We start from the raw sequence: 277,423 nt of genomic DNA on the forward strand, positions 1-277,423 counted from the left end.
CCCCAAGTTTCAAGTGCCACTGGAAACTTGCCACGCCTACCTGAATACGACAGTCATTTTCAGTACCTGGGTTTAAAAATATCCCAATATACGGGCTACCTCCCCCCCTTTCCATTTTAAAAAAAAATCACACCAACGTCTCCTCTTCAAATCAGAATTTTGACCAGCTGAAAGCTGAATCATGGTTCCAAACCGTATCAAATGGCACCGTTCGCCCTTTAAAATACCAAAAACTTCCGGGGCCTTTCAGCCGGCACCAAACCCCACGCCAAGGGGGGGGGGGGGGGGGGCTGCCACTCCTAAAAACCGAATCCCCTTAAAATAATCCTGGATCCGTCCCTGCTACTGGAAAGGGCAGAAGGATGCTGATTTTAGGGGAGTTTTCAGACCATCCAGAGAGCTCTAAAGCTGGTGAAAACCCCATTTGTTTACTTCAAATCTTCCAGGATATACTGACGGCTAGCGACAATCTCCCGCCATGCCTTCACAGATCAGCTAGGTAGGCATTGGAGGGGGGTAAAAAATAGGGATAGTATATATGGGGGGGGGGGGGGAGGGAGGGGGGATTCATTCTCCAACTAGCCTGAACATTTCCTGAATATTACATATGGTGGAAAAATCCATTTTTGGACAGGTAAGGTGGCGCATTCAAATTTTATTTGCCGAAATTGTAGCTTTTTCGTTTCGAAAAGGGTGGTATTTTAGTCTTTTTACTCACAATGGACAAGAAGTGCTAGCATAATGTTGTTTGAGACTATCCAGTTACTGTTGTGAATGTCGGATGGCAATATAACCTGAGCTTACACATCAAGAGCACGGTGAAAACATATATCTAGGCCTTTCAACAGAACTGATGCTGGGTATCGTCTATAGAGTTGATAAAACAGTTAAGACAATAGAATCGAAAGCCAAAAGCACCCACCCATAACAATGATGAGCAGGATCAAAACAAAGATTCGTCTTTGGAAACTTTGATGCGCAACATTTGAATCGAAATAAAATTCGAGCCATATAGCTTATACTGTAGATATTGCCCCCCCCCCCCCCCTTTTACGACGATGCCACGAATTTTGTATTTATAATTTTTTTTCTTTTTTTTTTATACTCCCTCTCTTAGGCAATTTAATTCAACAACCCATTAATGTATCACTTATCAGACCTCAAGCAGAGAGGCGCGCGAAGCAGTCTATTCTTCTTCTTTAGAGGTTGCGCCCATGGGCCGTCTCAGAAAATAACTCAATACGAAAATTCGTCTAAACTTAAGACGTCTAACTTAAGTCTACTTTGACCCCGGATAAATCAGTAGTACATTTATTAAACTAATATTGAGAATTTGCACGGTTTTAATCAGAAGAGCATGGTTAATATCGGTGTAATTTTATTTTATTCAGGTGGACTACATGTACTGTGGATTTATCTTGACCCAAAGTAGACCACTATCAAAGTTTGGGCTAATATTTTTGCCTAAAAGTTAAGGCCGGTTTTCAAGCTAAAAATGTAATCACCGCCTGATCTACCAAAGACCGTTCTCCTTAATTATCGCGGGGAGAACGATCTAATATGGCATCACCTATGGAGACCGCCGAGTATCACTACGTTTCAAAATGCATTCATAAGGAGGATGATTGCTACATCTTATAAAGAAAATTATGTATAATTATTACAAGGCAAAAGTTTTATTTTCTAAGTTTCAAGAACTTTTATTGATCACAGCAAGAGAAAAACAGTTCATGACTGATTGAAAATCAAATCAGATGACTTTCAGTTTTCGTTCAATCTTGCTGAGGGACAGGGGGTTGACCTTGGGCGTGGCTTGGACGTCCGGCGTGGTCTGGCTTGCCTTGTGCTTTATCTGCTTGGTCCTGCTTATTTACTTGACCTACAGCTTGAGCGTGGTCTGGGCGTCCGGCGTGGTCTGGCTTGCCTTGTGCTTTATCTGCTTGGTCCTGCTTATCTACTTGACCTACAGCTTGAGCGTGGTCTGGGCGTCCGGCGTGGTCTGGCTTGCCTTGTGCTTTATCTGCTTGGTCCTGCTTATCTACTTGGCCTACAGCTTGAGCGTGGTCTGGGCGTCCGGCGTGGTCTGGCTTGCCTTGTGCTTTATCTGCTTGGTCCTGCTTATCTACTTGGCCTACAGCTTGAGCGTGGTCTGGGCGTCCGGCGTGGTCTGGCTTGCCTTGTGCTTTATCTGCTTGGTCCTGCTTATCTACTTGACCTACAGCTTGAGCGTGGTCTGGGCGTCCGGCGTGGTCTGGCTTGCCTTGTGCTTTATCTGCTTGGTCCTGCTTATCTACTTGACCTACAGCTTGAGCGTGGTCTGGGCGTCCGGCGTGGTCTGGCTTGCCTTGTGCTTTATCTGCTTGGTCCTGCTTATCTACTTGACCTACAGCTTGAGCGTGGTCTGGGCGTCCGGCGTGGTCTGGCTTGCCTTGTGCTTTATCTGCTTGGTCCTGCTTATCTACTTGACCTACAGCTTGAGCGTGGTCTGGGCGTCCGGCGTGGTCTGGCTTGCCTTGTGCTTTATCTGCTTGGTCCTGCTTATCTACTTGACCTACAGCTTGAGCGTGGTCTGGGCGTCCGGCGTGGTCTGGCTTGCCTTGTGCTTTATCTGCTTGGTCCTGCTTATCTACTTGACCTACAGCTTGAGCGTGGTCTGGGCGTCCGGCGTGGTCTGGCTTGCCTTGTGCTTTATCTGCTTGGTCCTGCTTATCTACTTGACCAACAGCTTGAGCGTGGTCTGGGCGTCCGGCGTGGTCTGGCTTGCCTTGTGCTTTATCTGCTTTGTCCTGCTTATCTACTTGACCTACAGCTTGAGCGTGGTCTGGGCGTCCGGCGTGGTCTGGCTTGCCTTGTGCTTTCTCTGGTTTTCCTCCAAACTGGTCACCAGAGCCGGGCTCGTCAGTTGGGAGTGGACAATGTGCCCTTTGCAAGGTGCGGTCCTTGCAGTACGCTTGGAACAGGTAGCATCTGGAAGAAAAAGATATAGTGAGTGCACTGTTATCATGCCTTGTCCAGCTACTAATCTATTATAGTTGAAGCCAATAAGGACACACACGAAAACATTGCAGTTGATATAGCTCTCCATCTTCTTAATTAATCAAGATGGCTAAGGGGGAGGTGTTGGGTTGGGGAAGGGGTAACAATTATGGAACAACATCTCTGATGAACAGGTTTCGTGCCTTTTTACTGTCTCAGAAAAACTGACTGTTCCATAAACATCTTACTAAAACTAGAACCACGACATCATTTTATCCAAAAACTTCTGATTTGACTTGCATTTGGATTCGGAAAGTTGTCGAAAAAAAAAGCTTCTTTTACAGAGACAAAGAAATGCAAATTAAAATAAGTGTATGGTGTGCATGATATTATGTCTCACCTGTTGGGGTACTCATTGCCCTTGTCGTCACAGACAACGTGCTCCTTCAAGAGAGAGCAGTCAACTGTTTCCGCCTGCTTGCACTCCTCGTCCACGCGGCTGCTAGGGCGGTCACGGGTGACCATACGGCACTTCTTGGGGGTCAGCTCAGGGTCGGCGCAGCGGGCTTTTTCGAACTCGCATCTGTAAAGGGATGGTGGTTGCTGTTTTCATTCGTTATATGGATCATTTCAGATCAATTTCTCTTACGTCTTATGTCCATCCATAAAGAAAGTTAGTCAAGCAAGGAATTAAGGTCAATGGTGATAGAAGGTGAGCTACATTTTTGCCATGGAAAAAATTAATGGATTTCAGACGTGTAATTTACAAGAAAACATACAGTATATTGGATAACTGAAATGAATTTAATAACTAGATAGATAATTGACAGAGAAAAAAATTGAAAAATAAACAGCGGATTGATAGACAGATATATCACTTGATGGATTAATAAATTTAATAAAAGTGATGGCCATCTCACGCACCTGTTGGAGTACTTGTTACCCTTGCTGTCACAGTAGGTTCCCTTGTGGTTCCAGCGTGCGATGACAGAGCAGTCCATGTCCTTCACCTCCTCGCACTTGTCTTCTGGTTTTTCTGGTTCACCAGAACCTGCCAAGGTCTCGACATCGGGCTTCAGTTTGTCAGGGCGGTCGCAACGCGTCAGCTTCAGGTCTGGGTTGTCGCATTGCGCCTTGAAGAACTCGCACCTGAAAAAAAATAAGAAAATAATCTGCCCAGCTTTAAACACCAAGCTCAGCTCACACTAGTGAAGTTCCAGCCTCGAGAGAGCGTTGGCTTGTGCATCTAATGGGTGTTACATCTATCTGTGAGGCCAATGGCTGAATTATTTTTGGTAACGGGCCAATTAACATTTGTGAACTTTGGGGTTAAGTAAATGGCCAAAAAAGAGTACGTTATTTTTAATGAATCATACTAGGCTGAATAAAAAACAAAATAATTACCAGACTTATATTTCTGATAAATTTAACCCTGGCAAGGACGTACATGATTCTTTGCCCAAGGGGAGTAACGTGCAGTCCCCTGGAGAGGATGTTTGATGACCACAAACGGTAAAAAAAGACTTACCTGTTGGCGTAGGTGTTCCCTTGGACGTCACACAACTTCCTGACGTGGTTCCATGGCGCCATGACTTGGGCGCAGTCCAGGGCCTTCAGTTGCTTGCATTTGTCATCGTCCTTATCATCCCCCGAACCCTGAGGCTTGATGTGCCAACTGGGTCTGGCAGCGACAGCTAAAAGAAGAGAAAAATTGACCAAACTTAATTGAAAATGGCAAAAAAGAAAATGAACAAGTTAGATATTATATTGGATAAAGAAAACTGCCCTTTTTTCATTACAAGGCGACTTTTTGCATGGCAGCCCTTGTAACTTACCAACAGCAAAAAGGCAGACGATCAAGATCTTCATAGTTGTTGCTTGTATCCCACTGGAGTCAACGACTGAAGAAGCCTGTATTCTGGAGCAGTATTTATACACAGAGCGATGGAGACCTGAACAGGTGCTCTGCCAAATCAACAGGATATCGATGTTATGGGGAGTGGGTGCAGGTCTCGGGGTCTGTGATTAAACGCTGAAGCGTTTGGCGATATTCTCATGGTCTGGTGTACGTGTGTAAGTTGTGCAATGCTGTGCTCGTGGTTATAATATGTGTGCTTTAAAAATATCAACTTTTTGTATAAGAAACCAACCCAACATCCTATCATATTGAAAGGTTTATAGGAAATAGCATATTTATGACATTTCTTTTTCTTTTTTACAAATTCCTTCATTGCAATTGAAAGCGCATGCCTTAGAATTATTCTATATTTTCGCTTTTTTTTTCAGTCGAATGGATGTTTGAAATTCGAAAAATCCAAACGAGACATCACTTAAAAGACATTATCATTTTCAAAAACCAAACAAGTAGAAAAATTGCGACTTTGTGCGAATATGAATTCTGAAATTTGCTTATGGGACGATAATACCAAAAATTAATCAAGAAGAAAAACTTGTTATTAGAGAGAATGTTTCAATTTAATCTTTGTCCTTATATGAAAAATATCGTAAACATTGTTAAAATCCAGTTTATTAGTTTAATTGAAATAGGCATGCCACCTGTTGTTTATCTTCATCAAAATGGAACAAACTAAGACCATAGCAAAATAGGCCTACACATAGATAAAATCATAAGAATCGTCATCTGGGATGAACATGTAGGCGTCCGTCAATGTAAAGCACCAGACGGTACCGAGTTAACTAAAAGTTTTGTAAGTAGAAGCTATAAAGGTCATTACTTATTAATTATAAAATAGGTCCCTTTGAAGAACAGAAAAGTGAAAAAATGAAGTGAAAGAATTATCCAATTCTACCTTATTTAAAGCTCTGGTGACAGAAAGTGATAAATCTAGCTTTTTGTGTAAATCGTGGAAAATTTAAAAATCCATACCTTGCTAGTAAGGGGCAGTTTTCATATTTCATAACGAAGGATTCAGCTGTTTTAGTAAAGAAGGTTTTAAAAATAAAAACCCTTTTGGGTAAAATCTGCACGTTATTAATACTAACAAAAATTACACTGTGCTAAAGGGGTATTACGAGAGGCACGTTTATTTTAATGACACATTTTTCCTCAACCTCAAGTTTATTTTTTACAATGCCTGGTAACGAAGGTTTTGAAAACTACTCTGGAAGAGAAAACAGTTTTGCCGCGTTATGTGTAAAACTTTTAAACTGTGCCCTGTCACCATATCGTCTAACTAATCATGGATGTAAATGAATTGAAAATTTTACGAATGGCTTAAATATTACAAAAACATCAAACAACTAAAAATGATGACCTGCGCCAAAAGACAGAACGAATTTTTTTTCATTTTGTAAAAACCCGGTATAAACCGCCAAAGTAGACGTTAACTATTTATTGAGTTATTTAAAATAAACATTCTAGATATTTTCTGAGATTTTACTCGCTTCCTTGCAATGTTCAAACAGTATAAAAACTTTGCTGCTTTTTGCTGCTTTTTGCTGTTAATACCTGAAAATACTCTTTGTTCGAAAATTAAATGCATTATATCCATTCCGTCATTTTATTATAACTAGATGGGATAACCACGTGCACTTTACCTTGTATGTATCGAAGAATAAGAAAAGAAAAAATGATTGTTATTAAAAACATTTCTTTCCAAAAAAATGCATTATAAATAACCTTGTCTTTTACAAAATCTACCAACTGCACATGTAGATTAAAATTACGTAGAATATAACGGGCAGTTTATGAACAGTTTATTTTTTGTATTAAAAAACACACGTAGAATTTACACGAGTTAATTTAGCTGAGGTGATTGCTCACTCACTAGTGGTGGTGGAAAGAGGGGGGGGAGCTGTTGGTCACTGTCGGCTGATTGATATTATAGAGATTGACACCTCACTCAATTACAAATGTAAAAAACGCATCTACTGTTATCATCAAAAGAGTACGTTATAGAAAAGAAAATCAGTAAATGAGTATGATATCCATTTTACCATGCGCACCCTGAATTTCAAAGACTATTTGAGCCTAACCTCTATGGGTCTATTCCCACAACTTTAGATCGATCTATCACCGCGGGGAGTCTCACTAGATTACTGTCAGATAATCCCCCTTAAGTGTCCGTCCCCGCCTACTACAAGCTGTAAGAGGTAATTAACTTTCGTGTCCGCCCGGCTGACAGCTATTTAGCGTGAACCCCCAGGGAGTTAGGTCGATCTAAAGTAGGTCGATCTAATCTATGGAAATGGGGTGTAACACTTTAATAGGGGTGATCCCAGCACTCTGAGCTCTCTCTCAAACTCAGGATGACCAAGTGCGGACGAGCAAGGACAATGTCCTCCAGTGGTGTATATCATAATACGGTCGGTTGGCGTGGGCAATTTAAGGTGGGCATTAAAGTTCGTTTCTATGTACAAGGAAGATTAAGATTCTGGAGGTCAGGGTTCTTTTCTAATCCTTATGTAGGTGGACACTGCCTCACTTTCTCATTAGGCGTTAGCGGGTTTGAGAGAGGTAAAGCACCTGGGACCTAGAAGGAGGAAGGGGGCGGGTCGTGAAAAAAATTGTTTTCAAGTGCCCGACAGAACGGTGTGCAGTGCCAACTTCAGTGCGGTGAGGGGGGGGGGGGGGGGGTTACCAGTTTTACCATGCCTTGGCACTTTCACTGACATGTGGTCTTTTGCAAAAAAAAAAGGTTTCGCTCATCAAGTGAACTTAGTGTTTGATATTTCTCAACAAACGTGCATATCCTATTTTATATGCTTAACTGTTTACATTTTGAAACAACCGAAGCTGAGTGAACCATCTAGCGTACATTTTTGTCTCAATATATATATATATGTACTATCTTAGCCAAAATGTTAGCCCTAAAAGATCGTTTTTGTTCATAAATCATCACATGACAACTTTAAACCGTGAAACTGTGCTTTTTTATTCCAGCACGTCTTACAGGGTACAGAAAAGCCAAAATACCGGCAAATGTATCCATTTTATACCATTTATTCGGAACATGCAACCCTAAATACGACGTTCCGCATTGATTTCCAAAGAAGTAGAAAATGGCTATAAAATTGAAAAGACAACGCCAATGTCACCAAATCCATACAGTTGTATGTAGCACCAGAATTCACTTTTCGAACTAACGTGTCTATTAGTGCGTGTATCTATTGCGTTCTGCAATTTTCTCATGTAGACGGGGCGACATGCCTCCTACAAGGTGTCTGGGTTCGTTATTAGAGCTATCATAATTTTTATCTAATGTCGTAAATGAATTTTCAGTTTTCCAGTTTTCATTGGATTGGGAACTGATGAATTCTATTCCATTCAATTTAATTTCCTGAAGTTTATTAGAAAGATGCTCTACAATATTATGTGCCATGAATGCATTTTTTTTTTGTTGAGTAAGTCAAATGTGTCACCAGGATTTATACATATGTTATCAGTCTACAGGCCCAGTATAAGTTGCATCGAATCAAACAAGGTTATTCAATTCAATAAGAAGCCATGGAATTAATTAAGGAGACCATCCACCTCAAACTTATTTGGCAATGGTTCTCTACCCTGAAACTATACGATTCACCTGGTTTAATCAATATAGGTATCAGTATCAACCTGTATCTGGAAGCCATTTAGCATCTAATTCTTCTGTATCAATAAGCATAATTTGACTTGAGTGACTCATCTGGCTGTGAAGGCAATACTATGTGACTGCATGTATAAGTAAAGGTACATAAAGATAGAGGCTGGAGAAAAAGTGACATGAGACAGGCGAATAAAAGTCTGAGAAGATTCCACCCCTGGTTGTTATATACCCTGCCCCATGCCTCGGTGTCAAGCGGTATTTCAGATAGAACCTGTGCAGGGCATAACACGGTCCCCTACAAAGGGTTACAAGTCTGTTTTCTGGGACATTGTTCTAGGTTAGGGAATTAATTCTTCTCTCCTTTGCGCACTCCCGATCATCCCTCAGGTGCAGACATCATATTAATTTTAAAGGGAACACAAATTATGGAATTGAAATGTCTAAATATAGATCTGTATATGGAGTGTGTGAAAAGACACACAAACCAAAAACATGCAAAGCCTACACATTCTTGTAAACTAAAATGTGGAGTTGGTAATTGTTGAGTATTAGGGCTCAAAAGCCCTTTCTCGTTTGATAGTCAATCCTTATACTAAGAAAAGAATAAAAAGACAGAAGACTGATAAATTCATTAAATTTACTATTTAGGCAAGGGAATATATTTTCATTACATTTCACCTTAAAATAGGCACATATTTCAAGTTTCTTAATAACTTCATGAAAATATTGACCAACTGATAACTGAATGTCTACTTTTTAATGCATGTTGGCCAAGAACAAAATAACCATGTAAAATATATTTGACATGGTCTACTTTTTAATGCATGTTGGCCAAGAACAAAATAACCATGTAAAATATGTTTGACATGGCAGAATACCTCATCTCTGACTCTTAACATGGGATTAAATATGTGTTCTTAGAATTCCATTTCTTTTTTTTTTTTTTTTTGCATTGAGAGTACGTTTTAAATGAGCTAGAGCCAGGCAGTTTCTATTCACTTTCTGTTCCATGTGACATTATGATTATCTGAGGCATCATAGTTAACATAGCTCAGGTGAGCCTGAACAACACGTCACATATATGTAGTTCAATGGTAAAAAAAAAAAGATTTCTTATGCTTCCAAAATTTGATACTTTGTCTTCTAATAAAGTGTTCAAAAGGCAACAACACTGACCATGAAACTGTGGTCCTCAACTTAAGCACACTCATAAACTCAATACCCTCTACCAGGGCTGCAGTTATTATTTGCTATATATTTGCTGAGGCGACCCTGTTACGTTAGGCCAGGAGGAAACAATTAACTCTGTCCGTGTGCAAAAGGCTTTGTACTCGCTCTGCGCCAATGTAATTAACGCTTGTTACTCAACCTGACCTGTCTTGTCTGTCTGCTAAAGGGCTGTTTTATTGTCACAGATGAGCAATTAACTATCTTATTACTGTCAAGGGGACTTGGCAGGGACTTGCTAAGTGACCGTGCCTGAGTAGTTATGCAAACGATTACAAGCCATGTAATCATCCTTGAGATTTCAGAACAGGGTCACAGTGCAGAGATTAGCCATCTATTTAACCAGAGACATATCCATTAAGAGCGCGTCCATGAGAAAGCCAGACAGATCAGTCAGGAGGTGGCAAGGTGGGGGTCAGCAGATTTTAATAATTTTTGGTGTGGTAAACCATCAACATAAAAGATATTGTGAGCCACTGGCTTTCTTATTTTGGATCATTAGTTTTAGAGATATGGGGGCAGATCTTTTATTGGCAATTTTGCCAAAATATAGCACTTTTTAGCTCTTGAAAAGTTATAATTTTAAATATTCTTTTAAAAAATCATGTACAGCATAAGGAATTATTAAGGTAAGCCACATGATAGGTTAAGGAAAGACCTTTAATACCCAGTACAGATTTTTTGAAAAGGCACTGTCATGACCACACAAGGTTGATTCTAATAAGGCATGTTTTCCGTATGCTTGACCCCCTCCCCTTCTTTAAATGCACACAACTTCTTTTTTGCAGGTTTTATCCATATAATTTTGGTATGTGCTGATAGAAAAGGGTTGAAAAATAAATTTTGTAAAATAAAATCTGTGTTAAACCTTGTAAAATAAGAACTACAACAATTTTAAAAAGGGCCTAAAAACGAATATTTTTATACTACTTAAATGCTAAACTGTTTCTTCAACTAAATAAATAAGTCAAAACCATGTATAGGTTTGTGAAAAGCCCTTAAAATAATTATGTTTGCCCTGCAGACGAACTTATGAAGCGAAAATGCATTTTTTAAATTTGTTTATGTTGTAGAAACTAAATGTAAAATAACGATGCTAACTCTGTGACCTATTTTCAACATGGCGGGTACTAGGATTATCACCGGAGCAGCTGTGGAGCAAAGCACATCGTCTTCACAGTGTTAAAACATAATACTTTCTTAAATTTATGAAGAACACGCACTAGAGATGCTTAAGTACATCTCAGAAGGATTGGTGTGCACCAGAATATAACAAGAAATGACCATAGCAGCTGGTCGTCCTTAGAATGTGCATTTTTTGGTTGAACCACTTCAGACTGTTGTCAGGCTTGGGTTCCTCAATATATCCATCTCATCGATTTAGCTCTGGATGTTTGTTGTAAGGTAAGTGATCAGTGGTGGCATACATATACTAGAATCAGATACACTAAAAACTCAAACCAGTTTAAATAATACGTTTGAATATTATTCAGTAATATAAAGAATATAAGCAAATTTTAAAGACATACTGGTATATTTCAATTCACAGAGTTTTACTTGATTTGTGTTTCATGGTAAACATGTATGCTGAAAAGAATTAACTGTGTATCTAACTTATGAAGTATATTTTTGCATTAAATTTTAGGGCTTTGTTACATGTGTTATCATAACACAAACAGTTAAGGACTATGCTGAGCTTGAAGACAGCTTCATAAGAAATTTCTTACCCAGAATCAAAGGTATGTAACACACATTCAGTTTCAAGTTTTGGCATTTTAGGGGATGTTACTTGTGCCAGTTTTTTACATTTTAGTTTTATATTCACTTTGCAGATTTGTGTGTTTACAATGAAGTTGAAGTTAACCGCCTGTGCTTCAATTTTCAAGACTTACATATATTACACAGGACACTTGTAACTAAAGGTACTTATGTAAAATCAGGAAAACTTTGCGGTCCATTATGTTGTTCATGTTGCTTTGCAAGGGGGCGTGCCAGACAATTAAGCTGATTACAACGACTGAGCCCGAGTGTGATACTCCGCTGAGATAGATTGATCCTGCTACGATAGTTTCTATTCTGAACACAGTAAGCCTCTGTTGTTGTAAAGCATTTATTGATGTTATGTTTATTTTTCAGAATTTACATCCTAGGCCTGTATGTGAACCTTGACCTGGACAATCTTACAGACAATAATAGAAAAGTCACCTGAAATTGCACAGGCAAATTCATCAGATTCAGATGTGAGCACCAACTTTGTAATGCCTGGAACACTTCCACGGAGAAGAAAAAAGGTTTACCTTTTTTTCATTTGTTTCTTTTTATATCATGAAATTCTGGTAGCTACAGTCATGCATATTTGATTTTTTTTTTTACATTTATGCAATATGTTTGATCAGAATATTATTTAGTAATTGTTCTTATACAGCAATTAACATGAGTTTAAAATATGTTTAATACATTTTCTTTTGACAGCCTGTCCTGCCATCTTCAGGTAGACACAGTAGTGGATATCCTGGCAAACCTCTATTGGACTTGGAGGAGCCACCTTGGGACAATCCCCCATGACAAATGTGCATCTTTGTCTTGGCAATCTCATTCAGTTTTGTAGGAAAGGAGGATTGGCGCCATTGAATTTACAAATATTGACAATTGACAGTTCAGTCACACTAAACTATAGTGGCATGTTGCTTCAAGTTACCACACTTATTCTAAGATTACTGAATTATCATTACTGTAGGAGACCCTGGATCTCTCAACCAGAAGAAGAAACTTGGGGATCAATCAGTTATAAGATTAAAATCTGTGGAACACTACCCATCACTGTTGTGTTCAGTATATGGAAAAGATGGCCGTGATATAGGAACCTTGGAGATTCATAACTTGATTTCACTCCTGTAAAAAGTAACTGCTTTGTTCTTTTACTGTCCAATTGATAATATGAAAATAAAGTACTCCTCCTGTCATTGTATGTTGCTGACTCTGTTTTAATTTTCTTTATAGATAAAGAATATAGATATCAAGATATCACATGTATTTACAAAGCCTATGAATCATTAGAAAGGAAAAAGAATGGTTGAAAAATGCAATATAAATCATTTCAAGTGGATTAATTAGTGTTGCACTTGAGAAAACTGATAAAATGAGACAGTCATTCCCTTTTACCTTTAGAAAAATCATTTGTAATTTTTTTTTTCTCTATTGCTCCCTGAAAATAAGGTATATACACAATGCTGATGACACTGGATATGCACAGTAATAACTTATTAAATGGAGGGGGGGGGATAACTTGTAATTTAAATTTATTCAGAAGTTGTATGGCTCTGTTTGAAAAGAATATTATTTGAGCAATCCTGTATTACAGATCTCAAAATAAAAAACCTGCAAAAATGGGCCTCTTGATTATTTTGAGGAATTAGGGTAACTGTATTTTTGGGACAGATTTGATGGCAGCCATTTTGTATTTATAAAAATTGGATAGATTTGCCCTTATCAAAGCATAGTTTGAATTCCTGGCTGTGGGTCTTTGATTAAATTTGATTATTGGAAGGAATTTTATCTCAAAATGTACTGATATCTTGATTTCGGCCGTTTGGTTTTCTGCTAAAATTGCTTAAGTTTGAGGCACTTTTTCAATATCTTCTGTTGTGTTTAACACACTTTTTGAATTTTGTATGATTAGACCAATATATGCTTAGGATCCCTATAAAATTTTATGGCTGTCAAGCCTGCAAAAAGAGAGATATGAATGCTTGAACATTGCTTGGTAGAAAAGTGAGTTTGGGGGGTGGGGTCATAAAAATGGGCGTGGCTCGTTAGTTTGTGGGTTAAACTGAAATTTAGTAACATATTCTCAATGGCAAATGGCTGGTTTAAATAGGTAAATTTTCAATTAATTTTAAAAAGTCGTCAGTTTTGACATATTTGCTTATGAAGTGGCTTTATTGACCGAAGCTGAAAATTAAGCCAAAAATGGCCAAAACATATAATATCATATTATAATTATATCCAATGATTTCTTTTGGGATTGTTGCCTTCAATCTTAATATCTCCTATATATGCAACAATAATATGAATTTGGTTGAAATCTGTTGACCCCCACCTTGCCACCCTCTGACTGGTCTTATCATGGACACACACTTAATACCTAGTGAAAAATCAATCTGTGGCCCTGGTAGAGGGTATAAACTCAAGGGGAAATATGAAGAGATGGCATTCTAGGTTCAGCATGTTTTGATCACTTCCACTCATACTGAGTTTTGAAGAGGGTTGTGCATTCGGAGTCCCTTCAAAAGTTAAGTGGAAATAACATTGGATTAAAAGGTCTTTCCCATTTCATCATCCTTTTCTTATATTACACAAATATTTTGTGACTATCTGGACAAATTTACATATTTTGAACATGATATGCAGTATCATTCAATTCACATTGTTTCAAAGCTTCCACCAATGCTCTCTTTGTTGCTTCTTCTCTATATTCCTTTTTCCACTGTATGAGAGATTTTCTACTCTGTTCCTTCAAATTTCTTGAATTCTCCTCTATGATACAGTCAATGTCAGTTTCTGTGAGTTGCAGTTTTCTCGCCAGGGTGCGCCAGTGACGGCCAATATGATCCACAACATAATCAAACTCCTTGGATAAATCTGAAATAACAATTACTAAACAGATTACTAAAGGCAATTTTTCATTGACTATATAATGCAAATTTTTCTTAAATGAATATAATAATTAAGTTTTCACTTGACTTGGGTGTTCACAAGAGCTCTACAAAACCTTACAATGCTACTACAAATTTCCGAAACTATGATATTTAAGAGAAATATGAATAACTGTGAAACTAACATTTAGCAACTGACTGTCCCTGCAGTCTCAACCTGAGACCTTATATATAGTTATATATCAGAGGCATAGTAGGGTTAAATGAGGTGTACGGTCACTGTCTATTCTTTGTATCAAGTCATTTTCATGTGGGCATATGATTTACTGGATTGGGAAGGGTCAGGGATGGGGATCTTTTTCTACAATATTTTACCTTCTCCAACAAATTCCTCTTCTTTTTGAACTCTTCCTGATTCTGAGAATTGAAATGATTAAATATAGTTCTGTATATATCAAGTTTTTAAAAGAACAGACAAACCAAAAGCATATCAAACCTAAACATTCTTGTGAACTTAAATAAACATAATAAAAGTAGTCTGACAGGCAATCAAACAAGCATGATATACAGCTACTGAAATCTATGAATGCTATTCATCACTTCACATGTACATACTAGCAAGCCAAATTAAATTAGATCTATAATTGCTTTTAATTAAAGTAATACCCCCTATGTTGGCTGACATATTTGCCCAAATATTAAGGTTCATTTTAACAAATAATTTCTGTTATTTTTTCTTTTATTCTAGAATCAAGACCCACTAATAAAAGTGCTTTAAAAATTGAATTTTTAAACCTTGGAAGAACAGATCACCAATTTACCTGAATGGGACCCAATTCCATTTTGACCAAACTGTCTTTCATATTTTTCTAGTATTTTGGCTAAGTCTGTTCTATTTTCTGTTGCCGAACTTAGCAGGGTGTTCAGAAATGCTGTATCGTCTGCAGCCAACACCCCTCGTTCCTCCAAAGCTTCCCAAAGATCTGTTCCACTTTCAATATCTTCCAATCTCCTACGCGGAATTAAGTCTTTACACATATATTTCATAGCTTCTAGATCATCTCCTCTCATTCCCTTGGCTATGTCTACCAAGCATTTCCTAAAGTTAATGTTTTTAGCATCCATTTCCAGGTCTCCGACTTAATAGCACACTGGACACGCACAATACATAACTACGGAAGGAACGAAAAAATGGCGACAAGATGGGGGAAAGGGGATTCCCTACATGTGACGTCACGGTCCAGGAAAACCCAAATTTATCAAACCAACCTAGACAGATATACTCTATGGTAAAAAAACCCCTCACTTTTAAAGCAGAACGTATTTTTAAAAAGCAAAACTGAACTTAAAAAGTTCGGACATCTCCGCAGCATGAAACTAGGTTAAAGGTCAAGTTAAAATGGAGGTCGTGGGGGTGTTTCTACGATTATGTTTGCTTTTAGCAGTTTTTTCCAAATTTGTGAACTCAAATAAATACACAAAGGATAAGAACATGGCGAAGGATGAAATTATCAAAATGGAGCGACCATTCCGCATGGCAAAAGTTAACCTTCTGTGGGAAAAAGCGAGAAAGGTTAGTTGGCATCAGCGAGCGTGGTCGATGTAACGCCAAACACATGTTGCATATGAACACATCTTCTCTGTTATAGCCGTTTTAATGCGTTATGACTTAGATCTATATTTGTATAAATGAGTGGTCATTATATGAACTTAATTGTCCATCCTTTTTACCGTTTAATGACACGTTATTACAAAACTTTAGAACTAATTAAGTAATGCTGGAAGGGGCATATGCTATGAGAGGATTTGGCTTTCGAAAATAAGAAAGCACCTTGAAATGTCTTTAGAAATATCATATATGTATACTCTGTTTTGATCTACCTTTAAATTCAGGTTGCCTGTGGCAGTGTGCTTTTAAATTTATATAAGGCATTGTTGGTTTCAGAGACTTTCCAAAAATCAACTAGCTGAGCTTTATGCTGAACTCAAACTTCATGACAAAAAAGAACTTCAGTTAAAACAGATCATAGCAGATGATTTGGATAAGGATGGAGAAAAGGCTGCACGCATCAGAAAAGAATTCAGAGGCATGTCAAGCTATTCTTAAAACAATACTAGTAGAATTTTTGCCTAGTAGTTTTTGAAAGACAGATAAAATTCACAAATTTTAGCAACTATAGTCTGAGTAATTGACTTTAAAAAGTAAGATTATCATGTTGTTTATTGTTTTAAAAAGATAAGCCATATTCATGCTTTTCTTGTATATCACAATATGAGATGCCTTTCATTTTTTTATTGATTAGGTATAATGATAAAGTATGATTTAGATGACCATTTTGAACATGAAGAAGATAACGAGGTGGAGAAAACTTTCAATTCAAAACCCCGCAAAGAGGCACAGTTAATCAATAAAAAACTAAAGAAGTTGTGGAAAAAAGCAGAATATGCTGGATTCTCAGGTGAGAGTCATGTTTTAAAGGGTTGTTGTTGAGGCTTAGTGCTAAATTAACTTTTAAGGAATGTCTAGCATGAAAGGTGGCAGTTTATAACGATGTCTCATTAGTGTTTTATGAAGAGGAATGTTATGGTGGAATCATGCATTTGTGCACAAGTGTTACTCTGAAATATTTCATATTGATTTTGAGAAAAAAAAAGATAGCAAAAATGATAGTATCAAAAAAGCTGACTCTGGTTTCACAAAGTTTCCCCCCTCATTTTTCAGCTCAAGAACTTGAAGATTTAAAGCAGGAGTTTTCACATTACCAGACAAGACTTGATGAGTATCACCAGTTGTTAAATGAAGCAGATGAGTGGCAAGGTTGGTATAGGAGATTAAGAACTGGAATAAGGCTTGCACATTTTGTTTTAGTCAATTGAATGGTATTTATTCAAAACAGTGTAAAACAAGAAAAATGCACCTTTCATTTTATCTCAGAGTAAATTAATTTTAATATTTATTTTTATGTACAGACACAGATGTGTCTGTACATATTGCCATCACCTGCGTCTGTCGTCGCCGATCATGTCGCCGTCGCCGTCGCCGTGCACTTTCAGCGTTAACACCATAAGTGGAAGACAGTTTTACTTTTTGGTTTTATATTTACAGAGCTGACTAATATTCATAAAACGCATGTCAAGTTCGAAAATCAGCATGATCGGCCCATTATTGTAGAATTTATGCTGTTTTTTCACTTTTTAGCATATATGCAACACTGTTAACACATTTCAAGGAAAACCGATAGGCCTGTTGTCATGAAACTCACAGGAGTATTCAGTCTTACTAAAATGCAGATCAAGTTCGAAAATCGGCATGATCGGGCCACTATTTTAGTAGTTATGCTGTTTTTTCACTTTTCAGCATATATGCAACACTGTTAACACATTTCAAGGAAAACCGATAGACCTGTTGTCATGAAACTCACAGGAGTAATCCATCTTACTAAAACGCAGGTCAAGTTCGAAAATGGGCATGATCGGGCCACCATTTTACTAGTTATGCTGTTTTTTACACTTTTCAGCATATATGCAACACTGTAAACACAATATAAGAAAAACAGATGGGCCAATTGTCATGAAAGTCACAGGAGTGGTCAATTTTACTAAAATGCAGGTTGAGTTCGTAAATCAGCATAATCGTGCCATTATTTTAGAAGGTATGCTGTTTTTTCACATTTCCTCAGATTCAATTTTTAGGCATGTTAACAGTCTCATTATTAAACTAATAAGATACGTGAAAGTGTTTGTTTGACATTTCCTGCATCTTTACAACATTGTTAGTTGATTTTGTAAAAATGATGGTAAACATGTTATCGTGTATTGTGTTATAAAGTGTCAAAAATGGAAATAAACTCATATCATTGCAGTTTGTCAGATTGAATCATTCACTATGTTCAGAATCTCAGAATGGAAGAAATTGGACATTTAACACTGCTTTATTGATATTTTTCCCATCTCATCAATTTTCTTAGTTGATCATATAAAAATGGCAGTAAACTGTTAATTTTGTTTTATGTTTAAAATTGTTAAAAATGGAAAAAAAAAAATTTCAGAACAGTGCTGTCTTGTTTACATTTTGGCATTTTCAAGTTGTGACTTTGAAGTTCCATGGGCCTGAAGACCTTTGCTAGTCACATTTTCTGAATATCCATGATACTAATATTTTATTATTAAAAATTGATGGTCATTATGCTGTTAAAAATTATGTAATATTGCATCAAAATTTGAAAAAAACCTAATTTGGGCACTGCTCCCATGATGACCATTTAAGAAAAACCATGTCAATTACTGTTCTCAAACAGTACAGTAAATATATATAAATGTGTCTGTACATATTGCCATCACCTGCATCTGTCGTCGCAGTCATCGCCGGCGCCGGCGCCTTGTTTTAATAGAAATTTAAGTATAATGACAGATAATGATCTAGTTGTAGAATGATGTGCATTTAAGTACTTTGACATGTTTCTATTACATGCAAGAGTGTTAAATATTTTAATGCAAAGCAAACTAAATACAGATTATTTTAAATACTCTAATGTTTGACTCTATTTCAGATGTTTCAGATAATTCAATCAAAAATTTTGAAGACAATACAATAGATGGACATAAAAAGAGATCTATCAACTCCGACTTGAAGAAAAGGCATAAAGATCTTAAGATGGATTATGAAAGGCTAGAATTTTTGGCTAAAAAAGTACCTGATGGTGAAACGAAATTCACTGAACCAAAAGTCCACGAATTGTGGATGCAGGCTAAACAGGTTGACTTTAGTCCAGAAGAATTAGTAGCATTTGAGGTAATTGGAACTTAAGAAAATCACTGAGAAGTTCCAGGGGCCGATCCAGAGATATTTTCTGACAGTCTTCCCAATTATCTTTGTCGATCTATTCTCTATTTTAGACCATCTTAAGACTGAAAAAATTAGATTCCCGTCAATGTAAACTTTAAAATTTGACCGTCTTACGGAAGACCCAGAAGACATGGTTACCAGGCAAATTATTGTTTATGAGTTATAAAAAAAAGACTATCAAAGGTTCATGAAAACTGTCCTTTCTTTACTTTTTATAAGTTTAAAATAAAATATGTTTTTTTTCCTATACAGGAAGAACTCAGGCATTTTGAGCATAAACTGAAGAAACATGCTGATATGACAAAGGAATTTGAAGAAACCGTCAAGGATTATAAAAAGAGTGGCAAAGACATCCCTTTGAAAGTTGAAAAAATGGATGAGAAAAATAGGGACTATGCCAAAAAGGTAAATGTATATAAATAAATGCAAGTATGGTTTGTCTGCTTCAACTTTAGAGTTTTTTTAATTGTATGAAAAATTTTACAACTGTAAATGATGTAAGTACTAGGGAATTCATAATGTTAAAAGTGGTTGGCATCTTTATGTAGTATAAATAAGTAGTACATTGTAAAATCACTGTTTAGTCCATTCTTGGTAAATAGCATAACAATATATGTTCATATTTCTTATAGATAAAGAAGCATCACACAGAGCTGCAAAGGAAAATAGACAAGAGACACATAGAGTTATAGCCTTAATACATACCAGCTGCCAATGATTTGATCTTTTTCTTATTTTAGATATATTAATACATCAAGTTAGAACCAAATATTTGTATTATGGTAATAATTAATCAAGGAAGTGAATTCAATCGAGAAAAAACACAAACATTAAAAAGATATATTAGAATATTTGACACCATTTCTGATTTTTTTACACTTTTCTATTTACATTATGTGACAAAAATATTTGACATACAGCTGATTTCCCAAATAGATCTGACAAAAGGAATGCTGCTTCATTGTTAAAGAAGTTAACTTCTGCAATTCCAAGGTGCTTTCTTAGTTTGTTAATGAGGTCTTTTTGTAGTTTTTCTACAGTACAATATTTACTGGACCCATTTTTTGCATTATTGTTTGAAAGCACACATTTTAAAAATGTGCATTTCTTCCAAGTACAATTTTATTCTTGTTACTCACATCTTTTAGAATAAAGAAAGTTATCCTTGGACTTGTTTGCTCAATAAAACATTTAATCTGGTCTCCATTAAAGGGATAACAACTGTTCGTAAGATATCCATATTTCACTATAAATAAATTGCAAACAACTCATAGAAATATAATAAATTCAACTTTACCACCCAAATGGCGGTTGACATATTTATTCCAGAGTTAGTGCTTGTAATCACATGACCTCACATGACAGATGGCTACACACTAATCTCTAAAGAGAATGTAACAAAAAACCAAACTTTTTAGAAAAAAAACAGGGACTAACTTCGAATGTGGGAACGGATTCATTGGGAAGTATGGGAAAAGTGTCCTTTACCCCAGGAAAATTCATTTTTTGGCCAAAATTAACAGTTGTTATCCCTTTGAAAAGCAAACAATGGCTCTTAGCCAACTAATTTAAATTTCACAATCTTAAGGGCTTCTTAAGATGCTTTTTTCCCATTCACTATGCCCTTGGAGCAGAATATATTTCTCTTGATGATGATTGTTATTAAAGGATTATAAGAAGTGTATATGACTGACTCAAATCATTTTCAAATTAAGCTGAAGTGGATGATAACAGGGATGAGAAGAGTTTAGGCATCAGTCACAAGTGGCTTTTACAGTATACGGAATATCTTTCAGAGTGTACTATGAATCTCTGTGAAGAGAAATTGTGATCACACACGTACCTATCTAGCACAATGCAAACAAGTACAAACAACTCTTCTGTCCTTTCTTTTTTATTGTTTCTTTAAATGCTAGGCATAAAACCACAAAATGCAGTCATGTAACCTTCAACAAAAACTGGCCAAAACTGATTCTGATTTTCTTGATTTGCCACAAGCACAATGCTTTAAAACTGTTCATACAGTTAAGCATAGCCTATTCAGATCAGGCATACTAATCTAAATTTTCATCTGACCTCAATGTGTTTTTAAACTGGCAATTTATGTAAGAAAACATTATGGCCAAATCTGAAATAATGAAATCTGTGACAGAACATGTTTCATCATGAAGAGTTCATTAAGTTAATGCATTTTAACAGCATCAAGACTCCTCATTCCATCACTCAAAAAGTCTGTGTGTTGTTACAATTGTATATTGCCACAATTTTGTGTAACTATATTTGATTCTTCATCCTTGACATGGACTGAATAAAATAAAAAACCCACCAAAGGCAGTGTCAGCTAAAGAGTAATGGTAAGCATGAATTATTTAAAATACTGTCTTGGGGGCATATGACTTAACATGTTAGTAAAGTGCAATATTAAAACTGACAGGCAATCACTGTCATCCACTATCACTACAGTTTATGAACTGGTCCAATTTTCATGACAAGAAAATACTTTTGTAATGTTGTGAGCATGGTTTTGACAGATAAACCTTTGCCACTTTTCAACAAAAAGACTGGTTTAGTAATTTTTATGTTGCCAAATATATGATGTCAATCATCAAGAACTATAAGTATTGATTTTCATTAAACACCGTTGTAATTGAACAAAATTAACATCAAGCATTATAATAGTGCTACAGAAGGGCACACAAAATTTGACCAAACGATTATAGGGCGTTTCATAATTTGATCTCAAAAAAGAAGAAAAATAATAGTGCCATTTTAATTGTGCAGAGAGAATCCTCCCGTGCACAGCAATGCCTACAGTGGCCATGTCATCCAACTCCCTTGCAATGCTTGGCCATTATGAATGCACTGCACTGTTTAGCACCCTTATTTAATCCCTCCAGTTCATGTTGTTCCTTTCAAACTCATCAAATTCTTTTTGTGAAATTTCATCTACCTCATCCTCCACCTGCAACAATTAAAATAAAATAATGATAAATTCATTGACATCCATAAACCCTTTTCAACAAATTACAAGCACTGGGCTCCCTTCATTAACAATTTCTGAAGACTCTTCACTCTCCGACTATAAATGAATGCTCTTTTTGAATGTTTCTTACAAGCATGACTAAACAAAAATAGTTAAATTTACTCTATGTGCAAATTTATCCCTTTTTTTCATAAATACCTGAACAACTTCTTTAACTTCAGGAACATAAAACTGCAGCATATTCTGTACTCCATGTTTCAGAGTGACTACAGAGCTAGGGCAGCTTGTGCAGGAGCCTTGCATTTTGAGCTTCACAACCCCACTTTTTTCATCAAATTCCTGGAAGCAATTCAAAAAGCCCTATTTTAAGTTTTTTGAAAAAATTAAGAGCCCTTTTACCAGAAAAATCTCTTTAAAACATCACCATCTTGCACAGTCAAAATTAACAACAGTCCATTATCATGAATTACAATCAATAGTTAAAATTTGTTAAGAGTGAATGTTATATCATGTTTGAAACTGCATTTTTTCCATAAATGGCCTCTTAAAAAGAAGCACTTGTAGATGGGAACTTGTATCTTTAAAGAGGTAAAGACGCTACACACAAAACCTCCCCTATATGGTAATTCATTGAACTATTCAAACGGGATTGAATAATTAATTATATTAATTGAAACAACAATCTCTTGGAACTTCGCTGCAATCATCATTGTACCTATGGCAGATCTTTTATAGTAATCTTTCTTGTAGAGATTCAAACTAAATAATTTCAGGTTGGGGTTCCAAATGGAACTCTTTGCTGTGCAACAAAATTCAATCCAGGGCTTTGCCATCAAGTCCAAATGTGAGACTGGGAAAAAATGGTTGAAATGATCCAGTTTTTTTAACAGTTCAATTAGTTACTATTCTGACTGAAAACAAAAGAAATCTTTAGTCAAAAACAAATGGAATCCATGCAAATGCAAAGAGCTGACAAATCTTCCATACCACAAAAACAATGTCCCCTCCATCTTCTTGTACTGTGGGCCTGATTCTGGTATCCAGGAGTTCCTTGATCATGGCAACCGTTTCACTGTCTTCAGAATCCACAGCTAGAAAACATAAATGAATTTGTTATTTAATATTTTGCTATCAAACAGTTGTGGCGCATTAATAACATGTGTAGCACTTACAGCTATACAAAACAATTTCACATTTCACAATCAAGAACTATAATTGTCGTTTTAAGAAAAATTTCATATTTTCATACCATTTCCATAACTGATTTTTTCTTGTTAAAAGGCACTCAAGTTTTTATTCATATTATATTCAAACTGAACTATTTTTTTTGTTGTGGACCTAAACCTATGATTTATCTGAAGTCAAAGCAGTCTAAAATTTAAAAACTATTTTATTTTCAAAGGAATTCCATTCATATTACAATCATATCATCTTTTGTTTTATTTCCTTTTGGCTTTATTAAGTGTCTACTCTCATATTACTCATATGATACAGTCACATACAAGCATCAAGGTACTATTTTACTATAGCTTGGGAAATATAACAGTCTATATTGAGGCAAGCACAGGGTGTCAGAAAATGAGAACCATGTAAGCGAGGTGAGGTGAAACATGGATTCACAACCCTTGATTGAGCCTGTGTGCAAGTTTTACAGTGTTAATTAAGTGTTGTCTTAAGTTTAGGTATTAGTGCACAGCCTGTAAAACTACAAATGGTGCCCTATCTCCTGCTTAGGAGTATACTGAGAATATTTAATCTCTTTCCATAATAATTATTCATCCAATGGTTAGTTTATTTTGTATTATGATTTTCAAAAATGAGCATATAATGCTAGAATACTGAATTTCCACCTTTATATGTATGTATAAATAAATATGTCTCTGGAATAAATATGATTAAAATATAATTACTGTCATATCTTACCTTAACATATTTCTTTCTAACTTACAGTAGTGCTCAAGCTCTGATAGAAACAGCTTGAAATTAAGCATACTATTAATTAGTTTTCTACATTATGTCTTTTTGCTATATTTGGATGCAGAATTTTACTGTAACACTTCCCATATGAGATAAAAAATTATACAACTTCAACCCAGCTTTTCATCCATCCATTCTTCAGTCTATCCAAAACTGATCAACTACTATACAACTGAAAAAAGGGATTCCATTAACTATCTTCTTCAACTAGAGGATCAGAGAGGCGATGCCGCCTCCGAATATTGTACCACCAGCTGGAGCAAGCGCATTTGTATAGACCCCCACATACACAAAATAAGGGACACAGCCACCAGTCTTTTGCTTGACAAGCTGTAAAAATGCAATCAACAAGAATTTTCAAAATATGCAAAAAAAAAATATATAACTTAAAATGGTACAATCAAAGTTAAGTTCATCAAAAGGTAGGTCAAAGGTCAATTTCACAGTAAGATTGCCAGTATATGACTTCCTATTCAAGTTCAATAGTAACAATGGACCTATCTCTGCCAGGTTAGGAGTTAAAAGAGAAAGAAATTAGCAGAGTTCAGTTCATGGTGAAAAGTAGGTCAAAGGTCAATTTTAAGCTCACATTTAGATTGCTAGTATATGACTTCCTATTCAACTTCAATAGTAACTTTGGACCTATCTCTGCCAGTTTGGGAGATAAAAGGGAAGCAAAATTTGCAAAGTTCAGTTCATGGTGAAAAGTAGGTCAAAGGACAATTTCAAGGTCACGTTAAGATTGCCAGTATATGACTTCCTATTAAAGTTCAATAGTACCTATGGACCTATCTCTGCCAGTTTTGGAGATAAAAGGGAAGCAAAATTTGCAAAGATCAGTTCATGGTGAAAAGTAGGTCAAAGGTCAATTTCAAGGTCACATTTAGATTGCCAGTGTATGACTTCCTATCAACGTTCAATAGTAACTATGGACCTATCTCTGCCAGATTTGGAGATAAAAGGGCAGCAAAATTTGCAAAGTTCAGTTCATGGTGAAAAGTAGGTCAAAGGTCAATTTCAAGGTCACATTTGGATTGCCAGTATATGACTTCCTATTCAAGTTCAATAGTAACTATGGACCTATCTCTGCCAGTTTTGGAGATAAAAGGGCAGCAAAATTTGCAAAGATTAGTTCATGGTGAAAAGTAGGTCAAAGGTCAATTTCAAGGTCACATTTAGATTGCCAGTATATGACTTCCTATTCAAGTTCAATAGTAACTATGGACCTATCTCTGCCAGTTTTGGAGATAAAAGGGAAACAAAATTTGCAAAGTTCAGTTCATGGTGAAAAGTAGGTCAAAGGTCAATTTCAAGGTCACATTCGGATTGCCAGTATATGACTTCCTATTCAACTTCAATAGTAACTATGGACCTATCTCTGCCAGTTTTGGAGATAAAAGGGACGCAAAATTTACAAAGTTCAGTTCATGGTGAAAAGTAGGCCAAAGGTCAATTTTAAGGTCACATTTAGATTGCCAGTATATGACTTCCTTTTCAACTTCAATAGTAACTATGGACCTATCTCTGCCAGTTTTGGAGATATAAGGGACTAAATGGTATAATTTTGGAGTTACCATAGTGTGCCATAAATTTCCTACAGAAAAAAATTAATTAAGATAAAGAAAAGGTCATTTTGGTCAAAATTCTTGAAATGGGAGGTGCTTTGAAGTTCCAGATGTTCAAATTTGATGAAATAATGTCATTTTTGACCACAAGTTGTCTGCTTTGCCAAGCCCGCACATTTTGCTTTCACCACCAGTATATGACTTTTTGATAAAGCGTAACTCGAAAACCGTATGGAATACAAAAAAACGGAGACCACCTCCAGTGTTGGGCTTTACATGCTCTACAAAATGCAAAAAAGAATGGGTGTCTAGCATTAACGGTTCCCGAATTAGAGACAATTTTCAGTTTTGATATCTTATGGCCGCTACTCCCGTGAAAATGCACCGATTGACCCCAAATTCACGGAGATGAAAGATGACCCAAAGGGTAACACTTTCCATTAATATTATTAGTTAAGTCTGTGTGGTGTCTGAATAAGAGCGCAAAAAAATTTTTTTTCGGCAAAAATTTTGTTTTTTTGAAAATTTTGGCCCGTTTGACCTTGAAATAAAGGTCAAAGGTCAAATCCAAGGGCATATTTGAAATCTACACATATGACTTTTGGAAAGCTGTCTGTAGAAATTTTTCCCATAATTCCTTCCGTAGGGGAGATAATTAGCATTTAATTTTGCCATTTTTGGACAAGGGTGCATTGCAATGAGTGCCACACCTAGACCCCAATACCGACAAAGCCCAAATTTTACGTGGAACGAGTTGAGATTATAGGTGACCTAAATCCAAGAGATGGGTATGGAGGCCCTTACCGTCTAGGAGGAGAAGCGGTAACGGTGACTTGGCGGCGGAGCCGCAGGAGCCGGCGGAGCTGCAGGAGCCGGCGGAGCCGCAGGAGCCGGCGGAGCCGGCGGAACATACGGGTCGGGACTAAAACCATGAGTACCGCCAGCGCCTACGCTGGTGGTACAATAATAAAAGGAACACAACTGGATTGTTTTATACTGATTTTATGGGAACAAGTACCTAAGGCTATAATTTTGTATCCATAGCAATTTAGTATAAACAGTGATCTTAAATGACAAGTTAAAAATCTAATCTATCTTATCAACTGACATCCATGCACCATTTTTCTTAAAATACATTCATTCAATTCATCATATTATGCCATTATTTTCTTTTAAACAATGTTATGTTATGTTATGTTATGTTATGTTATGTTATAACTCTCAAGTCATCATTTTATACATTTATCTGCTTTGGTTATTATGTGGTAGACTAAAATTTTGGTCTAAAATCACAGCTCTGTTTTGAAGCCTACCTCTGGGGAAAATGATTCAAATACAACTATACTTGAGATGAATACAACAGTATTACCTGTGTCCTCGGCAGGTGGTTCTCCTGTTATGACTGGGGTCCCAGAGGCAAAGAAATCCATGATGGTGGCAAAAATATCTGGTTTCAAAATACTCCATGGTACCTCAGCGTTGATCTGGAGAGAAAAATGCATAATTTATAATCTACAGATGTGATATTTTTCATTCATCTCAGCATAAGCTGGTGGCAGCACTCCACCATCTTTCTGTATGGGGAAGTCTAGACAGAATCTACCAGCTGCAGCTTTTACCCTGCTTACAATATTAAAAGAACACTATGTGCCCTTGAAAAATTTCCAAAATTTTTATTTTCACATCAAAACAATCCACAACCCCACTTATTTTTCTCTATTCAGATATCAAAAATGATAAAACCCCTAAAATAAAAGTACCTGATGACCATGTTTTCTTCTGAAATGTCAGAAAGACCAGTAGTCCAAATGAATCATGATTAATTTAGAACTAAGTGATTTAATTAGAACCATGTTAGATCTTAGTGCAGAGACAAAGAAATCCATGATGGTGGCAAAATCCCATTTTATCTTGGTCTTATACAACATCTGACATCTATTATTTTAAACCTTTGTATGGAGATTTCCTTTCAATGAATTAGTATTTGGTTTTAAAGGTTACAGCTCACCTTGGTAATGCTTATGAAATCTGTGCCAAGCATTACAGACCTCACCCCATCTATACGGAACAGCTGTCTGCAAAATAAAAAATCTCCTAGACAGCAAAGCTTGAAAATATACAGACATTTAACAGCCAAGAAGCGTTTCCCATTGCTCCATTTCAACAGTAACAGGCACATTCCTCTAAACACTGAAAAAAATTAATCAACTTCATACTGTGTGCAGTGACCAACTTTATGAAAAGTGTGCATCTACATTCCAAAACAGATTTGCATTGGACTTGCATGTGTGTGTGTGTGGAGAGAAAGAGAGAAAGAGAGAAAGAGAGATGGGTGAAAGGGAAGAAGAAAGAAAGAGACTCCTGCCACATTAAAATGAGATCTTTTCATGCCACAGTTTAAAAGGCAAATTTCTGTTATAAGTTGGACCCTGTCTGAATAGCCCTTTTTTAATGTGGCAGAGGTCAGTATTGATATCTTACTTGACCAAGGGAGAGGAATGTGCTGTCCTGGCATTGGGGAAGTCCAGTGTTCCAGACTCTAACACCTGGACTCCTGGTAAGAATTTCAGGCTGTTGGGATTGGGGGTGACCTGGGTCTGGATAAAAATAGCCCTGGCTGGAATAAGGGAGGTACAATATCTGTTAGATAAAATTTGTTTTCAAATTATCAGCTCTACAGACTTTACTCTAATGCATACACAGAGATAAAACTTAAATCTGTTAAAAACATTATTAGTTACATAATTATGTGTAATTGCATTGAAAAATTAAATGAAAATTTTCTAGCAAAAAAGTGTAAATTAAATGCAATTAAACAATATTACACCTTGTGTCAGTTGAGATGTTTCACTTGGAACAGCAAGGAATTTTGGCGTGTTTATTAATTTATTGAGCACACTGTACTTTCTGTGGACTGCCCATAACTGGCCCTGGCGCAAAGATCTAAAATAAACAATAAGACATATTAGAAAATATATATATGTCAGGGGTTTTCTACATTTAAGATTGGAGCTCATTTAACAAAAGCACTTTTGATACTCCCAAGACCAAAGCTTTACTTCACTTCAATTCAGGACATAAATGTGAAGAACTAGCAGTACGGTTAACTAATTGGCATAAAACAGTTTATTTCTCTCTTATCAGTATTTCATCTAATTTTACCGTTTTTGATTTCCCTACGGTCAAAGTAGACTAAATTTTGCTCTGGAAGTTAAGAACATCTTTGCTCCTTGCCAGTGCATACAACCCTCAATAGTTATAATTAAATTGTCCACAACAGTAAATGTAAACATTACACTGAGCGGGGGGGAGGGGGGGGGGCTAGGGACGTAAGACATTCGCTTAAAATGCAGGACTGTCAAGTAAAATCTAAGACAACTGGTAATCACATGTCCCTAGAATGTATCAATTGTTGATACATGTATTATATAGTGGTCAGTGTCAAAACATGCTATGGTATAAGCAGAAAAAACGTGTCAATTCATCATTGTCTCTTTCACCTTGTTCACCTTGCTGCAACGTGCTTTACAGATAATTTTCTGTTGATCACGTTTTTGGAGTGCAATAATTAGTCAGATGTCAAACACAAGTCCAATTGTGAAAAATACACATTACATGATGTACATCGATCACTATATTAATTATTATACCTGAAGATAATTCTGCTCATTTTATACTTTTCGTAAAAAAAAAAAATTATATATATATTTAAATAAATTGAAGAAAATTAAAGGTACCGAGAACGTGCCAATGCTTAATGGTCCTTTTCACCTTACAGCATCTTGTTTCACCTGGCTGGATATTTTGATTTACAGACTCTATAATTAGAACATGTGAGCCTTCAGTGATTCAATGACCCAAATTAATGAATTATCGCGAACTGCTAAAATGCAGCTATTTCGGGTTTGGGAAAGGCACACAAGAATTTGCAACCCTTTTCTTGGTAAACAATCTAACCATCGATCGACTAAAATATACCTTGCACTTGATGAAAATCCAAAGTTTTGGCTTAAACGACTAAGGCATCGCACACGGTTAGCCATCTCATCAGCGCCTAACTGCACGTCTCCCAAACTGCGAAGGTCGGCTTTGTTTTTATCGCAAGGGTTCGTAAATGGCTTTGATTTATGTACTTAATAGCTGCAGTATCGAAGTACTGTGAATGTCAATCATACGAAGCAATTTTAATCTTTACCATCTATGCTATTATAATTTCATCATCAGCGTGATTATTAATTTTGATTTCATAATTTACCATTTGGTGCGGATCTACATTTGACCTATTTTCGATAGTTTACTCCTGGAAACCGTACACAAAATGCAGGTATACGGAATTCTTTAGTGCTCTTCTTCTCCCTATTGTTTGCATAGACTTAATCTGATGGTAGAATGGTATTCAGTGGAATTATCAGTTATCCAGTAGATACAGAAACCTACTAAAGCATGATTTTATTGTGTAGATATATTTACTACAATTTAAGAAATTGTGTTGAATTTTTTTCAGCTTGTCTCAGTTTCTACGGCCTGTCAGTGCCACGGCAGTGCTTGACTTTATAGAACTTTAATCTTCTACGGCTGCAACTATGCGGTTATTTGTCTTCAGCTGACAGAAAATTTCCTTTGTTATTTGGCATCAAAATTTAAAGTTGAGTTTTTGCTTTATTATTTATTTATTTTTTTATTAAGGAGGGTTAACAGACCAGCTATCCAAAATGCCAGAAAACGCCCGTGTAGTCGTGTGCTACGGACCATATGAATCGTGTGGAGTTGTGGATCATAGAGAGGAGAGGTTACAAGGACTGCAGAGTAAGTGACATTGTGTGCCCATGTTATGTGTTTTTTTTTTCTTGTTTAACCTTTATTTTGATGAAAAGTAATTAGGATGTTTTTTACCGTTCCGATTGATGTGCATGCTCGCTTGATTAGTTTTTAATAATTTAACTCATTTCAGCTGTTCTAACTAGAGATGGCCATCAGGTAGACCTACAAAAGATGGCCGATCATAATACAGTACAACTCTATGTGAATGGGGAACTAATATTCACATGCAACATCAAAGATCTGGAATTTGGTAAACTACATTAAAAAATAATCTGGTGATGAAATTTTCATAAGATGAAAAATGATATTAATTCAAGTGAAAAAATAGATACCAAGTATCATGATTACTATTTCAACAGTAAAAATAGGAATGAAAGATTCATGTAAAACCCAGTGCTACAAATACAAATTTAATTCTTATTGCTTGCCATCACTGCACTGTATGCTGGTAAAGTAAATGCAACTGATGAATACTGCAGTTTGATCTTACATATTTTACAAAGATACCATATTTTTTCTCATTCAGGTGGAGATGGGCAGCTGGACAGTCTGTGTGCTCAGGCACTAGATGCAGTGAAGAAGGCATTTTAAATAGATCTGATGAGATCAAATATAATCACTCAAATAGTCTATTAATCAAACAATTAAGCTCAATCTTGATTGGACTAATAAAACGACGGTTAATGAGAAGCATGGACAAGTTCACAGTTATAGAAGTTATTAGTTTTCTTTGTCAAACTGATGATATTTTGGATAATACTTTTTTGAGGTGACAGGTTCGTCACATTCTTTTTTTTTTCACACAAATTGATAAACGTTTTAAGCAGTACGATTCCAGCTGTAGAAAACACTTAAAAGAATACATTGATGTTACAGAGATATATAGATTTACAACATAAATTTCATCTGAATAAACTTACAAAATATTAACACAGGTATAACTTTGTTTTATTCACTTTAATCTGTTGACTTGCAATACAGACAATGGTTTCTTAAACAACCCAGAAATACATCTTCCTTTAATGGTGCTTATTAAAATTGAAGACACGCCATTTCAGTCAAAATCACTACAGTGATCACTTCAATAATTTACCACAAATAAAATTAACACAAACTGACACAAACTTTAAACCTCATTTGATCATCATTCAATCATTTCTCCAGTTGGTGGTTTAATGACAATTACTAAATGCCAAGTCTTATAGAATTCAAGTCCATTTCAATGAGCGTATAACACACCTAGATCACATCTGTTCATAAGTGGCAGCCAGTGCCTCAGGCTTTGAAGTTTTAAAATCTATGATTGTTATACAATAACAAGTAATGGCATAGCAAATAGGCATTACCCTGAGGGGGCCAGCTATACAACATGCTCTCTGAAACAATAATCTGACCCTGTGCAACCACACTAATATATATTACTCTTCTACATGATATAAGTTATCTCTTTGGACTAACAGTATTTACCTGTTATTTAATTTAAGGAATAATTTAAAAACAGTTTTCTAACCAAGGAAAACTTGAGATTTGTTCAACATTCCTCTCCATCTAAATGGGCAAATCTTCTTACACAATGTATACTATAAATAGCTATAAATATGTTTAATAAATAAAGTCGAGATGCAAGTTGTTGTTTTTTCTCTTAAAATTGTGCGATTTGCAGGCTACACTTTGGAGATTACCATTTTTACTGGAATCTTAATTGTATGCAGTCTTTATGTATAAATAAAAAGATTCTGACGCTAAAAGTTTATCACCACTAAATAGCACTTTTGAGTGTTTAATGTCAGCCCTCGTAATTAATCGTTCAGCTCGAAAGCAGTTCTGAGGAAAACATTTCGCTCATCTTCATGCATTCTCTTGTTCCCACAAGCAGGTGAGGCAGCTGAAGGTCGCCCAATGTATCTGCAAAATAAAATTTAATAAACAAATAAATTTATAAAGTTTTTAATTAATCATCAAAGCTTTATCATACTGACCTATTATCTCTCTCATTGGGGATTTTCAAGTATGTGCATACATAAACTTTAGAAAAATGTGACATAATGCTTTTCAAAATACATATAACTTATACCATTAAGAACACATCGATTTTCTCTATCTGGGTGTTACTGAGAATTACAAATATCATATAATACATAAGCAACAGTGATAGAAGATAATGAAAGTTTGTATGAAGAAGAGTTTAAGCATATGTATGTATACTTTCTATATCTATTTCTGGTCTTACAATATCTGTAAATAGCTGATAACTATGACAGACAGTCCTGTGTCCTCATTTTAAAAGGTTGTCCACACTGTAAAAGTCATATTTATCATCTTCCCATACAGACCATCAAGTCTATCAATAAGAATAAAAACGTGTTATACTTTCTCCACTGTATGTCTTATAATCTTCATCAACTAGTCAGCGACTGTGGGAAGTAATCTAATAAACTGATTGCCCACCTGACTGCTCCTTTGTCCCTGCGTGTGGTCTTCCTCAGGACAGTGTCCAGACGGGGCTGGATGTAGGACCATGCCCCCTGGTTCTTGTGTTCTTCCTGCACCCAGCAAATCTTGGCACTGGAGTATTTATTACATTCTTCTTGGACCAGGTCAAATGGGAACGGGGAAATCTGGATGGAAAATGTGATGAAAATTAATGACATATAACAAAACTATTCCCAAAATATGAATATACTTTAATAGATACAGACCCAACTTGTGACTTTTATATAGAAATTTGAAAACAAGAAAATAAATAAATAAATAAATAAATAAATAAATAAATAAATAAATAAAATTTCAGTGTCTTTTATTTTCCAAAACTGGCAACAATTGTAATGAATCGAATGTAACTGTGAGGACAAGTCTGCCAACCTGTTCAATTCTGGCAATAGCAACTTTCTCATCAAGGTTATTGGCCTGTCTCTCCTTCACCAACTCATAGTACACTTTGCCAGTGCAGAACAGTAACTTCTCTACAGAAGTTGGGTCTTCCTGGGCGCCACCCTCTTCTGGGATCAGGCGCCTAAACTTGGTGCCCTCTATCATCTCATCGAATTTCGATCGGGCCATGGGATGACGCAAAAGGCTCTTAGGTGACATCATGATTAACTGCAAGCAGGAGGAAAACCACTAAGAAAAACTCGACAAACATGACTGTCAGTAATTGCTGATTATATATATTAATGAAATTATAAATTATTAATAACTGAACGAGAACATAGCATACCAAATAAGTGGAATTCAAAGGGCGATAACATTAGAAATTATTCAATCAACCCTTCCATCCATCAAATTGCTCTCTAATTCTAAATACCCCGATCAATTTTGATCCTTTTAAAAATCAAATAATTCTTTTTTTTTCACTTCCTTCCAATATGTAAACATACCGGCTTTCTGAAGGGCAAGTAGATCTGCCTCCTGATCACATGGAAGAGGTTGGCTGGAGTGGTGCAGTTCACCACTATCATGTTGATCTCGTGTAACTGCTGCATCACAAAGTCTGCATCTATTTTCTGAAATACAGAATATTGACATTTTGCTTTGTGAATAATTACAAATCCTAAACATAAGAATGCCATGTTCATGCTTGAGCACGATTAATCAAAGACAGATACAAAAAAGGTTTCTTTTTTGCAAATTGAACATCTAAATAAGTTCTTACAGTTTCAACACACGCAAATGTTCATAGTGTAAAATCAAAAGAACTTCGCACAATCACAATCAAGTGGCAGTTATAGCTGTTAAAGTAGACAGCAATAGTTGCAAATATACAGACAAGTAACATTAAAATAAAGCCATTCTCATTGCTCCATTTTAACACATACAGACACAAACAGTATCTGTATTCAAAATGTACTTACGGGAAACAAGTCTGAATCATCGTTGCACATCTGCAGGAATCTTTCCAAGCGAGCACTGGAGTGTTCAGGACCCTACAAGAGAATAAGTACATGAAAAATATGTGTGTGTGCGCGTGTGCATACATACATACATACATACATAAAACACAACTATCAACAGGAACAAACAAAACTGTACATACAAATATATGTATACATATATGGCTTTAAAAATTTTTTCCAACAAGAAAGACTTAGTTTGAATTCAACTGGAAGAACTGGTTTAAAATAGAAATCCAGAATATGAGAGTTGATGTGGCAAAGAAGTTGTCAAATCTGTTCCCTTGGGTACAGAACTGAAGTTGTACTGAATGTTTACTGATGGTTTTGCTCATCACAAGAGCATCATCAGGCTGTTGGGTATTGGTAACCTTGTGACAATATGTGTTTCGCTGATATTTGGTTCCAAAGTAAGCAATTACTATCACAAAAACATCAGTAAATACAATTTCTTCGAACCATGAACAATCTCACTGACATATGCTGGATGCTATTTAAGAAAGCGATGTATCCTTTGTATAAAAAAAAAAGTTTGCCTGAGCATAACTCCTCACCATTCCTTCCATGCCATGAGGCAAGAAAAGCACGATTCCCAGCTGTCTCATCCACTTGTCCTGGCCACTGCTGATGAACTGGTCTATGATGCACTGGGCGGTGTTGGCAAAGTCGCCAAATTGGGCCTCCCAAATGACCAGGGAGTTGGGGTTGGTCTGAGCATAACCTACTTCAAAACCTAAACACAGGGAGACCTTGGATGTTAAATGGTTCAAAATAAACAAGTTTGTAATATATTATATATATTTCTTTATTTTCTTTTTCTTTCATTTTCAAAATTCTGGGAGTTTTCATTTAGAACAAAATGCGAATGGAATTATTATAGCTGCTGATAATTGAGGCATTCAAAAACATATAATAATCTGCAATAGAAATAATAAATAAATAAATAAATAAATAAATAAATAAATAAATAAATAAATAAATAAAGCATAAGATATTTCATTTCACATCTAATTTACACAATATGATCTATTTTGTAATACCACTTCTTTAATTTAAACATATATATTTCTCTGAGAACATGGCATTTGAAAAAAAAAAAAAAAAAAAAAAAGACATTTTGACTTAAGAAATTAAAAACTGTGTGAAAAAGATCAAATTGAGTCTAATGGCCGATAACTTAGGTCAATTCAGTTGCAACTTTGACGTAGTGTTTAGTATGAGTTGCACTTACCTAGCACAGCGTATTCAGACAGAGAGCTGTTACAGACTGTGAAGTGGGCCTGGGAGTCATTCAGGTGGTTGAGGGGCACGTAAAATTTCTTATCACGATCCTGATCATGAATAACACTATGACGGTGGCTAGATTAGAAAACAAAATTACGTATTTGTTAGCTTTGGTGTGATAACCAATATCTTTCAATAAATATCTAAGGTTTGTTCTACACAATTAAAAAATCCTTAAACACATGCAGTGACGACAGTGAGAATTTCTCATTGTATAGTGCAAAAACCAAGCTCATGAACATTTTTCATTCTAATTCACATTGCTACAACCTTTTAAAGCAAAAATCTTTCCACAACTGACCATACTAAATGCCCACAATAACATGCTGTCAACAAAATAAGGTTTTTCTATAGAATTGTACCTGAATGTGCCTCTCTCTGAATCCTGGCCACTCAGCCTGACATGGTAGCCCTCCATGAGAAGGGAGCCGAGGGCTAGTTTCTCTCCCAGTGCCCAGTCTGCCATCTTTTCCTTCTCCATGTCACGTCCACTCTTTAGAATACGGAGAATACCTGACAATAAGCCAAAAGAAATGATAATTGTTATTATTTTTATAAATTTTCAATGTAAGCAGTCAGTCTTAAAGGGCATTTCTCCCTAAAATGTTCATACTCTAAACTGAGAAATTATCATACGCATTAATAAAATGCCTAACTTATGAAGAAAAATATTTCTATTAGCATCAATTTATCTGACAATTGAGCATAACACAAAAAGGAAGTGCAGCCTATCACAACCTAAAACGAAAATACACAATTACCTGGATGGACCTTAAACTCTTTATCTGGTGGTGGCGAGTTCACCACCTTTGCAATATGTTGGAGGGTTTTCAAATTAATGCCAGTTTCAGGTCTCTGCATTGGATCCTTATGCTCAAAAAAGTTCTTCCATGGTGAGTCTAGCCAGTCTCTGTTGTGCATGGCAGTTTCTTGCTTGGCCAGAACATTGCCTTCTTCAAGAATCTTCTGATACTTCTGTTCTTCAGCCTGGGGGTGAAATTTTACATGGATGTAGCACTGTTTTTTTTTGTTTTTTTTTTTTTTGTCATATGTCATTAAAAATATATTTATCAATTATAATTTATTTAAAGCAAAATATTTTCTCAGAACATCCTAAAAAGATGCCAGAGTGACCCCAATGAAAAAAAAACAAATAAATATATAGTTCATATAAGGAAAATACTTATAATCTACAAATATGCTCAGCAACTAGGGATGAATTTGTACTAAAGATTAAATACCTTAAGTTCTTCCTCAGTCACAACTCCAGTATTTAACAGATGCTGTGCATATTTCACCTTCACAGTGGTCTGCTGGTTAATCTTTTTGTACATCAAAGGCTGAGTGAACATTGGCTGGTCTATCTCATTGTGACCGTATCTACGATAACCCACCTGTATAGAAACAAATAAACAAACAACCTAGAAAACAGTTACGTGGTTTGATTAATCAGTTAGGAAACAAAGGCAATGACAATGAAACAAAAACATATTTTAATGATATTTACTGAAATAAAACTTGAAAACAAGAAAGAAATATTCACAACGACTTTTTTGAACAAACAATTGTGTTGCTCAGTGAAATTGCAAGAATTTGCAAGTATCAGTATATGCTTTATCCTATTTAAGGCCAAGTGGGCAGAAATTCACCAAGATGCTCTATGTTACTTAATTCTTCAACAATCATTACCTTTTAAATGAAATATCCTGATGTTCATCAAGCATAAGCTGGAAACTGTTATATTGAAGCAATAGGAAAATTTCACAAATACAATAATTTTATATTATATTTCACAAGCAAACTACATCCTTTAAATAATTCCTACCAAATCAATGACTACATCCTTTTGAAAGGTGGCTCTCCATTCAGCTGCGATTTTGCAAGCGTAGTTCACATCTTCTGGGTAGTCTGCATTCACGTGGAAGATAGGAGCATTCACGACCCGCGCTACATCGGTGGAATAGGGCGATGAACGGGACATACGGGGGTCAGTGGTGAAGCCAATCTGAATTTAGAAGTGGATTTGATTGGGTAAACGTATCAGAGATTAAAGTGAAAGTCGGGATGGGAGGGGCTGGGTCTAAATACAACACAAATATCTTTAAGATAAACGTGGAAGACTTTCATCTCTTATGTATTCAAACGGTCAAAATTCTTGGGGTTAATCTTTATCTTGAAAAGAGTAGAAATATTTTAATATCACACACACGTTCTAGGCAACAAGTAAGAAAATGATTACATATTATTACAAGGACCAATTACTCTGATGAGAAAATGAAAAGGATGTATACCTGTATGTAAATATGTTAAGAAAGCATTTCAAAACTAGTAACAGAACACGAGCTACTGTATTCCAGGTTGCAAATGAAGCACTTTCTCACTAGTGCATTTTTGGGGAGTGTGTTGACACTCTTTCAGACATGCTGAAAACTATTCAGAATGGTCAGACATTTGGACCGACAGAAATGAAAAATTTGCCGGACCGAATGGATTTTTGACAGACCAAAAATCACCCTATTTGTTTGAGACCGATACTACCAGTATTATTAGGGTAGCTTACTTTGTTTGTGAATGAGATAGGTTTGAAATGGAAAGCAAAAAACACTTTGGGTCCAATTTAATTTTATTGGTGAAGTATGCCGAATGATGACTGTAAATTCAAAATTGCAGCTCTTAAAACTCTTGTTGGTCCTCTGGACCAACCAAGTCCAATTTTTTACCGGTCCAGACAAATTTTGCCAGTCATGACTGATCGGACTGACAGTTTCAGCATGTCTGCTCTTTTCTTTTTGTCATTAATATGGAAGAAACTTCCCTTTCATGCTCATCTTGCATGAAAAAAGTAATAATAATAATGAAAATAAATAAATAAATAAAGTCTTCCCGCCCCCCTGGTACCTACCTGGTTGTTGACCACCACATGTATGGTGCCATGGGTGGTGTAGGCGGGAAGGTCACTCAAGTGGAACGTCTCATAGACCACCCCCTGGCCAGCAAATGCAGCATCTCCATGCATCAGTATACTCATCACCTAAAAGGGTATCACCAATAGTGCTTTCTCTCAAAATATTTTGTACTGGATATCATATATCTATAGATGGGAACTTTTTTATGTTTTGTTAAAAAAGGCATTGAAGTACATGTTCACTGAGATGAATGTCACACAGTGGCAGGACAACTGCTTCCTATAATTTATGGTCAGTGATTTTTTTCCAACCACCTAACCCTTGTCATGTTTGTGCTATATAATAAAGGCAACAAAATTGGAATCAAAGTCACAGAATAAATTGAGCAAACTCACAAAAGTGGTGGAAGTAAGCAACAATAACTCAGATGATAACCCCTTTTCCTCAGTTCTACATTTTGTGAGGCACTTTACTTGCATTTCCCTCATCCAAACACTGATTTTACCTTCTTCCCTTGCTTGTCTCCCCTGTAATACTGTTCCGCTCTAGTTTTGCCCTGAACAACAGGACCGACAGCCTCCAAATGGGAGGGGTTGGCGCAAACGGCAATCTTGACCTGCTTATTGGTCATCCTGTTCTCCCTCTCTACAAAGGTCCCCAAGTGATACTTCACATCACCGGAACCTTCTTCAGCTGGTTTGATGTTGGAGTGAAACTGGCAGATGATCTTTGCCAGTGGTTTGCGGCACACATTGGCCAGGACATTTAATCGACCCCTGTTGGTTAAAAGATATATTAATGTATAGATTTTGATACTGATATTAAGTCACTATGACAGTTTCTACAGTAAACGGCTTTGTTAGAGTTTGTCTATACATTTCAGGGAACAGGTGATTTTGGCCGTTATCAGTAATGTATTGATTTTAATACAGATATTATAAAAGTCACAAATACAGTTTCCACAGTAAACGCCTTTGTAAGAATTAATGTTTTCCAACATTTTTGTACGTTTCAGTGAACAGGTGATTTTGGCTGGTGATCAGTAAAACCAGCAATGTAACTAAGTGTTTAACACAGCAGATGAAATTCTTCACTAATGATAACATTTGATAATCACATCATCACAATCAGACAATTTCTTCTCATTTTCCCATGACTTCACTTGTAAACACTCACTGTAGTAAACGTCCACTTTACCCATCACACATGTATAAAAACATACCTATGAGGCATTCCTACGATGAAGGTGTCCACCCCTAAATCACTGGACACATCAATAATTGTCTTAAGACCAGGGATCAACACTTCACAGCCTTCCAGTCCAAAACGTTTCTCTGAAGGCCACTTCTTGGCAAAAAATTCCTCTAATCTGAAAATATGCAAATGTAATGTCAGTAAAGAAATATCATTCAAATTATTGAAATATTGTGGTTTGCCTTAAAAACCTACACACCATCAGGTGTAGGGACATTAATTTTTTTTATATGGAAATCCATGTACTGTAGTGAGCAGCTAAATTCTAGTACTCGCAAAATGAATGAATAAAAAAGAAAATCCACACAAAGAAAAAGAAATGAGTTCTGTTTACACACGGCACACTTCTAGAAGTTACATTGAACGAAACACATCATTTATGGTAAGATCTGTATACATTTCTATTGACCTTGCTGAGAAAAACAAAACAGGTATTTATATATATTTGATTTCCAAAATAACACAGTCCTGTGTGTGTGCCTAGGTACATATGAGGAGAAAACATGGTTCATATTACCCTTCAGCACGTATAAGTCTTGCCAGGAGGAGTTTCTTTTCCTCAGTGGTGCTCTCTTTAATGCCTGGGGTTTCAAACTTCTCCCTCAGCCAGTCACATTGTTCCACATTGTTGATGTGCATGTACTCTATGCCTATTGTGCCACAGTAGATACTCTAAAAACATTCAAAACATGAATATTACAAATGAGAGAATGTGAATATATAATTATACATGGCATCAGCATTTGTAATTTCAAAGAATTGCTGTTTGCAATTGTAGAAATTAATTGCACTGAAGGTGACTTCAGAGTAGCACACATAAATAAGATGGCAGCAAACGGTATTAATTCTATTAATAAGTCTGTAATGAAGCTGTCAACTAGATGTAAACACCTTGGCCATCTTTCAAGTTGGTAAAAATTCATGAAAACCAATCAAACAATGAACAAAATCACATGTCAACCAGACTGTAGCAGCAACCATTATGCTCCAGTGTCTGCTTGTACAAATGTTCATAGTAATAACCTTTTAAAAGAAAACATTTACCTTCATTCGATTTAAAATTTCTGCACCTTGAAGCTTTGCCTCTTGGCCACCTACAGCAGTCACTGGTGGCAGAATATATTCTTTATCCAGATCTTTCTCACCTAAGTTCACAGAAATAGTTATTCATCATGTCTATCACAGTAATGACTCAGAAACATATGACTAGCATCTGACATTCTGCATAAAATTGAAAATATCTTATTTAATAAATTAATAATAAATCAATTCACAGTGCTTGTAAATTCTAACTTAAAAGCAAACAAAGGAGTGAGTATTTGTAGCTTACAACAAATAACAAAATTTTCTAAACTTCCCACTTCTATAAATATTTCACCCTGCTATTTAAAACATTAACTGAAAAAGCAAAATTTCCAACCACAAACTGCAAGCATTCTACTTCTTAGAGTCCTGCCATGAACACATTATATAAAATGATTCCACAATAAACGCAAAACAAAGATACTGCTATATCAACTGCATTCAATTCTTAAAAAAAAAAACATTTTACTTAACTCTCTGCAAAAGTGTAATGTTACTGGACTATTTGTAGCACACCAAATGCCATCAACAACTTCTCGAGCAAGTATTAATCCATTCATACTTGACAGCATCAGAGAACCAGTGTATTTTGACAGATTATATGAGTGATGGTACAAAGCTTAATAATGGCAAATTTTCCCTCGAGTTGTGACATCTTTAGACTGGGTTCCCATACCTACATCAATCTAACAGGATTGATCTATCTCCAAGGGGTTTTCTCCCTAAATTGCTTTCAGCTTAAGCAGCTTAGATGTCTGGCACACCTACTGAAGCTGCTAAACGATAATTTATTACCCCCTAGCAGCTTCAGTAGGAGCGTCAGACATCAAAGCTGCTTAAGTTAAAATTTAATGAGAATCCCCTTGGAGATAGATCGATCTACAATTAGTATGATAGGGTCTGGGAATGGCCCCTAAGACTGGACTGGAAATGAGTCCATTAAACATTTGGTGCTGTACACTTATGACATTTACAGCCACTGATACATATTTTAAAAAACTTAATAAGAGAATAGAACCAAAGGGAAAGAAATTTAAGTATGAAAGATAGAGGCAGGAAGTGACAGTAGAGCAAGATTTACATGTAGGATGGCACAAGAGAATTCTTACCAATATCAAACAGTTGAAGAGCCAAACCCAACTGCTCCTCAGATACATGGCCAGAACCTATTTCTAGAGGATCTAACTGGCTGTTTAGGTGACCACGAACCTACAAGGAATGGGTGGAATATTCACAAACAAACAGAAATGCATGCAAGTAAAGCAACTCTGACAGGCAGACTGGCAAAGGGTGACATATATACACATACCACATTTATCACCAATATGAGAATTTCCCTCTCAAGCATATTAGCTGCAAAGCTGTATGCGTAATGCTATCCTGCCTTTCATTGAGTTTGTAGTTTGTCAAAACAAACACAGTTTGTGCTCAGATTCTTTAACTCATTTAGGTCTGTGCCTGGCTTAAAGAGCAAGCTACCATCATAGAAAGTCATGAGTCAAAATGCAGCCAGTTCTGAAAAGAATTTTGCTTTGATCTTGATCTTAACAACCTGCAAACAAATGATGCTGCTGATGCAATAAAATCATATTTATGATTAGCAATGTTAGTATAACTCATTTTCCTTTCAATTTTCCCACACAAAACAAAGAAGAAAGGGTGACAATATTGTTAGAGGTGTGAGATGGGTGCTCAAACAGGTATGCAACACCAAATAGCAATGTCTGGTGGAAAAGTAAATGTTCAATGGTAAATATATTAGTCACAATAACTACATAAGTTATGGATGACATGACAAAATCTATAGAGTTATATCAGTTAGGTCAGGCAAACCTGGTTTGACAAAGAAAACTGGTTTTAAAGTAGGTCAAATTCACTTTTTTTATAATTCAACATTAAGTATTGGGAAAAATATATATAACTTTTAGAAAAAAAAAGAAATCTCCAAGATTTTGATGAAACATTGTAAAATTAAGATGCCAAAATAATAAAGTGGGTTGAGCCTGTTTCAACAGACATTGGAACTTAGGCATGGCTGATTACAAAACAAAATTTACAACAGGCAAAAAGACACTGAAATGAAAATATGAAGTTCTCAATAACACAAAATGGAACACTGATGTCTTTTGCAATATTGTTCCAGATAAATATCCATGAGAGTTCCTTGCCTTTCTAGGCAAATTCTGTACCAAGATCAACAGCAATTTATGTGCAAATGAGACAATTCCATTTTTGCCAAGATGATGCTAAACATGGCTGCATTCACAAATAGCATTGTTTCAGGCTAAATATCAACTATATAATTTGAAGTCACATCAATAAAGATTTTATAGAAATTTCTCTGCGCACTGGCCTGGATTACAGAGAGATAACAATTTTTAAACTCAAAATGTGCGTATGTCTGATGGCATATCAAATGACATATTTCGGTCAGGTCTTAAACAGCCCTATGTGTGAACACAGCTTCACCTATTCCTCTCTTGGAAAATCAATACCTAGAACAAGTTTTCAGAGCAAATATCTCCCTCCCCAAGAACCTACCAAACCCATAATTTTCCAGAATCAAGCCTTCAGGAATACTGAAATCAAGGTCAGCAGCCAGAATTCCCAGAGGATCCAAATCTGCAATGTTATGCCCATGGACCTAGGGATTGGAGATTAGTAGAACATTAGTGGAGATTATTCTCTGTGATGGAAAGGGATAGAGACAAAGCTTGCAATCGTTTTTTGTTACTTCAGAAAATAGTTGCGTTTACATATTGAATGAACAGGCTTTAGAAGAGAGGTGTTGCATGTACAGAAAGAGGAAAAACACCAAGAGAGACAAGACCATATGAAGTTGATTTGAAAATGAAAAACAAATAGTGAAACAACATTCTGATGTTCTACCAGGGTAGAAGTAAAAACATGTAACAAATAAAAATCTTACAATTTTCCTCGTCTCTGTATACAAAAATACAGAAAAAAAAAAGCAAATGCAGATAAAGTTTGTAATAAATCTAAATATCAAAATTACACCCCGATGACTTCACAACTTGTAATTATCTGGAATACTGTGAGGCCCCTACAGGCCAGATGTGTTCTTGTAATTCACTTTATATTTATATTAAGCATAAGACACACAAACACATGATTAAGTTGACAATGCAGACAATATGTCAATTCAGGAAAAGCCATGAAATTGAAAGGGGCATATTACAAAGTAAACAGATGATGTAGACCACTGTGATGTCTATCTAGAAAGGTTTTACTTGAATAATGGTGTAATTAAACCAGGGCCCCGTATCTCGAAAGCATCGTGTATTGCGATAATATATCAAAAAGAGGCTACAGTTTATAATATGGGACAAGTAATGGAATCGAGACGCTTGCGCACGTGCGCAACATAGCGAAGCTTACGAGATACGGGGCCCAGGTCTGCAAGTATCTGCAATAGCATCAGGAACGATAAACAGTTGATTCACATTTTTGTCTGGAAAGAGCTGAAAATTGAACTGCATTAGAGTAATATTACAAAGCGGGAACCACAAAATGACACACACACACACACACACACACACACACACACACACACACACACACACACACACACACAGAGTGAGCACTGTACCTTTTCCCATATTGTATATTTACACAAAAGATAAGTATGCTAAATAAGTATGATCTCCAACGTTGTGGTCATTTCCCGTGGTATGTATGGCAAAAGGTTACGACCACCTGTCCGAGCTGTCTTTTATCTGACCTAGTTTCCATCCAAATGTATGATATGTACATTTATTTAGCTTACACTGAAATAGAGCTTAAAAAAACCAACGCCAGTACTTCATGTTAACTTGGCAGAGAATAGATATGGATAGGAGGACAAATATTGAAAAGAAAAGACATTTCATAGGGCAGATTCAGAACAAGTTGATCCACAACGTTATACAATAAAATGATATAAGAAGACACAATAATTTAAAACTGTGGCCTAGGCCCACAAATATATACATGATTCATTACTTTTAGTTCACAACAGATACCATTTATAATATATACATTGAAAATAACAGCCATTCTTCGCAAACAATAACAATACTAATGACAACAACAATAGTCATTTATTTACCTGGTAGGCTCTGATCAACCTTTGAATATTTTGGTGTTGTATGATATCAAGTTCTGTTTCAGCCCTGGAGGTAGGGGCTGCTGTCGCCGTTGACGTGGGAACACTTAAGGAGCTGCTTATGGACGGGGGTGGCTGGTATATGAAATCATTGGAGAAGTACGCATCCCACGACTGAAATGTCACATGACAATCTTGAATAAGCCAGGAACAACATATCAGCAAGACACTAATGGTACATGGGGAATTGTTGGCAAAGTCTTTGCATCTCAGGACTGCAATATTATTAAATATACAAAATAGATAGCAATCAAGTGGAATTATTAAGCAGTATAAAATAAGAAAATTGTTAGAAAAATGTTAATTATAGGATTTAGTTTGTTTCATACTGCAGTATTTAAATGCTATGTGAAAAAATAAATACTAGTACACATTCCCAATAATGATTTTCTCTTCTTTTTTTAAGACTTTTGAAAATATATTGGTCAAAAGGAGTGAAAAGGTTATCTTAGGTAAGAGTTGATTTCTAAAGTGGCAGATAAGAAAAAAGTTGTTACTATGAACCTCCATATTATTTTTTTCACATGGCATTACAATGCTGCCACAATTTCAAAATTATGCACTGCAAATTTCAATATTTGATGTGTCATAACTGAGGCCATTTTTATCTTGTCAGATCTTTTTGACACTGATATGCCCTGAGGTTTAGTAACATGATAATGTGATTAAGATGATTCTACGACAATTCCCCCCTGGACAATTCCCACTTTTCCTAACAGTGGCCACTGTTTAAATTATAGCTATCTCTAATGTTGACATGCATTTCATGACTGCCTCAGGAAGTAGAATACTTAATCATGACTTAATATTTCCTCCATGTCAAAATATGGCCAACCCATATAAAAGTAATCCTCTAAAGATCTCCCGGCCGTCCACACGTGCCAGGCCTGCGGTTAAATCTGTCAAAATCAGTAAGACTACTTCACTGGTATGGGATATTTATGGTTAAAATGCAAGTCTCGGGTGGTTTAAGCTATTTTATGCATGTTCTGTTATTTATGTCTTAGATAATGATAATTTATCAAAAGAAAAAAAAAAAGACTTTATGATTTAAAAGTGTATAAATATACACCAAGGGTATTGCCAATTAACAGGTAATGGGCATGTTATTAGCTATTCATTTCTTACACACATCACAGTTTCACTGTCAAATAATATCTGTCTAAGTTGTGTAGAACTTTATCATTTCCAATGCTTCTGTTGCATGGCGGCTTAAATCTAAGAATGAGCTGCTGTTGCAATACCTTTTCCATAAATGGCATATTCCATCCACATAAGAGCATTAGTCCCAGAATTTTTTAAAATAACTAAAGCTCTCACGCCATCTATCTGAGATGACCTCAGCAGTAATTTCGACCCCTTTCTTTTTCTTTCTGAAAATGGATAAATGGCAAAGTATCCGGATATCAACTCAACTCTTGCTATGTTAGTTGATGCCAAGAAAAATAACTGGTGTGGTATGATTTAAAATGTGTTTGCATCCATTAACAATACCTTATGGACACTATTTGGGTCTCTCTTCCATGCCTCATACATTTCCTCTTCATAAACTGAGGAGGTTCCATTTAGAAATGAATGTTTCGTTACTGCATTCCTCTTAGATAAAATTACTGCTGTGCATTCTGGAGTGCCTGCACTTGCCAACACTCTGGCTGTCCAAGGTTGGGCACACACGGCTAAAGTCTTTATACGATACATGATGGTAGGATGTTAACTCAACAAATCATATGAGAACGTGAGCTGTGTAGTCTGTAATAAGAGATGGTTTGGGCTTTGGTAAGCCAGCTTGATAGCTTCTCCCACGATTCTCAGTTGTTGCTTAACACTTGTGCCTAAGTAACTTGTTTTTCGCTGTGTGTGTGTCTAACAGCCAACCGGCAGTTTCGTCAGCTTCAGATCCTGGAGAGTGACACAACACTCCACTGTGCAAGAACTCTTCAGCTGCAGAGGTCAAGAAGGTAAGACGACAACAGTGTTTTTTTAGGCTGAAATAATAAATAGAAACACCAAATTAAACAATAGTGGTGTTAAGTACGATTCTTTTTTGCTATGAAATTAAACTTATGAGAGATATTACAACGATTTAAAGACACTCCTGAATAATATTCACCTTGTACGTTAGTCAGTAGGTTGTCTGTCCTGAGCTGAAGTTTCACTTCCGGTGCTATGACGTCATAATCACTAACAGATATTAGCTTTCTATTGGATAATCATTGAACATATAACCAATGCACGTCGGCCTTACAAATGAAGTAGGGTAGAAAAATAAAGTGGGAACTTGGAACAGAGTTTTTCGTGGAATACTGGGGGCTCTTCTGTGAAGGCTGTATTATTTAAGTACAAAGCACATAAATATATTTCAGTACAAATTATTTCTTCTTGTTCGGTTGTTTTTATTTATTTTTAAAATTTACTTAAATGTGAAAAGTAATAGATGAACTGCAGAACAAGAATGAAATGAAATGTGGAAACCGTACAAGTTTTAGTCATGTGACTAGTCACGAGGACTGTAAACAATCGTGCTTGACGTTCTAGACATAAGTAATTATAAAGACACGAATATGCCTCATACAGTCATTTCAGAGGATTGACACTACATATCAGTAAGTCAGTTAATTTGTTTATAGGCTTTTTAATGCGTGAGTGTCGCCGTTAATTTGGGAGAATGGAAAACAAAGTTTGTTTACATTCGGTTTCTGGGTCTACTCGGAGCTGTCGGTCGCTTTGATAAATACCAGTAAAACGCCAATGGTCCACTACTGCCTGTGTCATGTATGCAGGGTCACTAAATATCATTTATCAACAAGGAGCATTTTCAAATATGCAAATCTTGGTGCGTATTTTCCATAGTGGTTTTTTTTCTGATTAAAAGTAAATCTACATAAAAGATGACTGGGCAATTAAAAAAAAAATTTATTTAAACTAAATGAAGCATAGTTTGACACTGCCTGTAACCGGATTTAGATTCGATTTCTGGTCTCCTCCTGAAATTAAAATTTTGACAAGCTGAATCATATGGCACCGTTTGCCCTCTGAAATACCAAAAATACCACGCTAAGTCAGGTGGGGTGGGGTGGAGGATCGGCTTCGTATCTGCAGACCCCCCTTCAAATAATCCTGGGTCCGCCCCTGCATGCTACAGGCTTTCATAGATTAGATGTTCTTGCAATGCCTAAGTTAATACTAAAGCATTTTAAAGAAGTGCATCTAATGAAGATGAGAAAGATTTCTGGTCATAAAAATATAAGGTAAAATATAGGTTTTACCATTTATGTAGAAGGCTATTAAAAACAGTGCTGTGGTTATAATCAAGTGTAAAAGATAATTGCTAGCAATTCAAGCATTTATTTCAGGGGAGATTAATAATTGGCCGTCTGCACATTGGTATAGAAAACAGAAAATTTCTTGAGAAGGTTACTATTTACTGTACTTAAAAAAATCTGTTTATTACTTTTTTTGTTTCTTTAAAGCATTTTTTGTAACTTAATTATCACAGACATGCTGAAACTGTCAGTCCAATCGGTCAGTTTATCTGGACCTGTAAAAAATTGGACTTTTAAGAGATGCAATTTTGAATTTACAGTCATCATCTGACATACTTCACTAATAAAATTATATAATACCCAAAGTGTTTTTTCCCTTCCATTTCGAGCCTATCACATTCACAATCAAAGTAAGCTACTGTAATAATACTGGTTGTATCTGTCTCATATGAATAGGGTGATTTTTGGTTGGCCAAAAATCCATTCGGTCAGGCAAATTTTTCATTATTGCCGGTCCAAAGTTCCGACCATTCTGAATAGTTTTCATCATGTCTGTTATCATTTGAAAGAAAAAAGTGAATAAAGGTCAGTGACAGATGACTTATCGACATGTTTAAACTGAAATAGTAATACTGTTAAAGCATGCTTCTTCATATTAATCAGTCAGAAAAATCTTATCAAATATCTGATAAGATGAGTGAAAAAATACAAAGTACGAAGACCTAGAGTCAATAGTGATTAGAGATACCGGTATAATGCTGTGTAAAATTATTTTTGAACAGTATAATCCTAATCTCTCTTCAATATTATTACTAAGCGTGGCTTGACTTTTGGACTCTCAAAACCATTAACCAGACTAGATAAAACTTTGCTAGTTAGTGGGTTGATTTGCATGACTTACAGGAATTTTGTTTTTTAGTTGGAGACCATGTACAAGGTACAGAAACTTCAAACAAGAAACTGCTCTGTCAAACATTGATTAAGAAAGCTTCCTGATCCAGGACTGATCGAGGCAAGGCTTCAGAGACAGTTGGCCAGTTGGCCCAGTCATCAAACAATATGTCCAGCTCAAACCTTACTGACCACCCAGGGGAAACAACTCCCCTTACTGGGAGTAATGCAGCCAGCAGCGGCAGCAGTTATAAAGTTCATGTCAAACCCGAGTCCAGTCGTCGCCTGGTGACAGTTTGTATTCTGATGACAGAACTGTGTGAGAGGCTGACTTACTATAGCATCAATGCTAACTTGTTGATATTTCTGAAGAATCAGCTGAAGTATGATAATGTTACGGCAACAGTCATCACTTACTTGTTTACAGGTGAGAACAAAGGTATTTGTGACATACTGTACATACAATATATATAAATACTGACTTGAATATTTTCATATATCTGACATGTATATGGTTGGGATACAGGTAAGAATCAATATATTGATTGCATATAGCATATTGGATTACTGATTATACATGTAAATATGCATAAAATTAAAAAAAGATTTACTACTTACTAGTATCATTATTTTTGAAGATTTGTAACAAAAATTTGATTGCCCTGGGCCTATATATTTTTACCTAATTCTGGGGTAGCGCTAGCAATTTTTTTGCGCTTAGCCAAATCACCACTTTTTTTGTCAATTTGTTATCAAAATTATTATAATTCTAAAGCAAGTCAAATCAAGCCCTTTTTCTTTAGCCAGTTTAAGTTAATTTTAGCATTTGGCTAAATTGGCAAGTGTTAGCGCTACCCCAGTAATTGGCTAAGACAAAATCTTTACTTAGATTACCCTTATGCCCAGTAAAGTGGGCCTAGTTTACAGTGGCCTTTTTATTTCAGGCACATGTTACCTTGTTCCGGTAATAGGAGGATGGGTGGCCGACTCTTTATCTGGACGCTTCAATGCAATATTTGGTAGTGGGCTCATTTATACAGTAGGTGAGGATGTCATGTCTTTATTTACTTACTTCAACTGTTTTTTTAAATATTTTTAATTAAAAAAATTTTTTCAAGGCCCTGAGCGCTCATGGCTACAATCGGGTCATCTCCTAAAGTTATACCCATTTTTACTGATCTTCTATCTTGCAGTAAACATGTTATCATTGTAGCCTTGTTAAACCTGTGACATTATCAGTTGAAGATTTATTCAGTTAATAAATATGCCAGGATAGGTTATGTATTTATCTCAAGTGACCTTAGGTGGCAGATTCTGTAAGAATTAGCTGAATATTTCAAAAATATGACAGAAATTGCATCCTTTGCTTACACTAAAATATGCACCAAGCCCATGGTATATTTTTGAAAAAAGCACCATTGAATAGAGAAAATAGTATTTTTTATCTTAGATCCACAATGATAGACTGTATAATTTGTTTTGCATTAGAATGCGTTCATTCTCATGCCTTATGTCACATAACTATAGTGAATTTATTAACATTGTTGTAAAGTTCTGTGTGAAGTACATGTAAGTTTTATGATTTACTTATAGGCTCAATCATTCTACCAGCTGTGGCCTTTGATTACCAAGGAGCTAGTTCTAACAGTCAATTAGGGCTCTCATTGGTAAGACAATTATCTTAACAATGCCCTGTATTGGCTGTCATGATCACCAAGAGATAGTATAGATTGTAAGTGGTGGGGCTTGTGTGTTTATTGTAAAAGGGGGGGGGGGGCATATGGCATTTGGTATATAAACAGTTGAACACACTGAAGGTATATAAAGGCAACATATATGATTATTTGAATTATTTTACTTTCGATTCCTCATTTGATCTGAATAATAATATTAGAAAATGTAAGTGTCTAACTTCATTGTTGTCTTTTTTTTATTTTATTGCTAAAGTAATATTTTTTTCAAAAATAATTACCAGTGATTTTAAGTGGGATGAATCTAATTCTTTATATGTTTTGATGTATTTTAGAATTTTCTTACAGGGAGAGATGCAGGGTTTTTTCCTCACTGGTCTATTTCTGGTTGCCATAGGAACTGGTGGTATAAAGGCAAATGTAGGTCCATTTGGTGCTCAGCAGTTAGAAGACCTGGGATCTGATGCAGTGCAATCATTCTTCAATTGGTATGTTTGAAAAGATACATTGTTATTGACAGTTGCTCTTACAACTTGATAATGAAAGTAGTCTTCAATTAACATCACTCTAACGTTTTTTTAGTTATTTAATCTTTTTTTCTATATTTCATTTAGGTACACCATGGATGTTTTACAATAGTGTGGGTAGAAGAGTAGAAAAAATAATATTTTGGGATGTAAATGAGATAACGAATTGAAACGGAGTTCAATCAGTCAGGGTAAAAGCGGGTTTTTGAATGTGATTTTCCTAATTTATCATCATCTGTTTTCAATCCATATTACTGTAGATATCTGTTTTTTCTATCATTTCTGTCTTTTTTCTTTCTCCTTTCTTTCATTTGATTGTTATACAGAATAGGTCATCTCACGTGAGTATATTTTGATCAGTGGCATGTGGTTATCTTCTTGCCAGGTGTATTATATAATAATTGTGACCCTGTGTATATAGCTTGTATATTCACATCAGTCCGAGAGGGGGTACTACTGCAAGCCATGTATGAATGTCAGCTGTTTATTTGTCCTCGTTTTTCTGGTTTTAACATTTGAAGCATGCTTGAAATGTGTTAGTAACACTTTTGCCCAAAAAAGTTTTTTTTTTCTTGTGCCAATTTCGTGTGCCAATGAGGGGTAAATCTGTTGTGGTGTCAGGTAAATAAAGATTCATACAGTGCTAACAATAACAGCCAGTCTTGCTCAGCATGTATATTTAACATAATGAACAGTTTCCCAGTCAATTATATTTTATGGCAAAGGAAGCTGCCCCAGTATGTAAGCTGTGTTGTAAGATGCACAACATATCTTAGACAAATAACGGCATGTTACCAATATTATGTTTATGGTTTAAAGAATGAACAATTATTTCCTACCCTTAATTTTTTAAATTTCAATATAAAATGTGGCCTCTTAGAATAATAGTATAACCGTAGTTTTAGTACCCCAACGTACCATTCTCCAACATCTTCACATTTTCTTTTATTGTTCTGTTGATTTGAAATGATTATTGATTCAAAGAATTTATGGAAAATGTATGTTAAAAATATTCACATTATGTAGGATGTGCATGCCCTCAGGTTGCTCTCTGTATTTACATGACTATTATAAGGATTACATATTTTCAAGCCATTTTTAATCAAATTGTTTTGGTATATCATCAGGATGCAGACATTTAACTGCAGTCTCTCCTCTTTGCTTTGTAAATCTTGGATTTAGCTGGACCCTGCAAGGACCCATAGGTGGTCTGATAAAAAGGAGGGGGGGGGGGGGGGTATTGTTCCAATCAAGTTTCTAAAACCTGAAAGCAGGCTATAAGACTGTGTTAAAGTTAAAGTTGAAGAAAGAACAGGAGTTTTGTAGTCATTGATGAGTTTTGTTATTTTCCAGGTTTTATTGGTTCATTAACCTGGGCTCAGCAGTATCCTTCTCTATAGTGGCCTACATACAACAGGAGATCAGTTTCTTCTGGGGCTATCTGATCCCAGCAGTATCCTTGATCCTGGCCAATGTCATTTTCTTTGTGGCCAAGAACAAGTATAAAGCTCATGACCCTGGTGGTGAGTGCTTTAATAATAATTCATAGATTGGCAAAATTCATAATTGAGAGTCTTTTGTAGTTTTTTAAATGGGGTTTGTTTTGTTTTGTTTGATTTGGTTGTTTCATTGTCTGCTCAGACAAAAAATACCTTTGACATAAAATTGGACTGACTCATATCATCACATTCGTTTTATAGAGAGTGTTCTAGCCACCACAGTTTCGATCATAAAGGAAGGTGTTCAGAAAAAACGCCACAGTCCTGAAGTTTTAGACTCGTACCTGGATTATGCCAAGTATTCCAATGGTGGGTCCTATACAACAGAGGCTGTGGAGGGAGTGAAGATGCTGGGGAGAGTAATCCCAATCTTCATTGCTATGATTATGTACTGGACTATCTATTCCCAGGTATGGTATTGTGCAAACTATCTCAGCTAAGATGAAAACAGAATACATATTATCTGAGTGTATTCAAGATAAAAAGCCAAAAGTATTCGAGAAAAGAGAAAGGATTCATATACCTCCCAAGAAAGAAACTGGATTGAGAATATAGGAATTAAGAACTTTTTTTACAATATAAATTTACTGTAATTAGAACTGGACTGGCTTTGAATGTATTTCATTTCATTTCCCTTTACAGATGCAAAGTACATACTTACTGCAAGGGACCCATATGAAATTAGGCTTCAGCGATGACGATTTTAAGATCCCTGCTGCATCTCTTAATCTGTTCAATGTCGCCATCATCCTCATTCTTGTTCCTATAATGGACCGTATTGTCTATCCTCTGCTGGCCCGTGTGAAGATTTACCCATCACAGTTGGTTAGAATAGGTACTTAATTAAGAGTGTGCGTGTGTGTGTGTGTGTTGTTAATTGGATGGCAGGTTGGGGTATTGCACTGGAGTCTCCTCTTTATTACGTGTATTACATACATTTCCTAAACTGGTGTTGTCAAAGTAATACACTATTAGTATCGTGATTATTACTCAGGCCCGTAGCCAGGGGGGGTTCGGGGGGTTCGAAAGAACCGCCCTCTTTGCTGGGAAAAGGTCCACTTTGGATAAAATTTGATCTAGGTACATGATGGTTTTATGGTAAAAGGTCCACTTTTTCAAAAAACGAACCCCCCATTTGAAATTGCTGGCTACGGGCCTGTTACTAATATTACTAAATTGTATAATTATTACCAAAAATGATAATTTGAGAGGTGGAAAAGCAATGTGAGGAGATAAATATAACAAAATTTAAATGAAATATTAGAAAAATGAATATCTTAATAATAAAGTTCATATTGCTATACAGGTATAGGCATGGTGCTAGCCACCCTGTCAGTGGTAGTGGCTGGTTTTGTAGAGGTGGCTAGGAGAGATGAATTACAGGTATATGGGGGAATAGTACAGACCATATCAAATGTACAGTACAATGCTTCCAGTATCAGTATCTTCTGGCAAGTTCCACAGTTCACCCTAATTGGTGCTAGTGAGGTGTTTGCTAGTATATCAGGTAAGAATGAGAGAAGTGAAGTTTTTCTTTTAAGTTGAAAGAATGCTAGCATTTTCACATATTTTTCAATTTTATAATTGTTTTTACTTAAAAAGTTAAAAAAAATGGTTTCAGTTTGAGAGAATTAATATTAATATTGATTATTTTTATTATTAATATAACATTAATTTTATTTTCAATTTAAGATGTATCTCTTGTTTATTGCTACTATATTTAAGTTGAAGCTTCTGTAAAATATCAACCTCTCACTTCATTGCATTAGTTGAGCTGTGCAATGTTGGTTGTTATTGTTTTTTTAACATCATTGTGTTTTTCTTTAAAAATAAAAATAACCTGTGAGCTACAACAACACATTAAATGTTGTTTTGTTTCAAAGCTTATAAATTCAGTAAATGGTTTGTACATGAAGCATCATTCTTCCTCTTCTGACTGAATGTTTTAGAATTGTTTGGTCATAAGTCCAAATAACTTCAGCGGACCTCATTTAATTACCAGCAAGTACCAAAAGAAAGTTTATACTTAAAGATCTGTTCTGTGCTTCTCTACTGATTTAATAACATCTGTGATGTGGGTGAAAGTGATGGTCATCACTCTAAGGGGCCATTCAGAATGAGAAGATATGAGTGCTAACTGGTCCACGGCCTAAATATGGCGGACCTACATGAAAGGAAAACCACTTTAAAATCCTGTTATGGTCTCTCTGCTGCTCACACACCTCCCCACGCGTTGTCGCTCAGCCGGTCAAATTGAGCCAAGATTTAATTACTGTGCCCCTGCAGGCACGACGGATGAGGAGGCGCGAAAGAGGCGGAGAGACGATTACAGGATTAAGCTGTCTTCCTTTCATGTAGGTCCGCCATATTTAGGCCGTGGACCAGTTAGCACTCGGATCTTCTGAATATTTTTGATCTTTCTTTAAGTTTTGTTTGCTCATGCTGCTGGTCAATTTTGTTCTTCAGGGCTGGAGTTTGCCTACTCCCAGGCACCTGCTGTCCTGCAAGGTCTTATTATGGGGATGTTCCTACTGACCAATGGTCTGGGGAACTATTTGGGGTCAGCACTGATTGCCATTGTCAATGCAGCTACTGTGGATGGTCAGTTCTCTCTCTCTCTCTCTCTCTCACACACACACACACCCACAAATATAAACACATACAGCATTGTGTTTTTGTAGGTATCACCATAACTTACAAAATACCACAGTGAACAAGTACATGCAATGTTTCTTAAAAATTATCTCATTTCAGATCCCTGGTACCCAAATGACATCAACCAAGGACATCTTGAATATTTTTTCTGGTTGTTGGCCGGCTTGATGGTATTAAATACATTAGTGTTTGTTGTGCTGGCCTGGAGATATAAGCCTGCCGACACAGAGATGCCTACTTTTGGAGATTATCAGAAAAAGTATGACTTGTTACCTGGCGATGATTATGAGCCAGTAAAACACAACTTTCAGGAAGAAGCAGATTTACACCATTCCAAACATGCTACTCATTCCACAGATGTATAGACTCTTCTTAATGATATTGATGCCTTTTTCAATGTTGTCAACTGTCCACAATGTTGTCAACTGTTGTTTATTGCAGCAACTTGCTTAGGGATCCTCCCTTTATTCAGAGGACCCATTAGACTGAGGGTCCTATGTTCTGAAGACACAGCAAAAAGATTCTTGCAGTGTACACCAGCATTATGGAGCAAAATATACATGGAGCACAACAAATGCAATTTGCAACACTCGCATCAAATGCATTTGTAATGCTGTGTCTGTCTGTCCCTTTCTATGTTGTATTATTTTAGGGTCTTACATGAAGAACCATTGAGAATAAAATGAACTGCTCCAAAATATTATAAGCACGCATTGCTTCTGTTGAATACAGCAGCAATTACTTATTAATGTAACCAACTGCATTTGTTGTGCTCTTTATCTGCTCTTTATTTATCCTGTGCCATTTTTCTATCTGTACGCATTCTATCTGTGTCTTTGGAATATTAGCACATCTGAATAATGGGTATTCGGTATAAATTTGGAACAGCAGACATTCAGTATAGCGGTCGATATTTTATGAGGGATTCTTTAATTTTTGGAGTAATGGATCCTCGGAATATAGATACGGCCCTCTCGCTCAGGAGGGTTAATTGAAAACAAGAAAATCCAAATAAACTTGTTGCAAGAAAATACTCACCATAAAAATTGACCAGTGGGTAATGCACTTTTTTGTTTTTCCACTTATAATAATAACTTAAATTAGTTAATTGAAGGGTTTGCGTACCAGCACAATTAATGTCAGAGTTACAAAACTTAAATAATGAGATTGTGCTATGGACTATTCAAACTTTAATGAGTATTAGTCAAAACCATTACTTTTTCCTTTTTGTGATTTAATTTATTTAAAAAGCAAAGGTACCAAGTAGAAGTTACTTTTTATCCTTATTTTAATCAAATGTTTTTAGATTTCCTAATTCTAAACTCATATTTCAACTGCTGATCAGCACATTCCATTCAAATGATATTTTAATGTCTGTGATACCAAAAGTACAGGTATTATGTAATATGTGTTAAATGTTTTGTTGAATGTCAAAAAGAATTTTAACTTAATGTGTTGCGCCATATTATTTTCTTATTTTGTTGTGTACTTAATTCTCTAAAGGACATCAATATTCTCTGAAGCCTTCAAACTGGCTTTATTTCAATCTAGTAAAAATGGAATTCTTACATATTCTACAGTGTATTTATACTTTTATTCTAATTTAAGAAACATTTATATTTTGAGGATTGAATGTTTTTATGGTGTCTTTTTATATAGATTACAGAATGCTCTTTAATGCTCTTTAACTTGTTATCAATCCATTGTTACCAATCCCTTGTTAATGTGTTTGTGTCTACATGATTAACATACATCAATTTTTTTACAATGATTTTAAAATTTCTTCGAAAAATTATTTTTAAATATCAGTTTATTTTAACAGTTCCTTTCTAATTTAATTTTAATGAAATACCTCTTCCACAACATAATGCTTTATTTAATATAAATTTAAAGAGGAATGCAATTATTATACTGTGTACATCAGTGTATCTGTGTTATGATATATGTTATGTTATGCCTTTTTTATTTATTTATTTATATATTTATTTATTTTATTAATTATTTTTTTGCTCGCTCTGAATTTTAGGGCTTATATTTTAGTGCAATGCTTCATAGCTACACCTGCTGTTGTAGGGGTTCAGGGATTGCTAAAATGATCATACACTAGGATCCAAGATCTAATCTTGGACCCTAATCATATAGTATCCACATCCTATCAAAACTGTAGACACATATAAGATGTATAATTTTTGGAATTTGGTTTTTATTAATTGATCAGGTGTAATTAACGTTCTGATATAACAGAGAGACTGGTGCGTGACAATGACTCTGCTTGATCATTTCCATGGGCGCTAACATCCTGAAAACCATATGTATATGTACCTGGTGCATTTAAATAGACAGGCTTTGAGCTTTAATCAAACTCAGTTACACAAGCATAAGGACACTGATATATACATGTAATTCGATGTAATGCTAATTTTGATTAAAGATTCATATATTTCTTTACTGCAGTACTGTTTTTAATCGAAGACTCCTCTCAAAACAAATGTCAGTCATTGTGCTTTCCTGTTATGATCGCCCAACAGGTTTTATGTCAGTAGTAACAAACCAAGACAAAAAGGTTGATTTTGTGTATCAATCTGCAGTTACTTTAACTCGTCCTTAGCACAGTACTTGTCTTTCAACACAGCTGAATCAGATTCTTTTAGCGTTCCATCTGACAGAGAAGTCCTGGACAAACATCCATGTAAAGCAACCGTGACAAGTTCAAAGAAGTCAAGGAGCCCGAGCGTCTGGAACCTGTCACGGGATTTGATACAAATAACACCAGCGTATCTAGATGTACGGCTGTTAATTAATAGCGAGGTTAATTTCGAATTTACCTCCAGAGTCGCAGATTGGGTTTGGGGAATATTTATGGGGCATTGTATACCCTCTACCAGGGCAGCAGATTAATTATGTGCAGTTTTCTCCAACGCGACAGTGGAGAAATGTACCATGAATTAGCCAGAGACATACATAGTGTTTCTCTGAATGTCTAGTGTAAAATCAATCTGTGGCCCTGGTAGAGGGTAAGCACTATACGTAACCGCTGCCACTGGTAATATTGGTAAAATGAGTGAGGGCATGCTCTGCAAAATGATGGAAATTTATATTTAACGACACTTCGAGTACGGGGAGAAAGATTGAAATGATGGGAGAGTAAAGAAAGGACAAAAAAGTTCTTATGATAGCATTATATGAAATCGCGGGTTGAGTCATTTATTCGGTGATCGCAATCACAAATGTACGGCTAGAAATCACAAATAATTACCGACCTGATATATTATGTGTAGCCGACTTTTTTGTCACAATTTCGCCGCAGAAGCCGTAGCACGTCTCTACCTGTGTTTATAGCATTAATCATCTCTCTTGCAAAAACATTTATCTTGTTATTTAAAAATAACAAAGAACACTTAGCATCCTTTACAAGTGTCAAACACTGAGAAAATGTTTATACAAACAACGGAGATCTACTGTGAATCTAGTGTGTTTGTCATTTGGGGTTATCACCGGTTGTCTGATGAATGGTGTCAAAAGTCACACATTTTTCCAAAATCTCAAATGAATCATTCAAGCAACAATTACAACAACTCTGTGTCAAAAACATGCATAAAGCGTACCAGTTTCAATTGTCACTGATTAATGAGAAAAGTCCGCCATTTAGATGTTTAAAACATGTGCGTTGTTTTACACTAATGATACAGAGGATGAAAATGTTGCCCGAAAAGCAATATTTCATCCTTTCGATTACGTTTACACAGGAGAAGAAACAGAAAAAAAGAAAGAAAAGTAAAGAAAAGAAAAAAGAAAGAAAGAAAATGAAGCTGGAAGGAAAGAGAGTAAATTGAAAGTTGTTATCGATTAATATGCTTTTAAGAAATTGTAACTATCATAACGAGTAAAATTATGTCTTATATGTCTGTTGATAAATTCTTGACATTTCTATTTATTCAGACAAAGCACACTGATATGCTTTTTTTTATTTTGGAGAAAGGAGAGGAGCACAAAAGGAATATGGTGACCCCATATCATACGATTCAGATTCAGATTCTTTATTGATAAACACCTTCACATTCGGGTAGAATGAATGACAGCACAACTTACCATAACAGAGCAAAAATAGATAGATAAATATCAGGGGCGGATCCAGGATTATTTGAAGAGGGGAGGGGGGGGGGGGGTCAGCGGATGCAAAGCCGACCCTCTTCCCTCCCCCTTGGCGTGGGGTTCGGGGCTGGTATTTTATTTTTAGAAGGCGAACGGTGCCATTGGGACGGTTTAGAACTATGATTCAGCTAGTGAATATGTCAAAAAGATAGTATTAGTGTAATTTTTTCAGAAATTGAAGGGAGTCAGGACCCCCTTGCCCCCCCCCCCCAAATCCGCTACTGAATAAATAAATGATTACAGTGATTATATGAAATTTATAAATGGATACGAAGGATCAATCAAATGGTGAATGTATCTTGATTTGTAAAAATGTGCTGGACAAAGTTGAAAAACATGGATAAGACCCCGACACACATTTTACTAGTCTTGACTGCACTTTTATCATTGCAAGAGTCGTTATAACCAAGGCAGTTTGCGAATCAAACATGCGATGTCTTTTCGCGAACTTTCACGCTTTGGTTGTTACTAGAAACACACAACGTGTTGATTACCGACGCCTGCTGATTGGTTCAAAGTTTTTCTTACGTCACGGGGGAAGTTTGATTGGCAGCACAGCAGCGGTCCATAAATCCAGAGGCAAGAGTGCACTGCAGGCCAGAGAACAACATGACTTCGCTGATAGACAACGCCAACAATTCTGTTTTCCAAAACCCGCAAACTCAACTATTACAGAACTGGGTGTTCTTAAACCTACCGAACGACAACCAAGTAAATCATCAAGTCAACCAGAACTTTCAGTCTTCCCTATACACGGATCCATGGAGCCCAACGCCGCAAGTGAGTATATAATTTCTATTCTACGGAAATGTCAGATTTCCCAGATAAAGCATAATATCTGCGTTTGACCTTCTGTTCACCGTGGAAAGTATGCTTATGCATGGATTGTCTACGTTTTGCAGTTCCAATATCACTGAACCCGTTTGTTGTGTTTTTAACGCACGTTTGTGTTGAATATGTTGTGTACCAAATAATAAGCATACCTCAACCGGAGTATTTATTTTTAGTGCTTTTATATGTGGCTGCAGTGCTTCCCTCATAGCCACACATGTCAGATGATGTCTGGCTCTGCAGATGCACTTCTTCAGGGCAGCTCAAATTAACATCCTTCATTGCCTATTAAAGTTTAAAATGTTTTGTAAATAAAGAGAGGCCTAGCTAGATTTCTTCCCTTTGACCTCCAGGCAATCGAAGAGACAAGGGAGTTTATCCAAGCAATGGAAAAGGAGTTGAACAACAATGAACCAAACTTCTTGGCCACACTCAGTGAAATGGGTGTTACTACGGTAAATTCACAATGGGCTCATCTTATTTTAATAAGCAGATCCAGTTTTATTATGAAATTATTGGGGTTTGACATGGTCAGGATTGCAATAACTGTGTCCCCTGAAAACAAAACATACCAAACTGCATGTTACCACAATTTATTCACCATTTCTGCACATCATATGAGAAAACAAAGATGCATGTATCGTCAGGATGTTCCTATTTAGTAACAAGTCAATTTTGCATGCATTACAAGTTTTGTGCTTTTACAAAGTGTGCCTTTATCATAAGAAAGCTGGATCCGATTAGTATTTTAAGAAAATTATCTAGAAAAACTAACAGCAGTGTTTTTATTTATTTATTTATTTATATATTATGATTATTTTGAAATTTTGAACTTGTGCAATAAGTAGTAATATTTTCCTTTATCCTAACTGTACTTAAGGCATTGTGTTTTGAGGACATATTTTGTCTACAATGTTTTAAATTTCATTCATAAAATGTCTTATTGTAACATTGTTATAAATCTAGGAGTGTGGGAAAATTTCTAAACCGAATAAAAAAAAACATTGAAATTGGTAACTATAAGGAAGGATTAGAGGGATAAAAGTAAGGCTTGACTAGGCCTTTTTGTGAAGGAGTGAAATGGTTTAATTTCCACAAGTATAAACATGTAACTGTTAGCTAGCAATTTTAGCAATGAATGTTTTGTTTTACTAACTTTTTTATTCCATTTCAGTAAATTTGAATAACATGTAACAGTAAATATAGTGATGTAGTGTACTATATATTTTCTTGACATTTTAGGGTGGGCCAAACATGAATGGGATAGTTTCCAACGATCTGACAGACCAATTCTCTCAACTTACAATATCAGCGTTTGATCGCAAGCCTGGCAAGCGGCCTCCAAGTACTTACCTATGCCACCTGTGTTTCACAAAAGGCCACTATATCAAAGACTGTCCACAGGTAAGACGTTTTGATTAACTTGTGTTTTCTAATGTTTTTTATTGCCATAATCCGTAAGGCATTTCAGTCTTGTACAGACAATAGGGACGTGCACAGTACATTAAAATGTTTTTTTTATTGGCTCCTCATTTAGAATACATCTTTAGACTTTCTTTTGGCAAAAATTGGGGGATATATACTATTCTGTTTTACACCCCCTCCCCCATATGCTTTGGTATCTTATTATTCTTTTGAATTGGTAACTTCATGTGGTATATTTTGTAAGTCAAAGCGAATTCCACTAACATGTTTGAAAATGTGGGTATTGTATCCTTGGATGTCATTTGTCACTTAGACGATATTGGATTTATCTTACTGAAAGAAAATATGTTGTACTTGAGCTAGACTCTAAAACTATAATGATGTTATCTTTATGTAATGATTTGTTGTGATTGCCCCATTGAAGGAAATCCTTGCTTCCTTAAAGCATAAATACCTATTCTTCTAAAAGTTATGTAGCAATCTTTTGAAAACATGTTGAACTGTTTAGGTAAAGTGGATTAGCAGATATTTACCAGTTAAAAAAATAGCATTTAGCATTTAATGACATTTATGGAATACAATCTGAAGGATCTTCCTTTAGGTTTTCCCTGTCTATTCTCTATTGATACATGTATGTACATTAGGTCTACTTCAGATAAGAACTAAACTTTGTAACCAAAATGATAGTCTTCTTTATCCCAAGATACATCAAAAGTCCAATAAAAAGGATATTCTGTATTGGAGGATTGTATTGGTTACCTCTGCCAAGGAGGTTATGTTTTCACCCCTGTTTGTCATCAACATAACTCAAAAATTTATGGATGAATTTCGATGGAATTTTCAGGGTAGGTCAGAAATGGGTTAACTTAGAAGTGATTAGTTTTTGGTGGTGATCTGGATCAATAATCAATCAATAATCAATAATCAAAAATAAAAAGAAATAAGTCATGAACCGATTTTGATGAAATTTTCAGGAACTGTCAGAAGTGGGCCAAGGAACAGATGATTAGTTTTTGGTGGTGATCCGGATCAATAATCAATCAATAATAATAATTTAAAAAAAACTAAATCATAATGAAAATGATAGAAAGAAAATTTAGGGATGAAACTGCATTGGGTGGAGACTTTGCTGCCTTGGCGGAGGTCTGGGCTCTCGGAGTGCTTTTCTAGGTTATCATGAAATAGAGAAGGCACAGTGCTCAAGGGCTTCATCAGCACATAGCGTAGCACTAAGATCACAGTGTTGTGTGTCCCTGTCACAATTATAATTATAATACAATTATAGTACAATTTATATATTTATCTAATATTGTTGTTTGTCATTTAATGAAGTTGAGATGGACTTAACTCCCCCCCCTTCTCTTCTTGAAAATTACGTGTTTTGTAAGTCTACATTCTAGTCATCTAACATATTTTGTTCTTTGTAGGCTTAGCTCTCATTATGTTGTCACTGTAGTTAATATTTGTTGAAAAGATGTCATTTTATACAGATTTATTGCTTAAGCATTCTGGCATAGTTAAATTTGGATTGTATTGGGCTAGACATAGGTATAGGGGCAGCCCCCCCCCCCAAATAAATAAGTAAATAAAATAAAAATCAAAAGTTAAGTATTGCCTCCTATTAATTTTTCAACACTTTAGTACTAGTAGCTGTTCTGTGGAATTACAGTTTCCCTTAATAAGTATAATATTTGAAGTATAAAAAGTGTTAAAGTAAAACATAAGAGTTCACATGTTTGTGTAATGGCTGCAGTTCTTATTTACTGGATACGAGAATAAGTAAGGGCATGCATTTCAGAGAGAGAACGTATAAACATGCATGATAAGAGAAACTGCCAAGAACTTGTCTCTATTTTAAGAACTCAGTCCAATGAATAGTCCACACTGCCCCACACAGAATTCAAAACAAATACAGGATTGTTTGACAGAAATGCTCCAGCATATGCCTCATTTAGTATGTAGATGAATGTCAACAAATTAATCCATAAATCAAGTGAAAGTTGCTGTTTGGCCATACAGTGTACCAGGCTGTTTACCTCCTGTGCAGGTGCTTCCATTCAAACAGAGGCATGCAAAAACCTATCAGTTTTTTTTTTCTGGTAAATAACCTTGTAAGTTACAAAAATAGCAATTCAGTGAGATGTTTCATATATTATTGAATGGATGTTATCAAACTGAGTTGAAAATGTACCTAGTTAAAAGTTTATTTTTAACTCTCATCCTCTAGTTGTGTCAGAAAAGAGGGCAAGCTTTTTCTGTTGGAGCAGATCAGGTTTCCCTCATATGCATTTCTGCAACCAAAGAAGGTATATGACATTAACCTGGATTAGAGAGGGCTTACGGATAGGAAAGCAAGACATTAGTAGAACTTGCTTCATTTAGATATATAGTGGTTGTGAAAAACATTTGTCCACTCCCCACAAACAAGATTAAATTTAATTTAAAGAGTTAAAAAAGAGTTGATCTTGAAGAGTCAAATAAATTCAGATTACAAGACAGCAAACTTGTACCATTCATCTTAAGACCTTGTACAATATCTGGGTCAATGAGGTTGGGGGTGGTAATGAATTATTTGTAGAAATGGACATATCCTGAGGTTACCAGTGGCAACTCTTTTCAGTATCCAGGTAATTACTATACCTTAAATAAACAAAGTAACATTAGATGTACAGCTGTATCAGGTGCAAACAGTTGCTAGGCAACTGGAATTTGTTCCTTAGAAATGATGTACTCTTCTTGAATATGGAGTGGCATTTGTATAGTCCAGAAAAAGCATCAGTGAAAACTTTTTGACTTTTTTTATAACATTGCAGTCAGTGATTGCATAATATTGATATAATTTTTGAATTATAAATAAAGAAAAACTTCACAATCTGATTATTGATGATTATACTGCACATTGGTTTGATTCTCTACTTCTCTTTAATTGAAGATAAAAGGGTCCCATTCAAGACTGCTTTTACAAAAACAGTTTTAGGTTGTTAATTATAGTAAGGAAGTAGATGCTTTCATACCCCTCCCCCAATATTCTGTTATCCCTCAGATCTCTTGTATATCATTCCTTGAAGTTGTGCTGACAGCTCATCTTGGGTATTATATAAGGATGGCATGGTGATTAGAAAAGGGGGGGGTTGATCATCAAACAGCCTGCCTCGAATTTGACATGATTGCAACTTACTACCAGAACTTTTAAAAGATTAAGAATTGATTGCATAACAGTGTCCCTCCCCTTTAGCCTATCTTTACAAAATTGTCTTAGATATATTTAGACTTCGTTCACATGCAATGTCTATTTTCTATTTTCTATTTTCGGTATGTCTTATGATCACGGTCTGTGCACTGAATATCCCGCGGTGTAATTACTGGCAGCGCGAGCCAGTTACTATAAGTTACTATAAGTAACTGTCTCGCGCTGCCAGTAATTACGCGGCGGGATATTCAGTGCACAGACCGTGATCATAAGACATACCGAAAATAGAAAATAGAAAATAGACATTGCATGTGAACGAAGCCTTAATTTAGTGAATTAACAGTCTCCAATAGGTCTGTGAATAATTAGGTATAAAAGTTAGTGGACTAACAGTCTCCAATACATCTATAAATAAATCATATGGAGCTTTGAAGATATGCCACCACATTAAAATTCCCCAAGATTTGGGCAGAAGAGTGTCTGCTGTTGGTAGCATGGGTTGCATCAGAAGGGAAGTAACAGTAGTGAGAAAGGGCTTCTGTGGCACAGAATACCTGCTACCTATCTATCTATCTATCCATCATTCCTATCTGTAAACTTTTACAAATTTTATAATAATATATATTATATATATATAATTTTATTTATTTGTTCGAAATAGCTGCTCAAGATTCCTATTCCTCCCAATAAATTAATTATACAAGCATAATAATATTATGTTGTTAAGTCTACTGAACACTAGGGATTTTAGACTTAAAAAAATGATTCCAATTTCCAAATAGTGTAAGTGTTTGATACCATTATAGCAGTTCCCATCCACGACGCATCCTAGAAGAGGGAAACTTCAGTTTTTCAATGACAAACAAACCCCTGCCCCATAGCTGAAACAACAAAAGGGGAAAAAGATCAGTTTTAAACAACTGAGTTCAACAAAGCTGTTTTTGTTTATATTATTATCTTAATTATAAACAGTATACTGAATGTTTTGAAAAAAGTCTTATTTAAACTAAGGTCTTGCTGAGAGAGTAAAATCAAGATGAATGGAATGATCAGTTGATTGGGTGATAGAATGGCGTGGGAGTGATGTGTGTACAAAGAAAGTGATTGTGGTTTTAGGTGGGATTTGTAAGATCCATTTCACACTTAGTCTGACCAGATTGTTAACATATTAAGGGTTTTGTTAAAGAAGTGATCGGATTTGTGGGAAATGGTCCCAGATGTGAGATTAATGATGACCTTTGGGACATTTTGTAGACCACCCGCTGGAGCATCACAGGCAGGCACAGCATCAAGGAAAGGATGTTACAACATAAGTAAGAGGATTTTCAGGTGGAAAGGAAAAATATGTGCACTGTCTGTAGGACAAGTGTGTTGCGGGGTGGGGGGGGGGGGGGGGGGGAGGTGATAATGGAGATAGTGATATCATCCCTGTTGGTGTGGTATATTGTATTTTAGTTTGGTTTGTTAATTGAAAACGTAGAAATGTGGAATGTTACTTGATTGCGTTGAGGTCTTGCTGCAGGAAGGCATGTTGAAAAGGAAAAAGATGAAATGAGTTACAGTCCCCCTGGAAGTATACCATAGAGGAAATGATAATCACCAATCACATGTTGCATTTAATAAGTACTAAATATCAAATTGAGCAAAAGTAAACAATTTTTCTTCTTTCTATATTGATGGTTTTATCCTTAAATTGAAGCGAAAGAATGGGTTGAGATGGTGATTCATGTCGGTAGCATTTCTGGCATGTCTCAGTTTCAGCATTGGGGATATATCTAAAAGACACTTAGCACTACTGTGGGCGCATTTCTGCTGGTTCGGTGTCAAACAAATACAAGCAGAATGACAGATTGGTTTATGCAATACATTTGTGGTGAAAGATTGCCTAAGTTTTTTTTTTTAAGTAAGACAAATTAATAAAACTGAAAACATTTCTTTTTGATTGCACAGAAGAATAATTGTGTACTTTGATAATTTATAGTTGTTAAATTTGTATGTGTGGCCCCTCTCACATCCAATATTTTTTGTACCACATCAGATTGACTGGTCCTAACACTGGTGGAGGGGGGGGGGGGGAGGTGTGCCATTTTACAGAAGCTCCAAAGTACCTATCAACATAATTCTAGCAGACTGACCATGTTGGGGGAGGGGGTCTGTTTAGGAGAGTGTATTATACAGTGTGTGTTTGTGTGTGTGTAAGCAAAGGGGGGTGGGTTGGCATACAGTCTACTGATAGACAACATTTAAATTATCCCTGTTTCCTTAATTATAGTCATTTCACTTTGCCCTCCACTCTAAACCAAAAGGTGGACCAGGCAGTAAGGTGCATGGCAGTGCAGAGAATAGTTCTCTAGCACTAAAAAAAATAATTGCTAGTATTGCCAAATAACCAGTAAATGCTGCTTAAGAAAGTAAATTGCTTCCAAGTCTATCCTTTTAAAGTGCACTTAATTCAAAGGTTGAACGATAGTTGAATGATATAAGATGTATTATTTAACTGTGTGAAGGGTGCAGAGAAAGTTCATCAAAGAAAGCGGGCATGTCAGTCTCAAGGAATGACGTCAGCTTCCCTTACTTTTGAAGATAAGAAGCTGTAAAAAGAGAGGTCTGCACAATATAAACATAATTGGAAGTTAAAGAATGCTTTGTAAATGCCTGTCACATAAAATGGGGTTTGGTGTTTTCTTCATTTGGATTTATTACCTTATCCCTGGCAGGCTGCAGTTGTGTGCCTTCAAATTTTGATTGTGTTAAGCTTGTTTTATTAAAAGATTGATTTGTGTACAAATATGTCATTTTTTATTTACTTTTTCAAGAAAGGAAAAAATTTAGTCAAGGCAAGGGAACATGCGACAGTTTTGATATACAGTGAAAATATGCAAATTCACAGAATATTTTTAGTGTACTAAATCTCTGTGTACATGCGCACCCAGTTGTAAACTTTGTAGGTCACAGCTGATCCACGTGAGAGGCGGAGCCTAATATACAAATCATACCAAGTTTTACCTGTCAGTCATGCCATGTGGGCGTGGTGAGATAACACACTGGTAGAGGCCTCTTATGATGTTAAATAGAACGTTAGTGCCCAATTTTTTTTAACAAGCAAGATTTTTTTTCAGATTTGGAAAAAAAAAGGAAATGCTTTGTGCATACTTTCACCTTAAAAGGATTTTCCATTTCAAAGTTTGCATATACAGTATATATTTTCAGTATTCAAGATTGTGTTAACTCTTGTTCTTTCAGGCAAGGCCAAAAGGGGAAGGTTTGACCCCATACCAGGGCAAAAAGCGGTGTTTTGGGGAATACAAGTGTCCCAAGTGTAAGAGAAAGTGGATGTCAGGCAATAGCTGGGCCAACATGGGACAGGAATGCATAAAGTGCCACATCAATGTATATCCACATAAGCAGGTAATTTATATCAAAAAGAAGTTTTATGCTAATCATTTTCACTCTCAGTCCACTGATGAAAATATATATTTGTCAAAATCTTATCACTTTTTAGGGAAAATTACCTCCTTTTGAAACAATATCAATAGCTTGTTGTATATAGGTTTATACACTACCCAACACCCTCTAGTGTGGGAACTAAGTGTTGCCTTTGCATGGGAATTGCAATCTTGTAACTACTTTGGAATTTTCTGCCAAGAAGGCTAGTGCATTTTAATGATAAAAAGTGTTCCAGTCCATTGCAAGAGATGCCATTTTGTCAGTCTTTGTTCAAAACATGCTGAGTGGATATTTCAGATGCAGAAACGAAATGTTTAACATTGCACTGAACCATTTATAAGCAGTATTGAGTATCACTACAATATATTATTCTTTCATGCAAGCTATGCAAAATTTGAATGCTTATTTAACTTGGGCAAGATGCTAGGAATATATTTAAAGATGCATATTATTAAGCAAGTAATTATGTCAAATCATTGCCACTGAACCAGACCAAATGCCATCTGTGTTTCAAAAAAGTGTAACATAAAAAATACTAGGCTAGTGATGTTACATTATTTCCGGAAAAATTATATTTTGCCCAGGGCTCTTTACACAGACGTTTTGCTCACTCCTTGTGTCTTACCGATCAGATGGAAAAAGAAAATCAAATTTATGACCTGTGTTTCAAAAAAGAGTAACATAAAAAATACTAGGCTAGTTATGTTACGTTATTTCCTGAAAAATTATATTTTGCCCAGGGCTCTTTACACAGACATTTTTGCTCACTCCTTGTGTCTTACGGATCAGATGGAAAAAGAGAGTCAAATTAATGACCAGAAAACATTTACTTGAGAATTTTTACTAAACATTGGTTATACCATTTAACTTTTTTCTGGGAGTACATTGTCTGTCAGTCTGTCAGACACTTTGTCTTCTTTCTAGGTCACTGCTGGTTCACCTTAGCAATGACTATTTTAAGATTTAACTTCCTGTATATATATTTTTCAGCGGCCTCTTGAAAAGCCAGATGGTCTGGATGTGTCTGACCAAAGTAAAGAGCACCCCCAACACCTGTGTGAGAAATGCAAGATGTTGGGATACTATTGTCGGCGTGTGCAGTGAAGTCTCCACTATCCCCTTCTGTTAGGTATTTTTCAAAGGACACAGAGAGATTTGTGAAAAAACAATACTAAGTGAGGGTAATGAATTAATTTAAATCATTTTTCTGAGGACAGAGATTCTGAAGATTTACAGTACTAAGGGAGGGTAATATATGTTACTAAGTGAGGGTAATGAATTAATTTAAATCATTTTTCTGAGGACAGAGATTCTGAAGATTTACAGTACTAAGGGAGGGTAATATATGTTACTAAGTGAGGTTCATTTTGAGCAAAGATGGAAGTTGAAAACTTATTGACTTGTTTTAGCACAACAGAGAGAGATGTCTTTATAGCAATAAGTGAGGGGCATTTTAATAAAAGGAAACAAAATGAGGTGGGGATAATAGTAGTGACACAATATAATGATTTGCTTGGTGTACATGTATGTGAATGATAAAAAATTATGACAAAGGTAACTTTTCAAACATATTTTTGTGCATGAAATGCCTAATAGAAACATCTCTCTGGGGGGTGGGATGGGGACAACAAATTACTAAGTAAGCTCTTGAAACTAAAAAGTAGTAGTTTAGAATGTTTGAAATTTGAATGTTTCTTTTTTTTTTTTTTTTTTTTTTTTTTTTTTTTTTGTTAACTTGGACAATCATTCTCAAATTTTAATTAAAAAGGATATTGGGTAGGTTGTTTTTAAGTGCCTGGTATTGATGATAATGATATTTGTGAGTTTTTTATGAGATTATTTATTCAGTACACGTTAAAAAAATTTATTTGTACATCTCTGTACTTAAAAGTAGTACTTATGGAATCTCTTTGTCAGTGTTATTATGTTTGTGCCAAATATGTTTAAATTTTTCATTTTCAACAGTATTATGATATAACTAGGGGTGCTTTGATAATCATCTAAGTAAGAAATAACACATTGTTAGGTGTCATTCCACTTGTGCCAAAGATACATTTGTTTGTGTACAGTAATATATTATTACTATATCAATATAAGTACATTTCAGTAACCAGTTGTTGCTGTCAGTAGGAAATAATGTAGGTGATATGAATATTTGTTGTTGCCATGGCAACTTAAGATACTGATATTTTGGTGCTGTACAGTAATATAAAACACTTGTTTTCATTTGAGGAGTATGCTTCCCTAGAATATTATCTAGGTGCTACACAACTTGAAAATGGAGGTGTCAATTATAGTAGTTCATACCTATATCCTTTATCATTTAAAGTTTGTATATATTTATATGGATAACAGTTAAGATTATTGCTGCACTTTGTTTGTATATGTTGGAAATTTCAAGAGTTATGAAAAGACATACATACACTTGTTGATACAGTTTATATCATTATATCCAGGAACTAGAGTGTGTTATGTGTGATTGTGTTTGCACTTGTTCCCTGGAAATCATTGAAGCAGACGACATTTTGGCAAGGTGGCCATTATACAGGATTCCTCAGTGTTGTGTGATCTTTCAGACTTCAAGGAGTTGTGCATTACAGTAGGCATTGGCAGATACACTACCAGCCGTAGGTGTATACATTTGATTTTCTAAGAGTAGTGATTTTGAACTGTAAGTAATTCCTATTACCATTAGGTTGATGTGCCTCATTTAAGATCTTATTGTGTTGTTTAGTGCAGATGAGCCCCGAGTTATGGGCTAGGTTAAAACTGGAGGGTAAAGAACTTTGAATAGTATGTGAATGAAAATACGTGACTATTGGAAATAATTAGATCAAATAGCCCTTTTAAACATTAATTGACACAGGACCTTAAAATTGTACACTATTTGTGTAAAACTTGGGTTTTTTTTTCCTAGGAGGCTTTACCTGCAGTATACAGCAGAGTAGAGTTTAAAATTGAGGCAGTAGATTAGTATATAGCTCAATCAGTCATATCAAATAATCTTGAGTACCAGTTGGAGAATTAAAGATCTCTTAATCTTGTAAATAAACTTTTTTGTACAGACCCCATTTGTCTGAATATTTATTAGTTCTTTTGACAGTTCATCATAATTTATGGTAGGTAGGAATTAGTAATAATGAAAAGAGAGAAATGATTTTACTGTGTAGCAAATTACATCTGTTGCATTTGATTTTCAAGTTACGATGTTAATATTTGAGCTATGGTAATGACTGGATCTTTTCAATGTAAAAGTTTATCGATTTTTAACACAATTTGAAAGTTAAAATATATATTTCTTTGTAGCATATGTGGTGCTTTTATTGTATAGAATGGAACAATAAGGTAGCCTGCTTTTCAGTTTTGTTGTTAACTTTCAATGGGAGTGTTTAACTTCTACATACCTATGTATATTATAAATACATCACCTGTTTTACTCAGAATTTTCCCCATTGAAAAGATTGAGCCATTGCTGTATATGAAATTAAAACATCACTTCTGTTCAGTTTGCCATATATAATCTTCAGTTTTGTACAAATATGTATGTTATTTATTAAAGCAAATCTGCTGAAATTCTGGTTTTGTTTTGCTTACTGTTTCTTGCTGCTCATGGTTATGCACAGTGGATTACATAAATTAAAATTCTATACAAGACTTGAGCTGCAGTTTCTATTGCAAAATGAGTTTTGAAGAATAAATTTTTGACTTGCTATGCATAAAAGAATAAATTTAATGGAGTTTCCAGTATCCGATAAGAACTTGTTTACTTGCAAAGTATACTTTATTTGCAGAAAGAACAAAACTGAAAAACCAGATTTAAGGACCAAAGAAAAAAAAACTATAGGCACTTGTAATATAGTTTAATATTGCATTTGTTCTTTTAAAGTAAAGAAGACATGTTGGACAAAGTACTTTCAGAAAAATTTCATGATAAAACAACTCTAAATAACAGATTTAAACGTGGTAAAATGTCTTTTAAAATGAGAACTAAAGTTGAATCATATAATAAACTATGCTACATAGCTGTAGGGCAATCTTGGACCCACGATTCAGAGATTGGCCTATATATATATATATATATATGCCAAGGACACTTGCATTGTTTATGTGCTTTTTGATATGAAATGTTTTTCCTCTTGCTCCCATGTAAAACACTGCAATGAGCAGAAAAAGTTCCAGCCTACTTTCTAAAACTTACAATCTTCAGCAACATTGCGCTATTATGTCTGTAATCCCTTCATTATTGAATTTCTTGGGAAATGTACTTGCTAACTGTTAAAGGTATGACATCCACTTTTATCATTACTGAGCTAGATTTAAAAAAATTAACTTTTCAAACTAGCTTACATAATTCCACCACTTAACTAGATTTTTAAAAATTTAAGGCTCCCCACCATGTTTACTTCATATTTGACAGATCAGTGAAATCATAACAACACAAAAATCTGCTTATTTTAATCCAGATGATGAGCAATCTAATTAGAATGGGAATTGACATGATTGTCACTTTGGATGAAGACTATCAGTAAAATACAGCATAACATAGAGATCAGTTTAATTACTGAGAGATGCAAGGTTCTCCACATGATAATGAATTTACCCTGATTTATGAAACGCACAAATCTAAAATCTACAATATTAAGCTACTACTTCTTCATAAAACCATGGAACCAGTAAGACGAGCCAGCAAACTTCCACAGAAGTGTCTAGATGAATTGAAATGATCCAAGAAAATTACATCATTTTTGCATACAGAGTTTACAATAAATAGTGATGTTCGTAAGGTAAGTTTTCCAGTTTGGGGTAAAAAAGATTGAACCTTTCACCCTGAGAATGAAGCTCTCAAATGCACTGAAGTACAAGTCATTTGAGTTTCCTAATAAATTCCAATAAATGGGTGCAGTATGTGTGAACACATTATAGCCAAAATGCAGTCTTTTCCTTTTTTTTGCCTTATCTTTGTATGAATTAAGTATGCTACATCTGATACAGTTTCACAAAGCCACTGTCGGCTAAAAGTTTTGATAAATCCTTCGCAAAAACTTTGTTAACTAACCAAGACTTTCTGAAATGGGTTCCAGATACCCCATTCTGGCAGCTTCTATTAATTACTATCACCTGAGGGCGCTACTGTTCTAAATCCATGACAGCACACTGTTTGGAATTCTGAGAGTGAAGGATAAAGGAGCGTCCATCCATTTTACGTAACTTTTTATATATGGATTCATACATTGTTGGAAATATGCTAGCTCCCTCTGTTTTAGTTATCCTTTCACTGAAATAAGATAATACAATTAATAAAAATTTACTCACATCACATCATTTTATCATAAAAATTGGTAATAATAATAACAAAAGATCTTATAAACTTGATCTAAGAAATACTTGTATTAAACAACATAAGTTGACAACAGTAACCAAGTTAAAAGACATCTTCTGAAATATGCATTGTGCATTAAAACATAACAGAAACTTATAAGATGAAAAATAAATCAATTCTTAAATAAGTAACTTACCTGTATGTAAATGGTGGCTGTGCCATTTGTAAACACATTTTGAAAGGCATTTCATAGAAGTTGACATCTGTGGTGAATTCAATGACAGCAGACGCCTCCGTGGTGTACTGCAGGCTGGTCCTCAGGTGAACACTGCTTGTCTGTAGGGAGGTTTTCACAACCATAGCACCACTGAAAAATGTTGATTAATTTCAGTATTTGCTATTAATTTTTTGACTGTTGCTCCAAAATGAAGTATCATGCTTCTTGGACAAATTAATTTACATTTGTCCTTTAACTAATGTCTGTTGTGAAATATGCTTTTTTTTGCATATGAATCCACAATACACTTAAAATGAGGCTGACCTCATAAGACAACCAGATAGGTGACCTCCACAAGGTCGCCTATGTTAAGCGCCCTATAGGATTGTCTGTTGACATAAATATGTCTATTCAAGTCTTAGTCTATTTACATCAAGTCAAAATCTGGTTTTTAAGTGTACAAGTACATCTGCCTTTAAAACCCATCATACCCCTACCTGTTATACACAACAGAATGTGAATTTCTATTCCACAAACTAATACTGATGGATCCTGACAGATCAATGGAGACCGCGCCCAGTACATGCAGTTCCAGAACAACTCCGTTCTGCAGGTGGATTCTCTGCACATGGTCCTGTGCTAAGATGTTACCCTGGAGATAAAAACACAAATTTCATTTTTCCTTTAACATGAGGTTTATTACAATAGAATTAAACCAAATTACATCATTAAACCAAGTCAACTGTTGGACCTTGGGCTCTATAGTACAAGAAGTTGTAGCACCATCCCATGCTTTGGCCGAAATTATCTGGAAATGGGTCGTGTCCCATATAACATCATCATGGACAAGGATATATATATTACTAAACTCAAACTTTATGTGCCAATTTCACATGCATGTTTTAACTAAGGTGTGCCCATAACTGGATTGAAAGTTGATTAAAACCTGGCACTTACTGTAAGTCACACATGATTAATATTGTTAAAAAATTTGAACCAGTCTAAAGAACGGCCAATTTATGTACTTCTGATATAAAAATGTGAAATTAGGTCACCCAGTGCATTCCACCAGTGTATCATGCATTCCTGTTGCTATCAATAAAAATCTATGTACTTGTAGTATAAATAGGTGGGGAGGTCAAATATTGAAACTAGTACACAGATACATAGCTAAGTAATCAATTTTTATCATAAGATCCATTGATATTGGGTCAACTGATGTACCCTTGGTTTAAGTAAGATTAGTGTGTAATACATAATCTTACATCTATCTCTTGTAGTATCTCACATGTAACAGGTGCATAATTTTTACAAGGAACGTAGTGCATATCATACTTGGCCAAAATTTGAGCAAAAATGTTCATTACTTGGTAAGCTTGGTAGATGAAATAATTGAAAAAATAAGAAATAACTGTGCTAAAATAACTACTAATATATGATAGGACATTTTTTCTTTATAACCACTATAATAAAATACAATAAAAATAATAATAAAGTAAAGAAATGAATAATTGAATAAAATGAAGACTTTCCTACCTGTAATGCAGATATAGGTTCGGAAGGAGCATTCCACACAGCCGACATCAGTCCTCCCTGACCACGGAAGAACTCCACTGGCCTCAGTCCCACATCCATCAAGTCTAGGGACATCCCAGCCGTGGGCTCCTTTTCTGCCTCATCTTCTCCTGTGTCTGCAGTGGTTTCTGCTGTCCCATCATCCCCAGCCAGGCTCTCCAGGTGGTTGGTATACAGACCAAACTGGGAGCGAGTAAATACATGGAGTTTTTAATTTCATAATCATATCAGGCCATGAAGAAAGCTGAAGCACAGAAGACCTTATTTGTGGATTATTAACTGTGATTAACTAAGATAATAGACATATTTGTTTTAAGTGAATCCTTATACTCAGATGCAAAATATTTTCATTTTCATAGTTGTATTAATCAGTAGGAATATATGAACATTGTGTTAGCAAAAACTCTGTAAAAAAATCATTTACGTTTTCAATCAATTCACTAAGGATACTCCACTAATAAATTTTCTGCCTATCTTTAGACAGACTCCAAAGATCATTGACATTTGAGATCGTGATCCATCTATCACTTTTCCTTGATAATGTATCTTCAATAAGCATTTTAAGTCTACTCACAGATAAAATGGGCAATATCTGATGTTTGGTAATCAAATCTACATCCATGCTACTGGACTTCATGATACCCGACTTAGAATTCTCCATATACAACCCATAGGTACTGTTGGTGTCCTGGGTCACTGAAAAATATATATGATATGATATGTTACATGATATGATACATCCAAAATAATACACTGTCACCTGAGCCATATATGCCAGAACACCACGAGCATCAGTGATACCTGTTTTCAAGGCAGATATCACAAGAGGGTGGCAGATGTGTATTATTTGATATACATATTGAAAGAAAGTATTCGCACCTCACCATAAAATACCTCTTAATACCTAATAAAGGGTATACTGCCATTGTCACATAACATCTCTAGGTATGTATGATATGATATGATACATCATGGCAGGGCACACATCACAAGACAAAACAACTGTATAAACCAAACTATCACTGTACCTGCAAGGAAGTTACTGAAGGCACTTGACAATCCTTTCTGAGCTACCACTTGGTAGTTGTTGATCCTGACATCCCTCAGTACATCTTGAACTAATGATCTGAAATAAACAAATATACGTATCTATCATCACATTATTCTCAATGCACAATAGTATCCTTTCTTTCAGTTGATTGGATATGTTGCTAAAATAGTGACTATTCAAATTGTTTTGAATTCATTCAGAGCTTTCAAGGTTTGCTGCTGTTCATTGCATTTTAGAGTTGTTACAGGGGGAACAAACTGAAAATTTTAATTTCCAAATTTAAAGGGATAATAACTCTTCGTTTTGGCCAAAAAATGAATTTTCCTGGAGTAAACAACAATTTTTCCATACTTACCAATGGTTAATGAATCCATTTTTACATTTAAAGTTTTTTTCTAAAAAGTTTATTTTTTTTTTTTTTAAATCTCTTAAAAGATTATAACAGAGTATAGCTATCAATGGAGGTCACGTGGTCTGAAGACAAGCTCAGATATCAGAATAATAGCTATAACTGCTGTTTTTGTCATAAAACAGAATATATTATATTTCTATGAGTTATTCACAATGTTTTTATTGTGAAATATAGACCTCATTCGAAGAATTATTATCCCTTTAACAGTAAAGCCTATGTAAAAATACAATTACCATCACAGCTGAGAATATGTAAAGCTGAAAAACCATTAGAATTCCCACCTGAATTCTGGACAGTTCTTCATGAGATCTCTCAGTTTAGCCAGAACATAGGTGGACATCTCATATTGGGACTGGTCAGTCAGGGAGAGCAGAATCACTTTCAGCTGTGCTGGGGACGGATGGCTTTTAAGCAAGATGACCACTGCTGCAGATCTTATGGTGGTGTCATATACGCGATTGTTTTGATGGTAGATACGAGCAAGCACGGCTTGAACCTAGAGAGAAAAATCACAATGATTCTTCTTATTTTGCCATGATTGTTAGGACTTTGTACAAATGGAAGGATGATGTTGAGATGTCATACAATGTAGTGGAGACTTCTTATGAGATTTTGTGATAGTACCTATTGTATTATCTGATATGAAAATAATTTGTCCAACTCTTTTTCATTTGAGTTTCTTTAAATGTCAACAAAAATAGACTGAACTAAGACAATGAGAGATGCATACAGCTAGTTTTTGTAAAAGCTATAAATCAAATACAACAACCACAAGTGTTATCTCAAAAATTTCTTCTATATATAGTTGTACCTCTTTTGTAATATATTGCATATCAATTTTGCCTAATGCTTTCAGAGCTGCCATGGCCACTATGGTCTCCTTGGCTTCCTCAGCGTACTTGGTCAGAATTGGCACTGTGGTTGGAAGACGGGCATTCATCAGTGCTCGAAGCTGTCGTAGCTTGCAAGCCTCATCCTCACAGGCAGCCAGTTTGGTTGTGATGGCTTCCTCTATGGCCTTTGAAATCTGTTTATTGGAATCGCAAAGACAGTTAGTGAAGTAAAAATAAAATTTCATGTTTCTTTCATAAATGTTCATACATGAAATATAACATAAATGTGCAGAGAAACTACAAGAGTTTGACTGAAATTTTTTTAAAAATTTTCAATACAATGAGAAGGGAGTTGAGGACTTTTAACTGTGAATTTTATGTAATAAAGAATATTTTTTTCTACGGTTACTTACATTTTAAAATCAAGACCAAATACTAAGTTTCTACTGAAAGTAGAACTGGACAAACTTATTCTGAAAAGGTGGATATTTTTTTTTTACCCAAAGATCAAACCCCATGAACTACAAACCTGTGAACCCCACTGCCCTGTCTGTCTGCAGTAAGTGTTCAGAACTGCTCCCATGGCAAGGCCTATAGATTCCCGAACTGTTTCACTTGGTACATCTTTTTTGTACAATTCCTGGTAACGAAAATTTAAAACAGTTTATAATATCAAAATAATCCCAGGAAATAGTGTGTCAGCTTAACTATATCTTAACCGCACTTCTCTCCATTATTTTCAATAAAAATAGGACACTGTATTACTTTTCGTCAAACATTTAAATGTTTCAAAAGGAAAACTCAATTTTCACTGGTTTTGGCAAAAGCATAATAAGTAAACATTAACATTGAAAAAAGTCAAACAATACTTGATTTTGAAAAGTGCACTGAATAATACGTCCCAGCTTTGTTTTTCACAAAAAAAATTACTTACTAATAAATCTTTGAGCAGTTGTTCACTAGGGTGGGTAGAGAAGGAAACAGTAAATAAGTATCTCTCAGAATTTTGTGTGTAATAATCATCCTCAAAATTGATCAGCTCCATCAGAGCCTCTTGGCTGGCCGGGGTCTGGGTTGCCACAGCAGCATCAATGAGTTGAGGTCTTGAAATGATGAATATGGTAAATCAGATTAAGAATTGAACTGAAAACTGACATCATAAGTCATTAAGTAAACACCACATTTTGATGGGCAAAAAACAGATGTCAAAGATTGGCTGTGTCTGAGCCTATAACGGATTTTACAGAAACCTTCTGAAACACTTTCTATCAATGCCATTGTTCAACTTCATATGTTTTTAATTCAATAGAAATGTTTTTTATCTTGAAACATATGTATGGATCAAGAAATCGGACTAGTTTTTTTATCATTTTCCTCAAAAAAATTTTTTTAAGTGAAACTTATATTTATTACTCTTTCAGATAAAACATATTTAAGAAAAGCAAACAGACCGGCCTCAGCCCACTTACAGGACATCTGCATTGTCTTCACTCTTGAGGATATCCAGCAGGACATTTTTACCCACATCTCTGAAACTGTCAACCAGGTTCAGAAAGGCTTCTGCAGATGATGTCTTGGCTAGACTTTCACTCTTTAAAGCTTCTTCTCTGTATTTTTCTACCAGTTCTGTGGCCTGAAATTATAATTAAACAATAGCTGTGGGTTAACCATAAATATAAATTTTTTGCTTATAATTTTCTTATGGTACTAGCTCTGTCTCAATGAGAAAATCATCAATAAATATCTTTATCATGAAAAACATTTCCTGACAGGAGAAATATTTACATTATGTGTGGATGAGGTGACAGTGCACACACACGCACGCATGCACACACTCACACACACACACTTCTCTGATCAGTATCACTTACTGAGACACATTCCCCTCCACACTGCTGAGTATCAGGGCTGGTGGCAAGAAGCATGGCATACATTCCATAGTTCCCTTCTAAAACAGAGAAAAAAGTTTAAAAATTTCTCTCCGTCCATTTATTTATAGAGACATTTTATATACCAAAAGTTTTCTTGTTCTAAGTGAACTTTTCTATTAATTCCATCCAGAAATATGAGTTCTCCAATGCTATTGGTTGATAAAATGTACCAACCTTTATTGAGAGCATCAAGAGCGGTTTCCAAAGAGGTGCCTTGGGTGGCCTTTTTAGAGGGATCTGATGAGATGTACTTCAACTCTTGGCTGTTACATACAAAAAAATAGAATTAATAAGTAACTTGAAAATTGATTTTTTTCAAAACTACACTATGTGTGATATATGCAAACTTTTTAAATAACGGTATACACTAAGTACTGCAATATACAGACTCTTCGGGAATAAGAAAATGATTAAACGTATTTCAAAATCAATTCATTTAAATTAATAATAAAGTAAAAAAAAAAATAATAATGCAGATAGCCATAAAGAAACAATGTAAGAACTAACTTGGTCTTGATCTGACCACCAACACTGGAGCGTATATTCAAGGAAGCCACATGGCTCTCTGCAGTCACAACGCTCTGGATTAGATCATCCTTGAAGTCAATGTCTGTCTGGACACTACTGGTGACAGAGGTACTCTGGACCTGGAACATTAGGACACAATATCTCTATAAACTGTTTTTTTTCTATTTTTGAATAGGTAAAGTGAGGCACAGAATTACTTAGTGCAACTGCATAGCTTGTAAAATTATCAGGGGTTAACAGGAGGTTAAGTAGTAGGATTAAATTCTATTGAAAGCTTTTGTGACTATATGTCTCAGACCCTGAATAGATCTTTCTTATGCACTAAAACAGGAGTGTAATATGAAGGTTTCCACAATGTGCCAATTTGTACAAACTGTCTCAATAATCAGTGGCATATATGATATGAAGGATTGTAATTCAAAAGATTGTAACATATTATTTTTAATCTTTAGACAGAGGGGATTTTAAGTTTAATCTCTGGTTAACAACAGTCAGATCTCATCATTTTCCTTAAGGTAGACCACAACTGTAACAGTAACCTGCACCTCCTAGGTCACATATTTCCAGGAAAAATCACATTAAAACCTGAAGGCATGGGTGCATGATTTACAGCAAAAAGCTCAAAAGGCCAGACAAACCACGAAACCTCCACTTTAGAATCTTAAACTCTTTAACAGACCAGCACCAAAGACCTACAGTTGCGTAAATGGTGCGAACTTCCAATTTTACCAACAATGAACCTCTAAAAATGTTCCCATAAATCAGGCCATGTTGCACTGTATTTGACCTCTGTGAAATCGCTGCAGCACAAGTGGCTGCAGTATTGTTGTGAGACTAGTTTTACCACCCTGACTTTCAGAGGTCACTGGTTATCCAGGATACTGGAAACAGCAGACTCTGATAACAGAGATGATTTGACAGTGACCCCAAAAACTCAGGGCAAGCTTTATTTGACCTAAATTTAGATAGAAGTTCAGTCGAGGTGAAAATTTGGCTAAACATCAATAGTGACACCTTGCTGTGGCTGAATGCTCAGCTGTCTTTGTTGGGTAAATCTGGAGTTGGATGACATCTTTTATTTGGCTATGATTCATCATCACATGAAAATCATGTGGCAAAGTTTTCTCCAGGTATAGTTGGGGGGGGGGGGGGGGTAATCTCTAATAGCCAAACCATAACTGCTTGTGTCATAATAAAAATTAAATGCAATTTTGATTTTCTATTATAATGGCCTTATTTGTGCTGTGTATAATGTATGTTACAAGAGAATGTCACTCTGACATTTACTGCCTTATTGAGTAAAAAGATTCAATTTTAAGAGCTTCATTGAAAACAAAGAACTAAACATCTGAATTCCAAATACTAGTATCTTTCCTACTTTTGTTTTCCATTCTTCATTACTAGGCAGTGTATAGATACCTATATAATAAGTCTAGTGAACCCATTAAGTCTTTAATTCAAGATCAGGCAACAAGGGTAACAATGAGATATCAAATGAAACAACTTACACACCTGATTAACATTTCTGTACTCCCCTGCAATTTCCAGAGGTCTGCACTGCTTCGTCTTGGTAATATGGAGTCCTTCTACTTGATATTTTACTTCACAATCCCCAGATGTATCAACCTGTAGAAAAAAAGAAACATTTCATGACAATAATATTTAGAAATAAACATAGACAAACAGTGAGTCCATAGATGCCATCTTTGTATTTAGTGATCTTGATTTGAAATACAGTAGTATGAATGGTATTTTTCTGAGTTCAAATGCACCAGCTGACTGAAAACTTTAAATTTCAGGCTGAATATACCTCAGACACAGACAACTGGACCACATTATAAAACAATTGCTTGCAGGGGCGGATCCAGAGATATTTTCTGACAGTCTTCCAAATTATCTTTGTTGATCCATCTTCCATTTTTGCCCATCTTCCGACCGAAAACATTAGATGGCTGACAATGTTAACTTGAAAATCTGACCGTCTTCCAGAAGACCCAGAAGACGGCCTAAATCCACCCCTGGCTTGGTGTTAGTGTTGACAATGCCAGCGTTCGAAATTAACGGTGGCAAGAGGCAGTTTTGCCTCCTAGTTTAACCAAGTTGCCCCCTGGTCTGAAAGCCGGTGGCAAAAAGTTGCCTCCAAGAAATTTTGGAGACTGAAAATAAAGTTATTAAAAGTTTACTTGCGATCGATGTTTTACTTGCCTCCCACTTGTTTACTCCATGAAATGTTGTTTTTCCGAAGTTCTAAACATAGTTATGTGACCTATATAATCGCAACTGTTTGAGGCGCATGTGCACTACGAATATGCAAATGATCTTACTAATGTTTATGTTACATCCGCGGCAAATTGAACTATTCTAATTGGGCGGCGGCATTTGTCGATTGGTTCCGAAAGTTTGCGCAGTCGCAGTGCACAGCTTCTCATTTCCGCCCAAAGCAAATCATGGACATCCGGAATTTTTTATGTTCGCCGAAGCGTAAAAATCCATCGGCTGCTACCTGTAATCCGAGCGAGAGCACTTCCACTGAGCAAGGTAAAATGTGACATTTGTTTCATACAAATTGCAGCTAAATCTACGTTCCGTACACGCAGAAAACAGTCGAAGTAGATTTATTGAGGGTTTATCCTCGTGCTTCGTTTATTCGGTACTTTTGTAGTATACCCCCCCCCCCCCCCCGTACCTTTCACTTTTCAAACATTTTTTTTTTACATTGCCTTGTTCATCTATGCTAAAGCTGTTGAAATAAAATGCTTTTGTAATTACCTGTGGTCTTTTTATTAGTTTTAATCACGTTTAATCCAGCCCATTGAAATACAGTGTGAAAATCTACAATGCACCCGCAGTCAATAACTTGCCGCGTTTTCGTTGGCTAACTCTAAGGTAATTTCAAGTGAACATAAGATTGCTACATTGTATAATTGGACTTTCTCTGTGAAATTATTTTGAGCTACTTGTTCACATAAAATTACCTTAGAGTTAGCCAACGAAAACCCGGCAAGTTATTGACTGCTAGTGTAAATTGTAGATACTCACATCAACAAATAAAAAGACCACAGGTTATTACAAAAGCATTTTATTTCAACAGCTTTGACATAGATGAACAAGAAAATGTAAAAAACTGTTTGAAAAGTGAAAGTTACAGAAAGTTACAGGGTGGGGGGGGGGGTATACTACAAAAGTACCATTTATTCTGCCTTTCGTGGCGCTCGCAGTGCATGACTAGTGTAAGTGCATAAATATGCAGCAATACAGTATTCCTGCACTGCTTGATCGATTTGTCAATTTACTAAAGTCCATTTTGAAGTTATATTGTATCAGTGCTATAGATCTATGGGTTTTGAAATAGTGACTTTTCATTTCTCAATAAAACCATATGTTGTGGCCACTTTTTGGAATCGTCTAACTGAGACAATTATAAAAGGTGATTCTAAATATATCATTATAATATAGTCTAGATCTGTTCTGAAATAAAAGAGTTATTTTGAAAATATCTTGTATTCTCCTTGAAGGACTGATATAGATCTATAGATCTACCCAAATTCTATCAGATTTTTAAAACTTTCGCTCGGATTACTATTTTTGCAGATGAAAACCAATCGGCAGACAAAGCTGGAGCTGCTGAGCCAAATTCAAAAAAGGCAAAAACACTGAAAACACCTGTCAATATGGCTGTTCGTCCAAGTACAGTTCAGAAATGGAAAACTGAATTCAAAGAAAATGGCAAATATATAGATTTTGAAACTAGGGAGGTGTGTGAAAAAGATTCCAAAGGCCTTATCGTTTCAAAAATCTGGTGCTCTGTATGTAAACAGTTTAGTAAGGATAAGACAGTCCCATTTGCTGTTGGTACAAGTAACATAAAAAAGTGTCCACTCCAAAAACATTTTCAAAGTACATTCCACCAAGATTCTGTTGAAGCAAAGTTGGCAAGACACCGTGTTGAAACAAATCATCCAACTGACATTTTGAAAGGGTTACAGAATATGGAAAAGTCAGTGGAGGAAAAGATGGTGAAACTTTTCAAGACTGCGTTCTATGTTGCATTCTACGAAAAACCTTTTGTTGAATTTCCTAGATGCTTAGACCTCCTCGAGTGGAATGGTGTAAGTGTTGGTGACTCTTACAGAAATGACAAACAGTGTAAGGTATTCATTGATGTTATTGGTAGCATCTATCATGATGAATTAAAACAAATGTTAAAGGATGCAGACTTCTTCTCGGTACTCTGTGACTCTAGTACAGACAGGAGTGAGGTTGAGAAAGAAATAGTGTATGTAAGAATTGTGAAAAATGGTCTGCCAACATTCTTATATATGAAACTAGTAGATGTAAAAAGTGGTAAAGCAGATGGGATTGTTCAAGCTATAGACGAGGCTTTTGCAGACTTTGACATGGATGGTGCTGAGTGGCGAGCTAAAATGATTGGATTCGGCAGTGATGGTGCAAGCGTAATGACGGGAAAGACAAATGGTGTTGCAGCAATTTTACAACGGGATGTCCCATGGCTAGTCCAAATCCATTGTCTTGCACACAGACTAGAGCTTGCAATAAAGGACTGTTTAAAAGACACATACATGGACGAAATTGTCAATATTCTGGTTTCTGTTTATTATTTCTACAAAGGTTCTCCCAAAAGGCTACGAGAATTAGAAAGTATTGCTGACATTATGGATGAGCAGTTCTTAAAGCCTGAACGAGCAAACGGGACAAGGTGGGTTGAGCATAAACAGAAAGCCTTAGCAAAGTTGGAAAAAACCTGGAGATCTATTGTTGTTCACCTAGAAAGCTATGCTTCTGACATGACAAATCGAGCAGAAGACAGGGCAAAAGCCAGAGGAATCAACAACAGATTGCTTCAATACAAAGTGGTCCTCTACATGCATTTTCTCCTCGATGTGTTTGACCAGATGTCCCAGTTGTCCCTTTTATTTCAAAGAGATGACATAACAGTTCCTAGTGTGGTTCTGAAGTGTGAGCATGTTCAGCTTATGTTGACATCCCTCCTGACTGTGAATGGATCCTACCTTGAGTCTTTCTATCAACATGTAAATGGCGCTGTGTTCAAAGGTCAAACTCTTAGAAATGTAATCCAGCCAGAAGTGTTTGAGACAGACAGAGAGATTATCATCAACTCACTACTGCAAATAATGGACAGAAAGTTTGGAAACATTCTTGGTGGGACTGATATTTTTAAGGCAGCTCAGATCTTTGATCCAAGAAACTGGCCAGACAATCGCAATGATCTGACTGCTTTTGGGCGAGAAGATCTCCAGACACTGCTCAGACATTTTGAACAAGTGTTGGCCAATACAAACCCTCCAGTTAATGCAAATGATGTAAACCTCCAGTGGGAAGAACTTAAAACTCTTGTTCAGGGTAATGTGAACTTAAAGAGCCTCCACCCTAATTCCCTATGGGAAAGATTCTATTTAACAGATCAGGAAAGGGACGAGTTTGCTTCAATTTTGAAGGTGATCTTCTTGGTAGAGACTTACCCGCTCTCAACTGCATGCTGTGAGAGGGGGTTTTCTACCATGAAAAGGATTAAGAACGACTGGCGTTGCAATTTGGCAACCCCAACTTTGGACACATTAATGAGAGTGAAAATAGCTGGGCCTCAAGCCCTGAGACAATATGACCCTCTACCTGCAGTTAACAGGTGGTGGTTGACTGGAGAGAGGGCAAGGAGGCCAACTATCTTGCCTCATGGGCCTCACGCAGACCAGTAGTGATCATTCACATGATGCTAGGGCGGGTGGATGGGGCTGAACTATTATCTATAAGAATTTGCCTCTAGGTAAGTCCAAGTTGCCTCCAACTTTCAGACCAGGGAGCAAGTAGTTGCCTCCTAGCAAAAAAGTTAATTTCGAACACTGAATGCCACAACATTTTCAAGGGCAAACAGTGTTTGAAATTATATGCACTTGCCTCATATAAATAAAGCAGCAGATGCAGAAACAGCAAAATAAATATGTCTAGACAAAACATGTGGATTAAACATTGCAAACAATGGGAAATACAAGTGCATTCCAAAGGAAACCATTTTACTAGGTAGATAGATCTTAAGGTACTTTTACTGAATGCAATCAAATTAACTGAATGACACACCTCCACGAGCAGCTAGAGGGTGGTTAACTGTTATGTGCCCTTGACCTCTGGAAGCCTTTTCACTGTTTTGATATGACCAAATGCAATAAAATCACCCTCGAGCTGCTCAAGAATGCATTCATTTAACATGGACTTGATTAACAAAAGAAGCAGATATATTATTTTACTAAATACTTAATCAAGTAAAATTCTAATATATGAAAACTGAAAACTATATTTTTTGTACAATGGAAAAGAGTTACTCAGGCTGTATTCCCAGAGCTTTTAGATCGATCTATCGGAGAGTCTCACTAGATTACTGTCAGATAATCCGGCTTAAATGTCCGTCCCGCCTACTACAAGCTGTAAGGGGGTAATTAACTTTCGTGTCTGCTCGGCTGACAGCTATTTAGCGTGAACCCCCAGGGAGTTAGGTCGATCTAAAGTAGATCGATCTAATCTTTGGAAATTGGGTCTAAAATACATATAGATACTTGCCTCTTTGAATTGACCTGCTTGTCCTTTGACTTGCAGTAAACTTACGATGCCTTTTTTCAAACTGACAACTGTATTTGAATCTTTCTCTGCTGCAAAGAACTGTCCAACCTAGCAATGTAATAGAAAGGGTGTTTAATTTGTGTACCTTCCTTCATGTCCAGCTAATGGATCAATATGTTACCTGCACATATGCATTAATTAACACATACATTAACTTAACTGCTTTAGCCAATTTTAAAAAAACTTGAAAATGATCAATTAAAACAACATGCAAAATTTTAAAAAAATGGTAACAGACATCCCACTGAATATCAGCCATTTCCTTGGTGGTATGTTTGGTGGTCTGAAAACATATTTTAGGCCAAAAACAGAAAGGGAATCAAGAACAGACTGTGGTATCAAGGAAGGAGGTTGGGTTTTCATCAGTGTTGATTTGCCAACTTGGTAGTGACAAAGAAAACTCAAATTATCTTTACTGAGTAGTAGCAGGCATTTGCATGACAGTTTTGGGACAGGCAGTTATAAGGAAGGAAAGAAGCGTTTGCGAAAATATCAATTATCATTATCTTTCAAAAGAATTCTTTATTGCCTTCTTCTTCACATATGTCTATACTACTCTTTTGTTATTGTTCTCAAGATTTTGTATTTGAACTTACTTGTCCATCTGTCCACTGAAAAGCTGCTGGATATCTCGATAACTGCTTGTAATCCACCAGATGTTTGGTCAGCGCCAAACCCTGGAGCTTAACATCTGACAACTGGAAAAGCAAAGGATAATGATAATTTCCTTAAACTAATCTATACACATTGGTTATCATAAGCTTTGCCTTTTTTTATTTTCAAACAATACTGTCTTTTGATTTACTCAAATATTCATAATGTCATATTAGCATAGAACTAACATGCTGTAATACCCATGCACAAGCCCATAGCCAGCTATTTCAAAAAGGGGGGTCTTTTTCTGAAAAAGTGAACTTTGATTTTACCAGGAAACCTTCGTGTACCCAGATCAAATTTTATCCAGAGTGGACTTTTTTCTTGCAAAAGGGACGGTTCTTTAGAACCCCCCAAACCCCCTCCTGGCTATGGGTTTGATCCAACAGCTTTAAACATAACAGTAAATAAAACTTACAGTTAATTGAATGAGCTGCTCACTAGTGCTTGACCACAGGGGAGAGAGATGGACAGTACAGGTAAGGGTCAGTCCCACATCTTTGCTTCTAGCACTTGGTTCATTGACACGGATGACTGTCTTGTAGCTGTATTTGTGGCTCTTCCCTGGCTCATACCTGAATGAATGGCCTAAAGGCATGCGAGGTAATGAAGTAGCTGAACTTGACAATAGGTTTACATGCAAAAGAAAGAAAATACCCGCCTCTGATGAAACAAGGAAAATCAGAGACAAAAAGCACATGCCAGTGTTAGCTGATGGATAAGCAATGTTAGCAAGTTAATTGTTATTACAGATAAAAGAGAGCAGTAAGATGTCTCATATTTGTAGATGAAGGTAACCAAGATAAGTACTAAGGAAAAGTTCATAATTATTAGCAAGTTTTTTAGTTGAATCCATTCAGTTATATTCAATCACTTAATTAAACCCCATTTAGGAGTTTGGAATGCCTCGAACCTCTTTTGGTAGGCCTACATACATTGTGCTAATAAATTTTCTGACTAACTATTCTAGTACAATTAAATATTTAGTATTTCACGGAGCAACTACTGCAGAGAAACATTGGCAGTGTTATTTTTGCACTTTGTGGCTTAAATGTGCCCCAGTTCGTGCAGTTATGCTAAGCATGTAAATTTTCCATGATGTAATTGTGTAGGGAATTTTGTGATTCATTACACCCAGTAAACTCTCAATGAAGCCATAGTAAATCTGTTTGTGATCAAGAAATCTCTTCCTCAGATAGCATTGATTAATCTGGAAAATAACCGGACTTAAAGGTGTGCAGAATGTGATTCATAAAACTCCTGGTGATAAGCATGATGTAAACTGGAAATAATTTGTACTTTATAATCCACTTCTTTGCATATGGGCCCTGGACTAATATGTAATATACATAAACAAAGTTTGTCTCATCCGTATAAAATTATTTAGCTCTTCATCATTCCCCCTAACATATTAGACCAGTGGGTGCATGTGAAATAAGATAAACTATATCAAAAGATTAGGATGATCGAGTTACCAAGTATATAGGTACAAAACCTCACCTTAATGCTTTATGTATGAGCAGGTAAAGTTCTATTTCTTATCAGGGGATAACACAGCATTTCTACTCAAGCTTTAATTCGGCAAATTTCTAATCATTTAATTTATTTAAAAAATCTAGAATTAAGAATTTACTTGTATAATAGTAAGAGTAAATGAATGAAATACCATGACACCTTCAATATGCATATAATCATTATTCTTGAAATTTTGTCTACAATAAAAAAGCAAAAATAACACACAAAGACATATCAAAATAGTTTTATAACACTGTTGTCTTGGGTTCTCAGTTCTCTGAGTTCAGGAAAAAAAACATAATCATCACATTTGTCAAGCAAGTTATACAGGAGGAGTGGCAAAGCAAGTACACGTGTATAAAATGTGTTACTTCACTACAAAGAACCACTGCCTATCTGATACCAGAGCAATCAATCACACAGCAAACATTCCCGTCCAGTGGACAGAACGGTTCCATTTCATACTTAACGCCAAATACCCCAAAAACGCATCAACATTGCTCACCTGTTAAGAAAAGACAAAAAGCTAGAATGAACTTCATAACCACATCCATCTTGGCTTAGAATTTTAGCCGGGTGTTCAATCTGTGCACTGCACTAAATGTGAGAGGACAAAGTCCCCCAAGTTCAGAGTTCAATTCCTGTGGCAGAGCACAAGTAAACATTGGGCTGCAAGGAATTTGATATTGACCTACTTTGGCTTCCGATTTAGGTCTGGATAAAGCCGATTATCGGGTCATATTATCTGCAAAACTGTAACTGGACCCATATGTGTAAATAAGACCGCCCCAGGAGAAAAAGAATCAAAAAGTTTATGAGAGGTAATTGCTCTATTTAAAAGCACCGCCATCACGCAATCAGCTGTTTCGTATTTACTATGCAGTCACGTGGTTTAAAGTACACTAACAAATGCCAGTTTGCTAAATAATCACACACTACGACGTTTTGACATTAAAATGTCTTTCAAACTTGAAATAGATAACCGTCTCTGTTATAAATGTTTGGTCTATTCATATAATTTGCTCGAACTTATATTGATTATCTTGTTTTCTCTAATCTGCCTTGAAGTTTATGCAATCTCGTTGAAACACGCGAGACTAGGAATTAGGACTACGGTAGACTACGGTGACACGCCGGTGACTGCAGCATGGATGGTGATCATAGCGCTAATAATGCTTCAGTTGGGATGGGAAAAGTGATCGAATCGAACCCTGAGTTACAAAGGGAAGTGGCAACACATTTAGATACCAATAGTGACAATGAGAATTCATATCAAACGCTAGAAAATGCCGGTAGCACGGTGAATCCATGCACTTGTGGATCGACTGAAAACACTGTTGACGGTGTTAACAGTAGCATTATTAATGAAACTGCCAACACAAGCAGTGGACCAGACCAACCAGATACATGTACTCAGCCAATGTCAAAGAGAAAACTGAAGAAATTAAAAAAGAAAGAACGATGGGAAGAAAGGAAAGCAGAAAAAAGGTCTCAGAAATAACCATATCTCGTACACACACAAGTTTTTGCAGCACCGGCCAGTAGCTGTACACCGCGACAAAAGTTACATTTATTGTCGTTTTGAGTTATGTGCATTAGACCTTTGAATTCATGCAGGGGTTGGAAAATGCATGTAACTGTAGGCAAGGCCCCATTAAACCGTGTATTAAAAACTCGTGATATTGTCACAAGAATATATACATATGCTGGTATTTCCACATCCTGAGGAAACTGTGTCCTTCATCACACATTGTGGTACATCATTTGCAATTAAAGTCCTTATGTTTTGGTTTATACTCCAGTTTATAATGTTTTTGTCTTAGGCTGTATTCCCAGAGCTTTTAGATCGATCTATCCCCGTGGGGAGTCTCACTAGATTACTGTCAGATAATCCGGTTTAAATGTCCGTCCCGCCTAGCTACTACAAGCTGTAAGGGGTTAATTAACTTTCGTGTCCGCCCAGCTGACAGCTATTTAGCGTGAACCCCCAGGGAGTTAGGTCGATCTAAAGTAGAGCGATCTAATCTCTGGAAATGGGCTCTTATAAATTATTCCAGCTATACTGAGCAGTGCCGACCCCCACTTCTGTATGCCATATATATTTGTAATTGCTATCTCATATATGGCCATTGAGAGTTTCTAACAGTAGTTGAATATACACTGTAGGGCTTACCTGCATAGCATGTAACAGGCTGAAATCTGAGGCAAAATACCCCCAACCCCCTTTTTCAGATTTTCTAGATTTCACCAGCATGTTATTTCGAAAAGTGCCAAACCATGTACGTTATGTGCAAACAATTTTTTCTAACACATTTAATTATTTGCATCAAAAATTAATATAAGTGCTAGAGCAAGATTACTTTTTATTTAATTCAGTGAATTGTGATTTATCTCAAACAATTTTCAAGATGTTTGTTGTATGTCTTGACAGTCTTATCAAAATGTGCTTTTATTTGAAATGGACAATATAGAAACATTAGATATACAAAATATAGATACCACATTTATATTCTCATTTATAAGGCTTGATTGATCTTACTACATGATGGAGATTATAGTGTAAAATCATATGTATTGTATAAATCTGCTGCAGAAGAACATTTTCATACAGTTAATATATATATTTTTTTTTGTCTAGGGCTGTTGAAAGAGAAAGAAAAAGGCAGAGAAGAGCTGAGGCAAGAGAACAGGGAATAGACTTGGGGCCATCCAGAAAGCGCCTGAAGAAAGTGAAAATGAAACAGTCAAAATGTGATATTAAAGTGGTTGTTGATTGCTCCTTTGACCATCTGATGAGTGAAAAGGTACAACATTATGTTTAGTTGTGGCATTTTTAATTTGGAATTGAAAAACAATTTCAAATTAATTGGGAGTTTGAGACAGAGTGGAGTTGAATTTGAATTTTGATTTTACCAGTTTAGTACTGGCAGTTACCAATAGTTCATATTTTATATTTAATAAATTGTTATGAATTTTATTCTTAGCATACAGTAATAAGAAGTTTCTAAATATTGGAATATTGTTTAGTATTATAACAATAGGGAGATACACTATGCAATTCTGATGTCATTTGAATTTTTTCCATGTCCATGTTATTTGAAAAATAATACTCTGTCACATTTTATTTGTAGGATATAACATCATTGGTAAAGCAGCTCAATTTTTGCTATGCAGCTAACAGGAGAGGAAAAGAGCCCCTACAGGTAAAAAGTAGAAACAACTCTATTCTGTAAATAGATCTATAAAGTAAATTGGTAATTATAGGCTTTAAAATCAAATTAGTGAATGGGATTTCAGTCACAATTTTTTTTCATAAAAGTGTGTTGCTAGAAATATAAGAAAATTAAGTCATTTTTTCTGAAACTTGGATAGATAAATTACCCTTCCTCCTTGCTCTCAAAAGTACTAAATATTTCTCACCTCATCCTTATAATAGCACACTTAAACCATTTTATTCTAAAGCGGCTTTTTGACTCCTTTATTTTGATTTTGGATGACCTTCCATCAGATTTTATTTTATTGGAGCATATGAAGCCTAGGCTCAGTAAGAGATTGAATAAGGATCCAATTTTCAAAATCCTGACTTGAGAAATGCTTTGAAAGGGTAAAATATTAAGGTTGTTATTGCAGTTTCTCTTCAGCAGCCTATTTTAATGTTAAATTAATTTTTCATTTTCAGTTTTATATTTGCAATTTTGGAGGGAGAACCAAACAAAGATTTGATGAAATAGGAGACTACAAAAACTGGGATGTGAGTTGCTCAGTTATCTTTATTTATATATAATTGCTCAAATTGTTGATAATTGCTCAAAGTAAAATAAAGTGTTCTGTAAGAATAAATACATCTACAAGGGATGTTCAGTTCTTCATTAAATGCTTCTTTTTTTTATTTGTATTTATTTTTCATATATTATAATGTAGTGTGGTATAACATAATTCAATTTATTTTTATGGATCTTCTTGAAATTGCTGCGTGATGTACACATTGCAAGATTTTTCTGTGGCCATCAATTTTTTATTGTTTGGATAAGAATTAATGAGACAAATAATGTTTTTCATATTTCTCTTTTTTCATAACAGATGTACTTTAAGTCTGAAGACTATTTAGAATTATTTGGAAAAGATGTGGTCTATCTGTCCAGCGAGTCGCCGAATATTCTAACTGACTTGGATCCTTCCAAAGCTTACATTATTGGTGGACTCATTGACCACAATGTACATAAGGTATAGGAATGTCAGGGCAGATTCAAAGATATTTTCTAACAGTCTTCCAAATTATCTTTGTTGATCCATCCTCTATTTTTTACAGACTTCCAACAGAAAAATTAGATACCCGTCAATGTAAACTTGAAAATCTGACCTTCTTCTGGAAGACCCAGAAGACGCCCTCAATCCGTCCCTGGAATGTCTGATTCAAGCTCTGAAATTGGCTTGGTGTGACATCTGATCTTGCCTCCCTCTAAATACTGACTCTTTAATAGTCACTTACTATTTGGGATGGCAGGATCAGATGCCAAACCAGATTGAAATTCAGTGGCATAAATGCAGCACTATGTTTAAAGAGTGAAGATTTTTCATAGGGCTCATTTCTAATTAAACTGTTGTTCTAGATAGATCCAATTCCACTGAGACTCTCAGTAAATGTAATCAGACAAAGTTCTTTTTCTGAAACAATGTGTTTTCTTTGTTTTAGGGGTTGTGCCATAAGTTAGCATGTGAGAAAGGTCTTGAGCATGCCCAACTACCCATCAGTGAGTTCCTGGATATGAAGACAAGGAAAGTGCTTGCCATCAACCACGGTAATAATAAAGTGCAATTCAGAACATGTAGTATCAAGAATGTATTACCATGGTAACAATATGGTGATTTTACCATGGTAACATTATGGTAATACATCCTTAGTAGCATCCTCATGAGTGTTTTTCAGAAAATTTTGATAGCATTTTCACAGATTTGATCGTTTAGTGAATATCTAATATTTGAGCTTTTTTGTGTGAGTGTAATGCCATTTGTGACCAGTGAATTCTTTTTAGTAGATCATTGCCAATTTTGATTTTTCTTGAACAGTATCCTTTTAAAATGGTAATCAGCTGTTGGCTGACACATGCATTAAAAACAACTTAATGCTTGGATTTTTCAGTTCATGAGATTTTATTGAGGTACACAGAAAGCCATGATTGGGAAGATGCTTTCTTCAAGGTGATCCCCAAAAGAAAAGGAGCAGTGGCCAAGTCAGATGGACTTACAGAAGACCCTGAGAGCGTAGACAGTAATGCGTCCTCTCTAGAACTTCAGTCAGATAATAGTCAATTATTGGGTCAAAACGATGCTGTTGAAAATCAAAGTAGTTCGAGTAAAGAAGTTTCCAATGAAGCTGACAGTTGATATACTTGAGAAGTTAGGTGTTTTTAGAAATTGCTATTTCTCACCTAACACAATATAGAAGCTCTTAACATAAACTTGTCCAACTACCTTCAAAGACATTCTATAAATAAAGTTTTTTTGGAAAATGTGATATAGTTGTTATGGATACACATAGTTGGTAATGATACACAAAATGTGTCTTTAATGTGCACTGGTGGTGCTGGTTGTGGGGTTATAAATGCATGGCATTTAGGAATTCAGCAACTCAAAATAAGTAGAAATAATTCAACAAATTCTCTTTTTGTACTGCTCCATGGTATTCCCTCCAGGGCCAGACATCTTAGCTGCTTAAGTTGACTGCAATTTAGCGATAATCCCCTCTGAGATAGATAGATCCACAGTTATTATGATAGAGTTTGGAAGTGGTCCCTTAAACCAGAAAGAAAAAAAAAAAAACAATATTCCGCTCTCATCATGAACTTCCTTGTAATCATTCATTAGACTTGTAGCTCTATAATTTTTGGCTTCAAGCAACCTAACCTGACATACTAGAGGACATTTAATGGTCCTCAATGCAAGCTGCAGTCTCTTGATTCTCTATTGTGCCACAGTGCAATGAATGCTTCTTATAGTTACCAGTGATTCTTACTGTTGACACAGCTTACATTTGGGGACCCAGTCATGCAGCTTTTCATTTCTTCCAGCTTATGGCCATCATAAAGGCCTGTGAGTTAGGGTGTGTTCATATAAAACTTTTGTACTAGTTGTTTTTAGAACTAACTCTGTAGGGACACTTGCTGAGTGCAATCGGCTAAACATTATGACATCTTGTTCCCAACATACTTGTATAATCACCAGCTTTTCAGTATTCAACTTCAGGTGTCATTCAGTTCATCGAGAGTCCCTGCAGAGTTGGGTCAATCCACGTAGACCAGTGGTGTCTATGGGAATTGGGCATAAGTGAAATGGGAAAAGGAATAATAGAGTCATAAATATGTTTTATATATCCCTTTTTTTTGCAAAACAAAATACAAAAAAAAGATACAGTGAGGAAAAGTTTATTCCATATAAAGTCATTTATCATATATCACAATATGGATAGATACACAGTACACTTATATCACACAATCTAATTGAGCAATGAACAGGTACAGGTGTGAAAGAAAATTATGACACTTGGCATATGCAAAGACTGCTAGCATCTTGAAACCCCTGCACCTAGATTGCAGAACTTATGCAGTAAACAAAATAAGGTAAGCATTGCATTCACAGTCTTGTAAAATTCTAAATTAATTTAATGTTTGCTTTGAAATGATTTTCTGAAAGAGAGAGCAAGCATAAATGGATGAATTTTTCTTTAATTTTCTTTTTCCTCCATAAATAAAACATGCATTTTATAATTCACATTAGTAATACAATGTTACTGATTTTCTTATCATTCAACTAAAAAATGATCAATATTAAAATTTTGACATTAAAATGTGAGTTTCTAATTTTGATTTTCAGTTTTTAATGTTTAAATTGTGCAGTGCATTCTTTCTATCTACTTATAAGCATATTTAAGCCAGAAGTAACACACACAGTCACAGAACCAAATAAGCAAGGTTATTTTTTCACATGAAGGTCACCTGAACATTATATTATGCAGACGTAATATACAAAATAAGTTTACAAAATAGAAACCTGGGAACCTCAGCATGACACTTCCAAATACAGAACTGGATATTTCATCCCACACTGTTAGCTTTGCAGGGGTCATTTTCTTGCAAAATGACTAAAGACTGAAAGTCAAGTGTTATCTTTAAGATAAAAATATTTGGCTGTCTTTGACCCTGCTTACCTACAACTGCCTTTTGCAGATTGATAGCAGGAGGTTAGTAGAATGAGGAAGTCCATACGAAGATTGAAATATGTTCACTTGACATCTTAACATATCAAACATAAAATGCGCAGACTTAATTTTTAATAACAATAACAACATCTAAAATTATCGAATCATTTCTATTCAAAATTGTTGTTCAGTTTCTCTTTTTCTGCAAAGTTGTTATTTAATTCCATAGTTCATGTCTGTTCATAAAGACATTTAGGCACATCTGATAATATTTGTCAAAATTTCAGCTACCAAAAATTAGCCTTTATTAAAGAGAAAATTAAAGTTCTGAAGTCCATAGGTGTAAAAGTATTAATACATATTATGCGTTTAGTTAAGGAGCAAATTTGGTATTTTGAAGTTCATTCCTTTTACTATTTGACATCAAAAGAGTCACTACCCTCTGTTTGAGGAGAGTCCCCACCATGGATGCCATAGAAACATGGGTGGAAGAAACGGTATCACATGTTGCTCTTAATCAAGAGATTCTGGGTGGTACTCCCAGTATCTATATAATTAATAATGCCTTCAAACTGCAAAACTGTAGCAAGAGGTCCACTGGACTTGCCTCATTTGTGTACAATTTCTGATGGAAGCATCCAGCCTTCATAAATAAAAAGAAGGTCGAGTGGAAAACTTGTTCAAAACATTCCACGAAAAATGATATTGGTTCAAAAAGATCTATCAATATCACAATTAAGAAATGACGGAAGGTTGAATGGATGACAAACGTGGTGAACCTCCTTTAAGAAGTATTTATAAATTACTATGAATGCTCTTCCCCTTCACTAAAAAAATTATATGTTGGATAGTACACATATTCCTTTTTTTCTCAACCTGTGTTTGCAGTTTGCTTAAATATTTTAATACTCTGAACGGTTTCAAGGTATAGACTTCTCCTGCTGCCATGCTTGTTCCTGCTCTAACAAAATGGACCTAATTTTTGCCGCTTTCTCTGCCGCTGCCTGTGCCTCATCTTTTGTTGGAGTGGTGTAACGGAGCTTAGGACTGTCCTTCCTTGGGCTCCTTGGAGTGGCCACCTTGACAGGTGATTTGGGGATGGGGGGCATCGCTTCACGTGGAGATTCCTTCCTTGGGGATTTTCTTGGAGAATTCTTCACTCGGAAAACAGGGGAAACGACTTCTGTAAATTTAAAAAAGAGATGTAGTTAAGCATAAGGATAACCCAACTCACTCATTAAAAGGTAATATGCACTATTCAAAAAGCAGAGCAACTGCCAATTCAAGATGTTTTCAAGATTTAGAGAGAATTTGTAATGGCAACTGGCCCACTGTTAAACAAACACTGCAGCACATCATTATTTTACTGAATCGATGATTATGTCTGTCTGGGGACTTCTTCAACTAACCCTGAGTGAATGTTGGCTTCTTAAAATGAGTTTTAACAAAGGGGTAACAATACCAGATCCAGTGCATGTTAACTTCTTCATTGTCTAATTTCCACTTGTGCATGAGCTCTTACTAATGACAACTGCCTACAGACATGGAGATTTGAAAATGAAAAAGGCTGGCATGCATCAGATTTGAAGCTCAGGTTAAATGGAAGTAAATCTTTACCTTCGCCTCCTTTCTGGTTGATCTCTGGAAGAAATGCAGGTGCTTTCTTGGCCTCCCTCTCTGGTGTCCATGAATACCGAGCTGTCCAGTTCCTGTCCTGGCTACCTGCAGCATCAATGTCCCCTGCTAGACTATGCTCCTCCACAGGTTTGTCACCTTCTAGATTAAGTCTGGAAGAAAAAGATGCAAACTTGTGAATCTATCTCTTTTTGATGTCAGATACATCTTGAATTCAAATGCATGATTTTATATTCCATAAAGTGTTTGTTCATGTATTATACTGCCAACATCATCTTATAACACACATTTTGATATATCCTGCTTTCTTTGTCCTCCCTCCCTCCTAAGTTCTTTAATATGGGAAAAATGGGAAAAACAACTTTCCACACCCACAAATCTCCATCCAGTTTCTTTAACTCACCTATTAATAATTTGAGCTGATCCTTCTAATGAGGCTCCAGTCTGTGTGGCCTCGGTGATTCCCAACATGGCCGTCTGTACCCTCTCCGCGGAGGCTGTGGCAATTCTGTCCATGGCTGTTCCCACTCTGCTAGGCTCTACGTACTCCTGGGGATTGCCTGCTTTGTTGTAGTACTCTTCCCGCGATGTGATAGCAGCTCTTATCATATCTAACACCAAGGCTTTTTCTGTGGAAGAACAGAGAGTCATAAGATTTAGTGTTAAAAAGAGAAAAGGAGCTATTTTCAAATTCATGTTTTTTAAAAGTTAAAAAATTGTCTAAATAAGGAAATGGATACTTGATTCTGGGAGACCGTAGACTTGAAATGGAATAAAATAGGGCAAATCTTTAACCCTGTGTTACAGCAGCTAAACTACATGCAGTGTGCATCATTGCGTCATTAAGACATTATCCCAACTGACTGGCAAACAGTATGTGCGTGTGCGTGTCTGGAGATACAACATGAGGATTCTACTTAAATAACAACATTGTGATATACTGAATGGTCCATGTATGTCTGTGGGGTTTTGGGAATATAAATCATATATTTCCAATGTTTTTACCTTCAATAAATAATTTTCAATAAATAAGTAAATAGATGTACCTCTTTCTCCTGAAGAAACCAGCCATGCTTGTACAGCATTGGGATCATCAGTCTGCAAAATCTGAGCCAACATTTGGAATACCTGGGAAAGAGAGGAGAAAAAACCTTTAAGTACACTGCAGGATGTTCTTCTCCCTCCTTGATACTCTTCCCATCTGTTCTTACCAATCAGTTATTCTTTAACATGCACAGGCCCATAGCCAGCAATTTCAAATGGGGGGTTCGTTTTCTGAAAAAGTGGACCTTTTACCATAAAACCTTGTGCCTAGATCAAATTTTATCCAAAGTGGACCTTTTCCCAGCAAAAAGGGCGGTTCTTTCAAAGCCCCCCGAACCCCCCCTGGCTACGGGCCTGATGCACCTGCCCTTTATCTTTCACTCACTATATGACAAACCCCAACTTTTAAGATTACTGTTATACACTTTTGGATGTAATGTGGTTTTGAACAGAAGTAGCTTATTATTCGAAGACTCAAGCGCTGAGTATTGACACGTTCTTCAACTATTTCAGGCAATAGGAAGTGACTCCCATTAAACTAATATTTCCACAACCATAAAACAAAGCAATATGCCCTATTAATTAATATCTTTAGCTAATGCTAAAATCTGTCAATAATCAAACCCAAGATTCAGTTAGGAACAGTGTGAATAAAAATAGTTATTTTGGTTGTTTAAGTTTTAAAATTAAATAGAAAAAGTTGGGTCATCACACATTATTCTATAGCATGTAAATTTGAATCACAGATATGATTATGACACAAACAAACCATCAATCATGAATATTTTCACGATTGTCATTTTAATTTTCAAAAAGTTTTTGAAAAGCATTCTAAACTTGTTCAAAGTATTTTTTCCCATTTGGAATCAATAAAAAGCTGCTGCCTTGATACAACCCTAATCCCAAGTTCCCAAGGTATATATGTTCAAATGCTGTAGATGTTATTAAATATTAGTTGTTCAGCTATGCTTCTACGTGTGGTCTTATGTCAATTTATTTTCCATTATAACACTGTTCATCTGTACCGTGAATCAATAAGAGTAAACATGGAGAGTTTGCACACTGTTGCCATTTTGTGCTTGAAATCACTTTGTCATCTATTTGAATGAGTGATTTGACTACTGCTGGCTTAATGTGTTTTATCACAGGCCCAGTTCACAATATTCTTTGGAATTAATTGTGAGCCCGCTAATCAAACATGCCATGTTAACAATAAAAAGTATAATAGAAACCAGAATTTATTTGGCATGATATTGCAGGGGGTATTTTGTTTTATTCTATGTTGATGGATTCTAGGAGAGTTTAACAGGCAATTGAATTTCTTTAAAACTTTAAACTTGAATATCTACACAAAGTGCTTCCAACTCATTTGGCTTATTTTTTTTCTAGAAAATTAGTTTTGAAAATACTTTTGTAAACCAACATAATACCAGTTTTTTTCTCATTTGAATTTTTATTAACTTAACTCAAACCTTATGGACTGTTCACATGAATTTTGTCGATCCAGCTAATGCACACCGACACTCCTCCTGGTGTTGAGTAGAACATAGAAAAGCTGGTGATTATATGACTCCATTGGAAACAAGAGGTGTGTTAGTGGGTTCATCTGATTGCATTCAGCAAGAGTCCCTGTAGAGTGCATATTATCTATATCGACAAAATTAATTGTGAACGGTCCCTTAGACTTTCAACAACAATTCAAGATTTTAAATTAAAACTAGAATTGATATATATATATATATATATATATATATATATATATATATATATATATATATATATATATTAGATTATTCAATTCACTGTGACTTACCATAGTTTCCATGTCTGGTTCAGGTGCAATATGTTCATACTGACTGAAGAATTGCTGCCTCTTGTTCTGTCTTGAGCCTTGTCTTGTCATTGCACGGGATGGGGGAGGGATAAGACGACCGGTTTCACTGGAGTACTGTGTCTTGGGTCGTGTCATCTCTTCCACTTTCTTCTCCTCTGGTTTCAGCCTCCTGTCCTCTGATGGGTTATACTGGGCTAATTCCGTCAGCATCTTAAGCTCGTCCCTCCAAGCTTCCGTCTGGGGTACTAAAACCAAATTTTATGTCGTATCTCTTTAACATGTTTTTACTATTAAGATACATCATTTGATGTGCTATTAATCAAAATTTAAAAAAAGAAAGAAAGAAAGAAAGGATGATTTGTTTAACAATAACAAAATCAAATTTTAAGAATATTTATTGCAGGCAATCAATCAATCAATGAAATAAGTTGAATCAAAAATAATTTTAAAAAAAGCTGTGTACAGGTTAATGAAGAGGAGTGCTCTTCTTCATCCATATTTACATGCCTCTATAAAGATAAAAATCAGACATAAAAAAAGAAATAGCTTTGAAATAATGGTGACATATATCATACCACTACAATCATTATATGAAAAAAAATATGGACTTTGGTTTTAAACAAGCATAAGGACTTCCATTTCAAAGTTTGCATTTATGATTGGATTTCCAACAAACAAAGCAAAAGTGTCAGATTACAAGTATCAAAGTATTCTCAAACAATTATCACACCTGTTCATGGCTCTAATTGAAATAATCAAAACAGTGTTCTCTTTGAAAACAATGTTTATGTAATATTATGTGACTTCACTACATTTGGTATCAAATTTACAATGATTGTTCTCAATGAAAGAATAATCTCTATTCCAAAAATATTATTTCTTTATTTTAGGGTTAGCCAAGTTAAAATTCAGCATTTGATTCAATGAGGCACACACATATGGTTTCATGTTGCTTTTAACCTGCCAACAAACAAATCAGTTTGTTTATTTGATCTCAATTCCTTCAATCAAATAGCCAGTGCCCTTACAATAATTATGCTTCATTTACTCTTATTCATTTCAGGTGGACATCGTATAAGTGCATAGAATATATTTCAAACCTCTTTTGAAGATGAAAAGTTACTATGGCCTCATAATATTTGACAATCATAGCAAGGTTTTGTTGTGTATTCTTCTTAAAGATGTAACAACAATAATTAGTCAGCTTGAGATAACATTTTCTCAAAACTGCTTTCATGGCTGAAATTTATATCTAAAGTTCAGTCATGATTTTTTTTCACTTATTCTAGCTTCAAGCCAAAAGGCCCATCAACTGCCTCTTACCCCCACATACTTTATACAATAACCTTCAAATGGAGTAATAAAAAAAAAAAATTATCAAATAATATAAAACTTACCCATTCCTACTTTTGGGACAGCCTTTTCTCTAAAGGGGTAACTGTTTAGCCCAGTAAAGTGTTGGAGGCCTGTGATGGTGTTGATAGGGTGAAGAGTTGAGTTCACGTTAATTGCATTCACTGGGAGAGTCACCCCTAGGCCTCGCTGCATGCTCTTTGCATCATTGTAAGAGTTGGGTGAATTGTAGAAGAGAGAATATCTGGGGCTGGCAAAGAAACCATCATCATTCACTGAACAGATTGGCATATCTAGTAAACCTGTAAAAAAAATGACATTCATATGTACATTAAAATGAAAGAAAACCTTTGACCACGTGAATTTTATTATGCAATTAACCCCCCACCCCCCTCAAAAAAAAAAAAAAAAAAATTCAAATTACAGATGAAAAAAATGGAAATAACTTGTCATGGACATAGTTACTCTTTGGGAATATAAAAAGAAGCAATTCTCTTTTTGGTGAAGGACTTAGGCTTACTGACAAATTTCCTTTATTATCCCCAATTTGATTCCTTACAATTTTTTTTTTGTCACATACAATAATCAAGTTTAAAAATCAGCTCATTCATTTTTTAAACACAATCAGAGTGTATCACACAAAAGGTCTGAGGTTAGGTGTGGCTTGGGCAGCTCGTTGCTAAGCAGATAGCCTCCATAGAGACCGGATCAAATGACACATTAAGCCTCACGTGTTTTCTAAGAGATTTGCCTTTCTATAACTTATTAAGTTTGTAAGATAAAATGCCTGGGTTTGAATTCTATTCCATTTTCACATTTAAGTTCTTCTCATAAAAAACTGCCCCTCAGCCCTTATTTATGAGAAATCACTTTAGAGTTGCTATTTACTTCTTTTAACATAAGTGTTCTCTGTTGAAGGGCTAATGCTTCCTTTTGTTGGGGAAATATTATTACTGTATTAATAAGGAGAATCTCAAGGGTCTAAAAGCACAGGTGAAACGGTCAGAGGTATTATTTACACTTAAAGCAGGTGCTTATTGTGCAGGTACAAAGGACAACTGCCCATTTAGCCCACTACATATTTTTCTTACATTAATCTAAAGGATAAATAGACTGGCTGCTCCTGTGTACATAGTCTTATATTGAATCAATGAATTATTTACCATACTTTCTTTCTAATGCTCTTCAAGAAGTGTCATAATTAAAAGCCCCTGTTACATCACAAATGTCGGTCCATGTCACAAGGATCAGGAATAGTAAATAGAATGTTGATTTTGCAGAATTCAACCAAATAGAAATTGTTATTTTAGTCAGGACTTAGAAGTTTCTATTTACCCGTTTGTCACCCAAGTTAAAATTACTCAGCTACTTGAGATGTTTGGCGAGGCCTCCGCAAACAGCGTCAAATTTATCTCAAAGTGCAGCGTGTAAAATGCTTGGAGGTAAAGCACATATTTGATTATCTTACATCTTTCAATCGTCAAGGCAACAGTTACTTTTCTCAACAGAAGGCACCTTATAGATTATCATAATAAGGGATATTAAGGCTATAAGGCTAATACTTCATGATTTGGAATAAATCAAATCTGATAAACAAATATATGTCTCCCAATTGAACTTAGAATGGAATTAGGATAAGATTTCTTTGCTAAACAACAGCATGACAACAACAGAATTTGTCTGGCTGACTTTATAAAATCTTAAGTGAAGGAATTGCAAGGTCAATTTGTTTACATTTATAATTTGGCCTATTAGGCTAAACTGAGAAATTGCTTTGAACTGGTTATAACATTTAAATAAGTGTAGTTTTCTGATCATGAATAATTACTCTGCTAAAAACAAGCATTCACGTTTCCATGGTCTACGTCAACTCAAACATTAAGTACTAATTACGCACTAAAATTATGACTCATTGAATATTTAGATGAAAAATAAAACTAAACAACCTACAGAAAAAATTAGTTCTCTTAATAAGTAATTCAGAATATAGTCCCAACAGATAAAGGCAACAGCTAGGCTTAAGTGTCTCACCTTTCAAGTGTCTCACTCGCCGCGGGTGTGGATTATGTCTGGTGAAGAAAGAATTATGGCTGAGCTGGCCAAAGCGATAGCCGCTCTGGGTGGCTGGACGTTTATGCTGCTTGTCTGCATGCTGAAATGCTCCTTCTTGTTGTGTTTTTGGACGCACATGCAATGGCGTATTTGAAGGTCGAAAGACCTCAGTTGTAGCCATGCTGAATAAAATGTAAAAAGAGGTATTCATAAATCAAAACTGACAGTATTAAAAAAATGTATTGACTGTACTGTAAATAGTTTACATTCAAAACATTGATAATAATTTATCTCTAAGGGAGCATTCAGATAAACCCATCATACTAGCTGGATCGATCCAACTGTGCAGGGATTTTCAGCTTAACTGTCTGACTCACCTTCTCAACCAGCAAGGGGCTTATTAACTATCATGTGTGGAAGCTCTCTCACTTGCGGAGACATGTCAGACAATTAAGCTGATTACACTGAGTGTACATGTACATTAGTGAGAATTCCCCCGCAGAGTTGGATCAATACAGCTAGTATGATGGGTTTATCTGAATGTGGTCTAATATTAATACAAATCTGGTATTTGTAACAAACAGCAATCAATTGCTATTTTTTTTCTTTCAGCCAATTGAAATTAAATTTACCTGCTTATATGAACCTAGATATCAAAAATGTCCAAATTGCCAGACATATCAGCATTATTGCACTATTTTATCATTTATAAAAAAGTAAGCGATTGTAAATTTGTTAATTAACACAATACTATGCAGAAAATTTACCCTAAAATGTGTATTTTAATGTGTATTTAGTTCTATTCATGCCTTTTCCTGTTGCTAATTCATATATATCATCATATATATCCAGGGCCATATACAAACACATTTAATTGTTATCTTTGAATTTTCACCAGGGATAACAACCATACAAAATCACTCATTCATAATTCATTGAATCCAGGAAAGTTTCTCTTGTAAGTGTGAATTGACAAATCAGTGTTAAAAGCTTCTATTGTTATGAGCAATGAAAAAAGCTAAGGTCCCATCAATAGAAATTGATTTTTATGGCTTAATTCTCCCATTGGTGTTCATAAGCACGTCTTATAGCTGTGACTAAATAATAAGGCGGCAAACTGAAACAAAACTTGAACGATCAATTTTGGGCACTTGTTTGCTGTGAGCAAACGTATAGGAAAAAATGGTAGCAGATATATTGTGCATCATGCTCTGCTGACAGTATCTATGGAATGTCAACAAGGTAGACAAACAGACGCAATAATATTGATGGTAATTTATTACCTTGTTCCTCTTTTTCATTGATAAGTTTTCTATTTGACTGCTTTCACTAGCAGTTTGTTAATGATTCAATCACATGTTGGTTATGAGTGGAAGACCTTAAGTTTTGGAATACTGACTGAAATTTTCCTCTTAATTGGAAACTACATGAAGAGGCTGGTTAAGAAGATTATTCTTCACTAGGTCTGAATCTCGTGGTGAGCAGGAGAGACATGCAGGCACACATGAACGTATGCACACACTTATCTGTTTAAGTTTACTGTAAAGGTAAAACAAGAGAATTTAAAGCATGAAATTACATTTTTAAAATTTATAAGATAAATATGACAAAAATAGTTTCAAACCTTTGAGCATTTGCAAGACACCACTGATATAGGACATTACGTATCAAACCCTATATGTTCAGAGACGGCAAAGAATTTAGGTAGGATCTTGGGCAAATTTAGACCAATTTGAAAATTTGAAAAAAAACTTCTTTTTTTTGGATGGACAGAAAATGTGAAGTTGACACTACACAAATGTTTTACACACATGATAAAGCACACATCTTTAAGCTTCTGCCTAATAATCTCTGTGCTTCATCATCAACAACTGTTACATAAATGATGTTATTAAGTTGATAAATATGTGATACCATATTCTCAACAAAGATAAAGCACCATATTGCGTGGTAGGGCTAGGATAACTTATCATAAATATATAAAGTAAAGGTAAGGGATATATAGTGACAGCTCCTTGGTGATAAATTATACCCTCTTTGAAAGATCTGTGAGATGTACATATACAAGGAGTTTTTAAAACAGAGAGAAACACTGTGAAAGTATTAAATCAGACGTACACCTATGTTAATTAATGTCAACCCCATTAAATATAAAAATCATTTTTTAATCATTACAATAAACAAATTTGCTTTTGAGCTTTCATTAAGTAAGTTTTAGAGGCAGATGGTTGAAGCAAAAAAAAAAAATTACACAAGTATGTTTTCAATTTAAGATACCAGCTGTGAAAAAATGTGATAGTCATTAAAAGGCATTTGAAACTATTCAAATATATGGACCGTAGTCAAGTAATGAGTCTGAAAAATGATTAAAGGATCTCGACCATTTTAGGGAACAGTATAATATCTGCATTAAAGTATTTTTTAACAAATTTGGGAATCAATTTCAAAGTTATTTTATAGTTTTCTTCTTAGGCCCAAGCTTAACTGTCTTAACAGTTACTAAGATATGAGGATGTAAGCTCAAATAATTGAGAAACTATTAGCTTCTTCATGTACAATCTATATAGAAATTTACAGCAAGCATACCGGTGCTATATACCTCACGGACCATTTTAAAAATCAAATTGCTTTGGTGATATACTCTAAATTAAAATTATACACATTTTATAAACTTTTGATACCTAAAATTGTTTCTAATTTTCATTTTGATTGCGCGGTTTGCTCTCGGTTTATTATCGTGTACTAAGGGCAAACGTACAAATATTGACGCGGGAGACTTTCAATGCTACTGTATTTACTCGATCTCTGTAACACTTTCCGATTTAGCTCTTAATCAAGCCCTTGGTGAATAAGTTATATCTTCATTAAAAAGACTGAAAATGACATACATACCTCTAGGTTGATAACGCCTAGCTATCTGCTGTCCAACTGATTCAATGACTGCCACCACCAAGGCGAAATTCACTGAAACCTCACGTCCCTAATGTAAGGCCCATTAGCAACAGGAACCTACAGTATGTTTGTGTATGGCACTGGGACCTTACAATGAACGGCCTCGCTTCAGAGTCGCTTAGTTACCAGCGACGCAGTGGTAAAGGGGCACCCACTGGATAAAAATAGCATACAAAACTGACAAAAGAAATAAAATCGATGAAAAGAGAACTTTATAATGCCGCCCTGAACTTTGATTCAGGACTGGCCAATCACATGGAGTCAACGAGGACAAGTTTCTCCTGTCTTAATGCTTTTCGTTGAAACAGATTTTTTGACAGACTTAGTGGTGTCATATTACAATATAAAAGATGAAAACAGACGTCAGTTTTTCTACCCAAGGGTGTTCACAAAATATGCTGACCCATTTCTTCAGTGACGCTTAATAATGCGATATTTGTTACTCTGGATAGCACAAATAGCGATACCAAGAGCTACATGCGTCTACAGACGTCCCTTTTTAAGTGTACAACAAATGAAACGAATGAAATACGATGATGAAATAATATATTTTCAAAAATATTTTCTGGCTGTTTTTATCGGGATATTTCCTGCAAAAAGCATATCTACATTATTTTGACGATCATTAATGATGAAGTCATAGTATGCTCACTTGCTCCAGCAGTTGTTTTATGGAATCATCACAGTTTTTCTGTTTTTAGCGTAAAAGTTATGACGCACATGTTGTGAACTTGCAGAGAGCGCGTTCTTTGGTTTTGTGTCTTTTATATGGAAAATGGCTCCTACGGCAAGCTGTGAAAGTTTTATAAACTTTTTACGCCAATTACAAAAATTATTCTTACGTGAAATCTGCTCAAAAATACCCTTTAATTTCGCTGATCTTTAATTAAAAAAAAAAAAAAAAAAAAGTGGCACAACAGCCCTAATGAAAAAGTCCTATGGGATCCTATAGGAAATTGGGCTTAATTCTTATGCGATTCTATAGGATCTTATAGGTTCCTATAAGACTTATTCGTAAGGGAGGAGCTTCAAGATTGTGTCTTTTTTTCCTTCTTGGCGCAAACTTAGTTTAGAACGTTTCTGTGTCGCAAATCTTCAGGCGGTGCCTAGGCCTCCAAACCCAATGCATGACATGCAGTTTTGGCACCATATGTACCTGTGAAATGCCCCCCCCCCCCCACCCCTCTCCGTCATTAAAAACGGGGATGGGGGGTCCAGTTTCATTTCCCTCTATGAACTAAGGGCACTCATAACACTCCTGGGCCTACATGGTAACCCCCCCCCCCCCCCCCAACCCTCAATATATATATATCTTGGACTCGTTCGTGATCAATAAGTTTGGTCTAGACTCATAACGTTTCCGGAAACATGAAAGCCTTTATATCCATATATTGGAAGGCCAGTAGAGAACGTTATTCCAAATAGCCTATAGAAGAGTAATGCCCGAATCCAAGAAATAGACCATATTTTAATTAGGCACGGAGTTGTTTGGAACGGTGTATTTTCGAAGGATTCAGAAGGCTGCCAGGTCCATTTTTCCATAATTATGAACAAGTACAATATCTATGATCCTTTACCTCTGATGAACTCTACCAGAGATTAGTTCATTTTGGCGACGTGGATTCGTTAAAAGGTGGTATGAGGGGGAACAGGTTGATAAATTTAGTGCTTTCAAATTGTTTGTGTTTACAGAAGCAAAGAAACGATACTTAGTTATTTAACATTTGTACAGAGTTTACACACCTTGACCCTATAATCAAAAATTCTACTGGAACAGGTGAGCTTCTGTGAGTCTATATAAGTATAAGTACAAATAAAGTTTTCATATCACTGATCGTGAACAGTCGATATACACATTAGTATGTAATGGATTGCACTAACTGGCAAACCTGGGAGAATACAGGCAAAGACATTGCAGTAGTTGTGCCGACTGTGCTGTGATCACATTCACAATCGATGTTGAGCTTGCTGTTGTGTTACTTTTCGAAGGTTCGTCGATATGTCGACTTCTCATCATGCATTGTTATATGTTTAGATACTATGGTTATGTGTCAAGCTTACGCATGACCAGATGATATTGTTGTTTTCAAATTGCCCTGTAATTACTTTTTTTTTGAAGAGGCGAATTTGTACATTGTTACAAGTAGTCTTGCAAATATATAAATAGCAATGAAGTTATTTCGTGTGGAGCATTAGTCATATCAGTCAATAAGATACAGATGCAACCTTGCTTTCAAGTCTATTTCTGACATCAAATTTTGATTGCTAGCAAGCATAACATCTGATCCCAATTTAAGATAGAAAAATTAATATTATGGCGTGTCATACCATGGACAGTTAAAACTGATTATTAAATGAAAATTTATCAATATACCATTAAATAGCACAGGATTTACAATTACTTCTAATTTGGTTTTACCCCTTTTGTCCATATTTGTGGAGCCTCCAATTCTGTGTTGACCCAGACAATTATGGAAATTGGGAAATATTTTTGTCAGTCAACCTTCCAGTCTCAGTTAGATTGTCTCAAACTTCTTTACAAGTAGATAAAAATCCAAAAGCAATACATTCTAGGTTTATGTTTGATATTATTTATTTAAGTAATTTTTCATCTTAACAAAACTAATGCTATTACCAGTGCAAACATATACAAAGCAGTATAATACAAAATACAGCTGCATAGATAATGGTTCTATTTCCCTAAAACAAATGGGCAGTTCTAGCCAGCTAACTCATAGGAAGCTGTACAGTTCTAGCCAGCTAAGTAGTAAGAAGCTGTACAAGGCTTATATTTAAAGCAAGCAATAAGTCAAAAATCAAAAACAGATTTTGAAAAATGCACCAGAAATATGCTTACATACATTTCTTGATTTACACTCAATATTTACGTGAATAATTAAAAACCTCTCAGAATTTGACCATTGAGTATTTCATAATTATAAGTGTACTAGATAAGTGAATTGTCTTGTCTCATTTTTAATGTCCCAAGGAAATATTCAATATTCACAAAAAAAAAATAAATAAAATAAAAAATAAATAAATAAATTAATTAATTAAAAAAAAAATAAAACAATAAAATACAAATAATAAATAAAAAAATTCAAATATACTTGATTCGATGTATGAAATATTTTTAATTAAAAAAAGGAGAAAAAAGCTGAGGGAATTCAGTTCACTTCACCACATACCACACAGAACCCACCAAATGTACCAGATGCCCTTCACGGTCTGCGAGACGAAGCAAGAAACTCAAGTAGCATAAAACACCAGAACAAACCAATTAGCCAGGCATTACCCTTCAGAAAGCCTTCTCCTGACATGTCTTTATTGATAATTGATTAATTTTTAAAAGTACCAAGAAATGGGTAAAATTAAAAAAATCATTATTTCATTTGATCATTTTGTTAAGGCCATACTTCCTTTTTTTTTTTTGCAGTTTTTACGCTGAAAGGGTGTAAATTTAGAGGTAATCGATGATATTTGTGGTGTAAATAATATGTGGTTTTGAACTCTCAGTCCAGACAGAACTAGCAGTGAAATAAGGCAGGAAATGCACCTAATTTGACCTAACACACTTCATGTATCTTTTCACAATCCTATAAATCCTCAGCAAATTTGAAATTTCAACACGGACGCATAATATCTTTCTGGGTCAATAAATTTAACTGAATTATCACTTATGAAGAACCATCAAACCTAGATACAGGGGAGTAAAGTCCATTTTTTCATTGGTCAATTCTGTTTGTTAATCCCATTATTCCCAATGTGTTCTTTAAAGGCAAATTTTTACCACGCAAGCAAAAAAAAAAAAGCATTACAATTTGTCGCCATCACTGGTTCTCTACCACCGCCACTACACACGCCATTACAAACAGCTCAAAGCTCATATACAATACAAAATCAGCAGTGTTGCAGATGCCACAAATTCTTGTATAAACATAGGCATATATTTATATATAACAGCTTCAGACTTCATACAAAGAGTAATATATCTATTTATATATTATGTACATATTTTCGTTCGTCTTTGCCCATGAAAAAAATTGGTCATGGTCATTTATATTGTGAAGGAGTGTTAATGCAATATACAATGTCATTTTTTTACAAATGTGACAGACTGTTCTGATTTTGCTTAAACTAAGGTGCTCATTAACAAACTAAGATTAAAATGAAAATAATAATAATTTTTTCTATACCACTAAATAAATATCTGTACATAAATTGCACATCTACTTGTCACCAAGCATACCCACCATGCCTGGAAAAGGTGCAGTAAAATTGTGGACATATACTATACATATTTAAGTACTTTAAACCTTTTTCCTTACTTAAAGCAGTGCTGGAAACAAAACTAACAGAAAAGATAAAGTTTAGAAAACAAGGAATTTGTACAGCAGTGAATCAAATGGAAGCCTAATTTGTAAAATCAACAGAAAATAAAATTCAGCTTGTTCCCTTAATATACAGAGAATCAAGCTGAAGTAAAATTCGTAGAGTAAGAAATTTGTAAAATAAGAGTGCCATGAATTTTGCAATTTCAAAGTGGGTGGTTTTGATTTACAAAAGATCTGATACACTTTCCAACCTATAAATCTTTAAATGCTGTTCATTTTTTTCTGATACAATCAGATAGTTTTAGATTAAAATGATTCAGTTAATCTTTTTTTTTTCTTGCTTCATACTTCAATCTACATTCTTCAAAATCACACAGTGTTGAAGTTATTAAAAGCCCGAGTGAAACAAAAAGCCTAAGTACTTAAAATAATAATAATAATAATAAAACAATATACATATGGATTCTATTGAAATACACCACACATTTTACTTTTGTATTCATAAATGCCATAATCCTGAAATTGATCATATCTTAATCTTATGTACATACAAATTAACGGATCCCCTGCATCCATAGTGCTTTGCTTCAAGCCAACCCAGATGCACAGCCTGATTACAGTATCAAGAATACATTCTAATTTCTTTCCCTTCAAATCTAAATTCAAAGTCAACATAACTTAATGCTCCTTCAGAGGCATTCACATTAGCAAATCAAATGTAGTGGGCTCATAACCAAAGAAACAATATCTCTATGTTTCCTGTGAAAATTTATTTACCCTGTTCAAACATAATCTTAAGTAAAATAAACATATTCATAATTATCTCTCATTGATTTTCACCGAGCTGAATTTTTTCCATTTGCACAATGAAAAAAAAAATGAATGTTCATAAAATGAAGCACTTCTAATATATTGATCCAAAGGTGCTTTTAGGAACCATGTTCTCTTCGTTGTCACGTTTTAAGTACAGCCTTGCTAGAACCTGCATGTCTTGTCAAAAAGAATACAGGAACAAAACAACAGATCTAAACACTACAGTCCCACACTTAAAATAGTCTGTAACAAAATTGAATTAAAATCAGCAGCTTTGTAGGAAGATAATGATAAAGGCATCACAATATGGCCATTTGATTTTCAACAAACTCTATAAAAAGTTTGCAGCATTTCTACTGTGCTGTCACCTTGTGGCAGGTTGCCGTTTCCTTTATCCTGGCGCCACCTGGATTCACCCGTTCCTGGGGCCAGCCCTGGCAGTGGTTCTACCATCCTGACTGGTATGATTGTCTTTATATTTAAAAGACATGGTTGCCTAACAAGTCCATATCTTTGTATGTAAGTTAGCGGTCTGCTGTTGTCCTCTCTTGAGGAACAGCACCATCTACACCTACTTGTGCTGGACATCTTTTAATGAGTATACATACTTCAGTGGCAAGTTACAGTTGCACCATAAGTACTAACAGGTGCCCCTTCAGATCAGATCTTTGATGCTCAATTCCATGCTTTCCTCCATTTTGTACAATGTCTTTTTAACTCGTAATGACGTTAATCTGGCTGCAGGATGGTGATTCCAGCACTCTTGCATAATTTTGGCCATAGTCCGCAAATACTGGAAAATACAAATTAATGTACAAAACACATTAAAACTGATTAATGTTCCATTTTTATTAAATTTCATCTCATCTCTTTTTGGAAAGACTTTTTCCATCAACCCCAATATCCTTGAACTATACCCCCCCCCCCCCCCAACCCCAACATACTTCTAACTTGAACCCCCCCCCCTTTCTTTCATCTCTTTTCTCTGTACAGCCTACCTCATCACTGGTCCACCTGTTAGGTATGGCAGGCCTCTGTCTGTCCACACAAACCAGCTTCCTGACGTCCTCAAAACTAGGATCACTGGGAATCAAGTCCTGGTATGGGATCTGGTATTCCTCCACTATACCTAAAATAGAACACAACTGCACAGTTATTCTGTACTTCAGAATGACTTTACATTCAGAGACTAGTTTAGCAAAGGCATATTAAGACTGAATGCCTGTTTTAACAGTGGCATAATAGTGTGATTCAAACTTTGAAGTCCATTGGATGAATGCATGAAAAATGTTTAGTGAAAAAAAGAATAACAAATAAACTTAATCTCATGGTGGATGCCACATATAAATGAGCTATAGCATGTGTCATATCCAAGTTATTACATTTGTCAGCAAGGTGTATTTGACTTCATTTTGTGCTTAGCACTCTTGTATGTCATATACACCTCCCTGAATGGTATTACATACACATTATACACATAACATACAAGTAGGATATCATGAGTCCAATAGCACAGATATGACTGTGACTTTTACGTACCCCCTGAGACACACCGCCTGGCGATTTCCCACAGTACCAAGCCAAATGAATACATATCTGCCTGCTTAAATGCATCAAAGTGGTTCTTCTGTATCGTTTCATCCAGCACCTCAGGCGCCATGTAGCGCTTGGTGCCCTGGCGTGTGTTGGGGGCAATGTCTACCTCATTGGTCTCACTGGTAAAAAAAAAAAGATGTTCAATGTCATATAATTTTCTCAATGTATAAGTAACTAAGAACGTTTAACATCCAAATATTAGCAAGCAAACCATTAGTTAAACATCTGAATCTGATGTTAGGTATTTATTTTTTTTAACAAAACCATTTAGTGAAATTTATAGCTCTCATACCTAGAAGACACTTGCAACTAGTTACATAACTTATAAAAATCATTGAAAGATTCATCCATATTGTGTTGCCGGTTCAAAAAAATATTGATAGCAATTGCGAAAAGCTGCCACCAAGAGGATCAAACAGCCCTCCCCCACGTTATATTGTGATTGCAAAATTTAAATTGTGTTAACATGGTTATGAAATCTCAAATTGTCCCTAGCAAAGCAACATCTTTATCTAATAACAAAAAGCAAGCCACTCAAAATATTTGTATTCCAGCGCATTTCAACCATGTTAGTGATTTACTTTCCAGAACAATTGATCATTCCTTTCATTATCCTGAAATCCCTTAGGAAATTATAATCATATTTCTCTAGTATCAGAAGCCATCAGGAAAAAAATGGTAATTCATAAAAAAAGTGCTTTATTGAAGCGACAAAGTCAAGGCAATCAACGTGGTCACAATGCAATTTCCTCCGCAATCCTCGAGCATATATCCTGTAGTCTGATTGAAGCTGTTATCAACCAGCGAAAGTGGAACTATTTCTTGCTCATTTTATGCTGGATCTTTTATCAACGCCCTAATGACAGGAGATGTGGGCATTGTGTGCATGCTGAATAATCAGGCATGAAAAAATCTTCAATGGGTAAAATAACTTGGATGATTTTTTTTGCCTGTTTCAGAATGGGGCATCCCTCAGCAGACTTAATGGAAAATTAGAAGGCATCAGGAACTTGTGCTTAGAGGTAAAATGTGTGGTGCCAAATAAGTGTGATTTAAATAATAATAATAATAATAATAATGATGATGATGATGACAAAAACTCAAATTATGCAGTTAAAATTTAGACATTGAATTAATATGCATATTTATCCAAAATGCCCTTCTTTTATTTCTATTGCTTTACCTCCCTGAGACTGACTACTATTTTCTTTTTACACTGAGTCTTTCTCAATAACTGTTGATTGAATGAGCCAGCAATGCACTCTGTGGTTTTACTCTGATCAATTACCAGTCAGAAAAAAAATCTGGGTACTGAAATATTTCAATAATCTACCCAGTATATTGGAAAGCCCCTATTTGCCTTCTTTATTTTTAAATCGTCAAAACACTAACCATTACTCAACAATTCCACTTATAGACAACAATTTGCTATTATTTTTCAACAATCATCATAACTAGTTGAAAACAAAAACAAATACTTTTCACTGAAGACCACATTTACCACAAAAAACTTTTCCATGAAGTTCATATTACCTGTCTTGGGCATTAAAAGTATTTGTGGGAAATATAGTTCCTCAATTAGTATAAATAGTAAAGTAATGACTCGATCTTTTCAATTGGGGGAGATTATGAATTTTACAGATACTGTATCTATAAGTCATTTTTTTAAAAATCAGAATGTATCTTTCTAGGCATAGCAACAAAATTGAAAAGTAGGCTGCCTTATAGTTCTATCCTATGACGTAAAAGCACCACAAATGCTACACTGAAATATAATGTTTATGCTTCTAAAATAATGTATCTGAGAGACAATAATTTTTGCCCATTCAAAAGATCAAAGTCGTTACCGTAGTTCCAGTAACCTATGTATTTTACCTGATGGATCTGACGGCTAAGCCCAGATCAGCAATACAGCAAGTTCCATTCTTCTTTACCAAGATATTTTTGCTCTTGATATCTCGGTGGGCAATAGCAGGTTTACCTGAAATCAAGACCAATATAATAAATGCAATTTATTTGAACAAGTTAAATGGACTGTGAAAGTAGGCCTAATGCGTCCTGACTATATCTTGTTTTTAATCACTTTGCCATTGGATCTACTCCTCATTTGTAAATGTTATATCAACAATCTTCTTGGATGACACCTACTCTTTGCATCATAAGGACTGAAATAATTGTGTTACTTCACTTTTGATGGATTTTCAGCAAGCTGAGATTGTAAGCACAATTAATGTAAAAGCTTTCTTTAGTAAATCTGAACAGTTGGGGATTCACATATAATTAATATGTAGCAAAGGGAGGGAAAAACTAAAACCCAACATTCTATTTATATCTATGTCTCCTCACTCCTACTTTCCAATTTCATTTATCTTAGATGAAAGAAAAATATTATATGCAGAGGTTTTTTTTCCTTTTCATCTAATACATCACTATCCCCCCCCCCCCCTTTTCTCTGTAATTTCTGCCTGTCATTCATTCCTGGTGCTCCAAATTCCAATAACTTGTTCTCGAAATCTGCAATATCTATTGATTGATGTTCCCACTGACAGGTCCATGGTTTTCCTCTGCTATCACAGGCTTCTAATGCCAGCAGTCAGCTAAATTTAGTGTACCATTAATAACTGTGTCCATCATCTATGGAAAGGATATGAATTGTTCTACTGAAACAGATCTGATCTACTTCCTTAATAACCAAGCTATCTAATGGGGAAGAAAAAAAAAAATACATTTAATAAAAAGTAAAATGAAAAAAAAAAAAAAGAAAGAAAGAAAAGAGGGGTTGTTGAGTTTGTTAAATTTTCAAATGGTTTCTTGCTTTAAGAATGAACACAAGAAAGTAAAGAATCTTCTCCTTAACTTTTAGATATTAATTTGGAAGCACAATAATAAACAGATATATGTGAAAAATGAGTTAAAATTTTCAACCTGTTTAAGTACATTCAAAGCTAATGTACTAGTAACTGTCAGTACACTTGCAATGAATAAGGATAAATCCCCCCTGCATGCTTAGGTTTTTCAAAACACTTCAGTCTACTAAAAAAATTTCTGATCATGATTTTAAGGATGAATTAATGATTCCAAAGCACTTTTTAATTCAAAAGAAAAAATCCATTCTAATTGGTTTGCTTCAACTTCTGCTTGTAGAGAAAAAAAAACCCTCCAAATTATCTCTTCAGCTTTCTCTCCATTACTTTCAATTCCCAAGGTTTCACCACTAAAACTGAGGAGATGCATCATTATTACCAAGGTACAGACTGTAATTGATGGTCCTGCGGAGTCGATAGCACTTTCATTGCTTAGTTGTTACAAATTGCTCTTGCTTTCGGCTGGCATAGCTCCAGCAATTATCTTACTGCATGGAGAGGCTCCTAAAACCATGTGTATCCAGAACACTTTGCTGATCAATATTTTACAGTTTTTAGTGCACGCAATTAACTTTTTTGTTAATGGTGTTACTGTCTCAGCATTTAATGTTCAGTCTCAAGCATAATTAACAAACACCTCTATGGCAATAGACAGTGCAATATTTATAGGCATGTAGCAGAAAGTATTAATCCCCTTGCATACATGACATATTCTCAGGCATGAGCACATCTGCAATATATTAGGCCAGAAACTCCTCAAAATAGCACCTTCTACACATAATATACAGTCAAACCTTGTTCTTTTGAACCTGATCAACACCCTTTAAGTCGTATGTTTCTACTTTTCGACTGATGTTCCTATATACTGTTTATCTTCAAGTCGAAAAAGGATCCGTTTTTCCATTTGGATAATGTCTTTTTACTTGCAGAGTTACATTTCCTTACACATTTTATAAACATATTATTATTCGCCTCTTCTATCGTCAGGTGCATTTCCAAACCAGTTGTGAAGGTTCAACTTAGTTTCATACTGTCTGACCAACTGAACCTATGACCACAGCATTTAACCAGAGGAGGCCAGTCTTATCCCTGAGCTGTCCCACTACTGCTCAGTTGCCAGTCTTATCCCTGAGCTGTCCCACTACAGCTCAGTTGAATAATAAGACCAGCAATGGAGATGATAAGAAATCATGATTACTCGACAATGACTACAGAGAAAATTGAGCTAAATCTTCACAACTGGACTGTAAATGTGGCTTTTCTTACACCTTATGGTGCATATCTATATGCGTTTTTTTTTTTTTTTTTTTTTTTCAAATTGTATCACGAATGTTGGACAAAAGCTTATGCTGTTTGAATGCTACATATTACATTCACATAGCACAGGTCATGCCAAGAATTTTTATTAAGCAAAATAAAATTTCCAGTTAATAAATGATACACTTTTAAGAGAAACCAAAATATTCCATACCCATACAGTGTTTCCCCTGCACTTAAATGAGCGAGGCGCCCGCCTCGATGATATTTGCAAGCGCCTTATATAGATAAAAAATATATAGATAAAAAAGGAACAAATAAAGTGGACTTCGTTGATTTTATAAACTTGGAGAATATTTTCTATTGATTTACGGGTGAGTTTTGTGAAAGCAGTAGCGTTGTAAAACTGGGTCACGTCAGTATTTTGCGTGGAAACCTATGCATTGAATATGAATTTCCATGACTGAATAGAACCATATTAATGAATAAACGAAGAACTAAAATTGATGATAAGTGTGATTTTCATCTCTTTAATTCCGAAGAATTCAATTAACGGTGTTTGAAGTTGATTATAAATTACATCTCAAACTACGTATAACTAGTAGCGGGAGTCGCTTTGCGCTGAACGACAAGAGAGAGAACTTTTGCGGCAGTTTTATATTAGGATGAAGCGCTCCCACATGCAAAGTCAATTGACCAGTTACTTTCACAAGAATGTGAAAACGGTAAAAACAACATATTTTATCAACTTTTTGGTCAATTTAAAAATAATTCAATGTAGTAAGCCCTTTTTCTCGTTTCTTGTAAGTATTAAAGTAGTTAACTTTTTTTTTTTTTTTTGAAAGAGTATGTTCTATAAACTGAAAAGGACTAAACATAGTGAATGCACAGACTGGAAAATAAATTTTGTCCAAACCTTTGTTATGTCATTACTGAATTTACTCCTCAAAACATCTAAAACAAGACAATTCAGTGCCACATAAAATGTAAAAAAATCAGTTCTAAATACCCTAAAATGCACCAAATTGCACCTCGATTTAAAAAATTTTCCGGGGGGGCATGCCCCCGGACCCCCCTAGTATTGCTGGGATCGCGGACTGTCTACCACCTCGCAGAGCTTGAAAGCCAGGGGAAACACTGCCCATACTCATAAGTTTTGATGAAATATGATGAAAATTTAAAAGGCAAGAGTAAGCGCTGAATGCTGCACCAAATACAAGCCAACATAACTTCCTCTTTACAAGTTCATACATCAAAGCAGGCCTGCTACCTGCATCATCACCCATATCTTGTTTGATGATAAATCTTATGAAATTACAACATATATTTATGTAAAGTCATTGATGTTTGATGATGGCCCATTGCAACTGATTGATAAAAATTATAGCGGTTGTTTTACAATGATTTTCAACTATCTACTGTATAGATTTCATCTCCCGGTTTGTAAATTTTGTTACTGACTAGCCGTTTTCTGGGGTCTACTGGTCCTAGAAGCCACAGGACTGTGCATGTGGTAGACCAGTCAGTGTATCTGTTGTACCTCTTTCTCTGTTTATTTATGTATGCAAATTGTTTGGTAATATAATGTTATTGTGTCATATGTCATATGTGAGCAGACATGACATTTGACTTCTGTCTTACCTCGTGTTCCGTATATTTCTGTATGTAAATGTGCGAGTCCGTTGGCAGCAGAATGCGCCAGGACCAGCATGGAGTGAGCGTTGATTGTGTGCTCCTTCAGGTAGTCGTGCAAGGACCCGTGTTCATGCATGTCCGTAATGAGGAAAAGCTGCGTCCAGGACCCTGTGCCCTTGATGTCAGCAGCAATGAATCCTGGGAAGAAATCAAGCGGGAGATAAAAACTAAGTTGAAAAGTGGTTATTCTGAAAACAAGTAAAATATAGGGTTAATGTTTTACACTGCAGCAGAACCTTGTTTTTCATAGCTTACTCCATTTGAACTAACCCTTACATATTCATTGTTTTTCCTAACCCATATGTCATGCAAAACAGCCATTTATATATATTTACCATAATAATGTATAATTAACTCAGGGGAGATGGACTGGAATACGAACATAAAATGAGAAGATCACATGTCACATAAATAGCGCATACCATTTGGACACTTCACTACTGGATGATACAGGTCTACTGAGGATATTCATATATTCAATACCAAATTAGAAAGTAAATTTCATTTTTCACCCCTTTTTTCTGATGGCCTGTTTTCTGAATGCTTAATTACAGTCAGTTGTGGTAGCGTTAGTGAAGGTAGAGAGGGAGTAGGAGCACCACTAATTTTTCCACCTATCCATCTATTTCTTGTGCATGGAGGGGGGTGGGGGGGGGGGGGTAAAAAAAAGGTAACACGACATCCTCTTCCTTCAACAGTTCAGAGTGCTATATAACAGAGGCAGTTATCCAGCAAATGTGACTCAATGTACAATGTGTCTAGAAAATAAATATGATGAAAGGGCAGATACATATACAATTCTCACCAATCCTTACCCAGAATATTCTCATGTCTCAGAAGTACGGTTTGATATAGCTCTGTCTCTCTGAACCAACTGGCTTCTTCAGTCGTGAAAAAGATTTTTACTGCAACTTTTTCTCCTCGCCATTTTCCCATCCATACCTCACCATATCGCCCCTTGCCTATGCTTTTTACTAGATTAATTTGTTTGGCTATAGTTCTCTGAACCTGAAACAAAAATGAACAAAGCATATAAAATGTCATAGTCCATATAAACAAGTGACCACATTTTCAGGTAGGAACTTTGAACCACTTAAAACATGATCTCGGCACAATTTTTATGGCCAATTTCATTTTGGTTTCCATGGTGCATCATTTAATAGACACTGGATTATACTGTTTCCATGCAAATATTTAAAGAAACACATAGTTAACAAATTCCTTTAGGAATATATAGCTTGGATACATAAATCAGAACTGAGCCATGTAGAAACCGGCTGGTTTCACACAAGAACTTAAGACCATACGTTGGTCTTAAATTAAATAACAAGTTTTTTTTTATTTTACTTTGACCCAGCATAAATCATTAACAGCCCAAAATGAAATGAAATGCTAGACCTGTTTTTAAACAGAAAGAAGCAGCAGATGTAATAGGGTACATGTATTTCATGTATTCACAGGTATGAATATATATATATGTAATAGTATATTGTAGCGTACATTGATATAAGTGCCTTATTATAAATAGCTCTTGTATATAAATATGTGATATGAATATGCATACTGGTGTTAGCGCCCTTTTTATGTCACGTGGGTCATGTGACCCTGGACTATAAAAGCGGTTGGCGCGTAATTCAAAGTGAGATACACCAGTGATCGGCTGTGTAGATAGTACGAATAAAGATTTTTCTAAAAGGACAATATATTTGTTGTCGTGCCTCGGTTACAAAAATGGCGCAGTCGACAGGATTACCAAATGCTCAGCAGTCAAATGTGACTTTCCTGGACTAAAATGTGGATCGTTTTTTCTTTCATTGAGATCGGATACACTTTTCTGATGAAGCTGTGAGCTCCGATCAAGCACAAAGTTGTACAGGTGAGCTCGTGACTTTCTTATGACAAAGTCAGAAATACGATTATATTCTGAGCATTAAATTAACTATTCGCCGATCTAAGATTATCACATCTTGGTGTATCGGAAATTGAGCTCCATTATATCCACTTTGCGGACTTATAATAGTAAAGGTGGTTCTGAGAGGAGGTTCATCGATATCCTTCTCCGCTTCTCCATAGTGTGGAGCTACAATGAAAACTGACTTACAGACTGATCTCCGACAGATTGGTGATTCAGATACGATTTACCGGTATTACTTCCTGGTGAGGTAATCCATGGTGATTCTGAGGTATAACTTTCCTGAAGTATTCTCTGATGATTCCAAGGTGCAACTTCCCGGGGTTATCCCCTGATGATTCCGAGGTGCGATTCTCCGTTGTGACTCCCTGGTGATTCCAGATGTGATTCTCCGATGCGATCCCCTGGTGATTCCCGATGCGATCCCCTTGTGTTACCGATGCGATCCCCTGGTGTTACTGATGTGCGAGTACATCTTCGTAATTCACCGGTCCATTATTGCGTGTGATGAGATCCACCACAGCGGAGGCCTTGTATTCATTCGGAGACAGTGGTCAATCAGAATTCAAGGACTTTCATGATCTAAACGGACAGTGACAATTGTAACTGTGTTCACTATATTATTTTGAAATCGGACTCTACGCATTTAATTCTTTCATTTCTGGATGTGTACAGGCATTAGTTAATTGCAGTGGACGGCGGAATTAAAGGAGGTCGAGCAGAAAGTGATAAGTATACACATTTTTTATCCCCATGTATTGTGTTGCTTTATATGTTTCGCTCATTGTATTACCTCCTGTCTAGTGATTGTGTTTGTGTGTGCCGTCTCATGTTATATTGACTTGGCCCTTATTTGTGCTTCTGTGTGTAACAGTTGCTCACCCAATAATTGATTGTTTGTGTGTTTAACCACTACCATAATATTGGGTGTAATTTGTGCAAAGCTTCCGCTCTACCTGTATAATTGTGATTGTGCAGTTAGTATTCCTGTGAAGTGGTGTCCATTGTTTGTTGTAGTGTTTCAGTGACACGTCATTGTGATAACAATGCATTAGTGGCCGAATAACACTTGGATATAGTGATTGTAATTATTTGCATTACTAAATCAAGCCTAACAGCAACCATCCTACTTATAATGATGTGAATTATTTTGTGTTTAAACTGCATCTATCATTTAGTACTGGTTCGGTTGCATTTTATTTTCATTTTCATTGATTTCATTTGACATTTTTATTACATTGGTTACATTTTTTTGTTTTGTTATCTTAATAGAGGTAGATTTTTAGTTCTTTTCATTTTGGTTAATCACTCATAGTTTGGATTATTAAGTTAATTTTTGATTTGTTTTAGTTGATACCCGATATTTTGGTTCAATAAGCCACTACCATCATAATATTTTTCTTTCTTCTATTTAATTAATTTGATACTAACTTGATTAGGGTTTGGTTTGAGAAGTAGTCCTTTATTTTTTAATAGAGGTAATACAGCTTTTCACGCTCGTTTGTGCATTCCCTATTTGAGTAGTTTAAGTTTGTTTCCCATTAATTATCTGTTTAATTTGATCATTTGTGCTAATTTCTTATTATTTAAATTTTGATCATTTAATTTTTCATTGACCCCATTTTTGACCCCAGCCTCCTTGTGTTTTACCTAGTGTTACTAAATCATTACCTTTGTGGAACTTCCTTCAAATTGGGTTATCATTATTGATTGATTAAATAGTTTCTTGATAAGCATAATTAATTTTAAATTGAATAAGTTAGATTTTTGTTCATTAATTGAGCTTACTTTAAGGCTATATAAATTGCAGTTCAATCAGTAGTGAATTAGATTTTAGAAGTAATTGATTGATGTAGATTATTAAATTAATCAATCAAGGTCAATTATTCAATTAATTGAGTATTAATTTTTTTAAATTATTTATCAATTATTATTTTATTTTTTTTTTGTGAGCATTTTCCCCATGATTTTTTGGTGAGCACTTGTGAATGCGAGTGGTGTAATTGCATTGACTGTTTTGTTTTATTTTGTGAGCATTTTCCCATGATTTTTGGTGAGCACTTGTGAATGCGAGTGGTGTAATTGCATTGACTGTTTTGTTTTATTTTGTGAGCATTTTCCCATGATTTTTGGTGAGCACTTGTGAATGCGAGTGGTGTGATTGCATTGATTGGTGATATCTCAACATGGATACCCATTTAAGAGAGCAATTACAGGCTCTAAGCCCAGAAGACAAAGCTGCGGTGTTGCAGTTACTCAGTCCCGAGTCCGAAAGCAGTAGATCTAATGCTTCCCATGAGCGCGACAGTGTTTCTCAACCACCTCGCGCTGCTCCACATGTGGGTGAGTATTCGCGTAAATTACGGCTATTTTCGGGAAGAAGTCCAACTCCACATGGAGAAGTTGATTTTGAAACGTGGATAATGCAATTAGAATCTATATTGGACGAAGGGTCAGATACTGAAAATTGTAGAATACTTAAGCAAAGTCTTTTAAGGCCGGCTCTGGACACTGTCAGAGAAGCTACCACTGCAACACAGGTTGTTGATATTTTAAAGAATGTATACGGGATAGTAATCGATGGTAAAGAACTCTTAGTGCAGTTTTTTATTAATTACCAAAAGGAAAAAGAAACACCATCACAATATTTACAGAGGTTGTACTTACAGGTGATGCAGGTTGTAGAAAGGGGTGGAATTGAAGTTAGAGAAGTCCCAGAGCATCTTTTACGACAATTTATTCGTGGGAGTTTTGATGAGGAGTTAATAAATAAACTTGATTTAGAAAAATTAACAGATCCTCCTAGTTTTGCCGAGTTACTTTTATTAGTGAGAAGAGAAGAAGCCAGACGAACGGAGAAGAGGTTACGTTTGGAAAAGAAGAAAGAAGCCAGAGTCCACTCCATGACGGTTTCAAAGGAATCTGAGGCAGCTAATGTCAAGATGATGGAGGAGTTACAAGCCAGAGTGGCCAAGTTAGAGGCTAAAGGTCAAGTGTGTGCACCTTCCACAGCGTCGCGGCCTGAGGTAAAGACTAAGGTAGAGAGAAAGGAGCGGCGTGGTAAAAAGAGTATTTTTTGTTTTAAATGTGGGGAGGATGGCCATGTAGCAAATGGATGTGAGAAGACAGCGAATGCAGAGTTAGTTCAGAAGAAACTCCTTCAGAAGACTTTAAACAGGTAAAGGTGTCCAGGGAGGGATCACTGGAGACCAGTAAGAAAGAGGATCCCAAGAATGCAATTCAAACAGATGATTCATTTCAAAAGTTATTACAAAATTTAGTGGGAAGCTCAAATGAGTCCGTTTCAATTGTAAATAATATTTGTACATATGCTTTGGTTGATTCTGGATCAATGGTTACTTGTGTAAGTGATTCTTTTATTCAGCAGCAGTTTCCTGATTTACCTAGGTATTCTGTTGATCAACTTCTTTTAGTGAAGGGACCCCAAGATGAAAACCTGCCCTACTCGTGTTATGTAGAATTGGAGATAGCTATTCCAGTGGATGGGACAGCACACGTGGTAGGTGTATTCCCTGTGCTGGTGGCCCCTGATACCGAATATAACCAACAAATTCCCATGTTGATAGGAACAAATGTTCTCGATAGGTTGTACAAACAACTGGAAAATAAATATCAGGGTAGAATACCAAATGATAAAATTTGTAAATCAGTCAGTTTAGCGTTACAAACTGTGAAATTGAGAAAAAGACATTTGGAAAAATCCCAAGGGGTGTATGGATTATTGAGAAATAAAGAGAAAATCGAAGTTGGTCCAAACCAATCGAAATTTGTTTGTTGTGTGTCACAGATAGTTATCCCAATTCCACGAACAATTGCAATGGTTCAAGATTGTGGAGTGGCAGAGTGTGGTGTGCATCACGAAGACGGGTTGCGCGTGACTCCAGGGGTGATTGATTTAAGTAATGGGAATTTTGAAATTGAGATTACTAACCATCAGTCAAAATCGGTGGTATTGCAGCCTGGGACCACAGTAGCCCGGATTTCTCAGGTTACCATGATGAATCCGTCAAGTGAACTCGATGATGAAAGTTTTATAAACCAGTTTAATTTACCGGCATCCGGGGAAGGAATTTCCCTGATCAAAGATTTGCTTTTGGAGCAGAAATCGGTGTTTGCTCAACACAAGTTGGATATTGGGAAAACGTCGGTTGTTAAACATGGAATTGAATTAACAGATAGCGTTCCGTTTAAAGACCGGTCGAGACGTATTCCTCCTGCACTATATGAAGAAGTGAGAGAGTACTTGGATGAGATGAAGACTGCTGGTGTGATACGAGAATCTGCTAGTCCATGGGCATCGAACGTAGTTCTGGTCAGGAAGAAAGACGGTTCTTTAAGGTTCTGTATCGATTATAGAAAATTAAACAACCGCACGGTACGAAACGCTCACCCATTACCGCGGATTGAAGAGACGCTAGATGCTCTAAAAGGGGCGGTTTGGTTTTCATCGTTAGATTTGTGTAGTGGCTATTGGCAAGTCGAGTTGAAAGAAGAAGACAAAGCAAAGACGGCATTCACAGTAGGACCGCTTGGATTTTATGAGTGTAACAGGATGGCGATGGGATTGACCAATAGTCCTGCAACGTTTCAGCATTTGATGGAAAGTGTGATTGGTGATTTGAATTTAAAAACCTGTATGATTTATCTTGATGATATTATCATTTTTTCAGGAGAATCCATTAGCGAACACGTTGCTCGAGTCAGAGAAGTATTGTGTCGATTAAAAAAAGCAGGGTTGAAGCTTAAGCCTTCAAAGTGTCAATTTTTACAACAGAGAATAAAGTATTTAGGGCACGTTGTTTCAAGTGCAGGCATTGAATGTGATTCAGAAAACATAAATTGTTTGAGACACTGGAAAACTCCTACTAACATTAAAGAGACACAAAGGTTTTTAGGTTTTGCTGGGTTTTACCGCAGATTTGTGAAAGACTTCGCGAAAATAGCAAAACCTCTCTACGAGCTGACCAAAGAAGAACAACGAAAGAAGGGAGTCACCCATTGGGTATGGAAGGAGGAGCACCAGAAAGCATTCGAAACGCTTGTAGAAAAACTTACTAATCCTCCCATTTTATGCTATCCTGATTATACACTCCCCTTTGAATTGCACATTGATGCGAGTTCTAGTGGGTTAGGGGCAGTGTTATGTCAAAAGCAAGATGGTAACACACGTGTAGTAGCTTACGCTAGTCGGGCATTAAATCGCAATGAGCAAAATTATTGCTCAAACAAATTGGAATTTCTTGCGCTGAAGTGGGCGGTAACTCAAAAATTTCACGATTATTTGTATGGGCACAAATTTGTGGTTATTACAGACAATAATCCACTAACATACATTCTTACTACAGCTAAGTTAGACGCTGCAGGTCATCGGTGGTTGGCAAGTTTAGCCGCGTATGATTTTGAGTTAAGCTATCTGTCAGGTAAGTCCAATATTGACGCGGATGCCCTGTCACGATTACCTACTAGAAAGTGTCATTGTTCTTCACAGATTGTGAAAGACATGTGTAGTAATGATCACAGTGTAGGTTTGGATGTTGGTTATTCTGAAAATCTTCCTTTTCATCCTAAGTGTTTCCCCCAAGTAGCAGAGTGGGAAGATTTGAAAGTTGATTGGCAGGAAGAGCAAAGTCAGGATCCAGTGATTCAAAAGGTGAGAGAAGTTAAATTAAATTCAGACAATTTCAGAAACCTACCACGAACCGACAATATGAAACCGTTTAAGAGATCATGGAAGAAGCTGAAAGTGGTGGATGGTGTATTGTATCATGTCGATCATGCGGACAGAAAGAGGTTAGTGGTGCCTAGTGCATGGAGAGAGAAAGTTTTTACTTTAACTCATGATGAAATGGGACATCAAGGTAGGGATCGTACACTGTCAATTGTAAAACAACGGTTCTTCTGGCCAGGAATGGATCACTTTGTTAGCGAGAAATTAAAAATGTGTAGACCATGTAAATTGGGAAAAAGTCCACACTTACCCGAGAGCGCAACAATGGGGCATTTAGTTGCGTCTCAACCCATGGAAATTGTGTGTATGGATTTCCTTAGTTTGGAAGAGTCCAAAGGTAGGGTAAGTAACATACTTGTGCTCACAGATGTTTTCACAAAATATGCATGGGCTATACCTACAAAAAATCAGTCAGCCTTAACAACTGCTAGAGTCTTATTTGACAATTTCATGATTCCCTATGGATTTCCTTTAAGATTGCACAGCGATCAGGGGCGCAACTTCGAATCAAAGGTAATCAAAGAGTTGTGTAAATTACTGGGAATAGAAAAATCCAGAACGACCCCCTATCACCCCATGGGAAACGGAGTTACGGAACGTTTTAACAGAACTTTAATAGGTATGATGCGTACACTCCATGATGACCAAAAACTTGACTGGAAAAGGTATGTACCTTCATTAGTTCACTCTTACAACTGCACGGTGCACGAGTCCACAGGCTTTAGTCCGTTCTACTTAATGTTCGGGAGGGCCCCCCGGCTTGCAGTAGACGTAATTTTTGGTCTGTACACGAAGGATGAGCACAAGGACTATGAAAGGTATATAAGTATGTTGAAAGAGAGATTGGAAACAGCATACAGCATTGCTAATGAGAGAGCAAAAGGGAAAAGGTCTAAAAACAAGCAAAGGTATGACAATCGGTGTAGAGGGGTAGTACCCGAGGTAGGGGATCGAGTTTTGTTAAAAAATGTAGGATTAAAAGGGAAACACAAATTGGCTAACAAATGGAGAAAAGAGGTATATGTGATTGTTGGTCAGAATGACTCTAATATACCAGTGTATATGATCAGACAAGAAAATGGAAAAGGGGACATAAAAAATGTTCATAGGAATTTGCTTTTACCTTTGATTTTCCCCATGGATTTGCGGGAAGAGAAGATCACTAAGGTAAGTACCTGTAGACCCAAACACGAGAATGAATTTTCAGAGATAACAGAGGACTCTGATGATTCTTCTGGGGTACATTATGTTGTACGATATGGGTCTGAACAAATGATCCCTGATGAAGACGGTAGTAATGAAAGGGTTAGCGTAGAGGAGGAGGATCGAGAGGACGACAGTGAGCAAGAATCGCAAGTGGAAAGCGAAGGTGAAGATGTGCAGGAAAATGATACACCAGTCCAGCCTAGGCGGTCCACACGCACTAGACGACGTCCGCAGTGGATGGAAGAGGGGAATTATGTGTTTTCACAGATTGTACCAGAAAGACGGTCCACATCTGCGTCTAGGTTACTTGACATTTACCGTACATTCATTCAATCTAGTGAAAATATGTTCAAACAGATGGTGGAATTATTGAAGGAAAGTTGAAATTTAAATTATAACTTGTATTTTATGATTTATGTTAATTGATGATAATAAAAATGCTACAGCAATTGCACTGTTTTTAATTATTTTCCTCCCTAAATCCAAGTAATATTATTGCTTTTCCTTGTGAGAAAGGTTGCGTTTACTTGTGTGTTTGTACTGTGTGAACTCGGCGTACTCACATAAGATGGGAGTAATTTTAATCATTTTCCTCCATAAACCCAAGTAATAGGCCTAGTATTGCGTTTCCTTGTGAGAAAGGTTGCGTTTGCTTGTGTGTTTGTACTGTGTGAACTTGGAGTGCTCACATACGATGGGGGTAATGTGTTTTAATTTACTATAATTGTAATATTATTTTTTTTTTGTAATTTTCTCATCCACAGTTATTTTACAGTATAATCAATGGCGGGACGCCATTTAATTTTTGGGGGGCACATGTAATAGGGTACATGTATTTCATGTATTCACAGGTATGAATATATATATATGTAATAGTATATTGTAGCGTACATTGATATAAGTGCCTTATTATAAATAGCTCTTGTATATAAATATGTGATATGAATATGCATACTGGTGTTAGCGCCCTTTTTATGTCACGTGGGTCATGTGACCCTGGACTATAAAAGCGGTTGGCGCGTAATTCAAAGTGAGATACACCAGTGATCGGCTGTGTAGATAGTACGAATAAAGATTTTTCTAAAAGGACAATATATTTGTTGTCGTGCCTCGGTTACACAGATATTTCAGAAGAACAGTTTCATTATATCATATTTTGGCATCTCTTGTCCTCATTCTTGTGCTAATATGGACCTATCCTAAACAGAAGTACACCAAAAACTTTCATTTATTATCAAGACAAACTTTCGGTCTGAATTTCTTTTGTGAATCCTCCCCCCCCCCTCCCGGGACGGGAAAGCTCTGCATACCAGTAAGGGCAGCCCAGACCCACTGCCAGAGGACTGGGACTGTTCTATCAGTTCCTTGAGTGACTCGCCAGCTGGGATGAACTGCTCGCGTTCTGCCTCTTCCAGATGGCGCTTTTGTTGTCTTTTAAACCTGGAATTAAAATGAAACGTTTGTATACATCTGTTGATAATTGAACACTATAACTGAGCAACATGATCCATGATGCTGGGAAAATGCACAAAAGAAAAAATATTCTATGCACTGTTTTGAATTAAGCTTTCAATAATGTACCTGACATGCAATAGGAACTTGCTGAAAAATTTGCTTAAATATCTAAAAACAATTCTTCCAAATACACATCTTCAGATAAAACATTTATTGGTTAATTTTATACCCTTTAAGATATTATAAATTTTGAAGGAAAATATAGTTAAACTAGAGGATCAGAGAGGCGATACCGCCTCCTGATATTGTACCACCAGCTGGGGTAAGCGCATTTGTATGGGAAAGAAAAAGAAAGTGGGGCCCCACCTGTATGGTTGTGGGTGACAAGCTGCAGGAAATGTAGTAAACAAGGTGTTTTTTTTTTTGTTTTTTTTTTCAGTTTTGGCATCTAATGGCTGCTTTTCCCATGAAAATGCACCGATTGACCCCAAACTTCCACACATTAAAGCAGTCTGCAATTGTAACCCCTCAGTATAATATGAGAGCTAAGGTCTGCTTAGTTTCTGAACACTGGCACAAACAAATATCTTTTTGCAGAAATAACCTTTTTTGCGATCTAGGAGGATAATTGGTAATGGTGCCTTTTATCCCACGCCACCCTGCGGAGCCGTACGATATGGGTTGGTACTAAAACCACAAATATTACACACTGGTGGTACTAACTATGGCCATATCTTTGCCAGTTTTGAAAGTATAAGCACTGAAAAAAGTTGCAATGTTCAGTCCATGGTGAAAAGTAGGTCAAAGGTCAATTTCAAGGTCACAGTTAAATTGCCAGTATATGACTTCCTATTCAACTTCAATAGTAACTATTGACCCAACTCTCCTAGTTTTGGGGATATAAGAGACTAAAATTTTTCAAATTTCAGTTAATGGTGAAAAGTAGGAATGTACTTTTTGATACAGCATAACTCGTGAACCGTATGGAAAACAAAAAAACGGAGACCACCTCCAGTGTTGGGCTTGACATGCTCTATCAAATGCAAAAAACAAGAGGTCTCTAGCATTAACGACTCCAGAATTAGAGAGAGTTTTATGTCTCAGCATCTAATGGCCGCTGCTCCCGTGAAAATGCATCGATTGACTCGAAACTCACAGAGATGAAAGATAACCTGAAGGGTAACAACTACCAAAAATATTAGAGGTTAGGTCTGCGTAGTTTCTGAATATCAGCACAAATAATTTTTTTTTCGTAAAAAATTCCCTTTTTTTGAAAATTTTGGCCTGTTTGACCTTGAAATAAAGGTCAAAGGTCAAATCCAAGGGCATATTTGGAATCCTCATATGTGACTTTCGGTCAGACTTCTATATTAATTTTTCCCATAATTCCTTCAGTTTGGGAGATATATAGCATTGAATTTTCAAAAATTTTGACAAGGGTGCATTTCAACGAGCGTCATGCCCAGGCAATTGCACCGATCGAGACAAAAAAACCAGGGGGTTCAAGTTGAGATTATATGTGACCTAAATCCAAGAGATGGGGACACAGGCCCATGCAGTCTAGGAGGAGAAGCGGTAACGGTGACTTGTATCCCACGCCACCCTGCGGAGCCGGCGGAGCTCACGGAGCCGGCGGAGCTTACGGAGCCGGCGGAGCCGTACGATACGGGTCGGGACTAAAACCATGAGTACCGCCAGCGTACATGCTGGTGGTACTAATAAGAGATGAAACATGTTTAACATCATTGTGGTGTGTGTGGGAATCAATGTAATGATATCTGACGTCCCAAAATAACAATGGACATTGGGGTGGAAACCTTTATGGAAAAACCTTTTAACAAAGGCAAGAATTAGATTTCATTTTCCTAAGGGTATGTGCACTTTGTATCTGTACCACTGACTGGGTTCAACTTAAGTGGCATTCTTGCCAGAGAATAACTAGATTGTTTAAAACCATCCTGTTGACATATTAATCTTCATCAGCAAAACAAACAGCTCCTTAAGAAATTGAATGATATTGCTTAAACATCCCACCAGCATTTAATACAGTGCAACCCGTTTCCATTTATTTCAAGCACTTAACAGTAGGATTCTGCAAACTCAATGCAGATGGGATGACTGCATGCTTATGTTATGATGTTCTCCACCCCACCAGTGTCACACCTTGAGATAGTTTGAGAAAATCTGGAGAGAATAACCAACATCTTACACGATTTTAAAATAATAAAATTAAGTTTCCTCTCTGGGAAAATTATCATTTGATAAAAGAAAATATCCTTTACAGAATTCAGCTAGAGTAAATGTTCGCAACTGCAACAGGAACAGTAAGTTCTCTCTCTCTCTCTCTCTCTCTCTCTCTCTCTCTCTCTCTCTCTCTCTGGCAACAACAGTATCTTAAAACCTGTGCCAGTCAGGCAGAACCACCATCTAAAAATAACATCCCTCTACAACCAGCAATAGGCACACTGTCCTGCCAGGTAGCCAGCCTTTAAATTCAACTTGACAGTTTCAAAGAATTGTGGGAGACTCTGACCATGTCTAAGAATAGGAACTGCCTGTAAAGCATCAGTGGACGTGATCAAAATCACTCCCAGACTCCAGTTACTGGCAGTTCCAGGCTGGAAGGAACAGAACAGGGCCATGCTCTCCACAGCAGGGCTCTGACGAGGGGTGTTTCTCCTGGGCTCATATCAAAATGTTAACTTTTACGCTGGATAAAAGAATAAGTTGCCTGAGGTTATTATAATAATTCATCCCTCCCCTTCTTTAGGTATACTTTAAAAAAAAATTGTCACGAGAAGGAAAAAACTGTCCTTTAAAAAATCAATCCAAGATGTTGCTTTCTTGTATCACTATATTACAAACCAGGTAAATGATAATAAAAATAAAACCAGCAAAAAAACCATTTGCTTGGTAAGTCTGTCTTAGAGGCTAGCCAAGCCTTGTTCATGTCATCTGACCTTAACAACTGGTCACAATTTATGGCTTGGCAAAAGCTTACAGCTTATGGAGCAAATTTGATTTTTAACTGCAGGTGAGGCAGACAGAGTCCCTATTACTGAGGCTTAACGCTGCAATTTATTTGGAAATCACCTTCAATTTTGCCACACTCCACCACTGGCAATGGCAAACCAGGAACTGCAGCAATTTACCAGTCTACTGATGTTTTGACCCCGAGTAACATTGAAGAGGAAAACAAAATTATCCTATCATACACTTATGTTATTACAGGGAAAGTCTCACCTTAACTTATGGGTAAAGAAGTCCGTCAACTTTATGTTCTTTATAGCCTGCATCCAAGGGGGTAAATCAAAAAGAAACCTTTTTTTTTATTAATGCACTTTAGTTTCAAATGGATTTACATTTCATGAAACTTGTAATTAAAATAATTTTCTTGGCTCTGAGACAATTTTTCATAATTGAGAACGCTTTTTTTGCTGTTGTTCAAATAATATTCATTGAAATATTGTGTTAGACATGTGTACTTAAAAGGCACTTTGATCAAACTTCAATTGGCTCAACATATTAGTAGTCGGACAGCATATTCTCTCAATTAGGAGATTTCTCTGCTCAGTCAAAGGCAGTCTGTCGCCAGTGTCAAACCACATTTTGTGGCATGTCCCTTTTACCAAGCAATTTATAAGCTTTAATAAGATACACATCTAAATGCTTCATTCTAAATTTATAACAAAGTGACAGACAGATAGCAGTTACAGTGACAAACCTCATTCCAATTATGTTGTTCTATGCAAAACAGTATACCCTGAAGAGGAAAAACAACCATTTATCAAATGGTCTTAACATGGAAATACTACATATTTACTACCATCATAACCAAGCCCCTTCTAACACCACACAATCCTGAGGGGATACTTCACCACTTCCAGATACCAGTACTCTAGAACACACTTGACTGAACACATAAATCTTCCTATAAGGTTACAGACAGGGTTAGACAAAACTCCCTAAATTACTGCCTATATGAGTACATGTTTTAGATAAAAGATAAATCTTCAGTGTTCACTGACTAAATTCCTTTACATTTACACAAATGTCATTTTACTATGACGTCATAATTGCATAAATGGGGTAGAAAATGCAAAATTGATTTTAAAAATCTCTTCTTTACCTGAGCACCCATGAACACCTTTTCAACACCAATTTTATGACACCTATGAGTACTTCAAAGCCCTGCCAGTGACTATTCTTAAAAATCTTTGTTTAGATTTTTTTGTAGTTTTTTTAAACTCTTGTACCTGTATCTGTTGGTGTCCATATATCATGTGACCTCACAGTAGCTCCGCCCATCCTACAGCATCTGGGGCGGAGTCAACTGGCAAGATTGGTTGCATTGAGCAACAGGAAACATAAATGCCAACATTTTAACATTTTCAAAGGATATGATATTGTTTTCTATAAAAAAATCGTAGATATAATGAACAATCATGCACAAAAAAAAAAAAAATATATGTTAGCATCTTGTGAAATAAACCCTGTGTCAGTAACCTGAAACCTTTGAAGGAAAAAAAGTTGAAACACTACAGTGTTCTTAGATGACACAGCTAATTTCTGGTGTAAAAATCTCAGCCTGTAGTTGAGGTCCACGCCAGCCTTAGGTGCCAGCAGTGATGTTGCCCTGCGTGTTCCTGCATACTTGAGGCCAGATAAAACATGGTAATGGCCCATTAGTATGCACTGGTGTACAGACACACAATTAAGGACACATCCACTGGAGACGGTGAGACAATGCAAAACCTGGCTCCAACACCAGCTAATGTGTGACAGGGTGTGTAAACACAACTCTGCAAGGCTGCAAAAATACCTACACTTACAGGTCTATATTTCTCCTTTCTTCTTACAACACCATCCTGTTATCAGTAGTCTCAGATCAGACCAGAAAAACTGCACTGCTATCTTAATATGTTTGATTAGCTATCCAGAAATTAATCACACCGTCTCTCATTTCAAAAGAATAAACTGCATGATACATAAAAAAAAATCTGATTTACTATTACTTTTCTTCTCACTTTACCGAATTTCAGCTCACTTTCACTGCTGAAGTTACCATTACTCACCACGTGTATTTAGCAGGAATGTTATCATGGCATACCTCATCTGGTTGCCTCATGTCTTTTGCTCCTCTCATCACACATCAGTCATCATCATTTTTATTCATTCGTTAATTGTTGATCTACATGATTTACATTGCAGCTTTTTGCTCATGCCTTTCATGCCAAGACACATATCAATAAAACCATTTCAACTGTAATTGCTGACATGAGCCGTCTTCTTACCTGAAGTACAGACATGTCCCTGTGATGATGATACAGATCAGGCAAAATGTCACCGTGACAACAATCACCACCTGCAGCATGTGATCGGAGAAACCGTTGTAGTTCTCTGGTCCAGTAGCTGAAAGAAAATTTATACAAACAATAATAATATATCAACAAAGTATAAGTAAGGTATACAGGACTTTATATGATGTGTGCAATGACATTTCACATTGATTTTTAAAAAATGTAACCTGGATGGCCAGTCAAATTTAATCATGATCCATTTGCAGATATTTTATTTTCAGAAATAGTTTTTAAACATCTGTATACATAGTGCACTTACAAGAAAACATAAGCCCCAAAGCAAAGATAAAAGGGATTGCAGAGTACATATATTTATGAAACAAAATTTTTGTTCTACTTTGTTCTAATTCTGAAAGGACTGACATGCAGAGTAATGGAATAATGATCCAAAACTGATATTTGGTTCGAACAAGACTGAAAACATCACAAAGAATACCAAACACAAAAAACTTGGACAGGGTGCCTGCAATACCTTCACCTTGCAGTTATTCAGGGAAAAAAACATTGTATATTTTCACAGTTATGACTTTGTTAGTGAATATTTAATGTCTCTGAATGTAAAAAATATATGTGCTTATTTAACACATAAATAAAAGCAGTTATAAATTAGTCTGTGAACCAGAGAATGATTCATGTAAAGAACAAGATCCGATGATAAGTTGACAAGAAAAGTGATAACAACAAAACATTCCATGCGCTGTCTCACCGTCAAACTGTGCCAGAAATATTTATATCAGAGGCTAATGTACCTGATGGCATCAGAGGAAAGATCGCATAAAAAGCAAGGCCTTACAGAAGTCATACTGGGGAAGATTGAAAACTACACTAATGGGGAAACATGATATGAATACTAAACTGGTCAATATAATAAAGTGGGAATGCAAAGTAACATAGCTGACTGAAGTACGAATGAGACTGTGAAATATTTTAGGAAAACTGTAAGCTAAGCCATTACATCCATTTTTATTTTTTTTCAAATTAGCAAACAAAAAAAAATCATGACGTTTTTTCAATAGCAAATATCCTACGATGTCACTGCTGTAAATACTCATTCCTCCTAAATTCTAAAAGGGAGTGTACAGAAACTACTTCAGATACAATATGTCTACATCCATCATCTGTGCCTCAATATCAAACACCAACTGAGCCAATGCACATTTTATTTGCTATACCACAAGCTGTATTCTCTCAAACAAATACTACAACCAATTTCGCTTCTGTTTATTCTGAAATTGGCTGCAACTCTTGTATTTGTTGAGCCGTACAGAACAATCTCCACTTGTTTCCCCTTCATTCTTCCCCTGACAAAACCTGATGCTTGCTGTTACAGCAAAGTCAACACTGGAGCCATTGAAAAATAGTTCTGTTTTACACCTAGGGTCAAACAAGAATGCTAAAAGCAATACTAATTCTACCATTCATTCCAACTAGTCCCCTCACCATTTATTGACCAAATCAAAGCCGAATCCATCAATATGGGATTTATCGTACATTTTTTGCTACAGAAACACTAACAATGTCGAGGATTAGACGTTATCACACTGTTTCCACACAGCTCTACTTTACTTTCGAATGCCACATAACTTACAGCCGTGGACAAAAGGGCTTTCAAAGTTACTATTATAGTGCCTGATCTTGATAGATTTTATGGAATTAACTCAAATATTCAATTTAATCTGGAAGGCACCAAGGGCCCTGATATAAACTAGAGTTCTGCCACCAGGGACAGCTGAACTGCCTGTAAGGACAAGTGAAATGTGTGGCACACCATCCTAACACTGATAAAGGAAGAAAAGACTTCAAAAAAACAAACCCCAGGGGACAGGCAAGTTTCAAAGCTAATATCGTGTGACGGGCAGATTTGAAAGTTAAACAGCATGCACACTGGGGAAGTGATTTCATTTACAACTAGAAAGCAATGTTTAAGAAAATCCTAAATGGATTTAGTGCTATGAAATGTATCTAATCACATAAATACTACTACTGTCTGTCAATCAAAACAGAACTATTAAGGAGTCAATCCCAAAACCCATTCTTTTTACTCACCTGGTGTTGTTGTAGCAAAATATTTGTAGATTGGCTTTAAGTCCCGATTACAGTGAGTTCCATTATCACAACAAGCTATGGTTTTGGGGGTTAAGTGGTACACTATGTCTCCCTTACACTGAAAAGAAAGGAGAATGTGATTAAATATCAAAGTTTAATTCTATAATTTGGTTAAGACCAGTCAAACAAATTCTAGTTGTTCTCCATGAATGGGATTTGTTTACATCCACAGAAATCAGAAAAACAGTGGAAACATTGTATAAAGACTAACAAAGGTTACATAATCATTAAAACTGGGCTTTTAAAACTCGTTCTAATTTCATTTTATTCAACATTTTTTCAAGCTGAACAAAATCATAACACAAAATTTCACTCAAAACAATACTACATTCACTGATCTATTCAGGAGTTTGCTTAAGTAAGTGTAATTTAATTCAAACAAAGTTGACATTATCTTATTTGTGTTAAACTATTGATGTGCATGTTTATAAAACAGTAATTCAACCACCGATAATCAATAGTAATTACTGGTTCTGTTTCATTTACCTGGGCAGGGTCACACCATTGCATAATATACCATGAAACAATACAAGTGAATACTGTATCAATAAACTAACCAGGGTTCTACAATTTAACTGTGTAAGTCCATGTGTTGGACAAGAGTCTCCTAACGTAGTACATGCATGAGTGCACTTCAAGAAAAGTGTATGCATCTCTTGTGGTTGTAAAAGTTGGTAAACAAAAGATTAAATAATAATAATAATTATTATTTTTATCATGTATTCTTTGTCATATACTGAAGCTTATATTTGTGTGAGGCTAATACTTATTTTACCTCATACCATAGGTGTGTGTGTGTGTGTGTGTGTGTGTACATGTGCGTGCACACACATTCGTACACACATGTCAGTGCAGAGACACAGGTGACCTTCACAAGAACACACCCTCACCTGCATGGTGGATTGTCCTTCATCCCCACTCAGACATCCGTATGTCATGATATCCTCCCCGTATGACGTCCTCACCATTGCACTGTAGCACTTGGCGTTGGCCTCAGCAATACACGTGTTGTTCACCGCGTGGATGGGGCAGTCTGGCCAGCAGTAGCACCTCAACGTCAAGGCAGCAGACATCACTGGAAGACAAGAAGATAGTAAGAGATTTATAATGGGTATAAAATAACTTTTCGGAAAGTGATAGACCTTTTACAAAGTGGTGAAAAAACATATAAAGAAAATACTTCTTTTGAAATATGAATGGTGGTTTTAGGAAATTCAAATTCATGCTTAGAGCTCTAGGTTTGTAAAGTAGAGTATTTGTAGCTAAAAAGTAATTTCTCCAAAGCACATCATTACACAAGGTTTTTAACTGCTTGTATTTACAGACATAAACCTAGGTTAATAAGAAAAAAAAAACTTTTAACATTTATCATGGAACACACCACTTAATCGACCACGAGTCTTGCAACCACCTAAAGACACATTAGAATTGAATTAAAAATCTCATGATTTCATGATTCCACAAAAAAGCTCACATTTGTATTCATGTCATCAGTATATAACCAATCACTTAATACATCAAATGCACAGTCTTCAAGTCAGATCCCTTTGAGAAACCCCCTTTTTCCATTAAAAAATACAATCCCATTTCTGCACACAGAACAATCGCGCGTCACACACTCTCACTACAACCAAAGCCATTTTCAATGTACTATTTTCACAAATCAATCGATCTGCAGCTGTAAAGGCATCAAATCCCACAGGCCTGTCATTTCAAACTTCATTTTTCTCCTCCTCTTATAGTAAGTGCCATGCTTTAAACTCCAGTATCAGCAGACAAGTCACACCAAATCAATAGTGGAAAATAGGATTTTTCTAGCAATGCAAAATGTTTTGTGGGGTCTCGGGGGAGAAGTGTGATCTAGAAAATCAGAGGCTGTGGACACAGATCACAGCATTCTGGTTGGTAATTATGGAGAGTTAGAGCTGGGAGAGAAATTGAAGTTTCATAAATGGCGGGTTGTCTTACACTTTCATTACTGAACATCTCTTGGAGTTAACTGGTCCAACTTGAATTACTTTCCCCTCAACAGTGATTCAATGTCTATTGTGAAACAGAACATGACTTCAATAAGCTGCAAAGTGTTAGTCAGTACTCTTCTTATCTATTTCTTTTATATAGTGTATATAATGTACATTTATTAATCCACCCTATTTTGATAATTTCTACAATTACTATTATACTGTTAAGTTTTTTTCTTGCAAGCAGGTTGGCTGTTGTATTTTTGAGAGAACTACACAGAAATAAGAGTACTTGTGAGCATTTGGGTAATATAAAGAACAAACAACCAATCAACATGTACTTTGATGAGTCAAAGAAAATAAAAGAAAGGGAAAATCAATTTAGCAACATACACTCTTAGCTTCAAACCCTACAAATGAGCAATGCGCTTTCCATGGGCCATACAATCCCATACAGGATAACTTGTGAGGCAAACTGATACAAACACCCTACAAACACTAAGGAATAAATCCCTTAAAACGTGATAAAGTTCACAGCTTATATTTCTCCCCAGAATTAAATCTCTGAAACTAATGCCATACATATCACAACCCCCAATCAATAAAACAGATTACGTTTCAGCCTCCCTGTGAAAAATACACTTTTTCCTCGCTAAGCTGACTGCAACAGCAATAGAATTGGACTGCCTGAATAATAGACCACTTAAATAATCATTGCTAAATCAGATTTCCACATCTTATATGCTGCCAATCTTATTACAGACATTTCAGAGTAGTTTTCAGGTTTCTTCTGATAAAAATATTCAATCTACGCCAACATGACCTTTTCCTGGGAGCTCAAGTTTGGTAGTGTACTATAATTAACGCCTGTTTGCTTCAACACAGTAATGGGTTCTGACAGCTTCCACCAAATACACACATTCACAACTTGCTGAACTAGGAAACACAGGACACTAGGCTTTTCCAGCCTTTCAAGTCCCCAAAAATTCCTTCAAATTTCATTTATTTCCACTCCTTAGAATAAATTCTCACCATTATCATATAGACTGGTCTTAATCATAACTATATAATTAAGTCAGTGTACTTCATAATTATCATATGACATTTATCTGGAGAGATTGGTCAACATACTAAAATGTATTGAAGAAATGGAGGATACTAAATTTACATCCAACCATGGAAAAGATGAACAACAGTTTAGCTTGACTAGTCTACTTTCATCATTATGAAATCATTGTGTACGCATAAAAATCAGGTTGGTTTACTTCTCCACCACCACCACCCACCAAATTCAGAACCCAGCCTCCCTAATGTTAGCCAAATATTCATTCTTCCTACTGGAAACTATTAACACAGTACAGGCAGGCAGTTCCATACACAGGCAATCCCTCCCTCACCCCTAGCCACTCAACCCGACTAATGAGCTAGACACAAAAGCCTCCCATTCACCAGAGGAGAGTGTGCCCTATCTAAATCCCCTCTCCGTATGTGAACATTGCTAACTCTTGTTTGCCCGCCTATTCAGAATTTTCAGACTCTAACTGAACCACTGCAAACACAACTATGAAGCACAACTCTTTAACCACGCTGAATGGAGGTGACAACGACACATGCAGTACATGACATCACTATGGAGTTGGACTGCAACCAGAGATTTTCCCCCTACTCAACCATCTGGAGATTGAAGAAGGCACAGAATAGCTGCATTATTTATGAAAAAAACTTAATTTAGGACTATAATCTACTCAACACCGAAAGCTTTGTTCCCACCAGATTAATTTAGAACTGGTTTAAAACTGGTTTAATGACAAATCAATATAAATGTTCTAATTAAAGTGGTCACACCAGCCACCAAGAAAAATCGTCTATCTGGTACGATTCCCATTGAACCAGTCGTGCACCAGTTCACAACAAATCTGAGTCTGCCCTTTGAGAATATTGAACGTCATCAGACAGCTAAGTCCACCATCCCAGTGGTGAGCCCCAGACTCCGTCAGAGTAGATATGACATGTTCAGTCAGGACTATCTTTGCCCCCATCTCTGTAGGGGAGGGACGGTCTGGGCCACTGACATGACATCAACAGACAGTGAACAAGATCCAAATCCATGTTAACAATGTCTGCTCCTCATCTTATCTGGGGTAATATATTCCAACACATGAAAAAAAAAAAAACTAAATGACCAGATTTGCATGAATTTTTTTACCCCCTGCCCCGTAATCTATCCACTTAATATATGAGGATTTGTTTTTCAAATGTTACAATGCTTTTATTTCAGAAGAAAAATATTTGTTTTTGTATCTCAAAAGTAAACATGCCAACTCTTCTGAATGACAGTTTTGCTCTTTATGAATGTGTCATATATCCAAAGGAACCTGTTCCACCTAAAATCTAATACTTTAATACTAATTCAATATTATCCCACACTACAGGACTTGGCACAAAAAATGAAAAAAAAATGTACAAGTGTAACGCACATAGCTTCGGCTGTATCAAAAACATTCTAAGATCTCCATCATTTTATCGAACAGTGCTGACTCATTTAATTTGATGTATATGCACCACACAAACACCAAATCCATTGGAAAACATTGCGGCCCGAGTATTACTTCCTGCAAATGAGTAATTAGGGGTAAAGATGACAGTTATTAGGTTGTGAAAATGGGAGACATTAGTATTAGCCTGGGCTGTCACCAGGAAGATCACTGTCCTCCATCTTTGTCAGTTTTGTTCATAAACTGTCCTTTGAAGAACTTGTAATTTCAGCAAACTAAAAAATAGAATTATCTGAAATATATTTTACTTTTTTTCCAAAGATATGTTCATTAAATGTTGTTTTAGTACACATTTACCAAAATATCCACTTTATTATAAATCGAGATTCATCAGCAGGTATTTTCAACCTCATTTATTGTTCAGATTTCAAACATCACCAATATTGAAAATCTTTGAGAGAGAGAGAGAGAGAGAGAGAGAGAGAGAAGACCAATATCATAGTGTACAGCATCTTGTGCTTTGCTAGTTGTCCCCACAATGGAGGTGTTATCTAACTGGAGGTGTGCTGAAGTATGAGTAAGTTGTAAGGGTGCCAAGGTGGCGGGGACAAAATCCATACACTAATAAAGAAAATGCCCCAGGTAATCAGGTGGTTTAGGAAGAAGTGGTTGAGACCAAGGAGGGGACCTGCTGTGTTTTTCCAAATGAGGCTTTTCCTATAGCCTTTCCTCCCCTACCAAAGAGAGATAACACACACTAATGTCTGGCCGACATATTGACATAACACTGTCTTTCTGCAACCCATCAAGGGTAGCTAGGAACCATCAGGGGGAGGGGCAAAAAACAACTGATTACAGGCTCTTCTAAGCCCTGCCGCCCACCTTTTTGTTTTTCAAATTATCTGGCCAAACTATTAAATTAAGACAACAATAATAATAATACTAGTAATATCACATTTGGGAGGGGGTATTAAAAATCTTTTCAATGGCTCAAATATGACTTTTTATCTATCATTATCCACCTTTTATCTGTCTTCTACCTCTTATATCAATGCATCAGTCAAAATATAAGGCTATTACTAGTAGCTATGTAAGGTTCGTGCACAAATGTAGGTAGAATTCCGCGACAAAAAATGTACACACATGAAGAGCATTTCTAGTGGTCAGTCCGCTTGTTCCCATTTTACAGCCAGTGCTTGGGGGCACGCATGCACTTTCCCCCCTTTTGTATTCACAGCCATACAGGTACGCAATAAGAGACAGATGTTTGAATAACAAGGAACAACTTCTCTTGCTGTTTGCACTAAAAAGGGAAGGCCAAATGGAGCCCAAAGAAAGCAGAGATTGTGTTTTGGTTGTAATGTTAGACTGTACTGGGCTAGAAGTCATGTTTATCCCATAAGACCTGTAGAAGGCAGCAGAATGGTGGACTTGTAAAATGACTAGCATAAAGATCTCTCTGCAGGTCAATCTTTCAGTGGTCTTTGATATGAAATTGTCATTAAGTTGCAAAAAATTCAAAATGGCAAAAGATTAAGCTGCACTCTCCATTCCATTAAATAATGTTAGAATGCTATAATCCCTTTCCATTAAACTGAATTTCCTTTCATCAAAACACTAACTAAAATTGATTTTTATAAGCAATATTTACAACATTTGGCGTTCATTTGTATCTAAATTGAATAACATCTATGTCAAGATGTAAAACAAAACTGCAAGCTCTTTGACCTTATCTTTACGAGCTGTAGCAAATGAATAACATGTGTGTTCTACATGAAATAAATAAATAAATAAATAAATAAATAAATAAATAAATAAATACTGCATACATACAAAAACACCACTATTAAATTCATTAATTCCTGGCTAATGCAAAAACATGTTCTCATCAAAAGAGTCCATAAAAAATTCATGGGTCCTAATTGAAAGATGACATAACTGGTGTAAAGTGCTTGTAGTTGTCCCTGAAACCACAATGGTGGCAGTCTAGTCATATCCTATTTCTAACAAGGACAAGATACATCTTTAATTGACTTATGATCACTTGCTATAATACCAACTGGTTTAAATCTCCAGGTTGTCTTCAATCTAATGATGTCTTCTCCTTTATTTAATGTACCACTGGTATATTATAATTATGGCATAGAAAACTGCAGGTAAACTTCATGAGGATCATGTTAAATTTCCATTATGAAAAATTCAGCAGTTTTATACCTGTATCAAAATTATTCATAATCACTGCTTAATTCTTTGTTTGTCCCACATATTAATGGACTTTTTTTACTGAAAAACAATTTGATTTTAATGATATGTATTGCATAGGGGTTGATATTCATTGTTAGCTCTGTGGAAATTCTCTTCTGAGCAGATCACTTTGTATTCTCCCAGGCTTTTTAAATAATAAAATGCTTTGTAGTGGCCAAGACCTAATAACACTGGGACTCTGACAGCAAACTTGCAAGCTTACCAACACAATAAATGGCACATCCATCAATACAATCAACTAGCAAAATGAAATTTACTCAAGAGCACAAACACACTAGGGGGTAGGCGGTCCTTTAGTAGGCAACTTCTCTTGAATTGATGACTGGCATGCACATGGCACTCCATAAATGTTTTTCATCGGATCCTATTCATTAACTTTTTTCTTATTCTTTCAAAATTATCCCTCACTCGAGGACAATTTCTCAAGACATGTTCCAAACTCTGTATCTTCAGCAGTTATAAGACACCAACTTTATATGTTATTTTACAAGTACAAATACGCCGGAGCGCTGAGGAATCACCCATTAACAGAGGTCAACTGCAGAGTCAACCTCCGCACATTCATGTCAGCCCCGGAGTCACAAACAAGCCCATTGGAATATTAGAGTGAACATTTACAACCCAGAGACATAAAGCACATCATTATCCCTCTCCAGTCACACAGCTCTATGGCAGCGTGTTAAACTGCTGAGACAGTTGAGAATTGCGTGGGCTTTCTATCATTGGCGCTGGCACCCCCTGACAGCAGTAACCCTAGAGGGGCTAATTTGCTCCTCAGAGTGGCCCAGTTAAATGGGCCCAGGGAGACAGACAGGCTGGCTACCACAATGCCATCAAATGGGGTCTCAGTTGTGTGTATTATACACACACACATACTAACACACACAAGAGGCTCAATGTGGACCAGGGCCATGCCCTTTGTTGTGCGCCCCCCCTCCTAACCTCTACCACCTGACCTCTCAACAATAGGGGCCAAGAGACAAATACATAATGAATTTATTGAGTAAGTTGATCTCATAACCCCAGAAACATTCTAAGTTTACATGCATGATGACACAATTGAGGAAATATACTGCAGAATGAGAACTCAAGAGCAGATAAACCATCCAATGTTTCAATATCAATTTGGCCATTAAGGCACTTCAAGCAAATTGAAATTCATTCATCAAAGGGAGTAGTGAAATGATCAAGCTACTATTAACTATGTAATGTTACCAAATTTACTATCTTGATGACCACATGCCTATCATTTCGCTGACAATGAAAGCTGCAATTTGCCAGAAATAGAAGAGATTGGCAAGAATAGGAGGTGATATTTAAGTAATGAGATACACATCTTGATTCAGTTGGGAAGCTTAGATAATCAAATTTCCCTTTCTACCCATGAGTATCAAGTATAATTTTGAATGTAAATGAACTCCACATATATCACACCCAATCACCTGACAGCATCCTTTTTCTTAATTAAAGAAACTTACCATCAACAATCAATAAGTTAATCAAGAATAGTTTCCACTTCACTGCAAATGTTCAACCAAATTTGGCAAAGAAAAGTGACCTATTGATCCCATTTCTGTTGTGATGAACTGACAAAGTGATAAAAACATGTAGAAATATCAGATTGAAATATGTACACAGCCTCTGCTACACAAACCAGTATCTAATAGTGTTCAGTCACACCAGGTATGGCAGCAATTCCACATGTCAACAAGCAAAAAAAAAAAAAAAAAAAAAATCACCATGCCTCATAAACTACTATCATATCTTTTCTCACTTGTATTTTCTTCCCACTTCATTCAAGTTCAAAACTTTCGCATAACAGTTTGCTGGTAACTAGGAATTTGGTTATGACTTGAGGAATCTTTTAAAATGGAACTGTCATCAGAAGATTGGTAGATCACATAGGAACCATCACTGCACCATGGAATTTGAAATCTCAATCTAAACCAACAGGTCATCTGTGGATGTATGCTACATTTTTCCAGTCAAAATGCATTTCCAGTCAAGTTGGGCTGGTCTTACTCAGTCCAACCCACCTCTGCAGTCTGCGTGATTATAATGTTTGTCACAGTTAGTCAATCATAGGCATTTCAACAGAAAGTCTGATTTTAATTAGCTTGCCACAGGTTGTCAGTTGTATGTATTTCAGTAGACAGTTTGATTGCACTTTGTTTGCCACAGGTAGTCAATTGTGTGCATTTCAGTAGACAGTTTGATTGCAATTAAATTGCCAGGGTTATCCCTCATATGCCCTACTCATTACTATTGTGATCTAGGTGTAAGTTGTATCAGACTGTGTCTACCAATGTATGGTAAGGTAATTGTAATCAAACTGTCTGCTGCAATAGATCATACTGAGATAGATCAACCCAGCTTGGCTGGAAACATGACATGAGTGAGTCTTTTAATGAACACAGCTGAAGAGGCTTTGCATACACAAATCTCTTACACTTCTGTCTGGCATTTATCACTCGGGTCAGACAACAACACCAGAGCGGGAGTAACTAGGAGTGGGAAGCTTGTCAGCAATTAATTTCCACAGTGTTTTTGTGTTTTAACAGTAACACTTAGGTGTGAGTAAAAGTCACCTTCACAGTGGTATAGTACACAGACGTCTAGACTCCATATATATACTACAAAATACCTGAACTATCACTGCTGGGACACTCTCTTGTTTCACCACAGCCATCTGATGCATAATTGCATTCCTGCCACACTTCACTCAAACTGGCAAATACATTTTTTATCCAACAGCTAAAAATAATTTTCTTGGCTTGAGAAAATGTAAAAAATTGTCTTTTTTTCCCCAATATAAATTTTTATTGATTAGGTGAAAAAAATACTGAGCTATAAAAAATGCCATGGATTACCAAACCAAAAATTGTGCAAACAACAAGAATAAAAACTGTAATCTTGAAATAAACTTATGAAAAGTCTGTCTGGAAGGGAGAACTAAAAGAGAAGAAAATCAAATTTCAGCCACACATTGCATAAATACCCATGTTAGAAAGGGGGGGGGGGGGGAGAATAGAACCACTTTAAGAAAATATCAAACATCTTGTAAAATGAGATGAAAGTCTTCATATTCCACACAAACTTTGATAGGGTTGATGAGAGCCTTTTTACAGAAAGAATTGGAAGAGAGATGAAACCCAAGTTAAGAAACCTCAGTCTTCCTGTAGTATGAGATAATAGCAAAACAGAAGACAGGTGCCTGCACAGCAACACACTGTCTCCTACCTGGCTTCAATTTCAAACATCAAAGGCAACGTGAACACAAAGAAAAATGTGTGCTGTTCTCAGTGAAATATTCTCCAGTGTACAACTCATTCACTTCTTATCAAACATTAATGAGCTAGTATTGACTAGAATGGGGAACATTTTCCTCAATTGAGGGCTGTTTACACTAAGACCAGTGGTGGTGACATTGAATTCCTTGTAAATATTGGTTTTCATCTAGCATGCCTTGTCCTCCGATAGCCTGATGTGCCTGTCGTAATTGTACACATGTACTCAAAGACCCTGTTTTTAAAACTGCTCGTCTATCCCTTTTCAATCAATATAATTATAAATACCGTATGACCGAGTCTTTCCCATCCACGCATCATGTAAATGTAAATGTGATTGAAATGTGCTAAAAGGAATAAAAACATCTGGTGCATTTTAATGTTCAAAGGCAAAGATGTGCCTTGATCCCACAGGACTACAGCTTGCACACAAACCTGGTACCCAATTGTCTTTTCTACGAAACATCCTCAAAGGTAACACTTTCTCCACCAGCACTTATTTCTGGTCTCTTTAATCTATTAAGTCATCATATTTCATCATATAGACTGTCTGGGCCAATTGGACGGATTCTACTGAATTCTCAAGACAAGGGTGTATGGCTTTGCGCCTCTATTCAACCAGCTAACCTCAATGCACATAGAGGTGCGTTTGTGGTGTCGATTTTCGTCTGATAATGCCAGAGCTTTTTGTGCGCAGATCTCTGTGACAGATTATTCATGAAAAAGGGGACAATGATGGTTAAACTACTTCAGTTAAAGCTTAATTCTTTGACATCTTGTTAAAAAACATGCAGATCATGCAATCCACATCTTCAAGTTTTTCTTAATATCCAGCCCTTTACTTTATTGAACAATCCTTTGTGTGTCTCTTCCCCCCCCCCCTCCTGTGCATTTTTTACTTAATCAATATGTCATTTCCTTCACTAAAGAAGATCACTTCTTGCATCAAATGCTACGCAACAAGCAATTCATATGAAACTAATTCAAGCATGGATATCCAAAATGTGAGCCATTTCAAAGAGTTCCAGATTGGAAGTTACCACCACAAAGCTACAGGTTTATAAGGAGCAGATTCTTTTTCCCCATATTTTTTCACGATAACAAGTACCTCTACCCAAGTTGCCACCTGTATCTGATTAAGCTGCTGTTGATAGTAAGTAGATCCATCGGGGCACTTGCTGAATACATTTACAGCTACTTGGAGGACTTGTAGCAGCCAATTTAATCATGAATTTGTGGAGTGCAAGCTATGCAGACCTTATCTCGACTCCAACTCACAAGTGAGATTTACACGAAATCTTAAAAATCTATCTCGATCAACATAAAAAACATTTTCATTCTTTCCTCACGTCTTTTAAATAACTGACAGCAGCATGTGTCTGAAAATGGGGTTAACTTGAATTCATCAACCCCAGCCTTCAAAACTTCCCTCTAACAAGCAAATTATCTCATTACCACCACCAGACTTCTTAAAAGTCTACAAGAGCTGCTGCCGGCAAAAAATTCCCTCTCTCAATTTGAAATCCGACTCCAAAAGGTCAGCTTTACGCCTGCAAGCAGTTTGTTGAGTGTTCATCGAATCCTGCCCCACTCACCCATGTGTGCTTCCGCCTCTTTATTCTTAGGCTTTTTTTAATCAAAAGTGGACATTCTATAATAAACTTGAAGGGATAAGTGATGCTGCTTGGTGTCTAAGTAGCACAGGCATGAAAACATAAAACTGTGCTTGTGGGGATATTCTGGGACACATATTCTTTGACATACATTCTGATCCAAAACGAAAGAATGTTGAATATAGCATTTTCAAATTATGAAAAAAAAAAAACTTCAATCAAACTTGTTAAAAGGGTCTATGAGGAATTCTCTTTTCCCACAGATCACACAAGAGCTCCCTCTTTCCCTACTGAAGTGTTTCCTCTTCAAATGCTCATTACATTTCAATAACAATGACCCCATGGCCTCCGCCTCACTCCACTCTGTGGAGAACACACTGGAGGATACTATTTACTTCCCAATGGAAGCCTTCCACACACCTGAGTCCCAGTGACAATATTAATCTATCATTCATTAACTTTTCATTAAAGAACAAATGTTCAAATAAAACATCCACTATCCTTTGTGCCTGATGGCTTGGTGGAAACATTTTCAACAACTCTTAACAATTATGCAACATACTTTGAGAGAGACGTATTTTTTTGAGAGAGCTTGCAAAAAAATAGTAACATTTTGTCTGCCAGTCAATAGGAGTAGTCTCAATTTTTACTCACTTTTTTTACTCTCAATGAGACAGTAGTGAGTACACATTGCTGTAATGTGCATTTAATTTTAAAAGCACTTATTTCAACTTTGTCTGAGAAAAAAGTCTAGGGGATATATCAAGTGAAATCAAATCAGACTCCACCTGCCCTGTTGGATCATTTTTCAGCCATTGTTACCAGGTTAGGCCAAGGTTTAGAAAGTAATTATCATTGTAATGCCATGAACTCCTACAATGTTGTTCAGCCTCAATATTTCCAAAAATTCACAATCACTTTCATGAACAGAATTTTTCAAGCAAAAATTTTGATTTTAAAATAAAAAGCACTTTAAAATTTTAAGTGGTATTTAGCAATAAGGAAATTCAAAGCTGTGGTAATTGTTCAAAACTATTCCAGGAATATGTATATTCAACTACCTTAGTTTCCCCAGGTCTTTCTGATTTTATCTTAAACCATGTCCTGTCTGACTAACAAAAATAACATAGGGCAATAACATGGAAATTCTCAGGTTGCTTAAAACATTATTTAGGGGTAAATTTTTTACAGAGAGATTGGTATAAACAAAACAATGATGTCCAACTGAAATCAAGGGATGAGTCCCTTGCCACAGATAAGATATCATTTCCAATGTAACAACATAACAATTCCCATCAATATCCACATTAAATCAATTCTGATCAGTTGAAACAACTGTAATATCATCAAGGATATACATGTGTGGCAACAACCAACTGATATACATTCTCTATCTTAATCAGATAGACTCGGTATCTTGGTTAATTTAGCCAGAAATACATGGAGTCCTCCCTCATAACACTGGTCTTATCAGTATCAAAATATGCCCATCTATGCTGACCCTGGTTCCTCATCATGAAAGTTGTGTTCTATAAGGGTCTAACTTAAAACTGCCTAGACCAACTGTAGTGACATCAGCCACACTATAAGGTTTAAGTCAGACCTGGTCCAAAGTCACCTTTAACTGCCTCATATACACTATTTACCTCCAAATCTACATAGCTCTACTGGAAGAGATGATAATACATAGTTGATTATCCTTTCAATCCCAGCATGAAGGATACTGTTTATGTGCTCTGGCTGGGACAGAACTGCTGATTCTAATCATACATGGCTTATTTTAGTCGGCCCATAAATAAGACTGCACCTCCCTGCCTTCAGATGGGCAGGCTTTTATCTATTTACACTACCCCGATGATTGGTTATTGATGATTTATGACCCAATTAAGTGAAGACATTAGGGGTTCACTAGTCCATAAAGATATATTTATGTTCCTGTAATCAGCTACGGTCCTAAGGGAAAGCCAGGATGAATATTGCTGGGGTTATGGTTCTCTATTAGATACTACATAGAATATAAAACATACAGCTGGTTTAGCAAATGAAATTATGTTTCCTTCTTTTTTTCTTTCTTTATTAATATTTATCTATTTATTTTTATCATTAATTATTATTTTTGCATCAAAGTTTTCATACAGATGGAGTTAAACACTGGTGACAAAAATATTAAAAACAATGTAAATCTTTATCAATACTAAAACATAATAGATCAATTTCTTTTCCACCTTTCGGTGTCTAAGTTTTACAGGGAATCCATACCTGTGGTACAAAACTAAATTAATGTGTTACAATAAGGACACATAAATTCAGTGACAACCAAAGGCAATGCACGTTATATGTGAGCTTACAAAGTTACAAAGTAGTTGTGAAAATAAACAGTGGCACACGGTAAATGATCTGACGAGTTCAATGATATTAACAATGTAATGTCAACATTTTATCTAAAAATAGATGACCAGAAGCTTTATCTGTTTTGTTTCTTTGTTCTTGAAATGACCACGACCCCTGCACGAAGTGAGTGCGAAGTACTGAATACCAGCCTACGTTGTTTGCATACATGTGGAATACGTCAATATAGATCGCAATGTGGGGTCGACCGCTCGCCTCGTCGCAATACAAGTTTGGGTCATTTCCAACATTAAATACTTCCTCTGGCAGACACTCTGATGTTTCGGTTACGATGTCTCAAAGGGATGATACTGCACGAGCCACACCGCCCTCGGACATTGCAAACGCCTTGGCCTACTCTCATTAGTGGAAACTTATAAAGGTCCCGAGAGCAGGACCAAACTTCCCAAGACATCGCTGGTTTTAGTTCGCATGTAAGACTTGACCAATGAGTTTTAACTGTAGTAAATAAAAAATGCAATAGTCATAAAGTTTGGTGGTACTTACCAGTCTGAAGAGATGCTAATAACAAAAGTAACGCGAAGAGAAGCTGCCGAAATGACAGCCTCACTTCTCCCATCTCCGCCATCTTCGTTGCTGCTTGACTAGTGTGACGTCAGGCTGTTCTACGGAGTGCTCCCCACCCTGAACAAAAACTTGGTTTTATTTTCCGACTGTTTTTGTTACAAATGCGTCATATCAACACGTTACTAAAATAAAAAAAATATGCATATAAAATTGCGATCGAAACGTGAGTTACTGATTTCTTCTTTTACAATTGTTTTTTCCCTTTTTTTACGTTTCAAATATCTTCCAAAGGAGAAATTCACCTGATCAAATCTAACAATTATCAAGGAGTTTCAATTCAGTTGAAACTTCTTGCAATAATTAAAGTCCTATTTTTTCGGCATAGAGATATTATGTGTCACCTACTGTCTATTTTAAAAAAATCACATTGACCCGCATTATTGCGGTGGAATGTTTTGTATTTACCTCCAAAGATATTATATAAGCTAGGTGGGTCCTAGAAATAAGTGAGTTGATTGTGTTTGTGATGACATCAATTTTCTTGCAGCAAAGATATGGAAAGGTGTGGAGACGCTAACACATTCAAGCAGTGTGACTCTTGGACACGAATGCATATTTCAATCTGGTGGCTTTATATGTGCTATCACACCATATATAACCCCACAAGCAGAATTTTTTTTTTTTTTTCAGATGGGGTAAGGAAGTGAAAGTGCTACCTTTATCAACATATTAAAAGATATATATCAATAAAATATATATATCATTATAGTTGCAAGGGATAAGACGATCAATTTCACAAAGAACAATTGCATATGATAATTAGTCATGGATCATTAGTAAAGGGTCAAAGGCCACAAGAGGTCATATTTCAAGCATTTTTTCATAAATTAAAACCAGAAAGCACTGTTGTGAATTGGTATCTTAAATAACGAATGCAAAAACTGGCAATTGCAAAAATATATTTCATGGCTTTTAAATTCTTTTCATGCTTTTAAGACAGGGACATTTTTTATGACCTAAAGCAAATTCACCAATAATTTTTATAACAAATATTGCAAAATCAGTTGTTCCAAAGTGAACATAAACAATGCTACATTTCTTCACAAGTTTGATCTTAAATTACATTTCTTAACAATACATTCCTGAAAGTTTAAAAGTTTAACAACTGTAAAAATTGAAGCTGGCCTATAAGCAGATCTTTTGTTCTGGAAAATAACAGACACAACATGGAACAAAAAGCTTTATTCTCTATCAGTGCGTAATTAAGTTCCACTCCTTATTTGATCAATATCCTTAGTACATTTTATCCAAATTCATAGAGCAAAGAGCAATTTTTCTTTCAATTTTCTTTTCTTGCCATGTATGAAAATTAGTGCTTGACAGACAATCGTTTTGTGGCCAACATAATTTTTTTTAAATAGATCTTTTTATTTTTGGCTCATCTTGAGAAAGCTGTAGCCTAGTGCATCATATTAATGTGATATAAAAAGCATTCAGTAAGTACATAAATGGCCCTATTACTTCAAACAAAGACTAGGCCAGACAAAATCCTAATAGAAATCCTCCCTTATACAGTGTTGTGGTTTTGCCATCTCACTCAAAAACACACAAAAAATATCACCTAAACAATCCTGTTTTATTTCACTACAAAGCACACACTTTATTACATTATAGAGATATACTTAGTCATGTAGAACTAGACAAGCACTGTCAAAATATACTAGTCTAGCATGTGCAAGCTGCTACTTCACTTGCTAAAATATTTTTCTTGGTAGGAAAAAACATAAGGCTGGGGTTTATAAAAACAAACAGACTGAGGTACCTCAAAAGCCAATCTTACTACCCTAGGTTCACACTGGCAAAAAATCTTCAGCCAAAAACTGATCGAGTTGATTAATGTAAAGAAAATAATGGAAATCCCAATTTTTCACCTGGTTCATTTTTAAATGCTACTGAAGTCCCAGGCTTTTAAAAAATTTCAGTGCAGATGAAGTGCACTTAGTGAAAATGAAACTCTTAAGATCCTATGTGTAAGAACAGCCATGGGATACCCATATATAATAGTGGGACTAGGCAAATCTCTTTATATAATGTAAAAGTAGTTATTGTTATTTAAAAAAAAACTTCAAGTAAACAAAAAAAGTTCGTCCTCGGTAAAGGGCATACATATTGCATGAACCTGTCTCACTTCAAATTAGCAATCCAAGTTTTTAACAATTGCTTCTGCTTTGTCTATATTTCATGCAGAGGGAGGCACATCCCTTACATAGCAAAAAAAATAGGCAAGGGATTTAAAAGTAACATTGCACTAGCTACAGCATCACTCAGGATTTTTACATCACCAAACTTATCAATAATGCAAAAGAATTCAAAACACTGGCAGCTGGGAATCATTAAGACCACTTTGCAGATGAAATAAGGCCAATCAAATCAACCTTCATTTCAATTTCCATACAAATTCTATGCCATCAGCAATAACAACAATTATACCAAAAATATACAACAATCCCTTATCAATTATAGAAGTGGCATGTATACATATACCAGTATGTAAAATAAAATAATACCAATAGGTATAAAAAGCTTATAAATACGCCAAAGAAAAGGCTAACATGACTATACAGCAATGTACAGGAGGCAAAAAAGGAGAATATTCATTAAGATTGCAGCCATATTACATGTAGGTACACATTCAAAAGTAACTTCTTTTTATGAAATACAAAACTGTCAATCTTGAATCCCCTGAATAATTATTAAAAGCAAATCAATATACAATGCGTGTGACCATAACCTCATTTCACAAATGAGTTGCTGCTTGAAAAGTAAACAGTGTGTCTGACCTTCCCTTAATATATTGGAAAATATGGTAAATGTATGATAAAAAATTGCAGTTGAATTACACAAAAGTCCCCAAAGTACATTTGAAAAGCAATAGATACAGGTTTCACATACCACGCAGCATCAACATATCATAATAGTAAGGTACCAGTCTAATATTTGGAACTTTTAAAAGAAACAATAATTTCCCATGGGTATAACAAATGTCGATTCTTATCCACTAAACTACATCACTGCAAATCTTTTTCCCCCTAAATTGCTATTTATTTATGTCAACAGAAAGGCAATGATCTATACATGTATGTAGTAATTAAAAGGTTGCAGACAACTACATTGTAAGTACATTTCCAATGGAAGTATTGAGACAAGCTCAGTTGTGACTTTAGGTATATAACAGCTACAATTTAGCAAACGGATGATATAAATTTCATGTAGATAAACACTTTATCACCTCAGTCATTCTACATTTCAAAGTCAATGCTTGAAATGTGTAGGACAGGGTAAGGCCACTTAAAGCATTGCTTCACCATCATATATAGGTTTACTACTCAATGCTAGCTAGTGAAGACTGTAGCCTTAAGGTTGAACTGAGTTAGGGTAAATATTGCAGGAATCACACATGCTGGCAAATAGGCAATTCACCAGCAATTTGTTTAGAACCCTTGACCGTGACGCTTGCAGTAAGGGCGATTGTTTTTGGCCACAAATCCCTGTCCTTCTAAGTTCACCTGGCATGTCTGCAACACAAAATAGAAATATATTCATGAACTAATATATTCATGACATTTTACTTCAGTGAAGGAGAAATAGAATAATATGTACATGACAAGTTGGATTACTATTGTGATCTTTTGATCAATTGTATGCTTATCCAATTTATCTTATTTTACATTACTTTTAGCAAATAAACTTCACACCTTATTCACTTAACATAATGCAAATATTATTTCATAAATCAATATGTTCTCAACTTCATTCATAAGTTAGATGTTTTAAGTGTTTTAATTCTGTTTCATATTACTGTTAAGAGATACAAATGTAAAACAGCCAAAATATACAATTTAAATCTGTTGCCCAAGTGGTAGATTGCCTTTGGGCCTGTTTATTCGTTAATCAGATTGCCTTCAGCAATACCTAGTCTCTATGGAGTTAATGTGCAGCAGCTAGGTTGATAAAACTCATTGTGAAAGGTCTCTCAGCTCTAAATCATAGATTTTCCAGTTGGTTGTCTTATACTTACAGCACAGTTGAAGCATTCAGCGTGCCAGTTGCTGCCCAGGGCCTCCACCCACCTGTCTCCAGGCTCAATGGGGAACTCACACGAGATGCACTTAGTCTGAAACAGGGCTTGCCAGTCTGAAAATAAAATGTGTGAAATTAAGTTAAGACTTGGAAAATGAATAGTTTAGGTTTCCATCAGTGGCCATATTCTCAAAAGGTTGTAATTAATTTTTACATATTCTCTAAACTTTTCACTTAAGTCCGATTGTTCACAGAAGTTGGTATTCTCAGATTTGTCACTCACAAACTTTCAAGAATATGGCTCACGTTCAAAGAGAGAAAACTAAACTCTTCATACAATTAACACTTAATTAACATGTCAGGAAAAGGTGAGTTTACAAAAGTCAACATATCTGATATATGTTTTTTAGTGTATGTATAACATGTTTTAAGCCATCCCACCTCTTTCACAGTAGACCATGCCATTTTCAATATGAAATACACTGCCTCCAATGCTTCCCTTGCAGTGGGCACACAGGAAGCACTCGGGGTGGAACTGCTGGTTGAGAGCATTGATGCAGTCCTAGATTACAAAGAAAATCATGGTCAGAAAATAAAGACACAGCAAAAATCAAAAATTCACATCTTGACATTAATAAAAATAACTTATTATATTTCTTTTATAAGTTGAGATTCTAATATGAAAGAGAAACCTGGCATAGCTAACCAATAAATATATTATTACATCACGTTTTCATCTAGTCATCTATGCTTAATGAAATCTTGGCACTGTCTAAATACTTTAAGACCAACATACAGGGGGTCCTTCAGTTGAAGCTGATACTGTTTAATTAAAGCTGACAGAAGTGCAATATACTCAACTTCCATTCTTAAGGTGTTTTTCATGAAAATGTCTTACCATATTTCAAAAGACAAAACAATCTTAATATGTCTCTGGTTAACAGTGTATGAAATTCAAGGAAATTACTAGCCAGACCGCCGGGCAGGTAACTCTGAAAAGTAACCAGCCCGGCCATGTAGTTACCTGCCCTAGTTATGATAACCCCTAGAGTTAAGAGAGGTATGCTGAGGGGGTCTAGAATGCATTCTTGGGAGAGTAATTTGGAAATGAAAGGGCAATATCATGCCTTATGTGTGGAAATTTAGAAATTGGTTGGAATTTCTACTGAATGATACCTTGTCAGTGTTGGATTTAGAGGGGTCAGGGGGGTCCTGATGCCCCCCCCTTTCAATTTCTGCAAAAAAAAAAACAATAACAATAGCAGCAACACAATACATACCCCAACAACAGGCTTGTTACACTTATTGCAGCTAGGGGCAAAGTACTTGGCATAGTCATTCTCACAGTACAATTTTCCATTCACTTCAATGAAGCCGGTATCCATTAGCTTGGTACGGCAGTCAGGGTTGGAGCACACAAAGTGATCTGGGCACCAATTCTTACCAAGGGCAATCACAAATGGGCCTCTGGAAAAAAGAAAAAAAAATATTTCCAAAGAAATATTATTTGAAAACAGAAAGAAGCATATGTTCAGACAACACCAAAAATCCATAGTAAAAGTAACTACACAGAAACTTCACTGGTGTGTTCACAGACAGCTGAAATGTGTTAGGTGAGATAAAGGCAATGCCCAAGTCGAGAGCCCACTTGATAGGTGAACTGTATTCAGCATAGACAGAGATCTTTCTTCCCTACCCACAGATAAAGAGACAACTGAAGTGTGTTAGGTGATTAGGTAAGATATAGGCAATGGTCTAGTTGGGAACCCACCTGATAGGTGAACCACATTCAGCACAGACTGGGATCTTCATTCCTGTGCCCACAGATTGCTTGAACACATAGTCCCCTCTCTTTCCTCTCTGAATGGGGCCAACTGGGCCTGCACCTGGGAAGGGCCTGGGTCCTGCGGGGGCCTTCACAGGGGCAGGGGGTGCCCTGGGGGCCGCAGGGGCTGGAGCAGGAGGCGGCGGTACACCAGCTCCAGGACGTCTGACACCACCTATGAGTGACATAATGGTATTATTATGAACTATATTGCTTAATGAGCTTTAAATATGTAACAGCAATTTCATTTGTATATATCATTTTGATTTAAGGAAAGAAATTGAGTAGCACAAATTGCCATACATCAGATAAAATATATAGTTATACTGAAGCAATGAGTCATGACATTCAATAACATATCTCAAAACACTGTGAATATAACCAATACTTTTTTATTTTGAACCATTTAACAAAAAAAAAAGAAAGAAAAAGAAAACAATACTTTCAGGAAATATATCTGATCCTTATTATTATGATGGTAAGTTATTAAATAATGTTTACTTAATGATCTATTCATATCACCTTACCTTGCTGTGGAGCATCTCTGAAGGAAAATGGATAAACATGTATAAGATGGAGTTGTATATACTTCAACAAACATTCTGATATCAAACTACCAACTAATAAATATTACTACATCCTTTTATAACAGAATGTTGGCCAGAAAGCAACAAACTGTATATACATTAAATCTAAAAACATTATATATACAAAATAATTTCTATGAAAATCATCAATATAATTTTTGACAATATTATTGTTAACACCTCATCTTCATGCTCACACGAATAGATTATGTAGTTTCCTCAAGTAGCATTACAGAAATCTTACCACTGTAAAAACCACTGACAAACTACTCAAAGTGAAGTAAAATGCACAAGAACCTGTTCAAAACAAATTGTGTTAGTTGTTCCTAATTCATGCAAAATTTTCAATCATGGGATTCAAATATTTGGTGGTATTCAAAGAGCTCACAAGCATATGGAGGTGCACAGGATTTGAAATTTTCAGGTAAGATAGGGAGGAAAGGATATATTAAAGACAGTTTACCTGGATTTTCCTTTTGTTTTATAAAAGTATAGAATATGGTTTTCTTCTCTGTTGAGTCCTCTGATTGAAGCCAAGCTTTATATTTCTTATGTGCATGAGAGAGAGATAGAGAGTGAGAGTGACAGAATGACTTACAACACTTACACCATTTTGTGTGGCATCATACTTTCCAATTATGTTAAACTTACTTCACTTTCCCATCCAATAACTGATAGGTTTTTGACTGCACTCCGGGACCAGAAGGGGGGTCAGATTTCATTTTGTCCATCTCCTCAGCATGCACCAATTTCAAAGTATCTGAAGGAGCATATTTTTTCACTTCATTCTCTTTACCCACCACTGCATACCTGGAAGAACACATGCACTATGCAAGAATACATGCTGGGACAGGGGGGGGGAAAACATGCGGCATTACTGAGGGGTGGGGGGGGGTGGGAGAGGGGGAGGCGTGGCATCTTGTGCTGGAATTCAATTTAAGATTTATGGTATCATTGAAGTTTGGAGGAGGCAAAATGTTTGTGTGAAAGCAACATCAGCTTTGTACTCATCTGACATTACTCAACTTTAATTACACTTGTATCTATAAGAAATATTGACCATATTATGAAAAAATAGACATAAGATGTTTCAATATGCCAAGAAATTTTGTTTTGTACAGTTCCTGACTTTCCACGAACAATTCACCTCCTTTATATAAAAAGAAAACATTCATTCTCTCTCTTTTGAACTCGAGTCAGTATTTGGGGTTTAATTGCACAATAACTGAACTTTGAGTTTAGATTAAAAACAACTACAAAATGATGAAAAATCCATACTTGGCATACATGCTAGTTATATGAAAAAATACATAAAAACCTTTGTTCAGTGTTTCATAATGTTAAATATCCTGACCCAAAAGATTAGGTTATATATTAAATACCCGATTAAGAAAATACTTTAACCAATCAGAATGCTCAGTCCAAAAATTTCTTCTGTATATATAAATATACATATATCCTTATCAAAGATTGATTTCATGCTCATTTCACTGTATATTAGCTACTTCTCCATCACAGAAACCAAATATTATCCCAAAAATTATAGGATCCATTTTTCTGAAAATTTCTCAGCCCTAAGAATCAATTGTTTTGTTCAATACAAAAAAGCTGAGATTTCTCGGGAAAAACCAACCTTTGATATGATATATTAATGGTTATTTACAGATAGAAAGCAAATGTAGTATAACTGCCATCAACACAGATTTAAATTCCTTAATTTACTTTCATTTAGCAAAAGTAAAAAGTGAAGCACAAATAAAAGATTTCTCAGTGCATTAACTAGCAGAAAATGAAATAATTAAAAGACCACAACTACCAAAATAAGTGTAAAAAAATAAACGAGTACAAAGTGTATAATAAAACAAAATGAATTTTCTCTCAAATGAAAAAAGTACATACAGAAAAAAAAAACAACAAATTTGTGATATAAGCTTTACTTTACTACATGTATCACAAATATCTTTCCAATAAGCAGAAAACTTTGTAAAATTAGTATCTTGACTTAGGATGATTTTAATTTGTACCAATGATGGCTCTAAAATAATAAATAATAGCATCAAAAATGGGGAAAACTGCAAAATAGTTCCTGGTCAAACTTTTATATTTAAAATTAACATAAAAGCCAAATTAAGTACAGCTAATATTCCTCCATACCCTGGAAAAATTTCAAACATTCAATTCTTTGCAGGGAAAAGCTTGTCTGCCAAAATATTTAGGGAAAACATACAACAGCAAGCAAAGCAATATGATAAATAAAAATGTATCAAAATTTCAAACAACTCCAAAAATGCCCATGCCCAAATTTCACATAGAATGTGGTACTACCTTGCCCATGGAGCGTCCCTGACAGTAGCTGGGTCTGAAAAAGATCACAGTGAGTGCTAAGTGAGAGTTGTATAGTCTACCACCTAATGGCATAGCTGGTATAAAATCATGATACTCAGATTTTCTTAATTCCACCCTAAGATTCTTCTAGGAAAATTTTTTATAGTAAATGGAATCAAAAGTCATAACATATACTTGTTTTTAGGCAATAAATTTGATACCTAAAACAAGATATGAATATCCATTGGTAACGTAACTGGGAATATCTAAATGCTCTGAAGATCATGAGATTATACCTGCCAGCTGATAGAGAGTGCTGCAGTCTGTGGAAGACAATGCCATCTATGTAAGATGTTTCTAGGAGACGAGCAATCCAAGGTTAGAAAAAATAGAAGCTGTTATTTCTAATTCATTCTAACTGGAGCTGCACTATTGTTGGATACCTCCGAACTATCCATGTTAGATAATTCTAGGAAGGGAACAATCCAAGATTAGACAGAACTATAAGCTGTTATTTCAACTTCATGCTTCCTAACTGTTAGCTGCTGTGGTGTTAAGGTACCCCTAACCTATCTAGCAGGATGCTATATCCTAGAACCTATTACCCTTTCTTGTTTGCTGTAGCCAGATGAGTCGCTGACTTGTTAGCGTTGGTATAAAGACCAAAGGGGGAGTTGTATTGACTGTGAAACATCTGGGCCGAGGCCTCGGTCTGGGCAGTGGGTGATGGGGTTTGCCGTTTGGCAAAATTGGCAGGGAGGGAGTCTGAAATGCACACTGTCAAGTTGATTAAATCTAAACACCTTCCTTTCACAAAGAAGGCCCATTTTTAAAAGATTATCCATGATAATGATATGGTTTTTAACTTCTTTTATGTCAAAATAGTTGGTAGAATTGATATCATTTTTGTCAAAAAAATTAGCATTAAGCAGTAGCTTAAATTTAATGTGACAAGACTGTAAAAATATTTCTTTTCAAAGCATCCTTTCCCAACCCTTTGCCATTTTTCTAACATCATGGATAACCCTTATATTAATCCAGTATCTCCCATGCACCCTTCCCTCATGGAACTGACTCTATTAGGATCTCTTTTTCCATGTAATCTTGTTCTAAACTATAATGTAATACATGCAGCAGCTTACATCATTATACAGGTTAACTTCCTAAAACAAGCAAAATAACACAAATACCAAATAAAACCAAATAGGTTATCAAGAAAATATAAGTAAGATCTATCTTTCTATGGCTTATGGGCACTTTGACTTTGAGGTTTCAAAATAAAATTGGTATTTAAAAAAAACAACTTCTTTATGGCTCTAAAAAATTAGCATATAAATCCATCATTAACTTATTAGAATGAGCATTTTTTATATAGTTTAATTCATCAAAATGAATATTTTGGTATCGAAAAACAACATTCATATTTAGGGATCTAAAACAAATAATGAAAAGCATTACTAAGCTTGTCAACAAAAATTTAAGCATTTCAATAAAATCCCTTTATAAAGCATTAACACCAAATATATAGCAAAGCTCAAGCAATTTAGGTTATCTGTTAACAGTACCACATCACTGCAATAAAACTCAGTATGTGAAGCATCCACACTAAATGTAAGCAACACTAATTTTGATATTACAAAATCTTTATATTTTTATTTAGAAAATTCATCATAGTATTTCAGTTCATGATCTACAACATCTACTTAATTCCATAGGCATAATATACATCCTCAAAGCACATTTCTCAAATCTAAGTTCATTTTTGAATTTGTTTAATTTTTTCTTATGATTTCTTTGTCTAACTAAAATTCAAATTGCCACACAGCCATCTTTAACAGATGGAGTGTCCTAAAAACAATTTGTCAACGTTTTAGCTACTCTTCATTTAGTTGGCTATATTACGCCAAACTAACCAATCAGAGAGAGTTTGACATTTACCCTGTCCTCTGTCTATGGTATCCTTGAGTACTGTGAAGGAGTGGGATTGGGCATTAGGGTCAATGTAACCAGGGTAGTGCATTTCTTGTCCAGGTTTGTGTTCATCGTAGCGAACACTGTGGTCTGCAGGTCTGAAATGACCAATAAGTTAAGATATATCATGAAAAATCTAAGACATATAGTCATGATCAGTAATAAATATTACAGGAAGCTACTTCTATTTCTTTTCTCTTCTTATATTAAAAAAAAAAAAAAAAAAAAAAACAACAATTTACAGGGCCTAGCCCAGAAGAATGATACTGAAAGCATTCATCATTAAAAAGTGTACTTCTATAAAATTTATTACATTTCTTATTATCAAGTATAACACTGTTTCACAATGACAAGATGCTTTCTGAAATGGCACAACTTTTATACAAAATAATATGAGGCAAAAATTAATTAATCAAAAAGTGCTAAATTTACTAAATATCAACATATTACCATGTCACTAGTCATAGCTTGATCTGCCCATACCTGTGTGCTGTAACTGTTGTCTTCTGCATCTGGGTGGTCACAGAGTCCACACTGTCACCATAAAGCTTGCCAGGATGATTATATGTCTGTAATATTACAGTAACACTTTAGCATGAGATACTGATCAATCTATATATGCTAATTGCTTCATTGTGTTAGTTGAGAGAGGTTAAAATAAGAGTGTTGCCATGGCACTACAGACATATTGTAAGATCATGTTTTATCACACAACATCAACAGTTTTCTCCAAACAAGATAAGGAGTCAAAGATATTTATGTTCTGAGTTAAATGAATGGATAACATCAACCATCAAAAACCAACTAGATGAGTACTAAAGTAAACACCCATTTGTGATCCATTTAAATTCAATATTTTCAGACCCTACAATTAAATGTTTTATATGGATTTTTAAATGATTTAACAGGAAAGTTTAGAGGGTTTTTATTAGAAATGAAGCCAAATGAAGCATGATGTAAACCTCTGGTCTATCTCCAATCACTGTTCCCTCTGAAAGGCCAATGCCCCCATCAACCTTGGTTTCACCTTAGACTATCTACAAGTTTCTATCTGTGGCTATTTCTTAGCGGTGATAGGTGGCAGCAACAGTTCTCAGAACATGATACCCCAAATCCCAATTAAATCTGTAGACTATCCCTATGGCTGTGCCACTACCCTCCCTCAGTATTATATGAAAGTGGGTATTTATACTCTCCCTGTGTGCTAACCAAGAAAGACTATCTAAAAATGTGTAATATTACTCCACACACCTGTCAAAACCAGAAGAGAAATACACACAGACATCTTAAACTTGAGCCAAAATGGACGAGACATAAAGTGGAGGTTGTTACTTAAAATATCACAAGTTTGGACAGTTTCACCAACTTTTCCCATCAAGTTGTATATGTAACACCCACACAGCTATCTCACACAGCTATCTAAACTTAAAGTATATCCATAAAACATGTGTTCAGTCTCAGGACATTTCTCAGAAATCAAAGCAGCTATCTAAGCAGAACACCTTTTTCAGGTTTTCATGTTGCGGGCATATTCAGAACTCTTCTAAATACCATAAATACACTCTGGTCCCAGAAAGTGATTCCTGCCATGGCTTCTACAGCACTGTAGTTGTTCTAGACCAGAACAATTCTAGCTTTCTTTTTTGTCTGACGCCATGTACTTTTACATCATACCTCACACCATATAGCCCAGTCTGCACCTTAGGATGCTATGTCAACAGTCTCTGTTTGTCCTGAAGAACTTGGGTGTAAAATAAACCATTAAGAAAACGAAATATCTTGAACTCTTCTCTACAGTCTGACTCTCTTCATCATCAAGTCTTCTCCAACTTCAGGAGAAAGTGCACAAAAATTAGAAGAATATCTGGTCTTTTGTTACAACTTTATATTTTTTAACTTTTGAATTGAGGTTTATTCATTTATCCTTTCAAAGTGTGTAAAGTATACAGGACTATGAAGCAAAATATTCAAACACCAACATGTGTATGCTAATGTACTAACACAAAATGACGGTTTACTTAAAATTCATCTATTTATGAGTTCATGGCTTAAGCATAACAGATAACAAGTCCAGACAGACTTCTTTCATGTTTAGATAGTTGTGTACATTTTATGTTGCCTCAAAGAAAAGATGTTACATCTCTAATACACCGAGACAGGTGGAGGGAGGTTTAGAAGAGAAGGGCAGGTATTTTAGTTTCACCTGCAGATTAGCTGTAGGTGTTATAGGCTTCAGGAGGTGTCTTCACAACTTGTTTAACTTGAACCAGAAATATTCTGAATGGTGTCACCAATAAAACAGATCAGATCTTGACCCCCCTATACTCATCGGGAGCCACATCGCACCCTAAAATTTATAATCTGACAAAAAGCAATCAGGCTGCAAGTGATGACAGTTGGACTATTTCTGGTTTAACTTAGATCAGTGCTGAACATGCCTTGTCTTCCATCTTGAGTGATGTACACAGGTTACCTTGGGTGCCTGCATGGAGTGAAGCAAAGAAAGGCTGAACACATGCAGTTAAATGCTATATGCACAGTAAAAGCATGGTTTAAGGTAATCTATATTAAGCAAAAACGGGTAACAACTCCCAGCTACATTTTCGAGCTTCATATAAATGTTACTAGCCCAATGAGCATAACAGAGTGGAGTCTAAACTCAGCAAAGCAAAAAACAGGTTCAGAATTAACCTGTAGGGTAAGATCTAGTATCTAACAAATAAGGGTTCAATTTTTATCTCACCAGTATCACCAATACTTCCAAGTTTTTTCATTTTATCTATAGTGCTATTAAAAACTGATGGTGCATTAAATTAGCCCTATTATTTCAATGTTATTTCCATATTTAACATATTATTTTTTTAGGTTTTTTTCTCAAGGCCTCTATGTTTCTCAGGTTGTGCTATACGTGTGACAGTGTGTTAGGTGTGATAGTGTGCTATGTATCACAGTGTGTTAGGTGTGATAATGTGACGTATATCAGTGTGTTAGGTGTGACTGTGTGACATGTATCAGAGTGTTAGGTGTGATAATGTGACGTGTATCAGTGTGTTAGGTGTGACTGTGTAACATATATCAGTGTGTTAGGTGTGATAATGTGACGTATATCAGTGTGTTAGGTGTGACTGTATGACATGTATCAGTGTGTTAGGTGTGATAATGTGTTTAGTGTAAGATGTGCTGTGCGTGTCAGTGCACTATGTAGATATCTAAAATAAATCATTTCTCTCAACAAGTAATTTGATATATCTGAATAAGAAAACTTATCATAAAATACATCACAGAGTATTTAATATTTCTAAAACATATATTCTTAAAAATGCAGTTTGTATCCTGCACCTGCATAAGTACTATACTTTATAATATAACCATGATATGTATAGTGTATGCACCAGATTTAGTATTAGCAGATACTTTTAAAATGCCATACACCCAGCTCATATGGCTTACTAAATCAACTCCAACTTTTTTGGGTTTAAACATGCATCGTTCCCATTAAATCAACATTGATTTACATGCTACTTCCAAATGAAATTGATCAAGATTGTCTGGCTAACATTTTTAAGAGTGGGTTTAGGAAATGACTCGTAACCACAGGTATGTATCTTTAGGCCAACTTTAAAGCTTGTCTAACTTGGGAGTGAAAAAGTAGTTCTACCAACAGCATAAGACAGACAAATTTAAAATGACATTAGGCTCTTTCCAGTATATGCTTTATCAATTCTTAGCACACCTATCTCTAAACCTCTAAACTTTTTTATCTGATATAATACCAGCACCAATACACATGAATATATAGGTGAATTCAGCAAGCCGTAACATTGTTCAAACAAATACTGCCATACATCAACATGATGAATATGCTAGTCATAAATAAATCAAGAGAACCAAAATCAAATTGAAGGCATGGTAAATACAACCGTTACAATATGTCACATTAGCCAGTAGTTGACAAAGTTACTAGCCCGATTGAAATAGTGAAATTTTACCAGTTGCTTTAAATTATTTTCCACTATCTCCAGATTCCATTTTCAGACTAGTTAATTTTGACTTGTGCTAGGATTTTATTTATTTATTTATTTATTTATTTATTTATTTATTTATTTTCTGTGGCCTACTCCCAGTTGTCTGAATAGTAACCAGTGGATTATATATAACCTGGCAAGCAATCTGAGAGTAGGCTGAACATGGCTTAAACCCTGTTCTTGGATCACATTTCCAGGAAAACTCCAACCTAACAATAAATTAATTACATCATATTCACACATACAAACTATTTCAAATGCTAGCCTGGTTTTAATGGTGATCTTTCAAAGCCGTTTCAATCATGTAACATGCTGGATAGTTGAACGTATCCACATGTCAAACATATGTTCATCATGCTGGCAGCTCAAGTGTCTCCTATCTAAATTTACCTATGTGGAACTATTGAAAGATTATAGACATCAAATCTGAATACACTGAGCACAGATGTTGGGAAGACAGGTGCATCAATAACAACACTTTAGCTCAGGCTGGTTAATAAAACAGTGCTGGTTGAGAAAAATAACATATATATATATATATTTTTTTCTTATTTGCCAATGTATCATCTTTTTGTTGAGAATATATTTTTTACCAAAAGAAAAAAAAAAAAAAAATTAATGCAATCATAACCCAAGCATCAGCTCTATAGCTTTCAAAAATTTTATTCCTCAAATCTACTGAAAGCTATGCCATTTGTATGTGTATATCAGACATGTTCACAAATGTTCTAACTTAAACAGAGAGATGGTCTAATTGTTTACCATGGTAAAATGGGTGCCACTGTGTGAATTGTTCAGTTAGACTATGGATGCATTCAGAACTAGTTAGTCCACAGGTCAAATATGGGTAACGACTAAAAAGTTTGCCATCTGATCTGCTAATAGACACTGAATATAATCCCCACGGGGAAGTATTCAAGTTGGTTGGCCATATTTGACCCCTGAACTAGATAGTTCACTGTTCTGAATGTGGCCTGTTTAAGTTAGAACATTTGTTTGAAGTCAGCCCAGAGCTGGCAATTTTTTTTTATTTTTTATTTTACAATTCTCAATATTTGAATTAATTGCAGAAATAAATGAAAGACACTCACAGTCCCAAATTGTGATGAATCAGGTTTCCTCATGGCTGGTCCACCCCTGAATACATATAAGTTATTTTGTTGATAAGAGGTTAAAATAAAAAGATAGTCTTACCATCAATATCTGGATATAATTTTGCTGGAACATCTATTTGAAGTTATTTTCAAATATTTTGAAAAGCAAAAAAAGGAAAATGAAACAATATCATAACCAGACAAACCAATTTAAAGAAACAACATTATGTCTTAAAAAGTTTTCCAAGTCAACTGAAAGAGATTAAGATGGCTTTGCTTTAACATTATCTAAAAACTCTAGAAACACTTTCATATATTCATTGTTCAAATTGTTAACTTATTCTTCAACATTATCTCAGACAACCTGTACAGGAATATCGCAGAACATTTCATTGCTTTTTTTTAAACTCCATCTCCCTCCTCACCTGAGTAAAGTCAGTTCTAAGTGGTCTCCACTCTTGATGATGATATCTTGTGCTTCTTTGTGCTTCATGTTCTCAGCATGTAAGCCGCCCACTCTGAGGAGGATGTCACCTTGCTGGAGACCACATTTGGCTGCCAAACTTCCAGGCGTCACCTATAAAGAAAGACATTGAGTTTTTAACAGTAATGACATTGAGTTATATAAAGAAATGAAAGTAGGCCTTCTGAATTTGTTTTAAGATCAAAATAGCTACCCTTCTCTTTTTAAACAACATCCAGTAGTCATCATTATTTATAACCCTTTTTAAATTGAAACAAGGCAGCAAAGCTGTCAAATGTACAGACAAAAAACAGAAAAAAAAAAGATGCAAAATAGGTCATTATGTCAATTTTGATGCAATAATAAATGCTTATAATAGCACAGTCAGTCAACACTGGTTTTTAATCATGCACAACAGGTAACATGGTCAATAACAGAAGCAGATTCAGAGATATTTTCTGACAGTATTCCAAAGTATCTTTGTTGATCCATCCTCCATTTTGATAGTCTTCCAACAGAAACCCGTTAATATAAACTGTAAAATCTGACTGTCTTCCAGGAGACCCAGAAGATGGTCTTAATCCACCCTTTCAATAAGATTACAATGTCAGGACCATGAGAGTTAAAATTCACATGATGAAAGTCCCTATATATGAAAAATGATGACAGTGCATAAAATAATATTACATCGTGTTTAAAGACATAAATACCAATACAGCTGCTTATGTGGAAATACTGAAAATGTGCACAGCCTCAGGTGGATGGGAGTTAAGAATCACATCTTAAAAATGCCAGTGTTGGAGAAAAAATTAAATAGAAACAACAAAAATATAATTCTAATGAAGCTGTTATTCACTGCTTCCTTATTATGGACACTATGTTATCTAGCAGAGAGCTTAACAGGGAAATATCAACAAGTGTGCTTTATGAAATTTCAATTAATGGCTACTTAATTAGGTAAATGAGTTTATAGCACTGAAATTAGCCTTGTGAATACCCAAGGGGAATTAACAGACTGACCACACAAATTTGTCTATCAAAGGTCTTCAGGCCCATAAGTCACACCTTAAGAAAAGCAGAAAACAATAATGCACAAAAACAGGAGACTGCCCAATTCTGATGCAATAATACATTATGTTTAACTGCACAGTCAACATAAAATTTTAATTATGCACAACAGGTAACGCTGATGAAAGTAAAAGCATAAGGCTCCAGGCCCATCAGAGTTCAAGTTTTCAATTAGAAAGTGCCAGAATGAGAAAAATGAAAATTTCACAAAAAATGCATAAATTTAATAAAAAAGATGACCCAATTGACCTGGCTTTCTAATTTGAACTGCATGCCAATCCTAAAAATCGTACTTATAAGTTAAATATAATAATAAGTAACACAGTTTTCTTTTCATAATGTTTGCAGTAGCAGTGCAAAAAGATTATTGTCAATTTTGATATAACATTACATAATAAATTATAGAATAATTATCACCAATTTTTGATTATTGACTATAAATAGCATGGACATGTAGAAAATTTGATTACCATTAGGCTTCATGTCCATGGGAGCTCTGAGTCCCACAATGAATATGCCAAAAAGATAATGAATATTTCATTAAGTGTATAACTTCCAGAAAAAGAAGCCAATTAGACTGCTTTTCCAACTCGGGCTGCATTTTAGTCCTGTGTTTCTTTTTTGAAAGTTTGACAGTAATAAGTAACACCGTTTTCCCATAATGGTCATCATGGCAGCAGCACCAAATATTGTGTTTTCTTCTATTTTGATGCAACATTACATAATGCTTAACAGCATAATGACCATCAATTTTAAATGATAAAATATACGTGTCATGGATTTTCAGAAAATGTGACTAGCAAGGGTCTTCAAGCCCGTGGAGGTTCTAAGTCGCACCTTGAAAATGTCAATAAGTGAAAAATTAAATTTTCACAAAAAACTGTTAAATTGCCAGAAAAATTTACCAAACAGACTGCATTGCCTACTGAGGCTGTATGTTAGACCCATGTTTCTTTCTTGTAAGTTTGAGAACAGCAAGTGACATGTTTTCCCTTAAATGGTCATCATAGGAGCAGTGCCCTAAATAGGGGTTTCTTCAAATTTTGATGCAACGTTACATAATGTTTAACAGCATAATAACCATCAAATGTTATTAATAAAATATTAGTAACATGGACATTCAGAAAACATGACAAGCAAAGGTCTTCAGGCCCATGGAACTTCAAAGTCACATCTTGAAAATGCCAAAATGTAAACAAGACAGCACTGTCCTGAAATGGGTTTATTTCCATTTTTAACACTTTTTAACATAAAACAAAATAAACATTTTACTGCCATTTTTATATGACCAACTAAGAAAATTGATGAGATGGGAAAAGTATCAATAGAACAGTGTTAAATGTCCAATTTCCTCCATTCTGAGATTCTGAACATAGTGGATGATTGAATCTGACAAACTGCAATGATATGAGTTTATTTCCATTTTTGACACTTTATTACACAATACATGATAACAAGTTTACCATGTTTTTTTACATAATCAACTAACAATGTTGTAAAGATGCAGGAAATATCAAACAAACACTTTTACGCATCTAATTAGTTCAATAATGAGACTGTTAACATGCCTAATAATTGAATCTGAGGAAATGTGAAAAAACAGTATAACTTCTAAAATAATGGCCCGATTATGCTGATTTTCGAACTCAACCTGCATTTTAGTAAGATTGGCCACTCCTGTGAATATAATGCCAATTGGCCAATCCGTTTTTCTTATATTGTGTTATCAGTGTTGCATTTATATTGAAAAGTGAAAAAACAGCATAAATTCCCTAAAAATGGCCCAATCATGCTGATTTTCCAACTTGACCTGCGTATTAAGAATTTTCATCAGTTCTGTAAGTTTCAAGCCAAAAGGTAAAATGGTTTTCCACTTACTGTGTTATCGGTGCTGCATATATGCTGAAAAAGTGAAAAAACAGCATAAATTCCCTTAAAATGGCCCAATCATGCTGATTTTCGAACTTGACCTGCATATTATGAATATTCATCAGTTCTGTAAGTTTCAAGTCAAAAGGTACAATGGTTTTCCACTTATCGTGTTATCGGTGCTGCATATATGTTGAAAAAAGTGAAAAAACAGCATAAATTCCCTAAGAGTGACCCGATCATGCTGATTTTCGAACTTGACCTGCGTATTATGAATATTCATCAGTTCTGCAAGTTTCAAATCAAAAGGCAAAATGGTTTTCCACTTATCGTGTTATCAGTAAAAGTGCACGGCGACGGCGACGACGGCGACGACGACGGCGACGGCGACGACAGACGCAGATGATGGCTATATGTACAGACACATCTGTGTCTGTACATAAAAATTGTTTTTGTTTAATTGGATAAAATATCACAGTTGTGGGAGTATATTAAGGGCCAGTTCTCTATGGTAATTGGTAGTGTAGGTGGTTGACAACCAGCAGACCTTTGGCAGGTTTCATATAAGGCCATAAGATTAAATTTTTAACTATTGGTCTATAACAAAGAATTTATTTTTCTTCATAAAACAGGTGAAAAACTTATGTAAGAAGACTACTACTGATTTCTCTTGGGACAAAGCAAACTAATGTTGGTCTTACTAGTACTAGTAAGTTCTTTGGTGAAAAGGACCCCAGGATTGTAGCTACAGAGATAAATCATTGGAAAATGAAATGGAGAATGAAAAAGGCTGAAATTGAAATTTAGCATAGAGAAGATTCACTGGTTTTAATTCCTATTGAAGGAAAGGACAATTTCCAAAATGTTTTAACTAAGTCTGTTAAAAACTGTCCTGCAATAATACAAATTGTAAATTGATTACTCTCAGTGCAAAAAGAAAGTGTTGTGTCTAATAATGGGTCCCCTAACCTTAACAGTCTAATATATGCCAGTTGATTGTAAACTCCTCTCCCTCCCAAGTACATACACACTTCTACCTTCCTAATGTTATGAAAAGCAAGAAAAATGTCCTATTAGTGGGTAACCAAAACCAAAAATGGCTGTAAGCAAACTTTTTTCTATTCCTAAAATTGGCTTTGTAAACTGGTGCACAAAAATGGAAGACAAAATGTCCACTTCTGAAAGTTCTGAGGCCATGCCCACAAAAAGTGTTGAGAACTACCTTTTGTCCTAAATACAATCTCTAAAATACAAAAAGTCAGTTGAAGTGTAATAAAAAGTGAGACGGGTGTAATGTTACCAGTAATGTGTGGCACTGCCTTCCACTGATTTTCCTAAGGCAACTGTACTAAGTGGAAAATGAGTTTCAAATTTGACACCCTTTTCATCTGATAAAGCAACAATAAATGCAATTGGAAGTGCAACAATAAATAGCAAACAAAGTTTAACAAAATTTATCTTCCCAACAATGCAATTAATCTTTTTTTGTTAAAAGAATGTAACAGACCGATAGCTCGGGTAGATGTTTCTTTATTGTTGTTGTACAAATATCTCCAAATATCTCCAAATATCTCCAAATATCTCCAAATATCTGCAAGAGCAATATAAACAAATTAATTTTAAACAATTACATATACAAAATTTACACTGACGAAAGACAAGAAAGACAGAACAAAGAAATAAAAATATAACAATGCCAAAAACACCATAAAAAATAAATATATCAATTTAGAAATGTATGAATTTAAACTATGGATTGGTCCTTTATTAAATATAGTTAAACTTACCTGCAAGCTCACTGGAATACCTATTTCAGTTATTCAACCTGCATCTCCGTCCGACTCTCAGGTGGAAATCAAATTTTATGGGGCGCGGTCTTTCAACCCTTGACCTCCACGTACACATACGAACATACACAATACACACCGAACGCAATCATAGCTAACACAACAAACACAGCAAACCTTACATTCTCCCCTCCCCCCGAAATGGGTTCCACAGCATTAAAAACAACAACAACAACATCAATCTTTGATTTATATTTATTATGCCATATAATTTTATTTACAATATCCAATCTTTGTTATTCATCCATTCTGGCCTGTTCCTACTTCTTGTGGTCGTACTTCTGCAAGTTCTTCATTCTTTTTTTCTTCATATTCCTGTTTCATTTCATAGATGGGAAGTAACATGTTTTGATGTAGCGTCTTTGATTTTCCTGCACCATCTTCTCTTTTCACTACATACACTGGAATACCATCATTCTGCTGATCTACTACCACAAACACTTCACTCTGCCATCTATCAGCAATCTTGGTGTTTAGCATCGAATGCGACATTCCGAACTAAAACACGGTGATATAAAACATCAGACGCAGGACTTGAGTGACCTTCTGATCGCATTTAATAAAACGGCATCGGAATAAATACCGCCACATCGAAGAGCTTTGACTTCAAACAGCCACTGCTTAAATGGAATACCAGATGGAAATTTAAAGTCTTTCAATTCAGAGTCTGTAATTTGTTCAGGCAGTCCAGTAATGACAATGCTTCTTGACCTTAATAAAGACGATGGGTAGGCCATTCTCAAAACCGTTTATGCCTGATGCTAGCTAATATATATACATCACATTCATTCATGAATAATAACAACACAATAGTAAAAAATGTTTATTTATTCATTGTCAAGTACATATCAATAGCATCAATTCACAGTCATGATTTCACACCATCATATCAATATCAACACAACATATTCATAATCAGTTGAAAACACATTCAAAACTCACACATCGGGAGAAATGTAGGCCCCCTTTCCCCCAGGCAAGAAAAAAAATCCCTAAATAAATATCACTTACCTGAGAGAAACTGCTGGATATATAGGACCATAAGACTCCGTGTCTTTATATAGAACTAGTTCACTAATTAGAACCAATCCAATAGTCTGAGATATCGCCAACTATGATCTAAAATTGGTGTGTTTAGAACTGTCTGCAAAAAAAAATAAGAAAATTAGTCAAACTACTGTAAAGAATCAAACTGATAAGAAAAAATAAATAAATTATTTGATATTCATTACTTTAAAGAACTCCTACGAAGCCTGGTAATCAACAAACCAACGTGTTAGATGAAAATAAAAATTCTACCAACGTTCTGTTTGTATTATACCTAGCCTCAAATATACAAATTACTGATGAAAAACATATGTACAGGTATTAAATTAGTTAATCAAAAGTCTTTATATGGACAAATCCAATAGTCAATGTGAATAGTAGTCCAATTTTATGCAACAGTGCAATCAGAAAAGTTCAAAATCAATGTCTGAATATCGGCAAAAAAAATATTAAAGTCCACAGTCAAATGAAATATATACAGCCTAGGCAAAATATGTACACTGCAGTCAATGTAAAGTTCGACAATTACGCCAAACCAAGCAACCAAATCCTCGACTGTCAACTCGTAGCTGTCCACATAGACCTATGCGAATCGGGCACAGTCACAAACGCACAGCATTAGATCGACGACAACTCGTCCATGGCCATCACCACATCATCTGAATATACTGATCGGTGTTTTACCGGACAGCAAGAAAAACAATCCCTCTTCACTGGACCGTGTTCTACGGGGCAGCGGGAATCCTTGGCGGAGAGAAAGAAAGTATCCCTCTTCTCTGGACCGTGTTCTACGGGGCAGCGGGAATCCTTGGCGGAGAGAAAGAAAGTATCCCTCTTCTCTGGACCGTATTATACGGGGCAGTGGGGACCCTTGGAGGACGGACGAAAATATCTCTCTTAACAGGCCGTGACTCTTGCAGATATCGATTTGTAGTCAAGTCTCTGTTCGGGCGCCAAATGTAACAGACCGATAGCTCGGGTAGATGTTTCTTTATTGTTGTTGTACAAATATCTCCAAATATCTCCAAATATCTCCAAATATCTCCAAATATCTGCAAGAGCAATATAAACAAATTAATTTTAAACAATTACATATACAAAATTTACACTGACGAAAGACAAGAAAGACAGAACAAAGAAATAAAAATATAACAATGCCAAAAACACCATAAAAAATAAATATATCAATTTAGAAATGTATGAATTTAAACTATGGATTGGTCCTTTATTAAATATAGTTAAACTTACCTGCAAGCTCACTGGAATACCTATTTCAGTTATTCAACCTGCATCTCCGTCCGACTCTCAGGTGGAAATCAAATTTTATGGGGCGCGGTCTTTCAACCCTTGACCTCCACGTACACATACGAACATACACAATACACACCGAACGCAATCATAGCTAACACAACAAACACAGCAAACCTTACAAGAATAAAAAGAAATCGAGACAATTTGATTATAATTTGCATATTTTTGGAATAACTTTTATTTCCTTCAGCAAAACACAAAGAAAAAAAAGTTTTTTAAGATAATGTCGAGGTTACTGGGACGGGTCAAAAATACACATTCAAACTTTAAAAAAATTATCCAGTTTTCTTCCACAATCTAATCTAAACACCCACACAGTCTGAAATACTAATTTGCTACAACAAAAACAGACCCACAGGGCATTTTTTTAGTGATGACAGCATTGGAAAAAAATTCCAGCTACGCAAGTTTGCAACAGTCACTTTATGCTGCAGACACATTCTAAACAATTTTACGTTAAAACATTAAAACTGTATGTATCATCTGGTCATACCTGTTGTACCAATCTCGTTTACATGGATGTTAAACTGACCTTTATTTATGAGGACATTCATCTGCATGAATTCTTATCAACCAGTGTACTGAGACCTCTTTTGTTAGCATTACTTGAAGAATTAGTTGTCATTAGTTTCCAGCAGTTGACTTTAATGATGATTTACTTCATGTCTCTCCTGCATGCTACTAGTGGTTGATGCATTGTTACCTTAGACATCATTGATCAGGCTGAAATGTGTGAGTGTAGTATGTGGAGTGCATGTGTGCCTACATATGTACATTTTGTACACTCACATCAACAGGAGTCCATGCACTGATTTATGTGTGGAGACTGATTATCTATACATTTGCATATGTGTGAGTGTGTAGTGAAAAAAAAGTTCGACTGACCAAATATTGAAAATGAAAGTAGTATGGCATTGACATTGTCACTATCACCTTCTAAATAAAAAGCGACACACGTTACCAATGGATTTACCTGTGACCTCCAGGTCTGAATTCAATAGTAACACCATTTGACACAGACACAGCCCTCCTGTCAAGGTGTATCAGTTTCTAAAACAACAGTTTAAGGACATCCCACTGATAACCATGTGTTGTATACAGCCCTACAGCTAGTAAGAGAACCACACAGGAGATGCTTCAACTCAGCTGACCTCCAATTATCATGTCCCTCTTTGTACTTTAATATGGGCATGTGAATCCTGGTTAAGAATCTATCAATGTGTGTGCATAAACATATAGGTAAATAAAGCAAAAAGATGACATCATTTCTATAAATGTGATGGTAAAAAATCTTTATCTTTTCAAATCTTTTTTAAACAGGGCAACTGCATTCTCTGTCCAGTGAGAGAATCACATTTTTCAATCACAGGTAATCACTTTCTTAAAAGTCATACAGAAAATGAATCTATGCTTCACTCAACTTATACCAGACATTCTTAACCTCATCATGTCCTGTGTGTCATCTTCAGTGGTTGGTTTTATATTTGCTTTTAATTCAACATCCATTTTTTTCAGTTATTACAAAAACACAGACAGGCTCTGACTATCACGGGCAGTTTTCCCTTTCACCACCAAGATACTTGGTATGCACCAATTCCTGACCTGTGAGAAGTTTTATATATCTTTCTCCCCATCTACCAGGGCAACAGGCACTCAGTTTACCTGGGGCCAGTCTTACAGTAGAACCTGAGACTGAAAGTTGGTCATAATCTTACTTAGGGGCCTTTCCCAAAAACTATCGTAGTAAGAAGAGGCATGTTAATCTGTTCATGAATCTGACTGCATCTGATCTGATCCAACTATATGTAAGCCTTAAAGATATATTTTCTAATGTTTCTTGGCAGGTATTTGTGATATGCAGCCTCTCACACACTTATTCCTCATCTGTAATCGTTGGGATTATAAATAAACCATGAAATAATCCTTTCTATATCTATCCTCACCTATAAAACTGTTGCTGATTCCCCATGCCAGGTGAGAGCTAACTGATATTAGGATAGTACTAGTAAGTGAATATACAGCCACTATAAAGTGTTTTTCATGCATATCAAATTCTTTTCCTTACATAAAACTTTTACTTTCTTTTTTCAAAATTCCATGAAAATGAGCAAGAAATATAGGAAACTGTATCTTGGCTGAATTATAATAAATTTAATTGGCACTCAGAAAAGTTGCTAAATATTGCACTGAATGAGAAATATTCCTGTATGGTCAAACTGTTGTGGATTGACCCCATAATAACAATACAGATATAAATATTTCCTGGTTTGGTACATAAATAAATAGATATTTAGGGATGGTTTTTATAGATTATCACCTAAATTATCTCATTACAAGACACCATTTCTTTTATATGTGTTTTATAATGATGATAATCCCACCTGAATTTTGGACAAATTCTGATTACCTCTATCAGGTAAAACATATATTACAACATTGTGTTTAATATAAACTTTATATGGTTTCTGACCTGACTGCCAGGCATCATCAATATGAAATCATACTATACTGTCTTGGAAGTAAAACCATCTCACCTGAGCCTAAAGACAGAACTTTGGGTAAATTTTATTTTTACAGCTGTGCCAGAATGAACCCTCTTCTAAGATACATATTTGTACTTCTGGTATAACCCCTACAGCCCTTATACTGTAAATCTCTATAAACCCGATGAGAGTTGGCCCCAAATTACCAACACAAAGAGATTGTTCACAAAGCTTTCAATGAAACCACAATTTATCAAACCTCAACCAAAGCCAAATATGAAGATATGTAATTTCAGTTGATAAAAACTTACAAGAAAACAAAGGCTTAATGCCTATCACAATTCCACACAAATGAACATGTTTTTCAGTACCCTGGGGTTCAGATTCTCTCTGCTGTTCTAGCAGTTATGAAACTGATTGTCATTCAAATAATTTTGTAACAGCTATAAGGACATATGGTAGAAAGTAAGTTTTATATGTACTTTATTTATTTACATTTTCATCTATCAAAAGCTAACTCAATAGTTATCTCAGTAGCATACAGCCTCTAAGAAATATCCATACTTGAAATATATGGATCAAACAACAACCTCATGACCTTTATTCTTTCACCCTGAAACTCAGGTTAGAAAGTTATTTTAAGAGATAAACAGGGTACCAAGTAAACCTCAGCCCACTTCCATTGTGCTAGAGATAAATTTAAAGGGTATCGATTTCAAATAAAGAAAAGTCATTTTTTTTAAACCCATCATTCTGAAACTCAGGGTGAAAGGCTATTCATAGTGGCAAACACAGTTAGATTAACATTAGTCCAGACAAGCTGCTCAATCCTGATTAAGAGTTCTACACAAGGAGGGATACATTATCTGGTATGTGATACACTGAGCCATTAACAGAAACTTGGAATGTTTGAATGAGTCAATGTCTCCACTGACCCAGGACATTAATGCCATGAGGAGACATAGAAATGTCACACTTATGAATCATTAACTTGATTAAAGTGAAAGATATTGGCAGCTTATTGAATTATGTATGTTAATGAAGATGTATCGAAAATCATAAAAATAGATCTGATTGCGACAATGTCATCACAATATTAGTAGGCTACAATATAAAGTATTTTATTTTGAATTATAAAAAACTTGGTGCTTACATTTCTTAAAGAAAAACATATTTTACAAAGCATTCCTAGTTCTTCTTCCCTATGAACCTAAATGACCAGAGCAAAGCAATTAGGAAGGTGTGTAACTGGGCACTTCACTGCTACCAAAACAGATGTCTGGCAGCAATGAAAATAGGTTGTTTTAGAATCATGGATGATAGATTCCATTTCTACGACCCATTGCATGTGTACAAAGGTACATGTAGAAATCCATATTAATATGAATATCTGACAAAGTATTCATTAATTCAACTTCTATTCGAATTAAAAATTTTATTGTAAATCTACCTTCATGTTTTCACTCCATAGCACTCCTTCTTGAAAGAATACTAAATTCTCAAATTAAGGACTGTATTTTAAGAAGGCCACACAGAAATGAATGCAAGGGGAACTACAGAATAACAGTTATCAAAACTGACATTTATTTTGCACCCACTATTATATATTGTGAAAGTATACATACTTCAACACTAATTCAGGCTGTGAATAAGAAAGACTCCTGTAGTTACAGGTGCGGGTTTACTTATTTGATACTGTACCGGGGTTATAGTGGTGTTATCAGAAGTACAAATCTCACGCCTACTAGCAATGCATACATAAACGATGAACCGACCTACTACTACTCCTCAATCAAGGTAAAGTTATCTTAACTAGTAGAATGCACCATGACAATTACTTATTGAACGACTTTGAATGACACAGTCGCGGGAAAGCAATTAAACTGACATTAAAACGACACTCATGACAAAGGTTAATTACAACACATGTTCACAATTTCCTCAAACCGACCATTTCCTATTTTGGTCAATCATCGACTTACCCTCTGAATGGAGAGTGGGGCGCTGAAATCCTTTCCCCCCTGCATACGAAACCCCCATGGTGTGCTGTGATCTACACGCGCTAAGTTCGCTTTTATCTGGACGCCTGACATCGTTGGTTGGCAGTCTCTTTAAAAATCCTACAACAAACTTTTCGACCCTGCCCCAGTCCTATTTTGATGCATAACTTTCAAGCCTCAGAGTTCCGGTAAATGGCGCCCTCTATCAGCGAGACGGAAGCGATGACGGTATGAGGGAGCAGTAGTTTTTGTATATCAACTAAAGAGTCAGTTGAGCTTGATAGGCAGAACGATATGACTAATTGTGAAGCGAAATATAGGCGCCTATTTTTAACAAGTAAATACAAAAATGTAAAAAGGGAAAAACTAATATTCAAAACTGACTTGCCTCCATCTTTTTCACATCTTCTATCTTAGATACATTGTTATATTGTAAATGTACACTATCTTTAGTAGGAAAGTCTCATTCTATGTTGCATTGTAACTTTATAAAACAATTTAAGTTTACTGTATATCACACTCACGACTCATTTAGGCTAGTCATATATTGGCAAACAGAGTTAGATAAACGCAAGTCGAAAAAGAGTGATCCCGTCTTCACACCTGAAGGGGCGCTACCCTTTACAAAAAAGTGTAAATCTTATCTAATCCAAATACGAAGGAACTTCTCATAAAATTCTTTTAGAGTTGCCTGTTTTGTACGCATCTATATTTTGGGAATAATTTTGGATAACATTTAAATGATAAATTATAGTTCGAATTCCCCAATGCAGGATGAAAGAAAGAATACAGATTGGCCTACACATTGTAATGAATATCAGTAATTCCACCTCATTTAAAGAAAATATTGAGGCTACACTCAATTAGAATCAATTATAGGATCAGTGTTTTTATTTTTGGATTTTTGGTTCATCTTTGTTTTGAAAATTTCCCTTGTTCTCACTGCAGTCCTTTTAACCCGTCTGGTTGCGTCATGATGTCTGTTGAACAACTAACGCATTCAGAGAGTAAGATAATATAAAAGAGTAAGCTAGAGCTATTCATGGCTAGTATAAATTTGATCTTAAAATATAAGCTCAGGACTTGACTTTTAAAGTATTACCACAGATGGACATTACACGTTACTTTTTAAAATTTTTTCAGACAAAAGACTATTCCATCTGCTGGTTTAAATCAACAAGATGCAAAATGACTTTTCATTTTTACAAAAATGATTGCTCCCTAAATCTTTAGTCAATGAAGGTCATAAAGGGGAACAGCAGAACATAAACTTCCGGCCCCAGTTGAGAGCGGATATTTGTCATAGTGTGTAATGCATTTATTCATGGTTATAATTCATCTTAATGTTGATAAACCCACATAAACCACAAGTGTGTGTTTCTTAAAGATTAACACACATTGTTAAAAATTCCGACATTGAGAGAGGACACAGTTTTAAAACAGAGAAAAACAAAGGGAAATTCATTGCCAGGCTGGAAAATTTACCTCGGCCGCCCTCTACGAAGAAGAGCTATATTCAAATCGAGCGCCATTTGACGTACATCAAGTCTGAGGCTTTGAAATTTGATCCGGCGCACTATACTTCACTCAGACTCCTTCACTTCTAACAGGTCAACAACATGGAGCAGGGACATCAAAGACTGAGAATTACCCTCGCCAGGCCGGACAGTGGGGTGCCCTGGGGGTTCAGGCTTCAGGGTGGGGCCGATTTCACCACACCCCTCTCAATTCAGCTGGTAAGTCAGTACTTGTCAAAAAAAGTTACGAGTTGCCACAACTTTTTGATGCCGACTTCTCTGCATGGTGATTAAGCCGGAGTGTGGTTACGGACGCTATTCTTTGATAAGCCCAAGCAAGATATTAATTTGTTATGATGAATTAAGGAAGAAATTGCGTTTACGATCTAAATGAATCATGGTAGTTTGTTTAAATGTATTTTTCTGTAAAAATGATTTGCATTATCATTCTTAACCTGTAGACTTCTGACCTGACAGCTTTCCTGTTGCCATATATTAGACTGATGGGGAATCTGTGGGGGTAATATGTTTTCACTGAGAATACTCTTAGTGCTCTTAGTTTATGTGCTTTGCCTATAATACCTGGGCTGCTATATTGCAAAGGCTAAATTTACCTGGAGCCCAAATATGGCATCAGCAATATGGGATCTGGTTCACCTGAAACTGTGATCAGCTGATCACTTCTTAGTTATATAGTTTTATTGTATATAACTATTTGTATCTTTTCTGTGATTCATATGTCACACAAAGATACATATTAGCAAAGTTGTAATTTTTTAAACATCTTTTTGGCATGCTGATAAATCACATTCATCAGCCCATCTGTTGCTAATAAGACCTAGACTTTTGATGTCGAGTTGAAATTTGCTACTGCAAATCACTTGCAGATAGGTGGCATAATGTGTTACATAATGTAAAAGGTGTGAAGGTTTTAATTATTTTTTCATGAATAGTTCAATGTGTGAACATGCTGTTGAGATATGTAACTAAGCTTCTGATGCCGCAATTGAATTTCCCCATATAGTCAAATTGAGGCCAGGTGAGATACCTGACAAATAGCAACAAGTGGTGTGTAAATATCTTTTCACATAGATTTTATATAAATGAAAAACATTCCGTTGCAAAGGAAATATCTTTGAAGGCATCTTGTTACTAATGAAATAGTTCACCTGTCAGAGGTGGAGTGTAAATGATACCCACATGGAGTAATTACATCCAACTTTGTACACCTTTAAGTTAAACCAAAATAAAGGCATGCCATCATTATTTTCATAACATAGATTGTTAAACAAATTTACTAGCAGTCACTGATATAACTATATAATTTGTCAGGTCCACAAAAGCAGTAAGAACTGATAGATGAGATGCTATTAAGATAGTGCTTTTATGTTAGTACCACACTCTTTGAACATCACAGCAGGGGCCCCGGCCTTTTCTTTACATGATCTGACAAATTTCCACCAGGTCCTTATAACCTGGGATTTAGATTAGGTTAATTTTTATCATATCCAGCGTGAAGCACTTGACGGGGTTATATTTGGGTTCAGATAAAATCACTTTGAAAGATAGTGACCACATTTAGGAGACAATTTGGATTAAAGTATCAAGGCTAATCTTTAATTTGTGAATGTGTAAACAAATGCTTTCTTGTATAGAAAGGTTGGAATTTTGACTAAATATGGAAAATGTTAAGATTGTAACCAGAATACATCAGTAAGGAGTATGAATCATTAAGCAGTACTACAGTTATATATTAGTTGTGGTGAACCATGTCAAGCCGTTTGCATGCAAAAGTATAATTAGATTAAAGTCAAAACAACAATGTCTAAATATGGTTTCATGGACATCCCTATGATATGAGTTTTTATGTACAGACACAGATGTGTCTGTACATATTGCCATCACCTGCGTCTGTCGTCGCCGATGGCGATGCCGATGGCGATGGCGATGCCGGCGCCGTGCACTTTCCTTGTAAACACGATAAGTGGAAGGCAGTTTCACTTTTTGGCTTTATATTTACAGAGCTGATGAATATTCATAAAACGCAGGTCAAGTTCGAAAATCAGCATGATCGGGCCATTATTGTAGAAGTTATGCTGTTTTTTTCACTTTTCAGCATATTTTTCACATTTCCTCAAATTCAATTCTTAGGCATGTTAACAGTCTCATTATTAAACTAATAAGATACGTAAAAGTGTTTGTTTGACATTTCCTGCATCTTTACAATATTGTTAGTTGATTTTGTAAAAATGATGGTAAACTTGTTATCATGTATTGTGTAATAAAGTTTCAAAAATGGAAATAAACTCATATCATTGCAGTTTGTCAGATTCAATCATTCACTATGTTCAGAATCTCAGAAGGGAAGAAATTGGACATTTAACACTGCTCTGTTGATATTTTTCCCATCTCATCAATTTTCTTAGTTGATCATATAAAAATGGCAGTAAACTGTTAATTTTGTTTTATGTTAAAAAATGTTGAAAATGGAAAAAAAAAACATTTCAGAATAGTGCTGTCTTGTTTACATTTTGGCATTTTCAAGTTGTGACTTTGAAGTTCCATGGGCCTGAAGACCTTTGCTAGTCACATTTTCTGAATATCCATGATACTAATATTTTATTATTAAAAATTGATGGTCATCATGCTGTTAAACATTATGTAATATTGCATCAAAATTTGAAAAAAACCTATTTTGGGCACTGCTCCTATGATGACCATTTAAGGGAAATCATGTCACTTACTGTTCTCAAACAGTACAGTAAATATATATAGATGTGTCTGTACATATTGCCATCACCTGCGTCTGTCGTCGCCGTCGCCGTCGTTGCCGTGCACTTTCCTTGTAAACACGATAAGTGGAAGGCAGTTTTACTTTTTGGCTTTATATTTACAGAGCTGATGAATATTCATAAAATGCAGGTCAAGTTCGAAAATCAGCATGATCGGGCCATTATTGTAGAAGTTATGCTGTTTTTTCACTTTTCAGCATATATGCAACACTGTAAACACATTTCAACAAAAACCGATAGGCCTGTTGTCATGAAACTCACAGGAAAAATTGATCTTACTAAAACGCAGGTCAAGTTCAAAAATTGGCATGATCGGGCCACTATTTTAGTAGTTATGCTTTTTTTTCTTTTTTCAGCATATATGCAACACTGTAAACACAATATAAGAAAAACAGATAGGCCAATTGTCATTAAACTCACAGGAGTGGTCAATCCTGCTAAAACGCAGGTTAAGTTCAAAAATCAGCATAATCAGGCCATTAATTTAGAAGTTATGCTGTTTTTTACATTTCCTTAGATTCAATTCTTAGGCATGTTAACAGTTTCATTATTTAATTAATAAGATATGTAAAAGTGTTTTTTTGACATTTCCTGCATCTTTACAACATTGTTAGTTGATTTTGTAAAAATGATGTTAAACTTGTTATTGTGTATTGTGTAATAAAGTTTCAAAAATGGAAATAAACTCATATCATTGCAGTTTGTCAGATTGAATCATTCACTATGTTCAGAATCTCAGAATGGAAGAAATTGGACATTTAACACTATTCTATTGATATTTTTCCCATCTCATCAATTTTCTTAGTTGGTCATATAAAAATGGCAGTAAACTGTTAATTTTGTTTTATGTTAAAAAAGTGTTAAAAATGGAAATAAACCCATTTCAGAAAAGTGCTGTCTTGTTTACATTTTGGCATTTTCAAGTTGTGGCTTTGAAGTTCCATGGGCCTGAAAACCTTTGCTAGTCACATTTTCTGAATATCCATGATACTAATATTTTATTCTTAAAAATTGATGGTCATTATGTTGTTAAACATTATGTAATATTGCATCAAAATTTGAAAAAAACCTATTTTGGGCACTGCTCCCATGATGACCATTTAAGAAAAACCATGTCACTTACTGTTCTCAAACAGTACAGTAAATATGTACAGATGTGTCTGTACATATTGCCATCACCTGCGTCTGTCGTCGCCGTCATCGCCGTTGCCGGCACCTTGCACTTTCATTGTAAACACGATAAGTGGAAGGCAGTTTTACTTTTGGGCTTTATATTTAAAGAGCTGATGAATATTCATAAAACGCAGGTCAAGTTCGAAAATCAGCATGATTGGGCCATTATTGTAGAAGTTATGCTTTTTTCTTTCACTTTTCAACATATATGCAACACTGTAAACACATTTCAAGGAAAACCAATAGGCCTGTTGTCGTGAAACTCTAAGGAGTAATCCATCTTACTAAAATGGAGGTCAAGTTCGAAAATCGGCATGCAGCCTGAGTTGGAAAAGCAGTCTAATTGGCTTCTTATTCTGGAAGTTATACATTTTCAAAGTGTGAACTTGAACTCTCATGGGCCTGAAGCCTTATGCTTGTTACACATTTTACTTTCATTGGAATTACCTGTTGAGCATAATTAAAATTTGATGTTGAATTTACAGTTTAACATAATGTACTTTTGCATCGGAATTGACAATAGCCTATTTTGTGCATAGTAATTTCCTGCTTTTTGTCTGTACATTTGACAGCTTTGCTGCCTTGTTACTTAAATGTATGACTTTATTGTCTCTTTGACAATTTGTCGTTTTTATGAACTCTTCAAAGTGACAGACCCTTATGCCCAAGTCTGACGTTTTCTATACTGCCTGGACCTGTCCTGACTTAATTATAATTGCTGAATTTCTGTACAGGCCTTTCAAGGACAAAAAATGTAATTTGATATTATTTTTAACTTTTTGCTAGGATTTTGTGTGGTAAAACCAGCTGCTGGTGTCATTCACTTGAACTTGGTATGGATCATGTTATTGATATGTTCAGGATAGTGATATTATCTTGAGTAGGTTGTTGAAGTTCCATTAGTCTTGAAACTAAGGGCGAGTTTCCATTAAAGTTGGAACAGTTAAACTTGTGCACACTTTATCAGTGGATGTAAAAGTACACTGTATTTTGTAATCATGTGAAGCCTGTCTTACAGCACATGGTTTGCCTCAGTTACAGTGGTTGTGGACAGAATAGCACAGGGATTGGATTACTTTTCAAATTTCTGTGAATAGATTTGGTAATCAAGTAATCTACTGGGCTATCAGGTACTAAATTGACGGGTCCTAACTTGATTAGGAATATTCCTCAAATAATATAATGCTTGAATTCAGCTTATATGCCAAGTTTTACAAAATGGCTATTTTATTCATTTGGCCAAAACATAATAGTTGATCAAAACATTTACAGTATAGATGTCCATTCTAGTTTTCAGCCTATTGATAAATAGATTTATGGCCAGAAAGATATTTCATGTAATGATCCAAGTAAAGGTTATCCTGGTATGTTGTAATCACTTTGCCATTTAGAAAAGAGGAAATTTCCTAACTGTCTATGGTCTGCTTATCTTGGCAACTCACTTAGGTCTTCTAAATAGGACAAAAGGTAGAGATATATCTGTAACAGGAAATAATATTATTGTGTGTGTGTGTGTGTGTGTGTTATCCCTGATCATCTCACACCAGACATTCATGTATAATAACAAAATACAGAATTTATTTTGAAGAAAATGTCCGTTTGTGAAATTAACTGAGAGAGAGAGAGAGAGAATTCTCCCTATTAAAAATGTTCTGTAGGATCCTATAGGACTTTTTTATTAGGGGGAGAGAGAGAGACTGATATGAGTAAGCTTGAGGATGTGACAGCAATGGAGGGAATGCAGACAGATAGATAGGGAGCCCTCTCTATGATTATAGAGGCATGCCATTGATAACCTTTGGTGACTTTGATGCTGTTGCTACAGGAGTCCTTTGGATAACTTGGCTATGCAGTGACACTCTCGTATCACTTTGTTTCATAGATATCAGGCAAGTCTTCAAGGCGGCCTTATAACACTTCAGATATGTATAACATGTCATTATCCCTTGATGTCTTTTTAACACATATATTTAAGAGATGGAGGGAGTGAGGATTTTTTTTTTCAAAAGATGATCGAAATATTGTAAACAAATGCAATCTTAACACAAAATCTAAAGAAGGACCAGGATTCTTCCTGAAGGTTTACCACAGTGACAAGTATGAATTCATGCACCCATCCTTTCTTATATAACTTCAGAAAATGACTTCTACTCCAGACCTACGGTAATACTCACAGTTTTCAAACACCATACTGACTTCAAAATATCCTTTATTTCTTTTGTTTGAACTAATTGCAGTTATTGAAAAATATTTATGTACGTGTATTAGTTATTAATTAACACATCTTTCTATGTGGGACTTTTTAATCATATTTTCAGGTGTCAACTTGAGGAAATCTGATTAATTGATTTAGTTCAACTTAAGTGAAAAATTATCATGTCAAAGGATGGTATACTGTGGTTTCTAAGAATACTTTGCTCTGTCAGAATCTACGTTTTATATGAAATAGTACCCAGCATGGGGAATTAATTGATTTACCCTCATACACTGTGAGATAAATCACGCCACAGGGATCCTTTCACCTGTGTCGTTGTGTCGTCATTTTAGGCAAGACTGCACCTGAATCTGGGGCTGGATTTTATAAAACAACTCAGGACTGAATGTAACTGAAGAATTTTGTTCATTTAAAACTGGGATAAAATCTGTAGCAGTCCACAAAAATAAAGTGACCATTTATCTTCAATATGAACCATTTCCTTCTTTTTATGTACCAGGCTTGATTTTTCATGTAAGTGGACTTCTTCAGCTTTATATAGGGTCAAAGTAGACTAAACATTTTGGGCTTAAAGTTTAGACCGACTTTCAGTCTGAAGTTCTTCTGTGCAACCAGGCCCTGAGAGAACTCCAGGTCACAGAATTTGATTAAGACCCCTTTGGAATGCATATGACATAGAAAACAGCTGAAATGAAATGTGTACTTAAAATTGGCAGTGGCAATTTAAGTAAATATTTAGCAAATGCTTGTGAAAAATTGCTCTCTTTAGAGGCATTTTTTATAATTCATGTTTAGAATTAAACTAACAGACCATTAATGCAATACTTTTATTGCTATTTAATGCTGGAGGATTAAGTAGATATGACCAGTCTGGTTAGGATAGAGTCTGGCTCATGCTATCTCAAGTATATAGCGGGTGCTTGGGTACTAGTAATAGACTGACCCCCCCCCCTCCCCTGTGTGAGTGTGTGTCCACTTCAGAGTGCATGACTGACCAGCATTACAATTAAATGAGTTTTCATTCTTAATGTTTTGAGTCCAGTGTGGTGGCCCCTGAGTGGCATGCAATTTAACTTGATAGTCATCAAAAGTCAATTGGATGGCGAAGATAAATAGGATGTCTTTTACTGCAATAAATGGATTGGGGTTGTTATTTGTTGAGTACATGTACCAGTACATATAATGCACAGTGTCATTTGAAAAGTGATTGAAATACAGCATGCACAATTAATATAAATATTTCAAGGAATGTCTGTCTGAATACTAGTCTAATGTAGAACAGGTATTCAGGTATTTAATACTTATGAAAGGGTAGAAAAATTAAAAATAAAAAAAAAAACTTTCCTGTTTCACTTCATCAAAATACCACCTTCTTCTTAGAAAGAAATAGTTGGATGTTTGCAAACATTAACTTATCAAAATATTTACCTCATGTTATAAAAATACAAATTACTTCTATCTTTTTCTTTCATTCTGCTAAAAGCTTTCATTTTCATTAGGTCTAACTCTTTAAAGTGAAAGGTTGAAATACTCATTTAAAGAAATCTGAGAGAATGTATAGGTGTGAACTACTTTCAGAAAAGTTTTTCCTGAGACAGTCGGCCAAGATAAAGAGGAAAGATTCAGTTATAATTTCTTTTGGTTGCATGTCACCCTTACCCAGTGTCACTGTCTGTTTTCTTTGTTTATAATGCAGACCTACCTAGTCTGGGGCATTGTGGTCACCAACATTGACCACACAACAGATAGGAGGAGGTATTTCCTTTGAAGCAAAAGGGGAGGGGAGTAAATTAGGTGAATAACATGGCTGGATAATTATCAGGGATCTCTTGAATGAAGTCAGAGGTTAGCATACTGGTCAACCACTTCCTTACATTTTTAAGGAAATATGGCTGTGCCTATTGAGTTCAGTTTTAGAGCATGCATATTTCCTTCATAACTCATTGGTACAGCTACTGTGTATTGTCAGTGACAGATGTGAAAGTGGTAGTGGTAGGTGTCATTTGGTGGTCACCCCCACCCCCACCCCAACGCCCTTTTCATGCCCTTATTGTAAAACTAGTCTTTTAAACACTAGGAATATTGTCAGATGTCCCTCCCTATAGTATTTATATTTTAATGTTACCCCCCCCCCCCACCACACTTACCCAAATCAACAATGTTGCCAGTGTGTATATTATAATATACATCTTCTGTGGAGGCAGTGGGCTTTGACACAGAATATATGCACCCATGTGTATTGAAATTATCCTCTACATTGATGTCAATTTCAGGCTTGAGGTGGGACAAGAAATGCAATAGATTATCATCCGTACAACTGACTCTGTTATTATTATAGTATGTGATTCACCTTCATGAATTGAACATTAAGATTTTCTTCCTTTGTAGAGTTGAAATAAGAAAATAAATCTTAGAGTGGACTTTTTAAAACGTGTATTGTTAGAGTCACAACATATAATATTTGAAGTTTAGTACATAACACAAGTATTGTTCTTTATGATTTATCGGCATACCAGAATATATATCTGCTAAGTGAAATTTGTAATATATTGACCTATTAGCTCAACCCATTGTCACCCTGCCTTGTGTACACAGTGTTAGGAGGAGGCATAAATTATACATTCTTCATTAACTTTCAACTTTAAGTGTTATGTACCTTTACCAATTTATTGCTTTCATGTCAGCTGCTGTGGATATTTCAAATTCAAAAATTATAATATCTTTGTTTCATGAAAATCAGATTAATGTCATATTTTGTGCTCTGGACACTATTAATAAAATAATATAATTAAAAAATACTGACTTAAAAAGATTGAGAATGGAAATATATGGTTAAATTTTGTATATAATACTATAGGCATAAAAAAGATACCTATCACATATATGGTGTGACCTGTATGAAGTAATGGAATACTTAAACAACTGGGTGTCTGCTTTACATGTTCAATCATGAGGTATTACACAGAATGTAATTTTCCAGTTTATTGTCACTGCACACACAGGAGCAACAAATACACACGTATGATAAGTTTCATTGGTGCCTCCTAAGGATGAGGTGAAGGGTGATGGTTGTTATGAAAATATCCCTGCAGCGTTAAGTTTGTGGAATAATAACTTTTGATTTCATCTCAGTGGACTGTTTGAGTTTGCCATGCATACCTTAACCTTTACTGTGTTATATGTGTGTTCATATTGGCATAATTCTTTTATGCACCTTGAAGAGTGAGTCTCCATTGCAGAAAATATAAATGTCATCAAATAGTATTTTGTAATAATGGCACTACAGTTACTTGACTTTACTTTTTGCTGTGTTTATATTTCTTTTGTTTGTGAAGAATGCTGGCATTTTATATAAAGCACCCCTCGAAAAATTCCAAGATTTGGAATGTCCCACCTGTGACATACTAGTGGTAAGGTGGTATATATAAGTCAGGTGCAAAGGAATTCTGCCTGTACCTATGATATATGGGATATTTGTCTTCATGGCAAATGCTCTTAAACACTTAAAAGACATTAAATGAGAACATTTGCTTCTTTGAAAGATGTCATTATTGTTCAAGATGTGCTGTCAGGTGATTTATCTTACCTGTCTCACCTGTCATCAAAAATTTGATACACCTGAGGAATCAGTGCAACATGGGCTGCCTAATTTGTGCAATGTTGATATATATTTTGATTATAATTGTTTCTGTATATGGCCAACTGTCTTGCTAATGTATATACCAGTAGCTTTATTGTAAGAAGAATGATGTATCCCACTGAAATTATTGCTAGATTGGCAAAGATTTTGTCAGTAAAAAAGCAGAAGAATATATATATCAGGAGTAATTTATACTGTTAATACTTTCCTCAAACATGACATCTTGAAATTTTGATAACCTTAGTGGGTGTGTGTCACCCATTTCACATTACTGCACATATCTCACACTGCTGTGATATTAATGTTAATACATCATTTATAAAAATGAATCATATTGCAATATAGCAATATTTCAATATAGAATTAGAAATAGAATCACACCTACAAGGCCAAATCCTGTTGATAAAACATTGTATTACTATATAACAGTTATGTTATATCAATCTGTTTGTTACCAAAATAGAACTTTTTATGTTGGATAGGAATGGGGTGAAGTAATATTCTCAAGAAGAAATGAGTGAATTGCAAATATATGTTTATTCCATTTGCCTGGACTCTTCATACAAATCAAAGCTATAATATTGACCTTCAAGCCCAAAAAGTCTTTCAGTTTTTATCTGGCTTTGCATGAGTGTTTGCAGATTGGTTAAAAAAAAAAAAACTCCAGAGGATCAGCTCCTTGGTGTTCCAGGCCCAGAACATATGAAACTAAGCAAGGTTTAATCAAAATATTTGATCTAAAGATTAAGGATCAATGGAAGTGAAATAAAAGACAAATTGCATCCAGCCAGCTTTGATGGAGATGTCAGGTTAAATAAGGGTATGAGGGAAACTTGAGGAGTGGGAGACCTGTCTTGAGGGGGGATTGTTATTTCAGCATCTCTAGTATATCTTTCACATTCTTTGGAGGGAGGGTATGAGAAGAGCATTGATGCAGAAAATAGTCTTGATAAGTAAAATAATACTAGTGAATTCATGTGGAAAAAGTATCTATACATGAGCTTTTTGGATGTGTTCACAAACAGTCTCTCCCCCTTGTTAAAAGTGTTTTGGAAGTTGTCAAGTTTCCGATGTGGTTACTGAAATAAAAGGAGACAGAATTCACTGAATGTTCTCCCAGACATTTGTTGGCATTTTTGGACAATGATTCAGAAAAGTTCACAGTCTAAAACCTGACTTGAGATTAAAACAATTCACTAGGGAGTTGAAATAGCATTAGGAAGCACAGTTCTTGCAGTTAATGAGAATGTTTCATGACCCGTTTTCCTGTATGGAAGCATGAGGCAATAGAATTTTAATTAGAAATTACCTTGAAAACTAATAGCAGTTCAGTGACATAACTTACAAGGATAATGAAGATAAAACTAACTGATAATCACCTTTTAAGGACTAGTTGTACTAGTAAATTTAAAAATATTGATTGATGCTTATTCTGTGTTTGCATGTATAACATCCACAATATGTGACATGTTTTACTGCAGTATAACTATATTATAAGTTTTTTATAACTATATATATTATATTGGACATTGAACCAATCATTCTGCGTTTCTCATAATATGTAGCAAATAGTTTCTTTAAGTAACATTTTTATTACATATGTGATGTAAGAAGTTGAAACATTGTAACATCATTTGACAACATTGTATCTTACTTGCAGGTGAACCCTGGCAGTGTGGCAGAACGCTGTGGTCTGCACCCTGGGGATGCCGTGCTGCAGATTAATGGTCAGAATGCTGACTACATGGAACATGAACAGGCTAAGAAGGAGATCGTCAGGGCAGGGAACCAGGTAGAATTTATAGTAGAAAGGTAAGTTCATGAGAAGATAAAGTGGGAATGATTGAATTGGGACCACTTGTAGAGTTAGTTTGAAAGAGGTGTTCAAGGGATCAGTAGATCATGCGTGTGGTCACGGTTTTATGCGGTCAATTATGATATTGCCTTTAAAGTATTTGTAGATTAACAGATACATATTGAATGTTGGTATTAGAAACAGAATTGCAATATCAAGTGGAAACCACTAATCCCATATTCTCCTAAGTAAGGTAAAACAATCTTGATGTAATTTGAGAAGTATGTACATTATTTGATAATGTGACATAACATGTGATTGTGAAAAAAATAAACATAAACCTTCATCTGAGGGGTTCTATTACATTACATAGACTAAATAGACTCAGGGTATCAAAAGTAAATAGTCCCCAGTGACTCACAAATTTATTTTTGATATTTGTATCATCTGTATATATATACATACATGTGAGTCACAGTGATAAGCTATTTTGGTACTTTTAGTAAGCTGTTTCTTAAATATAACAGTATGGTTGATGCCAGAGGTTGTTTTCCTCGGCACAAGTCTGACATTTTACGTAGTCTTTATTTTAAAGTGTGAAGAAAACCAGCTTCTTTCTTTTTGTTAATCTTTGAATGCAGAATAAGTGGTTAGATTCAAGAGTGTTACACGTGCCACTCAACATTTTCCAGGCTCTTTCTGACACGCAGCCACACATATATTTGAATTAACAAGTAAATTGTGTTTGTATTCCCATTAAGAGTTTCGTTGAAGACTGTCTCCATCAATCAGAAGTGACTTTCCCTTGTTTGATTTGAATGGAAGATCAAACTTGAATGATTAGACTAAAAATATGTTTTTTGATGTCTTTATAGGGCCTATTCTATTTTTAAAAGAGGAAAGAATGATGTTAACTGTGTTATGTCAGGCCCGTAGCCAGCAAATTCAAAAGGGGGGTTCTTTTTCTGAAAAAGTGGACCTTTTATAATGAAACTTATGTGTACCTAGATCAAATTTCACCCAAAATGGACCTTTTCCTGACAAAAGGGGTGGTTCTTTCGAACCTCCAAACCCCCCTGGCTACGGGCCTGTATGTACTGTATATAAATACCGATGTCACAGTACTTGGCAAGTGTGTATTAGTTTGTTATTGTGCTGGAATCATTGTATTAAAAGGTGCCTAAAGCAACAACTGACACAGTACCTCCAGCCAGTTATATTCCCTCAGGTCATGTTAGATGAGCCAAACATAGTAATTATTTAACAATCATATTCTGATGGGAATTGGAAAATGAGTATATCATTTGGTTGTTCAAATAATAAAAATTGTGTTCATATCTTTTATAATTACTTGCAATAGTACATTAAGAATTTGAAACACTGAGGCTATCTTAATCAAATTGAAGTTAGAGATTAAATGTTTTACAAGTCTGGTTGTTGAAATAGTTGTTCATAATTGCTAATAATATTGTTTTACAGAGGTGGGGTTAGAATTTGGAAACCCAAAGTCACGCCCATGTCTGAACTGCGACCTGGGGAGCTGCAGACCCATGGCGTTCCTAATGAACCAGCTCCTATACAGAGGACATCACTGGCACACCATGAAATACAGGTAGATAGTAGTGCTTTTAACACAGTGTCTCAACTTACACAATGTCACAACAAACACAATGTCACAGCTAACACAATGTAATATGCATTGTGCTGCCTCAGGTCACACAATGGTACACAATGTGTGATGTCACATGTAATACACCTTGTGTACTATCTTGCCTGTCATAACATCAAACCCAATGTAGTGGTATAGCATATGTGCTGTCACTTCAAGCATAGCAACATAACAAACACTGTGTTATATCAGATGTTATGCACACCAAGCACAATGTCTCACCAAGTGCAAAGTCACACCTAACACAATCAAATCTTTAACTGGGCTACACTTCCACACTTTAGCATTTATAAACTTGGCACTCCTCTTTTGAAGTATTTTCCGATAATTCTATTTGTATGGTGTGATGCAAGCTACCAGATGATGAGTGAAGTGTATCAGTGCCCATATGACATTTAGACGGAAAATTTGCTCAATTTTAACTTTCAACATGCAGATGCATACACACACATCATTTCCACTCATAATGTTCTCTTTGTTTTTATCCTAAAATATTCTTCCAATGCATAACTACATTTTACACTATTCATGATGAGTTGCCAAGCTACACCATGTGATTGAGCCATATGTTAGGAGCAGGTGTAGGATTGAGATCTGGTTGGAGGCCAGATGTTGCAGCAGATTGGCAGTCTAAGCTCATGTCATTTTTATTGTCATCATGCAAGCAAGACCAGTCTCAAGTACATGTAATAGGAAGAAACAACTCTTAAGGAAAATCCAGTTTAGTAAACATCGTGACAGTCTTGAGTGCCCTGAAACCAATTGTGGTTTCTCCAGAAAACCAGTTCTTCCCACTACTACTGCTACACACTCATGCAGCTGTGAAAGATTCATATTTAGATTTAACCTAGAAGCAAAAAAGTATTTTTGGTTTTTATATGTAGACAGTCTGGGAACAGAGAATAACAAATTTATTCAAGACAGACCATACTTGTTGTTGAGGTGAAATTATCTGATTTAAAAAAATCCTGTGTCTATCTTGCCTAATGGTGATTGAATCTATTTTTTATATTATAAATTTTTTTGCCTGTATATGTACAATCTTTGGTATTTAGTTGCTGTTCATCATATTCAGTTGACATTTCCAACATGTCTGTATGACCTACAATTTTAGTAAAAAAAATTCAGAAAACATCTTCAGCACCAGCTTACGTTTTGCATTTTTATGTGCTCTATTTGAGTAGATCTGCATTGCCTCACCTAACAGGGTTCATAACAAATCTTAACAAATCAACACATTAGGAGAGCCAGCCTTAGACTTGATTTCTAGCTTAAAAAAAGATTTGATGTCTGTGACATTCAATTATACCAGCACCATCAGAACTGACATTTTCAAAAGGCATTAAGACCAGCAAAACTTTATGTGGTGTTTTTTTGCCAACATCCACTTATACAATGTTCATGGTCTTTCTCTGTGTCTTGTTTTGGAAGGTCTCTATGCTGGGAGGAAATTGATCTGGGAATTTGGCCCTAGAGATGATGATTCACATATTTTTCATGAAAGCAAGCTGTCTCAGGTGAAACTGTGCCATAACATAGGATTTCTTCCAACATTAGCTAACCATTACTCCTCTGAGCAAGGTTCCAAAGAGTTCTCTTGGACACCAAAAGATAGACATTCGCTTATCCTAAATGGAAATAGATCAAAACCCTTAGTCTTTAAGTTGATGAAGACCAACTTTCAGCCTTATATTATTTTATAAAAAAAGCCCATGTGAAGTTAAAGGATTGTGAGGAGTGATTTGCAGTTGTTAATGATGTGCACTATTCATAAAAGAACTCTGTAAAAAAAAAAAGACAAAATTGCTTGAATCTATGCAAAGATGCACATGCACATTGAAAGATACATACACTGGCAAAAACAAATGCATTCACACTCTGACAAACATACCATAATACAACAGCTTCATCAGTGAGACAGCTTTACTTATTAGTCAGAAAGCCCCTACCCTGAGCCTGCCCAAGAGACTACATTCTTATACATCAATCTACAAAGAAACTCAATTACAAACTTCTCTGCTTCATAAACTCCTAGGGAAGATATAAATGACATTCTGATTGGCCACTTTGATACCTAGTGACCACAACACTGGGCACAACACTGGAACCACTGGGCTATGACTATGATCAAATGCTTCTGGCATTTTGAAATCTGATAGTCAAATTAGTTCCATAACAATGAGAGCTTGTGATGTCATTTAGTTTTTTGTCTGTTTAACAAAGTGGCAAAAGTACATGTAGTTCAGTCTTGAGTTAAATCTTGTAAAGGTGGCAACCACATGTAGAAGAGTTTGGTTACACTTGTCTGTAAATGGGGTTTCAGTCTCACATATGGTTGATCAACTTTCCCTGGTCAGGATAGATATAAAAAGACTTGGGTAAGTTGATTGTACTGCATTGTACAGAGACCACAGCTAATGACTGGCATTGCATAAAAAGTATATGTATCCGTATGGTGTTATAAAAAGCTAAACTGATCAATCTGGGACAGGGTTATCCAGCTACCTTCATATGAACTAGGTTTTTTATTACATTATGCAGAAGCCACACCAGTCTCTGCTGGAGATAATGCAACCAACATTGACAGCCATTTTTAGATTGGTTGGTCTTATTAAACTGTTTAGTCTATTTTGGGTGAATTGTTATCACATTATAAGCAAACACAGTATCTGTATGTATATATATTGGACCCTTGTTCCATTGCAGCTGCTGTATTTATCAGCATTTCACTTACACATAATATGTCAAATACAGTTTAGCACTTAGGGTGTGGTCCCATATTGGCTTTCTGATGATATTTTATTGGTTAAGAAATATGTGGGCCAGAATGTTTTTCTATTGAAATAGCAACAGCTAAATTCTTGGCTAAATTTGACTTCAATTCCTTGTGGCCATAACCTTAACACAGCTTGCTCAATCATTTTTTGATCCAAATTTTTCTTCTTGCTCACAGGCAGGGTAACATAATAACAGCTGATGAGAAAGAAACAGTTAACTCTCAAGAGAACAATAAACATGATGTGCGAATGATGGTGAAGATTGCTTATGGTTTTTAATTGAGTTGGATTGCCAAATGGATCCTCTGCTTATAACCATTCATACATGAAAAAAAAAACTAGTAATTTCACTTTGAAGTATTGATCTCAGCTTGAACACAATGAGTGTTAATGAGCCAGAGTGCAGTGTAGGTTTGTCTTCATGTCACAGAGATGTCTTATACTGTACATGGTTGATTATACTTGTACTGATCAACATTGCCAGCATGACTAAGTGATCTACAATTGGAAAAAAATTCAGATACTTTTCCTCATACTAGCGAACATTGTGATTTTATACCTGCACTCTCTCATCACCAAACCAAACTGACTTTTAAAAGTATGTTCCTAATGGAACATACTTTTCTCTCTCTCTCTCTCTCTCTCTCTCTCTCAAGGAAGGAGGAATGGAGGGGATTGTGCATATGAAACTTGTACAGACAAAAGTAACTTTCATTAGCTGTCTTACTGCCTTTAACCCTCCATTCATCCACCAGTTTACTGCAGCATGGTGCACAAAAAGCTGTCCTCAAGCAGAGTTGAAAAAAAAAATGGAAGGTGTTTGCAAACACTTAGCACTCAGGACTATATTAGCTTAAGAGGGCTAAAGCTGACATATTTGGAGACTATGTTTATAATCCTGGCAGCAAATGTTGGTTGTTGTGACCTGTGTATTTGGTGACTCCTCTCTTGAGCAAGTTATTATTGACACTCGGTGAGAGTCATATGCCACTCAGTCACAGCACAACCAGGCTGCTTTCAGTTAAATGAATCAGTCATAGTTTCATAAAATGCTCCTAGACCAATATCACAGAGTTGACTAATAAAGCTCAGACTTTCTGCTTTTTATGAAACAAGGCCATTTGTATTCAGTTGCACTTAATGGGTGGTATTCTTGCTTTGGTTGATTTTAACATTGACATACATATTGTTCCTGTATTATGTATAAGTATTAACCTAGATTTGCGTCATAGGTGCTATTTTTTATTTAGTTTCATAAGAGTTTTAATGTTAAAAGAAAATTATTCAAATGAGCATTTTCAATTATTTATGGTTGGAAACATGTATTTTTGGCAAATTTTGCTATAAAATTTGGATGTAATTCACTTATTATCTGAAAATATGATTGGATTATTAACATTAATTTTCTCCATTAATGCCTCATTATTTTTCATCAGTGTGTAGAATATTTCATCCAGGGACTAAAAATGTTCTGGAACTTAAATTGAGAGGGACAAGTGGGACAATTTGGCCTTCTAATGAATATTGCTTGTTGCCATTTGGTTGTAAATGCCATGTTTGAGAAGAATTCAAGCTGAGAATACCACAACCTTTGTAAGTGGTTTCCTCCAGGGTGGTATCACATATTGTAGTAATAGAATAGGCTAGAGTTATGTAAAATGAGTCACCTGTGTTTAAAAAATGACTTCGTTGCATTTGTATTTGGCCACATGCAGGCACAAAATACTTGGTCTAAAAGCATCCTCTGGTAAAGCAACAGGCACATATGATAATACCTATTGTTAATACTGAATAACTGATTACCAGCCTGGATTCTTGGTAACATCTTTATTCTTATGACAGAAAAAACAATATTAACTTGTACCAATTAAGATTAATTGTAAAAGGTTCTTGCAATCACATGATTTCAAAATAATTTACTGATGAGTTAAAATAACTTGGTATTCAGCATACATGTATGTTTCAAAATCAATACAGTTTGTATTCGGCATATGTTTCAAAATCAGTACAGTTTTTGTTTTGCTTTATTGATGAAAAGAAAAAAAATATGTACATAAAAATAAGGTCAAACTTGCAGAAACTCAATAAATTATATGTTCATTTATATAAAGGACATGCTTCTGAACTCATCCTTCAAGCAGATGTCATTACCAAATTACTGGGTTTGGTATAAAAACTGCAAGCGTATGATTTGCAGGCAAATAAATCATACCTACAAGGAGCTGGAATTCACCTTAATTTACATCTGAATTGAAAAGGGGCCAGTAATCAAAACATTTTCAACAACTCCACCCTGCTTCTTCAAACACTGTTCAATTGTATGTCTAGCTGTGCACATTGAATTTATTATTGAAGTAACACTTGGCATTAAAACAACAAGATAAAGAAAACAGATATGAAAATGATGATATATTTTTATAAAAAGATGATTTTGCACAAGTGAATAGGTAGATTATTGAAGTACAAGGGTTTGATAAGAGATCTATTATTGTAAATGGTTTTGCTAAGATGTGATAAAGTGCAGGTTATGTGCCATGTCACTTGATTGATCAACTTCTTCAGTGATGGCAGATCATGTAGTGCTTGCAAGTTCTATATTTATACCATCCAACTGTTCTTATACTGGTATATACTGTATTATTTAATGGATATTTAAGGCTATGGACCATTGGCTAAAGGTATTCCAGTATATTTAAACTGTTACGGTATGACAGCTCTGAATACTGAATGATGTTAATGTTCTAGAAATTTAAAAAACTTGAGTTTTGAAGATTATTGCAGTAATTATCCTATCAATATCAGTAGTGCTTCTGTTGCAACTGGAAATGAGAGATGTGTGGCTAAAAAAGTTATTTTCCAATAATCTCTGAACTCAGGGTGGTTTAAAAAACTAGAAGGTACAACAAAAACTTTTCCTTGGTTTCCTTTGGCACTCTGTTCACAAAGAAGGGCACAAAAAGAACATGCCAGCCCCTCCCTTAACAATATATATGTTATTACACCTTTCACTTATGTGAGTACATCTCTTTTTTACAAGAAGATGTACATTGTTCATCTGCCCTTCAATCAGAGGTTCATAAAAGTATTTGCTCTCTATGATTGTAATGAAACCTAAAATAACCTTGAAAGTATTTTATGAATCCTTGCCAGAAAACATGCAACCTGTTATTTTATTTGTAATGCCTGGGGTCTAATGATATAGGCAAAATGCATTGCGTGTTTATGAAAATATATATTTCAGCATCTAGATTATGCCTCCTATTGCTATATGTGCCACATGTATTCATGTTCCCCATCATCAGATACAGAGCAGAGTCCAGTTCATGTTTGTTTTCACAAGAGAATTGTTAACCTTTTCCTGCCTTTTGACAACTACACATAACTACATGTATGTGGAGTGATACCTCATCTTTGATACAAGCCAGCTATCTCATTTAGATTATGCCCAATCCCAGCACAGTTGTGAAGGCTTATTAAAGCACCTGACCTCAGTTTCACAAAAAAAGTCAGTTCCCTGGCTTAGTTGACTAGGGTTTTCATGAGAGTGTACACTGCTCTTGATAGGGTAAGATATGCCCATGTGACCATGTAACCTTGGTAACTAAGTTTTTAGCCAGGGAACCTGACTCAAATTTTTTTGTGAAACCGATATGTAATTTATGATAAACTCATCTGAAGGATGCATTCTAATATGTTTGTCGTTCCACAACCAAATTATTATTATTATTATTATTATTATTATTATTATTATTATTATTATTATTATTCAAGTATGTCAGATGTTAACTTGGCTTCCTTTGGGTTAGAAATAGTCGTCACACCATCTTCCCAGATAATGTGGCATTAAGTGAAGCAATCTTAACTTGACTGGAATCACAACTGTATATGGCTCTAAGTTAAACCATTTTAACTTGACCGGAACCACAACCACAGGTGTGCCTTCAGGAGAGACTCTGGAACTGATACACCTAAGATGGACTCCCAGAAGGGTACATCCTTAAGGAGGGATTAGACACTAACATTTCTGTGTCTGATTAAACTTAAGGGTACTTCAGAAGAGATATCTTCAGTTGATACACTCAAGGGTGACCTGATGCCTCTTTAAGTAAACTCATACAACTGATAAATGTATTTGGGGGGAGGGGATGATAAAATTGAAGCACCAGCCTAAGCACTAATTGATTAAACTTAAAGGTGCTTTAGAACTGATAGTGTCTTTAGAGGACACAGGGTTGCTTGATACCTCTTCATAGCTAGTAAAACCTAACAACTGATAAACATATTTAGGGGAAGGTATCACTAGAATATAATACTAGGCCAAGCGTTCTTATGTTGACATTATTCTTTATGGATTACTTTATAGCATACTGAATTCACCATCTTTTTTTTCATAATTTTAATATGGCATCAAATTACCATCAGATCTGTATAAATGGTAGAAAAGTTTTCCAAAATGTGGTCACTGTGACATTTTAATTATTGTTTTTTTTATTTTTAGTTAATGTTTTATTTATAATCTCTCCACTAGGGTCCCAGCACTATTGGTGTTGCTCATAACCGTGCTGCCCGTCCGTTTGGTGCCTCCAACCTGAACCAGCCCCCCTCTGGGTACAAGCCAGGGGTGGTCCACTCCCAGTTCAACACCCCCATTGGTCTGTACTCTGCAGACAACATTGCCGACACCTTTGTATCCCAGACTGCAGCCATGTCAGAGTAAGTCATCCAATTTCTATGAATATAATTGAAATGTTTTTGTAAATTTTCAATCAGATGTTTTGATTTTTTTTAACCATGTAGTGGGTATTAGTCATGTTGCGCCAGAGACCTCGGTCTTGCATTGAGATGTTTTTAAAGATTTATGACAAATGCAAATGTATGAAGCAAAGCTGGAAGTATAATTATTGTTAATGCCAAGCTTTCTGTATAAGTCCTATTTTTTCAATTTCCTTTGTTCCAGAATATGTTGTGACTTGAATGCAGTTTCCTTTTCAATTGAAAAAAATTTAATTCATTTAAAAAAATCATTAAATGCCCAAAAGCTGTCATGTTTTTAATGAATCACTGGGTAATCTCAGCCAAAGACTGCCGAAGAGTATAACTTCCCAACCAGGGCAAAATTATATTAACTGCTGGTATTAGGGGTTAGATCCAGTAATACAGTAAATCGATCCTAGACCTTATATATTTTTTCGAAATTGATGTCCTGTTTTTTGTAGACTGCGAGGGCAGCCTTTGAATGTTGGGGTATCTGACTACCAAGGTAGGATTCCTGGAATTTTGAAACCCTGGAATGCCTTGTTGAAAAACTTGAAAAGTTCTTGAGATGTTTGTTATTTCTCCACACTATAGGGTTGACATACTAACACGCATGGAGTACGTTTCAGTGCCTGCCTTCTCAGTTGTCAACAAAAGCATAAAGATGGATTTGGCAGTTGTCATTAATGTGGGATTTTCTTTCTACTCCCATTGGAAAGGTGACACTGGGTTTCATTAATTCTGCCCTGGTGCAGTGTTCTGTTGGCAAATGAATGGAAAGACATGCTGAATGCAATCATGCACACAGAAGATGTACTTTACAGTCTGAAGGGATGAGTTATGGAGGAGATTTGTTTTCATGTTTTATTGGCAGGGCTTAAAATTACAAGGGTTATGAAAATATTTCCCATGTTTTGAGAATAGATAATTCTTAAATGTCTCCCTCACAATAATATTGAATGCTAAAACATTTATAAGCATTCGGTCTGTTAAAGCTTTTACAGTACACCTTTTTCCTCAGTAGATTCCATGTTAATTAGCCAAAAGACTTGGTGGAATATCCTTATTGGGACATGACAATAAGAAAATAGGTTTATTAGCCAGTCCCTACACCACCACTTCCTAACGCGTAGATAAGTATTTCATAATTGCTTAGGAAAAAAATGCACTCTAAAAATAGCTTCCCATCTGCTCTTGAGAACTAGCATGTTCAAAAGCAAAAAGAAAAAAAAGAAGATAGCGTCAACACAGCTGAGTGAGCAAAGAAATGGCGTAACTGAAATAAGAAATGTCTGCACTGCCATTTCTCAAAGCCGCAGGTGATGTAAACACCTGTTTTTGTGAATCATGCTGCTGACACCTGTTATGGTCAGTGTCACACACAGCAGATACTGGTCATTGTCTTGTATTGTCTCACATTGCTGCAGGTCTATGTGTTCTGTAGTTGGCATGGGAATAATGTAGAAACAGATTGATACTCCATACTTTATGACTAAAAGTCTACATCATATTTTAATGTTCCACATCCATGCAGAAAGATGTGCATAAGAACACTGTTGAGGAATTATAAGGGCACTTGACTAAACCTCATCACATTATTGATTAATGCTGGTAGTTTAGATACTTAGAATTAAGATGCTGTGGGAAAATGCATCAGGGCACCCTGACAGGCACACCTAAAAGCTACATGTACATGTTCTGCCACAATGTATGTTATATGCTTCAGGTGAATGTGTTGACTTTGTGGGAAAATGCATGAAAAATTCCAAAAGTCAGATATAGGTTTGATGCTATCATGGTAGCAATTTTGCAAAATATAAATGAAATGAATAAATGAATGTTATGTAAAGACTTTAAAGAAATGATAATAGTTTCTGGGATTCATATCCATTCTACTTTAAATTTTACACCCCTTTCAAATTTTTGAAATAGATGAAATGGTATTTTGAAAGATGAAATATCTTATGAAAAAGAAAATATAGGATCTTCCCCATTATTTCAATTTATTTTGTGTCTATGAACTAATTAAACTTTAAAAGAGTTGTAATGGCCTTTAAAGAACTAAACAGTTCCTCTTGGTGGGTATCTACACTTTAATTGCTGGTCACCCAAGAAAATAACTAGTATTTTTTATTACAACTTCCTGTATCAGATTAAATTGTTGTTTCTTTTCTTTCGTCTCCTTTTGTGAGTGGACATAGTCCAATAGTGTTCATGGTTTTTGCAGGCAGTGTATGCAGAAAACCTGTCCAACAGGATTGTGCATGTGATTTGAGATGTGTTTTGGCTTGTTGTGTAATTTTTTTCCTAACTGCATGTTTGTTTGATAATTTTTTGTAGCCTAGATATCAATGATCAGGCAGATGGCAATTTTCCACCTCCACCACCACCAATTGCAGCCCCAGCCCCAGCTCCAGCCCCATCCCAGCATTCATCAGCAACATGGCGGCCGCCTTCTCAGACTCCGCAGGCACCACCTGTGAAGATACAGCCAGCACAATATCCTCCTCCTCCTCCCTCTCAAAAACTTTACACAGGGGCACCACCCCCGGCACCACCAGCTCCTCCAGCACCACCAGCTCCAAGTGGTTCCAGAGCACATGTGGTCTCAAAAGTGGCGCCACCTTCAGCACAGCCTGTAAAAGTTGCTGGAATTGCACCAAAGGCGGCACCTGAACACGTAAATGGAAATCACAAAAAAGGCGAAGAAAATGGCAACCATAATTTGCCAGCAGATGCCCCCCCTGAGATCTCGCCCACTTTGTTAGCATTGCAGGAGGAGCTGAAGGCCCAGCAGAGAGGAGAACAGGAGGTGTTTAAAGGTTTGGGGATGTCCAATACAGAGAATCACCAATCACGATCATTCCGCTTGTTGAAGGAGGATTTAGACAGTGGTGGAACAGGTAGTTTAAAATTGTTGTCCTCTGTCCTGTAAAATAATCAACTGCCAGTGATATAAAAGGGAGAAATGCATAAATAATTGTAATTGTGTGTTGTTGTGTTATGTTATGTGTAGTTATTTTTTTTTAGTTTGTGCTTGTTGTACTGTTTTGCGCTCCCAAATTATGTTACTGGTATATTTTTTTCTTTTTTTTTTTCTGCAGTATTACAAGTTTTCCTAACACTTGCCTCATGTTGGCATGTGCAATGTTTGTTGTTTGAATTACTCATTATTTTTATTTACAAATTCTCAATTACCCATATTTTGCACCACAGCGTGTATGAGACTTCTGGTGATATATTTTATGTGTTGATTAACTAAATTACAGCTGTTGTTCAAAGAGTTCATTATGTGCCTGCACATCATGAACATGAACATGAAGAAGAGGGTGAGTTGAAGCATGGTTTTATGTTTGACTGCTGCAGGATTCCTGTCTTTATTTTCTGATAATATAAATCAGATTTCTCTATTTTTTTTAGTCCTTCCTATTTTTTTCCTTCTTTCTTTTCATATATATTCATGCATTAAATTATTTATGTATGATGTATATTTAACCACAAAATAGATATGTAGATTTTAGAATCTTTTATTGTAAGTATCATTTAGTATTTTGTGAACAATTTACTAAAAGTTTGTCAGTATACAGGAATTGAAAGTTAAATGGTATTGCTACTAATTAAAAAAAATACAAGGAATTAAAACCCTGCAGCAGTCAGAAAGATAATTATGGTTACAGCATGCTTTGCTTCAGTTAAAACAAAAATGGGAAGGATGTTATTTATTTATTTGGTAAAGGTGGACAGAAACACCACCATGCATGAATAACAAATGAAGGGGCTTGCGGATATATTAAAACATTTGAAGAAATATAATAAATTTTATTATACCAAAGGATCAAAATAAAAAAAAGTTTCTGTTTTTGATAACAAAAAATGGTTTTTGATTTGTGAAATTATTATCAGATTTTGATCCTTTGGACATTTAAAACAAGATATACTCTATCCATATGTACAACACACACACACACACATACACACACACACACACACACACCGTTGTATTGAACATGTCAGTGTACGTCAGTCAGGTGGAGGTCAGAGGTCAGGGGTCACATTGCTACCAACATCATGTGACAGTGGGTTACTGGGAAGGGTACTGTAGCAGAGAACAATGACTGATAGGAGTGAGAGGAGAGTAGCTTTTACTTGCAAATGGGTGGGATTAACCTTTGTCATAGCTTCTTTAACCTTATGGAGATGGTTTATCATGGTATAAATTTGATTCTTTGAAAGATTCGGGTGAATCTTTGGTCTTTTTAATGAAAAAATAAAATGACTTTTGTGTCTAAGGCTTCGTTCACATGCAATGTCTATTTTCTAAATTCTATTTTCTATTCGCGCTATCTTATGATCACGGTCTGTGCACTGAACATCCCGCCGCGTAATTACTGGCAGCGCGAGCCAGTTACTTATAGTAACTTATAGTAACTGGCTCGCGCTGCCAGTAATTACGCGGCGGGATATTCAGTGCACAGACCGTGATCATAAGACATGCCGCAAATAGAAAATAGAATTTAGAAAATAGACATTGCATGTGAACGAAGCCTAAGATAAATTTCCCTTCACAGAATCCTACCACTGAAGATTTTGGTGTAAATTTTGGCATCTGTGCATCAGGTTTGACATAAACAAACAAACAGATCACAGAGGGACTCCTATTGTGTTCAATTAATTTTTTTTAATTTATCATTTTATGAGTTGGTATCATTCAAATGTCACACTGGAAAATATAGTATTTATTGCTAAAATTTCTATTTTCTGTCTATCTCAGGTCAGTCAGTCCCGGGTATGCGCTCTGTGAAAGCCCCCCAGACCAGAGCCCCTGGTGCGCCGACTCAGCAATCTGGCGAAGCTTGCGCCATTTGTGGCATGCTGGTCACGTAAGTTGTCGTCTTGAAAGAATTTCTTTTTTTATTGGCTCGATCTTTCTGAGTGGTCTTGCCTAAATAAAGTGTTCTTTAAAATTTTTTGAGGTGTGGCTATCACTAATCTCAAGTCCTATATCTTGATAACTCAAATTTAATTGACTAGATATCCAGGTGAAAAGATTTGTAATTTTTTAATGTATATTTAATTCAACTGTCACTTTGACAATAATGAGATGTTACAAAGTATTAGTAAATATTAGCTATTTCCTCTTTGGAGAAGAAATACAGAATTAAAACGTCCTAAATGAGTGCATGATGCACATTGTTGATATTAGCTCTTTGAATTTTTTTTATATTTTTAGCTTTTTAAATTAAATTATGTTATTGGACTTTTGCAGAGGAGTGTTTGTTAAAGTGAGAGGCAAGCCCCTCCATGCTGACTGCTTTAGGTGTGACGAATGCAGGAAGAGTTTAAAAAATCAAGGTATTTCCTCAATTTAGGAACTGAACTAATGTTTTAAATGAATAGCATTTGCTAATTTACCAGATGTCGTGGACTGTGGAGTCTTATACTTGAAGACTAAATGCAGGTAAATGGAGTGGTATTTGCAGATAGGTTGAGTCCTATATGTGCAGATGAAGTGAAATGTCACAATTTGTGTATGGTTTATAACATGTAAATTCAACAGTTCATACCAAGAATTCTGAAGATGTTAGGAAAACAAAATATGAAATAAATGTGCTTGTTAGTTAAGACCATACTTAAGTCCAACATATTTGTTCATTAAGGATTGAGAGAATGACATTTAGATTACATAAATGATATTTAAAAAAAGATGAATATTTGTAGCCAACAGCAGCTATTTACCACAGTGATTTGTTTACTTTGAAATCAGGTTATTTCTGGATTAATGACCGTATGTATTGTGAGGAACATGCCAAGAAGTTGACCCAGCCCCCTGACCCTGACCTGGTAGCAGTCCCCATCTACAGGTGAGAATAAACAGCAGATAGCGCCATCTAGTGTTTAAAATGTTTGCATACATATATTTTATCTGTTTACAAAAAGAAAAAATGTCACCAAAATCTGTAGTTGAAAATGTTATTAGATTTTATGTTACAGTTTTTCAAGTTCAAAAGTACTTCTTGTTTTTTCCCCTTTTGTCACATATATTCAGTCAACTTTGGCTGATTCCTATGCAGATTTTGATGAATTTGTTTCAAAATGTTACCTAGGAATCATTTAAATTACATGCTTTCTTGCTTGAACAAGAAAACAATAAATTTGTGGCATATTTCATTCTAGTATTGAGAACAGGAATGGCATTTAACTCATACTAGTAAAGATTTAAAAATGTCTAAACCAGCTTTATTTTCGTACAAAAATTACTCAGTACATGTATGTATTTAATGTGTGTGTGTGTTTTTTTTTTTGATGGTTTCAAATTTTGATGCATATCTTTTATTTTCAGATAAACACTTATTCGGAACATAAAAATGTTTCTTGTGTCAAGATGGAAGCTGTGTGAACTTTGACGTGTGAAGCCATAATATATTAAGATGACAGGGTACAGGCCCAGAGGACAATTGGGGGGGGGGTAATTTTGTGTGGGGAAATCATATGGTGTCTATGAGTAAAAACACCACTTATAAAACTACACAATGTTACATTATTTATTTTCCCAAACCACTTGCTGCATTTTCACGGAGTGCATGGAGCATTGTGTGAATTAATCAGCTATGAATACAGTGAGTTGAAGCAATAAATGAAATATAAGCACCTATTGCCACATTATAAGGTTGAAATATAAAAAAAAACTTTTTATACATAATATCTAATAATTGTTATCCTCTCTTCCAATTGTCTATTATATAATTTGCTTCTTCCAATCAATGTAAACATATTTTATTTGAAAGACATTGAATTAGTAAAAGGGGTTTTACTTCAAACAATACTATTTTGAATTTTTTTATTGTTATGCAGCCCCATTAGTGAATGCCAGGTTGGTCCCAATGTATAAGCCATGTTATACAAGAATTAAGTTTATCATTCACTGTTTACATGCAGTTAAGAGAAAGATTCATTCTACACATTTGTTAGAAGTATTTTTTTTTCTTTTTCATGAAATTCTTCAATTGTTTACTGTTTTCTTTGTTTATGTTGAAATTTTACACCAGTTGGTGAAAAATGTTGCAACTGCAGATGATAAGATGGAAAAACAAAAGGGCACACAAACCAAAAAAGTGGGTGGTCCCAGGTGTCAGCTGTCACCAAAGACTGGGAAACATTTATAAAAATTCTTCTACACAAAGATTTTTGTGAATGTTATGTTATTTAGCAAGTAGACTTTATTATTAGGGTAGCAACCTGTAAAAGATCTAGTACGAGAATATTTCTTACAGAAAAGTAAATTTTGGTACAACTATTTTAAATGTAAAGCCAGTGTATTTTATAACACTAGAAATCATTGTTTAGTATTTACAAAGCATGAAGGCATTATACTTACACCCTTGTAACCTTTATATTATGTTATTTATTTATTTCAAAACCTACAGTGTCATTGTTTAGCTTGGCTAGAAAAATTATTTAACCCACATGCCAAAGTATTATCATTTCTCTTCATATTTATATACATTTTATTCTAATATAAGTCCTTGATATCATTCACTATTTAGTTTTTTCACACCATCTAGTCGAAATCCTTCATTTGATTTTTTAGTGACTTATATGAAAAGCAATTCTGTTGTGCTGCATACCAATTTGAATTATACAGTTTAAAATGCTTGAGGAGATGTAGATGTATTATGTTTTTGCTAAGGAATCCACTATTTTCAGTCATACTTTAGTGGCAATATTTGATTTTTTTCATATTACATTGTAACTCTTTGCCCTCTGAATTAAGTTTGCTGGAAAGAAAGAACTCTTATTTGTTTACCTTATTTTGATGAAGATATTTATACTACGGGATTTGAATCAGTGGTTAAACTCATATTTTTCAGCATTTTTATTATTCTTGAAAAACTATTTGAAAATGCCAAATTATAAAAGTTCAAAAAAAAATTAATACTTATATTTAGTTACGTGACATGTTTTTTTTTTTTTTTTTTTTTTTTCATAATGTTCTTGCTGTTTTCCTGCCTATCTTTTTGTTTTTCTTCAATATTGGATATATGTTAACAGTTTCTGGGGGTATTTAATTTTCACTGCAAATTAGATGATATCTACATATATAGTATGACCTGAAAACATTTTGTGTACATAAAGAATCGAGGTTTTATCTGGAGAGTGAAGTGCAAATTCTGCTGTCCAAGTTACATAGGCACAGATTTTCAAATGTTAACAAGGCAAATTAGGGAGCAGGTACTTCAAGAAGAATAAAATGGAGAATGCTTCCTCAATGGTGTATCAACAATGAAACCTTTGGCCCTAAGGTGCTTACTACAAGCACGGGGCGTGAAAAGTAAGCAAGTGAGAAATAGCATTACAAACTGTCATTCATTATTTTCCTTTATTTTTTTCATGTAGTCTTCCCAAATATCTATACCCCATGTATTTTCCATAAAGAAGAGGAATGTTTAACCTTCCAAACAACCACTGTACTTGCAGATGTATTGCAACTTTATATTGTAAATATTAATTTCCTATCTTATTAAAGTCAAATAAACTGCTTTTGCTACTCTTTATTTATTAAAGCTATTTTGTTTTGTCTTTTTGAAAGATTATTTTTAAAGAAGACAACGATATTTATTAGAAAAGTTTATTCCAGGAAGAATAAATGAACAAATGCGTATAAATTGCGGTAGAGGAGTCTGTAAAATGCGCTGCATTGTGTTTTCATTGACGTGTGTACCGCTGAAGAATACTACACCAAGAATCGATTTCTTGAAATGGTGACGATGAAAAATTATAAGTAATCGACTTATTTTGTTTTCTCACATTCGGTTTTAACGCTAACAATGACCCAGAATAGACTATTATGCAATAAGTGTCACAATCAATGATTAATGGTCTTTCGTTCTGAAAATTATGCAGCAAAATGTGTCTCGTCCAAATGTTGCGTACTACTATGAACTTTCCCATCACCTGGAAATCTTTACTTTAAAACTGTCAAGCCAGCTTACGTGAGATTTCAGCACACCTACATATGTTGCATTTCATTATTAGTACGTACCGGTATGGAGATTTCCAAAAAATAATAATTATAATAATAATAATAAAAATAAATAACAAAATAAAATAAACAAAAATAGAACTAAAGTAGCTTACACAGTACCACCATTTCTATTATTTTTAATTTCTATTTGATTAGTTTTCGCGGGCATTGTCTGTACTTTCGAAGGGTCCACTTATAATTGTACTTCGAAGGGTCCATCTTGTTGAACGTGGTCTTGATTAGAAAGTATAAACAGACTGCAACTGTCGCTCTTTTCACCCTTCGATTTAATCACAGTTAATCTGAAAATAAAGGGAAAAAACATCAAATAAGGACATCACCACTAAATATTTTACGGCATCCAAAAAAGTTCGTAAATTTACTGCAATCGACCGCTATTGCTGAGCCTGCTTATCTGAGCATCTTCAGGTAAAACGTGAATGAGGATCGGTACCTCCATCCCCGACTGCCAAATGTCACCGCATAGCCCGCGAAATATTGAAATATCGGATTGCAAAAATTTTAATGAATTTGGTCGTGGAGGGGGGTACACAAACTACACCTTAGTGAATCGCACAACTGATAGAATTATTATGAATCAATTTAGCGTTGGTGACACTGTTGAAATAGGCTACGTGTTTTGCGTGAATACAATTTTCTCTGGCATTTTTATTGTGAAATGAAATATGGCAAGACATCTATCTTGCTGTATATGGGCATATATATATATATTGCTGCATATATGCTTACCCTCTTCCAGGACCAGAGATTGTTTTTTCACTACATATTCACAGATATTGGTCGTCAATTCATGACATTTTTCTACTGTACTGTCCAGAGAGAATGTGTTAATTTCATCCCTCTGGCCTCTAGTATAGAGAAAGATATATACCTATTTCGCCGGCTGTTGTGCCTGCGCGGCATGTTCCTCCTCTGAAAGTTGCATTTGTAGAATCCTGAAGGACCGGGACTGGACATTGGACGCGGCGTGTCCTGGGTGGCCTGACACGGGGCCCTCGGTGTGGCGTAACGTGCCCTCAAATTGCGCGCCAGAGTCGTCCACCGTGTCTCCGGCACCACACTGGTAAGCTGGGTTAGTCAAGTCTATAGCGCCCCTAAAAGTACACCCTTGTGTCAGTACTGAACAGAAATTGTTATATTTCTAAAAAGTGTAGATGCATTCACCTGTTTTAATTGTTTTAGGCTTCTGCGATAAAAGTTTACTGTGCACATTTCCCTAACAACCACCGTTGTATCATGCTTAATTATCTATTATCTTGACCATGTAATGCCAAAAGAAAATGTAAATGTTAATGAATATTATGCAATGTTAAAAGTATTCTTTTAACATGTATCCGGGTCTGCAGTAGTTTACCACCAATTTTCGAACTATTTATGTTCATTAGATATTTTTTAATGGTGGTAACCGAGGCAAAATATGACAATAGTTTTTATTTTATTAAGAATATATCTTACTTCTGCAGAATAAAGTCGAGCTCGTTGCCCGCCCTGATCACTTCCATCTTAGCTTGGTTGTGTGAAAGACCGTTGGCTATTGTATTTCCTATACGGAGGACGGCATCGCCGGCAGCCATGCCATGCTTGGCCGCTATGCTGTTAGGAGTGACCTAAAACACAAAAGAAAGAAAGAAAAATCAGCACCAATGCCAAGTATTAATTATTTCAAAACGAACCTATACAAAGGATAATAAAAACTCACATTTAAATACCGAGTGTGCGCGCTCGTGCGGGGTGGGGGGTAGGAGGGGAAGTATAGGTAATTGGATCCTTTTTTGAAACCTCGTTAACAGTGTTTCCTCATGTAGAGTGCACAGACTGGTCAGGCCTATCCTGGTTTTTCAATAATGTACTTGGGTTATCTGTGTAGAATTCAAGCAGTGGGCGATTCTGAAGTAATGGTAAATACTAAAGTAAAATTATCTTCAAAATGTAAGGGAGAGTAATGGTTGATTGCTATCCAGTTAGGTGCACTCTGAATTTAATCTTGGTCGCTATCTATTTTTATAAATTAATGTAAATATACAATCGGATTGGTTAATTCACCTTTCATTCAAAGAAAATAAAGTCAAATACACAAAAAATCAGGGAAGTTAGGGGTTACTTAGAAAATCAAACAGACCATGAATGTGTGCCTGGTAAAATATCATTTGGGGTTATCTTGTAATGAGTTGGGCGTTATGTTGGCCGATGTGATTCTATACCTGAGGCACCACTAAAATTTAGGATCCAAAATAGTGTTGGATCCTAGCTAACATCTGATCCTTATACATCTTGATCAAATGTCTCCTGTAAGTCAATTCACAAATATAGATCCCATTTTAAAATATGGGACCTACATGTACATGTACCAGTAAAATTGGTTTCAAGGGAACTATAGCCGTCTTTAGGAGAATCAGCAACACTGTTCAAATCCATCAAAGCACAGAGCAAACAATATGCAGGGAATACAGATTCATTCATTCTGCAACTTTTAATCAGGTATTTCAGTAAAACTAGTTGCTAGCACAGATCTAATAAGGAAATTAACAGCAGGTCCAGATGCGCAGCAGATGGGAGTACGCTATCTTCTGGTGTGGCAGTTTAATAACAAAAAAATCTTTTCTCCTCCATGAACAGTGGTCCTAGGCGAGCTATGATTATTTATAACAATTTAAAGAAACGATCTGTTTTATTTGAGCAATCGGCCATGTTTTCTTATTATTTTTACTACGATTTTCTTGTCAGAAAAAATACAAGATTTCTTCACATTAAAAAACATTGGATATTCCATACAGATGGTATGAAATTTAAACCTGTCTGATTCATAAAATGATAGTTGCATCCAAGTGTTTCACCTTACGGCGAGTATTAAAGACCTGTTACCCTCTGATCTGAAACCTACACAGAACCTCTGTACTATAACAAGGTACAGAACCCACGCACTGTTGTATATATATATATATATATATATATATATATATATATATATATATATATATATATATATATATTTAACGATGTTGTCAAACTTCGCAACTTGGGCACAGCAGATAAATAAGTTGATCCTGTTAACGACTTGGGTAGTATAATAAGTGTGATGTTACCTGCACTAGTGCCATACTATCATCTTCGTTAATTAGTATTGAATACACATGCAAACACGGGGGAGTGGGCCAAATTAATACAAAACCTGCCTTACACATCGCTTATTCAGTAAAGCAATATACACAAAACCATCTCTGTCTTCCACTAGCAGCTGACAGACCGGCATTAACACATCATTCACTTGGCCTAGATATTTACGTGGTGAATTCCGGGAAATTCAATTAACGAAGCGACTTCAGCATACCAAGGTGCTATGGATTTCCTTAGACCCCTTGGAGGGGGGAAGTAAACATTGGGTAATATGTGCACACACCACGTGGATTTAACAACTCAAACATCTGGCAATTAAGATTTCTGCGGGTTACGCATCCTTGTTTTAACAAATAAATCCCAAGGCTAACTGCAAAAAAAGATAATAAAAATTTCGGCCACAAATTTCTAGATCTATTTTGCAATTTTTGCGAAAATGTGAAAAAAAAAACACCGGGATAAATATTCGCCATTCTACAGTGCCATCGGTTTGTTTGTGTACGCGATCCTTTGGTTAATGATGATGCAGTACTCCATCCTTTTAAGGCAACCGGACCAGGTAGACAGCTACCTGTGGTGTTTCAGATCATCTGGAGGCCAATACCGCGAGCGTAATACTAATAAAACAAGTGCAAATGCCGTTAATCTCTACTCTGGTATATGGAATATACCCCCGCTTGACTGTCTGAGTGATTGTGAGCGCGTGTGCTTTCCAAACAAAATTACCCTGCCGTAAAACTATTACCATTATAAAAAAAAACGTAAGGAAGAAATTGAGGGTTGCAGGCCTACTATGAACGCCGTGATTAATTTAATATAATTTGATTACGTGACCAATGATAAACAGATTACGGTTAATATAATAGCGTCTTAAAGTTTCCCCGCACATACTCCTAGCTGTGCAAGACAGCTCCCTTCATCACCTTACTTAAGTGGAGCATGGTGCCAGAGCATGTACTCCGAAGTGGTAGTTTTTTGTACGTAATAGGAACCGATGTTTACATCACTAATTCACTTAAGCTTCAGTTGTTCACGCTAACTCTCACAGACCACATATCACTAGCACTGCGAGTAGCTTCGAATCTAGTTATAATCCACATGATAAAAGGAATTACACATTAAAATGGATTAAACTGTAGGTATATCGGCACATTTGCTACAGTCAGATTAATAAGTGCATTTCGTTTAGAATAATTGTTTAGAATATCATTCAGGCTCTTTTGCTGTACCGGCATTCGGGCATAGACTTGAGGCACGTATACAATCCTCGGCCGCATAGCATCCCCTATACACGTTACCTTGGCTAAATAAAGTGGTAATCCAAAGTCTGCACCCCCTTGCAGCGTGAAGCCCCAGGACGTACTGGTCTGTTTTCTCCTTAGCCGCACAATATACTGGCCCTCGGCCATTGTTTCTGAGAAATATTACGGGAAACGCACAGACGTTTCCTTGAATCCCCTGTCCTGGTTGAAACGCGCACAACAGCAGTCGGATGGGCTTAAGCAGTATATTCCTAAGCAGAATCAAATTTCATTCTCCACTGAAATTAGCGATTTGGGGGGATTCCTTGTATGTCCAGCAGATGGCGATAGTGTGCAGTCACCGAAGAATTATCTACAACAGATGGGATTCACTCAGAGAGATAATAAAGGATGTAAAAGCGGGATAAAATTGCAATGAAAACTCCATTAGAAAATTTTCTGAGATGTAAATCTCTAATGAAGGTTTGACAAAGGCCATGAATGGATCAAGGATGAATGACGTAAGAGAACAGAGAGAATAGTGGCGGGGGATAAAATTAGGAAAATATACCATGAAGGCAAAAAGTAGGTCGATTTATTGAGGGTCAAAAATAAATTTGAGAGAAAAGCAAAAAGAGAACGACATCAATATCCATTCAAATAAAGAAAGTTCAGGAAAGCTCAAAAACCTGAATTCCAATATGACTTTTTCCTGCTATCGATAGAGAGAGACCACTCAAGAAACGGATGAACTTTATGGTTACAGGGACAAATGGCGCTAAGGAAAAATTTGGATTTTCAAAATATTCACTTAAGTAGTGTTAGCGTTACACGTATTAGAGTAATAATAATGTGGGAATGTTTTATCATTTGTTATTCCCATCTTGTCCATCATTCCATTATCCATTTCTGCGCACATCACATTCCGCAGTCAAAGAGTGTATTAGATGCGGCCGTCGATTGGTGTGGTAGTTGGGCGTCGACACAGTCGCAATAATGGCGGATCTAGGATTTTGCCTGCTAAGGGGGAGGGGTTTAAAACATTCGTCCGAGCTTTTCTCGGCAGATATAATTTAAAGGGGTGATGTGGCACATGTGTTAGTCCCAGCGTGCCTCTTGGACCCGCCATTGCTATAATTCACTGAAAACTCGTTTTGTAAAAACAAGGTACAATTAGTATATAAAACAAGTATCTTTTAAGTACGTGTACATGTACATTTGTAGGTTGCATAAACTAAACGTGAGATAATTTATGGAAAATGCACAGCAGAATTACCGATCAAAATCACCTGACCACAATAAACGAATGCAAGCTGCCATCGACCATCTGCTAAAAAAAGAAAATAAAGAAATTATCTGTAGACGTGGCATCTGCCGGTCTAATCAGCAGATCTACATCTTTCATAGCGTGGAAAAGCGATTACATGGGAAAATATGACAAGGATGAATAATATTAGCCAATGTCTGCTAAGGTGAAAAAAAAATATTTTTTTCATCATTTTGGAGAAAATAAAGAGACCAATGCATTCTGCTGTTATTAACAGCGATAAGCTAAAGAAAGGAATGAAAGAAAAACGGCATTTTCTTCAACAAAAGCCTAATGATTACAGAAAAGGCGGGGGGGGGATAATTAAAATAACGGCTTTCTGGAATGTAGCGCCTGATTGCAATTACCTGGCTCAATAGATCAAACAGTTTGGCATCTGAATTCAACTGCTTTGTAGGAGAAATATTCAAAACAAATCAAAAACAGAGGACTTAATGAGAAAAAAGAAAGAAAGCATTTACCTGCTTCAAACAGTGCTAACAGAAAGGACTGACAGAAGTATGAACTTTGAAGATGGAAGTGTTTGAAGAGAGTTAGGAAAGAAATGTCAGGAAAGATCTGCAGCAGGTTGGGAATGCTATACATAAGCAAAATATGAAAACTTCATGCAATTAATGAGTCCAAACAAGTAATTACACCATTAAGCAGTACCAATTACATTCTTCGTTGTTAGAACTTATAATAGGTCTTATTAGCTGAAAGTTAAGGTGCAAATGAGGAGGATAAGTCGTGGGCAAATTATTATCCTTACGTATGGTTTCAAACATCGATCGGACCGTTCAATAAGTCTCACCTTTTTAATGAAAAACGGCATATTATAGTTTGCCCCTCCCGCCAACTGAAACCCCCACTGCGTCTGATTTAGGTGCCTCCGAAGCTGTACCTTGTATACGTCTCCCTGAGTCATGGTTAGTCTCCTGTTTGAAGTTTCTTCATCAACTCCCTGGTGCAAGGAGGCATACGAATATTGCCAACTGGTTCGTTTTTCTCTTGGCACACACACTGATATCCCAAGATAATAATCCTTGCAGGGGATATAACTATCTCAATATCTATCAAGATATATAACGTTGTTACTGATATTCCGTGTGCCCGGAAATCGGCCAAGGTTTGCTTATTATGATGAAGCCCAGCTCAGAGCGAAAAGCGATCATGCAATAAGACAGACCTACGCTGAGATGAGCATCTCTGTTTTCTAGATTTACATGTACAAGTCAGACAAGATCTACAAGCTATTGGTATGCGAAAGATTCAGAAGAAACTTGTGCAAGAATAGTGTACTTTGATACGGTAAATCACTTAAAGGTTTTTCAAATATGTCATCGAGTTACAATTGGTTGAATATTTTGGCACGCCCAGTAGCTTGTTAGCGAATACAAGCCCGCTACGAGGGAACGTGCTGCTCGTGATTACTACATTAACTTTAACTATAACCCCATTCGCATGAACGCAGGGCTCTTGAGTAAAGGTTAAGCAGACGACCTCTCCTCGAAATGCCGCTGATTCCGAGGAACGTGGGCGAATAAACACAACTTGAAGTTGACATTGCCATAGATCAAACCAAGCTTCAGCGAAGGTGTATTTTTAGATACACTTTGAGGTGTTTACACCTGGATTGCAAATAACCAGGGCAGTGGAAATATAGGGACATATAAAATATATTATGGAAGAGAGGCAATCTGGGGAATGAATGATGAAAAGGTTAGAAAAAAACAAGATAGATGAATCGAAATGTTATGAAGCAAAGGTTATATATATAGTGATGCATACGTGTGGATTGCTGTTATGTAATTAAATGAATAAACAAGAGTTGCGAGACTCTCTCTCTTCCAAAGAGAGAAAGAGAGAGAGAAAAAGAGGGAAATCTCGACATCCAACTGACACTAACGTTTTCGATTAGAGTACAAGTTTACAGTTCTGACGAAGCTACTCGTCTTCCAAAAATTAACAAGCACACTGTATTGCTTCTCAGTTACTCAATACAACATTGATAACTACCCGTTAACCGTCTTCGCTCAGGTAGATACGCACTTTAAAATCGTTAATGTGAATCATCTTCTCATTTTCGAGAAATATCCACCTACAGAAATGTACAGACTATTCTAATTAACTCCCGTAAATCTAAACTGTCTGTATCTTTTTCTGAGATATTTTCGGCCCAGCCCTTTTAGTATGGGCAATATGTCTAGAATAACGCGTACGGAAAGTATGTTGAGTATGAATATATAGGATAAGTCACATTGTATTATTACAGGTAGAATGACATTATCAATTCTTTTTGATCCAGGCCTCCGTTGTGGTTTGCTCCCCATATATATATATATATATATATATATATATATATATATATATATATATATATATTACGTTACTTGGATCGCCTTATACAACACTCAATCCACCTTGTTTCGAATTAATCGCTGATTCCTTCACTTCCAAAAATGACATGAAAGGGTGGTCGTATAGTGTAAAGATTGGGTATTCGAAAACTTACAAGTTTTATACATATTTTACTTCTTTTACATACACCCAGAGAACATCCAAGAGGGGTCCTCAATAATTTATTTCATCACTCTGGATAATGAACTGGGCCTTACTCCGCCCAACTGAAGGTAGTTAACTGGCGAGGATGAACTTGTTTTCGCACAAATATTTCCGGCGCACAAGAGTTTGAGCCAACGTAAACACGCCACACCCTTGATATATGTGTCTTCTCAGAGGAACGGAGGATTATATACAGAACAAGTTAAGAACCATTTCCTAACACATGAAATCAACCTGTATATTCCTGTAAAATCATTCACAGTTTGCAAATGTTTCAAATCCTTTAACAAAAGTAAAATGTTCGTTTGCTGGATAAATGTAGAAAGAGAATATCACGCAAAACGTAACAGACATACAATAAATTTTTTGCTTACCTTTTGGATGTAAAGTGGTAACCCAAACTCCACTCCCCCTTGCATCCGGAATCCCCAGGGGTGGTGGGTCTGTTTGCGGCGGAGACGGACCTCTGAAACTCCCGGTGGGTACTGTACATGTGACATGGCGACTAAAAAACCACTTTCTTCTGGTTACGAATACCAAATTGAAAATACTTTGTTCCTAGATGTTCAGTAGAGTTATTTGAATCCTCCTAGCTTGAAGAGCCGGAGACGGAGAGGAATTTAACAATCTTCTCAAAGTTGATGCCCTCTGAAATGTAGGCTATGCACCTCTTGGTTCTCAGCACAAAGACGAAGACTCCGTATTAAATGCCGGGAGAGATCAGGCACCTTTACCTGGATTAAAGATAATTTAAAAGCTGCGATCACCCGTCTTTTCCTATTTCAGCTCAGGTCAGCTAAAGTAACATTTAACAGCGGAGTGAAACAAAAATTTACGAAAGTGACGAAGGTACTTGGAGCAGAAAGAACATGTGTTGGTCGAAACTTAAATGCCAACTTTTGTAAATGTTTACTATATGTGATTAAAAGCAGCAATGACATATAATTGAGTTGGAGGCCGCAAAATGCACCAACCACAGTAAACCAGTAAGTAACGCTTCATATCCGACCTGAATAAAACGGCTATACTTCAAATATCACAAGTAAACAACCGAAATCAGTTTTGCCAATTATTTTCATTTACGTCTTGTGTATTATTTTATGTATTTCGTTTGTTATCAGGTATTTTTCCATTAATTGTTAGAAACAAGATAAATTGAGTAAGTCAGAAGGTGATAGAAAACAGAATATGGCTCTACCTGTACAAGTCCGCTTCTATCCACAGCTTCTCTCCGAAGACTTCTTATTAGTTTCCGAAAATTAAATCAGATCGGCGCATGGGTGGAAAGTCTTTTGGCAAAGAGTTTGAAAATGTTAGCTATCGCAAGCAGGTGAACGGAGAAGAGGAACTGTTATTAGTCACTTGGAATGAGTTAGACCTCGTTATCCCGCTGATGAATGTTCGGGAAAAATAAATTAACCACCGGGAAGGATTCAGGAGAATTTTCTAGTGATTTTCTAGCTTGTTTTTTGTGACTAGTATGGTCAAGGAACTTTGCAAAACAGATTCTAAAGAGCCCCATTCGGTAAACTTAGATTTTGTTTATTATATTATTTTATCTATTACTGGTTTATAAAGGTATAACAATAGGATAGGGCATTTCACCTGAATTTTCCATAGCGTGGTATTAGTAGACATGAGCTCCAATACCTTTTTGTGTAGGGGATAACATAAAAACTGGCATTTATATACTCATTGAAATATATATCGATTTTTTTTAAAATCTGCAACGCAGTACTATAGGTCGTAGAATTATCTCCTAACATTTTGCAAGCCGAGGCCAAGTTTCGCCGCAGGTTCTACATGTATGGGGTCCATTCTTTAGTTTGTTTTAATGGAATCATCCGAATTAGCCCAAAGTCTCGAGACTTCTACCGAGATTTCGCGGGATTTTGGAGGAGAGTAGTGTCAGAAATATGAATGACAGACAGCGAGTGCGTTGACGAATAAAAGCTGACGGAACTTATCCATGGATATATTTCTGGGTTGTTTACTCATAAGTTGTGTCAAATTACAGTCTACTGCACAACAGTACAAACCGTCAAGTCTGGATGTCACTTTTGTATTGCTTTCTAAAGAGGCATACCCGGCACATAGAATTCCACCCTTATCTCTAAAATCAAAAAAGCTTACCCCACCAAACATTTTCTTATTTCCTATAACGTCACGCATTGCTTAAGGTCTCTCGTTTTAGATTGACATAGTTGCAATAGTGCGGGGCACAATCCAAAACATAACCCAGCGATTAAAACATTTTAAAACATCAGGTATACAATCTACAATTATATTATGTAATCCAAAGGTATCTTTAGCAGTAAACTTATTTGCAACGTTTCGTCATTACAGGATATAGTTGAATGCACACAACAGGGTCGATGTTCGTATGGAGTTGGCAGATATACCTGTACTGGTCTGTCACAGACAGAGACGACATTTTTTTATCATATTTATTATATTATATTATTTATTGAGGGTTAAAATAACAACAACAACAACAACAACAAAGCAATCGGACTGAACAATTCACCCGAGTTGCCCTTACCGAAATTTACACGACTACATCGCTTACTGAAACAAACGATCTGCGATGTATATATATCATAGCTATCGAGGCCATTTAATCTTAGAATAAATTTGAGAAAATTGGTCTCATATATAACCATTGGAATATTCTTGTCATCATTACATTGAATTGATTATATTTTAACCTCACAAAGCATTGCAGGGACAGGATAAAAGAAAAATAGTGACCTCGAAGTGAGACCAGATATTTATTTTTTTGAAAATAGTTGTGGTTTTTACTTAAAGGGGCGTTTTTAAATTGGTACAGTTATTCAAATCAACAAATTTGGTTTATCATTTTTAATTTTTATCTGAAAAAATGTAGTGCTTGGTCTTATCATGAAAGTACACTATACAAATGACACTGCAAAACGAATAAAATTGCCTCCCAAAAACGGACTTGGGGGATATTACTTTCATCTTTTCGCTTGACTAATGAATACATTAGGCCTTTAGTATGGGCGATCATGGTTTCGTGGTTTCAAAATGACGCAAATTTATCTGAATTGTCGGACACAGATTACCAACATATCATTTTTAACATATCATCTCCGTTCCCTCTCGCTGGGAAATGTTCTCGTCGAGCCTATATAAGTCGGCTCCTCGGTACGGTTGGAAACTATTGCCCACTTCAGTTTAATGCTATTTAAAAAGTTCCAAAACAAAACAGAAGATAAAAGATGAAGATTGGTGTACGGGAGGTGAGTTTTTAAAGTTTTTTTAAACGCCTGGGTAGTAAAACTTAAACGTGTAAATAATGTTATTTTGTTCCCGTTAGAATATATAATGCAATAAAGAAAGAAAGACAGAAAAAAAGTTTTTCCCGCTATAAGACACATTAGATAGAAATATGAATACGTCTAAAAATTCGATTCGTATTTGAAAGAAATTGAATTTTGATCCTCAGCTGTCATTTTTGAACTGTTTGAGAAATCTGCTTACGTTAAGCTCATTATTATTTCACCAGGTTTGCTTGTTCTTGCTGATCATAATATGCTCATGGGATCTAGTCAATGCAGGTAAAACTACCCCTTAATTATGATTAATTTGCAAACTATTATTTCGCAAACTTTATTTTCAAATTATGTCGTCAAATTTTACTTTTCCTTTGGAAAGTTGACCTCTCAGTAAAAATAAGTAAATAAAAGGAAGATACGTGAAAAAGAAGTAGGAGCGGTTCAAATCCCCGACGTCTTGAGAGATTAAGATGCCTAGATGAAACCCTGCAATACCGTTGCAAATGTGAAGAATAGAAACCGTTTCCATAAGAACATTTTCAATTTAAATTCATAGATATATAAGCGTAATTATGGCCATACACTCGTCGTCAAATATGACGATTTTGTTTTTCACGGTCAGCTCCAAAAAAGATCGTCTGCTACTACACCAACTGGGCCCAGTATCGTACAGGCATTGGCCGGTACACTCCGGATGACATTCAGCCCGGTCTGTGTACACACATCATCTTTGCCTTCGCCAAGGTGGCCCAGGACCCGGAGACCAAAGAGTATACTCAACTCCTTAACTTTGAGTGGAACGACCTGGGTAAGTAAATCTTCCAATTAATGCTATTGCTTCCATAAAGGAGATAGGGCCTACGTTTAACGAGAATCATCATCACAAAAAAATTACATGAAAATAAATATAGCTGATTCATACAACTGGTTTCTATACATAAGCTTGACAATAACAAGGTTGAGTTTCCAAATCTCTATTTCTAGCATTTTTTATATCAAACCAGTTCAAGTGAATTTAAACTGCTTGGTGTTGTTCGAAATACTCTTTTTTTTTAATCAAGTTATGCTAATTTTTCCTGTTTGTCGTAGCCATGTACAAGAGGGTGACAGCTCTTAAGTCCCCCGGGGTCAAAGTTCTCCTTGCCGTAGGGGGGTGGACCCACGGAGTGTGGTTATTTAATCAAATGGCAAGCAAGAAATCAACCAGAAAAACATTTATCAAAAACGCAATCGCTTTTCTCCGTAAGCACAATTTTGATGGTCTCGATTACGACTGGGAGTATCCGAAAGGTGACTCGAAAGAGAAATTTGCGGCGTTAGTTCAGGTAAAAATTATGTTATGGGTAACTTAGAGAAAAAAGATTAAAGTAAAATCTGGTTTCAAAATGTATTGGCCGGTAAACGCTCTGACAATATAGTTTAAGGTTGATGGATATCGATTAACGGTGAATTTAAGTGAAAAAGCTTATTTGAGATATATGTAACATGGATAAAAATAATTATGTTGATATCTTGTTACTGCGTAATGCATGGAAAAAACGGACAACAAATATAGTAAGTGACAGTTCTGAGAAAACCGTAGAAATATAAGTCGTTTTCATCCAATTTGTCGAAATACCAAGATGATTTTTTCTGCAGGAAACTCGCAAGTTCTTCGAAGAGGAAGGCCAAGACCAGAATAAAGAGCGACTTTTAGTCAGCGCTGCCATGGCGCCATTGTTGGATGTAATAGATGACGGATACGATATACCACTTTTGGCAGAGTAAGAATCCCCCCTTTTTTATTTTGCAATTGTTATTAAAAAAAAGTATGATCCAATAACGATTCAATGATGCAAAAAAATATGAAAATGGAAAAATGTAATCACGCCCGAACAGGGACTCGAACCCTGGACCCTCAGATAACTTGATCATCCGTAAAAGTCTGATGCTCTACCGACTGAGCTATCCGGGCGACATGCAGGGTATTGGGTTAAAGGTTTGATATAAATAAAACTACTGCCGGCCTCCTTTTAAAAGGGTTTAACTTTAATTTCGGTCATTATAAACATAATAATTTATAAGATTTTTTTGTCCATTGAGCTCAAGCCTTTTATCAACTAATTAGACGCACACAAAAGCCTAAATTTCGATTTTACACTGTGTGTACGAGATCTCGTTAAAGAAACGTGACTTACACCCGGATTATCGTTCTCTTAGTTTCCACATGATAATAAAGATAACGTTTCATTCATTATTCAATAATATTATAATGTATTACGCCATGTTCATTCATGACTTGACACGGTTCCTCTCAACTCGTGCATTGATATCTGTTTGATATTTTGTGACACACTGAAATAAGTTGTCATAACGGGCACCTTGTGCAGATCTGTAGGCCTACGTAGGCCCTACATGTAGTACGTAGGCAACATGTACAGTGTAGGCCTATTGCAGGTAGGCCTACTGTAGATGAACATTTCGAAAATCTGTCCACCTACGGTGTAGGCCTATATGTATATGCCACAAGGTCCTATATAGGGCCTCCTGGGGTGCCTAGGTCTACTACATCTCCTTTGCCTCTTTTTATTTATTTTCATATTGTAGGCCTATGCCTAATTAATTTAGGCTACTGATATTCAACATCTCCTACATCTGCGTAGGATCATTTCCATGGCCTACGAATAATAAGATGACAGTTTATTCAGCCTTTGATAGATAAATGAAATTCACATATAACAGAAATTGGATTGTTATTCGGGTAAAGTGAATAAAGTTAGTATAAGAAAACAATATAGGGCCTAGTTTCTAAGATATAGTTGCTAATTATTATTATTTTTTTTTTGTTATTGAAATGAGCACCAGCAGATGGATAGGGCATAAAAACTCTTTAAAAACCTTTTGGGTTTTTTAAAACTTAAAAGTCTACAGTTACTCGGAAAGACAAGAATGTCCGACCACTAGGTAGGCTAAAATTCAGCCGTAAATCCCGTAAATCATCCTAAAATATACATGTAGGCGATACCTGTAACCTATTCTTCGGGTACTTGAAGGCAAGCAGTAGGCTACCGAGGTAGGCCTATGCCAAGCCTTCCTGTGCCTCGAACACAATTGTCATCCATTACATTTAATTAACTAATTCCATTTTTATTTCCATAAGATAACATTTTAAACGAAAGTTGAAATGTAGCGAAACACGAAAAACGTTCTTTTTTCTATTTTTTTTTTCTTTTTTGCAATGCTCTTTTCCCAAAAGGAAAGGACAAAAGGGTGAAGATGCACAATACGCCCATCTTTTCAAATTGTTTTATGGCTTTATTGCAATTGGTTTTGACTTTCTTCTTTTTTTGAACAGGAACCTCGACTTCATCAATGTCATGGCGTACGACTTGCATAGCCATCGTCATTTGAGCCATCACAGTCCAATGGACAAACAGGTAGGTCTATGCTTCTGGCAGTATCGTAGCCTAATTAGTGATTATACAACGCCCGTCAGCCTCTTTAAGACACTGATAACTTGTTATTAAAATTCGGCAACTCTGACATAATTCATTTTTATTTTTGATTTTAAATTTATTTCTGCTAACCACCCCTCCTCTCTCACTCTTTTTACTTGTCTTAGTAGTTAGGCCTACTTTACAATAAAAAAACTTAAAAAATAAACCGCAGCTTCATTTTGCAGAGAGAAACGATCAAACATCTCCAATCCCTCGGGGCACCTGCAAGCAAGTTGATCCTCGGAATCGCGACATATGGCCGCTCATACACTATGTCAGGCAGCAGCCTCCACGGCATGGGGGATGTGGTCACAGGCGCGGGCAAACCAGGCGTCTTCACCAAGCAGGGCGGCATACTGGCCTTTTACGAGGTAAACTTCGTACATGATTTATTTTTCTGTTCGTTTAAGTGAACTATAGTTTTCCTTTGTTTGATTAAATTTCAGAAAAATTTTACTTTGATTTGATTTGTAAATACGGTCATTGACAGCTGGCAAAAGCATTATGTGCGTAGACCTGTGCACGGGCACGAGCACTTTTCACAGCCCATTGAAAAACCAAACTGCACTTTGCCTACTGGTATACGTCTTATCATTAAATACATACTTCCATATAAGGTTTGTACCTATCGTAAAGACAGTGACTGGCAAGAGGAGGTCCATCCCACGCAGCAGGTGCCCTATGGTTGGCTTGGGTACCAATGGGTGGGGTTTGATGACGTCACAAGTGTGGGAGGAAAGGTAAGAGTTACCTGATAGGGCCTAAATCACGGCAGTGATTATTGTACGTGGTGATGTAAGTTTCCATTAATCTGTAACTATGATAACTTGTATCACTCAATCAAAATATGTTTTTGTTTGTTTAAAAGGTCATTGTTTTAGCATGTTAGTGGTGACTTCCATGTCATCATCAAATTACAAGTATTTTCATATACTGAAACGGATACCAAACTGGCAAGGTTTGGCTTCTTTTTGTTAACACCATTGATTTAATTCCCACAAGCTTATGGGACTTCTCTTAAGAGCTTTTTGTAATTGCTTTATGTTTATACCCTAACCTGTAATTTTATTAATCTTTTAATGACTCAGTAAATTAATGAATGAATTTATAAATCAAATCATATTCTACTAAAAGTTACATTTGTCTTTAAAAAAAAAACAAAAAACAGAAACGTAAAGTAGTGTTTCGTCTTGTTCCAGGCAAATTATATATGCACAGAGCAGCTTGGCGGGGTCATGATTTGGACACTGGACTTCGACGACTTTACTGGGGGATCTTGTGGTGAGGGAAAGTACCCTCTGGTTCGCGCGGCCAAGGATGTCCTCAGTAAGCCAAGCTGCTCTGAAGAGACCGAGGACGGCGAAAAATTGTGATGTAACGTTTTGAAAAGTTGCACAAAACCATGAGTGAGACTAAAAAGGCGCTATGTAAAACTTGGAAAAACATAAGAAAAAGACAGAGAAGTGTTGAACGCCATATCTGAATCGTTACTATTACTCGACATTGATTTAGATTGTAATTATCTCTCGATATGAATTTAAAAAGCGCGGTCACATACCACAGCTTTAACGTTGGAAAAAAGGAAAGAAAAGAATTGTGTTTGGTGAGAGGCACAGCCAGATAAATACAACCACCCCGTACTAGCGTAGTTTCTTGCGCCCTAGCTGGTTTCAACGATGCGTTTTCTAAATAAGAAATCTTCAGTCTTTTTACGCGTGCAAAAGTAAAAATTTCAAGATTTGCGAAAAGTAAACAAAAGTTTTCTTAAATTGAAACATGTAATTATGATGTTTCATGCCTCTGTTTTTAATGTGCAATTTTTATGTGAAGTTAAACAAAAATTAAATTATCATTACCTTTTTTTATGTCTTCATGCGCCTTAGAAAGATGTGAACTGAGTTTTCACTAGATATTAATAAATATGTCTCTGTCTAATTCTATGCACTTTTCTTAATTATGTCCGGCGAGAATTTTTGCACAGAAGGACGTCATCACTCAAAAGAAAGATATTTTATTGATTTTATCAGTTTAAAATAAAGTTCATTATTCTATTCTTTTTTCTAATAAGGAAAACGCGTGAAGGTATATCTGCCTTCGTACGGGCGCCCACCAGACCGGTTTGCTAAAAGTAATTGGTTCAATACATTTCCAAATTATGCTTTTTGTTGCCAAAGTTTATCGAAGCGTGTTTTGAAAATGTTTTCTCAAAAGATAAAGAAAGGCTGTCTTGTTTACGCCGTTAAAAACATATGCTATCTTTCAGTTGAGTTTGCCGTACAAATTAGTGGCACGCTGTATCATTGATCGCGTTTGGAAGCTTGGAAACACAAACAGTCCTAGGTTAACAATGTTGTCATTGTCCTCCGCTTAAATCAGCAAACCGATTGAAAACCAAAACGAAATGGGCGCTTTTGTTATACACTTGGTTGAACTGAACTAAACCTTAAGCATTGAACAATATCAGTTTGGAATCTGAGAAGAAAAGGGAACACAGATTGTAACTTTATCGCACCAACAGAGACGCAGCAAGAGTGACACATGGCGTTAAGGTAGGCCACCGTCGCGAGCAGGTAATACCTGCACTGAATGGATTATCATCACTCGTTTTACAACAGATTTATATTCTCCGAAGGTGTTAGATACCATAGTCTCCATAGCGCACATTAGGCCTATCGTAATTCGTTATCCTTCGAATCCTTTACAGCCACCGTTTGATGTAGTCTGACCGGGAGACACTTATTTTTAAATGAAGGTATGGCCAAAATCTTTTCACTTTTTTTGAAAATCCTATGAATCTATAGATAACTCCTTTAAAACATCCACTTCAAAATTCTTGAGTGCCAACCTAGCGACCTATGCAATTTGATCTGTCCTTGGTGTGTTTGTCAATGTATTAGCCCCCAAACGAAACTGATGGCACTGTGGATTATTGCGTTTGTTTTGGCCGTGTATTAGCTTGGTAACTATTTAACATGCCACTGGTAGAAATAGGTGCTGTCTTTCTGTAGAGCTTATTAATGCTTTATTCATGGTTAGACAGAAACTGGGGTGGTAACTAGGGGGTTTGTCTATTAAAGCTGGTATTACTGCCAGCTTCATTATCATAAGGTGAACGAGAGCAGTGGGACGGATGGTTTTAACGGGAAGATCACAATTTGAAGGTACTTATAGTTATCCTTCTCGTGACACGAGTCTTAAGGCTCTGCCGCACACCTAGCGTAAAGAAACATAGGAGTATCCTAAGTGACATCCAACTTTGATCGTATGAAATCACCGCTTCCATCATATTAAAAAGGATATGTAATTAGCTAGTCTAAGCGTAAAAAGTTGTTTTTGAACATGCTCAAAACATTTTATCTCCCTCTGGTTTTATATCCACCAACGTTTGCCTGCGTACTCAGGACGTATACGGCGTAAGTCTATCGAACCTCTCACTTTTGTCTGCTTATAGTATGGGTGATTTTTCTCATACGTAAGAGCTATATGCTAGGTGTGACAGTACCTTTACAGGGGGTTTACATAACGACAGGCGAAGGAACAGAAGAAGAGGGTAGCTATTCTCTGCCGACTGCAGCCCTAGGACTTTAAAGTGGACCCATTTAGACTTTTTTAAAAATGGTGTCTGCAACTGTGCTTTTTGAGAGTAAAAGTTTTAAGGAATGATATCATTTACTTCAAAAGGATATACTTTGTTTTTAATTTCAAGTTTATCCAATGCATTCAGGTCTGACACATAGAAACCAAAATGAAGTACAGACATGTATTTCATATCTGCTGTAAGCCCTTTATACGCTTTGTAGTAATAATAATAACAGCGATGATAATTAGAATAATATTAATATTTTATTATTATCATAATTTTTATATAGCACATTCCATTTTCACTTAATTCAATGCACTTTACAATTAAGATATAAAAAATCCTCAAAGCTTATAGGAATAAAATACAGACTTAATATAAAAAAGAATAATAAATTCTAGCCTACAGGCTGGTTATGGTGAAAAGGGTACGACTACTGCTTGATTTATATATTGGTGGGCTGTGAGTACCACATGCATTGTATGTACAGAAAATGCTCCAGAAGAAAATCGTTGCAGTGAAATCTCATTTTGCTTTCATTGTTGACATACGCTAAATGGCGGGGATTAATATTGATTAAATAGCAATTTTTCATTAGAAGTATGGCATTTAATATGGCCTAAAGTTGTAAAGGACGTGCTTTAGATACAAAACATATGAATGATTAATTTGGTTTCCTTGCGTACAAGCAGGGGTATTAACTCCTCATTCCAGACAGAGTGTAATGAAAAGCTCTTCAATAAAACTTCACGACTTATTTTACCTTAATCGGGTTATTGAGATAAGAATGTCTTGAATACTCTATCACAGTATTTTTTGTATTTTATGGACTTCTTTAATGTCTCTCCTGTAAAAAAATTATATAGAAATGCCACTCAAAACAATGCAATAATGCATTAATCTATATTTTTTATTTGCAGATAGCCTTATGACCTCTCACTTGGAAAATCCAGGCGCCAAAACAAGCCTTATGATGTGAGGGCCAAAAAAAAAAAAAAAAAAAAAAAAGACATCCAAAAATGGGACTAGACAAAGCATTATTTCACGAAAATGTCCCAGGGGACCTCATTTGCGGTATTTGTCGGCAGGTTTTTGACGACCCAGTGTCTAATGTATGTCCACACGTTTTTTGTTTGAAATGTATTTCCCAACGTCTGCGCCATAATTCGTCTCGCGTCTGTCCAGTGTGCCATAAGCGCTTAAAGGCTGCTCCAGCATCGCCGCCGAAAGAATTAGTTGACAGAATTCTTACTATGAAAATTAACTGCACGAGCAAATGTGGAGAAGTGTTTGAGTTACGCGAGCTTAAAGGCCATTTGAATTCCATTTGTCTAAATGCCTTGGTTGATTGTGACTATGAGGAGAAAGGATGTAAAGAAAAAATGTTACGTAAAAATCTCCCGGAACACCTGAAACAATGTCTTTATAGAAAAACGACCTGCGAAGCCTGTGGTTATAAGTGCCTGGTCAAGGATTTGGCAACACATCAACATAAGAAGAAATGCTTGCAGATTAAACTGAAACAGGACATAATTTCTAGCGTTCGGAATGCGAACAAAGAAATAAAACATCACTGTAAATCACTACGAGACGCCCGTTATCATTTAAAGCAAGAGGAGCGCAAGGAGAGACAAGCGCGGCGACAATCTCGATTGAATTCTGCCGCTTCCTACAGATCAGCAACAGGTTCTCTCATGAGCAGCCGTAAAAACTACGCAAACGGTAGGGGAAATTACGACGACGTTACGTCCTCGACATCAAGAGTGACCAGTGGCTATAGCGTGCGCTCATACGCCAGCTCTAAACCTCCACTTCTTGGTCCTAGGGGGTCCATCTCCGGAGGGTCAAAGTTTTTGCCTGCTGGCACAGGTGATACAAGCGTAGTGGACGTAGAAAGGGGCGCGGCCCGTCAAATGACGCCACGCGCACCTCACCCTTCCCGAAATGAAGACTTGTCCCCTAGAGAAAGGCTGTGGTGTCTACGGTGCGACAAGCCGTTCTTAATGAAGAGCAACCATAGTTCGGCCTGTTCTTTTCACAGAGGGGTAAGTTAACACGAAAATTTACCGCGAATAATTTTTATTACGACTTAATGTTTCACCTATAAGAATCTCATTGTCATACTGTTATTTCCAACCAAACTCCTCATTGTGTATATAAATTATTTTAAGAGTTGTAAAACCCGATTAAAAGTCAGTCGTTCATCAAGGTAAAATTAATTCATGAGGCAGCTGTTTTCGAACTTTCTTCAATGATATCTGATGTGGAAATTTTGACCTTTTATTTCATTTTCCAATTCCTTTGATTCTACCGAACAGCCGGTAAGTACTCCTTATTCCAAATGAATTTTGTAATTTTTAATCGTAGAAGATTGCGAGATTGTTATCAGCATATCCTCGTGACTCGATTATAACTTTATCTTTTAAAATGTTAGAACTGCCATATGAAAATACTGGTAACGGGATGGGATTTGGCAAAAATTCTGTAATCAGATTGTCTGTCCACATGTATTGAATTAATTTGCAAAATGAACAGTGCCGCGAGCCGGGATTGAACCAGCGACCTTCAGATAACTGGTGATATCTTATCTTATGCTACATAAGCCGACTTCAGTCTGACGCTCTCCCAACTGAGCTATCGCGGCCGTCCTTCCTCTACTTTGTTAGTATTTATTTATTATATATTTTACAAGTATAATTAACATTAAAATTGAATCAAAATTGGTCACGTTTAAAACTTCAAATACTCCGTTGTTATTTCATTATATTTTATTGTAACTATATATGTCATTCTTTATAGATGGTTTTTGTAATATAATTCTCACTCTTATTTTCATCCCATTGCTATTGTCGGCTGATTAATTTTACAGATGGTGAGTGAAGTCTTTGAACTGCTTAAACGATAAAGCAATTAAGCTCTTAAATATTGTTCACTTTTTTGTTTATAGTTTGCTTAGTATACTCTCTCTAAACGCGTTAATGAAGAATACTTAAAATTTCAGATGCATAGATCAAGGAAGGGCCTATTTATTACCCTGCAAAGAATAATATGAAACTAATTTTTTGAAAATGGCAAATGCACCTATAAATTTTTGTTTAACACGGGTGATAGATAATCATTCAATGAAATTGTTAAACGAGATGATAAATATCGTACATTTAATACTCTTTTATTATTTCTTTTCATTGCAATGTCTCACTGTGCGCAGCTGGAGGTAAGCTTTTTTTAATAAATACCCCTGAAATCTAGTGAATAAGCAGTAATTTTGTTTTCGGAGCCATATTTCTTAAGCTTACAGAGTTATCTCAGTCCAAAGGTTTTAAAAATTAGTTTTACACTACAAAGATGTTTCTCAATAATATAGAAAAAAATGTTATTTTGGTTATTGCTATTTGATTTGTTATAGCTTCTTTCATGTATAATGATGTATATTACCTTTTCTTTTATTTCCTGCACGGTTCCATCCACTTGCTAATTTAGTTATTTGTAAGTATGTGTTCAATCGACATCGTAACCACTTTTTTCTCAAAGAATCCTTTGCTAAGTTTTAAAAGAATATTTACCTTTAAATAGTAATAACAAATTTAGTAATCCCTTATATGTTCATTGTTACGATCATAACTATTTTTGCACAATTATTCTGAAAGATGTGCATAAATTTACCTCATTTCTTTTTTCTTTCATTTGCCGTTTACTCCTCCTTTAGGGTGTAAGTATTCCATTTCTTTCCCAGACTGAAAAATAAGCAATTAAAGTTATCTTTTTGGATATCGTGTACATTCTAGTTATGTACATAAAATAATTGACATCAAATAGTATAAACCTAAAATGTATCTTTAACTTTATTCAATATGTTATATATTCACCTCAATTGATATTAATAAGGATTATATTTTATTTCCATGTTTGGTCCTTGCCCATTTGACACTGATCAACTTTCATTTAAACAGGGAGTAAGTATGGACATACAATATGTCTGACATCATTTGCATTAAGCCTACGTTTATAATACAAAACGTTTTTTCTATAATGAAATTTATACTCCAGCTCAAATATTAATCACTAGAAAAAATCATATATTGCTTTTTTTGTCAGAAGCCTATATGACGTTCACTTTACTCGATAGATTGCAATTCACATTAACATCACCAGAAGTAAGCAATTTGAATAAACTGAAACTACAGCGATATATCTCCGATTTTTTAAGATGTCCCTCATGTTTTAATGTTCATATAATATATATATTTCACAGATGTGTGAAAGCTGTGGAAGGCTCGACATTCATAAGGGATGCCTAACTGGATACCACATATCAAACGAAGACAGTGAAGACGACTACATAGAGCGACAGGGAGGGGTTGAGACATTTTGATTTTTGATGGAAGTCAGAAATTTACAATTGGATTTCTCGGAGGACAATTTTTAAATGTTCTTGGGCATTTTGGGCTCTGAATTGACTCTGTGCATCGCTAAGAAAGATAGAATAACCTTCCAATACCTCAAAGTCTGATACCTCGAGAAATTGTGCCATTACAAGGAAAACTGATAAGAAACAGTATCGCAGACAGCATTCTGTATACATTAAAGACGAAATAGTATCATGCATCTAGTTTTAAATAGAATCATGCATCTTTAATTTTCTCCACAGAGTAATACTGGAGGAAGTTGTGAGAGAGGGACAATGTAACCCGTGTCGATGATACAAATGTTGATTTGTTCAAGAAAAACAATGGTAGAACAGTAAACCAAGTGTTCTTATGTGCATGTTGATCACAGCAGCATCATTAATCTGCACAGAAGTGAAAAAGATTACACAGCTTTGCCAATAAACAAACATAAAGGTAACTGATAGACAAATGTATGAGGGTTTTGGCTTAGCAAAAAAATATGCCAAGACCTGCATGTTTTTCAATGTTAAAAAGGTCATTTTAAAATGGCTTCTATACCAGATGATTTATGCTTCTATACCAGATGATTTAGTTCAATGAATACATCATTTTACAAGCAAGTTTGTAATAAAAAATATCATAATGCCTCCAACCTGTCTTGTTCTTTTCAAAGAACTTCAATGCCCACAGAAACATTTACGATCGTACTATTTCATTAAGTTTTAAAAGATCTTGATGATTGTAGTCTTGATTTTCAACACATCTAAGTTCAGTTTTCAGTATATTATCATGATCTATAGACTTAAAAATTTGTAAAAATGTTTCTCCTTTCAAGAAGATTGGGAACCAATATTTGTCATCTGGTCATACATGTATGTTATTGATTAGGATACTGTGAATATTGTGCCAGTGGGGCCTCATTTCTGAATAAGAAAAAAGAGTGAGGTCAGCCTCATATATAATCAAGGTTTAAAAAGGCAATGGCATTCAGGAAGTCGTACTTACCGTTACTTGGTAATATGTAAAATTGCTTACATTATAACTTAAAAAACCGATAAGATAGTATAGTCTTTCAAAGGAGTTAGTAAAAGTTTCGATTTATTTAGTTGTATTAAACTAAGATAAATGGAATTGACTCTCACGTTGGACCTTAAACTTTGATACGTTTCAGCCTTATCACAAGGTCCTCTGCAAATTTAAATGGCCCTCACCGAGTCACCCAAGTAGCCAGACACACAGTCGCTAACAACACCCTGTACTGTACTATTCATTGAGGCGCGACGATATCTTGTGTCGGTAGATAAGTGAGTTCATCAGAAAAAGGTGATAAAAATTTTAAAAGACTTAAGTCATATTTCTTGCCCTTAGAGCTGGCTGGGGTGACGTTTATATGTCTGTTAAAATGTCACAATTTATTAAATACAAATGTTGTAAATTAATGTGATCTGACGCTAAATCCCAAGCTACTTTGGAAGTGAAGAATTTGAATAAAATGTAAACCTCTGATAAATCAAGATCAGATAGAAATGATCAGAATTCCATAACCTTGCATAGTAGTACGTGGAATTGATGGCATTTGAATGTTATTGCGTCCGGATGCATATATTTAACATTACGATGTCAGTTTGATGCAATTGCTCGGTCATCTAGCGTAGGACTTAAAGGGATAATAACCCTTCGTATGAGATCTATATTTCACAATAAAAACATTGTGAATAACCCATAGAAATTTAATATATTCTGTTTTACCACAAAAAACGGCAGTTATGGCTATTTTTCTGATATCTGAGCTTGCCTTCAGACCACCTGACCTCCATTGATGGGCTTGGCTATACAAAAAACCAAACTTTTTAGAAAGAAAACCAGGGACTAACTTTGAATGTAAAAATGGATTCATTAACCATTGGTAAGTATGGGAAAATTGTTGTTTACTCCAGGAAAATTCATTTTTTGGCCAAAACAAGGAGTTATTATCCCTTTAAGAAGTATTTTCGAATAAATGTGCGTCACGCAAATGCTGAAACATTGGCATTTGTCATTTGTCGCATCACTCAAGCCGTCTATTTTTGTCTGCAGGATATAAAAACCGTTTCAATCAGCTACGACTGTCATTTGATTTGCAGCCTACTGTGTACGAACATCTTTGTTAACAGAAGGTATCGGCTCAAGTCCTACACAAAATGTCTGCGTTGCCTCTACTCTTTCTCTTGGTATTGGGATCAATCTGTTGTAGTCAACATCCCATACTGAATGTTCTTCAGAACGGCATATTTGCAGATACAATAGCTTCTTCCAACAGATTTTTACAAAATCGAGTGAGCTCCAGTCCGAATTTGTGTAGCCCTGCGGGAAGTCCAAAAGACTGTTTAGGGGAGAAGAAGTCACTCAGAAAAGCAACTCAAACTATACCAAAACGTTCGTTTTCCAGACCACGTAGAAAGGCAATTGGAATCGGAAAAACAACATTCAACAGTAGTGAACTCACGGGAAGAATGAATTTGCAGCAAAACAACACAGAATCGAGTCCAATTCCAATTTCCGAAACATTTCAAGCCACGCCTAACACCAGCTCCATGGACGATTCCTCCGAAATTACGCCTTTTTCGTGGATTTGGAGTGGATCGCAGTTGGTTTTCCCTACCAATGAAAACTTTTGTTTTGTAAAGAACGGGTTGATTTCACAGCAACACATAACGTGTTACTGTGACGCATTCTGTAATCTGTTTCACGATTGCTGTCTGCCGTATCTATCTTGCAACGAAATCTCCAGTGCGACGACGACCACAGCATTCAATATTACAGCAAGCCAAGTTGAATGCAGATCCCAGGGTTCGAAATTGAACCAGTTTAATAGGTCAGACTTTACCCGTAGAAATCCTGGTTACCGGTTTTTCTGGATGGTCTCATCTTGTTCGAGTAGAACACACAGCTCAACTCTCCGTCAAAAATGCGAGTTTTCTGGGCTCACAACTGACCTTGACCTTTTAAGTCCTGTGTCAGACCCAGTAACACAACTTACTTTTAAAAACAAATTCTGTGCTGCTTGTAACGATGTAGTTGACACTTCAGTATGGGAGACGACATTCAAATGTGCATATTCAACTAGCACCTACGAGTTAAGTGTCAACGTTACGTCATTACAAGATCTTGTTGAACGCATCGATTTAAAGAGCGACTGCTCGCTTTATTTTAAGCCACCGAAAGAAATTCCAGGAAGACCGTGTGCCCCTATTGGTTATCGCCACTACAATGGACTTTTATGGTATAACGCATGTGGTCCGGAAAACATTTTCCTTGAGGAAAGATGCAAAAATGCTCCATTTACATTGCTACAATATGTTACAGCTGGCAGAGACCTCATTTACAGCAGAAACGTTTTCTGCTGGTTGTGTCGCCTATACGAGTTCCCAGAAAGGTTCACAGATTGTTCAGAGCTGAGTAAGTCATTCATTAATTCAATTAAATCTCATTCACTAAATGTATTTTAAATCGCTCGACTTTCTTTCCATTGATCATTTGATGATGAACACTTCGCAATCTGGTATCAACGGCTGACAAGAAGTCAGTCCTTTATTTTTGTTAATTTGGATAAAACAAACTATGTCTTTTGGTAAGTTGAGACGTTAACCCCCCTCCCCCCCCTACACACACACACATTTTGAGAAACTGCTCAAAAGTCTGCCACTTAATTTGCCCACGTGTGAGTTTGCGCTTGGCTTTAAAAGATTTATCGGCAACTTCATGGGATTTACCCGTCAAAATGGATCTATCCGGGGAAGTAAGCAATTTTCGTATACTCACGAATCGTTTTTTCTATCCCTCTCTAAACCTGGATTCGACCTTCAATTGAATTTGTAAAGGATGGCTTAGTTTAAAATGACTAGGCAGTCATTACAACCAGCAACCATCTTCCTAATCTCCGATGGAAATATGGACATCAGGTACGCTTCAGAAAATAAAATCATTATTTTAGGGGTTTTGGAAGTGAATGTAGATTTTTATGAGAATCTGTTGATGGCAAAAATAAGTATTTGGAAGATTTCAAACCCGTGAGGTGTACCTTAAACATTCTGTTAAGCTTAAAGTCTGGCGCAAACTCATATACGTGTGTGTCGAGGATTTATTAGAAATATGTGAAATTTCGAAAGTATTCATTGTTTCCTTATAGCCACAATTTTAAATGCGTTTTCTTATTGACAAACCCTTCAGGTGACATAAGAGTTAAAGCCAACCGCGAGTATGATCCTGTCGGGTTTGGAGCAGTAATTGATATGTCACACGAAAAGGGCTGGTGTAAACCTCAGACAGGCACAGTAAGTATCTGATCATCACAATTGACATTGCACTTACCGCTGTCTTTTCTTAATTAAGCCTCTTTTTTATGACAGCGGTTATTTTTAGGACAATAATATCTCAAATGGGCCATGTGACGCCCCATGCATACATTGTCTTGAGTAATATCTGGACCCCAATTTAACCCAAATTGTTATTATTTGCTATTTCCGCCCAATATTTTATTCAAAAATGTATACTTCAAACTCAGTTATTTAATTGTACTATATCAGTGGTAAAATGATTATTAACAGTCCGTTAATACTTGCCTTCCCCTTTTCATCAAATTATAATAAAACAAACGATGCCTATGAACATAATTCAGAAGAAAAAATATAACAATAATTAGAAAACACCCAGAGAGTATATTATTAAAATATATAATAATATAATGTATACGATATATTATTAAAATATATAATGTAAAGGAAAAGTCTGAGGCAAAATATCAACCATATAATTGCATCAGATTGTTTTTGATTATTTATACTAATCTCGCTGAAACTGAGCTGATTAAAAACCTACTGCTCAATAAATAAAATAAGGAAACGAACAACACTATTTATCCGCGTTCTGATGCTCAACGAAAGTACGGTAAATAAATAAGAGCACAATAAATTCTCTCGTGCTTTCGACCATTCACGAAGCTCAAGAGATAAAGTAACATGGCCAGAGAATTTAGCTCACAAGTGAGTCTCAATTTTCGACTTTAATTTGTATGTAAACATCGATTTCGACTTGATTTGTAAGTATATATTTGACATAATAGCGTTTACGGACCACAGCCAGGTTCCATAAAAGGTATTAGCGCGTATAATGGTCGAATTTTCTTTGCAAAGGCGAAGTCGTGGGAAGAAACTAGGCCTATAGTTTTGATTCCTCACCTCACCCGTTACATTTTGTCAACATTTCTTGAGCTGTTACCAACGGCCCACCTCACTGTCAAGTTATTTGATAGATGCCCCGTCTGGCCACTCAGGAATATTTACAACGTACATAATTTAAACATATCCCATTTACAGTATGCCCACCACTGCAGCACAATCAATGACAGGGTGACCTGTATTCGGTTTGCCAATAACGGTGGAGGCGTATATGTGACAGGACGGATAGAGATGATAGACGCAAACGAAGTCTTTACTGTTAAAATATGTATAAATGGTATTCCGGATCACCACCAAACTCGAATCATTTGTTCCTTGGCCCATTTCTGACTTGCTCTGATCATTTCATCAACTTTTTGCATAATGTTACTAAAAGACAAACAAAGCCAAAAAACAAACACTAACTTATTAACTAACAGACTTATTAACTAACTTACTACCGGAGCCAGAAACAGAACCTTCTTAGCAGATTTAATTATCTAGTACATTTTAATATCATATAGGGGCGGATCCATGATTAATTGAAGGGGGTGGGGGATGTTTTTTTTTTAGGATTTTTTTTTCAGCGGGCCCCTTGGCTGAAGGGCCCGGAAATTTGTAGTGTTTTTGAGAGCGAACGGTGCCATTTGGTACGGTTTAGAACTATGATTCAGCTAATCAAAAATATATTTTCAAGTTTATATGTGTGATTTTTTCTTTAATTGAAGGAGGGTCAGACCCCCCCCTGACACCCCACCTAAATCGGTTACTGTTATATGTAAACATTTTTGGCTGTCTTATATTAAAAAGACTTAGTAGTAATTTAAATTTAGTTCTATGTTGTCAATATTTATACTAGTATTTATATTGTTTATATCATTTCAGGCACAGTGCTTTGCCTCAAAAACTATGGAACAAGACCAGTGTTTTTCGCCTGTAGTTGGTGTCTTTAATGGTTATTACGACTTGAAGCTATTGATTGCCCCCCAAAATGAACCGAACGTTTCAAGGGATCATACCGACTGGACTGACTGTAAATCAATCGGGTACGATATATTTTCGTATCAATTTTACTTATCCATACGGGATGAATGGGAATTTTTGAAAGGGAAGATAACATGTACTGCTATGACAGTTGATGTGAACGACACGAGTGGCAAGACCTTCGCGAGAGCAGCATATGTCTACAATATCCCAGTGGCTTTAAAAAGAAAAATCAACAGTTTCATTGATGGCATTCCTTTCTTTGAACATTTGCAAGGCGCGGTTGCCAAGTACCTACAATGGAATAGTATTGTTATCCATAACGGGGTTGATTACAAAGTAAGCCTCATCCGGGAAGAGCCGAAACTTTGTGAAGACGTAGAACGTGAGACAAGGGTTAATACGGTGCCGACACATTCCCATGGGACTGACCGGCATGTCCCTCATTTTGTTGTATTACTGTGCTCCATTGGAGCTGGTATGTTTTCAATACTCAACGAGTTTTGAATCAAATCCTTATTCTATAATAATTCGTCAAAAATGTAAATCCAAAAGTGGGACAATAAGCAGTACATTCCCAAGTGGAAGTATCCAGCTACACTCGAACGGCACATGCGTAAGTCAGACAGTAATAGACAGTTACAGACAGTAAAAGTAAGAGAGAGAGCTCTAATATACGCTTATTTGTTTACATCATCAAACTTTGTTAAGGTATGGACGCTTATAGTAGTTTTTTTTCTGATTTCCATGATCTAGAAGATTCTATAAACATCTTCAATACAATTGGCTAAATAAATTTCACCATATCGAATTCTAGAACGTTCTTGAAAATCTCTTTGATCATCACAACAGCCGCCCAGGTGTACTTTCTGTACATTCCCTAAAACTCATCACAAAAAAAAAAAGAAAAAAAATATCCCCTAAAACTCATGTCAAAAGCCAATTTTCTCAGTTAGGTATTTTTAGTTATAAATGATAGAAGTGCACTTTTAAAATGAAAATAATTCCAACTCTGGCAATTACCAGTATGAAGCATTTAGTTTCAGTACTAGTTAAACCAGTAGTGATCAGAAAGGGAGATCACAAGATAGGGCCCAAACAAAAGGAAAAGAAATGGTGGATGATCTGAAATGACATGTGATATTTGAATTTAATTTGAATAAATGAATGAAGCCACAAGAAAAATTTCATGTTGTATGATTCGCTCCTGCGAGAAAATTTTTGTTTTTGATCTTAGAAATTACTAAGGATGATTATACCACTTGCAGAGGGTCATGCATCTGATTCGACAGTTATCATGAACAGAAGTCAGTTACAACTACGTCTCGATAAATACACTCTTTTATATCGCATACATGGAGGACTCGTGTCGTAAATAGCACAAAATGGCCTCGTAAAGCTTCGCGACGGGGCGCTGTCCTGTTCGTATAATTTGGTACCATTTTTAGATGTCCCATCAGGATTTAATAACTTCCTGAACATATTATAGTTTCCTTCCGACCCCAGACATCAGTCAAACAGTCCCCGTTTGCACAAGGCGTGACGTAAATGACAAAAAGTCGCTTTAAGCAGATACCTCACCACCCTACCTAGAGCATTGTAAAGACAGAAGTGGACAATGCCGCCCAGATGTACTTTCTGTTATCTATGATTCGCTCCTGCGAGAAAAATTTTGATCTTAGAAATTACTAAGAATGATTATACCACTTAGAGAAAGTCATGCCTCTGATTCGCCAGTTGTCATGAACAAGTTAAAACTGCGCCTCGGTAATCACACTCTTTACTCATGTCGTAAATAGCACCAAATGGCCTTGTAAAGCTTCGCGTCGGAGCGCCGTCCTGTTTCGTATGATTTGGTACAAATTTTAGAAGTCCCATCAGAAATTAACAACTTCCTGGACATATTATAGTTTCCCTCCGACCCTAGGCATCAGTCAAACAGTCCCCGTTTGCACAAGGCGTGACGTGAATGACAAAAAGTCGCTTTAAGCAGATACCTAACCACCCTACCTAGAGCATTGTATAGACAGAAGTGGACAAGGCTGTAAGCTAAAAATATCCTGTCGGATTTGAAGCGTTAATTGATGTGTCGCACGAAAGGCACAGTAAGTATCTGTCCAAATTATTATTAAAACATTTGTGTGCAAGGCTTAATACATTTGGAGAAACATCTTTTTTACGCGGTCCAAGTTGGTTCTTTACGCATGTATCGGCGACAGACCGGAATGTGTGTGTGAGGGTGTGGTGGGGGTGGGGGGAGGTCTACCCACCTGTTTGTAAATTAGCCTATCACTTTAACAGTGATCTCCGTAAATTGGTCACACTTGGTGGTAGTTGGTGGTGTAAATTTTAAATTTTACAACGACACATTTCGCATCACTTTTTATGCCCACACTAGCCAACAAGATGATGCATTGCGTGATTCATCCCGTGGAAAACAGGTAAAGACACATCACGATGTTAGAAAACACTGTGCGTGTAAAACAAGGTGGCAGCTGTTATAACGTCTCTTGGGGCAAGACCTTTCTCGTCTTTGCAGTATAATTGATATGTAATAATGAGGAGTGTCAGGCAATTATAGTTGTAGTATGTCATTTTATGTCGAACTAGAAAGGAACAATTTCCTATCAATTATTTATTCATTAACTAATCACTGATATATTCTAATAATTAATAAATTAAGCAAATAATTAATATTTAAAAAGCTAAATCAGTCATTTATTAACTTACCAACTAATCACTATCAAAATCACACCCAATTATAAACCTCAGATATATAAATTAAAATAGAAATGACAAATTCCATAACCGTGCATGACAAGGTTTTGGTGTTTGTTACGACGAAAAGGACATTTGAATGTTATTGCGTTAGGATGCATTCCAACATGACGACGTTTGAAGCGTTGCTCGGTCACCTAGCGTAGGACTTAAGCAGTAAAATGTGCATCACGCAAATGCTGAAACATTGGCATTTGCCAATACGATGCCCATCACTCAAGCCATCTATTTTTGTCTGCAGTATATAAGAGCCATTGCAATCAGCTACGGCTGTCATTTGATTTGCAGCTTACTGTCCAAGAACTTCTTCTTTGTTAACAGACGGTATCGGCTCAAGTCCTACACAAAATGTCTGCGTTGCCTCTACTTTTCCTCTTGGTATTGGGATCAATCTGTTGTAGTCAACATCCCATACTGGATGTTCTTCAGAACGGCATATTTGCAGATACAATAATTTCATCCAACCGATTTTTACAAAATCGAGTGAGCTACAGTCCGACTTTGTCAACCCTCGGTGGAAGTATGGGTACAAAAGACCGTTTACGGGAAAATAACTCGCTCAAAAAACCAACTCAAACTATACCAACACGTTCGTTTTCCAGACCACGTAGAAAGGCAATAGGAGTCGGATTAACAGCATTCAACAGTAGTGAACTCACGGGAAGAATGAATTTGCAGCAAAACAACACAGAATCAAGTTCAATTCCAATTCCCGAAACATTTCAAGCCACGCCTAACACCAGCTCCTTGGACGATTCCTCCGAAATTAAGCCTTTTCCGTGGATTTGGAGTGGATCGCAGTTGGTATTGCCTGCGAATGAAAACTTTTGTTTTGCAAAGAACGGGGTGATTTCACAGCAACACATAACGTGTTACTGTGACGTTTTCTGTAATCTGTTTCACGATTGCTGTCTGCCGTATCTATCTTGCAACGAAATCCCCACTGCTACGACGACCACAGCATTAAATATTACAGCAAACCAACTTGAATGCAGATCTCAGGGCTCAAAATTGAACCAGTTTAATAGGTCAGACTTTACCCGTAGAAATCCTGGTTACCGGTTTTTCTGGATGGTCTCATCTTGCTCGAGTAGAACACACAGTTCAGCTCTCCGTCAAAAATGCGAGTTTTCTGGGCTCACAACTGACCTTGACCTTCTCAGTCCAGTTTCAGACCCAGTAACAAAACTTACATTTAAAAACAAATTCTGTGCTATTTGTAACGATGTAGTTAACACATCAATATGGGAGACGATGTTTAAGTGTGCATATACAACTAGCTCCTACGAGTTAAGTGTCAACGTTACGTCAATACAAGATCTTGTTGAACGCATCGATATAAAGAGCGACTGCTCGCTTTTTTTTAAGCCACCGAAAGAAATTCCAGGAAGACCGTGTGCCCTTAATGGTGATCGCCACTACAATGGACTTCGTTGGTTTCACACGTGTGGCCCAAAAAACAGTTTCCTTCAGGAACGGTGTACAAATGCTCCATTTACACTTGTACAAACTATAGCTGGCAGAGACCTAATTTACAGCAGAAACGTTTTCTGCTGGCTGTGTCGCCAACACCAGTTACCAGACAGGTTCACAGATTGTTCAGAAATGGGTAAGTCATTTTTCAATTAATTAATGATGTTGGCTAGTGAAATGTATTTTAAATCGCTCGACTTTCATTCCATTGAACATTTAGAGATTTTAATATTTTTACTATTATTATTATTATTATTATTATTATTATTTGTTAAATTTGGATTAAACATAAACTATGTCTTTTGTTTAGTTAAGACGTAAAAAACTTCTCGCTCATTTTGAGAAACTGCCCAAAAGTCAGTCACTTATTTTGCCCACGTGTGAGTTTGCGCTTGGCTTTAAAAGTTTTAAGGGCAACTCCATGGGGTTTACATGTACCTGGCAAAATGAATTTTCCCGAGAAAATAAGCAATTTTCTTGTACTGCCGAATACCCCTCTCTTAACTTGGATTCGACCTTTTTAATTTAAAATGACTGGCCAGTACGCTTCAGAAAGAAATATCTAAGGGGGTTAAATAGTGTTAAAGATATAAGCTTTATAAGAAGCTGTGGATGGCAGAACTAAGAATTCGGGGGATTATCAAACCCATGGGATATACCTTTTACGTTATGTTAAGCCTAATGCTCGAGGTAACGAAACTGAGGGTCTGTGTAAAAAAGTTCGCCCTTCATTTAATTATAATGGTTACGATCAAAATCTAGGGCGAGGCTTACCTGTATAAATGAATGGGAAGCGGCCTCTCTATGATGAGTTACTCTCTGTCACGTTACACCGGCGCAAACCCATATGTGTGTCTGTATGTGTTTGTGAGTGTTTGTCGAAGATTTATATGGAATGTGTGAAGTTTCGAAAGTGTCAATTGATACATTGTTTCAGAAAAGGTACACTATTAAATGCTTTTTCATATTGATAAACCTTCAGGTGACTCACAAGTTAACGCTAATCGCGGCTATGATCCTGTCGGGTTTGGAGCATTAATTGATATGTCGCACAAAAAGGACTGGTGTGAACCACAGACAGGCACAGTAAGTATCTGACCATCACTATTGGTATTACACTTACCACTGTCTTTTCTTAGCATTTAATGACAATGAAAAGTTAAAATTTCGTTTGCAAAATAGCCAGATACAATTTAAACCAACAAAAAGTACACACAATTATGTGAAGAAGTAAATCTAATAACGACGAGAGGGTTTGAAAAGTTTTTATATAGAATATCCTTTTTTCATGTGCTTTATTGATTGGTAATTATTTAAAGAACTTTTCTGAATTTAACTGAACGCACTTTCGTTGAGCATCTATCACAGGTTTTAGTCTCTCAAAACCCTTAGTACGGTGGGTTTTCCTTTTATTTACTGAGACGGAAATAAAATTATTATTATTATTATTATTATTTCTTAGATAAGGCTCTTTCTCATGTCAGTTGTTTATTTTTAGGACAATCTTTTCTCAAAAGGGCCATGTGAACCCCCGCCAAGCATATTTTCTCTTGAATAATATATGGACTCCAACATGGACATAATGAGAGTCTCTCATTATGTCCATGACTCCAATTTTACCCAAACTGTTATCATTAACTATCTATTATCCAATATTTTATTTTCTAAGATATATTTCACTCTTACTACCTCTTTTATTTACTGGTACATAAGTGATAAAATGTATATTTGAAAGGTAATATTCTGAAGCAATTAACAGAATGTTAACTCTTGCATTTCCTTTTTCATCAATTTTTTATAAAACAAATGGTGCACAGGAATGTAATTCAGAAGAAAATATTATGAAAATAATTAGAAAAGCACCCAGAGAGCGCAAACCTCCGCCAAGACAAATCAATTCTCATTATCATTAATTAACATTAAAGATATATTACTAAAATACACATGTATAATGTATAGGAATAGGTTTGAGGCTAATTCGCATCAGATTGTCTTTGCTTATTCATACTAATGCTGTTTTAACCTACAGATGCTGCTCTTTTAACCTACAGATACTGTTTAATGAATAAAATTAGGAGAAAAATACACTGTATATCTGCATTTCCACCTCACTGCCAAGTTATTTGATAGATGCATTATTGGCATATCGAATAATGAATACAGATCACCCTGTTATTGATTGTGCTGCAGTGGATGGACACACTATAATGGAATATATTTTTTTCAATTACGCACGTTGCATCAGTCTCGGCTGAGAATGATATATTCTTCAGAAGCCCGATGAGTGGATGTATTTGGCGTATGCGTGATAAGACGGATGGAGAAGATGGACGCAAAGAAGTTTTTTTACCGTAAAAAATGTATAAATGGTAGTCGAGTTCAACACCAAAAACGAATCATTTTATCCTCGTTTCATTTCTGACCTGTCCTAAACATTATATCTAAAGCCACCCATAACTTTTTGCATATTATTGTTAAAAGAGAGACAAACAAACATTCTAACTAGGTAAAAAACAGACTAACGTCCTAATGGAACGAACGGTACCATTTGGACGGTGTTGAACTATAATTCAGCCATTCAAAATTCTTATTTCAAAAAGTGACTCAGGTTGGGATCAGGACCCCCTGACACCCCCCTAAATCCACCACTGTTGCATGTAAACATTTTTGACTGTCTTTTATTAGTGGACTAAGTAGTAGTTAAAACAAAGGTCTTTGTTGTCAAACTTTATACTAGTATTTATATTGATTATATCTTTTCAGGCACAATGCTTTGTCTCAAAGTTCATGGAACAAGACCAGTGTTTTTCGCCTGTAGTTGGTGTCTTCAATGGTTATTACGACTTAAAGCTATTGATTGCCCCCCAAAATGAACCGAACGTTTCTAAGAATCATACCGACTGGACTGACTGTAAATCAATTGGGTACGATATATTTTCGATTAGATTTTACTTATCCATACGGGATGAATGGGAACTTTTGAAAGGGAAGATAACATGTACTGCCATCACAGTTGATGTGAACGACACGAGTGGCAAGACCTTCGCGCGAGCAGCATCTGTCTATAATATCCCAGTGGCTTTAAAAAGAAAAATCAACAGGTTCATTGATGGCATTCCTTTCTTTGAACATTTGCAAGGCGCGGTTGCCGAGTACCTACAATGGAATAGTATTGTTATCCATAACGGGGTTGATTACAAAGTAAGCCTCATCCGGGAAGAGCCGAAACTTTGTGAAGACGTAGAACGTGAGACAAGGGTTAATACGGTACCGACACATTCCCTTGGAACTGACCAGCATGTCCCTCATTTTGTTGTATTACTGTGCTCCATTGGAGCTGGTATGTTTTCAATACTCAACTAGTTTAGAATCAAATCCTTATTCTATAATAATGCGTCAAAATGTAAATCCAAAAGTGGGACAATAAGCAGTACATTCCCAAGTGGAAGTATCCAGCAACACTCGAACGGCACATGAGTAAGTCAGACGATAACAGACAGTTACAGACAGTAACAGTAAGAGAGAGGGAGAGAGCTCATTTCCATAGATTTTTAGATCGATCTATCCCTGTGGGGAGTCTCACTTAAGCGTCTGTCCCGCCTACTAAAAGCTGTAAGGGGGTAATTAACTATGGTGCCCGCTCGGCTGACTGCAATTTAGCGTGAACCCCCAGGGAGTTAGGTCGATCTAAAACTTAATCTTTAGATCGATCTAAATCTCTGTGAAAGCACCCTTAGTCGTTTACACCATCAAACGTTTTTAAGGTATGGACGCTTATAGAAGTTTCTACTGATTCCCATGATCTAGAAGATTCTATAAACATCTTCAATACAATTGGCTAAATAAATTTCACCATATCGAATTCTAGACCGTTCTTGAAAATCTCTTTGATCATCACAACAGCCGCCCAAATGTACTTTCTGTTAACTAAAAAAAAAACATTCCCTAAAACTCATCACAAAAAAAAAAGAAAAAAAATGTCCCCTAAAACTCATGTCAAAAGCCAATTTTCTCAGTGAGGTATTTTTAGTTATAATTGATAGAAGTGCACTTTTAAACTCATCACAAAAAAAAAAGAAAAAAATATCCCCTAAAACTCATGTCAAAAGCCAATTTTCTCAGTGAGGTATTTTTAGTTATAATTGATAGAAGTGCACTTTTAAAATGAAAATAATTCCAACTCTGGCAATTACCAGTATGAAGCATTTAGTTTCAGTACTAGTTAAACCAGTAGTGATCAGAACTGGAGATCACATGATAGGGCCCAAACAAAAGGAAAAGAAATGGTGGATGATCTGAAATGACATGTGATATTTGAATTTGATTTGAATAAATGAATGAAGCCACAGGAAAAGTTTCATGTTGTATGATTAGCTCCTGCGAGAAAATTTTTTATCTTAGAAATTACTAAGGATGATTATACCACTTGCAGAGAGTCATGCCTCTGATTCGACAGTTATCATGAACAGAAGTCAGTTACAACTGCGTCTCGATAATTACACTCTTTTATATCGCATACATGGACAACTCATGTCGTAAATAGCACAAAATGGCCTCGTAAAGCTTCGCGTCGGGGCGCCGTCCTGTTCGAATAATTTGGTACCATTTTTAGAAGTCCCATCAGGATTTAATAACTTCCTGGACATATTATAGTTTCCTTCCGACCCCAGGCATCAGTCAAACAGTCCCCGTTTGCACAAGGCGTGACGTGAATGACAAAAAGTCGCTTTAAGCACATACCTCACCACCCTACCTAGAGCATTGTATAGACAGAAGTGGACAATGCTGTAAGCTAAAAAGATCCTGTCGGATTTGCAGCATTAATTGATGTGTCGCACGAAAGGCACAGTAAGTATCTGGCAAAATTATTATTAAAACCTCATGTGCAAGACTTAATACATTTGGAGAAACATCATTTTTACGCGGTCCAAGTTGGTTCTTTACGCATGTATCGGCGACAGACCGGAATGTGTGTGTGTGGGTGTGGTGGGGGTGTGGGGAGGTCTACCCACCTGTTTGTAAATTAGCCTTTCACCTTAACAGTGATCTCCGTAAATTGGTCACACTTGGTGGTAGTTGGTGGTGTAAATTTTACTCCTTCAACGACACATTTCGCATAACTTTTTATGCCCACACTAGCCAACAAGATGATGCTTTGCGTGATTCATCCCTAGGAAAACAGGTAAAGATACATCACGATGTTAGAAAACACTGTGCGTGTAAAACAAGGTGGCAGCTGTTATAACGTATCTTGGGGCAAGTCCTTTCTCGTCTTTGCAGTATAATTGACATGTAATAATGAGGAGTGTCACGCAATTACAGTTGTAGTATGTCATTTTATGTCGAACTAGAAAGTAACAATTTCTTATCAATCATTTATTCATTGACTAATCACTGATGTATTCTAATAATTAATAAATTAAGCAAATAATTAATATTTAAAAAGCTAAATCAGTCATTTATTTACTTAGCAACTAATCACTATCAAAATCAAACCCACACTGACCTATCTTCAAAATTTCATTGAAATCCATCAAAACATTTTTGCATTATGTTACTAACAGATGAAGTTTTAAACAAAAACTTATTATTTAATTGATATTCACCGAAATGGTGCCATTTACTTGACCCTCCAGACATTTCCCGAAAATTTTCAGCAAAATCAATTTACAACTTTTTGAAAAAAGTTCTTAACAGACAAACAAATAAACGGAACCAAAAACACTACCTACTTGTCGGAGGTAATAAGGCGCGACGCAGATGAATAATACTCTCTCTTTTAAGAAAGGTTATCAAAAGCATAATCATCTATGTTGTGTGCTTCGTTTTGTTTCAGTGGTACGCAAAGCTTCTGAACACGTGAATCCCGCAAGCACACACGCATTAATCATTTATGGGCATTTTATAAGTTGAAATTTAGAAACAAATTTAGAAACAGGCTCGAAATACGGACACCGTTGAATACTTTTAGGTTGGATAACGCCTTAATGCATGTACTACTTTCCAGATTAGTGGTCAAATAGTTACGTGTAAATCACTATGAGGAAATCCAACCCTGACAACAATGATCGGTTTAATTTCAATCATTTAATGTTCACTCGTTGCTTGCTCAGGTACATTCTAACGATATGTGGTGAATCACACTCTTAAGTAGCAAACCAAGACAATGGCTTCATGAACTTAACTTCTTAATCATAAGGAATTACGTAGTGCAACAAAACGTAAAGTTACTCAAATTGCCTGTGAATTATTAAATGTCTCCAACAAGTAGTGTATCCGTGGCAAATGGCCTTCACCGAGTCACCCACGTATCCAGTAGCTAACAACACCCTGTACTAGTCATTGAGGCGCGACGATAAATCTTGAGTCGGTTAGTTTGTAAAAATGATTGGGTTCACCGAAAAAGGTGAAGGAGTATTAAAAGATTTAAGGCATGTTTCTTACCATCCTGGCTGGGATGACATTTATAAAAAGAGTATCAATAAAGTCTTAATGTCTGTTCAAATATATCACATTAAATACAAATGTTGCTAATTAACATGGTCTGACACTAAATCAAAAGCTCCTTTGGACGTGAAGAATTGGTGTAAATTATAAACCTCAGATATATAAATTAAAATAGAAATTACAAATTCCATAACCGTGCATGACAAGGTTTTGGTGTTTGTTACGACGAAAAGGACATTTGAATGTTATTGAGTTTGGATGCATTCCAACATGACGAAGTTTGAAGCGTTGCTCGGTCACCTAGCGTAGGACTTAAGCAGTGAAATGTGCATCACGCAAATACTGAAACATTGGCATTTGCCAATACGATGCCCATCACTCAAGCCGTCTATTTTTGTCTGCAGTATATAAGAGCCATTGCAATCAGCTACGGCTGTCATTTGATTTGCAGCTTACTGTCCACGAACTTCTTCTTTGTTAACAGAAGGTATCGGCTCAAGTCCTACACAAAATGTCTGCGTTGCCTCTACTTTTCCTCTTGGTATTGGGATCAATCTGTTGTAGTCAACATCCCATACTGGATGTTCTTCAGAACGGCATATTTGCAGATACAATAATTTCATCCAACAGATTTTCACAAAATCGAGTGAGCTACAGTCCGACTTTGTCAACCCTCGGTGGAAGTATGAGTACAAAAGACCGTTTACGGGAAAATAACTCGCTCAAAAAACCAACTCAAACTATACCAAAACGTTCGTTTTCCAGACCACGTAGAAAGGCAATAGGAGTCGGATTAACAGCATTCAACAGTAGTGAATTTATGGAGCTAATGAATTTACAGCAAAACAACACAGAACCGAGTCTAATTCCAATTTCCGAAACATTTCAAGCCACGCCTAACACCAGCTCCTTGGACGATTCCTCCGAAATTAAGCCTTTTCCGTGGATTTGGAGTGGATCGCAGTTGGTATTGCCTGTGAATGAAAACTTTTGTTTTGCAAAGTACGGGTTGGTTTTACAGCAACACATAACGTGTTACTGTGACGCATTCTGTAATCTGTTTCACGATTGCTGTCTGCCGTATCTATCTTGCAACGAAATCCCCACTGCGACGACAACCACAGCATTAAATATTACAGCAAACCAAGTTGAATGCAGATCCCAGGGTACGAAATTGAACCAGTTTAATAGGTCAGACTTTACCCGTAGAAATCCTGGTTACCGGTTTTTCTGGATGGTCTCATCTTGTTCGAGTAGAACACACAGCTCAACTCTCCGTCAAAAATGCGAGTTTTCAGGGTTCACAACTGACCTTGACCTTCTCAGTCCAGTTTCAGACCCAGCAACAAAACTAACTTTTAAAAACAAATTCTGTGCTAATTGTAATGATGTTTTTGACACTTCAGCATGGCAGACGATGTTCAAATGTACATTTTCAACTAGCATCTACGAGTTAAGTGTCAACGTTACGTCATTACAAGATCTTGTTGAACGCATCGATAAAAATAGCGACTGCTCGCTTTATTTTAAGCCACCGAAAGAAATTCCAGGAAGACCGTGTGCCCTTAATAGTTATGGCCACTACAATGGACTTCGTTGGTATCACACGTGTGGCCCAAAATACAGTTTCCTTCAGGAACGGTGTGCAAATGCTCCATTTTCACTTGTACAAGTTACAGCTGGCAGAGACCTAATTTATTGCAGGAACGTTTTCTGCTGGCTGTGTAGCCAACACCAGTTACCAGACAGGTTCACAGATTGTTCAGAATTGGGTAAGTCATTTTTCAATTAATTAATGATATTGGCTAGTGAAATGTATTTTAAATCGCTCGACTTTCATTCCATTGAACATTTAGAGATTTTAATATTTTTACTATTATTATTATTATTATTATTATTATTATTTGTTAAATTTGGATTAAACATAAACTATGTCTTTTGTTTAGTTAAGACGTAAAAAACTTCTCGCTCATTTTGAGAAACTGCCCAAAAGTCAGTCACTTATTTTGCCCACGTGTGAGTTTGCGCTTGGCTTTAAAAGTTTTAAGGGCAACTCCATGGGGTTTACATGTACCTGGCAAAATGAATTTTCCCGAGAAAATAAGCAATTTTCTTGTACTGCCGAATACCCCTCTCTTAACTTGGATTCGACCTTTTTAATTTAAAATGACTGGCCAGTACGCTTCAGAAAGAAATATCTAAGGGGGTTAAATAGTGTTAAAGATAAATGTTATAAGCTTTATAAGAAGCTGTGGATGGCAGAACTAAGAATTCGGGGGATTATCAAACCCATGGGATATACCTTTTACGTTATGTTAAGCCTAATGCTCGAGGTAACGAAACTGAGGGTCTGTGTAAAAAAGTTCGCCCTTCATTTAATTATAATGGTTACGATCAAAATCTAGGGCGAGGCTTACCTGTATAAATGAATGGGAAGCGGCCTCTCTATGATGAGTTACTCTCTGTCACGTTACACCGGCGCAAACCCATATGTGTGTCTGTATGTGTTTGTGAGTGTTTGTCGAAGATTTATATGGAATGTGTGAAGTTTCGAAAGTGTCAATTGATACATTGTTTCAGAAAAGGTACACTATTAAATGCTTTTTCATATTGATAAACCTTCAGGTGACTCACAAGTTAACGCTAATCGCGGCTATGATCCTGTCGGGTTTGGAGCATTAATTGATATGTCGCACAAAAAGGACTGGTGTGAACCACAGACAGGCACAGTAAGTATCTGACCATCACTATTGGTATTACACTTACCACTGTCTTTTCTTAGCATTTAATGACAATGAAAAGTTAAAATTTCGTTTGCAAAATAGCCAGATACAATTTAAACCAACAAAAAGTACACACAATTATGTGAAGAAGTAAATCTAATAACGACGAGAGGGTTTGAAAAGTTTTTATATAGAATATCCTTTTTTCATGTGCTTTATTGATTGGTAATTATTTAAAGAACTTTTCTGAATTTAACTGAACGCACTTTCGTTGAGCATCTATCACAGGTTTTAGTCTCTCAAAACCCTTAGTACGGTGGGTTTTCCTTTTATTTACTGAGACGGAAATAAAATTATTATTATTATTATTATTTCTTAGATAAGGCTCTTTCTCATGTCAGTTGTTTATTTTTAGGACAATCTTTTCTCAAAAGGGCCATGTGAACCCCCGCCAAGCATATTTTCTCTTGAATAATATATGGACTCCAACATGGACATAATGAGAGTCTCTCATTATGTCCATGACTCCAATTTTACCCAAACTGTTATCATTAACTATCTATTATCCAATATTTTATTTTCTAAGATATATTTCACTCTTACTACCTCTTTTATTTACTGGTACATAAGTGATAAAATGTATATTTGAAAGGTAATATTCTGAAGCAATTAACAGAATGTTAACTCTTGCATTTCCTTTTTCATCAATTTTTTATAAAACAAATGGTGCACAGGAATGTAATTCAGAAGAAAATATTATGAAAATAATTAGAAAAGCACCCAGAGAGCGCAAACCTCCGCCAAGACAAATCAATTCTCATTATCATTAATTAACATTAAAGATATATTACTAAAATACACATGTATAATGTATAGGAATAGGTTTGAGGCTAATTCGCATCAGATTGTCTTTGCTTATTCATACTAATGCTGTTTTAACCTACAGATGCTGCTCTTTTAACCTACAGATACTGTTTAATGAATAAAATTAGGAGAAAAATACACTGTATATCTGCATTTCCACCTCACTGCCAAGTTATTTGATAGATGCATTATTGGCATATCGAATAATGAATACAGATCACCCTGTTATTGATTGTGCTGCAGTGGATGGACACACTATAATGGAATATATTTTTTTCAATTACGCACGTTGCATCAGTCTCGGCTGAGAATGATATATTCTTCAGAAGCCCGATGAGTGGATGTATTTGGCGTATGCGTGATAAGACGGATGGAGAAGATGGACGCAAAGAAGTTTTTTTACCGTAAAAAATGTATAAATGGTAGTCGAGTTCAACACCAAAAACGAATCATTTTATCCTCGTTTCATTTCTGACCTGTCCTAAACATTATATCTAAAGCCACCCATAACTTTTTGCATATTATTGTTAAAAGAGAGACAAACAAACATTCTAACTAGGTAAAAAACAGACTAACGTCCTAATGGAACGAACGGTACCATTTGGACGGTGTTGAACTATAATTCAGCCATTCAAAATTCTTATTTCAAAAAGTGACTCAGGTTGGGATCAGGACCCCCTGACACCCCCCTAAATCCACCACTGTTGCATGTAAACATTTTTGACTGTCTTTTATTAGTGGACTAAGTAGTAGTTAAAACAAAGGTCTTTGTTGTCAAACTTTATACTAGTATTTATATTGATTATATCTTTTCAGGCACAATGCTTTGTCTCAAAGTTCATGGAACAAGACCAGTGTTTTTCGCCTGTAGTTGGTGTCTTCAATGGTTATTACGACTTAAAGCTATTGATTGCCCCCCAAAATGAACCGAACGTTTCTAAGAATCATACCGACTGGACTGACTGTAAATCAATTGGGTACGATATATTTTCGATTAGATTTTACTTATCCATACGGGATGAATGGGAACTTTTGAAAGGGAAGATAACATGTACTGCCATCACAGTTGATGTGAACGACACGAGTGGCAAGACCTTCGCGCGAGCAGCATCTGTCTATAATATCCCAGTGGCTTTAAAAAGAAAAATCAACAGGTTCATTGATGGCATTCCTTTCTTTGAACATTTGCAAGGCGCGGTTGCCGAGTACCTACAATGGAATAGTATTGTTATCCATAACGGGGTTGATTACAAAGTAAGCCTCATCCGGGAAGAGCCGAAACTTTGTGAAGACGTAGAACGTGAGACAAGGGTTAATACGGTACCGACACATTCCCTTGGAACTGACCAGCATGTCCCTCATTTTGTTGTATTACTGTGCTCCATTGGAGCTGGTATGTTTTCAATACTCAACTAGTTTAGAATCAAATCCTTATTCTATAATAATGCGTCAAAATGTAAATCCAAAAGTGGGACAATAAGCAGTACATTCCCAAGTGGAAGTATCCAGCAACACTCGAACGGCACATGAGTAAGTCAGACGATAACAGACAGTTACAGACAGTAACAGTAAGAGAGAGGGAGAGAGCTCATTTCCATAGATTTTTAGATCGATCTATCCCTGTGGGGAGTCTCACTTAAGCGTCTGTCCCGCCTACTAAAAGCTGTAAGGGGGTAATTAACTATGGTGCCCGCTCGGCTGACTGCAATTTAGCGTGAACCCCCAGGGAGTTAGGTCGATCTAAAACTTAATCTTTAGATCGATCTAAATCTCTGTGAAAGCACCCTTAGTCGTTTACACCATCAAACGTTTTTAAGGTATGGACGCTTATAGAAGTTTCTACTGATTCCCATGATCTAGAAGATTCTATAAACATCTTCAATACAATTGGCTAAATAAATTTCACCATATCGAATTCTAGACCGTTCTTGAAAATCTCTTTGATCATCACAACAGCCGCCCAAATGTACTTTCTGTTAACTAAAAAAAAAACATTCCCTAAAACTCATCACAAAAAAAAAAAAGAAAAAAAATGTCCCCTAAAACTCATGTCAAAAGCCAATTTTCTCAGTGAGGTATTTTTAGTTATAATTGATAGAAGTGCACTTTTAAACTCATCACAAAAAAAAAGAAAAAAATATCCCCTAAAACTCATGTCAAAAGCCAATTTTCTCAGTGAGGTATTTTTAGTTATAATTGATAGAAGTGCACTTTTAAAATGAAAATAATTCCAACTCTGGCAATTACCAGTATGAAGCATTTAGTTTCAGTACTAGTTAAACCAGTAGTGATCAGAACTGGAGATCACATGATAGGGCCCAAACAAAAGGAAAAGAAATGGTGGATGATCTGAAATGACATGTGATATTTGAATTTGATTTGAATAAATGAATGAAGCCACAGGAAAAGTTTCATGTTGTATGATTAGCTCCTGCGAGAAAATTTTTTATCTTAGAAATTACTAAGGATGATTATACCACTTGCAGAGAGTCATGCCTCTGATTCGACAGTTATCATGAACAGAAGTCAGTTACAACTGCGTCTCGATAATTACACTCTTTTATATCGCATACATGGACAACTCATGTCGTAAATAGCACAAAATGGCCTCGTAAAGCTTCGCGTCGGGGCGCCGTCCTGTTCGAATAATTTGGTACCATTTTTAGAAGTCCCATCAGGATTTAATAACTTCCTGGACATATTATAGTTTCCTTCCGACCCCAGGCATCAGTCAAACAGTCCCCGTTTGCACAAGGCGTGACGTGAATGACAAAAAGTCGCTTTAAGCACATACCTCACCACCCTACCTAGAGCATTGTATAGACAGAAGTGGACAATGCTGTAAGCTAAAAAGATCCTGTCGGATTTGCAGCATTAATTGATGTGTCGCACGAAAGGCACAGTAAGTATCTGGCAAAATTATTATTAAAACCTCATGTGCAAGACTTAATACATTTGGAGAAACATCATTTTTACGCGGTCCAAGTTGGTTCTTTACGCATGTATCGGCGACAGACCGGAATGTGTGTGTGTGGGTGGGGTGGGGGTGTGGGGAGGTCTACCCACCTGTTTGTAAATTAGCCTTTCACCTTAACAGTGATCTCCGTAAATTGGTCACACTTGGTGGTAGTTGGTGGTGTAAATTTTACTCCTTCAACGACACATTTCGCATAACTTTTTATGCCCACACTAGCCAACAAGATGATGCTTTGCGTGATTCATCCCTAGGAAAACAGGTAAAGATACATCACGATGTTAGAAAACACTGTGCGTGTAAAACAAGGTGGCAGCTGTTATAACGTATCTTGGGGCAAGTCCTTTCTCGTCTTTGCAGTATAATTGACATGTAATAATGAGGAGTGTCACGCAATTACAGTTGTAGTATGTCATTTTATGTCGAACTAGAAAGTAACAATTTCTTATCAATCATTTATTCATTGACTAATCACTGATGTATTCTAATAATTAATAAATTAAGCAAATAATTAATATTTAAAAAGCTAAATCAGTCATTTATTTACTTAGCAACTAATCACTATCAAAATCAAACCCACACTGACCTATCTTCAAAATTTCATTGAAATCCATCAAAACATTTTTGCATTATGTTACTAACAGATGAAGTTTTAAACAAAAACTTATTATTTAATTGATATTCACCGAAATGGTGCCATTTACTTGACCCTCCAGACATTTCCCGAAAATTTTCAGCAAAATCAATTTACAACTTTTTGAAAAAAGTTCTTAACAGACAAACAAATAAACGGAACCAAAAACACTACCTACTTGTCGGAGGTAATAAGGCGCGACGCAGATGAATAATACTCTCTCTTTTAAGAAAGGTTATCAAAAGCATAATCATCTATGTTGTGTGCTTCGTTTTGTTTCAGTGGTACGCAAAGCTTCTGAACACGTGAATCCCGCAAGCACACACGCATTAATCATTTATGGGCATTTTATAAGTTGAAATTTAGAAACAAATTTAGAAACAGGCTCGAAATACGGACACCGTTGAATACTTTTAGGTTGGATAACGCCTTAATGCATGTACTACTTTCCAGATTAGTGGTCAAATAGTTACGTGTAAATCACTATGAGGAAATCCAACCCTGACAACAATGATCGGTTTAATTTCAATCATTTAATGTTCACTCGTTGCTTGCTCAGGTACATTCTAACGATATGTGGTGAATCACACTCTTAAGTAGCAAACCAAGACAATGGCTTCATGAACTTAACTTCTTAATCATAAGGAATTACGTAGTGCAACAAAACGTAAAGTTACTCAAATTGCCTGTGAATTATTAAATGTCTCCAACAAGTAGTGTATCCGTGGCAAATGGCCTTCACCGAGTCACCCACGTATCCAGTAGCTAACAACACCCTGTACTAGTCATTGAGGCGCGACGATAAATCTTGAGTCGGTTAGTTTGTAAAAATGATTGGGTTCACCGAAAAAGGTGAAGGAGTATTAAAAGATTTAAGGCATGTTTCTTACCATCCTGGCTGGGATGACATTTATAAAAAGAGTATCAATAAAGTCTTAATGTCTGTTCAAATATATCACATTAAATACAAATGTTGCTAATTAACATGGTCTGACACTAAATCAAAAGCTCCTTTGGACGTGAAGAATTGGTGTAAATTATAAACCTCAGATATATAAATTAAAATAGAAATTACAAATTCCATAACCGTGCATGACAAGGTTTTGGTGTTTGTTACGACGAAAAGGACATTTGAATGTTATTGAGTTTGGATGCATTCCAACATGACGAAGTTTGAAGCGTTGCTCGGTCACCTAGCGTAGGACTTAAGCAGTGAAATGTGCATCACGCAAATACTGAAACATTGGCATTTGCCAATACGATGCCCATCACTCAAGCCGTCTATTTTTGTCTGCAGTATATAAGAGCCATTGCAATCAGCTACGGCTGTCATTTGATTTGCAGCTTACTGTCCACGAACTTCTTCTTTGTTAACAGAAGGTATCGGCTCAAGTCCTACACAAAATGTCTGCGTTGCCTCTACTTTTCCTCTTGGTATTGGGATCAATCTGTTGTAGTCAACATCCCATACTGGATGTTCTTCAGAACGGCATATTTGCAGATACAATAATTTCATCCAACAGATTTTCACAAAATCGAGTGAGCTACAGTCCGACTTTGTCAACCCTCGGTGGAAGTATGAGTACAAAAGACCGTTTACGGGAAAATAACTCGCTCAAAAAACCAACTCAAACTATACCAAAACGTTCGTTTTCCAGACCACGTAGAAAGGCAATAGGAGTCGGATTAACAGCATTCAACAGTAGTGAATTTATGGAGCTAATGAATTTACAGCAAAACAACACAGAACCGAGTCTAATTCCAATTTCCGAAACATTTCAAGCCACGCCTAACACCAGCTCCTTGGACGATTCCTCCGAAATTAAGCCTTTTCCGTGGATTTGGAGTGGATCGCAGTTGGTATTGCCTGTGAATGAAAACTTTTGTTTTGCAAAGTACGGGTTGGTTTTACAGCAACACATAACGTGTTACTGTGACGCATTCTGTAATCTGTTTCACGATTGCTGTCTGCCGTATCTATCTTGCAACGAAATCCCCACTGCGACGACAACCACAGCATTAAATATTACAGCAAACCAAGTTGAATGCAGATCCCAGGGTACGAAATTGAACCAGTTTAATAGGTCAGACTTTACCCGTAGAAATCCTGGTTACCGGTTTTTCTGGATGGTCTCATCTTGTTCGAGTAGAACACACAGCTCAACTCTCCGTCAAAAATGCGAGTTTTCAGGGTTCACAACTGACCTTGACCTTCTCAGTCCAGTTTCAGACCCAGCAACAAAACTAACTTTTAAAAACAAATTCTGTGCTAATTGTAATGATGTTTTTGACACTTCAGCATGGCAGACGATGTTCAAATGTACATTTTCAACTAGCATCTACGAGTTAAGTGTCAACGTTACGTCATTACAAGATCTTGTTGAACGCATCGATAAAAATAGCGACTGCTCGCTTTATTTTAAGCCACCGAAAGAAATTCCAGGAAGACCGTGTGCCCTTAATAGTTATGGCCACTACAATGGACTTCGTTGGTATCACACGTGTGGCCCAAAATACAGTTTCCTTCAGGAACGGTGTGCAAATGCTCCATTTTCACTTGTACAAGTTACAGCTGGCAGAGACCTAATTTATTGCAGGAACGTTTTCTGCTGGCTGTGTAGCCAACACCAGTTACCAGACAGGTTCACAGATTGTTCAGAATTGGGTAAGTCATTTTTCAATTAATTAATGATATTGGCTAGTGAAATGTATTTTAAATCGCTCGACTTTCATTCCATTGAACATTTAGAGATTTTAATATTTTTACTATTATTATTATTATTATTATTATTATTATTTGTTAAATTTGGATTAAACATAAACTATGTCTTTTGTTTAGTTAAGACGTAAAAAACTTCTCGCTCATTTTGAGAAACTGCCCAAAAGTCAGTCACTTATTTTGCCCACGTGTGAGTTTGCGCTTGGCTTTAAAAGTTTTAAGGGCAACTCCATGGGGTTTACATGTACCTGGCAAAATGAATTTTCCCGAGAAAATAAGCAATTTTCTTGTACTGCCGAATACCCCTCTCTTAACTTGGATTCGACCTTTTTAATTTAAAATGACTGGCCAGTACGCTTCAGAAAGAAATATCTAAGGGGGTTAAATAGTGTTAAAGATAAATGTTATAAGCTTTATAAGAAGCTGTGGATGGCAGAACTAAGAATTCGGGGGATTATCAAACCCATGGGATATACCTTTTACGTTATGTTAAGCCTAATGCTCGAGGTAACGAAACTGAGGGTCTGTGTAAAAAAGTTCGCCCTTCATTTAATTATAATGGTTACGATCAAAATCTAGGGCGAGGCTTACCTGTATAAATGAATGGGAAGCGGCCTCTCTATGATGAGTTACTCTCTGTCACGTTACACCGGCGCAAACCCATATGTGTGTCTGTATGTGTTTGTGAGTGTTTGTCGAAGATTTATATGGAATGTGTGAAGTTTCGAAAGTGTCAATTGATACATTGTTTCAGAAAAGGTACACTATTAAATGCTTTTTCATATTGATAAACCTTCAGGTGACTCACAAGTTAACGCTAATCGCGGCTATGATCCTGTCGGGTTTGGAGCATTAATTGATATGTCGCACAAAAAGGACTGGTGTGAACCACAGACAGGCACAGTAAGTATCTGACCATCACTATTGGTATTACACTTACCACTGTCTTTTCTTAGCATTTAATGACAATGAAAAGTTAAAATTTCGTTTGCAAAATAGCCAGATACAATTTAAACCAACAAAAAGTACACACAATTATGTGAAGAAGTAAATCTAATAACGACGAGAGGGTTTGAAAAGTTTTTATATAGAATATCCTTTTTTCATGTGCTTTATTGATTGGTAATTATTTAAAGAACTTTTCTGAATTTAACTGAACGCACTTTCGTTGAGCATCTATCACAGGTTTTAGTCTCTCAAAACCCTTAGTACGGTGGGTTTTCCTTTTATTTACTGAGACGGAAATAAAATTATTATTATTATTATTATTATTTCTTAGATAAGGCTCTTTCTCATGTCAGTTGTTTATTTTTAGGACAATCTTTTCTCAAAAGGGCCATGTGAACCCCCGCCAAGCATATTTTCTCTTGAATAATATATGGACTCCAACATGGACATAATGAGAGTCTCTCATTATGTCCATGACTCCAATTTTACCCAAACTGTTATCATTAACTATCTATTATCCAATATTTTATTTTCTAAGATATATTTCACTCTTACTACCTCTTTTATTTACTGGTACATAAGTGATAAAATGTATATTTGAAAGGTAATATTCTGAAGCAATTAACAGAATGTTAACTCTTGCATTTCCTTTTTCATCAATTTTTTATAAAACAAATGGTGCACAGGAATGTAATTCAGAAGAAAATATTATGAAAATAATTAGAAAAGCACCCAGAGAGCGCAAACCTCCGCCAAGACAAATCAATTCTCATTATCATTAATTAACATTAAAGATATATTACTAAAATACACATGTATAATGTATAGGAATAGGTTTGAGGCTAATTCGCATCAGATTGTCTTTGCTTATTCATACTAATGCTGTTTTAACCTACAGATGCTGCTCTTTTAACCTACAGATACTGTTTAATGAATAAAATTAGGAGAAAAATACACTGTATATCTGCATTTCCACCTCACTGCCAAGTTATTTGATAGATGCATTATTGGCATATCGAATAATGAATACAGATCACCCTGTTATTGATTGTGCTGCAGTGGATGGACACACTATAATGGAATATATTTTTTTCAATTACGCACGTTGCATCAGTCTCGGCTGAGAATGATATATTCTTCAGAAGCCCGATGAGTGGATGTATTTGGCGTATGCGTGATAAGACGGATGGAGAAGATGGACGCAAAGAAGTTTTTTTACCGTAAAAAATGTATAAATGGTAGTCGAGTTCAACACCAAAAACGAATCATTTTATCCTCGTTTCATTTCTGACCTGTCCTAAACATTATATCTAAAGCCACCCATAACTTTTTGCATATTATTGTTAAAAGAGAGACAAACAAACATTCTAACTAGGTAAAAAACAGACTAACGTCCTAATGGAACGAACGGTACCATTTGGACGGTGTTGAACTATAATTCAGCCATTCAAAATTCTTATTTCAAAAAGTGACTCAGGTTGGGATCAGGACCCCCTGACACCCCCCTAAATCCACCACTGTTGCATGTAAACATTTTTGACTGTCTTTTATTAGTGGACTAAGTAGTAGTTAAAACAAAGGTCTTTGTTGTCAAACTTTATACTAGTATTTATATTGATTATATCTTTTCAGGCACAATGCTTTGTCTCAAAGTTCATGGAACAAGACCAGTGTTTTTCGCCTGTAGTTGGTGTCTTCAATGGTTATTACGACTTAAAGCTATTGATTGCCCCCCAAAATGAACCGAACGTTTCTAAGAATCATACCGACTGGACTGACTGTAAATCAATTGGGTACGATATATTTTCGATTAGATTTTACTTATCCATACGGGATGAATGGGAACTTTTGAAAGGGAAGATAACATGTACTGCCATCACAGTTGATGTGAACGACACGAGTGGCAAGACCTTCGCGCGAGCAGCATCTGTCTATAATATCCCAGTGGCTTTAAAAAGAAAAATCAACAGGTTCATTGATGGCATTCCTTTCTTTGAACATTTGCAAGGCGCGGTTGCCGAGTACCTACAATGGAATAGTATTGTTATCCATAACGGGGTTGATTACAAAGTAAGCCTCATCCGGGAAGAGCCGAAACTTTGTGAAGACGTAGAACGTGAGACAAGGGTTAATACGGTACCGACACATTCCCTTGGAACTGACCAGCATGTCCCTCATTTTGTTGTATTACTGTGCTCCATTGGAGCTGGTATGTTTTCAATACTCAACTAGTTTAGAATCAAATCCTTATTCTATAATAATGCGTCAAAATGTAAATCCAAAAGTGGGACAATAAGCAGTACATTCCCAAGTGGAAGTATCCAGCAACACTCGAACGGCACATGAGTAAGTCAGACGATAACAGACAGTTACAGACAGTAACAGTAAGAGAGAGGGAGAGAGCTCATTTCCATAGATTTTTAGATCGATCTATCCCTGTGGGGAGTCTCACTTAAGCGTCTGTCCCGCCTACTAAAAGCTGTAAGGGGGTAATTAACTATGGTGCCCGCTCGGCTGACTGCAATTTAGCGTGAACCCCCAGGGAGTTAGGTCGATCTAAAACTTAATCTTTAGATCGATCTAAATCTCTGTGAAAGCACCCTTAGTCGTTTACACCATCAAACGTTTTTAAGGTATGGACGCTTATAGAAGTTTCTACTGATTCCCATGATCTAGAAGATTCTATAAACATCTTCAATACAATTGGCTAAATAAATTTCACCATATCGAATTCTAGACCGTTCTTGAAAATCTCTTTGATCATCACAACAGCCGCCCAAATGTACTTTCTGTTAACTAAAAAAAAAACATTCCCTAAAACTCATCACAAAAAAAAAAAAGAAAAAAAATGTCCCCTAAAACTCATGTCAAAAGCCAATTTTCTCAGTGAGGTATTTTTAGTTATAATTGATAGAAGTGCACTTTTAAACTCATCACAAAAAAAAGAAAAAAAATATCCCCTAAAACTCATGTCAAAAGCCAATTTTCTCAGTGAGGTATTTTTAGTTATAATTGATAGAAGTGCACTTTTAAAATGAAAATAATTCCAACTCTGGCAATTACCAGTATGAAGCATTTAGTTTCAGTACTAGTTAAACCAGTAGTGATCAGAACTGGAGATCACATGATAGGGCCCAAACAAAAGGAAAAGAAATGGTGGATGATCTGAAATGACATGTGATATTTGAATTTGATTTGAATAAATGAATGAAGCCACAGGAAAAGTTTCATGTTGTATGATTAGCTCCTGCGAGAAAATTTTTTATCTTAGAAATTACTAAGGATGATTATACCACTTGCAGAGAGTCATGCCTCTGATTCGACAGTTATCATGAACAGAAGTCAGTTACAACTGCGTCTCGATAATTACACTCTTTTATATCGCATACATGGACAACTCATGTCGTAAATAGCACAAAATGGCCTCGTAAAGCTTCGCGTCGGGGCGCCGTCCTGTTCGAATAATTTGGTACCATTTTTAGAAGTCCCATCAGGATTTAATAACTTCCTGGACATATTATAGTTTCCTTCCGACCCCAGGCATCAGTCAAACAGTCCCCGTTTGCACAAGGCGTGACGTGAATGACAAAAAGTCGCTTTAAGCACATACCTCACCACCCTACCTAGAGCATTGTATAGACAGAAGTGGACAATGCTGTAAGCTAAAAAGATCCTGTCGGATTTGCAGCATTAATTGATGTGTCGCACGAAAGGCACAGTAAGTATCTGGCAAAATTATTATTAAAACCTCATGTGCAAGACTTAATACATTTGGAGAAACATCATTTTTACGCGGTCCAAGTTGGTTCTTTACGCATGTATCGGCGACAGACCGGAATGTGTGTGTGTGGGTGGGGTGGGGGTGTGGGGAGGTCTACCCACCTGTTTGTAAATTAGCCTTTCACCTTAACAGTGATCTCCGTAAATTGGTCACACTTGGTGGTAGTTGGTGGTGTAAATTTTACTCCTTCAACGACACATTTCGCATAACTTTTTATGCCCACACTAGCCAACAAGATGATGCTTTGCGTGATTCATCCCTAGGAAAACAGGTAAAGATACATCACGATGTTAGAAAACACTGTGCGTGTAAAACAAGGTGGCAGCTGTTATAACGTATCTTGGGGCAAGTCCTTTCTCGTCTTTGCAGTATAATTGACATGTAATAATGAGGAGTGTCACGCAATTACAGTTGTAGTATGTCATTTTATGTCGAACTAGAAAGTAACAATTTCTTATCAATCATTTATTCATTGACTAATCACTGATGTATTCTAATAATTAATAAATTAAGCAAATAATTAATATTTAAAAAGCTAAATCAGTCATTTATTTACTTAGCAACTAATCACTATCAAAATCAAACCCACACTGACCTATCTTCAAAATTTCATTGAAATCCATCAAAACATTTTTGCATTATGTTACTAACAGATGAAGTTTTAAACAAAAACTTATTATTTAATTGATATTCACCGAAATGGTGCCATTTACTTGACCCTCCAGACATTTCCCGAAAATTTTCAGCAAAATCAATTTACAACTTTTTGAAAAAAGTTCTTAACAGACAAACAAATAAACGGAACCAAAAACACTACCTACTTGTCGGAGGTAATAAGGCGCGACGCAGATGAATAATACTCTCTCTTTTAAGAAAGGTTATCAAAAGCATAATCATCTATGTTGTGTGCTTCGTTTTGTTTCAGTGGTACGCAAAGCTTCTGAACACGTGAATCCCGCAAGCACACACGCATTAATCATTTATGGGCATTTTATAAGTTGAAATTTAGAAACAAATTTAGAAACAGGCTCGAAATACGGACACCGTTGAATACTTTTAGGTTGGATAACGCCTTAATGCATGTACTACTTTCCAGATTAGTGGTCAAATAGTTACGTGTAAATCACTATGAGGAAATCCAACCCTGACAACAATGATCGGTTTAATTTCAATCATTTAATGTTCACTCGTTGCTTGCTCAGGTACATTCTAACGATATGTGGTGAATCACACTCTTAAGTAGCAAACCAAGACAATGGCTTCATGAACTTAACTTCTTAATCATAAGGAATTACGTAGTGCAACAAAACGTAAAGTTACTCAAATTGCCTGTGAATTATTAAATGTCTCCAACAAGTAGTGTATCCGTGGCAAATGGCCTTCACCGAGTCACCCACGTATCCAGTAGCTAACAACACCCTGTACTAGTCATTGAGGCGCGACGATAAATCTTGAGTCGGTTAGTTTGTAAAAATGATTGGGTTCACCGAAAAAGGTGAAGGAGTATTAAAAGATTTAAGGCATGTTTCTTACCATCCTGGCTGGGATGACATTTATAAAAAGAGTATCAATAAAGTCTTAATGTCTGTTCAAATATATCACATTAAATACAAATGTTGCTAATTAACATGGTCTGACACTAAATCAAAAGCTCCTTTGGACGTGAAGAATTGGTGTAAATTATAAACCTCAGATATATAAATTAAAATAGAAATTACAAATTCCATAACCGTGCATGACAAGGTTTTGGTGTTTGTTACGACGAAAAGGACATTTGAATGTTATTGAGTTTGGATGCATTCCAACATGACGAAGTTTGAAGCGTTGCTCGGTCACCTAGCGTAGGACTTAAGCAGTGAAATGTGCATCACGCAAATACTGAAACATTGGCATTTGCCAATACGATGCCCATCACTCAAGCCGTCTATTTTTGTCTGCAGTATATAAGAGCCATTGCAATCAGCTACGGCTGTCATTTGATTTGCAGCTTACTGTCCACGAACTTCTTCTTTGTTAACAGAAGGTATCGGCTCAAGTCCTACACAAAATGTCTGCGTTGCCTCTACTTTTCCTCTTGGTATTGGGATCAATCTGTTGTAGTCAACATCCCATACTGGATGTTCTTCAGAACGGCATATTTGCAGATACAATAATTTCATCCAACAGATTTTCACAAAATCGAATGAGCTACAGTCCGACTTTGTCAACCCTCGGTGGAAGTATGAGTACAAAAGACCGTTTACGGGAAAATAACTCGCTCAAAAAACCAACTCAAACTATACCAAAACGTTCGTTTTCCAGACCACGTAGAAAGGCAATAGGAGTCGGATTAACAGCATTCAACAGTAGTGAATTTATGGAGCTAATGAATTTACAGCAAAACAACACAGAACCGAGTCTAATTCCAATTTCCGAAACATTTCAAGCCACGCCTAACACCAGCTCCTTGGACGATTCCTCCGAAATTAAGCCTTTTCCGTGGATTTGGAGTGGATCGCAGTTGGTATTGCCTGTGAATGAAAACTTTTGTTTTGCAAAGTACGGGTTGGTTTTACAGCAACACATAACGTGTTACTGTGACGCATTCTGTAATCTGTTTCACGATTGCTGTCTGCCGTATCTATCTTGCAACGAAATCCCCACTGCGACGACAACCACAGCATTAAATATTACAGCAAACCAAGTTGAATGCAGATCCCAGGGTACGAAATTGAACCAGTTTAATAGGTCAGACTTTACCCGTAGAAATCCTGGTTACCGGTTTTTCTGGATGGTCTCATCTTGTTCGAGTAGAACACACAGCTCAACTCTCCGTCAAAAATGCGAGTTTTCAGGGTTCACAACTGACCTTGACCTTCTCAGTCCAGTTTCAGACCCAGCAACAAAACTAACTTTTAAAAACAAATTCTGTGCTAATTGTAATGATGTTTTTGACACTTCAGCATGGCAGACGATGTTCAAATGTACATTTTCAACTAGCATCTACGAGTTAAGTGTCAACGTTACGTCATTACAAGATCTTGTTGAACGCATCGATAAAAATAGCGACTGCTCGCTTTATTTTAAGCCACCGAAAGAAATTCCAGGAAGACCGTGTGCCCTTAATAGTTATGGCCACTACAATGGACTTCGTTGGTATCACACGTGTGGCCCAAAATACAGTTTCCTTCAGGAACGGTGTGCAAATGCTCCATTTTCACTTGTACAAGTTACAGCTGGCAGAGACCTAATTTATTGCAGGAACGTTTTCTGCTGGCTGTGTAGCCAACACCAGTTACCAGACAGGTTCACAGATTGTTCAGAATTGGGTAAGTCATTTTTCAATTAATTAATGATATTGGCTAGTGAAATGTATTTTAAATCGCTCGACTTTCATTCCACTGAGCATTTAGAGGTTTTATTATTATTATTATTATTATTATTATTATTATTATTATTATTTGTTGTTGTTGTTAAATTTGGATAAAACATAAACATGTCTTTTGGTTAGTTGAGACGTAAAAACTTCTCGCTCATTTTGAGAAGCTGCCCAAAAGTCAGTCACTTATTTTGCCCCCGTGTGAGTTTGCGATTGGCTCTAGAAGTTTTAAGGGCAACTCCATGGGGTTTACATGTACCTGCCAAAATGAATTTTCCTGAGAAAATAAGCAGTTTCCTTGTACTCCCGAATAACCCTCTTTTAACTTGGATTCGACCTTTTTTAATTTAAAATGACTGTAATTAAATGGAGGACGAACTTTTTTACACGGACCCTCAGTACTACTTCAGAAAGAAATATTTAAGGGGGTTAAATAGTGTTTAAGATAAATGTTAAGCGTTATAAGAAGCTGTGGATGGCAGAACTAAGAATTCGGGGGATTATCAAACCCATGAGTTATACCTTTAACGTTATGTTAAGCTTAATGCTCGGGGTAACGAAACTGAGGGTCCGTGTAAAAAAGTTCGTCCTCCATTTAATTACAATGGTTAGGATCAAAATCTAGGGCGACGCTTACCTGTATTAATGAATGGGAAGCGGCCTCTCTATGATGAGTTACTCTCTATCACGTTACACTGGCGCAAACCCATATGTGTGTCTGTATGTGTTTGTGAGTGTGTGTGGAATGTGTGAAGTCGCGAAAGTATCAATTGATACATTGTTTCAGAAAAAGTACACTATTAAATGCTTTTTCATATTGATAAACCTTCAGGTGACTCACAAGTTAGCGCTAATCGCGGCTATGATCCTGTCGGGTTTGGAGCATTAATTGATATGTCGCACAAAAAGGACTGGTGTGAACCACAGACAGGCAGAGTAAGTATCTGACCATCACTATTGGTATTACACTTACCACTGTCTTTTCTTAGCATTTAATGACAATGAAAAGTTAAAATTTCGCTTGCAAAATAGCCAGATACAATTTAAACCAACAAAAAGTACACACAATTATGTGGAGAAGTAAATCTAATAACGACGAGAGGGTTTGAAAAGTTTTTATATAGAATATCCTTTTTCCATGTGTTTTATTGATTGGTAATTATTTTAAAGAACTTTTCTGAATTTAACTGAACGCACTTTCGTTGAGCATCTATCACAGGTTTTAGTCTCTCAAAACCCTTAGTACGGTGGGTTTTCCTTTTATTTACTGAGACGGAAATAACATTATTATTATTATTATTATTTTTTTTTTTTTTTAGATAAGGCTCTTTCTCATGTCAGTTGTTTATTTTTAGGACAATCTTTTCTCAAAAGGGCCATGTGAACCCCCCGCCAAGCATATTTTCTCTTGAGTAATATATGGACTCCAACAGAGTCTCTCATTATGTCCATGACTCCAATTTTACCCAAACTGTTATCATTAACTATCTATTATCCAATATTTTATTTTCTAAGATATATTTCACTCTTACTACCTCTTTTATTTACTGGTACATAAGTGATAAAATGTATATTTGAAAGGTAATATTCTGAAGCAATTAACAGAATGTTAACTCTTGCATTTCCTTTTTCATCAATTTTTTATAAAACAAATGGTGCACAGGAATGTAATTCAGAAGAAAATATTATGAAAATAATTAGAAAAGCACCCAGAGAGCGCAAACCTCCGCCAAGACAAATCAATTCTCATTATCATTAATTAACATTAAAGATATATTACTAAAATACACATGTATAATGTATAGGAATAGGTTTGAGGCTAATTCGCATCAGATTGTCTTTGATTATTGATACCAATGCTGTTTCAACCTACAGATGCTGCTCTTTTAACCTACAGATACTGTTTGATTAATAAAATTAGGAGAAAAATATACTGTATATCTGCATTTCGATGCTCAACGAAAGTAGCCTTTGTCAGCCTTTCTTGACCTGTTTCCAACGGTCCACCTCACTGCCAAGTTATTTGATAGATGCATTATTGGCATATCGAATAATGAATACAGGCTACCCTGTTATTGATTGTGCTGCAGTGGATGGACACACTATAATGGAATATATTTTTTTCAATTACGCACGTTGCATCAGTCTCGACTGAGAATGATATATTCTTCAGAAGCCCGATGAGTGGATGTATTTGGCGTATGCGTGATAAGACGGATGGAGAAGATGGACGCAAAGAAGTTTTTTTACCGTAAAAAATGTATAAATGGTAGTCGAGTTCAACACCAAAAACGAATCATTTTATCCTCGTTTCATTTCTGACCTGTCCTAAACATTATATCTAAAGCCACCCATAACTTTTTGCATATTATTGTTAAAAGACAGACAAACAAACATTCTAACTAGGTAAAAAACAGACTAATGTCCCAATGGAACGAACTGTACCATTTGGACGGTGTTGAACTATAATTCAGCCATTCAAAATTCTTATTTCAAAAAGTGACTCAGGTTGTTGCATGTAAACATTTTTGACTGTCTTTTATTAGTGGACTAAGTAGAAGTTAAAATAAAGGTCTTTGTTGTCAAACTTTATACTAGTATTTATATTGATTATATCTTTTCAGGCACAATGCTTTGTCTCAAAGTTCATGGAACAAGACCAGTGTTTTTCGCCTATAGTTGACGTCTTCAATGGCTATTACGACTTGAAGCTATTGTTTGTCCCCCAAAATGAACCGAACGTTTCTAAGAATCATGCCGACTGGAATGACTGTAAGTCAGTTGGCTACGATATATTTTCGTATCAATTTTACTATCACAAGGGGAATGAATGGGAATTTTTGAACCAGAAGATAACATGCACTGCCATGACAGTTGATGTGAACGACACGAGTGGCAAGACCTTCGCGAGAGCAGCATCTGTCTATAATATCCCAGTGGCTTTAAAAAGAAAAATCAACAAGTTCATTGATGGCATTCCTTTCTTTGAATATTTGCAAGACGCGGTTGCCGAGTACTTACAAGAGAAAAGTATTGCTAGACATAACGGGGTAGATTACAAAGTAAGCCTCATCCGGGAAGAGTGGCAAATTTGTGAAGACGTAGAACGTGAGGCAGAGGTTAATACGGTGCCACCGCATTCCTTTGGGACTGACCATCGTGTCCCTCATTTTATTGTTTTGCTATGCTGCATTGGCGCTGGTTTGTTTTCAATACTCAACGAGTTTTGAGTCAAGCCCTTATTCTACAATAATGCGTCAAAAATGTAAATCCAAAAGCGTTATAATTGGCAGTACAATCCCAAGCGGTCGCGGTACAGACATCAACCACACGTATCCAGGAATACTCGAACTGCATAAGTCAGAAAGTAACAGACAATAACAGTAAGTGATGAAAGAGAGAGCTCTAATATACGTTTAGTCGTTTACATCATCAGACGTTGTTAAGGTAAAGTTTCTACTGATATCCATGATTTAGAAGATTCTATAAACATCTTGAATACAATTGGCAAAATAAGTTTCATCATACTGAATTCTAGAACGTTCTTGAAAATCTCTTTGACCATCAGAACAGTCGCCCCGAGTACTTTCCGTTATCTTAACAAAAAAAAAACATTCCGTAAATCTCACCATAAACCACGTAAAAAGCCAATTTTCTCAGGTGAGGTATTTTAGTTATAATTGATAGAAGGACACTTAAAATTTAAATAATTCCAACTGTGGCGATTACCAGTATGAAGCATTTAGTTTCAGCAAGGAGTTATAACTGTTATAACTCCTTGGTTTCAGTACTTGTTTAACTAGTAGTGATCAGAACTGGAGATCACATGCTAGAGCCCAATTAAATTGGTAAGAAATGGTGGATAATCTGAAATGACATGTGATCTTTGAATTTAATTTGAATAAATGAAGCCACAAGAAAAGTTTCATGTTTTATGGTTCGTTCCTGGGAGAGAAGTTTTGATCTGGGAGATTACTGAGTTATTATACTACTTGCAGAAATCTATGCCTCTGATTCGACAGTTATTCTGGACAAAAGCCTATTACAACTGCGCCTTGGTAATAACAGTTTTTATATCCCATACATGGGCAACTTATGTTGAAAACAGCACAAAATACCCTTGTTAAACTTCGCGTCGGAGCCCTTTTTCCTGTGACTGGGTACTATTTCAAAAAGCCCCATCATGAATGTACAGTATTTGCTTAATAATATTCTGGACAAAGAAGTTTCCTTTAATTTATTTAACTAAACACCAACAAGCTGTTAAATAACAAGTTTGATAAACTGTGTGTTTATAACGGCAATGTAACTTATAACCCGTTTTTACATTTTAGCATACACTGTAACTCAAAACAAATAAGCAAATATCTTGAGAGAACCCGTGTTGTTTTGGTCACAATATTGAAACGGAACAACATTTTTCGGTCTTTTTAAAGAAGTAAGTTTAAGTAATAACTCAAGTGATCACGTGTCGTGCTTTGCGTGATTCATCCCTAGGAAAACAGGTAAAGATACATCACGATGTTAGAAAACACTGTGCGTGTAAAACAAGGTGGCAGCTGTTATAACGTATCTTGGGGCAAGACCTTTCTCGTCTTTGCAGTATAATTGATATGTAATAATGAGGAGTGTCACGCAATTTCAGATGTAGTATGTCATTTTATGTCGAACTAGAAAGGAACAATTTCCTATCAATTATTTTTTAATTAACTAATAACTAACATATTCTAATAATTAATTATTTAAGCAAGTAATTTATATATTTAAGCAAGTAATTTATATATTTTAAAAAAGCTAAAGTAGTCATTTATTAACGTATCAACTAATCACTATCAAAATCAAGCCCACTTTGAGCTATCATCAAAATTTCATTGAAATCCCTCAAAATGTTTTTTCGTTATGTTACCAGCATATGACGTTTGAAACAGACATTATTCATTAAATAACTAAACAATTGATATTCACCAAAGCAGTATCATTTGTAACTTGGTCCCTCGGACATTTTTCCGAAAATGTTCAGTAAAATCCATTCACAACTCTGCAAAATGTTCCTAACAAACAGATAAACGGAACCAAAAACATTATACCTACTTGGCGGGGGTAATTAGGAGAGTGGCAGATGAGTAATACTCTCTTTCAAGAGGGGTAATAAAAAGCATAACCATTAATGTTGTGTGCTTCGTCTTGTTTCAGTGGTACGCAAAGCTTCTGAACATGTGAATCCCGCAAGCACACACACATTTATCATTTTTGAGCATTTTATAAGTAAAAATTCTAGAACTATTGTAATGTTTTCATAAAACTCGGCCTGCGCTCTGTGAGTGCCTTACTAGTGCCTTACGAAATCACAGAAAGGTCTTGATCCAAAATACGCTTTGGCAGTTTTCAGCTCTAAACCTTCATTCTTGGTCTTAGGGGTCCATCGCTGGGGGGTCAATGTGCTAGCGTAGTGCTACCGTAGTGGACGTAGAAAAAAGGGCGCGGTCTGTGAAATGTAGATTGTCAACGTTATCAGCACATTCTCTTGGCTCGACTATATCTTTATCATTTAAAATGTTAGTAATGCCATGGGAAAACTACTGGTACATGTAACCTGACAGGACTGGGAAAAAATTCTGCACTTAGATTGCCTGTCGTCTTGTTTTAAATTAACTTGCAAAATGGACAGTGCCACGAGCCGGAGACCTTCAGATAACTGGTGGTATCTTATCTCGTGCTATATAAAAGGACTTCAGTCTGACGCTCTCCCAACTGAGCTATCGCGGCCGTCGTTTCTTATATGTTTCTTAATTATTTATTTATCTATTTATATATTTTACATGTAAAATTGACATAAAAATTGATCATGTTTTAACAAAAAGGTTTTTTTAATATGTCATTTCATTATTTCAATTGTAACCAAATATGATGTTCTCCATAGATGTGTTTTGTTTAATATTTTTTCTCACTTTTATCTTCATCCCATTGCTATTGTCGGCTGATTAGTTTTACAGATGGTGAGTGAAGTCTTTTTACTGCTTTTACTGATTAAGCTTTGTAGATTGTCTAACTCTTAAATTTTGTTCACTTTTTGTTGTACTTACAAAACTCTCACTAAACCAATTTATGAACATATATTTAAAAATTCAGATGCATAGATCAAGGAAGTTTTTATTTCCTTGCAAAAATAGGAACAAATTAACTTTTTGAAAATGACAAATGCACCTGTACATTTTTTTTTAACACGTGCCAGTGATAATCATTCAATGAAATCGGTAAACGAGATGATAAATATCCTACATTTAATAATATTGTATGGCTTCCTTTCACTTCAGTGTCTCAATATGCGCAGCTGAAGGTAAGTTTTTTTTTTTTTGTTACAAATAAATACCCCTGAAATCTAGTGAATAAGCACTAACTTTGTTGTCGGAGCCAGGTTTCTTAAACTAACAGAGTAATGTCAGACCAAGGGTTTTAAAAAATATTTTAGACTACAAAGACGAGAATAATATGAAAAGACGAATATATTTTTGGGTTATTGGTATTTGATTTGTTATAGCATTTTTATGAATAATGATGTATATTGCATTTTCTTCTAATTCCTGTGCGACTCCATCCACTTGCTAAAAAGTTATTTGTAAGTATATGTTAAATAAACATCTTAACCACTTTTTCTCATAGAATCCGTTGGTAAGTTTTAAAATAATATTCACCCATGAATAGTAATATAAAATTAAGCAATCACTTATATGTATATAATAATAACTAACTATTGCAGAACTATTGTGAAATATGTGCATAATAAATTATCCTCATTTCTTTCTTTTTTCCTTTCATTTGCCGCTTACTCCTCCTTTAGGGTGTCAGTATTCCATTTCTTTCGCAAACTGAAAAATAAGCAATTAAAAGTATCTTTAATTTTTGAATATCGTGTACATTCTAGTAATGTACAAAAATAACTGACATCAAATAGTATAAACTTAAAATGTATCTTAAACTTTTTTCAATATGCCACGTATTCACCTTGATATTGATAAGGATTATATTTTCATTCCATGTATGGTCCTTACCTATTTGACATTGATCAACTTTCATTTAAACATGGAAAGTATTAACTGAATGGACAAACAATATTATATGTCTGTCATCTTGACATAATTTAAAAGGACGCATCATTTGTATTAAGCCAACGTTTATAACACGACGCTTTTTCTATAAAGAAATTTCAACTCCTGCTCTATTACTAATCATTTCAGAAATTAAAATACAGTGGATGGCTGATAATAATTCCTTTGGTTCAATGGGGTTTGATATGTTAGGGTTTATTTCCTTATCCCTTTAAATTAAACATTCTCTTATAATATTCTGTCACATGAAAAATACAACAGGATGAATTTGCTAATTCGAGCTGATGACGTGACAGCAACTTTTTGGGGGTGAAACTTGTAATATCGATTTCAAAACAGACCTCGCTCACCTTTACAGCTAATATTAAAACCGTTGTAACACTTATCTAATCAAAATATCTAAAAGTTCAATCTGATGTCACAGAATTTTCTTGAAGGGCTTTACATACTTTTGATTTTATCAGTTAAACGACAATGTAATGTCTTTGTTTAAACTTGTACACCTGTTGTACTTCGTCAATTTAATGGAACATCGGCATCCGTGGCTTGTATCTCCTACACATAAACACGTAAAACCAATGCACTGGATACATGTAGTAGTAATATCGGAAACAGATCACACTCTCACAAAATTGACAAAACAGCCTAATTTACGGTTAACGCTATTTCTATTGCACAATTATTAATTAAGATAAGTATTTTATATTAAAGAAA

General features: G+C 35.9%; 18 protein-coding genes, 2 long non-coding RNA genes and 2 other non-coding genes across 37 annotated transcripts; 10 read left to right on the plus strand and 12 right to left on the minus strand.

The window, feature by feature from the left end:
* Positions 1 to 1,657: 1,657 nt before the first annotated feature.
* Positions 1,658 to 4,959, minus strand: LOC106160425 (uncharacterized). Its single transcript, XM_013537031.2, has 5 exons — positions 4,812 to 4,959; positions 4,505 to 4,670; positions 3,901 to 4,125; positions 3,377 to 3,559; positions 1,658 to 2,967 (listed from the first exon to the last, which is right to left on the minus strand). The coding sequence occupies exons 1-5, from the start codon at positions 4,843 to 4,845 to the stop codon at positions 1,773 to 1,775; spliced, it is 1,803 nt and encodes a 600-aa protein (XP_013392485.2). The 5' UTR covers positions 4,846 to 4,959; the 3' UTR covers positions 1,658 to 1,772.
* A 5,168-nt stretch (positions 4,960 to 10,127) lies between these two features.
* Positions 10,128 to 12,717, plus strand: LOC106172008 (uncharacterized). The gene is made up of 4 exons (XR_015333282.1): positions 10,128 to 11,153; positions 11,395 to 11,488; positions 11,886 to 12,040; positions 12,222 to 12,717. It is a non-coding gene; the product is annotated as an uncharacterized LOC106172008 (long non-coding RNA).
* On the minus strand, positions 10,862 to 15,636 carry LOC106160410 (FAS-associated death domain protein). The gene is made up of 3 exons (XM_013537003.3): positions 15,226 to 15,636; positions 14,780 to 14,821; positions 10,862 to 14,390 (listed from the first exon to the last, which is right to left on the minus strand). The coding sequence occupies exons 1-3, from the start codon at positions 15,527 to 15,529 to the stop codon at positions 14,134 to 14,136; spliced, it is 603 nt and encodes a 200-aa protein (XP_013392457.2). The 5' UTR covers positions 15,530 to 15,636; the 3' UTR covers positions 10,862 to 14,133.
* Positions 15,637 to 15,767: 131 nt separating this feature from the next.
* LOC106160419 (alpha-2-macroglobulin receptor-associated protein) lies at positions 15,768 to 22,573 on the plus strand. Its single transcript, XM_013537024.3, has 7 exons — positions 15,768 to 15,977; positions 16,350 to 16,491; positions 16,708 to 16,863; positions 17,127 to 17,222; positions 18,955 to 19,196; positions 19,503 to 19,655; positions 19,883 to 22,573. Exons 1-7 carry the CDS (start codon positions 15,804 to 15,806, stop codon positions 19,940 to 19,942), a joined length of 1,023 nt encoding a protein of 340 aa, XP_013392478.2. The 5' UTR covers positions 15,768 to 15,803; the 3' UTR covers positions 19,943 to 22,573.
* Positions 21,127 to 29,926, minus strand: LOC106160420 (NFU1 iron-sulfur cluster scaffold homolog, mitochondrial). The gene is made up of 8 exons (XM_087007156.1): positions 29,754 to 29,926; positions 28,603 to 28,718; positions 28,257 to 28,392; positions 27,784 to 27,850; positions 27,145 to 27,259; positions 23,221 to 23,324; positions 22,432 to 22,572; positions 21,127 to 22,212 (listed from the first exon to the last, which is right to left on the minus strand). Exons 1-8 carry the CDS (start codon positions 29,816 to 29,818, stop codon positions 22,135 to 22,137), a joined length of 822 nt encoding a protein of 273 aa, XP_086863282.1. The 5' UTR covers positions 29,819 to 29,926; the 3' UTR covers positions 21,127 to 22,134.
* LOC106160414 (UPF0728 protein) lies at positions 29,714 to 31,530 on the plus strand. 2 transcript variants are annotated; one of them, XM_087007157.1, is made up of 4 exons: positions 29,714 to 29,881; positions 30,462 to 30,581; positions 30,727 to 30,846; positions 31,123 to 31,530. In XM_087007157.1, the coding sequence occupies exons 2-4, from the start codon at positions 30,488 to 30,490 to the stop codon at positions 31,185 to 31,187; spliced, it is 279 nt and encodes a 92-aa protein (XP_086863283.1). In that variant the 5' UTR covers positions 29,714 to 29,881; positions 30,462 to 30,487; the 3' UTR covers positions 31,188 to 31,530. The 2 variants fall into 2 exon arrangements, with proteins under 2 accessions (XP_086863283.1, XP_013392463.1); XM_013537009.2 differs by lacking the exon at positions 29,714 to 29,881 and adding an exon at positions 30,069 to 30,099.
* Positions 31,523 to 47,423, minus strand: LOC106160412 (2-oxoglutarate dehydrogenase complex component E1-like). 2 transcript variants are annotated; one of them, XM_013537006.2, is made up of 20 exons: positions 47,289 to 47,423; positions 46,673 to 47,163; positions 45,122 to 45,292; positions 42,123 to 42,222; positions 40,975 to 41,075; positions 40,448 to 40,602; positions 39,899 to 40,045; positions 39,182 to 39,452; positions 38,673 to 38,801; positions 37,596 to 37,775; positions 37,012 to 37,164; positions 36,532 to 36,757; positions 36,133 to 36,283; positions 35,718 to 35,845; positions 35,041 to 35,219; positions 34,448 to 34,519; positions 33,974 to 34,099; positions 33,459 to 33,695; positions 33,045 to 33,214; positions 31,523 to 32,501 (listed from the first exon to the last, which is right to left on the minus strand). In XM_013537006.2, exons 2-20 carry the CDS (start codon positions 46,874 to 46,876, stop codon positions 32,396 to 32,398), a joined length of 3,006 nt encoding a protein of 1,001 aa, XP_013392460.1. In that variant the 5' UTR covers positions 46,877 to 47,163; positions 47,289 to 47,423; the 3' UTR covers positions 31,523 to 32,395. The 2 variants fall into 2 exon arrangements, with proteins under 2 accessions (XP_013392460.1, XP_013392462.2); XM_013537008.3 differs by lacking the exon at positions 42,123 to 42,222 and adding an exon at positions 43,555 to 43,657.
* Positions 47,424 to 47,521: 98 nt separating this feature from the next.
* Positions 47,522 to 58,152, plus strand: LOC106160432 (solute carrier family 15 member 4). Its single transcript, XM_013537055.3, has 11 exons — positions 47,522 to 47,781; positions 49,361 to 49,759; positions 50,277 to 50,375; positions 50,926 to 50,999; positions 51,372 to 51,511; positions 52,904 to 53,073; positions 53,251 to 53,459; positions 53,692 to 53,884; positions 54,356 to 54,556; positions 55,516 to 55,650; positions 55,804 to 58,152. The coding sequence occupies exons 2-11, from the start codon at positions 49,501 to 49,503 to the stop codon at positions 56,067 to 56,069; spliced, it is 1,746 nt and encodes a 581-aa protein (XP_013392509.1). The 5' UTR covers positions 47,522 to 47,781; positions 49,361 to 49,500; the 3' UTR covers positions 56,070 to 58,152.
* A 2,262-nt stretch (positions 58,153 to 60,414) lies between these two features.
* LOC106160398 (zinc finger CCHC domain-containing protein 24) lies at positions 60,415 to 72,322 on the plus strand. 2 transcript variants are annotated; one of them, XM_013536988.2, is made up of 5 exons: positions 60,420 to 60,636; positions 61,041 to 61,142; positions 61,930 to 62,091; positions 68,546 to 68,710; positions 69,740 to 72,322. In XM_013536988.2, exons 1-5 carry the CDS (start codon positions 60,466 to 60,468, stop codon positions 69,851 to 69,853), a joined length of 714 nt encoding a protein of 237 aa, XP_013392442.1. In that variant the 5' UTR covers positions 60,420 to 60,465; the 3' UTR covers positions 69,854 to 72,322. The 2 variants fall into 2 exon arrangements, with proteins under 2 accessions (XP_013392443.1, XP_013392442.1); XM_013536989.2 differs by lacking the exon at positions 61,041 to 61,142 and having other exon boundaries at positions 60,415 to 60,636.
* Positions 72,323 to 72,594: 272 nt separating this feature from the next.
* On the minus strand, positions 72,595 to 90,473 carry LOC106160427 (microsomal triglyceride transfer protein large subunit). Of its 2 annotated transcripts, none has more exons than XM_013537034.3 (19): positions 89,942 to 90,473; positions 88,340 to 88,536; positions 87,864 to 87,965; positions 87,208 to 87,315; positions 82,129 to 82,242; positions 80,596 to 80,735; positions 80,263 to 80,351; positions 80,029 to 80,105; positions 79,627 to 79,790; positions 79,092 to 79,260; positions 78,687 to 78,797; positions 78,136 to 78,351; positions 77,606 to 77,820; positions 76,890 to 76,987; positions 76,436 to 76,557; positions 75,823 to 76,044; positions 74,784 to 74,938; positions 74,266 to 74,436; positions 72,595 to 74,024 (listed from the first exon to the last, which is right to left on the minus strand). In XM_013537034.3, the coding sequence occupies exons 1-19, from the start codon at positions 89,988 to 89,990 to the stop codon at positions 73,877 to 73,879; spliced, it is 2,667 nt and encodes an 888-aa protein (XP_013392488.2). In that variant the 5' UTR covers positions 89,991 to 90,473; the 3' UTR covers positions 72,595 to 73,876. The 2 variants fall into 2 exon arrangements, with proteins under 2 accessions (XP_013392488.2, XP_013392489.2); XM_013537035.3 differs by having other exon boundaries at positions 88,340 to 88,509; positions 89,942 to 90,471.
* Positions 82,659 to 86,499, plus strand: LOC147763334 (zinc finger protein 862-like). Its single transcript, XM_087003838.1, has 2 exons — positions 82,659 to 83,154; positions 84,208 to 86,499. Exons 1-2 carry the CDS (start codon positions 83,064 to 83,066, stop codon positions 86,349 to 86,351), a joined length of 2,235 nt encoding a protein of 744 aa, XP_086859964.1. The 5' UTR covers positions 82,659 to 83,063; the 3' UTR covers positions 86,352 to 86,499.
* Positions 90,474 to 90,521: 48 nt separating the features above from the next.
* LOC106160428 (tRNA methyltransferase 10 homolog A) lies at positions 90,522 to 94,951 on the plus strand. Its single transcript, XM_013537036.2, has 7 exons — positions 90,522 to 90,924; positions 92,075 to 92,240; positions 92,568 to 92,639; positions 93,116 to 93,187; positions 93,517 to 93,660; positions 94,130 to 94,235; positions 94,577 to 94,951. The coding sequence occupies exons 1-7, from the start codon at positions 90,584 to 90,586 to the stop codon at positions 94,819 to 94,821; spliced, it is 1,146 nt and encodes a 381-aa protein (XP_013392490.2). The 5' UTR covers positions 90,522 to 90,583; the 3' UTR covers positions 94,822 to 94,951.
* Positions 94,952 to 95,842: 891 nt separating this feature from the next.
* LOC106160400 (uncharacterized) lies at positions 95,843 to 107,619 on the minus strand. The gene is made up of 8 exons (XM_013536991.3): positions 107,442 to 107,619; positions 104,529 to 104,731; positions 102,542 to 102,799; positions 101,124 to 101,389; positions 99,313 to 99,394; positions 98,670 to 98,895; positions 98,249 to 98,418; positions 95,843 to 97,814 (listed from the first exon to the last, which is right to left on the minus strand). The coding sequence occupies exons 2-8, from the start codon at positions 104,728 to 104,730 to the stop codon at positions 97,552 to 97,554; spliced, it is 1,467 nt and encodes a 488-aa protein (XP_013392445.2). The 5' UTR covers position 104,731; positions 107,442 to 107,619; the 3' UTR covers positions 95,843 to 97,551.
* Positions 107,620 to 110,076: 2,457 nt separating this feature from the next.
* On the minus strand, positions 110,077 to 152,509 carry LOC106160415 (bone morphogenetic protein receptor type-1B). 3 transcript variants are annotated; one of them, XM_013537010.2, is made up of 11 exons: positions 152,365 to 152,509; positions 138,739 to 138,923; positions 137,789 to 137,906; positions 135,677 to 135,794; positions 130,238 to 130,367; positions 120,876 to 121,068; positions 120,007 to 120,198; positions 116,120 to 116,225; positions 114,188 to 114,363; positions 113,647 to 113,777; positions 110,077 to 113,441 (listed from the first exon to the last, which is right to left on the minus strand). In XM_013537010.2, exons 1-11 carry the CDS (start codon positions 152,444 to 152,446, stop codon positions 113,304 to 113,306), a joined length of 1,569 nt encoding a protein of 522 aa, XP_013392464.1. In that variant the 5' UTR covers positions 152,447 to 152,509; the 3' UTR covers positions 110,077 to 113,303. The 3 variants fall into 3 exon arrangements, with proteins under 3 accessions (XP_013392464.1, XP_086859639.1, XP_086859638.1); XM_087003513.1 differs by lacking the exon at positions 152,365 to 152,509 and adding an exon at positions 146,344 to 146,511; XM_087003512.1 differs by lacking the exon at positions 152,365 to 152,509 and adding an exon at positions 141,096 to 141,199.
* A 1,105-nt stretch (positions 152,510 to 153,614) lies between these two features.
* On the minus strand, positions 153,615 to 180,595 carry LOC106160422 (PDZ and LIM domain protein 7). 4 transcript variants are annotated; one of them, XM_013537027.2, is made up of 13 exons: positions 180,363 to 180,595; positions 168,718 to 168,869; positions 168,290 to 168,335; positions 163,657 to 163,742; positions 163,141 to 163,271; positions 161,808 to 161,967; positions 159,529 to 159,687; positions 158,818 to 158,834; positions 158,237 to 158,465; positions 157,746 to 157,932; positions 156,907 to 157,027; positions 156,464 to 156,579; positions 153,615 to 155,960 (listed from the first exon to the last, which is right to left on the minus strand). In XM_013537027.2, the coding sequence occupies exons 1-13, from the start codon at positions 180,471 to 180,473 to the stop codon at positions 155,877 to 155,879; spliced, it is 1,599 nt and encodes a 532-aa protein (XP_013392481.1). In that variant the 5' UTR covers positions 180,474 to 180,595; the 3' UTR covers positions 153,615 to 155,876. The 4 variants fall into 4 exon arrangements, with proteins under 4 accessions (XP_013392481.1, XP_013392482.1, XP_086860418.1 ...); XM_013537028.2 differs by lacking the exon at positions 161,808 to 161,967 and adding an exon at positions 161,203 to 161,236 and having other exon boundaries at positions 180,363 to 180,594; XM_087004292.1 differs by lacking the exon at positions 159,529 to 159,687 and having other exon boundaries at positions 180,363 to 180,594.
* On the minus strand, positions 173,207 to 176,025 carry LOC147763335 (uncharacterized). Its single transcript, XR_015332809.1, has 2 exons — positions 173,480 to 176,025; positions 173,207 to 173,273 (listed from the first exon to the last, which is right to left on the minus strand). It is a non-coding gene; the product is annotated as an uncharacterized LOC147763335 (long non-coding RNA).
* Positions 180,596 to 181,641: 1,046 nt separating the features above from the next.
* LOC106160418 (PDZ and LIM domain protein 3) lies at positions 181,642 to 211,274 on the plus strand. 3 transcript variants are annotated; one of them, XM_013537022.3, is made up of 10 exons: positions 181,642 to 182,116; positions 193,378 to 193,529; positions 194,992 to 195,124; positions 202,487 to 202,671; positions 205,054 to 205,616; positions 205,983 to 206,042; positions 207,485 to 207,593; positions 207,980 to 208,065; positions 208,478 to 208,574; positions 209,054 to 211,274. In XM_013537022.3, the coding sequence occupies exons 1-10, from the start codon at positions 182,000 to 182,002 to the stop codon at positions 209,055 to 209,057; spliced, it is 1,506 nt and encodes a 501-aa protein (XP_013392476.2). In that variant the 5' UTR covers positions 181,642 to 181,999; the 3' UTR covers positions 209,058 to 211,274. The 3 variants fall into 3 exon arrangements, with proteins under 3 accessions (XP_013392476.2, XP_013392477.2, XP_086860347.1); XM_087004221.1 differs by lacking the exon at positions 181,642 to 182,116 and adding an exon at positions 189,983 to 190,069; XM_013537023.3 differs by lacking the exon at positions 205,983 to 206,042.
* Positions 211,275 to 211,325: 51 nt separating this feature from the next.
* Positions 211,326 to 221,336, minus strand: LOC106160417 (PDZ and LIM domain protein 7). 3 transcript variants are annotated; one of them, XM_013537018.3, is made up of 5 exons: positions 221,181 to 221,336; positions 220,357 to 220,716; positions 213,212 to 213,363; positions 212,628 to 212,850; positions 211,326 to 212,037 (listed from the first exon to the last, which is right to left on the minus strand). In XM_013537018.3, the coding sequence occupies exons 2-4, from the start codon at positions 220,480 to 220,482 to the stop codon at positions 212,628 to 212,630; spliced, it is 501 nt and encodes a 166-aa protein (XP_013392472.1). In that variant the 5' UTR covers positions 220,483 to 220,716; positions 221,181 to 221,336; the 3' UTR covers positions 211,326 to 212,037. The 3 variants fall into 3 exon arrangements, with proteins under 3 accessions (XP_013392472.1, XP_013392473.1, XP_013392474.1); XM_013537019.3 differs by lacking the exons at positions 220,357 to 220,716; positions 221,181 to 221,336 and adding an exon at positions 218,232 to 218,457; XM_013537020.3 differs by lacking the exons at positions 220,357 to 220,716; positions 221,181 to 221,336 and adding an exon at positions 216,169 to 216,442.
* A 1,888-nt stretch (positions 221,337 to 223,224) lies between these two features.
* Positions 223,225 to 228,686, plus strand: LOC106161674 (chitotriosidase-1-like). Its single transcript, XM_087007202.1, has 9 exons — positions 223,225 to 223,245; positions 223,512 to 223,563; positions 223,904 to 224,089; positions 224,371 to 224,606; positions 224,920 to 225,044; positions 226,616 to 226,697; positions 226,943 to 227,128; positions 227,375 to 227,497; positions 227,957 to 228,686. The coding sequence occupies exons 1-9, from the start codon at positions 223,225 to 223,227 to the stop codon at positions 228,128 to 228,130; spliced, it is 1,185 nt and encodes a 394-aa protein (XP_086863328.1). The 3' UTR covers positions 228,131 to 228,686.
* Trnak-uuu (transfer RNA lysine (anticodon UUU)) lies at positions 225,149 to 225,235 on the minus strand. Its single transcript is given in 2 exon segments — positions 225,149 to 225,184; positions 225,199 to 225,235. It is a non-coding gene; the product is annotated as a tRNA-Lys (tRNA).
* A 418-nt stretch (positions 228,687 to 229,104) lies between the features above and the next one.
* LOC106160397 (uncharacterized) lies at positions 229,105 to 235,372 on the plus strand. Of its 3 annotated transcripts, none has more exons than XM_087006460.1 (4): positions 229,105 to 229,509; positions 231,258 to 232,382; positions 232,656 to 234,290; positions 234,590 to 235,372. In XM_087006460.1, the coding sequence occupies exons 2-3, from the start codon at positions 231,357 to 231,359 to the stop codon at positions 232,680 to 232,682; spliced, it is 1,053 nt and encodes a 350-aa protein (XP_086862586.1). In that variant the 5' UTR covers positions 229,105 to 229,509; positions 231,258 to 231,356; the 3' UTR covers positions 232,683 to 234,290; positions 234,590 to 235,372. The 3 variants fall into 3 exon arrangements, with proteins under 3 accessions (XP_086862586.1, XP_086862584.1, XP_086862585.1); XM_087006458.1 differs by having other exon boundaries at positions 229,105 to 229,306; XM_087006459.1 differs by lacking the exon at positions 229,105 to 229,509 and adding an exon at positions 229,702 to 229,918.
* Trnaf-gaa (transfer RNA phenylalanine (anticodon GAA)) lies at positions 232,873 to 232,981 on the minus strand. The gene is made up of 2 exons: positions 232,945 to 232,981; positions 232,873 to 232,908 (listed from the first exon to the last, which is right to left on the minus strand). It is a non-coding gene; the product is annotated as a tRNA-Phe (tRNA).
* Positions 235,373 to 277,423: the final 42,051 nt, after the last annotated feature.

The sequence above is a fragment of the Lingula anatina genome, chromosome 2, assembly GCF_051362555.1.
Source record: "Lingula anatina isolate TDL-2025a chromosome 2, LinAna3.0, whole genome shotgun sequence".
In the NCBI taxonomy this organism is placed as follows: Eukaryota; Metazoa; Brachiopoda; class Lingulata; order Lingulida; family Lingulidae; genus Lingula; species Lingula anatina.

What these genes read in the sequence shown, in the direction of transcription:
- LOC106160425 (XM_013537031.2), bottom strand. Translation starts at nt 4,845, where the DNA reads ATGAAGATCTTGATCGTCTGCCTTTTTGCTGTTG. An exon ending in CGTCTGCCTTTTTGCTGTTG is followed by an intron (nt 4,671 to 4,811) that starts GTAAGTTACAAG and finishes CTCTTCTTTTAG; the next exon opens with CTGTCGCTGCCAGACCCAGT. An exon ending in GGTAACAAGTACTCCAACAG is followed by an intron (nt 3,560 to 3,900) that starts GTGCGTGAGATG and finishes ATCCCTTTACAG; the next exon opens with ATGCGAGTTCGAAAAAGCCC.
- LOC106160410 (XM_013537003.3), bottom strand. Translation starts at nt 15,529, where the DNA reads ATGGATGCTAAAAACATTAACTTTAGGAAATGCTTGGTAGACATAGCC. An exon ending in TGGAATTGGGTCCCATTCAG is followed by an intron (nt 14,822 to 15,225) that starts GTAAATTGGTGA and finishes TTCAATTCTCAG; the next exon opens with AATCAGGAAGAGTTCAAAAA. An exon ending in AGAGGAATTTGTTGGAGAAG is followed by an intron (nt 14,391 to 14,779) that starts GTAAAATATTGT and finishes TTGTTATTTCAG; the next exon opens with ATTTATCCAAGGAGTTTGAT.
- LOC106160419 (XM_013537024.3), top strand. Translation starts at nt 15,804, where the DNA reads ATGGAGGTCGTGGGGGTGTTTCTACGATTATGTTTGCTTTTAGCAGTT. An exon ending in TGAAGCAGATGAGTGGCAAG is followed by an intron (nt 17,223 to 18,954) that starts GTTGGTATAGGA and finishes ACTCTATTTCAG; the next exon opens with ATGTTTCAGATAATTCAATC. An exon ending in ATAGGGACTATGCCAAAAAG is followed by an intron (nt 19,656 to 19,882) that starts GTAAATGTATAT and finishes TATTTCTTATAG; the next exon opens with ATAAAGAAGCATCACACAGA.
- LOC106160420 (XM_087007156.1), bottom strand. Translation starts at nt 29,818, where the DNA reads ATGGCTAACCGTGTGCGATGCCTTAGTCGTTTAAGCCAAAACTTTGGA. An exon ending in GGATTTTCATCAAGTGCAAG is followed by an intron (nt 28,719 to 29,753) that starts GTATATTTTAGT and finishes TGTTTATTTTAG; the next exon opens with ATCTTTGCGCCAGGGCCAGT. An exon ending in GAGGGGACATTGTTTTTGTG is followed by an intron (nt 22,573 to 23,220) that starts GTATGGAAGATT and finishes AATTGCTTCCAG; the next exon opens with GAATTTGATGAAAAAAGTGG.
- LOC106160414 (XM_087007157.1), top strand. Translation starts at nt 30,488, where the DNA reads ATGCCAGAAAACGCCCGTGTAGTCGTGTGCTACGGACCATATGAATCG. An exon ending in GAGGTTACAAGGACTGCAGA is followed by an intron (nt 30,582 to 30,726) that starts GTAAGTGACATT and finishes AACTCATTTCAG; the next exon opens with CTGTTCTAACTAGAGATGGC. An exon ending in CATCAAAGATCTGGAATTTG is followed by an intron (nt 30,847 to 31,122) that starts GTAAACTACATT and finishes TTTCTCATTCAG; the next exon opens with GTGGAGATGGGCAGCTGGAC.
- LOC106160412 (XM_013537008.3), bottom strand. Translation starts at nt 46,876, where the DNA reads ATGTATCGTATAAAGACTTTAGCCGTGTGTGCCCAACCTTGGACAGCC. An exon ending in AGAGTTTAAGGTCCATCCAG is followed by an intron (nt 36,284 to 36,531) that starts GTAATTGTGTAT and finishes GCTTATTGTCAG; the next exon opens with GTATTCTCCGTATTCTAAAG. An exon ending in AGGGACAAAGGAGCAGTCAG is followed by an intron (nt 32,502 to 33,044) that starts GTGGGCAATCAG and finishes TTTATTTTGCAG; the next exon opens with ATACATTGGGCGACCTTCAG.
- LOC106160432 (XM_013537055.3), top strand. Translation starts at nt 49,501, where the DNA reads ATGTCCAGCTCAAACCTTACTGACCACCCAGGGGAAACAACTCCCCTT. An exon ending in GTCAATTAGGGCTCTCATTG is followed by an intron (nt 51,000 to 51,371) that starts GTAAGACAATTA and finishes ATTTTCTTACAG; the next exon opens with GGAGAGATGCAGGGTTTTTT. An exon ending in ATCACAGTTGGTTAGAATAG is followed by an intron (nt 53,885 to 54,355) that starts GTACTTAATTAA and finishes ATTGCTATACAG; the next exon opens with GTATAGGCATGGTGCTAGCC.
- LOC106160398 (XM_013536988.2), top strand. Translation starts at nt 60,466, where the DNA reads ATGACTTCGCTGATAGACAACGCCAACAATTCTGTTTTCCAAAACCCG. An exon ending in CATGGAGCCCAACGCCGCAA is followed by an intron (nt 60,637 to 61,040) that starts GTGAGTATATAA and finishes TTTGACCTCCAG; the next exon opens with GCAATCGAAGAGACAAGGGA. An exon ending in ATGTATATCCACATAAGCAG is followed by an intron (nt 68,711 to 69,739) that starts GTAATTTATATC and finishes TATATTTTTCAG; the next exon opens with CGGCCTCTTGAAAAGCCAGA.
- LOC147763334 (XM_087003838.1), top strand. Translation starts at nt 83,064, where the DNA reads ATGGACATCCGGAATTTTTTATGTTCGCCGAAGCGTAAAAATCCATCG. An exon ending in GAGCACTTCCACTGAGCAAG is followed by an intron (nt 83,155 to 84,207) that starts GTAAAATGTGAC and finishes CTATTTTTGCAG; the next exon opens with ATGAAAACCAATCGGCAGAC.
- LOC106160427 (XM_013537034.3), bottom strand. Translation starts at nt 89,990, where the DNA reads ATGGATGTGGTTATGAAGTTCATTCTAGCTTTTTGTCTTTTCTTAACA. An exon ending in AAGAACTGTCCAGAATTCAG is followed by an intron (nt 76,988 to 77,605) that starts GTGGGAATTCTA and finishes TGTTTATTTCAG; the next exon opens with ATCATTAGTTCAAGATGTAC. An exon ending in CAGCCACCATTTACATACAG is followed by an intron (nt 74,025 to 74,265) that starts GTAAGTTACTTA and finishes ATCTTATTTCAG; the next exon opens with TGAAAGGATAACTAAAACAG.
- LOC106160428 (XM_013537036.2), top strand. Translation starts at nt 90,584, where the DNA reads ATGGATGGTGATCATAGCGCTAATAATGCTTCAGTTGGGATGGGAAAA. An exon ending in ACCATCTGATGAGTGAAAAG is followed by an intron (nt 92,241 to 92,567) that starts GTACAACATTAT and finishes TTTTATTTGTAG; the next exon opens with GATATAACATCATTGGTAAA. An exon ending in GAGGAAAAGAGCCCCTACAG is followed by an intron (nt 92,640 to 93,115) that starts GTAAAAAGTAGA and finishes TTTCATTTTCAG; the next exon opens with TTTTATATTTGCAATTTTGG.
- LOC106160400 (XM_013536991.3), bottom strand. Translation starts at nt 104,730, where the DNA reads ATGGCTACAACTGAGGTCTTTCGACCTTCAAATACGCCATTGCATGTG. An exon ending in AACCAGACATGGAAACTATG is followed by an intron (nt 99,395 to 101,123) that starts GTAAGTCACAGT and finishes TCTCTTTCCCAG; the next exon opens with GTATTCCAAATGTTGGCTCA. An exon ending in CAACCAGAAAGGAGGCGAAG is followed by an intron (nt 97,815 to 98,248) that starts GTAAAGATTTAC and finishes TTAAATTTACAG; the next exon opens with AAGTCGTTTCCCCTGTTTTC.
- LOC106160415 (XM_013537010.2), bottom strand. Translation starts at nt 152,446, where the DNA reads ATGGCGGAGATGGGAGAAGTGAGGCTGTCATTTCGGCAGCTTCTCTTC. An exon ending in GGGACATGTCTGTACTTCAG is followed by an intron (nt 130,368 to 135,676) that starts GTAAGAAGACGG and finishes TTTTAATTCCAG; the next exon opens with GTTTAAAAGACAACAAAAGC. An exon ending in CAGGCGGTGTGTCTCAGGGG is followed by an intron (nt 113,778 to 114,187) that starts GTACGTAAAAGT and finishes GTTCTATTTTAG; the next exon opens with GTATAGTGGAGGAATACCAG.
- LOC106160422 (XM_013537027.2), bottom strand. Translation starts at nt 180,473, where the DNA reads ATGTCAGGCGTCCAGATAAAAGCGAACTTAGCGCGTGTAGATCACAGC. An exon ending in TTAGAACTGACTTTACTCAG is followed by an intron (nt 168,336 to 168,717) that starts GTGAGGAGGGAG and finishes ATATGTATTCAG; the next exon opens with GGGTGGACCAGCCATGAGGA. An exon ending in ATTCATCACAATTTGGGACT is followed by an intron (nt 163,743 to 168,289) that starts GTGAGTGTCTTT and finishes GTAATATTACAG; the next exon opens with ACATATAATCATCCTGGCAA.
- LOC106160418 (XM_013537022.3), top strand. Translation starts at nt 182,000, where the DNA reads ATGGAGCAGGGACATCAAAGACTGAGAATTACCCTCGCCAGGCCGGAC. An exon ending in ATTTGTGGCATGCTGGTCAC is followed by an intron (nt 207,594 to 207,979) that starts GTAAGTTGTCGT and finishes GGACTTTTGCAG; the next exon opens with AGGAGTGTTTGTTAAAGTGA. An exon ending in GAAGAGTTTAAAAAATCAAG is followed by an intron (nt 208,066 to 208,477) that starts GTATTTCCTCAA and finishes CTTTGAAATCAG; the next exon opens with GTTATTTCTGGATTAATGAC.
- LOC106160417 (XM_013537018.3), bottom strand. Translation starts at nt 220,482, where the DNA reads ATGTCACATGTACAGTACCCACCGGGAGTTTCAGAGGTCCGTCTCCGC. An exon ending in TACCACTTTACATCCAAAAG is followed by an intron (nt 213,364 to 220,356) that starts GTAAGCAAAAAA and finishes TTTGTGTTTTAG; the next exon opens with GTCACTCCTAACAGCATAGC. An exon ending in CTCGACTTTATTCTGCAGAA is followed by an intron (nt 212,851 to 213,211) that starts GTAAGATATATT and finishes GTGTACTTTTAG; the next exon opens with GGGCGCTATAGACTTGACTA.
- LOC106161674 (XM_087007202.1), top strand. Translation starts at nt 223,225, where the DNA reads ATGAAGATTGGTGTACGGGAG. An exon ending in TGAAGATTGGTGTACGGGAG is followed by an intron (nt 223,246 to 223,511) that starts GTGAGTTTTTAA and finishes TTATTTCACCAG; the next exon opens with GTTTGCTTGTTCTTGCTGAT. An exon ending in AATTTGCGGCGTTAGTTCAG is followed by an intron (nt 224,607 to 224,919) that starts GTAAAAATTATG and finishes TTTTTTCTGCAG; the next exon opens with GAAACTCGCAAGTTCTTCGA.
- LOC106160397 (XM_087006460.1), top strand. Translation starts at nt 231,357, where the DNA reads ATGGGACTAGACAAAGCATTATTTCACGAAAATGTCCCAGGGGACCTC. An exon ending in CCTGTTCTTTTCACAGAGGG is followed by an intron (nt 232,383 to 232,655) that starts GTAAGTTAACAC and finishes TCTACCGAACAG; the next exon opens with CCGGTAAGTACTCCTTATTC.